Here is a 220,000-nt window from a genome sequence, read left to right on the forward strand (position 1 = left end):
GGAAGTGGTTCAGTGGATGACATGCTGAACCTCTACAGAAAAGAGAGGATGAAACTAATAAACTGTCCAGTCTGTCTACCCTATGTGAAAGGCCTCTCTGAAAAGATACAAAAGATATGCGGCCCATATGACATCAGGACAGTATTCAAAAGTAATACAACACTTCACAAATATCTTCTTTGAGTAAAACCATCAATAGAAGAGAATATGACCAAAGACTGCGTGTACTCCATCACATGCAGCTGTGACAGGTTATACAAAGCGGAAAAATGGAAACCACCTCCTCCTGTGGGATGAAGTTAAAATAATTGACAGAATACCAATGGAAAATACAAAAACTAAAAGAAGCAGCCCATATGCTAGGACACAACAACCTCCTAAGCAGACTGAGTGCAGATATGAGAAGCATATGGGAACCGGTATTAAGGAAAGATAAGAAAATATTAGATTTATACGCCCTAAAATTCACTCCATAATTGCCCACGGGCATGTGGCATAGTGGTTAAGATTCCGAGTTTGATTCCAGGCAGTGACTTGAATAACAATAACATCAAAAAATATTTTAGGAATGAGAACCCAGGTTTGAAATTTCCCCAAGACACCTGATGAAGGCTGGAGGGTATATCAGTTGAAACATTGTGTTAACAACAAACAAGATGAGGACAAATATCTATCAAATGTAAATAATGTAAATGATGCATCATTGTACATACTGATCCCGAAATCTGTGACTCTGGCTTGTAGTGCCTTTGGGTCCTGTATGTGTAGATTGTACTATATTCATGAATTGATAGTGCAGTGCTTGAAATTGTCCAGTATTAAACTGCACGTTGTTTCAGCTCACTTGTATATTGAATTTAGGTCTCACTGTAAGCTTGTGACATCATCTTGGTTTTTTTATTGCCTCTGATACTTTTGTATCACTGGCATAGCTAGTGACAGTGGCTGTCTGAGTGATCATGGGCATGTCTAAGAGGGCTATTATGAACAGTAATGGCCCCTAGAACAGGATACCTATTTCTTTACTACCCACAAGGGGCTAAACATAGAGAGGACAAACAAGGACAGACAAACGGATTAAGTCGATTATATCGACCCCAGTGCGTAACTGGTCCTTAATTTATCGATCCCAAAAGGATGAAAGGCAAAGTCGACCTCGGCGGAATTTGAACTCAGAACGTAATGGCAGACAAAATACAGCCAAGCATTTCGCCCGGCGTGCTAACGGTTCTGCCAGCTTGCCGCCAGAACAGGATACCATTTAGGATTTGAGGAGTTTCCCGGCAACAGTTTTGTTTCGTGGATTTCTTTTTTTTTTCCAGGTTATTTTGCATGCTGATGATGACCTTCATGTTGAGGATCATCACTTGTGATGAGAGTGGGTCTACAGGTACAACCTTGAGACAAAGCAGCAGTCGTCACAATGAAAGAGCCCTTCAACTCTACAACTGAAGAAGGTATGACAGGGCCACAGCTCAATGGAGAGCATGCTTGTCATTTTTTCTACATATAGTGCATCAAGAATTTGTTCCCCCAGAGCCAGACTGTCACTCAAGAGTTCCACTGCAATGTTTTCAATGTTTTGAGGGAAGACATTTGATGAAAACAACCAGATCTATGGAGCGCAAAGAATCGGGTTCTTCATGGATCCATTGCACCATCACCAAGCTCTTGTTAATCAGGAGTTTTTTTTTGCCAAAAACATCATGGTACTGTTTCCGTACCCACCCTATTCACCAGATTTAGCAGCTTTTAACAAGAGCAAATCGCAGAAGGTCCTTGATTCCCTTAAGGAAAATAACTTCCATGCTGGATTCTAAAAGTGGCAAGAATGCTGGGGCCAGTGTATTGCTGAGCAAGGTGACAATTTTGAAGGAGATGATGTTAACACTTAAGTAAATAAGCTATTTTTTTTTATTAAACATAACTAGTCTGGGAACTTTATATATACACAAACACAAATGCATACACAGACATATATATCCTTTAATGGTAGAGAACTGTTACTATGGTATCAATGAATTATTCATCTCCCAATTTGTTGTTGATCATTCACTTTTAGTTTTTTTACTAATGTGTGTACGTCTTTATATTCAGTGAGTGCTGCCAATATACATATGAACATTAATTCAAATTTTATAAATTATTTATAAACATAGTTTATTCAATAATAATTTAATTACAGGTTTGTTATATGATATAATGTTTACCACAATTGTCATATTTCAAAACAGCTTCAAAGGTCTAGAGTATGTTAGCAGAGGACAGGGATTCCTTACTTCAACACAGGTATCTTTTCACACAAATAAAGAAAAATATAGAGATGAAGCAGACAATGACTCAGCACAAGACACACATTCACATACACACCAACCCATGCTAGCATGGAAAGCGGACGTCGGACGTTAAACGACGATGATGACATCCAAATGGAGGAAGACAGAGAAAGAAAAAGATAGCATAGAGGGGATATATGTAATCCCACAATACTTCTTTATAGTTCTTTTCTAAATAGTATTACTAACACATTTAAGTTTCTTGTAGAATTCCCAAAGACATGATCCTTTAAATGCATAATATAACTCCTTTAAAGTCTTTTTGTGTGTAGGTAAAAGAGAAAAATTATTTTCAGTTTGAATATTGAGAAGTCATTGAGAGGTTGGGGAGGTTCACTTAACGTGAACCAAACACAGTAAATTGTTTATAAGGACATGCTGTGTTGTTCTACTTTTACAGTGTAATAACTCGGCTCATCAGGATAGTTATTTGACACCAAAACGTGGTCGATTGGTAACACGCTGAAGAAGGAGATTGTCATCTGCTCGGAAGAATCTTCCACATTTTCAAATATTGTTTTCCAAAAATATGGTTGGGACTTGTCCAGGAAACTGTTGATACAGGAAACAGGAACAGAAAATTCAAAAGTCTGTTTACTTTCTAGTGGGTTACTGGTGAAATGTTTTAATGTAGTCAAAGCTGTTGAACTCAAAGTGGAGTGAGGCAGTTTAAGATAGACGTCAAGTAAGGTGACCAACTCATAAACAATGTGTAGTTTTTCTAACAGTGACATTCTCTCTTGGATATTCCAGGCACGATCAGTATAGAACTGTAGTTGGTCAAGTGTTGCAAGTTCGTTGGACACCAACATACTGATGTAGTCGTTATATAGTTTCTCAATACCTATATCAATAAGTAGCTTCAATGGTACATAACCTTCCAGGTCAGGGCTGTCCATACTGTTCATGTAGGAGCTGCGCACCAGTTCAGCAATACGAGTCTTGTTAGTCTTATGCACCAATGGTTGGATGTTTTTACACTGTAGTTCATCAAACATGTAGTTTAGACAGTCAACAAGCTCTTCATAGCTGTGACAATTCATTAAAACATTCCACACTTTATCAGAAAAGTCCTGATCTTTTCGATCAAACATAGATATTTTGTGAGGAATTTCTTCATTATTCTCATTTTCATTTAAATTATCATCAATGTCAGCATCACCAAGCTTCAAGTGTTCAAAAAGATTCTTCAAATCATCAATAACAGTTGTACTTTCAGATTCTGACATCAACCAATTGACTTTACCTTTAGAAAATCCCTCAAAAAATCCTCGCAGAGTTGAGAACTCTTGGAACTTTTTATAAGTTGGTCCCGTTTTATCTCCTGGCACAATTTTCACCTTGACAGTAACCCTAACTTCTGGTGAAGGTTTATCCAAGTATTTCATGGATTTATTCCATTCTGTTTCGAGAATTATTTTACTCGCCTCTTCACTTTGATCATTATTCGAGGCAGTACTACTGTCAAACACATGATATTCTGCTCTGTTGTGTAGTTGGCGCATGTTTTCAGGAAAAGAATCAGAAGTGGAAGAAATGGAGGAGAGATTGCTGGTTGTTTCTGCAACAGTTATTCTGGAGTACAACAACATGTTGTTGCTATCAGCATCGACTTCAGGTGAGACATAAACGAATGCTGTGTTGAGCAAATCTTCTCCATTGCAATACACCAAAATAGGAATCCTTTCTTCTTTGCTGACAGAATATTTGGGCGACAACATAAGAGAGCAGAAAGCAGACAAGACACGTTTAGAACATGAAAGACTAATGGGAAGAAACGAACTTTGATTCTTTACATACACAGATTTCAAAGGAGATACAACGACACGATTAAGGTCGGCATATTCCTTCATTTCCAAAGGCGAACCTTCATATAAACTGTTATTGTCGTCAGAAATATCACTCTTCGGAGAAAGGACATCAGATAGATTGCTGTCAGAGGGGTTGTTACGAGTTTTCACAGTGGCATTGTCTTTTCTTCCGAGACAAACAACAATAAACGGCAGAGTAAAAGAACAGATGTTCTGCAAGACATCCAGATCGCCATACAACGACACATCATCAACAATATATAACATCGTATCTTGAAACTTTATGACATTATTATTGGTCGTGGGGCTTTTCAAAAGCTTGCCGAGACATTCCTGAAATTGAGGAATTAATTTAATATCCATATTTACCTTAAAATATCTTAAGTAAATAAATCTCTGTTGTCGGTTAAACTCAGTTGTTAAATAAACCGCCACAAATGAAGGTTACATACAAAAACAAAAATAGTGAATTGGGTGAGACTCTCTACCTGCCCCTCCTTCACACACACACACATATATATATATATATATATATATATATATATATATATATATATATATATATATATATATATATATTTATATTAAGTGAAAATAATTTTTTAATGAAAGCTAAGAAAATGATAAAAAAAAAATGACGGTAATTACGTTTCAGCATTTTCATTTTAGTCTTTATATGAAACCAACATATTAACTGTCTCAAATGAACGAAGTAGTTGAATGGGGCGGGTACGGTTTCGCACCCCTCGTTTGGAAAAATGCATTTTTTTACAAAAAATGTTTCGGATGTCGGAAATTACGAATATGCAAAAAAAAAAAAAAAATGTTTAACCGCTCCACTCACTACCATGTTTTAGATGACGGAGATTCCGAATATGCAAGAAACCACGTTTTCAAAATGTTAAATTCCTCAAGCATAAAGATGTGTGTATAAGGAGATATGAAAGCCTTCCTCAGCGGTGACAACCGTCTTTTATAGAACCGCCTCATTTAGCTGACAAATATATTTTTATGAATAAACAGACAGGGATAAATAGATAGACAAAGGAATAAATAAATGGATGAAAAAGTTCAAAATTTTAAATTAGGGGAGAGGGTGAAATTTGAGCCCTTTATTAAACTTTATAACTTTACATTAAATTATTATTTATGCTTATTTAAGGCAAACACGAGTAAAACGACGCAAATTCTTTTCACTCCAATGTCTTTGTATTTAATTTCGATTTGCCTATGATCGTCAATTTGCTGCAATCTCTTTAAAGTAAACAAAATCAAAAATTTAATCGGGGGGATTTTTTTTTGCACATTCGTAATCTCCGACATCTTAAACGTAGGAATCTGAAAATTTTTGAAGCAGCCAAATCACACGCAATCTTTTAAAAAACTGTCATTTTGTAGTTACGAGTGGGAACATCATTAACAAAGAAACAATATCGACGGAGGTAAAGAATACGCACACCACCCGTTCTCAGCGTAACAAAAGCCTTAACTCTAAACACTGGATGGGCGTATTCTTTACCTTCGACCTACAAATTGCATTAATTCTTTTACTTGTTTCTGTCATTAGACTGCGGCCATGCTGGGGCACTTCCTTGAAAAATTTTAGTTGAACTAACCGACCCCAGTATTTATTTTGAAATCTGGCATTGGATCTTTTCCTTCCGTCCATCAAAAGGAAAAGATCCCTGGTATTTAATTTATTCTGTGGGTTTTCATTTGCCAAACCGATGTTACGGGAACGTAAACACATCAGCACCTATTGTCAGTCGGTGGTGAGGGCACACATATACACATACAGTGGTGAAGTGGGTCTAAGAAATTGATTGCCAGGAGACTAAGGGAGCGCTACAGCGCAATCTATTTATTTATTTTTGTTAAAGTATCCTTTTCAACTGTCTGCAAACACAACCAGGCTGAAATAATGCATTCTTCCAGGAGTATCTAAGGGCCCCTTAGATACTAACATGCCCCCACCCACCCATATAGGGATTGTAATGACGGAGGGGCCTACTTGCCATCGGGCAAGTTGGCCAGCCACTGCGCATATATATATATATATATATACACGCGACGGGCTTCTTTTCATTTTTTCACGCTCAGAATACAACATATGCCAAATCCACTCAAAAGGATTTGGTCAGTCCGAAGTTATAATGGAAGACACGCCCAAGGTGACTCTATCAATTTTAAAAACACACCTCGCCTAGTTGATAAATCTACAATCTAGAAGAGGGGGTTGGATGAAGTGGACGACAACGAAAAAAACTGGATGTGAATGGCATACTGCCACGTGCAGTGCCGTAGTGGAGCGTCATAATTTGAAGTCTCCCCCAACTTCCCAATTTGATCTACACTAGCGTGACAGAGAAGCCAGGTCGTACCTGTAATAAACCCAATTCTTAGATATGGATGGGTGCGTTCGACCGTGCGCGGGGCAGCGGGAACAGCAACACCATGGATAGTGTGTGAGTGTAGGGACGCCTAACCTGGACAGATCGGCCGAAAGTGTCAGCGATCGATGTTCAGATGGATCACCAAAGCACACGCTCCACAGTAAAAATTCAGCAATTGCTATATAAACTATATATATATTTGTTTTTATTATGAACTGATGTAAAAGTTTTATTTGTGCTCATAAATTAATAATTTGCTCCTTTTAATTTTAAATTTTATGAATTAAATAGATTTAATAAAGCATTTTTAATTTTGCTAAATAAGATTGAAGTGAATAAATAAGTTTTACTTCTGAATAAAAAGTATTTTTATAAATTTACTTTATCAAATAGAGCAGACATTGAAAGCGCATGCGCATGTAATTGTATTTATAATCAATTACACTTTTAATGTATCTGTAGAGACGTGTGTGATTGTGTTGATGTAAAATTTAAAACAGGAGTAAGAGAATGTTTCGTATTTCGGCATTAGGAATCCTTATTATTTGAGGCTGCTGATGTATTTTTCTTCTTTCATACTTTATTCATTTAAGAATTGATACAGGGTAAAGACCCCTTTCGGTCATGAGTGACCATGGGTTTGCACCTAGAGAGTTACCCTCTGAGGCACAAGTCTGGGCAAGGTTGTTTTATGGAAGACCAGTAGTCGCCCATGCATACCAGCCTCCCCTCTCCACACCACCAGTGTTATCCAAGGGAAAGACAAAGGTCGATACAGCTTGGCACCTGTGACGTCGCAACTCATTTCTACAGCTGAGTGAACTGGAGCAACGTGAAATAAAGTGTCTTGCTCAAGAACACAACATGCAGCCCGGTCCGGGATTCGAGCTCACAACCTCTCGATCGTAAGCTCGACGCTCTAACCACTGAGCCAAGTTTCACAAAATCCCACATTTTATATTAAAGTATGTTAAATACTGTAAAGACGACTAAAAAAGGTCAGAACTGGCTCAATATAAAGATCCTCACCTGATAACGAAAACAAAACAAAACAAAAAACCCATCCTGCTGGGTGTTAACAACTGTGGAGAAAACGAATCTGGAAAAAAAATTGCACAAACGAACCTGGGAGGTGGGGAGAAGACTTTCGGAAAATTCACAAGATCCAATTTTTCCCATATAACTTTCAGGAAAATGGAATATATATTGATTTTTTTTTACGAAATCTTACGTTTTCGTCTGTGGAGAATCCGATTCTGAAAAAAAAATTGTAAAATTTCAATTTTTCAAAAAAAAAAAAAGCAGGCTATCCAAATGCTAGAAATAACAGCCAAATCTCACAAAACTGCGATAACATAATGAAAGAAATATGTAATCAATCTACTCACGTTTCTGCAAAGATTTCTTTCAGAGTAATTTCCCGACATAATATGATAAAGCAATTCAAGTGAAATTAAAGAGTTAATTTTTTTTGTTTGTTTTTTGAAAATTACAAAAAATATGAGTGCAGAAATAACAGCAAACTCATTTGAAAAAGAAAAGTAAAAATAGCAACGAAATACTGAGACAAAGTGAAATGAAAGAGAATCATTTGACCTGCACAAAACATCGTGTGTTTGTGGAACTGAAAATGGTCTTGCTCATTTGAGACTTGGCTGTTATTTCTAGCATGTGGATAGCCGAATTGAAGGCCAAGGCCGTAGAATTGGGAGGGGAGGGGTTTTTTTTTAAATATATATCCATTTTCCTGAAAGTTATGAGGGGAAAATCAGATCTTGTGAATTTTCCGAAAGTTCTCCCCCTCCCCGGATTCGTTTTCTACACACCCAGCAGGCTATGTTTTTTGTTGGCTTTTTTTGTTAACGGGTGAGGATCTTTATATTGACCCTTTAGGATACAGTTGCGGCATCCTATCAATAAATATCTCATTCTTCAAACCAAAAAGGGTTGAAAACTCAAGGAATTGACATTAATTATAATAAAGCTTCTGAGCAAGAGATAGACAGATGACAGTTCTGAAAAGAAATGGTAAATTCACAATTTAGTTTCTCCATTTACTTGTAAAAAAAAAAATGATCTTAAACCCTGTCCTAAAACACAAATTCATAATTGCTAACTCAAAACTTTTATTTTAAAATCATAATCTATTTTTAAAACAGAATACTAGAAAAATTCTTTGAAAACAAGCCAAAAATAAAATTGTTACCGCTAGTTGTGAACTCCCCAAGAGAGAAGAGGAAGTAAAACACGAAATTTTGAAAACAGAAAAGAATTATTTGCAGAATATAATCTTTGATGTTGAAAGCCTAGAAATCCAAATAAAGCTTTTAAAAAACAAAATGAAAAGAAAAAAATTATAGGCCTGGCTGAGTCATTGGGGTAATTCACAATCTTTTGGTATCAAAAATAATTCCTACAGGAACTCCTGGTAATCAGATTGTCTCCTACTCACAATCAACTAATAATGAAGATAATTTGAGCCTCATCGATTATTCCGATCAGGAATGACAGAATTATCTTGATAAACTGAAATACTCCAAAATGAAGTTTAGTTGGAATGGATAGATCAAAGATGTGAAAAGAAAGATTTTAGGAACCACAATAACATGAGTAACCTACATTTTAGTTATACAAGCCTGTTGCAAAGAAGGGGATAAAGGCAGTGAAATTTATAATTAAAAAAAAAAAAACTGAAGATAAATGTGATATATAAAGGCTGAATTTTGTTTTTACTCTTAACAGTGTTGCTGTACAAAACAACCATCATCATCATCCTCATTTAACGTCGGTTGTCCATGCTGGCATGGGTTGGACAGTTTGAGTGGGTTGGCACTTTCAATTAATTCACAGTTTCAATTTAGTCCGGGATTTTTTGTCTGCTTATTTAGGTTTGTATCTAATCATTTCACCGTTTGTGTGTTGAGTTGTACGTGATTAAGTAGCTATGTTGTGTTTGTGTTTCACTGAATTTGTTTATCATCATCATCAGCATCATTGTTTAATGTCCACTTTCCATGCTGGCATGGGTTGGATGGTTTGACAGGCGCTGGCCAGACAGGAGCCTGCACCAGACTTCTTTCTGTTTTAGCAGGATTTTTACAGCAGGATGCTCGGTACTTCTTCGGAATCACCTCCACCATAACTTTTGAACCAGTAATTTTTTTTTTTTTTTTCAGATTCATGTTTTCGATATCGGAGATTACAATTTAGCAAAGAAAAATAAATTTAATTCTAACCCCCCCCCCCAGCTACACCTATATCCACCCAATTTATTTGCTTTGTTTTCAGCTGACAGGACATGCTGTCGTGCACCAAATGAAAGCTTCCAAATCCTGTTTTCCCGATCAGGTGAAAATTATCAAATTTTAAGCCTCTGTAACATTTTAAAAACATTTTTCTGGAAGAAGGGAAACAACTCCTGCAATTTAGCTGGGAAATGTACATTATTGTGCAAAATTTTAAAATTTTTGATAAACTTCAATTTTTGAAATGTTAATTGCCAAACTCAACTGGATCTATTATAGAACCGTTAAAAGTTAGTGTCAAACATACAATGAAGTTGATTAAAAAGATATACAAGCACAATTCAACTTCATTATTTAATTATGAAGTTTATTGATCTCAGAATCTATAATAGCCATCAATTGCTTGACTCAACAGCAACAATTAAATTGACAATTACATTTTGCCAAGATATTGGACTGTTACATCGTGTGACAGTTTGTTGCACATGTAACCAAAATATGGAATTGACAAAGGGTGGTAAAACAAAGGAACGATTGAGATGGAGATTCAGAAGGCCATGTAGAAAGGAAAAAGGTTTGAGATGTAACACATTCTTTGCCAATAGTAATCTGGATTTAAGAGAAAATTTAATGTTCATTTACTTCTGGGTACATGAAGAAGCATCTGAAAGAAAATATTAACAGAGGCTGAGATGGAATAGTGAGACTATTTGTAATTGGAAGAATTCCCTCTGTGACATATGCACAGTTGTTTCACTTTTTCCAGAAAAATGTTTTTAAAAAATTATAGAGGCTTAAAGTTTGATAATTTTCTCCTGCAGGAAACAGGATTTGAAAGCTGTCATTTTGTGTGTGACAGCATGGCTTGTCAATTGTAAACAAAGTAAATAAATTAGGTGGGGGGTAATTGAGATTAAAAAACATTTTTTTTTGGTAAATTGTAATCTTTGATATCGAATACATGAATCTGAAAAACATTTTTCTTTTTAAATTACTGGTAAAAAAGTTATAAGGTGGGGGGAATTCCAAAGAATTACTGGATGCTCTTCCAAACACTGACCATCCGGCAGAGTGGACTGAGTGCTTTTTAGGTGGCACAAGCACAGGCAAGCTCAGTTTTGACAAGATTTTTACAGCTAGATGCCCTTCCAAACATCAACCACTTTACAGTGTGAAATGAATGCTTTTTACGTGGCTTTATCACTGGTAGGGTCACCAACTAACTTGCAACACAAAGATCTTTTGAGAGGGAAGGGTGTATTGGAGGAGGGGATCTTTTGTCAGTTGATGAAAAAGTATAGTGAGACAGAGAGACAGAAACAGGTGTCTTGCTGTAGAGGAGGTACATGGTTACCCAAACAGAGAGAGTGAGAGTGATCAGGAATGAGGACAGAAACAGGTGTGCCACTGTAAAAGAGATACATGGTTACCCAAGCTGAGGGAAGGGCAGGAGAAGGAGAGAAAGAGAGTGGGAGACAGCAAAAGTACAAGGGAGCAGAGGAGAGATGGTGGCAAAGTGCCAGGCATATTCCCAAGGGACTGGGATCAGAATATAAATGGGATAGTTGAGTAAAAGAAGAGAGTGATGGAAGTATGAAGGTAATAATATGAGTGGCAGGACATTGCCAAAGAAGCATGAGTAAAGAACTGGGAGGGGGAATGCAGTGAATGGTGAAAACCTGGGTATATAGAGGGGGTGGTACCGGACAGCAATAATACAGTGAACAGGGCCATGAGGACAGGATTGGAGAGTGAGAGGTAAGCATAGTGTGTGAAAAAAGAGATGTGAGAAAGAGTTGAGATGTAGTTAGGTTTGTTGGGGTAGGACATGTGAAAAATGTTCTTGTTATGTGTGGGTGGAACACAGTGCTACTAGAACTCAGTTTTGCTGAAGTGGGCGAGTCTTCTCAAGAACTTCATTTCACCAGATATCTCAGTCCATTGTCATTTCCTCTGTGAGGTCCAGCATCTTGAGATCGGTCCATACCACTTCAGCCCATGTCTTCCTGGGCCTCCCTCTTCCATGGGTACCATCTACTTTCAATGAATGACACTTCGTTCATATATATTCTCTTGCATACTGCATTTGATTCCTATTATACCCAACTTTTCTCTCAATACATCTGCACTTTGTCATACATGCACGCTGATGTTGTACATGCAATGGAACATACTGCCTTCATTTTCTCTCCAGTCTATGCATGTATTCTGCATTCAGAGCCCATGTCTCATTACCATGAAGTACAGCCATTTGTACACAAGCATCGTACAATCTACCTGAGAGAATCTTTTTGTTGCCAACAGAGGTAATAGTTCTCTGAACTTCCTCCATCCTATTCTTATTCTAGAAACAATTTCAGAACATCCTCCATCATTGCTAATTTGGTCACCTAGGTAACAGAAACTATCTACAACCTCCAAAGAGCCTCCTGGATATTTGTGAGAGACTAATGGATACATAAGAGGTAAAATAGAATCTCTCTGTGATTCTATTGTACCTCTTATGTATCCATAGCTTATGTTGGATGCAGTGAATGGAATCACTTCCAATTGCTTGCCTACATATTGAGCAAGGCCATTTACCTGACAGAAAGAGTCTTATCTTCTTTCTTGACTTTAAAGCCATTTGATTCCAAGGTTTTGCTTCCATATCTGGAATTTCTTTTCCGATTCTGCTACAGATTCTGCAATAAGAGCAAGGTCATCTGCATAAAGCAGTTCCCACAGGCGTCCAGTTTTGAATTCCTTTGTTATGGCCTGAAGGACTATAATGAATGAGAGTGCACTGAGAACTGAACCTTAGTGAACCCCTACTTGTATGCTAAATTAATTACTGTATTCATGGCCAACTCTCATCTTAGTGACAGCACCACTGTACATGGCTTGTACAGTTCTAACAAACCACTGCTCTACTCCTAGCTTGCTCAGAGACCTCTAGAAACAGAGTGGGTAACTGTTGAAAGCTTTCTCTAGGTAAATGAAAGTTAAGTACAATAGCTTGCTTTTGGCCAAATACTTTTCCTGCAGCTGTCTCACTAGGAAGATGGCATCTTCCCAGGTGCAAAACCTGGTCTAGCAGTTTGATACCTCTGTAGTTGGTTTTATCTGAGACATCACCTTTACTCTTGTAACAGCTAACTATAATACTACTACACCAATCATTGGGGGTGACACCTTCTTGAATAACCCGATTAACTATAAGGGCGACTAGGCTGTATCCTACACTACTGGATATTTTAATCATCCTAGAAGTGATTCCTGATGGTTCAGAGGCTTCCGCTGTCTTCATATTCTTAATTGCCTTATCTATTATGCTGCTGTCAACTCTAATGGCTGGTCCCTCAAGTTGTTCGATATTTGAATGACTCTTCTTCTCCCATTCATTTTCCACATTTAGTAACCATTCATAGTGACACTTCCATGCATCTTTCTTCTCTGAGTCACCAAGCACAAGCATACCATTATCCATTTGCACACATTTCTCACCCACCACATCTCTATTCTCTCTGATACACTACTTTGCAATCCTGAAAGCTTCATGCCTCTGATCCTCATTTTGTAGAGCATTTGCAAATGTCTTACCTTCTACTGTTCCTTTTGCTATATAAACCTAACATAGCTGTCCTTCTGGCAACCCTATTATAATTCTCTGCCTGTCTCTTTGCTTTTATAGCATTATCTACCTCCTTGCTCCATCACTATGTCACTCTTGGCCGAGCTGGGATTCTGTACCAACCACAGAGCCCTCAGTAGATTCTCCTGCAGGAACTTCCAATTCTCCTCTAAGGTATATGTCTCCATTTCTTCCTCTCTCATCAGAAGCTTTCATTAGGAAATCTCTCAATGTTTGTCTGTTTGTTGGGTCTTTGAGTTTCCATGGTCTTCTTTTCCAGATTGGTTTATTTCTGTGAGTCTTTCTAGCTCTAATTCTGAAGTCACTAACTAGTAGCCTATGTTGGGTTGTACACTCTTTACCTAGAAAGATTTTGTATTTGCAAGCATCAGTCAACCTCATTGTCTGGTGAGGAGGTAGTCAATCTGGCTCATGTACCCATCAGACTGATAAGTGATTAGGTGGCTGGCTGGTTTTCTGAAGTTAGTGTTGCAGATTGTGAGATTATTTGCATCACAGAACTCCAGCAGTCTTGTTCTCTCCTCATTCCTAGGGCCAAAACCATAACCACCATGCACTCCATGGAATCCATGAGGATGCTGTCCAACATGTCCACTGAAGTCACCAGCCACAATAATGAAGTCTCTGTTATTTGTTGTTGAGGTAGTCTGCAAAAGGACCTCATAGAATTGGTCCTGCTCATCAGCCAACCCAGACTGAGGAGCATAAGCAGAGATAAATGTAAGTGTTCATTTACCTATGATAAGTCTCATCTTAATTACCCTATCACATACTATGATTACCTCAATTACTTTATCTACTTACTTTTCTGCTAACAATATGCCTACACCATCCACTCCATCACTCCTGCTTACCCAGAAGAATTTGAATCTCTGTGCCTTACCCATGAGGGATCTAGCAGAGGCTTCTCTCCATCTTACTTCTTACACACCATACACATCAACATGACATCACTCCAACATTTCAATAATCTCCCCACGCCTTCCTTTCATTGTGATGGTGAGAAGGCAGTTGTGGAAGTTTTGTCATCTGCTGAAAAGAAGATCTGCACAAACAAATGCTTTCCAGCCAGCATGAAGCTTTGCTACATAGTTTATTCAGTGAATTACAATAAATCAGTTTCCCCATTCCATACAATATCCAGAGCAAAAGCCCAGAAGAGATGAAGAGGGTATGAGAATAGAGCATGAAGGTTGACCAGGAAGAGAGGATAGGGCGGTTATGTAGGACAGTTTAAAATATATGTCTAAATGTTTATATATGTGGCACCTTTAACTGTATACAACACTCATCTGGATGCCTGCATGAAGGTATATGAGACAAAGAGAAAAGTAAGCAGAATATGTACTCACACTGGAGGAGTATGGGAGTCGTCAGGTGAAACAGTTCATGTACAAATTAAAATTGTGGTGGTGGGGGAGAGTGGGGGTATAACATATGCAAAATTGGACACTGTGCACAGACCCTATGCAAACGGGGTTTAGTCCCTACTTAGCTCAACAGGCTTATAAGAAAAAGTCATAATATTTAACTATTTCTTTTATTTGTTTCAGTCATTTGACTGCAGCCATGCTGAAGCACTGCCTTTAGTTGAACAAATTGACCCCAGGACTTATTCTTTGTAAGCCTAGCACTTATTCTATCAGTCTCTTTTGCTGAGCCACTAGGTTACAGGGATGTAAACACACCAACATCAACTGTCAAGCGACGGTGGGGGGACAAACACAAACACTCAAACATATACATATACAGGGTACATAAGGTATTTGAGGACGTACCTTTTTGGGGTCACTGCAGCATATTTTGCTCACTGTATAATCTTTGTTTCAGAAAATAATAATGGCAGACCCTCAGCTTACTCAAGAAATAAAGAGGCATGCTGTTATTGTGGTTATAAAGTCTGAGCATAACAATTTAGAAATATCTTGAGTTTTAAAAGTTTCCAGATCTTTCATCTACAAAGTTTGTAAGGAGCTAGAGACTGAAGATGGAAACGTATCACCAGTATCAAAGCATAAAAAGCATTCTAAATGTTCTGAAATCATCAGAACACCTGAATTTATCCAGTAAGTTCAACAGACCTTTCATTACAATCCCAGAAAGTCCATGAAGTTAGTTGCAAAAGATCTCCATGTGTCAGAAGGAAAAGTCAGAAATGTTGTCCATGAAGACATTAGTTATAAGTCTTATATGATGAGAAAAGGTCAATTTTTCAGAAAAGCAAAAGAAAATCACTACATCAGATCTAAAAGGCTCTTAAACAAACTGAAAAATTCAGCAGAAGATTTGATTTGGTTTTTCTCTAATGAGAAAAACTTCGACCAAGATCAAAAAGTTAACAGAAGAAATGACAGATGGTTATGTGCAAATGTTATGCATACAAAATTTCCTGCAACTGTCATGGTTTTTGGGGTTGTCAGCAATGAAGGACATGTGATGCCTCCTTACTTCTTTCCACAAGGCCTTAGAATTAACTCTGCCACCTACATTGATGTCCTGGAAATAATTGTTAAGCCCTGAATAGACAGTGTATGCAATGGAAGGCCATATATGTTTCAGTAAAACTCAGCACTATCTCACATGACTCTAGTAACACAGGAATGAATGGCTGAAAATTTTCATGATCACATAACCCCTAACATTTGACCTCCTAATTCCCCAGATCTCAATCCATTGGACTATTACATGCGGAGTGTTGTTGAGAGGGAGGTCAATGAACATGCCCACAACACCAAAGATTCTTTGAAAGCTGCCATAGTCAGAGTAATGTCCAGAATGAACCAGGACCACTTGATTCAAGCATGTAGATGATTTAGTTCTCATATAGAAGCAGTTGTTGAAGCTGAAGGAGGCTTTATTGAATAACATTATAGAAAAGATTTATTTTTATCCCCATAGCATTTTTTGTAAAGTTATTATCTGTTATTATATATCTAATTTTTATTAACATAAATCTGTCCTCAAATATCTTACACACCCTGTATGTATCTATATATACGACAAGCTTCTTCCAATTTCTGTCTGCCAAATCCACTCATAAGGCTTTGGTCAGCCTGAAACTACAGTAGAAGACATTTACCCGAGATGCAATGCAGTGGGACTGAACCTGGGAGTATGTGGTTGGTAAGCAAGCTACTTACCACACAGCAACTCCTAAGCCTATTATTATTAACACTAAATTAATACACATGTACATTCAAATCGACAAATTTATTGTATAAACATTTTGCAATGAGGAGGGAGGCTGGCTGAAACTGAAACTGAAATGGAATACATGTGGTTTTGGCAATTGAGATATTGAAAGAAGGGGGAAACCTAGATTTATTGACGATTTATTTGAATAATAATAAAAAAAACTTAGCTGTTGACTCAGGAGAGAGTGAGCTGTTGTTTCATGAATAGCAAACCAGCAAAGGAATGATATTAGAGGAAACTATTTTCTAAATATACGACAGATGCTGTGCACAGACCCTAAAGTTCAGTCCTATATATATTGTATAGATTATGCTTACCCTTGAAATGCACAGGATAAATACTCAATACAACCAGCTGTTACCTTGTAGCACACATACATACACACACATGTGCATACGTACATACATATGTATGTCAGTACATACATACGCACAAACAAAAATACCCAGTTGTTGATCATGAAATTCCAATGAAGGAACCTTGGATCTAGGTTAGAAACTGGTTCTTACTCTATTGGCAAGAAATCTTGAAATAAAATGAATAATGACATACATACAAACATACATGCATGCATACATACATACATACATGCATGCATACATACATACATACATACATGCATGCAATGGTTGGCAGATACTTTCATGTAATGTAATCAAATGAAGTTTATTTTTCATCACAGTTCGCTTGCAGTCCACATACATCTTCCATCAGTGTTGCAGTGCTTGGATGAAGAAGTTTTTGTCTTGTTGCTCAAATAAGTAAGCAACAGTAGATATGATATCATCATCATTGTGATACTGGTTCCCAGTCAAGTGGGGGTTTTTTTCTTTTTTTTTTTTGGTGTTGGGGAATAGAAGATAGTCAGATGGGGTTAAATCAGTCGAATAAGGAGGGGAATCAACCAGTTCAAAGCCACAGTTACACACTGCATAGACAGACAGACAGCCACATACAGTCAGACAAACAGACGGTCAGGAAGACAGACTTATTATTCCTACAAAAAAGATACATGTAATATAAAATCTCCCTTGGTATTATTGTTGAATTCTGAAAATCTTGATTCTGTTTGTTGGTGAAACTTAGTCTAAAAGGATTTTTTGAAGTTTGTAAAAGTGGATTTTGCTTTCTTGACTGTGATGTGAGTGTTTTATGATAACGATTGCTGTTGATGGGTTGTTTACCAAGACAGTGTGAGTTGAAAGAGAAGGTAATGTCCTGGGAAGAGTTGTCATAGGTTTGTGTGTGGATTGTTTAGGATATAAAGGGGAGTTAGTTGTGATATCACTTCTTGTTACCTGTGCTATTTGAAAACCAAATGTTTAATAAAATGAAATCTTCCAATGGTGTTTGGGTGTGCAACTTAGTGGGGTGTTACAAGAAGAGGAGAGTCAGGTGGGAATGGATATTGTGCTAGTTATCAATCATATTCCTGATTTTACTGTTGTTGTAATGTAAATATTTCTGTCCAGGTTTTCAGAACTTCCTGACTGAGTCATTGATTTATCTTCACTAGACATTCTTGAATTCAGCAGCAAAAATATTTGTGGTCTACCCTCACTCACTTCTTCATAACAGGCTTGTATGTCTACAAAGTACATTACTCATATCATTATGGTTCTAAAATCTTTCTTTGATCCAACATCTATATTCTGTCCATTACAACTAAACCTAATTCTTGATCATTTTAGTTTGTAAAAATATTTCTGTTGATTTCTGATGGTAAAAAAAAAATGATGAAGCTCAAATTATTTTCATCATTGTATGTGGGAGGAGGGGGGGTACAATTGATTGTATGTGGCTGAAGGGGGTACAATTATCACTTAATAATAAATAGTGGTACAGGAATGAGTGCAGTGTTGTGTAGTTGTAGTGTGTAGTGGTGATTAACTCTGCCTATTCAGCTACAAGTTGATAACTCCAAAACTGAAATACTTAGCTTTTGGCAATGCATTCTACAAAAATACTCAACAAATATCAACTGATTGCTGGTCTTCATCTTGGAAGTACTTTCCCAATGTTTTCTGAGTTGACATAAAGGAAAATTGCTTCTACTGGTGACAAAGATATTCCTCAATAAGGGCAACCATAAACTTATATATTTCTTTATTGATTTCCTTAATGTCCAAGTAATGAGGAGAAAGAGAGATATGAGGTACTACTGGCAGTTCACTGATGTAGCCACATGCCAGATGTTGTAGTCTTTCCTCAAACTATGACACCAGTAATCACCATCAATATTTAACGTCCATTTTCCATATTGGCATGGGCCGGACAGCTTGACAGGGGTCTTATGAGGTTCCACAATCTGTTTTGGCTTGGTTTCTATAGCTGGATGCCCTTCCTAAAACCAATCACTTTACAGAATGTACTGGGTGCTTTTTACATGGCACCATCACCAGTGTTTTTTATGTAGCACCTTGGTTTTAGGATCCCAATTCTGTCGCAGTGGGTGGGTCTTCTTTACAGTCCCAAATGATGAGAAAGTCAATATAAGAGGTATAGAGAAAACAGCAAAGTACCAAGACCTGGCCACTGAATTACAAAGGCTATGAAAGGTGCAGGTAAAATGTATCCCAGTAGTTATATGTGCATTAGGATCTATACCTAAAGATTGGAACAGATAGATAAAGGAAATAGGCATAAAACCTAATTAAGTGCAACTCCAGAAAGCATTGTTATTAGGGACAGCTAGGATACTTAGGAAGGTCCTTGGTATCTAAGGTTACTTGTTGTAATCCGATGTTAAAATTTTTTCCAACAGTTTAATTTGTTGTATGTATATGAAATAATAATAATACTAATAATAATGACAATCACACAGATATTATGGAAAGTGACAGCAGGGTACACTTCGAAAAGTGGGGGAAAAGTTGAATCATGTGTTGCATAGGAATGACATAGATCTGTTGTAAGAGTGAGTGTGAAATAAATGGTGTGGTCTCAACAGTGGAGATATTCTGTAATGATGTTAGGAAGAAATTTGGGATTAATAAGTGTGGTGTGCTTATCATAAACAAAGGGAAAGTAATGTCAACTGATGGTGTAGAGCTGGCTAACAGTGAGAGAATTAAGAATGGTGAGGTGGATGGATTTAAGTATCTGGGTATTTTAGAGTGTGACAAAATTAAGGAGTGTGAAATGAAGGAAGGCTTTAGGTGAGAATACCTCAGAACCAAATTAATTATGGAGAATAGATTCAATGGAAAGAACAAGATCAGAGAAATGAATACATAGGCTGTCTGCTTAATGTGATTTGGTGCAGGTGTTGTTAATGGACAAAGAATGAGCTTGAGGAAATTGATGACAAAGAGCAAAGGATTGCACATTAAAAGCAATGTCAATAGATTGTATGTGTCCAGAAACAAGGCTGGAAGAGGGCTCATAGGATGCAAGATCTGTGTTATCGATGAAGAAAACTGTCTGGGATGGAACATAAAACAACAAATAGATGGCACATTTCTGTAGGTCTTGAGATGTGAAAAGACTTGCTGCCACTAAACCTCAAGATAACATTTCTGTTAAGTAAATTAAGATGCAATAGCTTGGCAGTGGTGGTAATGATGATGATGATGATATTGTGGTCAAATAAATTGTACACAAGCAGTGGATCTTATACAAGGTAAACAAATAAATAGATTTGAATTTTTATTTACCCTTGCTATTATTAACTTTCATGTGACAAGAAATATGTTAGGTTGTATGGTAGAATATGTCACAGCTGGAGCAAACCTCATCCAGTTTAAAAGTTTGACATGATTAGTAACAGAGATAACCAAGATGAAATCAGTACATTGGGTTTAGTTTAGGAATAAGTTTTAAGCTGTTGACTCCTGTCATATAAGTGTCAGTATGATTATACAATGCAACACACGAAAATTTCAAACTTTGTAGCCGTGTCAAACCTATATCAGTAGTAGTAGTAGTAGTAGTAGTAGGGAGCTGTGCCATATATCAGCATATTGCTGACCCCCAACCCCCCCCCCCCCGCCACATTTGTTGTCGATTACCTACTACTGGCAGATGACATCTTTGCCCCACTCAGGCAACAAACCTTCAACCCATGGGTCTCTTTCTTGGGTAAGTTGTTGCTAGTGAGGATTTTATGAGGTCAGAGTACAAACCCTACCTCAACCTCTTTTAGTCACTTTTTACGATATGCAGACGAAACATTGAGTCTATTCTTTGATATGCCGGTTTCCACACAATACTAGAGCAATGTAAAATGCAATGTTTTGCTCAAGAAAACAACACACTACTCAATCCAGGAAATGAACACACGATCTGACGGTCATGAAAGCAACACACTAACTACTTGATCACATACTTTAACAGAATAGAAAAAATAATTTTTTTTAAACCCGAGATGCAGAAAAGGTTTTAAATGTACGAGAACATAGTTTTATTCATCCATATGATACATGGAACAATATGGATAAAGTTAGTTGAGGAAATATAAACACTGGTAGAGTACAGTTCAATAAGAGTACAAAAATATACCAAACATTTGAACACCTACAATCAGTCATAAAATAACATCTAATATTGCCATTACACTTTTCAACAGTAAAGGACATTGCAGGAAAGTATAACACAAGAAACACTTGAATACAATTTATTGAAATATAACACACAGTAAGAAATTCAAGTATATTAAACCCAACCCTGGTGAATACCACATCTCATCCTAGTGTCTATTACACATACACACACTCCCGCTTTCATTTTCTCTGGTTTCTAACTACATCTCACTTCAGTGTCTATCACACCCAACCCTGGTGAATACCACATCTCAGCCTGATGTCTACCTCATCTGACAGTAGATGAGATCCAGTGGTTGGTTGGTTTTCTCCACATTGTTATTGTCTCAGGACTGATTTCGAAATTTTTCAATTTCACTCACCATAAAACTGATGGAGTCTGAAGGTTGCTTGTATGCCACATTCATTACCAACTCCTGAATAGAACAAAGAGAAAGAAAATTCATTTAATACAAAAACAGCTAAAGGAAACTGAAGTAATCATTCATTTCTCACAATTTATTAACATATGCATTGTGTACGTTCTACGAGTACATGCGTGGTCACACAGTTTAGGAGTTCACAATCATCAGGTTCGCTGATTGATATCATCAAGTGACACCAGTGTCTTTAACCATAACTTGAGGAAGCTTTGTGAGTAAAATTGTGTAGAAGGAAACTGTTGGAAAACCAATGGATTGGTTGTAGTTGTATAACAAAGCTAGCTTGTCATACATCGTGTCAAATGATTCTTCCTGAGTATTACATAAAAGATACAAGTGTTAGTACCCAACCACTAACACTATAATTCAATCAAGAAGAAGTTCAGCTGATTGAACAACTGAATTTCCATCATTAAAACCAATATAAGATTTATCATGTCATGGCTGTGTACTACAGAGTGGAAATGAGGAAAGCTTTCACTCCTCATGGCTTTCATTTTCAGCAGAAGTCAGGGAGAGAAGAATAAGCTCAATGAGGTTTACTTGCTTCCAAAAGAATGTGGAACTTGTTATTATGTGATAGGTTCCAAATACTGGACTGTTGGGTGGAGCATTATTCATTCCATAATGACACACCTGAGAGAAGGTGGCCCTCAAGCCATTCAACATTAGGGAGGCTGAAGTCCTCCAGAAGTGTGTGCAGGCTGTTATCCAGGTTGGTTAATACTTCTTTCATTTTCTGGGGTCTCTCTTCAAATGAGTCCCCATGGTTTGGAGCATCTGGTGGGCGATATGTAGTACATATTACTATTTTCATCTGTTTAAAGTGTACCATCAGTTTGAGTGTGACAGTAGGACCACAGGCGTGACATCTTCCCAGGTGTACATTGCTACTCCACCATGAGTTCTTTCTCTCCTATCAGTTCAAAACACTACATACTTCGGTATGTGTATCTGAGCATCTGATACGTCCATGTTCAGATGTGTTTCTGTTAGTGCCATGCATAATACTTGATTGCATGTCACTAAGTCTCTCATTTACTGGGTTTTGCATTGGTGAGACATTATGAGGGCTCCTGCAGTCCAGAAGGAATACTGGTGTGACATACAGGGTGCCAGGAGTGGCCACTGTCCTGACATGTACAGGTGTGTTAGAGGCAGCCGTCCTGGATCCTTTATTGTTTGAAGTGGTCTTAAGTGCTGGTATGTGTTTCTTAGACTTGCTGTCTATTGAAGCCATGTCAGCTGCCTTACAATCCTCTATGCAACCTCCAGCAAAGCTCATTGTTCAGCAGCTGCTGTCTGGACTACATCCACGGTTTATTTCCTCTTAGGAGCAGTGCATGTGCCATCCAAACATTCCCATGGTGGTGGCATTGCATCTTCTGCCCTGACCCTGTGTTGTTAGAGGCCATTCTCCGTGGTCTTCAGGTGAGTGAAACAAGTATTGCTCACATAGGATTTGGGATGAGCAAATCTACAGCCTATCCCAATGTCCCCATGCCAGCAGGCACTTTCTATTCCCCTTTCAGTGAATCCATAAATTGGTGCATTATAAACATAAAAAAGTTATTGGTCCATTGACAGTTTTGGTTGAAGGCTATTCTGTAGAATAAAGACAGTTAAGCTTTATTTGTAATAAACAAAAACTATTTTGATAGATTTAGGATTTGGTAAAATTCTAGAATGGAGAGTTACATTTATAATTTGTTTTCTAGGGAGTGTTTGAAATAATATGAATGCAAAAAGAAAATACCCACACACATATACAGACATGCAAAGACACACACAGACTAACATAGACACAAACAGAATTAACATATGGCAAAGTAGGGTTTTCCATTAACAAGTAAAATCTTTTGGATGCAATTCATGGTTTCTATCGACCCGGTTTCATTGACATGACTTGATTCTATGGTAAATAAGATGTTACACCAGAATTGAACTTAACTTTGTGAAACAAGCATCTTAAACACTCAATTAAACGCGTGGGCGCGCTTGCAGAAATATTTTTAAAAAGCCAGAAATACAGACAGAGAATGAGGTGGGGTGGGAAAAACACCTCACCTGAAAAAGCGAGAACAAATTATGCTTATATAAATATCTGTTGGCTTTTTCAAACGGATTTTCTGTCGTGGGAACGGTGTTGCGGACGTAAGTTGATTTAGCAGCGCTATCATTGCTCGACATCTGTATTAATCTGTCAACAGATTCGATCCCTTGTCCTCCTACACTACTGCTAGTTTCTGTTCTATTTATGGACCATGTTTTGTCGTTATCAGCTCCGTGTTGCAGTGTCTCTGCATCACAAGAAGACTGCTTCAAGTCACCTTCGTCAGCCATGTTTGGGTAACCTAGCAACAGTAATGTAATCAATAAAAGCGTTTCCTTGGTAACGTAAACAATAACAAAGATCAACATGGTAGAAATAGCAGTTAGATCTCCCTCAAATCACACCATACAGTCTTAAAAAAGGGAAAGGCACACTGGATATTGTAGAACCCGATGCATTCTAAGGTGATATAAAATGTAAACATCGCGGGCCGAGGTTCGAGACTAGCGCATGCCATTTATAGTGAACTAGACTACTAGTGGCCCGTTGGGTCACCGGGAAAGTCCGAGTTTCCCAGCAACAGAGTTTTGTTTCGTGTTTTTTTTTTTCCTTTTCCATGTTATTTTGCATGCTTTCAACGGACGTGACATCAAAATCAAGCGTAAGCAGTTCCTTTCCCCAGAAAAAGGAAATATTTGGCTGCTATTTCTTGCACGCCCTGCTACCACGTAACAGGCATTTCGGGTCCTTTATCGCAAATAGCTGTTACATGGTAGCAGGGAGTGCTGGAAATAGCAACCAAATCTTTGGAAGTGAGATATGTTGAATGTACTCGAAATAAGCATACAGAAAAAAGTTATTTCACACTGAGGTTACGAACGTATCTTAAAAATTAATTTTAAGATCTGTGATTGAGATGGAATAAATCCCCGGATCTTTTACGAAATATTTATGCCAAAAAGAATTTTTGTAATGGTATTCACTTGAAAATAATTTTAAAAACCATTAAAATATTGTCAGTTTAAAGAAAGCTAAATATTAATACTTATTGTATAAACAACTCACATTTTTGAAATCCCATTCACTTAAAAATATTTCTAAATGATACATTGAAACCCCGATGTCTGGCAGCTGACTTGGCAGACACCTATAAAATTATTAACCATCTTACAAATAATAACTCTGAGCACCTTTTCAAACAACACCTGTCTAACACCCATGGACATGTTTACAAAGTCAGAAAACAGCACAGCTCCCATGACTTTAGGAAACATTTTTTCACGCTAAGAGTTGCTCAAGTATGGAACAAACTGCCGGCATCAGTTGTTAGTTGCCGGAGCACTGCATCCTTCAAAACTTCCATGCTTCCTGAGATTCGCCAACACTACACCTGATTTTCTTCCCTCCATACACACGCAAGCATGTATCTGACTCTGACAAGTTGTGGTGCACCTGAGCACTGTATACAATAATTTCATTATTATTTAAAATATTATATTTCAGAAAAGCGAAAATAGAAACATTTTTTGTTATCAAGTCATTGTATAATCGAAAGGGATGAGTTGCTTCCCTTCCAGGATCAAGTTAATATCGGAGACTTTTACCATTATGTACCGTTTTGGGTATTTATACTCCGGAAACCCTTACTATCTTCACAACCACTTATCCAATTTACGCGAAATTTGTTTCATTCTGCTCGTATTTACATTTCAGGGAAATAATTCATAGTATTTTCCCATTATGCGCCAGTTTGTCTGAGTAACATTACAAGCAAGTAGGCATGATTCATTCTGACTTAATATATTACTAGATTATCTGTGACCTGTTGGGTCACTGGGGAACTCTGAGTTTCATACTTTATTTTTTGTCACAAGTTGGTGATCCCTTGTGATGCAAAGTGAGAATATTCAGCAATCAGTTCACTACCCCAATGCCACAATTTGTGAGAATGTGATCAACAAAATCTAACTGATAATGATTTCATGTGGTAAAGGTTCTAGCAAGGATTTCATCGTTTGATATGCTTCTTTCTGAGCCTAACCATCAGTGTACCTTGATTACTTGACAGAAAGCTTGGAGAGACCGTTGAGAGACAACAAGATGGCAAACAGATGTGGACAGCTGACCCATGCTGGTAACAACCACAATGAATGATCAGTAACAATATTCAGCAGCTAACTTTTTGACCACTACTACAATTACACCGAGAAGTGTTCAAACAACCATAACATTTTGTGATTTGCAGTAAATGATATTCATGTGCAAATACACCTATTCAAATGCAACTACTGATCCACTGGTAGATATGACACCAACTCAGTGGTGTCCATGTATATGACTATTTATGAGTCACTCACTCATTCACTCAGTTGCACAATTAGCTGCACTCATCTGGTTCACACACATACATGTGTTCTCTTCAAACTTCTTTCCAAGTGTTTTTGCAATATTACTAACATTTAACCAGCATTTTTAGTCTTGCAGTTCCCCTCTTCTAATACACATTCCTTTATGCATTTCACATCTGCAGTTCCTGCACTAATCTCATTTTGTTCAATTCATTGTGAAAGGAAATTTCGGTGACAGGAGAGTTATGCAGTGGGCATATTCAGCAGTCAGATCACCCAGTGTCACAATTTGTGAGAATATTACCCACATGATCAACAAAATCTGACTGACCAATCATGACTTCGTGTAGAAAAGGCTCCAGCAAGGATTTTATCTTTTGGAATGCTTCTTGCTGAGCTTAACCATCAGTATAAATTCAGTGCACCTTGACTTCTTGACAGAGAGCATTGAGAGACAGCAAAAAGACAAGGAGAGCTGCTGACCCAAGCTGACAACAACCACAATGAATAATTGGTGACAGCAACACAACAACCAGCAAACTTCTTGACAATTGCTGCAGTTCTTTTAGAACAACATTCAAACTCTCTCAACATTTTGTCAGTTATAGCAATGACAGGCATCCATGCTAGTGGAGTGCTGAGAGCATCATCCAAGCGAGTTGCCAGAGCAGCTGACTGGCTTCCAATCGGGTGGCACGTAAAAGCACCGTTCGAGCATGATCATTACCAGTGTCGCTTTATTGGCACATGAAAAAATATTTGAGTGAGGTCATTGCCAGTGCTGCTGGACTGGCTCCTGTGCAGGTGGCACGTAAAAAGCACCATTTGAGCATGATCGTTACCAGTACCGCCTGACTGGCCCTCGTGCCAGTGGCACATAAAAGCACCCACTACACTCTTGGAGTGGTTGGTGTTAGGAAGGGCATCCAGCTGTAGAAAGTCTGCCAGATCAGATTGGAACTTGGTGCAGCCATCTGGTTCGCCAGTCCTCAGTCAAATCGTCCAACCCATGCCAGCATGGAAAGCGGATGATGATGAAAAAAAATTGTTTATCATAATGTCAACAGCCTTCTGTATTCTTCATACAAATGCACAATTTCCAGTAGTTTGCAGACTTCTCCTCTATGCTTGTTGGTTTACAGAAGACATCACAGCAAAAATTATATAATCTTCTCAAAGTCCTCAATATTATGTTCAGTTAGAATTTTAAGGGAATACATTAACTAAACAGGAAAATATTGATTCCATAGTGAAAGAAGGTGATGATTCAGTGTGCCACTACCTTAGCCAAGAGTGTTAAAGACATTTTCTTAACTGACAACATCATAAAAAATCTGCACCAGCAATCTATAGGATACCTATCTCTGCTGAAACAGACAGACTGAAATTGCTGGCCTTGTGCCAAAATTTGACACAAACATTACTTAATGGGTAATTATTAAGGATTTTCTAACTCCTGTTTTTGCAAGTGTGGTGCAGTCATTTCACTGAGGAAAACACCCTTTTAACATCTTCTTTTATGTGATGGCAGGAGTTAGACCAAATTTGGGACAGATTTTCTCTATCTAGATGCACTTCCTGTCACCAACTTTCACCTGTTTTCAAGTAAGATAATGTTTCAATTGATTAGACATCTTTTCACACACAGATAAATGTCACCAAGAGAACACACACACACTCACATACATGTATATATTTCTGTTTTTCTCAGTTTCTACAAAACCCATTCACAAAGCTTTGGTTGACCCCCACCCCAGGGTTATAAGACTCTTGCTCTAGGTGTTGTGCAGTGGGACTGAATCCAAAACATGTTTATGGAGTGAAATACTGAGATACAATTATTTCTAGATTTCTTAATGCTTCCTACATGAAATATGATAACAGAAATATGTTATTAACAGACTTGTCTGTCTGTTAGTAATGTCATATGTTTCGTTACTTCAACCCCCAGTATAACCCCCCCCCCCGTTCTTTATTTAATCAATCTCAGAAGGACAGGAGGCTTATAGTGTTGCAATTGCTTAGCACTAGGTCAGCTGAGATAGAACAGACTTATTTTCGAAGTTGTTCTGGCTTTGCCTACCCTGTCATTTGTGACATTCCCTTTTTAAGATGGTGCACTTTATTTTGAAAGAGATTTAAGGTCAAACAACCCACATGGTGATGCTGATGACAGCTGTTGGAAGAAGGTGACTCTACTTAAGACCTATATTCTATTGGTTAAAACTGCGGAATTTGAAATTGAACCAAACTGTTTATGGAGATATTTCTTAGTTATACACTCTGTCACTGCTCATGTGCACACACACACACACACACTTATAAACAACAACAAAAATATTTACTTTTAAACACTACCTTAATTTTTCATGAATGTAATAAACTTTTATTAAAACAAGCAAATTAAAAAAATAAAAATTTGAAGGACTAAATGTAGCAGTTGTAGTTAGCAGCCCTTTATGCAGTGGCAGACTGAGAGTAATAAGGGTCCTCAGGCATAACTGTTCACCAAGCCCCTTAGCATTGATATCAAAGAGAGTTAACAAGTAGAATGTGGAGCCCTTAGCATTGATATCAAAGAGAGTTAACATGTAGAGTGTGGGCCCTCAGGCAGTGCCCAATTGACCAACAGCTCAGTCCACCCCTGCTTCTATGTGCATTCAGGAATTCATTTAGAAATAAAAGACATCTGTATTATCAAAATCGATAGTGTTACCATTGATGATGGTCATGATGTTAACATCCGGTAAAAATAATTACAAATATAGTTGTTAATGTATATAATAAACAAATTAACAATGATCAACTTCAAGACATGCGTTGAGATTTCCAGCCCAAGGTTTCAATGTTAGTGCTTTCATCTGGGGCCTTCATAGATACCACATGCTTCGTTTTACACAGGAAAATTCTGAAATATCATAAAATATTTAGACTTAATAAGTAATTAATGGCTACCAAAGCAGGATTAATACCAAAAAGAAATCTAGATTTCCAACTTAAAATGGATTTTGTGTTAAAAGATGGAATACTGTGTTAACTTTGAGATGACCTTTCATATGGACTCGTGGTATATTGAAGCACTTGTTACAGCCCCCAGAACTGCAAGATCCTGTGATTTCCCCCTAATACGGGTTCCTCAGTGACGTGCCTGAATAGACACCGAAATTGTTGACAAGAAATTTGGCTGATATTGGTGCTGCTGGACATTTGTCACTGAGGAACCAAAAGCAGGATGAAATGAGGTGATTGGGCAGTTCCAGCAGTCATAGCAGACGATTCTTGTCGGTCAGCAATATCATTACGAGTACTTTTATACACCATGAGTCCTGATGGGAGATACTCTCAAGGTAAATAAAGCAGAATTCTGTATTCCAATGCAGCTTCCATGTCAAGTTGGTGATCAAGATTATCTATTTAGACTTAATGTTTCATTTTATCAATGTAGTTCCTAAATGTTGCAATATCAAAGAGCTGATTGGTAAAAGAGGGATGATTTTGGTGAAATATTGATGTTTCACTCCGATTGAGTGACAGGCTGTTTCTGTTTCACTTAGATCAATGTAAGAGCTTAAAGACACATCGATGGAAAGTGCAATAATTTAGACATTATTTCACAAAACACACTAGTGTCTCTTGTGAATGTATTATGAGACTCTCAAGGTGGGCATTTGTGCATAAACAGAATCACAAATGTATTCAGTATTAATCTACATTTCTACACATTGACTCCATTAAAAAGAGGAAGAAAACAACCAAAGCTTGCAAGTTGAATTGAAATGAGAAAAGACCTCATTCATGTGTACGTGCACACACACAAACACACAAACACACACAAGTTGTCTCACTTCATATTTGTTATTTTTATATCTACAGTGTTTTCTATGTGCCTGTACGTACGAGTGTTTTGGCATTTTCAATAAAGAGTATCTTCTTTGGAACTGTTGAAACTCAAGAGAAAGAGATGAAGAGAGAAAAGGTTGAAGGGGGGGGGCTTACTACACTTTCAGTAAATGAAATCTTACAGATTTTCAAAGAAGGCAAATATTCAACATCTCTGCATTTAATTTAGAAAGATTCTCCTCTCCATTAACAGCCCTTTGAAGGAAACAGTTGTAATAATATTGAAGAATGCTTACAAACATCTCATATAGAATCTTTCTGCTAAAGCAGCAAATGAGGAAACTATTATCTTCTGTCTACCACAAAACAGTAGCCACTTGGGTCTACATTCAGGACATGATCAATGGAGAAATCATACTCAATCATACCATTTATATGAATTATGTAGATGACAGCTTCTTTGTGACAGATACACAAAAAACAAGTTGATACAGTCACTGGAAGCTTAAGAGATATCTCTTATACACTTTAAAATCTTACTTATTCAGTCAATGTAACACTAAAATACTAATCTACATACATGAAGATGATCATTATCAACACAACGGTTAAATCCCAATTATATAATACACACACACACAATTTATGCTTGAAAGAAATTAATTAATAGGCAAAAACAGACATTAGTTAATAATCAAATACTTTCAATCACTGAATAATTTAACTCTAACTAGAAAATTAAACAACAAAGAGACCTTAATACTTCTTTTAAACACATTTAGTGTATTAGATGAACTAAATCAATCCTAACTATAAAAATAGCTCACCAAACAGAATTCCATTGTAAATTATCATTAATAATGATATATAAAGTATGAACTTTTAAAAATCAGCAAGGCACTGCAAGTCAATAAACTGCCAAAGAATGATGGATACAATTTACTAATATTTATAAAGCTCATGACATTGTTTCTTTAGACTTAAAAGATACAAGACACTCTCAGTGACTGAGCTGTAAATGTTAGCTACAACTGTACCACTATAACACAAGAAACCAAAATTGCAGAGAAAGGGAACAATATTCGGGTAGAGAGAGAGAGTGTGTGTGTGTGAAAGATAGAACTTAAATTTGCTTCAAAAAGGCTGTTGTTGAGTCTATCAATGTGATCATTATAGTAGGTTTCTGTTGAAAGATCTATTTTGTCTTGACGAGGTTGTTATTCAGCAGCATAGCAATAGGTAACGACTAGTATTCTGTGAATTCTTATTAATAACAACAAACAGAAGATGATTAGTATAAAGAAACACCAGAAATTTATTGTTCCAGACAAAACATGGATTATTTAAAAGGAAAGTAAAAACTGGAGAATAGCCATCATCATCATCATCATCATCATTTAATGTCCGCTTTCCATGCTAGCATGGGTTGGACGGTTCAACTGGGGTCTGGGGAGCCCGAAAGCTGCACCAGTCCAGTCAGATCTGGCAGTGTTTCTACAGCTGGATGCCCTTCCTAACGCCAACCACTCCGAGAGTGTAGTGGGTGATTTTATGTGCCACCGACACAGGTGCCAGACGAGGCTGACAAACGGCCACGCTCGGATGGCGTTTTTTATGTGCCACCGACACAGGTGCCAGACGAGGCTGGCAGACGGCCACGCTCGGATGGTGTTTTTTATGTGCCACCGACACAGGTGCCAGACGAGGCTGGCAGACGGCCACGCTCGCCTCCCCAACAAACACATAAAAGATGTGTGTATGTACATACACACATCTGCTAAATTATGTGTGGGTGGATGTGTTTGAGTATCGAAACAGGAGAAAAATCACTCAAATATAGATTATTCTGTCAGACTCATCTTTTTTGTTGTTTCTGAAGGATTCCATATGGGGAGAAACTAAACGGTACCAGAATAGATCATCAGATTCAAATCAATGGACATCTCTTAATTAGTAATAGCTAGAAGAAAAAGTGATTGTAGAAGACAAACTGAAATGAGAGAATATAATTGGGATAATAGTGTAGAAGAGGAAATAGTAAAGAAGGAGTGATGATGATGATGGAGCAGTAATGACAGGGTGTAACAAGAGAGAGAGAGAGAGAGAGAGATTAATATCAGCAGCCGACAGTTTGTTGGTGAGAGCATAAGTGATGGTGGTTTTAAAAATGGGCAGTGGTAATGAATTCCTCCATTGGGAAGAGGGAATGGTAACTTGCAGTATTAAAGGGTAATGTCTGCTTTTCCATTTTTTGCTTTAGCTAAATGAAATTTGTTTAGGTGAATATTCAACAGCCAGGTGCCCTTCCTGACACCAACCCTCACTTGTTTCCAAGCACTGAGTATTTCCTCATGTCCAGACAAGTTATTTGAAAAGTGAAAATTATATCATTTGTATAATGGTGAGATGCTCATTTAGGACCATCATGTGACATCAAGACAAGGATACATACACATAATAGATTTCTTTCAGTTTCCATCTACCATACCCATTCACAAAGGCTTTGGTCAGCCCAGATCTATAACAAAAGACACTTGCCCAAGGTGACAATCTTGAGTTTAAAATGCAAGCAGTATTGTGTGTCTGGGTAGGTTGTTTCATTCTACACTCCTCAGTTCCCTTGACTCTTGAGAGCAATCTCACCCATCACTGCACCCATGTGTGATTAATGAATAAGAAAAGATTTTGGTATTATGTTATTGGTTGATAAAAAAACAACTGTTGGTCGATTCCATCAAGTACTACTTTTCCATAGCAAAGGTAATAAACTTCTCCACTGTTTTAATACAGAAAAAATAGTTTCAATATTGAGTATTTCCTTCTCTAAATATTGTCACCATGGCAACAATATCAAATTTTTAATAATCTCAAAAATTTATAATGATTCAAAGGTTGTCAACAGCAATGAGGTTTACTGACCTTTAAGGTTCCTAAAATTTGCTCAGCAGAAGGTCGATCACTTGGAGTCTGACTGCGATAGGTAAACAAGATTTTACCAGTTTGGTCAATGATGAAATCACCACCCATCTAGCAAGAAATAATAAAGTATTTTGGTTTAGGATCAGATTGTATCAGGTTTTAATTTTCAGTCAATGCTCAGTGACTCTTAATATCACAAGTTGGGTGTCTGTACAAGTGTACAGTAATCTCTTGACTACCACCGGTGTTACATTTGAAAACCTCCCACAGAAATAATTCAAATCTAAAAAAATATAAATACCTATCGACTGCAGAAATCCAGATATACTGAGGAGTTTGCAGTATAAATTTACAAATATTAGCCAGAAAAATCCACGATGTACTGAGTGCATGACAAGTGAACCATGATATACTGAGTGCGCAAGAGGTGGACAGTGATATGACGAGGGACTACTGTATATAGATTTGTGTGGTTTCTGCGATCCTTCTTCTCATGTAATTTGCATTATTTTGCTCAGATTTTAACATCCAGTCGTAGTCTTAAGTTTACAATGGAAATATAAGAACTAAAAGCTATGATTTCCATCCTAAGTTATAATTTCAGAATAAGTTATCATATTTCATCTCACTCATCATCATCATCATCATCGTTTAACATCAGCTTTCATGCTGGCATGGGTTGGACGGTTTGACTGAGGGCTGGCAAGCCAGAAAGCTGCACTTAGGTTCCAATCCGATCTGGCAATGTTTCTACAGCTGGATGCCCTTTCCAACGCCAACCACACTGAGAGTGTAGTGGATGCTTTTTACGTGCCACTGGCATGAGGGCCAGTCAGGTGATACTGGCATTGGCCACGCTCAAATGGAGCATTTTACATGCCACCAGCACAGGACCAGTCAGCTAGCACTGGCATCAACCACGCTTTAGAGGTGATCATTTAAATAAAATTGAGTGGTTAGATATTAAAATGTCCTTACTTGGTAAATATCTTCATTGAAATCTTTATATGGAGTTGGGATAATCCCATCAGAAGCCATTTCAGCAGCATAATATTGTGTGGTCTTCATACAAAACACCTGTAAATAAATATATTAATATCATCAATTACTTGAGATTACAAATTGTACATTTATGGGAGGAAAATATACCTAGGTGGGGTTTCATCATAGTCCTCCAGGCAATAACAGAGGAATTCAAGACAGGATGCCCCTGGGAGCTCCTCTATGCTGATGACCTTGCTCTAATTGCTGAATCACTATCAGAACTAGAGGGAAAGTTTCAGGTGTGGATGCAAGGATTAGAATCGAAGGCCCTTAGAGTCAACCTAGCTAAATCCAAAGTCTAATAAGTAGGAAGGCAGACAAACCACAAACCCCTTTCGGTAGATGGTCCTTTATAAAAGACTGGTGACAAAGGGCCTCTCTCTCAGAGTAAAAGGTAGACTGTACAATGCATATGTGCGAACTGCCATGCTACATGGAAGTGAAACATGGGCTGTGACTGCTGAGGACATGTGTAAGCTTGCAAGAAACGAAATCAGTATGTTCCACTGAATGTGTAATGTCAGCGTGAATACACGACAGAGTGTAAGTGCCCTGAGAGAAAAGATGGACTTAAGAAGCATCAGATGTGGTGTGCAAGTGAGATGACTATGCTGGTATGGTCATATGTTGCGAATTAATGAGGACAGCTGTGTGTAAAAGTGTCACACCCTAGCAGTTGAGGGAGCCTGTGGAAGAGGTAGACCCAGGAAAACCTGGGATGAGGTGGTGAAGCATGACCTTCGAACATTGGGCCTTACCAAGGCAATAGAGATATGCTGTGCTTGAGAAGACCCAACAAGCCAAGTGATACCATAGCCCATGGTCTATGCCAGTGGGTGTAACCAGCCCATTTATGAATACCCCTCATTCATTGGATAATAAACCTTGCTTGCAAAGACCTGTTGAAGCAAGTGAAATCAAAATCAAAATTGCTGATGTGGCCGACGACAGTAGCGCTTGATTGGCACTCGTGCCAGTGGAATGTTAAAAGCACATCAGAGTGTGACCATTGCCAGGGCCACAGATTGGCTCCTGTGCTGGTGGCACATGAAAAACTACATTCGAGCATGGTAATTGCCAGTGCCGCCGGACTGGCTCCCATGCAGGTAGTATGTAAAAACACCTTTTGAGCGTGAGTATGGTCATTGCCAGAACCGCCTGACTGGCCCTCATGCCAGTGTCAAGTAAAAAGCACCCACTACACTCTCAGAGTGGTTGGCGTTAGGAAGGGCATCCAGCTGTAGAAACATTGCCAGACCAGATTGAACCTGGTGCAGCCTCTGTCTCACCAGTCCCCAGTCAAACCCATGCCAGCATGGAAAGTGGACGTTAAACGATGATGATCTCTAACAAAATTATGAAGCCTTAGATTTGATGGTAGGTTACAGGAGAATAGTATGGGATTATGTGATGTTCATGCTTCTCTTCCAATATATTAGTCTTCTCATTGATCTCAGACACAACTCTCTAAAGCCATTCCTAAAAACTACGTAAAAATGGAAATAAAACAAGGAGTAGAATTTATCAAAGTAAGGTCTGACCCCAGCTAATGAAATATTTTCATTTATACATCAGTATTTAACTATATATATATATATATATATATATATATAGGAAAGAGTATAATATAAATATCTTACTTCCTTGACAGATCTACGTAATCCAAGAGCAGAGTAAATCTAGAAAAAAACAAAACAAAATTTGTGATTAAGTGACAGAAAGTTACTAGCAAGATTACCCCCACCTCACGTATATATATATACATACATACACACATGCAGATCTATACACACACACATCTATATAGACATACACACATACACACATATACATACTCTCACATACATAAACATATATACACATATAAACACACACATATACATACACCCACATATATATATATATATATATACACACACACACATAATACATACACCCACATATATATATATATATATATATATATACAGACACACACATATGCATACAACTCCCCCCCCACACACACACGTATATATGATGGCTGCCCAGTCGTGACCAAGGAAGACCATTGCTAACCTTCAGGAACATTGTGCAGTCGAGGACTAGCTTATATTTTGCATTTACGGATCCATTGGTGGCTAATAAGCCCTGCTCTTGACAAGGATACACAGGTGCAAACACTGCAGACCAAGCTTTCCCCATTCACTAAGGAGAGCTGTGTGAAGAAGTGCCACACCCAAACAGTGGAAGGAACCCGTGGCAGAGGGAGACCCAGGAAGACATGTAATGAGGCGGTGAAGCATGACCTTCAAATGTTGGGTATCACAGAGGCAATGATGAAAGACCGAGACCTCTAGAGATATGCTGTGACTGAGAAGACCTGACAAATTAAGTGAGACCACAGCTGTAGCCTATGCCAGTGTCGCATAACCAGTCACTTAACAAAAGTACCTTTCGATTGTAGGGCGACATGCTGTGCTTGGGGAGACCTATTGAATGAAGAACATCAACATCAAATCAAATGGAAATTATAGTTGTGGCTGATGCCAGCGACACCTCTCTGTGCCAGTGACACGTAAAAAGCACCATCCAAACGTGGCGGGTGCCAGCCCTCTCTGGCCCCTGTGCCAGTGGCACATAAAAAGCACCCATTACACACAGAGTGGTTGGCGTTAGGAAGGGCATCCTGCTGTAGAAACACTGCCAGATCAGATTGGAGCCTGGTGCATTCCCTTGGTTTCTTAGACCCCAGTTGAACTGTCCAACCCATGCCAGCATGGAGAACAGATGGTAAATGATGATGACGATGATTACACTTTAAATTCTCAATATTAAGGAATCTGCTTTATATATTCTACACATCTCAAATCATGTCTTGGAAATTTATACTAAACTGCTTTCTTATATTTTCTCATTTTTCGTATATTTTGATTCATTTCATGCTATATTTATGTATTGAATTATGCTTATTATATATTCTCTCGTTTTATTATTATTTTATTCTGTTTCAGTTCACCTTTTACTTGCTATTCTACTTTATCCTTTACATTACCTTATTTTACTTTATTCCATTATACTATTTTTAACTAATTTTTAATTATTTTTTTAATTCCTATAATATTATTTGCATAGTGACTATCTACCACTCACATTCTTTATTATTTTCCTAATTTTTTAATTAGAATCCTTATTTTATTATTATCCATTTGCTTTCATAACCCCTTTTAATGTAAACTCCTTTATTTATCTAATGATGGCCACTCTTCTTATTTCATGCCCTCCCCCCATCGTATTATCAGATTTATCATCTCCTTAATGATCCTTCCAGCCTTAAAGGGGGTATATAGAGGGCTGTTAAGTGTATAAATAACTGGGTAACCTTAGCCTTTGTACTTAGTGCTAAAACTGCTTGTTGAATAGAATTAAAAGATAAAAGAAACTAATTTGATCATAGTTGTAGGGGGGAGATGCCTCACTATCTGATTGCCCCCTACTCCATCCACTAACCTCCTCTATTACTATAAATCTTCATTACCCACTACCCATGCATGACATTGCATTATTTTCTCCTATAATACTACCAAACTAAACAAATTAATTCTATGACCAGCAAGGGTTGTAGAATCATGAAGGTGCACATCTCCAACCCACTGCCCTCTAAACAACAACTGTCTCAGAAAAGAAATTGTATACAAGGCCAAGGTCATGGATCCCAATGGAGTAGCAAAGACAGACAGAATGATGGGCAACTCATTCAAGAAGAGGTACACACAATAGCTGGCATCATTCAGAGACAAATAAAAGACACATAACATCCCTCTCCAATAATGATATGGACATTGAAACAAGGTGGAATAAGTAAACCCCAGATAAAATGGAACATCATTGCTAAAGTCGGAAAATACAGAAGATGCAGTACCAAATGTGAACTCTGTATCACTGAAAAATTAAATATCATACAGTCAACAATTAACATTCTAAATATTAGGGGTGAAATCTCCTTGCATACATGAGCAATATTTTACTATCAAACATTTCAAAGAAGAAACACTACCTGTGCTGCTAATCCCATCAGGATATCTCCTTTCCTGAATGTGAAATTTAAATATACATAATACATGAACTTCACACACAGAAGGAACATGCCCCTATGAAGGACTACCTTGCTACACAAGCATATGAACATCACATACAACTAGAATATACTATATGATAATGCAAACAAATTTACCATCCAACACAATTGTTGGCCCAAAAGTCAAACCTAAGAGAGACAACCACTTAAAAGATGTCATCCAAGAGTAGCATCTCATGATTTATTTATGAGAATCTCTGTGAATCTTCCCTCATGTGAAGCGGAATGTGGATTTACCTCTATGTAACAGAACTGGTAATGTAATTACATGGTTTTGTTCAATTCAAAATAAAAGAAAAATCCTGTTTTATACAATTCGACAATGATAATTATTAACAGTTAATATCTCTGAATCTTTTACATACGGCATTGGCATTTGAAAATAGATTTAAGAACATTTCACTTTTGGAAAAAGGGATAATCCAAACTGCCAGAAAAACATTAATTTCGTATAATGAAAAATATTGGACCCGTAGTGATATCCCAGATAATTTCGATGTTACGATGGGATCTTCTCATTCCACCTAAATCACTGACATTGTTGGGCTATTCTTATTATCAATTATTAAGGAGAAATTTCCAAATATTAGCAGGGGATTATATAGAGATGACGCTTTATTTGTCATTTTGAACTTTCCCTTACGAAAAATTGATAGGAGTAGGAAACAATTAATTAGGGTCTTTAAGGGATATAATTTAAATATCACTTCTGAAAACAGGTGTCTAAGATTGCAAATGTTTTAGACATTATCCTGAACTCGGAAAATGGCCTATTCTATCCTTATTTAAAGGATAAGACTATCCAGTATATCAACATATTATCTAACCATCTAAAAAGTGTCATTAACAGAGTAATTAAAGGGGTATCAATTAGGATATCTAATCTATCTGCCAATGACTAGGTTTTTAATAATCACATACACACATGTATCTGGCCCTTATGAATAGTGGCTTTAACACGAAACATACATAAAAAAAATACTGTATTTAGAATTAAGCTGGCTAGAATGATCCCAAAATTGGGTGATCTAAATATAGATATCCCATCTAATATTGACCTTCTTGAACTTGAACGATGTAGATATAATACAAAAAAATAAGAATTTAAATTATAATAATGTGGGTAATATTAATGTAACTAGGGAATTCTATAAAAAACAGCATGGAAATGGGATATTATTTGGTTCACCCCCCCTCCCCTCCTTACAGGTTAAAAACCTTCCCCAGTTATTCTTTAAATTAATAAATTGAGAATAATTTTCCTTCAACACATAGGAACCACTCTATTTTTAACAAATCAACTCTGAAATTTTCTTATTCCACAACATTGAGCCTCGGATCGATTATTGCCACAAATAATAAGCCTAAAATATGAAATGTGACAAATACTAACAGTAACAAAGGAAATAATAATAAAGAAATGGGTGGCTTTGCAAAAAACAGTTGTGATTATAGCTCTCAAAATAATTGTCCATTAGAGGGTCAGTGTCTACACAACAATGTAGTGTATAAATGAATACTTTAAATGAGGTTAAAAAAGTATACACTGGAAGCACTACAAATTTCAAGATTAGATATAGGGCACAAGTGAATAGGAAAAATTCAACTGCTTTGGTCATATAAAAAACAGTAATAGAATATACTCTCTAAAATGGTTTATCATGGGGGAGTATACTGCATATAACACCCAAATAAAAACCTGTAGACTTTGTTTGAAAGAAGTCATAAATATATTAAGAACAGTTATTGCTGAATAAGATATCTGAGGTCTTGATCTCATGTCAGCACAATTTGCTATGAACTTTCAAATTTTTTAGAAAATAAAAAGATTTTTAAAATTTTAGAAAAAACAAAAAGTTTTTAAAATGCTGTGTTCTCCGATATAGATCTCCACTCATCCTTATTCAGGCATATAATTTAGTATAGGTATAAATATAATTTTGTTATTTCTAGTAATTATAAGACATGAAAATTTATTTTATACATACCGGACCACTTTTCATTTTTATTTTTTCCTTTAAACTCATTTACAACTCTTTCAGCTCTTCTATATTTATTACCAAGATCACACAGTTGTTGTGGGAAAAACTCTTTTAAAAAAACTTAAATTTAAAAAAAAACCTAAACTTTAAAAATTCTATCTCTGATGAAGGAAATGCAGCCACCAAAGTCAAAAGGAAAAGTTTTTGCTTTGTGTATTCCCTGAAATGATCGTAAGATATCTTACTTCATTATATTTTTATTTCAGCCATGAACTGCTTTATTTTTATTTCATTCGAGGACAGTTTAAATTCGCCTTACTCTATTTAATTTTATTTCATTGAAAGGCTATTGTAAATCTTTTAAACATCTCACCTGCTTGTGATTTTAATTTATTTTATCGGATGTAATTTTCTGTATATATCTTGTGATCACCCAACCTTGGAATTATATAATAAAAATATATATGTATATATTTGATTGTATTCCCAATTTGAATATGTATTGGCCGGATAAGGAGGATGATAAATTAATCTGTTTTCTCTCCCGCCATGAACTTTGATATTTGCTCAATATATTGAGCCCTTCCATGTTATTCCATGGAAAGAGTTACACTCTTATTATTCAATTTTATAGATATATATATATATATATATATATATATATATGAGCATTGTAGCTCACTTGAAGCATTGTAGTAGAGAAGTAGAAAATGAAAGAAAAGAGAAATAAGGAAAGCTTCTAATGATGCAGAGTTTTCAAAAGGTAAAAAAAGGCCTATCTTAAAAAGGAAGCAATCAAAGATCTGTGCATTTGCATAGATTTTGTTATTTTCAACTGTTCAGCATTTGGGTTAGCAGCAGCAACTCTCCAACTGTTGGTAATATTTAGAATTCAACATTTCTGAAAAATATTTTAAAATGTCTCACATTTTTTGAAGAATCTTGAAAAGAAGGAAAAGAAGATTTTGTTTCTGCCAACCACTGCTTTATAGACTTCTGTGATCCAAAGAAAAGAAGTAGAACATCGCAGCCTAAAGCTTTCAAATCTGACTGCAAAATGAAATAAAACTGTGTCAGTCATTTTATCAATTTAAGTATTTAGGGAAATAAGGTGGAGAAAAGAACCAACATTTTTTAGGGTTAATAGTAAATTTAAATATCTTTTCAAATATTTCTTATATTAATGGCAGCTTAGCAGTTCTGAATAGATATCTTTAACTTCTTAGAAATATTGTTTATAATCTGGAAGGGTATATTCTGAGCAATGCAAGTGAAAAGTTAGGCAAAATATGTAAAATGACATCAATAAATAAAAACCATAGAAAATATATTGTATAACTTTACATAGGTTGTTTAATACTTTTATAATATTTTGGGAAGCATTCCTCTTATCAAATAAGGGAAAGAAAATAATCCATGAATTTAGAGCGAAGTGTTGTTACTGGCAGAGGCCATTTTGGTATGTTGGATCACAAGAAGGTTAACAGACAAAGAAGACCGTTTAAACCAGCCATATGGGCCGGCCCAAATATTCTAGATGGTTTATATTCAAACTGGCGATATCTAGCCTCTAACCTAAATTGACATTCTAAAAATAAACAATCACATCATTGAAACTTCAAAGCTATAAGATAATGCATGATTAATTCAAAACCATTTGAGTGAAAAAGTATTACATTTAACAGAGTAATGTGAACACTAAACGGTTAATATGCAACAGATGCAGAGGAGCAAAAACTAAAAACATAAAAGAGAGAAATTTTCTGAAATGCACAGATGGTTCTCTGGAGGCAGGCAATAGTTTCTATTACCTATGTGATCTTATTAGCAATGGAGGAAAATTTTCTGCAAGTATAGATTCTAGAACAGAACCAGCTGGAGAAAGTGCTGTTGTGACTACTAGTTACTGCCACATTTGATGGTTACCACTGCCATTAGCCTGTCTGTAACCTATATATACATAAATACAGGATCACATGTAGGTTAACATGTAAAAACGCATGTTACATAACATTTCTGCAGAAGAAAGTGAGACAACAAAAATGATGACTAGAGTTATCGTAGACTGGGGGGGGGGGAGAAGAAACAAGCTTACCTTCCAAGTTTCTAGCTCCATTACATGTTTACGTCAGGGTAGTCATGCAAAATGGCGCTGGAGAACAAGTAGTAAATAAGGAGAAGTGAAAACTGGGAGTAATTTGTCCAGAGTTACTGAATTTCCCTCTAGTACATCAACAACTGTTAGTTGCTGGGATAAATAATCTCCAACCTCAAGTGTTTTAGTTTTCCCATGGGACTCACCATGGAGAGCAGTATCTACAGTGTGAAGAAACTGATCCCATTCTATCTGTAAAAGAATACAAACCAAAAGAGAATATTAAAGAAGATTGGCTAGGCACGAATTAGCCAATTACAGAAGAAATGTAGGTGTGGCTCTTGAGGAGATGTGTAAATGTTTTAGGTTTGAATTGAGGCTTCCACCTCTTGTGTAACTTGCTAGTCTTGAAGTAATTTCATGAGGTAAAGAAAATGTTTGATTAGCAGATGACTGCATACATATCCAAATATATACATAAATTGTAGGTTTTGTTAAAGAGGGTCTAATATATATCCTCTTATACAAAATCAACTGTATAATTAGCTAGCTGTAAAAGAACAATTATTACAGCAGTAATGGAAATTGACAAATTTTGTCAAAGCAATATCAGCCATGAAGATGATAGGTCTATATACACACACACACACACATATATAGAGAGAGTTTTTCTTCTCCTAGATGGGTTGCCATCACCATGGGTAAGGAGTCTCATCTGCCCCATACATATATATACACACACGAAAAAAAGTAAAAATATGAGATTTAAGAATATATATATAAGATATGTAAAAGCAATATATACATATGTACACCCATTTTTGTTGGATGACCATTGATTAGTCCTCCACCCTTTGACAGGTTTTGTTTTTTCGTCCACAGGGTGTCCAATAAACACCCTCTTCACAAAGCAAGTTAAGTGGGGTTGCCAATTTAGTCGCTGATGACTCGACTATGCAATAGGATGTGCTAGGTTACATGTTACCAGTAGCGCCTGAGTGTGACCTGACATATGCAACTTCTCTTTCGCTAATTCCCAACAGTAAGGTCAATTGGAAGGGGCCACTCTTGCACTTCAAAGACAAAGTAAAAGACAATCTGAAGCAAATCAATATTCCCTTTTCTTTCTGGGAAAGCAAAGCATCAGAACACAGGACCCGGTACCAGTCCTGCTTCTACTCAGTTCAAAGATCTGGGCAAAATCGACTCCAACATTGGGACCAACTTTGTACAAACATGAAGACACGCTAGCAAAATGCTGCTCCTCTCAATGGAAACCTTACCTATCATTGTGGTTTTGTGGCACAGCAGAATCACTACCAGAACTAGAAAAGAAATTTCAGGTGTGAAAGCAAAGTTTAGAATCAAAAGGGCTTAGAGTCAATATTGCAAAAACCAAAGTCCTAGTAAGTAGGAAGGTGAACACACCACAAACTCCATCAGGTAGATGGCTCTGCTCAATCTCTAGAAAAGATGTACTCCATAAGATGTACCCAGTGTAAGCTATGTATGCATAAGAGGTGCAGCAACATCAAAGGAAGGTCAACCAGGATGATAGCTTTTGTGTGCGTCAGATGCACAGGGACAATAAACACTGCAGATGCTCAGAAAACAGACTCCATCACATGCCAGGGAGAGAAAGTAGTAGTAGTTGACAGCTTCTGCTACCTAGGTGACCAAGTCTGTAGTGTGGGGTGGAAGGCTCGGAGAGTGTTGCTTCTAGAATAAGAAAAGCCTGAACAAAGTTCAGAAAGCTCCTATCTCTACTGGTGACAAAGGGCCTCTCACTCAGAGTGAAAGGTAGATTGTATGATGCATGTGTGCAAACTGCCATGCTTTACAGCAGTGAAACATGGGCTGGGACTGCTGAAGACATGTGTAAGCTTGAAAGAAATGAAGCTAGCATGATCCGCTGGATGTGTAATGTCAGTGTGCATATACGACAGAGTGTAAGCACCCTGAGAGAAATGTTGGATATAAGAAGCATCAGATGTAGTATGCAAGAGAGACGACTGCACTGGTCATGTGCTGCGTATGGATGAGGAGAGCTGTGTGAAGAAGTGTCACTCCCTAACAATGGAAGGAACCCGTGGAAGAGGTAGACCCAGGAAGACATGGGATGAGATGGTGAAGCACAACCTTCAAATGTTGGGTATCACAGAGGCAATGATGAAAGACCAAGACCTCTGGAGATATGCTGTGATTGAGAAGACCCAGCAAGTAATGTGAGATCAAAGCCATAGCCTATACCAGTGGTGCAAACCAGCCCTTTTAAAAAGTACCTTTTAATCGTCGGGCAACATGCCATGCTTGAGGAGATCTATTGAGCCAAGTAAAATCAAAATCAAAGCTCAATCAAAAATGGAAATTGTAGTTGTGGCTGATGCCAGTGCTGCCTGACTGGCTCTTGTGCTGGTGGCATGCGATGAGCACCATTCATGTGTGGGTCATTGGCAGTGTCGCCTGACTGGATCAGATTCGAGCCTGGTGCAGCCTCCTGGCTTGCCAGTTCCCAGTCAAAGCGTCCAACCCATGCCAGCATGGAAAACGGATGCTAAACGATGATGATGAAGCAGAGCAAGCCTTGCTGTTCACTCAAGAAAAGACACAGTAAATAATCCACAAGCACTGAAGCAAACTGAGTCCTCAACACTTGTCCCATTTGCCGAAAGGCTTGCAAGGCACCAGCAGACCTCAAGAGACACATTCGTGCCCATAGAACATTTTATTTTATTAACACAATATTTTACTGAACCCACATCTATCGTTCATGACAAGAGAATCCGTCATATATATACATACTTTAGTTGTGGATTAACAAGGCTACTAATGGTAGCCACAGGAATATTGGTATTTGTCTCCATTTTGGATGAGAATACAAGATTTTGAGGAAGATAATATACATATTATAGTGCACCTGAGCACTGTACACAATTATTATTATTATTATATCACGGGACGTAACTTGTAAGGAAATCTTAGTTGTTGCCTCCCCTGCATTAGCCCTGGGATATTCACAAGGAACTGCATGTTTTGTATGGATGTGCATGTACACATATACGTAATGTTTTTTTATAAATTTGGATGTGCACAAGCGTTCTCACATAAAATGATTCAAGAAGGGAGACAGGAATTAAGATTTCTTTATAAGTTACTTTCCATGATCTGTATATTTATTCATCCTGAAATTCCACACAGTCTCGTTTTTCCAAAATGGGGATGAGCACTAGCGTTTCCATGTGACAGGCTCGAAAATTGATAAGAGATTTCTTTTTACGTGAAATCATTGGTAGCCTTCTTAACCCACAGATAAAGATTTATTGACTAGTGTTGAACACTCATTATCACTGTTTGATATTAGCGTGTATGTATGTGTGTGTGCATAGATATAACAACATGAAGTATGCATACAAATGAGTTAAATACGCAAACAACGAGACAAAAAAAAAACATGGAAAATAGGACAAGTAACACAAAGAACGACCCTTCATCAGTTGTTGACTGTCTATCTGCTCCTCATTCAACGGCAATATGAATCTTCGAAGACAGTTGCTTCCATAAATTCCAAAATAAAATTTTGGATTTATGGAGGCTCAAAGTTGGGAACAAAAACAGGACAGTGAAGACATACAAGGAAACTTAATGAAAACAAACATGGAGGGTCATTAGACCAGAACGAGAGGAAAATAGTAAATGCTGGATGAAATATTTTCTTTGAAAAGGGAAAAGATAGATGTCCAGTCCTTAGAAAGTCGTGCAGGAAAAGAAAGATGGATGATAGTCACGTGTGAGCAACGAGAGAGAGAAACTTACTTAGAAATGGATGCGTGGTATTCAATGAAATAATAATATAAATTCATCATCATCATCATCATCGTTTAACGTCCGCTTTCCATGCTAGCATGGGTTGGACGGTTCAACTGGGGTCTGGGAAGCCCGAAGGCTGCACCAGGCCAGTCAGATGTGGCAGTGTTTCTACAGCTGGATGCCCTTCCTAACGCCAACCACTCCGAGAGTGTAGTGGGTGATTTTATGTGCCACCGACACAGGTGCCAGACGAGGCTGGCAGACGGCCACGCTCGGATGGTGTTTTTTATGTGCCACCAACACAGGTGCCAGACGAGGCTGGCAGACGGCCACGCTCGGATGGTGTTTTTTATGTGCCACCGACACAGGTGCCAGACGAGGCTGGCAGACGGCCACGCTCGGATGGTGTTTTTTATGTGCCACCGACACAGGTGCCAGACGAGGCTGGCAGACGGCCACGCTCGGATGGTGTTTTCTTATGTGTCACCGACACAGGTGCTAGACGAGGCTGGCGGACGGCCACGCTCGGATGGTGTTTGTTACGTGCCCTCAGCACGGAAGCCAGTCATTGCGGTACTGGCTACGGTCACGTTCGGATGGTTTTCTTATGTGCCACCGGCACTGGCACCACAAGGATACAAATTCCATTGATGTTCATCTATTTTGATTTGGTTCGATTTGATTTGATACGATTCGATTCGATTCTCACTTGCCTCAACAGGTCTTCACAAGTGTCACAAGAAGGAAGGTATGCACAGGTGGACTGACTACGTCCCAGGTAGGGGCCACGGATTATGGCTTCACTAGTCTTGCGGGTCTTCTCACGCACAGCATACTTCCATAGGTCTCGGTCTCTAGTCATTTCCATGGTGAGACCTAACGTCCGAAGGTCGTGCTTCACCACCTCGTCCCAGGTTTTCCTGGGTCTACCTCTTCCACGGGTTCCCTCAACTGCTACGGATTGGCACTTTCTCACACACCTCTCTTCATCCATTCTCGCCACATATATATTAGTAAAATTAAAAAAATGTTAAAGAAATGCTACAAAAATGTCATGCATTACCTCAAATTCAATGAGATTATTTGCCAGCTCTTTTACAGAAGAATTTCTAAAACAAACAAAAATATTGACATTTCAAATGAAGAAATTTGATTCATCATTTTTGATTACTTTCACCAACTTTAAGGCAGGGTGTAGTGCGGTGGGGTGGAGTATTGGTATGGTGCAGCGGGGGTGAAGTGTAGTTGACAGGGAACATTGACAATTGTGTTAGCTGAGGAAAGGGGCACTAATGATTTCTGGCCCATAACTCTGAGCTCAGAATTTAAGATTTTGGCCATGGTACATGGTGCTTGTTAGTAATGTGGTTAGGAGCATGTAGATGTGCAGGATTCCTGGCAGATCTATTCACAACCATCTCTTTCCTCAAGCAATACATCCCAAAGTAGATGACTATTAACCCTTTTGTTAACAACCCGACTGAAACCACCACTTGCTCTGAAGTACAAATGTCTCATTTTCATAAATCTTCCACCAAACTTTAGTCACAATTTATGTTTCTAACACTAGCTTAATGATAACTAAGTTATTTGACTAAATTCTCAGTTATATTTAAAATTAATTGAAAGAAACACAGAGCATCTCAAAATAAATACGATAATGAAAGGGTTAAATATGGTTTTTATGAAGCTCTGATCCATTCGGATCAATCCAAAGCTTTAGACAAATTTGCCTATCAGTATTCAGTGCAACTAGTTTTGATTTTGTTTGTAGGTTGGGTCCCTTCAATGTCAAGAAGCTTTTTTGTTCTGTAACCAGACTAAATGGCCACTGGTCAAAACCATTTCAAATCTCATGCTTAATCCATGTCCTTTCACATTGCTCCTACATATTTTATCTCACGAGCCAGTGTTGCAGAAGAGGTGTTGAGGGGCATCCCATTTCATCTAGGATACAAGAAGGCTGTGTCAATGTATGCAGACAACATCACCACAGAAATCATGCTGGTCAGCACCACACTGAAGGAATAGGAAGGAGTAACACGAGGAAGCATTAATTAGTGGGTTTGCAATTCAGTAGCTTTCATCCCTCCTGCATCAAGCACTGGAACTGGAGGTGTTAACTAATCCCTCCCCTCAAAACAGCTGACCTTATGCCAAAGAAATCACTGTTAGAGTGGTGTGTGAGAGAATTCTTTATTTAGTTGTATCTCTTTACATTCTGAGTTCAAATCCTGCTGTAGTCAACTCTATATTTCATCCTTTCAGAGTAAATAAAATACCCAACAGCTATGATTGAATTAACTAAAAACCCTTCACAAAAGTTGTGGCTTTGTACCAAAGTCAGATATTAATTTCAAGGACTTGTAAAATCAATAACACTAGACAAAGTATTTAAGTCCCTTCATGTTTTGTTGATTTGGGTAAATAGCGAAGAACTACTACTACTACTACTACTACTACTACTAATAATAATAATAATGTTCTTGAATTGTCTCTAACTAACACCATGCCAGTATGGAAAATGGACGTTAAATGATGATAACCCCTACACATTTCGGGTTAATGTAAGAATTCATCATCATTATTATTATTATAGCGTGCTCTTAGTGGGATCCACTCTGTTGTAAATATTTAAACTAGGGCCCCAGCTTAACTTCTTACTAGTGTTAAAATCTCTAGACCTAAATGGAAAATGAGATTGAAAAGCTGAGCTGGGCTGGAACTAATCCTATTCCTCTTTGGTGTTTGATTGGTGAAAAGGTGTTAGTATAGTTTTGTTAGCCAGAGACTATCATCTTGGACAAGGACACCCTCTGAATCGCATCCAATATTTACTGAGATTATTCCTCTGCTATCCAGCCAATCTACTACGAGGGGAATTCCAGAGTTTTGAGACTTTTTTTAAGAGAGGCAGTTATAACTGTCCTAGATTATTGTAATTTTGGTCTCTCATCACTACTTCATATATCTAATAAGCTGACCTGCCAACTCTTTTTTTAATTTTTATTCCAGATTGAAGAAGTTGGAGAGTTTGATAAGATCTTGTTTGATAACAACACTTTGAACACACTCCACCAAACATTGCTTGTTACAGGTGACTAGTTTGCAGAATGCAATCAGGATGTAAATAAATCTGGAAGCTTGCTATGCAAACTGGGGACGGATGAACACGCACACACACATACACTACAGAAACTTATGAAACTCTTCAGACTGCTTATGGATTAACTTGTCTGAGACGAGCATCTGTTTTATGCCAGAACAAGAGGTTCAAGGACAATAGAGAGGAGGTGAGTGACAATAAGAGGTGCAAGAAAGAAAGGAACATCAGAACTAGTTGAGAAAATTCACAATTTTTTGCATGAAGGCCCAAGTATTTTTATCATCATTAGAGTGTACTGGGTGCTTCTTTACAAGGTGCCAGCACAGGCACTATTTTATGTGGTGCCAGCACAGGTGATTTTTTACAAGATACCAGTATGGGAACTTTTTTATGAAGTGCTTATGCGGCACCAGTACAGGTGCATTTTACATGGCAGCAGCACCCATGAAGTTGTGACTTGGCTACCCCAGTAGGACAAGGAAGTGTTGAGGCAGAAGCATAAGCTCCTCCACCTACACCCACCTCAATGTGGCAACTATACACAGAATTATTTATGAAGGTCTGAGCATGTGCAAAGTTTGTTCTCAGGGTGCTCAATGATGAACAGAAGGAAAGATGCATTGGTAACAGCAGGGAGATCGTTGAGCTCATTACTGCCAATCCAAGTGTACTTTTGAGTCTCTCATGACTTGTGAAAAAAGCTGGATCTGTTATGATCCAGAGACAAGGAGACAGTACCTAATGGAAGTATCCTGACCCTGCCAGACACAAGAAGGTCAAGCAAAGCATGTCCACTAGGAAGCTCGTGGTAGCCCATTTTTTCAACAGCAAGGGCATCATTTATATACACTGGGTCCACTCTGGTCAGATAGTCAACAAAGAGCACTTTGTGGAGGTTCTGAGAGAGTTGAGGAAAAAATTTCATCACAAAAGGGTCAGAGCTCTTCCACTTGGGTCAGTGGCCCCTGCACCAGGACAATACATCAGTCCATGATTCCATTCTGATTACTAACTACTTGATAAATATTGGTATCAGAACTGTCCTTCACCTTCCCTGCAGTCCAAACGTTGTTCCCTGTGACTTTTGATTGTTTCACAAGCTGAAGGAAAACCTCAGGGCTAGTTGTTTTGAAGATATTGAGATGAAGAAAGCTGTGACAAGGGTCCTGGGCACGTTCACTTTGGAGGATCTCCACCAGGCTTTCCTAAAATGACTCCTCGAATGCTACAATAAGAGCATTGAAGTCAGACAATCCTACTTTGAAGGAGATTAGAATTTTGTACTTCTTCTGGAATGAACCCCATATACTTTATCAATTCCTGAAGAATGAAAGGCCAAGGCAGTATTTGAACTGATGAAGTCATCATTTCTAACAGCTTTACCACTAGATAAAACAACCCACAATATAATTTAGTTAAAATTATTTACCTGAAATGCTTTCCTAGCTGTAAATCCAGTTCCTTTCGATTTTGAGAGCCAATGCTGTTGTAAATTCAGTAAAACAGGAAGATGTAAATAAAAAATGTTTTGTTAGATAAAAAAAGAATTTCAAACATTAAATATTATCACCACCATCATTACTATTATATACATCTACATTTTGTCCTCCTATTATAATAGAGCAGGAATATTTTTTGTTACAAACTCAAACTTCTATATATCATTAGAGAAATAGTTTTAAAATAAGTTCCCTTCTTATAGCAAACTAGTCATACATGATGTAGGAATTGTACCTGGGAAAAATAAGGAGACAAACAGTTTTATGGGTTCATCCTTAGAACAACCAAAAGTCTTTTGCTACTGTTTTTTGTGACTTCAGTTAAATAATAGACAGATGCATTGAGTTATATTGAAATTGAAAAATTAAGTTTAATTTTCAGATGTCATTTTTGCAACAACAATGTCACACTGCATCACCTTAACTGTTTACACTGCAATGTGAGTTTCAAATTTTGGCACAAGGTTAGCAATTTTGAGGGAGGAAGGAAGTCAATGACATCACCCCCCCCCCCAGGGCCCAACTGATAATTATTTCACTGACTCCAAGAGGGTGAAAGGCAAAGCTGACACTGGCAGAATTTGAACTCAAAATATAAAGACAAACAAAATACTTGGCATCATTTTGTCTGGCATGCTAACAATTCTTCCAAATCACCTCTTGTTTATAAGACATATTAGGGAAGTTAACACTATAGATGATTTGGGAGGGGGTGATTTCTTCACACTAACATTGGTTGGATTTTTTAACTAAGTCTTTCAAAGTCACTTTTTTTCTCTACATTTAACAGGTTCTCACCCACATGACTTTTTATCCATAGAATTATGTTTGGGTAGTTTAACTGTCAAATAAAGGACATTCTTGACCTAATAAGGTTCCTGTGCTGATCATAAGGTCTATATCACAACACATTTACTACATAATCACTATATTAAACACTGAGTTAATGTCATCTTATGCTTTCAGAAATTCATCTTGCAAATATTGAATTTGAATACCTTACCTTCTAAACAGTGTATTGTATGTTTTGGCGAGCTGAAACATTTTCCCCACTTTTGAAGAAATGAAATTTTCAAGACTGTCTGAAAAACACAAATTATATAAAGAAAAGTTAAATAGGGGTTTTACAAGCACATAAGGGCAAGACAAACAAATCACAGTTTTTCAAGCTCACAAATGCAGGTGCCATGAAAAAACACTCAGTGCATTCTGTATAATGGTTGTCTGGCAGTATAAACCATTCTCAAGCACTGAATGCTACACAGTCCTCTGACCTTTCAGATCTTATCAAACTCTCCAACTAATGACAGCAAGTAAGAAGCTGATGGTGATATGCTATTTGATTTTTATTGAGGAAGAGACTCAAGGAAAATAGAAAGCAAAGACAATCTGGGCAGGATTCAAACATAAATCATTCTATTGATTTTGGCACTAATATGTTAATTATTTAGGTTCAAAGTCAATTGAAGTTGACTACATCGAATACAGTGTATAACTGGTGCTGCATATATCAACCTTAGTGTACCTTCCTGTTCCTTACTGATTATAAATTCCACTGATCTTAAACATTAAGATTGTAGAATTACTAAAATCCTAGCTTATGGAGCAATACGTATAGTAAAGAACGTTTCAAAGAAGGTACAACATTGGTAACATCAGTAATGCCGCCAAGGTCAGTGCTTGGGTACTCAGCACTTTCGATCAGCCCTACAATGTACACTACCAACTTCTTCAATAACACCTTCCAACTATCTTCACTACACCAGCAGGAAATTGCAGTTCAAAAATTATAAGCGATAAAAAAAAAAATCAATAAGTTTTATGATCAAGCACACCATGGAGTAAATTTGTAACTAGGCAAAATTTGAAATATTTCACACCAAATCGTGTGGCATAAAACCACACAAGCCTCTCGCCCCCCTCCATCCCTCAACCCATGTTGTCCAATCTTCTTTATTCCAAGAGTGCTCACATGTTCTTATTAAGTTGTTATTAACTGGATTAAAAAATTTTGTGTAAGTTATTTGAGTGCTGCAGGTGATCGTCCATTCAATAGAACCGGCTCTCGAGCGCCCAACATCTTTGCAGTATTTAGTTACCATTATAATGTAATAGACGAACATATGCAAGCTGTGTACAAAAACTGTCCTGCAAAATGGAAACAGCAAACTGAATTTATTTACGCTTATATTTCACTGCACAAATGTAAGAGATGAAATATGTAAAGAAAACTAGTTTTTTCTTTCCATTTACATTCTGTGATCAAATCTAGACGAGGTCACCCGTTCCTTTCATCCTTCTGAAGTGGATATTAAATATGCAACCAGTCAAGTATAAGGTCAATTGGGCGATTCTTACGTTAAATAGCCGACCAATTTGCACACCTCATACTCCTACTTTCTTCAAAAAGGAAGATGTATTAGAAAACGGTAAAACTAAGAAGCGACTTGGAATGCCTTTCATCATCTGCTCAATTCGGGCAAAACTGGGGTTAAACAGCAGAATTAAATATCATACCTTTCCTGTTAAATTCTGCAATGCCATCTTCAAGAATGATTTTACCGTGTTTCAAGAATTCTCCAAGTGCAGCGGAAATATTTGAGGTGAAATCAGAATTTGATGCAAACGATTCTGACGTTTGACCTCGACATGTGTCGTTGGCCATCACCGGAAGTAAACACCTCTTTCTACGCACTGCCTTCTGGGAGTCGGTACGTGGCAGCCGAGTCGTGTCCACGTCTCTCCCTCCCACTTTCTCTCTCTGCCTTATTTACTCACTCTCTCTCCGCCTTATCTACTCACTCTCTATCTCGCTCTATCTCACTCTCTCTCACTCTCCACCATTACATCAGGTCGACATCATTCTGATTATTTCTGACATCGAAGTAAGTAAATATTTTGGTTCAACGCGACACAATTTTTCGTAAACTTTATCACCTTTTCTTCTTTCATCATTAACTTTTATATTGTCTATTTTTTTCGTTTTAATTACTTCGTTTCCTCAAACGTCACTTTTCCTCCGTCAACACGGTCGTTCTTCAATCTGCTAGAAACAGCAGCTAATTCTCTCTCGAATTTCGCCCTAACCTAAGAATTAGGAAGTTCCTGTTGAATAAGGTAGTCCTGTTTTACACTGTCTTTGAAAAAGACGGAATGGTCATAACTAGATTAGAGAGGGAATCAGTCATTGTAAGGGGATCATCCCTTAAAAATAATTGCGAAGTCGCCTTTTTATAAAAATAACGTTTCTTATTCTTCATTCTCGTGAATTATTAACAATTCTGTGAGGAATCGCCAGACAGGTGTGTATAGCGATTGTCTAACACACCGGACAATGAAAATATGTGTGTGTGGATGTTGATTGTCTTCATATATTTACAGTTACATACAAAACCCAGTCGAACAATAATTGAGAGAAGAACTCAACACAAATCTCAATTTTTTACACCGAAATGGTTGGCAATAACTTCCAACTTTCGCCGGTTTTTTATGCGAAGTCAGTTAGTCTTTTCCTTGTGTGTTGTCGACTCCTTGCGCAGAGTTTGACCACCTCTTCTACCTACATCTTATGTACACATACCGACGTACGTTCTTCAATCTTTTACATTCGGCGTGTTTTGTGACACTGATGCTCTCATATATATATATATATATATATATATATATATATATATATATATATATATATATACATTAACAGGGTGGGGGCGACTCCATTGTCTATTTATTGTATCACTTATTCAGGGCTGTCCACAGCGAAACGCATTCCTTTAGAGTGGGAATCAGACATGTATGGTTTCGGTATCGTAGATTTAAAAAGCCTGATCCAAATGTTTTAGTGAACTCTGCTAGACATTGTCTTTCCCAGTGGAAACCTGACAAACTAGTTGCCTTCAATATCCAAACAATTATCTCATATGTCATGGGAGTAAAAGCGTGACATTCTATACCCAGTAACAACTAGAACCTAACAGATCGTGCCGATCTTGCATGGTTTCATCCGTGATGGCTAAAACAAACCTTTAAGAACCAATAATAACTGTTCTTTCATTGTAACTCTGTATCTATAACAGACAAAACTACATCTCAAAATTTCTCTTTAGAACGAAGAAACTACTTCAGCTGCTGACTCTATACAAGTCACAATGCCAATCTAGAATTTTTCTAATATCCCTGAGATAAAGCACCTGCTAAACGTACAAATATTCTAGACCATCTCCTTAAAATAGCATCTGACAGTTTGGCACTCATACACATTCTACAAATACTAACATAGTGTCATCTGTTCCATCACAAAAATGGGTGACCTGTTTGGCCCTAACATTTCAAAGATGACAGAAAGAGTTGTAAACAATCATTTCTTTCATCACCAGGAATGTTTCTGTTCCTTTATATATACATACATATATATATACACTGGCATATTACTTCCATAGGCCAATACCTACTGAAGACTTTCTTACAGGTCACCAATGATCCTTCATTTTTGACAACTTCATCAAAAGCAGTATTGCTGACTGAACATCGGGTAAAACCTTCAGCTACATCTTGTAAGAATTTCCTGGCTATACTGCCTATCTCCGGTCTATATGGTTTTCTTGTACCATGTCATTGCAGCATGTTGCAGTTGGCTCTCTCTAATCCACATTCTATCGACTCCGGTGTTCCCTAGAGTTTGTCTCCCCACAGCCATTCTACTGTAGACTAAGGACCAACTTACATCTCTTTGAATAATACTTCTACTCAGATACGACAGGTATCCTGCACAAGCAACCCCAACCTCACGGAACCAAGCTGTGTGTCTGATTTATGTCACACTTTATAACTTTTGGTGTTTGTTTGCTTCGATGGATTTCTCAAAAAATATCTTTATATCTTCTTTTTAAAGGTGTCTAAGACAGACTCATAGGATGACAACATACCAGGAGTACATTCAACAGAATGAAGACAGGGATGGCATTCGTTTCAGCTGGAATGTGTGGCCATCCAGTCGGTTAGAAGCTACACGAATGGTTGTACCACTTGGCTCCCTTTTCACACCACTGAAAGAACGGGTTGATTTACCCCCACTGCAGTATGACCCCATACTCTGCTCACGACAGACATGCAGAGCCGTACTGAACCCCTTCTGGTAAAATTATTATTATTGTTTATGCCATATTGTTAAAATTCTTGCAGTAAATATAAATAACTCATTTTTCAATTTTATATAAAACAGACTCACTTATACATGTATAACTATCTGTACCTCATAAAGCTTGTGGTGATATGGACACTAAAATATAAAGGACTGCTATTTAGATAAATTTGTATGTATATATATAAACAACTGCAGCGTGGAAGGTGTTTATAAGACATTTAAAGCACACAAAAACTGTTAGATTCACTTCAACATTTAAATTTAATTTGCCAAAATATTTTTGTCGCTTTGAGACTGCGACCTGTTAACTGACAAAATTCTATGCTGCGACAAAAATATTTACGCAAATTAAATTAAAATGTTGAAATGAATCTAATGGGTTTTGTGTGTTTTAAATGGCTTATAAACACCTTCCACACTGCAATTGTTTTAGTTCCAGTACACGATCTCAGATCAGGTCACTTGCTATGCAAGTACATCTATATATATATATATATATATATATATATAATTCTTTGTAAAAATATTTTTTATGATAGTGTTTCTGATGCTGATGACACATCATTATCGTTTTAATTACTTTCTGATTCTTACAGAGTTGAGGTGGAATTCATTGGGGCAGATTTTTTTACAGGTAGATGCCCTTCATTTCACCAACACTCACCTGTTTCCAAGCAAGACAGCATTTCCCCATGACCAGACATGTTTTCATAGAAGATAGGAAACAAATAACACTGCTTGTATGAAGGTGATACTTATTTACAACTGTCACACTATCAAAACCAGGAAACACACGTGCATGTGTGTCTGTTTGCATACATGTATATACATACACATAGATGTATGTATACATGATGGACTTCTTTCAGTTTTCAGCTTTTAAACCCACTCACAAGAGTTTGACTGGCCCAGGGCTATAGCAGAAACCACTTGCCCAAACTGCTGTGCTGTGTGACTGAAGCTGAAACCATGTGTTTGGGAGGCAACTGAGATTTTGTCAGTCTTGCTGGCTTACATCCCATACTTTCATTTATGTATACAGTCTATAGTGTTATTCAGTTTCGAGATTCAGGTGTAGAGAAGCCTGTCATATATAAATGTGCATGTGTATGTGGCAGATGCTCAGGAGCTTTTGTATGTGGCAGATGCTCAAACACTGACAATGCTCTGAGACCAACTTACGCCACATTCCAGGGAGAAAAACTAGACATAGTTCATAGCTTCCGTTATTCCGTTACCTAGGTGACCAAGTCAGTAGCGGGGGAGGGTGTACTGAAAGTGTAACTGCTAGAGTAAGAATAGCCTGGGCAAAGTTCAGAGAGCTCTTACCTCTGCTGGTGACAAAAGGCCTCTCGCTCAGAGTAAAAAGCAGACTGTATGACGCATGTGTATCAACAGCCATGCTACATGGCAGTGAAACATGGGCCGTGACTGCTGAGGATATGCGTAAGCTTGCAAGAAATGAAGCCAGTATGCTCCGATGGATGTGTAATGTCAGTGTTCATACTCGACAGAGTGTAAGTACCTTGAGAGAAAAGTTGAACCTAAGAAGCATCAGTTGTGATGTGCAAGAGAGACGTTTGTGCTGGTATGGGCATGTGGCGAGAATGGATGAAGATAATTGTGTGAAAAAGTGCCACACCCTAGTGGTTAAGGGAACCTGTGGAAGAGGCAGACCCAGGAAAACCTGGGACGAGGTGGTGAAGCACGACCTTCGAACTTTAGGTCTCACCAAGGAAATGATTAGAGACTGAGACCTTTGGAAGTATGCTGTGCGTGAGAAGACCTGGCAGGACAAGTGAGACCATAACCCGTGGCCACTACCTGGGATGTAGCCAGTCCACTTATGCATACCTTTCCTTCTTGTGACACAAAACTCTACTTGTGAAGACCTGTTGAGGCAAGTGAAAATCAAAATTGAAATCGATCAACATCAGTGGAAATTGCAGCTGTGATACCAGTGCCGGTGGTACGTAAGAAAACCATCCGAACATGGCCGTTGCCAGCGCCGCCCCGACTGGCCTCGTGCCGGTGGCATGTAAAAAGCACCATCCAATCGTAGCTGTTGCCAGCTTCGTCTGGCACATAAAAGCACCCACTACACTCACGGAGTGGTTGGCATTAGGAAGGGCATCCAGCCGTAGAAACATTGCCAGATCAGACTGGGCCTGGTGCAGCCTTCTGGCTTCCCAGACCCCAGTTGAACCGTCCAACCTATGCTAGCATGGAAAGCGGATGCTAAACGATGATGATGTGTGTGTGTCTCCTTGTCTTGATGTTACATGAGAGTTGTAAATGACCATCACCACCATGTAAGTGGTCATTTGATGATGTTGATGATGACGATGACGATGATGATGATGATCATCATCATCCATGAAACATGTCTGGCCACGAGGAAATACTTTCTTGCTTAGAAACCATTATAGTTGGAAACTAGAACGGCATACACATAGAAAATCAGTCCCAATGAACTCTGTTTGCCCTGTGCAAGTTTAGAAAAGTGGATGCTAAAACAATGACAATCATGCAGTCTGTAGGTTTTTAAAATTATCTTTGTGATTGTGTTTGAGTTTAATTGCAAGATGTTTCCTGTTTTCATAATATTAACCTTTCATTGTTTCACAATTCCAGCCAGGTTGATTATCGTGCTAAGCTTTGGTCCTGTAATTTTTGCTACCAGAGAAATCAGGTAAAAGTTTTATCTTTGTCTCTGACACTATCAGAATGCAATTATGTCATAACACACACACATACACACATATTTATATGTGTTTATATAATGTGAGGCGTTCCAGGTTGCAAAACAGTGTATGAGAAACAAGGTGTTGTGGGTGAAAAGTGTGTATGGGTGGATAATGGTATAGTTGTGCTTAGTGGTTCTAAAAGAAAGATGCATGGAAGTGCTTCTATGAGAGGCTATTAAATGTGAGTAAAGCATGAAAGAAAGAAAGCTGAACCAGCCATTCTAATTGACAATAGAATGATAGATGAAGCAATTAAAGATATGAAAGCAGGAAAAGTATCTTGACCACCAGGAATTACTACTGAGATGCTTAAAATACCTGTGGACTGGGATGTGGCTTAGTCACCTGTATAATTAATCAGGTTGTACAGGAAAGTATCATATTCAATGATTGACATAGCAGCATCATAGTCAGCTTCTATAAGTGTGTAGGAAATGCCTTTGAGAGAGAAGAATTATAGAGGTTAGATGTATGAAGTGCTTTATGCTCAAAGTGAATAGCATCTGTATAGAGAGGAGACCAAGGAAAACTTGGGATGAAGTGGTGAAGACTGATCTGAAAATGTTGCATCTCACAAAGGAGATGATGAAGCACTGCAGAAGACCAAACCACTTGTACAGGGAAAATGAGCTTTAAAATTCGAATTATGGACATTGGGAGAATAACACACACACACACACGTATAGATACAGGCAGGGTTGTGTGGTTAAGAAGATTGCTTCCCAGCATTATGGTTTTGGGTTCAATCCCCTTGTCTTGCATTTTGGATAAGTGTCTTCTACTTTAGCTCCAGGCTAACCAAAGCCTTGAAGGTGGATTTTGAACTGACAGAAGTCCATTGTATGTATACTTGTGTCTCCACATGCTGACATTACTTGGCAGTTGTAAACAAGCATCACCATCAGACAAGTAGTGTCATTTGCTTCCAGTCCTCCAGGAAAGCATGTCCAGCCGTGGAGGAATATTACTTTGTTTGGAAACAGGTGTGGGTTGGTGACGGGAAGGGCACCCAGCTGTAGAATATCTGTCTCAGTGAATTCTGTCTGATCCATTCAAGCATGGAAAGTAGATGCTAATATGTATGTATGTACTGTCAAGTCTACATCATCTTACCTTACCAACCTCTTTGATACTCTCTCATCTCTCTCTCTCCCTCTCCTCTCCCTCTTTGTATCACTCATCTGACATGAGTAAGCAACAGATTTGTATTTACTCCATACACCCTAACGTTTCACCTAAATATATTCTTAGTCATCGTTCCTTTAACTTTTGGGCCAGAATTTACTTACCTTCTACCCACCCCTCCTATTATTTTCCATCATTCCTCCACTCTCTCTACCACCTCCTCATCTCACTCTGTTCTATAAAACTCTTCCTTCGTACACTCTTTGTTCTTCTCCCATCATTGTACTTTCTTCTCTTTGTCTCCTCAGTCATCTAGCCCTGTCTTTTGTCACATAAACCCCTGTCGTCCTCCTCCCACTTGAGTCATATTGCATCACTCCTTGAATACTGGTCATCTAATCCCACCATCTCTTCTCACACATTCCTTTCATCACTATTATTCATATCTCTATCATATTCTCACTCTGTAAAGAGGTTGGCAACAAAGCTGAGACATGAGATTGTGAGGATCCTTTAGTCTTGACATCTCTCTATTACTCATCTCACCAACACTCAACTCTTTGTTCATATCACTGTACAGAAGTATCTTGTGGTACCAAGAGTACCACAATAATAAATACACCCTGTAACTTTGTAAAGTGGCTGGTGTTAGGAAGGGCATCCAACCACAGAAAACAAACCAAAATGACATGTGAGAGCACTAGGCTTTATCTGTTATACAGGACCCTGGCTGCTCTATGATCCTCCATTTAATTTTATATGGAGTTCTTTCATTCTTAAGGTGTCACATGTGGCTGTCCAGGGACCTGATATAACGTCTTTCTGGAACCCTAAAAGAGGACAGGTGGTTGTACAGGCACCACTTAAAGGCAGTTTTGGCTGATCTGATGTATATCTGAACTTGAGTGCTGGTTGTGTTCTTACCTCTGGTGTATCTTCTGTTGGGCCTGAAGTTGTTGGAGCTGTCGTCCGTGCTGGTGTTGCTGCCACTTAATGGGTTGCTGCTACTGCCACCATTACCATTGTTGTCCATGTTGTTGGATGAGCCACTGCTGCTGTTAGGATTGAATACCACCACAGCCTCACATTGGCCCCCACCCTCTCCAACTGGGCAGTCATTGTACTCCCTCCATGAGCACCTAGCCTCTGCTTGTCTTTTATGGCTGTTTGCCAATATTCTTTACATGTTGGGCCTTGCAACTAAAGGAGACCCTTAGGTTGTGCCTACTGAATAAACGTCTTTACTTGTTTGTGTGTGCATGTGGTATATATATATATATATATATATATATATATATATATATATACATATATATATATATCATAGAAAGCTTACCAAATCAGACTAGTCTGGTGCAGCCCCTCAGCTTGCTAGCCCTGGTTAAACTGTCCAACCTATTCCGGCATGGCCAAAGGACATTAAATGATGATATATATATATATATATATATATATATATATATATATATATATATATATATATACATGTATACACACACACACACACAGTGATGATGATGGTGGTATATATACACATGGTGATGATGATATATGTGTGTGTGTGTATATATATATATATATATATATTATATATATATATATAGATCTGACTGGCCTGGTGCAGCCTTCGGGCTCCCCAGACTCCAGTTGAACCGTCCAACCCATGCTAGCATGGAAAGCGGACGTTAAATGATGATGATGATGATGATATATATATATATATATATATCATCATCATCATCATTTAGCGTCCGTTTTCCATGCTAGCATGGGTTGGACGGTTCAACTGGGGTCTGGGGAGCCCGAAGGCTGCACCAGGCCAGTCAGATCTGGCAGTGTTTCTACAGCTGGATGCCCTTCCTAACACCAACCACTCCGAGAGTGTAGTGGGTGATTTTATGTATATATATATATATATATATATATGTATAATCTGTAGCAGGGCAGTAGAATTACTTTGCCTCAGTGTAGCAGCAACTCACTGGTGCTGCATTCCTCCACTCTTTAAAAGCTAGTAGCAGAGGAATACACATGATGACTTCTGCCCAGAGTAACAATGTGCACTTTTCAAGAGTGTTTATCCACTCACTCTCTAAAGGTCGGAACATTAACACCTAGTCCGCGTTTGTTGCTGCTTTGCTTTATCCCATTCGGATGTAGACACACTAAACTATCAACAAGCTTGTGCCTTGTCTAGCTCAATACACTATGGGTCCTTAAGAGTTGCTGCTCAACTGTGGAATAGGGTACGACATATTTGGCCAGTTTGTCAGTGAAGATTTCTTCATATGTGTTGGACAGCATGACGTTCCTTTTCTTACCTTCACTCATTAAAGCAACTCACCTTCAGACTGGCCACTGTTTGATATAAGGCATTCAACTACCTATAAAAATTTGTTTGGTTTTACCATTTAATTCCAGTAAGAGATTTAATTGCATACAACAAATGCAAGTGGGATTTTACATGCTACATAGCACACTACAGAGACACTTGTATGCACATGGATTAATTTTCACTTCTAACTATAAATTTGCAGCCATTTACTGTTACTTTTCATTTGAGAGCATTTGGCTCTACTGTATTAACTTTGCAATAATAAATGTTATATTTGTTAAAACATACAGACTACACCTCCTGGCTTATTTCTTATGCCTATTGGAGTCATACCATGCATACACATCGCATAAGTTCCTAACATTTCCTCACACCGAACAACCTCTCTTTATATATATAAACCATTTGAAATAGAATAGGAATGTGTTTGAAACAAGATTTTGAAGCTGTGACTTTGTTGAAAAACTTATTATTCTTTCTCAGTTTGATATTTTTTTATGATTGCCTCTCTAATATTTGTTTTTATTTCCAGTTTCCCCAGCAGTATTCTGCTATATCAGAACAACATCAACCTGCAGAAATAATTCCTCAGTTTTCTACAGTGGAATATATTATTGCTGTAAGTATAGAAATTATTCTTGCTGATGTTTTCATAATTCTAAATTTCCCAAATTGTACAAAATACTGCATTATATTAGAAATTACTTAGTTTCTAATTTAAACACAAAACCAGCAGTTTTGAGTGAAGTGGGTTAGTTGATAGCATTAACACTAGCATATGGCAGCTATTCTATCAACTCATGGGGACTCGAACTTAGAATGTTAATGTTAAAAAGTCAGAAGAAACACTACAAGGCATTGTTTCTTCTGATTCTCTTACAGTTCTGTCAATCCACCATGTTTCTGTTATAAACAAAAGGTGTCTCCTTGCGTGTGAAGACTATAAGAAGTGTGTTGCTACATGATAGTGAGTGATAAGCTCCAATGTGTAGAGATAAGGGAGTAAGTCATGAGGTATTGAATGTGGAAGCTGTAGGGAGTGAAGAGGGATCAAGTAGGTGTGTATGGTGTTGGATGTGTAATGTTAGCTGACATTATTGGTAGAAGACAAGTTTGTTGAGAGAAAGTAGCTATGTATTCAGGAATCAACTGAAGTAACAGATGTGGCATGGGGTATAGACTGAATAATGTGCTACATGGATGTCAGTAGACTTATGGAGGGAAGGAAAGGGTTTCAGGATACTGGTCCTTGCAATTAGTTGGTAAAATAATTAATACAAATCATGACCTGTTTTACTACAGAACTATTTAATCCATGTTGATTTATTAAAACATTGATGGTAATTTCTCTATATTTTTCTACAGCAGTCTTTGTGTAAGAAATAAGTCTGTCGAAGAAAGATATGCAGTGAGAGTGAAGGTTTCCAAGAAAGATTGAGTAGAGGTGGGTGTTGAGGAATTGGCAAAATTTGTTAGACCAAGGATGACTTGGTCACAGCCATCCCAGCAATTTTAGAGGAGCGATTAAATCGATTTTAACTTCAGTGTTCAACCAGTACTTATTTTAGCGATCCTGAAAGAATGAATGGCAAAGTTGACCTTGGTGGAATTCGAACTCAATGTAAAGATGGACGAAATGCCACTAAGCATTTTGCCCAGCGCACTAACGATTCTGCCAGTTCATCACCTTATCCTCTCCCGTCAATATTAACGAGTACAAATGTTGATTGTGATTTACAGTAACTTTGTAATTCCTTGAGTTTGACTGAAATATTATTCTCTTAATCTATTCCCTATTTCAACTATGTTTCTCTATATTCTCTCCTTGACACTTCTATATTTCTTATAATATTTAAACATTACTTTCAACCAACATTGAACTCAGTGTCTTTCAACAATATAGTTGGAAAAGTTCATTGAAAGCCTATAAAAGATAATGATAGGTTTACAGATTCAATCCTAACCCGAGGATTTACATAACGTAGCATTTAAAGAATATTAGAGAATGTTTCAACTGAATGTCAGATACCAAAGCTTTGAACTCTTGATCATATGGACAATGGGTTAGGCTGTTGGACTGAACTCTTGGTTAGGCTGTTGGACTACTCCTAATGATGAATTCAGACCTTATGACCATTGATATTATGCTTCAGAGCAAGGCACATAATTCTGCTTTCTCTGTAAGAAGGGCAACCAACGTGTTACAGCTATAATAATCCCACTTATCTTGGTTTGAACCAACTGATGTAAATCATTTAAAAACTAGATAACTATTAACCTCATTTTTAGAGATGGCAAGTATTTTTTGGCAATATTTACATTGCCTAAATTTCAGTTGGTTTGAACTGTGATCATCTTCATCAAGTGTTTTATTCTTGGTTGTGTACATAATATCAGGCTGGAATAAGACAGTCAGGGAACAAAATGATTGAAATATAGTGTAAATGTTGGTCTTAAAGCAGTTTTCATTTGTAAAAATTAATTGTCAGAAAAATAATAATCTTTTAAAAGTAAGAAGTGTATAAACCTATATTAGTAATAACCGGTGTTATATGTTTTGTTTTAGCGAGCCACTTGTCACCCTCCAGTCTACCTTATAGTTCTGGATACATGTATGGAAGATGAAGATCTTCAAGCTGTCAAGGTTTGTTCTCTTAATTTTTATCTCTGTAATTTGGTTATCACTGTTTTACCATAAACTGGAAGTGTGTCCATCAGAGCCATGATCAAAGTTGTTTCAGCTGTGACCGTCTTATTTTTTATTTAGATGGAGCTGACTTAAGGGAGATTTGTTTGCTATTTTCAGCAGTTTCAACAATTGCATAGATGTTTGCTGCTTCATCTTGAGATCTGTTGTGTCTGGTAAGACTAGGAATAAATAAAATATGAAAGGGAGGAATCTTGTAGTAACCATATCTCAAATCTTTATTGTAATAATTCTGTAATTATGTGCTATAGTTTTACATTTTTTAAAAAACTTTGGTATAACACCCTTCTCAAAAAGAGAAATAATTATCACCCCTATTATATCACTGATACTTTCATCATTAATTCAACTGGAAACCTATGCAATCTTAATTCTGTATTGGGGGTACTGAATTCGATAACTTAGAGCATCTGGAGTAGCTGTTCTATGTTGGCACCAAACTTTTGTGCATTGTTTTACGTCTTGTCTAGACATTGTTGTTATTGTTGTTAAAGTCAGCCTGTTCTCTGGTGGTTGTTGATTCTTTGCAGAAATCCATTATCATGTAGCCCAAAGAAACCAAGGACCACTTTATCCAATGCATTATTTTTAAAGACAATAAGGTGTGATTTGAGAGGGATTTGACTGCTATTTCTGATTAGTTGAGCATCCACAGAAGGGCTCCCTCGTTAATTCATAAAAATATTGACTGTGTTTCATAGTTTAAGCATGTTGCAAGTATTTTATCTTGACTTTTTATATGAAGTCAAAGGTTATGATATAGATGTGATGAAACTTGATCAATTAGAAGGGATTGTCAACTGAGCACAAGGGTTATGTTAACTTCTGTAGAGCTATATTGATCTCTGTATCAGGAGAAAATTGCTTAATTTAATAATTTTTTTTTCTTTCAGGAATCTTTGCAAATGTCTCTGAGTTTACTTCCTCCCAATGCACTCATTGGTCTCATAACATTTGGTAAAATGGTACAGGTCCATGAGTTAGGTTGTGAAGGCTGTTCTAAAAGCTATGTATTCCGTGGAACTAAAGATCTTTCAGCAAAACAAATACAGGTATTATATCTAATTAATTAACTCTGACATAATCATTATTCGTACCTTCTGTAAAACATTATGAATTTTTTGGTTTTTCATTATGAGGTATCTTTCAGTGATTTGCAGAAATTTCTGGTACCTATTTTGGACAGATGTATTTGTGGTGTTCTGTTCAGCAATACAACAGTGGAGCTGTTGAAGAATTACTCTTCCTCTACATTCCTCTCTAATTTCCAAGTCATTGGTTATTTTATTAAGATAATATTCTAAACAATTTCAGTACCATCTCATTTTTGATAAGATGCCAAATTGTTCTACACAGCTGCTCTAATAGTATATGAACTCAACGATGATGTCAACAATCACATTCCACCTTGTTGTAAGATCAAATCCTGATGGGGTTGATTCGTTTTTTTATTCTTTATAGGTTATTAAAATAAATACCAGTCATATATCAAGGTTGAATCGGTCATATCCACTATCCTCACCTCCCCTATAAAAATGGGCTTTTTTTACTCATGTCATTAGATAAGACAAAAATCCTGATTAAACCATGTCTGTTCATTTTGTTAAAGTATGTCTCAATATCTGAATCAATAAATCATTTAATTAATTAAAAGTTATCAATGTTTAATGATAATACATATCCAGAAATATCAATCCTGTTAAGCAAACTGAATTATTGACATCCTGTTTTATTTTATGCTCAAATTAGGAAATGCTTGGCATTGGCCGTGCTGTGAATCCACAAGCTCGCCAGGCACACACCCCACAAGGTCCTCAGCAACATTATCAGTTGCCAGCCAACAGGTATATTGTGTTTGTTTGTATCAGTTATAATTATTAGAATAAATCTCTTTGACATCACATCCAAAGCAATTTAAAAAAATATTTTTTCCTTTATCCTTTTCTCTCTTAAAATTAAGAATACCTGTCCTGGGATTTTTTTCACAAGAGGAAGATCAGTCTTTTGTAAGATTAGTAGATGTTGTCTGGTGGTTTTACAAAAAGCCAGAATAACTCAATTATATTATTTGTCTAATAACAGTTTCTTTCAATCTCTCTAACAACTTAGAGTATATTATTAATTTATTAATTTACTGTGCTGAATGTTAGGAACATTTGTTCCAGTTATTTAGTCCGTCTTTGCGCTTCTTGGGAACAAACTCCACATGTTAGACGTTGCTTTATGCTTCAGAATATTCAGTTTTAGACTTTAGAGAATATCTTTAAAATAAGATCATCATCATTTAACGTCCATTTTCCATGCTAGCATGGGTTGGACAGTTCGACCGGGCTCTGGCTGCACCAGGCTCCAGTCTAATCTGGCAGTGTTTCTACAGCTGGATGCCCCTTCTAACACCAACCAATCCACAAGTGTAGTAGGTGCTTTTTATGTGTCACTGGCATGGAAGCCAGTCAAGGTGGCGCTGGCATTGGCCATATTCAGATGGTACTTTTTACGTGCCACCGGCATGGGTATCACAACTACAATTTCCATTTGGTTTTCATTTTGATGTTGATGTGCTTGACTCATTAGGTCTCCTCAAGCACAGCAGGTTGCCCTACAATCCAAGGTACTTTTGAATGGGCTGGGGCTGGTTATGTGAAACTAGTGTAGGATACAGCCATGAACTCACTTTATTTGCCAGGTCTTCACAGTCACAGCATATCTCCAGATGTCTTGGTTTTTTGTCATTGCCTCTGTGAGGCCCAGCGTTCGAAGGTCATGCTTGACCACCTCATCCCATGTCTTCCTGGGTCTACCTCTACTCCGGATTCCTTCAACTGTTTGGGAGTGGTACATCTTTCCTCATCCATCCGCAGTACATGACCATACCAGCGCAAACGTCTCTCTTGCACACCACATCTGATGCTCCTTATATCCAACATTTCTCTCAGGGCGCTTACACTCTGTCATGTGTGCACACTGACATTGCACATCCAGCGGATCATGCTAGCTTCATTTCTTTCAGGCCTACGCATGTCCTCTGCAGTCATGGCCCATGTTTCACTGCTGTGAAGCATGGCAGTTCGCACACATGCACTGTACAATCTACCTTTCACTCTGAGCGATTTTTTTGCATTAATGTTCACGTTTTTCCAATTTTCTGAACAATCTTCTATGTTTTTTCTTATCGTTTTATCCAGGTTTTTGCAACCAGTACATCGATGTGATATGAGCCTAACTGATCTTCTTGGTGAACTCCAGCGTGATCCTTGGCCAGTTTCTCAAGGAAAGAGACCCTTACGCTCTACTGGTGTAGCACTCTCAATAGCTGTTGGACTTTTGGAGGTGAAGATGTATTTTTATAGCAGAAACTTCTTATTTCTCTTTGTAGTTTTAAGATGAAATAGTTGCTATAACTATTTGTTTTGATTTTTTTTTTGTAATTTTTAAATCCTTTTACATCAATTTTACTGTAATAACATGGATGGAATGTTTTTTAAATCTATCTCTATTTTCATAGTATTAGAGCATTTGTTTCTACAGGTGGTAGTTGTTCCTTCTGCAGACCTCTTGGTCTGAAATTGGTGGGAGTCTAAACCAGGCCAAACATATTGAGACAGTATGTTTCAGTATTCTGAGACACACCATTAACTCTCAGAATTCTCAAAATCAGTTCAGATGTTATGCATCACAATCTCTGATAAGCTGTTGTAACTACCCCTAATTTTCTGTAAAGCTACATCCACTGGTCAATTACTCTCCTATGTTACCCACCAATGGGCCTTGGAAATATTTTGTGAAAGCAGTGTTGTTGTCCTCAACATTAGCAACACTTTCATCTGGCTTGTAAATCTATTGAAACTGCTTGCCTCTGAGGTTTGACCATCTCTCATCTCTTCAATCAGTTGCTTCCTGCTGTCAGATCACTCTGTTGACAGGGCTCTTTCTGTTCCCCATTCTATCAACTCTTGTGTGACCCACATTTTGATTCTTTTCGCACTCTCTTCCTTCCAAACATCAATGACTTGCCATCATACCCAAGAACAGCCACTCTTACAACAATCATATTGCCCTTCCTTCTTCCTTAGTCTTCATCAACCATGCACCATCCACACACATATGAGATACCACACTTTCTGAATAGCTGGAGACTTTGGGTTCTTTACAGCTATGTAAATCTTAGAAATACTTGCTCTAACAATTGTCTCTTACCTGAAATATTTCGAATGTTGTGTGCTTCATGAATTTCTAAAGAATTGAATTCTGTTGCTTTAATCATAACAATTACAACCTTTGATTCAAAGAAGCAAATTTATGCAGAATGAGTAGATGGGTAGGGTTGATTACAATAGTATAGGGCATACTTGATAGAATATGATAGTATAGGGTGTACTTGATGGAATACAGTAGTATAGAGTATAGTTGATGGTATACAATGTTATGGGGTGCAGTTGATGGAATATAATTGTTAGGGTACAGCTGATGGTATATAGTAGTACAGGATATAGTAATACAGTGCTATAATGTAGAATTGAGGGAATACAATATTGACTAATTTATTGGATGAAAGTCAAAGTCAACTCTGGGATTTGAATCCAGAATGTAAAGGATTGTAACTACCATTAGCAATATGTGTGAAGAGGACTTTGGGGACTTAGAAATATATTTGATGGAGCGTTTGGATTAAGATCATTATGTCACGTAAGTTGTGATTTGTATAATTAGAATAGTATCTGATAGACATTGGCTAATTACCTTTAACTATGGATATGGAAAATTTTCAGAATATGGAAATTTCATTTGTCATTGTCTCTATGAGGCCCAACACTTAAAAGGTGTTTTTTTACATGCCATTAGCACAGGTGCTAGTTATGTGGCACTAAATATTTGTTAGGACATTATTTAAGTATATTTGGACCTTGTAAATTTGCTTCCTTTGACGAACCTTCTATTCAAGCAGTGAAGTCTTTGATCAAGCAATCAAGTCATAATTAAACAATGTCATTTGAAAAGATACAAAGTGAAGTTTTGTTGTGGGGAAGTAAACTGACGGATTCATAATGGTATATTATTTGAAATGATGAAAGGAGATTCATTCTTTGTATGAATTGAAGTTAAAAGCAACCATCAACATCATATATCAGTCAGATGCTGTTATGTCTCAAGCGTTATCTTTATATCATTAGCAGACAAATGTATAATGTTCAACAGTGCTACACAGAAGGAACTGGAAGGCAAATGAATTGTATTCTTGTTCAAAATGCGACACTGTTATTTACGGTTTTCAAACAATGCTGAACAAACATATATTACAGGAAAATTCATGGTGTTTGCAAGCAATCAAAATTTTCCACCTTCAATTGGACAGGAATAACGTAGCAAGACATGAATATGTTTAGTTACACTTACTAATTATTACAGGTTCTTTAGGTTGGAGCTGAATATCCATCCATAGTATGAAGTTGGATAACTAGTCTTACTGAAGCAGTCAATTTTAGCCAACTGGATAACATGATATAATAAGCCTCATAACGGCTTCAAAAAAAAAGACAACGAATGTCAAGTGAAGAAGTGGGCATAAGGATTCTGAATTGCTGAAAAGAACACTTAACCCAGTAGTCATAATGACCAGAAAAGAGAACAAATAACTTTCAAAGTTCTAGATGAAGCTAACAGAATGAGGAATTTGTTGTTAAGGGTTCAACATCTACACAGCAACTAACTTTTAGTTTTTAGCTGCTCTTTAGACTTGGGCAAAAGTTGTTGTTTGAATTTGCACAATGCCAGCCTCAACTGGTCAGCTTGTGTCCCAAACAACTAACTTGTGCTGCAGTAAAAAGGTAAATTCATCATCATCATGTCTTACTATAAATCCAATAAAGTTGTTAATAAAATTTCTGGTTGTTAACATCATTTGAGATAGAAGTGTATCATTAAACTTGCTGCTATATTTCTAATAAGAATGTCTTTGTTTCAGTGCACCTACCCAAACACTGGTGCTAGAATAATGCTGTTTATTGGTGGACCTTGCACTCAAGGACCAGGTATGGTTGTAGGAGACGAGCTAAAGAACCCAATTAGATCACATCACGACATTGAAAAAGATAGCTGTAAATATATGAAGAAAGCAATGAAGGTTGGCTGTGTTTCCTTTATATTATTAATAATAATAATAATACTAATTTAATTATTGATATTGTCACTACCATCATCATTATCAACAACAATAATTCCACATTCACTATTTCCTTCGCTAATTTATGTAACTGTCTGTTTGGTTGGCAAACAGTTTCCATTCTTACCTTATGCTCAAATAGAGGCAAATATTCATTCTGTTCTTGGTTTCACCTATAACTTATAAAAGCATGTCATTGAACAGCCTTTATGTGTGTGTGTGTGTGTTTGAGTCCTTGAGGACAGAGATGATAATGTTGTATTACTGATCAAGGGTGAATAGTTTCCATTGTACTATCAATGCTGTATTGCGTCCATAATCAAACATTTTTACTTACACTACCTCAGGCGACGTGGCTCTAAATAGATCACTTAGAGAAGAGAGGAATGAAGTGACTGTATAATTGATGAATGTATTGCTGTTAATTAGTTAAATACATTAACAAGACTTGATGCTTGTTCTCAAACAGTTCTCTATTACTACATTGACAAACATTTTTGTTTGTTTACTTTGTCGTACAATCTCTACTTCTGAGACTTCATTGATGCTTGATAAAATAGAAACTTGTACAAAGTTGTCCTCCCATACTAGCTGGAAAGAAAATAAAAATATACAGTATTAATAATTGATTGATGTAATTCACAATAAACAGAAATACTTGACTTTAGATGAAGGTGTACATTATTATAAATTGAATGAATAACTCCTAGTTTATGATTTCAAATCTGCTGTTTCTGGACCCAACTGGCTCTGGTAAATTAATTACCTCACTGAATTGTCACCAACTGACAATCTGGCATTGTTAATACACTAACACCATACCCAGGGGATTCATTTATTTGTTCCTGCATGTTCTGTGACTAGAACTAACCCATGGCTATCAGGATTCCCTCAAACATTAATACACATTGATTTTAGTGTCTACAGGTTTGGCTGTATCAGTAGAGCATTAGACAAAATGGCTTGCAACATATGTTTCAGCTCTTTACCTTCAGATTTCAAATCCCACTCAGGTCATCTTTACTTTTCATCCTTCAAGCATCAGTAAAATAAAGTACCAGTCATTACTGGTGTCAATATAGTCAGCTGTCCATTTATATCAAGGCAGTCATCATAATCATCATTTAACAGCTGTTTTTCATACAGACATAGGTTGGATGGTTTGACTAGAGCTGGAGAACCTTCCAGGTTCCACTTATCCGTTTTGCCATGGTTTCTGTGGATGTCCTTCCTAATGTCAACCACTTTACAGAGTGTAATAGGTGCTTTATGTGTGGCACCAGCGCGGGTGCTTTTATGCATGGCACTATGCTGGAATTTTATTATGGTGTTTGGCAACAAAAATCTCCACGAATCTCGAGAATCTTCCCTAGGATTCTTGCAGAAAATGTGGTATCAACACTATAAAGGGAATTACAAAATCTATGACCTTACACTGTTTATTTTGTCCTCAATATTCATGTCTGGTCTTCTTTCCTCAATAGTATCCAGCATCTCCAATTTATTAGCTGAATTGGTCATGCAATTTCCTCTCTTTCTAGCTATTTGTCCTGTTCCTTCTGGCCCAGAGGCTTTTTGATTTGGTATTTCCCTAAATATCTTTTTAATCTGTAGTATTTATACTCCTTATTATTAAGCCAGTTTGCTGGCAGAATTGTTAGTATGCCAGGCAAAATACTTAGCGACATTTCATCTATCCTCATGTTCTGAGTTCAAATTCTGCCAAGGTTGACTTTGCCTTTCATCCTTTCAGAGTTGATAAATTAAATACCATTGAAACTCTTGGGTTGATGTGATTGATTTATCCCCTCCCCAACAAATTTCAGTCTTTGTCCCTATAGTAGAAAGAATTATTATTAAATGGCAGGCTGACAGATTTGTAAGCACATTTGGCCAAATGCTTAGCGGCATTTGAGTTCAAATTCCGCCAAGGTCAACTTTACTTTTAATCCTTTCAGGATCGATTAATTAAGTACCAATCAAGTACTGGGACCAATTGACTTACCCCCTCCCCACAAATTTCAGGTCTTGTACCTATATTAGAAAGGATTATTATTAAATGAGAAAGCAGGACATGCCATCAAAGTGACACTGGGGTGCAAATATATGAAGCCCAATATACCCATCTTAACCACCCATCTGGTAAGGATACACCAGGCACATGCATCATAACCATATGTGCACAACATGATGATCTCATGTCAAGATAAATAACATATGACCTTGCTGGTGGGGCCCAGCTAGAATTTTCTTTAGGTTGAGTAGCCCATCCCACTCAAACGGTCCCTGAACAATGGTTGTTTGTTTCCATATGTGAACTGTTCAGATTCCAAAGAATTCCTCTCAACACATGGCTATAATGCTCCCCCACTGCTCATGATCAAAGATGCACATATCATCAGCCACTAAAGCTCATGTTCAACTGGTTTTGGTCAAGCAACTGACATGTAAATCTGTGGCATTGAGCAGAATATTTGCTGCAGCCCAACTTTTATACCAAGACAAAACATTTACATGATAACCCTTCCAATCAGAAGCCATGAGAGCCCTTGCCTGGTATTGTATCATGGTATTTATTATTATTATTATTATTATTCTTATTTGCAAATGTCATCTCTAATTCTTGAATAAAATTAATATTTTTGTCTATATGTTAGCATAATACTTGTGTTTAATTGAATTCTAATCTCTGTTTTGCAGCACTATGAGAGCCTGGCAAACAGAGCTGCCAATAATGGTCATGTTATAGATGTCTATTCCTGTGCTCTTGATCAAACTGGTCTACATGAAATGAAGTTTTGTCCAAACTTCTCAGGGTCTGTATTCAGTTCATCCAACTATTTCCTATTCCCTCCCTATGTATGTATGTATGTACGTACGTGCACTGGTAATAGATATTTATACATTTCATTCCAATTTACATGTTTCAGATAAGTTTAGATTCTCATAGTTCCCTAATGCAACAATCATAATAACTGATCCCACTGTTGATGAATTGAATAAAGTACAGCTCCACCTGTCTTCTTCAGAACTAAACTTTATTGGTTGCAAGGAAGAATCGGTGATCAAAGTAGTAGTAGTTGAAACTAGGTCAGTTATTTTAAGCATGCATTTGATTATTATTTCACAGACCAAGATAAAATTGAAATTTGGTATCTTGCTATTTGGTTCAGAGCTGTGGCAAAATAAAAGATATATAGATTACTAGTAATTACTGACATATATTTAGGAAGAAGGGTATCATTTGGGTCAGGATGTGAATGGAATCCCATGAATAAAAATCAGATACTTAAAAATTGGCAAAAAGGAAGACGGGTTAGACTATTTGTAATGAAGGGAACAACATCTTATGAACCCTGCCCCCAAGACATGAAAGGAACAATATATTATCTACTAAGGAAGATATTCTACTTCATGTTAATTAAATTTAGATTAGCCAGATTTGTTTTCTTCACAGAGAGTTTATAGAGTTTTCTAGATCGTTAATCCCTGTTTTTTTATTTCATATATACCTATATGTTTGTGTGTGTGTGTGTGTGTGTCTGTGAATACAGTGACACACATCCAAGTTTTTAGAATACATACACCATATCTCTGCCTTGCATGAGAAGCAGCTAAGAGCCTGAAGCACCACCACCACCAAGTATCACATTTCGTCCACACCTGCATAAAAGATTATTCATGAAAATGAAAATAATGAGAAGAGGTAATGGTCACTGAAACTGCACAGTTTGATTATATACAATGTGTTACCTGGAATCTTGAGAGCATGCACACACACACACACACACACACACACACACACACACCTGCTGGCATAACATAAAACAAACCTTTTTACATATCTACCCCCTTGCTTGCGAAGACATGTTGGGGCAATCGAAATCGAAATCGAATTGAACCAGCCAGGATCCCTGGTCTGGTGGTACGTAAAAAGCACCATCCGACTCGTGGCCGATGCCAGCACCGCCTCGTCTGGCTCCCGTGCCGGTGGCACATAAAATACACCAATCCGACCGTGGCCGTTGCCAGCTTCGCCTGGCACCTGTGCAGGTGGCACGTAAAAAGCACCCACTACACTCACGGAGTGGTTGGCGTTAGGAAGGGCATCCAGCTGTAGAAACACTGCCAGATAAGACTGGAGCCTGGTGCAGCCTTCTGGCTTCCCAGATCCCCGGTCGAACCGTCCAACCCATGCTAACATGGAGAACGGACGTTAAACGATGATGATGATGATGATGTGTGTGTATATATATATATATCATCATTTTTATTCCCTCCGGAATCTCAATACATTTTTTCGAAACATGTGTTGGAAGTATAAATGATTTGAATAACACCTGCGTTTGACTCCATTTCTTAATTTGTCCATGTTATACAAAAACATTTCATTTAACCCTGGAATTTCTACCTTTATAAGTAGTCTGTAATACCTTTGACACTTGTGTGAATGTTTGCTAACCTGGTAAGTATTTTTTTCCTTGTTATTTGTTCACATTGAAAAAATATACATACATTTATATATATATATATATATCATCATTGTTTAATGTCCATTTTCCATGCTGGCATGGGTTGGACAGTTTGACTGAGGTCTGGAGAGTCAGTAGCTGCACCAGGCTCCAATCTGATCTGGCAGAGTTTCTACAGCTGGATGCCCTTCCTAACGCCAACCACTCCGTAAGTGTAGAGGCTGCTTTTTACATGTCACCGACACAGGAATCAGTCAGGCAGGCCTGGCATCGGCCACATTTGGTTGGTGCTTTTTGCACATCACTGGCACGGGGACCAGTCAGTGGGTACTGGCATCGGCCACATTTGGTTGGTGCTTTTTATATACCACCAGCATGGGAACCAGCCAGGGGGCACTGGCCACAGCTACGATATAGGTTGTACTTGACTCAATAGGTCTTCTCAAGCATATATCACACAATGCATCAGGGGTACTCTTTAACTGGACCATACATGCGTAGCTGCAATCTCGCTTTAGTTGCCGGGTCTTCTCAATTACAGCATATCTCCAAAGGTCTTGGTCTCCTGTCATTGCCTCTGTGAGGCCAAATATTTGAAGGTCATGCTTCACTACCTCATCCCATGTTTTCCTGGGTCTACCTCTTCCACAGTTAGAGAATGACACTTCTCCACACAGTTGTCCTCATCCATCCATAACACATGACCATACCAATGTAGTCATCTCTCTTGCACACCACATTTCATGCTTCTTATGCCCAACATTTCTCTCAGAGTGCTTACACTCTGTCATGTGTACACGCTGACATTACACATCCAGCGGATCATGCTAGCTTAATTTCTTTCAAGCCTACATGTCTTCAGCAGTCATTGCCCATGTTTCATTGCTGTGTAGCATGGCAGTTTGCACACATGCATCATACAGTCTACCTTTCTTCCTGATCGAGTGGCTCTTAGTTGCCAGATATATATATAGTGATTTTAGCATACACTCTCTCATGCTTGCATGGGTCAGACAGTATTTGGTAAGGCAGATTTTCTAAAACTGGATGCTCTTCCTGTCACCCACTTCATCTGTTTCTAAGCAACATAATATAGGGTTAGGAAATAAAGATTGCAAATAAAGAACATCATTTGTATGACAGTGGTGTTCATTTTACAGCTACAAAGTGATGTCAACTCAAGGAGACACAAATGCACATGTGCGTGCGCACACATGCACACAAAATCACTCATTCGCACACACACACACACACACCACACACACACACAATAGATTTCTTTCAGTTTCCCTCTACCAAGTTCACTCACAAGGCTTTAGTTGGTTGTTGCTGTAGTAAAAGATACTTACTGAAGGTGCCACACGATGGAACTGAACCTGAAATCTTATGGTTGAGAAGCACGCAGCCATCATAGATTATATCCCGTAGTATAAATAAAAAATATTTCAACTCTAGCAGCTCTGTGCAGAGGCAGTACCATGGCTAATGAGGTGTATCGGAGATGTGGTTATTGCTAGTTGAAAAAAAACTCCCATCATTACTTATATGATCAAGTCTAATTTTGTTAAGATTTTTATCATAAATCTGTGACAAGAGTTTTCCCCTTGGATTATCATTATGTAATAATGAGATTTTGGTAGAAATTTCCATTCCATATGAATAGTTTCATGCCAATAGATCTAAACAGGTAGTAATATAGTAGTCAGGTGGATTTAGAAAGGGGGGGGGGATACACAAAATCTTGTGTTAGCTCTGGTGTTTCATTGGATGGTAGAAATGTTAAATATTTTGTTGTTTTTCACAGAGGTCACATGGTTATGGGTGATTCATTCAACACATCTTTGTTCAAACAAACCTTCCAACGTGTATTTTCTAAGGATATGAAAGGAGAATTCAAGATGGGTTTTGGTGCAACACTTGAAGTCAAGGTAAGTGGAGCAAGTTCTTATATATATATGGTTGAAGATATTGCTTTGAAGTTGGACATGTTTTCATGGAATATAGGCAACATGACACTGCTCGTGTGACTTACATGTGTTTTCAATTATCACAGTTGAAACAATCTCACACACACACACCTGTGTGTATGTGTGTGTCATAATCATTTAATGTCTGTTGTCCATGCTGGCATGGGTTGGACCGTTTGACTGGGCTGGCACACTGGAAGGGTACGCCAGACTCCAGTCTGATTTGACATGGTTTTCTACGGCTAGATGTGCTTCTTAATGCCAACCAATCCAAGAGTGTAATGTGTGCATTTATGTGCCAACTGCACAGATGCCAATTTGCATGATACAACTATGATTTTGCTCTGCTTGATGGGTCCTCTTCTCAAGCACGACATAATGCCAAAGGTCTTGGTCATTGCCTCTATGAGGTCCAACACTCAAAAGGAACTCAGCTACTTTGCCTTCATGAGGCCCAATGCTCGAAAAATATTCTTTACATGCCACCAGCATGGGTGCACTTGGCTTGATGGGTCCTCTTAAGCACAGCACACTGCCAAAGGTCTCGGTCAACAGTCATTGCCTCTGTGAGGCTGAAAGTTTGAAGATCATGTTTCACCACCTTGTCCCATGTCTTCCTGGGTCTACCTCTACGACAGATTCCCTCCGCAGTTAGAGATCGGCTTACACATCACATGACCATACCAGTTGATGTTTATATATGATGGTACTGAACCCAGAACTATGCAGTTGAACGACAATTTTCTTAAGCTACATATGTGCCACAGCAGAGTCATTTCTCACTATGTTTCTACTGTGTGTGTACAATCTACATGAAATAAATTTTTAGAAGAATTATTTTTATATAAACTATATTGAAATATATTATTTTCTTTCTGTTTTCAGACTTCACGTGAATTGAAAGTTTCAGGTGCCATAGGTTCCTGTGTATCTCTTGGTACCAAGAGTCAGTGTGTCTCAGACACTGAACTTGGAATGGGTGGTACATGTCAATGGAAGATGTGTGGCTTATACCCTAACTCAACTATAGCTATATTCTTTGAAGTTGTCAATCAGGTAAGATTTCTTTTTCTTCATAAAATCTTGATTATTAGGTGTATTTGAATTGTCATTTGTCAGGAACAAGCTGTGTGGGTTTTTCATGTGCATGGTTGCAGCTCTTATCTATCTAGTATCAAATCACTTAAACTAGGCAAAGTAACTTGGGAGAGAATTGATAATTTGATAAGATATTTTTAAACTAGCAAGTTGGTGGCTCACAGTCTTCAGTTTGATGCAGAGCACTTGGTGTTTAACAAACTTTAAAATGGTATACAATACACCCTCATTCTCAGTACACTTATGCTGGTATGGTCATGTGTTATGTATGGATGAGGGCAACAGTGTGAAGAAGTGTCAGTTCCCTAACAATGGAGAGAACCTATGGAAGAGGTAGACCCAGGAAGACATGGGATGAGGTGGTGAAGCACAGCCTTTGAACATTGGGCCTCACAGAGGCAATGGCAAGTGATCAAGATCTTTGGAGACATGCCATGCTTGAGATGACCCAGCAAGCCAAGTGAGATCATAGTTGTGACCTATGCCAGTGTCTTATAACTGGCCCGTTCAAAAGCATCCTTCAATTGTTGGGCAATACACCGTACTCATGAAGACCTTTTGATTTGATTGAAATCATAGTCATGGCTGACTAGCATGTAAAATGCACCATTCAAGCATGGCTGATGCCAGTGCTGTCTGACTGGCTCCTGTGTCAGCGGCATGTAAAAAGCACCCATTGCACTCTCGGAGTGGTTGGCATAAGAAAGGTCATCCAGCTGTCGAAACCTTGCCAAATCAGATTGGAGCCATGTTATTTAGTCTAAATAGAACCTATTTTCTACAAATAATCTCATGTAGCCAACTCACCTAAATGCTTATTATATGTATCATCATCATCATCATCTTATAACATCCATGCAGGCATGAGTTTGATGGTTCTTACAGGAGCTTGCCAGTTGCAGAGCTATCCAGGTTCCATTTGTCTGTAATAGCATAGTTTCTATGGCTGGATGACCTTCCTAATGCCAACCACTTTATGTGCAACTAGCATGGGCTTTTTTATGTGGTGCCAGTGCAGGTGCTTTTACAGAGGACTGGTATGGGTGCTTTTGCATGGCACTGGCAATCATGAGCCCACAAGACTAGGATTCTCAGCTGAGAGAGGCATGTAGAGGACATGCCTGTATTGCATGGACAGCCATGATTTTACTTAGCTTGAGGTGTCTTCTTGAGCTCAGCAATCTACCTAAAGTCACAGTTCTATGTCATCACCTCTGTGAGGCCCAACATCTGAAGATCCTTTCTCACCACTGTGTCTATATGTAAGTGTGTGTGTGTGTATATATATATGTGTGTGTGTGTGTGTATATATATATATATTATGACTGGCATCCGTACTAGTGGGGTGCAAAGAGCACCATACGAGTGTGATCGTTGACAGAGCGGCTAACCAGCTTCCATGCCAGTGGCACATAAAAGGCACCATTCAAGTGTGATTGTTACCAGCATCACCTTACTGGCTCTTGAGCCCATGCTAGTAGGGTGCCAAGAGCACCATCTGAGCATGATCGTTGCCAGCACCGCCTGACTGGCCCCATGATGGTGACACGTAAAAAGCACCTACTACACTCTCTGAGTGGTTGGCGTTAGGAAGAGCATCAAGCTGTAGAAACTCTGCCAAATCAAGATTGGAATCTGGTACAGCCATCTGGTTTGCCAGCCCTCAGTCAAAATCGTCCAACCCATGCTAGCATGGAAAGTGGATGTTAAACGATGATGACGGTATAAAGAGAGAGAGGCACACTTGAAAAAGACATTTAAAGCTTTTTTCTAAAATATTTTTCTTTGAATTGAAATCCTTTGTATATTTCCATATTTCCTTATCTAGCACAATGCCCCAATTCCTCAAGGTGGCCGAGGTTATATCCAATATATCAGCCAATACCAACATTCTTCTGGACAGAGAAGAGTACGAGTGACAACAGTCGCACGCAAGTAAATATGCAGCATTATCTTTATTTTGCTTCAGCTACGTTGCAGTTGCACTTGAATATCTTTCTTCTATTTGTAATTTATATGTATGTGTGTGTGTGTGGAGATGTCTGTGTGTCTTTTATCTTTTAATTGTTTCAGTCATTTGACTGCAACCATGCTGGGGCAACACCTTAAAGGCTTTTAATCAAACAGATCCACCCCAGGACTCGTTATTTTTTCAAGCCTACTACTTAGTGCTTCATCCAAAAGAGACTGATAGAATAAGTTACAGGTATAGAAGCATCACCGACACTGGGGGGAGAAACACAAAGATACTCACACATAGATATATATATATATATATATATATGTGTGTGTGTATATACATACATACATAGACACATACATTCTTTATTTTCTCTCCTTGTTTCTTTCTGTGGAAGAGTGTAGGCTTGAAACGTTAAAGACTTTTTCACTTGCCGAGCGTTAAACTAATACATCTGTTTGTTGTCTACATCACCTGCCTTCGTCTTTTGTGCTTTTGTGAATTCTCCCCCTATATATATATATATATATATACACACACACACCACACACATATGATTAATCCAAAGAAAAAAGAAGTAAAACAATCTAACAATGTGAGGACATGGAACATGCAAAGTATTAGGATGCCTGAAAGAAGCCTGCTGTATGTGTGTGTATACACAAATACAAAACAGGCTTCTTCCACTTTCCATATACCTAATCCACTCACAAGGCTTTGGTCAGCCTGAGGTTATAGTAGAAGGCACTTGCCCAAGGTGTCACAGTGAGATTGAACCCAGAACTGTGTAATTGGGAAGTGAGCTTCTTACCACACAGCCACTCCTGCACCTACACACACACATGTATCTCCATGATGAAGGCTGGAGGGTGTATCAGCCGAAATGTTGTTAACAACAAACAAGATGAGGACAAATATCTGTCAAGTGTAAATAATGTAAAGAGCAGGTTTGTTGTTTGTAAAGGAGATACATGGCTACCTCTACATTACATAAGGGTAGGTGGGAGTAATTGAGGAGGGTTTGAAAGAAAGATAAATATGGAGGTGCCGAGGTGTCATAGCATACCCACATGGTACAAAAAGGTGAATAGATGAGTGGAGGACAGAAGATTTGAAAATGGGATGGCTGGGTAGAGTTTGCAAGAGTAGGGGAAAAGAATAAGAAATGGGTGAGTAGGGGTAAATGGTGAACAAAAGTGCAGGGGTAGTTGATTGTAGATATGGGTTGGGAGGGTTGATGATAACATTGAAGGATTGAAGTGGCTCAGGGAAGAGGATGTGCTGACTGACAGTACAGAAAGGGTCAAAACAGCAGAATAATGATAAAACTGTAGATAAGATTAGCATGAGAGATAGGGAGATGATGGGTTGTAGGTGGGAAGAATGAGAGAAGTGTAGTGATAGAGGTTGAAGGAGGTCAGACATACATGGGAGTGATTGTTGCTAGTATTGAAGGAAGGTGGAGATGGTGAAATGGTTGATATTAGATTCGAGATGGAGATGTAAGTAGGATATCAATCAGGAGAAAGGGTAATAAATGGAAAATATAAATGAGGAGGGATGATGTTAACAATGAGTGAGGGTTATCAAAAGGAAATAGTTCCAAGGAAAGGGAGACGTGACTGGTATTACAGATAGGAGATGAAAGATGTAGTTCTTTGTCCATTTATGAACAGTAGCAGAATAATGCAATAGTAGAGTGATGGAGGTCTGAGTGATAAAGAGATGAAGGGTGAGCAAGGTTTAACAAATCGGGCAACTTATACTTTCAGAACATTCTCCTCTTCTACTAACTAGGTTACCTAGATAATAAAAATTATCTACTATCTCTAAGGACCTGCCTGGGTATTTGAGAAAATCTGTTTCTTGTACATGTTTATGTTTATTGTTCCTGTACATCTACTACACACAAAGTTTCCTTCTCAATCTTCCTGTGATTCTATTGCACCTCTTGTGTATCCATTGTTTGCAGTGGATATCTTATACAGAATCCATATCTATTCCTTTACACATTGTGCAGTGATATTTCCCTGAAGGAAGTAAAATTCTGTCTTTGCTAAGTTTAAGGCCCCTTAAATTCTAAACCTGGAATTTCTAATTCTTCTACAGATTCAGCTACAAGAATCTGGTCATCAGCATAGAGAAGTTCCAATGATGCACAGGTGTCAATCTTTTCTCCTATGGCTTGGGGGACTGATAAATAGAAGGGAACTTTGTTCGTAAAACTGAAAAGGGGAGTGAGTCCTGGTCAACCCCCTCCTTGCACACAAATCATCACTGTAGTCATTGCTAATTCTTGCCTTGATGACAGCTCTTCTGTACATGGCTTGTATGACTCACAAGCCATTCATCTACTCCTAGCTTTCTCGGTGACCATTACTAGACCACAGTAAGATGATCCTGTTGAAGGCTTTCACCAGGTAAATGAATGTGAAATACAGTGGCATTTTTTTTCGCTAAGTACTTTGGCTACTTCACTAGAAAGAGAGCATCAATAGTTCTTCATTTTGACACAAAACCAAACTGCATCTCATTCAACCTAATTGAACTATTAACTTCTTTCTTACTTTCATGACCTGCTATAGCAATTTGATTTCCTTGTAAAAGCTATGGTGCTGCTATATCATTGGGTATGATACCTTCCTGTACAACCTGATTAGCTATATGGATAACTAAGCAGTATCCCACTCAACTAGATATTTTAAACACCTTAACAGTAACTACTGATGGACCAGGGTCGTCCCTGTCTTCATATCTTTAATTGTTTAATCTATCATACTGCTGTCAACTAGAATGGCTAGTTTCTTTGTTGAGTCAACACTGGAAAGACTCTTTCTGCCATACATTCTCTACTGTTTATAACTTTTCACAGAGCATATCCATGTCTCTTCCTTTCAGAATCACTAAGTGAAAGCATACTAATATCTATCCATACACAATTCTCACCCACATCATCTCAATTCCCTCTGCTACACCATCTTGCAGTTTGGAACTCCTCATGCTTCTGATCCTTTCTACTGCATCCCTTGTTAAGTAAATTTGTCATGTAGCTTCCCTTTTAGCTGATACAATTCTCTGCTGTTTCTCTTCACCCCTACTTCTTCCAGATTTTCCAAGCCTGTCTCTTTCCTTTTATGATTTTCTTTACTTCACTATACTACTAGCATGTCATCTTCAGTCTGTCTGGCACCTTGCACAAGCCATAGACTTTTTCAGCCTTCACTAGATTGTCCCACAAGAACTTCCAGTTGTCTCTTATGTTAAACATATGTATATTTGTAGATATGCCTTTGTGTCTACACATGTGAACTTTATTGGAAACTTGTAGAGTTTATTTTTATATATACAGATATCAATGAGTCTATGTATAGCTATATGTGTGTGTATGTATATTGTGTGCATCCATTTAGGTGTGTGTATATATACATACATGTATATTTATATATGGATATGTGTGTTTATATACATCAAACAACCTATTTTCCTTTATAACTGTCTCTACATTGTATCATTCTGTGTCTTGTGGCTGTCTCACTATTAAAACGGAAAACAAATGTTTGCTTTGCTGCACAGTTTGCCAGATACAAAAGCCTAATCTGTTTATGGGAATTTAATTACACTATCCTCCATGCTGATGACCTGGCTCTCATAGCAGAATCACTACCAGAAGAAATTTCAGGTGTGGAAGCAAGGTTCGGAGTTGAAGGACCTTAGAGTCAATGTCGCAAAACTAAACTCCTAGTAAGTAGGGAGGCAAACACATCACACACCCCTTCAGGTACATGGCCCTACTCTATCTGTAGAAAAGGTGTAGGTAGAAACTCCTTAAGATGTACCCAGTGTAAGCTAAGGACATATAAGAGGTGCAGTAACATCAAAAGAAGGTTAACCAAGATGATAGCTTTTGTGTGTGGCAGATGCAGAGGGGCAATAAACACCACAGATGCTCAAAAAACAGATTCCATCGCATGCCAGGGAGAGAAACTAGAAGTAGCTGATAACTTCTACTACCTAGGTGACGAAGTCTGTAGTGGGGGGGGGTGGATGTTCGGAGAGTGTTGCTTCTAGAATAATAGCCTGGGCAAAGTTCAGAAAGCTCCTATCTCTCCTAGTGACAAAGGGCCTCTCGCTCAGAGTGAAAGGTAAGTTGTACGATTCTTGTGTGTGAACTGCCATGCTTTATGGCAGTGAAACATGAGCCGTGACTGCTGAAGACCTGCGTAGGCTCAAAAGAAATGAAGCTAGCATGATCCACTAGATATGTAATGTCAGTGTTCACACATAACAGAGTGTAAGCGCCCTGAGAGAAATGTTGGACATAAGAAGCATTGGGTATGGCATGCAAGAGAGACGTCTGTGCTGGTATGGTCATGTACTAAAAATGGATAAGGAGAGCTGTGTGAAGAAGTGTCACTCCCAAACAGCAGAAGGAACTCGTAGTAGAGGGAGACCCAGGAAGACACTCACTACATTCTCAGAGTAGTTGGTGTGAGGAAGGGCATCCAGCTGTAGAAACATAGCCAGATCAGATTATAGCCTGGTGCAACCTCCAGGCTTGCCAGACCCCAGTCAAACCGTCCAACCCATGCCAGCATGGAAAACGAATGTTAAACAATGATGATGTTGATGACTATCATCATAGTATTTGGTTCTGATTTTTGTGTTTGTATTGTTTTTGTCATTTTCGTTTTTATTCCTTTTTTTCTATTCTCATTATACTCAAGCTTCACTTGCACCTCATCCTCTGACGAATATTCTTCCATTATTCTTCCATTTATGTCTGGCAAGTACTTAGTCACTCTGTCAGTGCAGGTGCCACTTAAAAGCACTCAGTCCACACTGTAAAGTGGTTGGTGTTTGGAAGGGCATCCAGCTGTAAAAAGTCTGCCAAAACAGTTACAGAAGTCTGGTGCAGGCTTCGGCCTGGCTGGCTCTTGTGGTATCATCCCACCCATGCTAGCATGGAAGACAGACGTTAAATGATGACGATGATGATATTCTTTTGTGGTACTCTATTTCCTTCCTTTACCTCCCTTAAACGGTATTCTCTATGTCCAACTCATTCCTTATTTTTAATCTTGTCACACTTTACTCATTCTTGCACATTTATCTCACAGGTCCACCTTTTCTGCTCCTATTCTCTCTCTCATATTCATCTTGTACCATGACCTCATTTTTCTCTCTCCTTTTTCCTGAACACCTGTTTCTGTCCCTCTCTCTTACCTTCTTATTCCTCAGTGCTATACCCACTCAGTTGAGGGATCTTGTCTTGCAAATACTTGGTGACCTCACCTGTGCTGGTGCCATGTAAAAAGTACCCATTACACTGTTGGCATTAGACATGCCATCTGGCTGTAGAGACCATGCCAATGCAGATATTGGAGCTTGATGCAGCCTTCTGGTTCATCTGTCCATATGAACTATTTAACCCATACCAGTATGGGAAAAGGGACATCAAATGATGATGATTATGGCCTGTGTATACCAGCAATGATTATAGAGATTTCTAGGTCACTAAATGTATAACCTAGCTACACATACACACACACACACACACACTCTTCCCCTCTCTTTCTCTCTCCTAAACTAAATTAATTTATGTTATATACCAACTGGACTAACAGATATTTTATTCTCTTCATTAGCTGGGCTGATGCCACCACCAATATACAACACATCTCTGCTGGCTTTGACCAAGAAGCTGCGGCTGTCTTAATGGCTAGAGTTGCTATCTTCAGAGCTGAGACTGATGATGGACCTGACGTGCTTAGATGGCTCGATCGAATGTTAATTAGATTGGTCTGTAGAAATATTCTTTTTTTGTCTTCAATTTCTAATCTTATATTTTGTCAATCATTTAGGCACGAGTTCGACAAATGGAAGAGAAACATATCTGGAATGAAGTGTGAGCTCACTTCCTGCAAACTTAGATTTTCTCACATAATAAATAGACTCCGTGTGTGTTTGTGTGTGTGTGTGTGTTTCTGTTTTGTGTGTATGCGAGTTGTTAGTATTTCTTTCTGTGTTAGTAAAAGTCAACCTAAACCTGTCAATATACATGTCGGATGTATTAATGAATATAATGATAGCATGTATTATTAACGTACTTCTGCTTCAGTCCATGCCAAGCGTTGTATTTTGTAAATGTTCTTTTTTTTACTGTTCTTCAATTTGTTTTTTCTGTCATTTTTCAGTGTCAAAAATTTGGAGATTATCATAAGGAAGATCCAAATTCTTTCCGTTTCACTCCTAACTTCTCGCTCTATCCTCAATTCATGTTCCACCTGCGAAGATCGCAATTCTTGCAAGTATTTAACAACAGTCCAGATGAGACCACATACTACAGGTACTCTCTTTCTTTCACCTTTTAACTTCCATCTTTTCCTTCTCTTACTCATACATAAATATATGCATAGACACACACACACACACATACACACATTGAAGTTAGTTGCATCAGCATAAACTGACTACTCATCTTTCTGTAATGAATACTGTCCTCTAGAACTTTTGCCATGGATACAAACTTGGTAAAAACCAAAAAAAGGATGTTTCTTTCCATTTATAAATTGTACAAAAAGGAAGATCCATTGACAGGATGAGAAATGACTGGAAGCTAAGATACTCCATCAACTCACTGTAGTACCATTTGACCACAAAAACAACCTTTTAAGCCTACAGACCATCAAAATGGCACATTAAGTAAAAATCAAACTATGAGTTGTCTCCTGAGAAGACCTTAAACAACACAGAACAATAACAAGAAAACTGAAAAGAACACAAATGAGTGATAAGCAATTTCGAACAAGCAGTAAGTGTACAATATATACAAATGAAAGCAGAATTTATGACAAAATTCCAACAAAACTTCATCTTTATTAATAAACAACTTCATGAGAGCAAACTTACCACATGAACTGAAAGAAGAACCTTCTGATCTGATGTGTGATGGAGCAAAATTCTAAGGAACAGTCATCAGGGATTGAAAATGTCTTCTTTTATTGTGCTGCAATTATTCTTCACCAACGTACGAGATTAACAAAGGTTGATTGGAATGGAAAGAATCAACCAAAACAATTTACCTCTCTCCAGACAAATATCAACAGACTCAGAAAAATTATTAGACAATTAAACATTATCTTTAAGAGCAAGACAAATAATAAATTCACAAACCAGCAGCTGTGACTTCACAATAGATTATCTAAGGTCTATTGGAATTGTCAAAAAGAGACATTAATGGGCAAGTTAATTACTTTTAAACATGGACTGCAAGCAGTAAGGGAAAAGTTTTGGTAGGACACGAGACTGTCAAATAAATCTACATGCGATATATCACTGAATGGCAGGCTTTGCAATCAGTTAAGGTGCTTCTCCAGAATGATCTAAAGTCATTTTGGGGGAAAGATCTGAAATTTAAACAACACAACAATGATATCATGTGTTTAGATGAACAACAGTGTGAGAACGTTGCAAACATCTCTTCTAAAAACCTTATAACTCTCCTGATAGTTGATGTGAAATTATTCAATGCAAAGTTGGTTATTGGCACAGAAAGCTCACATTCTACAGAGCTGCTCTCATTAACCATATCAAAAGAACAATGAACGCTGAAACCGATGTGCCAGACTGCCTGGAAGTACAACACAAATGGCTAAAAACCGGGAGACGTATGCGACCCAAAACTACAGCCCCGTATTGTGCTTGAATGGGATAAATTACATAGTGGCTGCTTGAGTGAAATGCACAGTGTAGGGATTAATGATCAGACAGGAAGAAAGGAGTTTTGGGCTGTGCCAAATAACTCCTCAACAAAACTGTCTTTTAAGAAAGTTAAACAAGTCAATCAGCTCTACCAAAATCTACTGAGTTATAATATGGCTAGACTATTAGAAGGCAATTGAGTTCCTTACTAATGGATAATGGTCACTACCTCTTGATAAGGTTCCAACTGCTAGAATCAGTGCCATTAAGATGCTGGCAACAACATGGCCTACAGAGCTTATATCATTTAAAAATGAAGCTTCCACTGTAGTCTCTAACAAAATTGGGTTATCAACAGGAATATTTTAGAGTAACAGCTTATCTGTAATGCTTTTCATCCTAGCAGGGATCCCTTTGTAGCCCTTTTAAGGAAATACAAAGGCAACATGATAGCTAATGAAAAAAAATTGTCACCCACACCTTTTTTACTTCATAGCCTTAAGCTGTACTCGTTATATTTATGACACCAAGAGACAGAAGTGGTTTCAACATTCCTAAAAGACATAGGAGTAGAGTTTAGACAGGGCAAGTGATCATATTTGGTAATTAAATGAAGAAAGATTGTTCTCTCAGCAAGGAATATGGGTATCAATGACCTGCCCCCCCCCCATGACCAGTGATGTTACAAATATCTTGGAATTGGTAAGAATATTGCATATATTGGTAGAGTTGTCAGCATTCAATAAAACCAGATCCCACAATTCTGTTGCCTTGCTAGTTCCAACGTTAGGGATTATTAGATTGGATGCTTGAAGAACTATGCAACTTGAACATCAAGGTTAGGAAGACACTAGCAATGCCTGCTAAGTTCTGCATCAGTAGTGACACTGACTAGCTCTGTATTAACTTGGTGACCCTGCCAGTGCAGGTGCCACTTAAAAGCACCCAGTCCACACTGTAAAATGGTGTTTGGAAGGGCATCCAGCTGTAAGAACCTTGTCTAAACTTACCTTACTTGTGCCTGTGCCATGTAAAAAGCACTACATCCACTCTGCTGAGTGGTTGGTGTTAGGAAGGGCATCCAGCTGTAAAAATCCTGCCAAAACAGTCCCAGAAGCCAGCTCTTGTGAAATCACCCCCACCCATGCTAGCATGGAAGACAGACGTTGAACAATGACAACGATGATGATAGTCAACAGTCAAAATAGCAACATGAGATTAGGGAAAGAACTCTTGAATAGATACAGGTGCTCCCTGTAAACCAAGGGCAGCTGTACTGACCTACTTTAATGGAAACTTGGTAGAGAAATACTCATCAGACCAGCAGAAAGTTATGCATGTGTATATATCTTATAAGCGAGAGAGTGTTAGCAATATTGACAGAAATAGTGGTTTCTCTTGGACCTGTGATAAGTCCATCACATTTCACATAGAAGGTAATGTTTTTGCATACCAAAACTAGATAATAGCAGCTAAATTCCCAATAACAAGAGAAATAAAGATGCTTCTAGATGTCCATATTGTGACAGAAAATATTGATTGTTCCATACTAGTGTGGAAGATATAACCCATATCATCAACAGCTGTCCAAAGATGCTTACAAGAAACTAGTTTCTCTAGAGACATGACATTGTTACTAAATGTCAACAATTCTATATGTAGAAAGTCACACTTGAACCAGAAAGTGCCCACACCTTAAAAAATACTGGTGGAACATTCCATTAAAAACAGCAACCTGGTGTAAGCACAACAGGTCAGGTATTATTGTATTGGACAGGAGTCGAATGTGAATGTCTCATCAAAAATTGGCTAAAAAGAAAAAAGATTTATGGAAAACTAACAAGAAACATAGAATCGTTCTATCCACAGATTTTGTTTGTTCTTATAAGGTGCACTGGGTTACATTACAACAGATCTGCATAAAAACCTAGCAATACTTAGGTTTTCTAAAAAGAACAAAGCAAACTGATTTGCATTTTCCAGTTAGAATTAGAGGAACAGTGAAAATTTGGAAATCATTTCAGGTATTCTTCATTTGCGGTTTCTGAATGAACACATGCACACAATCACATACATATTGAACACACACACATTAATGAACTGCTCATACACACAGCAACCAAATCACAAAGCCCAAGAGCTGCCTTAACTTAGACAAAAGAGCCTTTCCATCTTTTTAGTAATTGGTTTGAACTCTGCTAAGAATAAAACTTAAAAGAAACCTAACTACATACATACATAAATGTACACACACATGTACATACGCTAGTTCTTCCTTATCTCCAACCTTATTCACATGTCTGTATCTATATTTTTCTTAGACATATGCTCAACCGAGAAGACCTAACTCAGTCCCTAATCATGATTCAACCAATTCTCTATGCGTATTCCTTCAATGGAACCCCAGAAGTAAGTCTCTATTGTCATTCTCTTCACTTTGTATATTAATGCTTCATTCACAATGGTGGCCTTTTATTATCATCATCATCATTTAACATCTGCACCAGACTCCAATCTGATTTGGCATGGTTTCTACAACTGGATGCCCTTCCTAACGCCAACCACTCCAAGAATGTAACAGGTACTTTTACGTGTCTCTGGTACAGGTGCCATTTGCATGACACTGCTATCTGCTATGACTGTGATTTTATTTGGCTTGATAGTTCTTCTCAAGCGCAACATAATACCAAGGGTCTGAGTCATTGCTTCTGTGAGGCCCAATGTTCGAAAGGAGCTCATCCACTATGCCTCCATGAAGCTCAATGCGTGAAAGGTGCTTTTTATGTGCCACCTGCATGGGTGCCAGTTACATGGCAACAGCATCAGCCATAGCTATGGTTCCACTTGACCAGTCCTCTCAAGCATAGCACATGACCAAAGGTCTCAGTCACCTGTCATTGCCTCTGTGAGGCTCAAAGTTCGAAGGTCATGCTTCACCACCTTGTCCCATGTCTTCCTGGGTCTACTTCTACTACAGGTTCCCTCCACAGTTAGGGATTGGCTCTTCTTTATACAGCTGTCCTCGTCCTACGCATCACATGACTATATCAGCGCATTTGTCTCTCTTCCACATCACATCTGATGCCTTTTATGTCTACCTTTTCTCTCAAAATGCTCACACTCTGTCGTACATGCACACTGACATTGCACATCCAGCAAAGCATACTGGCTTCATTTCTTTCAAGCCTACGCATGCCCTCAGCTGTCACAGCCCATGTTTCACTGCCATGTAGCATAGCTGTTTGCATACAGGCATCATACAATCTGCCTTTCACTCTGAGAGAGAGAGAGGCCCTTTTTTGCCAGCAGAAGCAGAAACTCTCTAAACTTTGCCCATCTTAATCTTATTCTGACAGCTACGCTCTCAGAGCATCCACCTCCACGATTAACTCGATCACTTAGGTAACAGAAGCTATCTACTACCTCCAGCTTATCTCACCTGGCAGTTGATGGAGACTATTATCTGTGCAGTTTCAGCATTTATTGTACCTGTGCATCTTCCACATACAAATTCTATTTTCCATTAACCTACCTCTGATATTGCTGCACCTTTTATGTGTCCAAAGCTTATACTGGGTGCATCTTACAGAGTTACTACCTACACCTTTTCTACAGATCGAGCAGGGCTATCTACTTGAAGGGACTTGTGATTTTCCTGCCTTCCTACTTACTAAGACTTTGGTTTTTGCTAGCTTAACTCTAAGGCCCTTCAATTCTAAACCTTGCTTTCATACCTGGAACTTCTCTAGATATTATTACATGTGAAACCACTTGCTGTGTGTGTGTGTGTTATACATTCATTATGCACTGCAGAAGCAATATTTGTTCAATGTAGCAATCTGTGTATGACACTTGAAGTAGATACATCATTGAAAGCCTAATCAACTGCCATATTCATCCTGAGGTAGAAACTTTGCCAGATCAGATTGGAGCCGGGTGCAGCCTTCTGGCTTGCCAGTCCTCAGTCAAACTGTCCAGCCCATGCCAGCATGGAAAGTGGATATTAAATGATAATAATGATTGTCTATAAGAGATAAATATCGAAGTTAGTTAGGTTTTCAATGATCTTTCAATTATGTATTTGCTTTAAGTATGATACACAGATTGTTGTGCACACAAATACAGATATTATTTGGTAGTATTGATTGGCTTGTAGAAAATAGCCAAACCTTTACTGACGTGTGACACTATACATTTAGTAGAGTAAAAATTATTGGTAAGAATGATTTGATTAAAACTTAAGGTTTTGTACTTTAATGACGAAGTTATGTAACCAACATCAGACTCTCTGATAAAGGCTACATAGTTAAAAGTAACTTTTTCTTTGTAAAAATAAAACTCTAATGAAACACATTCAGTGATCTTCAGTTTAAAGTTTGTTTTTATATTTGACTTTTTTTTGTTATAGAGAGAATTATAATTCAATTAGCTTACAATTATTTATGATGATGATGGCAAAGATCTCACAGCACACCTCTTCAATCCTCCACTCTAACATTTCAACAATCTCAACAAACCTACCTTTTATTGTGCCTACATTGATTGTAGCAGCTCCAAGTTTGTGAGCTTTGGAGGAGTGAAATGTTTCTTGGAAACACTAACAGAGAGTTAACACGAAAGATTTTTAATATTACAAAAATGTGTGATTATTTACTATTAATAATGATAAAAACATTGTGGTCATCAATGGAAGCTGAGGAGACTGAAAGAAAAGTAAAGCAATTGAGCAGTGAGATCAAAGATTAATAACAACAGAGATTCAGAAGATAAACTTAGCTGAAAATTTGTGTGCCTGGCTTGCCTACTAAAACTGTTAGACCCTGTTCCATACATATGGCAAATTATTATTATAAGAAGGATATTTTCTTTAATGAGTTGGGATAGTCAACACCTCACATACAATGTCCTCTTCATATTCTGATATGAAAATACAAGACCAAGCAGCATTAAAAGAAAACCATAAACAGGTATTAGCAGATGAATTAGGAAAACCAAGAATGGAGCAGTGTTGTGTGTGTGTGTGTATAGTGGAGAGAAATGAAATAGACTGTGAGGAGATCCAGTTTAAGTAAATCATTTATAAGTCGTCTTGAGGGAATCTGTATTGTCTTTATATTTTAACTGAGGAATATCAAAATTGTTTTAACCAGAAACATTGCCTTCCATCATTCCTTCTAATATTTTCAGCCTGTTTTACTGGACACAAGCAGTATTATGGCGGACAGAATTCTGCTGATGGACACTTTTTTCCATATTGTTATTTATCACGGAGAGGTTAGTTTTCATGTTCTTTTCTGTTTTTATCTTTTAATATTCATTCACAACATTTGATGTTATTGAAAGCAGACACAATTGACAGGAATGTTTGGGTGTTGGAAAAATTGCTGTGTGCCCTTTGTTCTGGATCTTTACATTCTGAGTTCAGATCTTGTTGAGACCAACCTTACCTTTCATTTTCCAGGGTCAATAAAGTACTAGGGTCAATGTATCAATCACCAATCCTCAGATATGCTGGTCCTGTGCCTACATTAAAAGCAATTAAAGGCAGCAAGTTGGCTGAATCACTAGACCATTGGATAATATTTTTTGCAGCTCTTTACATTCTGAGTTCAAATTTCACTGAAGTAACCTTTTCCTTCCATCCTTTCTGAACTGATAAAGGACCAGTTAAATCCTGGGATCATGCTCCTCCTGCCAAATTTCAGGCCTTGTGCCTTTACTAGAAACAATTTAATATTGCAAGATGGGAAAATTGCTTTGTATTTTTCCTTCTGAGTTCAAATCCTGCCAAGGTCAACTTTGTCTGTCCTCATCTCAGGGTCCATAAAATAGTGCATCAGTCTGCAATGGCATCAGCTAACCCTCTCCCCTCAAAATTACTGGACTTGTGTGACGGTCATTTGTTTGATGGCTTTTTCCACAGCACCTCTCTTTGACAGAGCTGTAGTCCTGGGTCACACAAAGACCAAGACAGTGTGTTCAGCATTTGCAATATCTTCAACTGCTCATACCACTCTACCAGTCAGGTCAGTGTGGTCAGTGGAAGTTCCTCAGTGGTGTCCTGTAGGGGATTAGTTGTGGGCAATCAACTACCTGGTCTTTTGCAGAGGAATTGTGTGTTGGAGCCCATGGATAATCTTCAAAAGTCTCTGGCTTGGCAGTGCTACTTGGTGGGGGGTGGGGTGCATTACTGGTGGAACCATCAACCAGGCCAAAATGAAGAAGCTGTAATGTTTGGGCACTTATTCAGTGCCCAAGCGTTATTGCTTTGTGGAGTTTTGTCAAACACCAGCTGCCATGTGTATGATGGATCTGGCTGTCAGCTGAGTCCATTGTAAGCTAATCCTGTCACCTTGCTTTCACAAATAAGGACAGGTGGTGTTTATCTGTCTGATGGCTTTGGCAAAAATGGTTGTGTGGTGAATGAGATTGAAAGGGCTGAAGATGGACAAGTTCTTTAGCCAAACCTGCACCAAGTTTTTCAAGTTTAACTTGAAACAGAAAATGAGGATGGAGAGGGAAGTACTGCTAAAAGATAGATGAGAGTGGTGAACATGGCCTGAGTGAATGGTCCTTCTCTGAGCATGTGCCTGTGGATTGGTGGAAAGTAAATGGGAAAAAGCAATTGTCTTTGTGGTCAGGGTGACTGTGGTTTTGTGGGGTTTCTATAAATTACCCTTTGGAAGTGTTTCCTTTTTGGAAGTTATTTCTAGTTTGAATTGTTTCTTTATTTTTTAGTCCCCACCTTTTTTTTATATGCTATTTCATGTAATTCTACATTGTTGTCTTGTACTGTCCCCAGTGATTTTGTCAACTCTTAGTGGTTAATAATGAAAATATTCTTATATTTGATGCTCAGATTTTACTACCAAGCAATATCACACTTCATCATCATCATCATCGACGCTAAACGATGATGATGATGATGATGAAGTGTGATATTGCTTGGTAGTAAAATCTGAGCATCAAATAAAGAGAATGTGCAAAGCTGGAAAGAAATGCGAGCAGCCTGCTCTGCTGGTTATGTAATGTTGGTGTGAATGAATGACAGATTATCTGAGACAGGCTGAGGCTAAGAATAATGAAACATCGTGTACAAGAGAGAGAATGACTGAGCTGGTAGTGTCTTATGTGATATGCCTGTAAAGAAGTATCACCTGATCCAAATGGAAGGAATTTGTAGAAGAGGAAAATCAAGGAAGACATGGGAAGAAGTGATGAAAGCTGATCTCAGAGGCAGGACTTTACAAAAGGAATGCAACAATTGTGAATACTTTGTAATCTATACCAGTAATAGGGGTACAGAGCTCTTCTACTTTACACCTGTTATACCTCTTGATCACTATTATCTTTGTTTACTTGTAGACAATTGCTCTTTGGCGTAAGCAAGGCTATCAAAGTCAGCCCGAATATGAAAATTTCAAGCAGCTGTTACAAGCTCCTGTCGATGATGCACAGGAAATTCTGCAGACCAGATTCCCTATGCCCAGGTACATAGACACAGAGGCTGGTGGTTCTCAGGTAAGTTTTGGTTTTATTCATTGAAGGTTGATTCACTGAAGGTGGATACTGTCCTTGATCCCAACCTCAGTCACTGAGAAAGACTTGGAAATATCCCCCTTCAAATATGTTAGTATTTTGTGAGGTAAAGAAATAATTATTCTTTTACACACAACTCTTCATTAAACAATAAAGGTGTTCACTAGATGAATATTATTATTATTATTATTGAGAGCTTAGTCCAATGGTTTTCAACCAGGGTTCCGTGGAACCTTAGGGTTCCGCCAGTACAGTCCAGGGGTTCCGCAAGAAGCTACAAAACTGCTAAAATCGGCAGTAATTTTTAATTCTCCTGTGCAGATATGTGTGCATAAGACTATTAAATTATTGCACAGGGGTTCCTCGAGCCAGTGGAATGTTTCCTTGGGGTTCCGCTCCAGCAAAAAGGTTGAAAAGCACTGGCTTAGTCAATGAACAAATGGTAGAGCATCAAACAAAAATGTCTTGTGGCATTTAGGTTTTGCTTTACTTTCTGGCTTCAGATCTTACCTAGATGTTGTCTTTCTGGGGGTCTGTATAAAAGTCATGTATTAGTGGGGTTAATCTAATTATTTCCCCCCAAATAAATAAACTTCAGCCTATGTTGTTGTTGTTGTTGTATGTGTGTGATTGTGTTTTTTCCTAATCTGGTCTCCAATCTTCAGTAATGAGTAATGACGATGGGTACAGACAAGACAGTTTAGCACCTCATGTTTGTATTTCATCACTTTTATGGGTCGTTGAGGAGGCAGTCAACCAATGCCAGATCAGATGATCCCTATCATTGATGTCACCTTAAAACCATTTCTGTAACGTCCCTAATAATTAAAGGTGATGACAATTAATTGTTGTTAATGGCAGTTAAAAGTTGTGAACATTTCTCATTTGCTCTTTTAAAATTCTGAATGGTTTTTATTTGATGTAAGAAATTATTCAAAATAGATATTATGATAGTGGTGAGTGTCATGGTGTGTCCCCTATTAGGATGACCTTTTAAGATGACTCTCCATCATAAATGGCAAACATACTTTACTCTTTTGCTGCAAGCATAATATTGGAGGAAGAAAACAAATAATGAAGTAATTTGCAATCCTAATTAGTGTTGCTATATATTATGTCATTAATTAGCAGATCTCTTGATTGTTTTTATTGTAGGCTCGTTTCCTCTTATCCAAAGTAAACCCTTCACAGACACACAACAATCTCTATGCCTGGGGACAAGTAAGTAAAAACATTCTTGTTTATTTAATGTTGTATTCATTTTATTTAATTTTTATTTCATTAATGTGAGTCTAGTTGCAAGTGAGAGGAAGAATAATGACAGCCAAAGATGATGTCTGAACAGGTAACCAGGTAATTGTGGGTAGGTCAGAACGATTATTTGGAATATTTGTCTGTTTTACAACAGTTATTCAGTCTGGGGAAGAAATGGAGTTGAAAATGGGGTCATGCAATGAATGTGGGTTAATGTCAGTAGGGGAAAAGTTCTATAGGGAAAACTGGCCAAATAATTCCATTTGCTAGATTAGCCCTGATCCAGTAGACTTATCATCAGAGCTGTTCCAGTTGTGAATCACCAGTGACTTTTATTTTTTCAACATAATAAGCGCAGGAGTGGCTGTGTGGTAAGTAGCTTGCTAACCAACCACATGGTTCCGGGTTCAGTCCCACTGCGTGGCATCTTGGGCAAGTGTCTTCTGCTATAGCCCCGAGCCGACCAATGTCTTGTGAGTGGATTTGGTAGACGGAAACTGAAAGAAGCCTGTCATATATATGTATGTATGTGTTTGTGTGTCTGTGTTTGTACCCCTAGCATTGCTTGACAACCGATGCTGGTGTGTTTACGTCCCCGTCACTTAGTGGTTCGGCAAAAGAGACCGATAGAATAAGTACTGGGCTTACAAAGAATAAGTCCCGGGGTCGATTTGCTCGACTAAAGGCGATGCTCCAGCATGGCCGCAGTCAAATGACTGAAACATGTAAAAGAGTAAAGAGAGTATAATGTTCATAGGACTATATTATGTATTCTTTTTTTAAGACTGCTAAATATGATTTGAGGGAAATTTGGCTCCTATTTCTAGTAGGTTGAATTACGATGCAGATACATGTTCATTAGGTAGAAAGTTTTAGAGTGTGAGATGGAAAGGTGGTGAGAGAAAAGTTTTCAGAAATGATGCACAATTTAGAAGAGCAATAATTGTTGAGGTAACATTGTTGAGATTGTGGTAACATGCAACAGGTTAGTGCTTGCACACCTAGTCAACCTTGTAACGAACATTATATTGATGACGAAGAATTTCTTATTTCATTTTCTTTACTCCATGAAAGCCCCACCACCAATTGATGACAACTATTAGTTATATATTCCCTGTTTTCTAAAGTTTGGGCTTACTGATAATGTTCATGTCTACCAATGGTATTTGTATCAACTGATAATGTTTGTGTGATGATAGCTACTTGTGAAACTGATCGGAAAAACTATGAAGATATCCTAATAATGACAGACATTGTTGTCTGGCTGAAAGAACAGATGTAAACTTGTTGGAAATCAATCTTTATTGACAACAATTAGAGTTACTTCAAAATGTGGGGAGTGTTGATAGATGGAAGAGGAGATGAGGATTCCAGCATCCAATTCCAGAAGGAGCTGCTCTCTATTAAATTAAGATGGGAGCAATCTGAGGTAATGGTTAGCTAGTATATCTAAATTGTTTTAGACTTGTTCCAGCATAAATTATTGTGATGGTTAAATGACACAGTTGGTAATGTGGTGGACTAAATACCTTGCTTTATGGAGTTATGACCCATTTTCAATTCAAATCTCATTAGGGTCAGCTTTGATTTTCATCCTTCCGAAGACAATAAAATAGCAGTTATATACTGGGGTTGATTTATTGTTGCTTAGTTTGAAATCAGTCTTGATGAAGCTGACCTAAGCCAAAGGCATTCCGGTGATAAGCATCCCATCTTTATTCTAGACATAATGTAACCAAGTTTATGTCATCGAGTATTTTGTAAAGAGAGATTTGGCTGTGATTTCAAGCCAGCTTATTCACTACAGATAGGTTCTCTGTCAGAAATGTTGACATCTAACCAAATATTTAACAACAGTTTTTCAGTTTAAATCCCATTAAACATTATTAACTTAGTTTTACATTCTTCCTGAATAGAGAAATACTAGTCATATACTGGTGTCCAGTCCATTTAACAATTTGTGGTTGTCAACCAGCAATATTTCTTTGTTTCTTGTGTTTTATTTGTTTTGTTTTGTCATTTTTTTTCCCTCTTAATTCCAAACCAAATTCTTTAAAATCTGGTTTCCAAAAATCAATTCCTTTTTTCTTCTGTGAAATAAATTTCTGTCATTTTCTTTCAAATCTTAAACTAAATTCAGACCCAAATATTCAGCGAGGTATCTGTATAGTTTTTATATTTTATTATATTCTTATTGTTTGGGTTTTTTTTCTTTAGGTGAAGGGATTTTTTTTATTTTAGTTTTCTTTGGTGATTTAAAAAACATTTTTATCTTATTTTGTTGTAAAAATAAATGAAGTTTTAATTTTAATTGGTGATTGGAGCATGTTTCTTATAATTACTGACCAATTATTTCACCTAATTTAACTGGTGGTGGTGCTGGTTTGGTGTAGGTTAAATACATATTTTTATAGAAAGAATTGGTACAGAAGACAATGACAGCAATTAACTAATAATAAAATTTAGTTTTTGTTACATATTGAGACATTTGTAAATGTTAAATGTAAATTTATCTAATCAGACAATAAAAAGGAAAGAAAATCTATGATTCTCCCATGGGACCATCTTCTGTACATCTTTGTTTCATTCTGTTTATCTCATTAGTTAAACAAGGTATGTTGTAGCTAAGCAAGATGTCCGTCCATTTACACTTTGTTTAGTTTGCAAATTTTATTTTTTTCCAGGATTTATAATGAAAAGATAATTAAATGTGTGTTACTTGTGATAAAAAGAATTTTAAGTATTACTACTGCTATTACTCCAGGACAATATAAATATATATATATATATAATATATATATATATATATAAATATACACACACACACATTATGGTGCTAGTGTACCTCAGACATAAAAAGCATCTGAGGGTGTATAGACATAAATCACACATATTATACATATGCCTGAAGAGGATTGATCTCAGGATGTTGGAGAGGATGACATGCAGTGCTTGAGTAGGGCCACCTACCTGTGCAAGCATTGAAAAACTGATGTTAAAAATAGTGCTAGTGATGGAGGCATCTTATGTATGTGATTATGTATGCACACATCTGGATCTCTCAACCAATACATCCCTGTCAAGCCTATATCTGCTACTCTGCACATTACCCCACCCCACTAGCTTATCTCTCCATCACATATTTCCTCCACAACATGTCCTCTTTTATTATTCTGATGATGAAAGTAGAACACATCATCGTATTTCTCTACTGCCAGCCATCACTCCATTCCCACTAAACCAATTCCTATTGAACTCCAAACTCCAACTCTTCCAATCAACTATCTCCACTCCATTTAACCATCAACCCCTTTCTCCTTGTTTACCTCAAACTACCTTCACTACTATTTCTAGCCATACTTGCATGGGTCACACAGAATTCGTTGAGACAGATTTTCTAGTCAGATGCCCTTGTTTGCAAGCAAGATAGACATATTTTCATAGAAGATCAGAAACAAATGATGCCATTTGTATGATGATTATGATGACACTTGTTTACAAGTATTGCATGACATTAAGACAAAGTGACACAAACACATACACGCATATAATATATATATATATATATATATATATATGATGGCCAGTTTCTGTCTGGCAAATTCACTCACAAATCTTTCATTGGTCTAGGGCTATTATAAAAAACACTTGCCCAAGGTGCCAAGCAGTGGGACAGAACTCAAAACCACATAACTGAGAAGCAAACCTCTTAACTACATAGCCACACCTGTGTGTGTGTGTGTAAATGAACAAACATGCCAGCTGCATTTTCATGTCCAAACTATGGACTTGTCTGTAAATTGTTGGCTGAATTAAAGTCTCATAACGGACATCATTATCAAAACGAACACAAAAAAAAAATGTCAGACCCTCATACACTGAAATCAGCAGCTGAATCTTTTATATGTAGATATATATATATGTGTGTGTGTGTTTGTAAATTTCTGAAATTTCTAAATTCTTCTTTGTCTTTTACAGGATAGTGGTGCTCCGGTGTTAACTGATGATGTTAGTCTTCAAGTCTTCATGGAACATTTGAAAAAATTGGCCGTCTCCAGTTCCTCCTGATTACAATAAGTTATTAGCCCCATATATTGTTATTAGAATCTTATCTGATTTAAACAAATCCTTGTTTTTGGAAACAGTGTGGTGTGACACCACCATTTGTTACTGAAACTTTTAAAACTATTCCAAATATATTTGATAAAAATGACCTTAGCTGCCAAAATGGTTAATGATGATGACAATAATGGTAACAATAATGAGAACCATCAATTGGTTTGATGTCAAACTAAAAAAGAAAGAAAGATTCTTTTCTCTGTGTGTATATACACATACACACACACATGTATGTATGAAAGAAATTGTGTGTATGCGTGAACTGACATATGGCTACATTGTTTTTGCCTCAGAAATGTTACCACTTATTCTGCTATTTTGAAGGTTCCGAGAATTTTAACATTGCAAAAATAACCTGTTTAATGATCCTGGTGCTTGATTTTTCTTTTCTCTCTTAAATACATTGCACACAAGGCATGAACTCACCTCTAAAATAAAGATTCCTTTCTTTGTGTGCCTCTTTTAAAACATGTAACACACACACACACACAAACACACATTGTGCTCAGTCAGATCAAAAGAAGAATTAATAAAACACCAGTCACTTACAGTCTAATGTTTGTTTTCGCAACTTTCTCCATGAATTCCATTAATTCAGTCTTGGATTTGACCCCATTCTGCAGTCTCCCTAGCAAGTATCTGCTACTATAACCACACTTTGGCCAATTCCATTCTCTATAATAACATTGGCTATCATGTGACTTGTGTTCGATGGCCATTAACCATTTTGTTACCATATTTCTGTCTTTATTTGAATTAAGTTTGAAAACAATAATGATAAAATTATTTTACAAAATTCATTGATTTTTGAAAACTGTTAACATGAAATTTTGAGGGTAGGTTTTAATTTTAAACCTAGATGTTGGTGGGGTTCTGCATTAATATTCCTCTCACTTTGTTGAACTCACAAAGCAAAATATGTCGAATATACTCTTTTGTCACTTCTATTACAGCTTTGAAAAAAAATAACTGTTAAAAAATCAAACTGCACTCTTCAAAACTTGCACTAAGAATAAGGACAAGGTAAAATTACTACCTGCTTTTATAGCAGGTTGATGCAGGTAGTTTATCGCATCCCTCTCTGACTTTTAGTTTATGCAATTAAAAAAACTTGCATTATTTATGGGATGACCCAATATTATGATGCCTCTTAGTCATTTGCCAATCAGAATTCTGTTGCTTGATGAATTGAATTACCTGCCCTTAAATTAAGTGGTTGAGTATTCCAAAGACACTTATGTAATTCTCAAACAGAATTAGTGACACAAGCACATATGCTTCCTGCAGTTTCCATCTCCTCTTCTGTCAGAAAGCATTGGTCATCGAGGGACTATTTTAAAGTGCCTCACCCTGGAACCACATGGTTTCAAAGTATGATACACATAACAGCATCATGCTAAACTAGTGGTTCCCACCTGAATCATTTCTCAAATCCTGATGACCTCTTGTGATATTTAATTTTTGTTATTCAAAATTTGGTTGATGTCTACCATATTACCCAGAAACAAAATAAAAAATATATATAGTGCAACGGATGTAAAAAAAAAAGTGTAGGAAACGAATATGAAAACAAAAAAGGGGAAAGCAACCGGGGGGGGGGGGCTCCGGAAAATTCACAAGGTCCGAGTTTTTCGCCCATAATTTGGTGACATTTTATCGTGGAGAGCAGGTATAAATCCAAATTTTGAATATTCTTCTGAATATTTTTTTTTTACTTTCATGACTCATTTTATGTATTTTTGAATCGGTGTAACTACAGATTTCTGCGCCCCCGACTTTGGATGATCATAACTTTCAGAAAAATAGATATTCTTAATGAAATATTCTACCAATATGTGTTTTATCATGTAGATTCCGAATAGACAAATTTTCTTTGTGGCAGGAGGGGGGGTATTTTAGGAGGGGTTAATTCGTCTTAACTTTCAAGAAAATGAATATTTTTTAATGAAATTCTCTTCAAAGATACCTCGGACTATGTAGATTCCAAGGACTTAGGAATTTTAGGGGAAAACAATTGGGGGTTATTTTTGAGAACTGTTGTTCCCCACTCGATTCTGAACATGTCGTCCATATTTGTTTCATTTTCTCGTTTGTGCGTTTGTGCATCCGTAGATTTCTACTACAAACAGACATGAATTAAAAAAGTTCAAACGGGGAATTATTCCATTCAGCATCAGGTTTATTATAGAGATTATGTAACAAATTATGCTTTACACTTCTATTTTTAACTGTGTGTGTATATTCCTTATCTTTGCTTCTGGTGTCTTCTGCCTTTGTATTAGAAACGTTTACCTGGGAATTTATTTTAAGTGGAAAAAAAATCGTATGCAACAGATAAGTCATCTTAATAATATATTTCTGTTTAGTAGATCTTTAGCTGTCAAACTAAAGCATAACGAGTTTTCTGGTGAGGGTTTCAAATGCCTTCATTGCCTGTTTGGAGAAATCTACGGATGCACAAACGGACAAAAAACAAATATAGACGCGCGCGCACACAAACACCACACGCGTGCGTTTGTAGTTCCCAGAAAGTGGCAATGATCTGATGTCTCTAAAGTGTAAAAAATTTTGAATGGGATGTAACTGTCCCCTTTCTCTCAAAAGGTATAAATTGTTGTGTGGGATATATCTGTTTTTGCTTTAGGTGCAAGAAGTTATTTCAGCTGATAACCAGGTTCCATTAATGAAGCTTTCATGCAGTCACTGGTTAAGTTAACTTCTGTGGCCAATTAGCTGAAAGTTGGTAGCTTAAAACCATTTTCCCTGGATGTTTGCATTAAATCTCATTTCTGCACATTTTTAATAACATTAATTTACATCTAAAACCAGATGAGACATGCAAATAAAATAACAAGTAAATGGTGTTTTAATAAGTCAGAATTTTATTGAGGTAAATCAAATATTTTATGGGTTTTTTTAAAATGTTTTTGTTAGGGTTGGGGGGATTCTTCGGAAAAAAAATAATCAACACTATAAAACAATATTTACAATTCTCATCAATTTGCTTATGAAGAGGTCCGCAATGAATAAATTTCAAATAATCAGATTTTCAAAAATATGTTTCCAGGAACTGAATTGGATGAAGAAAAGCTTTAAGCATTATTTGGTGGTGGTGGGGCATTCACAGGAGGAATTACTTATGCAGTTTTGTCTATATATATATATACATACATACATTTACACAATTATATACACATCAGACACCTCAATCATTCAATGATGTAGAAGAACTTTAACAGCAGTAAAGGATCTAAAAACAGACAAATTATGAAATATTTTCCTAGACTCTGAAATAAATGGTTGGCTGCTCCTCCTAGAAAACATTGAATCACACCTTCTGAGATACACAATAAATGTAGAGGTCCATATCTAAGCTTCAGCAATCCAAGGGAGCTACAGAGATGTGCACGCGACATCCTTGATCCACAGCAGCAACAAAAGCTGCCTATAAACTCCCCTATTTCACTGTATAAACAACTTGCTGAAGAAGTTGGCTTTTCTACTCTTCCAGTCACCAGTCTGTTCAACCAGCCAAAAATCACAATTTGTAAGAATTTCATCTGCTTCAACTTCAGTTGCCAAGAAAGTTAAGATACAAGAAAAGAAAAGTAATCCTAAAAGTTAAAACTTAGAATAAAAACAGAAAGCATTTATGTGAAAAGCATTTTAACAGGCACTTGGTTTCAAGAATTTATGGAAATGCTACATCTCTTGGAAAGGATAATTTTCTTTCTTTTTTTTTTTGTCACAATAGTAGAAAACAGTAAATTATCAATGTTAGAGTATGGAATGTTTTAAATAAAAAAAATTTTTTAAAGTTACATTTATATGAAATGGAATATATTTCAGTAATTATTTGCTACAATTAAAATATATTCTGAAAAATCCAAAATAGACTCCATCTGTTTATTCTAACAATCACGAAGGTCAGAAATTGTAAGGGATTTAAATGTTAGATCAAACTTCAGGACAGAACTCGTACATATTTTACAAAAGCTAGACAAATTAGAAAGTAAAGTTGACTTTAAAGAATATTGAGGAATGAAACAAAATACCATTAGGCATTTACTCCAAAACTCAGAATAACCATTGTAGTAATTGGAAGATTATTTCTGAGTCATGGGTGACTAAACTGTTTTGTTTCAATCTGAGTTCAAATCATGGAGTGAAAGTGGATTCACCCAAATTCACTCTGCTTTACAAATCTGCAGCCTTGTACCAATGGAAAAAAAATCATTATTCCTGCAGAAGATGACACCTCATCCAGTGTTGGTAAAATATATACACTGGGGTAAATTTAATTACAAAATTTGTATCTCTGAAAGGAATTCCCCATTATAAATTAATGTGGCAGAAGAAAAACAGATTAAATGTTTGACTGTTTAGTCTCATGGTTCCAAAACCTAATACTGTCACGTTTAATTAATCTTGAAAGCAAGAAATACAAAATCTAATAAGTACCAGAAGTCCCCAGTGATATTTTTCATTTCTCCCTGGAAGTCTGCCACGAGGCAAACATCCCTAATTCAGATACTTGTGTTTATTTCGTCATCAGAAAAACCAACTCACAGACATACACCACACATGTGGCTTTGAGACTAGGAAAGTTTTCTTAGCAAATTAAAAATTCATTGCTAAAACAACTGCGTATTTCAGAGTGGACAATCCTGGGGCTTCTTTTAACAACCTGAGAAGGATGAATGAAGTCTTGAATCAAGTCAGATTTAAAATCAGGATGTCACCAATTATTGTCTGGCATTTTGATCTGCTTCTTTACCAATTCTGCCAACTACCAAATAATAAGAATCATAATGAAAAAAAATGTTGCTAATTTCGGCAGAAGGTGAGCTATTTTGTAGAGAAGAAGTTAATTAAATGGCACCAATACTGCTTCTTGCCTGTCTTTTGGGGTTGATGAAACAAAGAACCAAAGTTGACCCTGGCAGGATGTGAACCAATAATGTAAAGAGCCATTAGAAAATAGTGTAAGGTTCAATCCCCCACGCAGACAGTCATACTACTTGGAATGGTTGGACGTAAAGAGAGACATGTGAACAGCCCAAAAATCTGCTTTTTTGAAACAGGCAAGAAGTAGAGTTCTAAGAATAGGAGCTAAGAACACATGATATGGCTTGCAGGATTTTTATATCCATACTGTGCATCATAGTAGTAGTAGTAGTTGTTGTTGTAATTTCTTCCACAGGTGTAAGGCGAGAAATTTACAGGTGAGAATTGTAGTTAATGAAACTGAGCTCAGTATATTATTGGTACTTATTGCCTCTCAGAGACAGAAAATGTCAAATAAACGAGCAAGAATTGAAATCAGAATAGCAGGATGAAACTGTTTGCCACTCTAACACACTAACAACAACAACAATGCTTTCTGACAAAGACACAACAAACCCTGAAGCTGATGGAGGGGAGGATTTGGTGACAATGATGCCTTACTGAAAAGACAGTCATGTGAATTGATGAAGTGATGTCTACTCTACAACACCCATCACCAGAAGCTGAACAATTAACTATAACGTAGACCAGAAGATGGCGCTGACAACAGTGAAAGAGATTTCATGGCTTTGGTCAGTGCAGGAATCGGATACTCATCTTCTGTTCAACATCAACTAATTCCATCACCTGTGGAAGAAAGAGGAAAAAAGAAATAAATAATCTGGAGAGTGAGGATAGGGAAGGGGAACAGACAAACATGAGAGGAATGATAAGATGATAGTGGGGGGGGGGGGATGTATGTGTACACACACACGAGCGCACATACAAATCTTGTCCTGAAAATAATACAAAAGTGGTTAGAACTTTTTATATTCACAGACCACAGGTCATTCAACTTGCACGTATTGGTAGAGTAACCCTTCTTCCTATTATTCTTTATTGAAGGCAAATAAGGGTTCCAAGCAGAAGCAATGTGCCATCATCAAGTTCCCAAAGGATCACATGCTGTCCAACATCCAGAGAAGGCTATAGAGACGACACCATTGACAAGAGTAATATGCATCAATGGATAAAAAGTTTAAAGAAGAGGAAACCAGACTTGAAGACAAATGGGAGAGCATCATCTGTGACCGTTGACATGACTTGTCAGTCATTGGACGAATTGAGTCACAAACCACAAGATGGCAGCACCACTGCACAGTGGACATCCTGCATTACAGAAGATGATGGAAGACTTTGGGTACCAGAAAGTGTACGTGTGTAAAGAGGGTATGTTGACAGTTGACTCTTGATTTGAAGGAGAGAAGAGCAGAAGTCTGCTCTAATCTGCAGGAAGCATCTGAAGCCAGAGAAGACTTTTTTCTTCTGATCTGGTGACAGCGGATGAAACATGGGCATATCTTTATGAGCCAGAAATGGTGGATCAGTCCATGGAATGGCATGAAAACCTGCATGGTGACAGTGGAACCATTTTTCATTCGCTTGAACATGACTGTACTGTGAACAGTGAATGATACATTGAGGAACTGAAATAACTTAAAGGCTCTGCATTCACCATGACAATATCTTTGGCAAGAAATCAAAAGATCAGCAAATTGGGTTGGTCAGTGGTGCCCCCCACCCCACCTCCATCTACTGTAGTACAGGCTGGATCTGGTGTCCTCCAACTTTCACCTGTTTAGTCCAATGAAGGACACTCTTTGGGACAATGATTTGATCTCATAGATAAAGTGAAAGTAGCTGCAAAGAAGTGGATGTACCAGTGCACATCTGGATATTTTCAAGAAAATTTGAGGGTTGGGTTCAATGATGGCACAAACGATGGAATTTGCAACAATGGAGATTAGGTTGTCTAATAACTTGGACTGGTGAAAGAGTGACCCTCACCAATCTGTACAATCTGAACAACCTATGTCACTTCAAAGAAAGTGATGCCCACTTTTGCTTTACTTTTGGGATATACATATACACTGGAGATATTGCAGCGAGTAGAAAGAAATGAAGGCAATGATAAGACGGTGGTGAGTGGATATACTTGTTGAAGGTAACAGTGGTGATGGCAAGAAGGAGTATATACATTATGTACATTATACAAGTAAAAAGCACCATTTGAGGGTGATTGTTGCCAGTGCCACCTGACTGGCTCCTGTGCCAGTGGCACGTAAAAAGCACCATTCGAGCGTAGTCAATGCCAATGCTGTCTGCCTGGCACATAGAAAGCACCATTCAAGTGTGGCCGATGCCAGTACCACCTGAGTGGCCCTCATGCCAGTGGCATGTAAAAAAAAATCACCCACTACACTCTCGAAGTGGTTGGTGTTAGGAAGGATATCCAGCCGTAGAAACATTGCCAGATTGGATTGGAGCCTGGTGCAGACATCTAGCTTGCCAATCCTCAGTCAAACCGTCCAACCCATGCCAGCATGGAAAGCAGACGTTAAATGATAATGATGATGATAATTATGTGTGTGTGTGTGTGTGTGTGTGTGTAAACAGAAGCACTACTCATATCAAGGTAACATCATTGTATCCCTCTCACATGAACAACACTCAACCAGAGTCCTGAGAGTCACTATGTTGAGTCCCTGTTTCAGCCAGAATCTCTCCTAGTGAAAGTACATTTTTAACATAGGATCACATCCCAATAACTGAGTCTTCCTTTTGAGGCCAGAAGATACTTCCATCTGCCAACAAAGTTCAGTGGAGACCAAAATGAAGAACTTCTTTCATATTTGGGATGGAACTGTTGATGTCCACACAAACATTCTAAAGCACATCCTGAGCAAGGTTAATCAACTGATAAAGTCATTTAAAGACACATTCCAGCCTCTCGTCCACAGACATACTGTCTTCTCTCTTGTCTACCACTGTTAAATGGCCTCTGTCCCTCAAAGACACACTTTAGATGCACCGTCTTCTCTCTCTCATCTTCTGTTCCTCAAAAGACATCTGTGAACCAAAGAAAGGCTGGAGTGTGCCTGTCTCCTCTCTCTTCTGTTCCTTGGAGTTGATTTGTCTTATGCCCCCCCCCCTTTCCCATCTCTTCTCATCAGACTTTTATCCAACAGCCTCACACTTGCTGAACTCTGCACTAACATTATACCCAGAACATGGCCCTCTGATGAAACAGCTTAAATGCCAACATTATGGCAGAGACAGGCTGGAATGAAACATGATAAAATGACTGCATGTGAATCTGCAAGAGAGATGAGTGATTACAGGTGGCATCCATCCGTCTTTTATGCACATCCCCATCACCTGCTGCACTTGGTTTGCATCAATATCGTCATCATCAGCTCACACACACATCATCATCATCATCATTTAGCGTCCCACACATAGAAACAATAATGGAACTTACGGTTTGAAATTCTGGAAAAGAGATGTGTCTGTCTCCATCAGTGTCAGCCTCAGCAATTGTTCGGTCAGCAATACTTTCCAGCTAAAAGAAGAAGAGGAGGTAAAACACATCATCATCATCATCACTGTACATGTCTTCATTGGAGACTTGTCTTTTCCTACACAACAATTTATTAAACCATAATCCTAGCTTTCATCCCATTACTTGACAGCCCCCCCCCCCACTGCCACTTTTAATACTTTCTCATTATGTCTCCCTTGTAGTTAATAATCAAATTATTATTGGGAATGGTGGATGGATGGCACAATTGTTAAAGTATCAAGCAAAATGTCTTATGGAATTTAATAATGGATTTTTACATTCTGAGTTCAAATCTGGCGAAGGTCAACTTAGCTTTTCATTCCTGTGGGGTTAATAAAATAAAACACCAAGTCCAGGTTGATTTAACTGACTAATCCTTATTCTCCCACAAAATTTCAGACCTTGCATTAATATCAGAAGTAATTGTTATGGACAGCTTTTAGTCTAAGAAGCTATGGACAATTTGCAGACATCCCTGACCTGACAGAGCTTCTGGAGAAATGGCAGAGAAGTGCCATGTCTGAAATGTGTGCAGAATGATAAAGTTTTGTACACATTCAAAGTCTAAGCCATCCACAGAGTTCCTCACTCCCCATTACCTTCCTATGGCCCAGAAAAGCAGACAGTTTTCTTCTGTCTGATGGTGAGGACAAAAGAAGTTGTGTTAGATGAGATTCAAAACACTGAAGAAGGCAGAGAGTCTGGCAACACCATCATCAACTTAACCCAAACTTCACTTAGCGGGAACAGTACAGCCCACTCATGCTCAACAAATTCTTTGAAAGGCAAATGTGAGTAGCAAAATGGTAAAGACATACTCTGAGCATGAAGCATAGGTTGGGAAATAGGATGTTGGAGAGGATAGTTGCCTTTGATGGTCATGATCGAGGCTTTGTGGGGTTTTCTTAATTGACCTTACTGGGTTATCTTGTTTGTTAGAATGTTCTTGTTACTCGTTTTCATTCTCCATTTCCATATGTGGCACTCACCTCCATTGTTTTTACCCGTCTTTATATTCTCGGAACCTTCATGGTTATTAAAGAAATTATTAACATTATATTTATTATTATGAGGTGGTATTAAAAGCTTCCCAGACTAGTTCTGTAGCATGTCAACCGACGACAGCACACAGTTGTAGGGGAAATGACCGTCATGAGGTAGTGTCCTGAGTGACATATATTGAGGACATGACTAAATAATATTCTCTGCCATTTACCTCAATGGATTGCCCTTGCCATGGTTTTATTAAAGTTGGGGGTTTTTTTCTGGTATTTTATCTTTACATTGAGAAATAATCAATCCAAAGAAATTTAGAAGAATGGAGACACCTCATTATATTATCATTACACAATACCAAGGCTGAGTGTCTTCTGCATTAAAAGTCAACCAAAAATTGAGCCACAAATCATTATACACAAGCAGAAGTAGCTGCAACTACGATCCTAACAACTGTTGTGATATGACAAGGGAGGGAACCTATGACCTGTAGATCCGCAGGCTGATAACAGTTTGATAATTATGTAAATCTTACCTGATCTTCTGAAATGTTAGTTCCTACCATCATATGCAACACTGCCAAAAGTTCTTCTCGTGAAATTTTGCTGTCACCATCCAAATCATACATTTTGAATGCAACTAAAAGAGAAATAATGCATAAAATATTTCTGTAATTTTTGGAGACAAAACAATGGCTACAGAAAAATCAAAAAAGTTAAGTTAATTTTTGGGCTCAAAAAGCAAAAAGCAAGGCCATGTAGGGGGACATGGAGTTATGTACAGGGTGATGTATATCTTTGAGGAGATAAGGAGAAGAGGCTTGAATCCCGTACTCCAATATGGGTCTCACCAGGATGATGTATGTCTTTGAGGAGATAAGGAGAAGAGGCTTGAATCCCGTACTCCAATATGGGTCTCACCAGGATGATGTATGTCTTTGAGGAGATAAGGAGAAGAGGCTTGAATCCCATACTCCAATATGGGTCTCACCAGCGTGACATAGAGCGGTAGGAATATGGCTGCTGTGAGCATACCGAATGACCGTCGAATCAAAAACAGAACTCTGCGTGCTTTGTTGGCAGCATGGACGCACTGGGCCGAAGGTGAAAAGGAAGAATCCACCAAGATACCCAGATCCTTTACCTGGTCGGTCCTCTCCAGCAGCAGACAACCCAGCTCGAAATCAAGTTGAGTTGTAAGAGAAGAGCCAACAGGCAGATGACAGCACTTTGACACGTTCAGACATAGGTTCCATTCTTTAGACCATCTCCAAATTTGGTGGAGGCATCGATGAAGATCATCTATATCACCGCGAGGAGCGACCAGTTTGACATCATCGGCGTGTCAGAAGGGTGTGTTGCGTGAGGTCGTCGGGCAAGTCATTTATGAAGACTAAGAACGATAAGGGCCCAAGCACTGAACCTTGAGGCACGCCACTGCTCGCACTGGAGACGTCGGACAGCGAACCATTAACTTGGACTTGGGAGGAGCGATCTGAGAGGAAGGCACCAACCCATCGTACAATATCCGGATAGAAACTATATGCTTGAAGCTTGACAAGTAATAGGCGGTGGTCTACCGAGTCAAAAGCTTTGGCAAAGTCCAATTATAAACTGAATAACTCCAAAGAGGACAAACATCATCCTGGTTGAACACCACTATCTGGTCCTTGGATGTATTTACTATGCCAGATCAGAGTTCACATGGTTGCTATATGAAGTACTCTCTCCTGTTAGGTTCTTCTTGCAGACATCAATAGATATCAGTGACAATAGCTGGCCAGCTAACAAGTCCTTCTATGTCACTACATGACAGCAGCCTGAACACTGCAGCATATCAATCAAGACACTACAACAGGTCACCATACAATTATAGAAGAGGTACAACACTGGAGCACACACTGTAGCTGAGACACTGTACAAACACTAGCACATACCTATGTAATGCTCATAACACTATATCGCATACCACGCTACTATGTATTGTAGAGATGCAATGTCCCAGTGATTAGGACAGAGGACTCGCAGTTTCGATTCACAGACCGGGCGTTGTGAGTGTTTATTGAGTGAAAACACCTAAAGCTCTACAAGGCTCCAGTAGGGGGTAGTGGCAAACCCTGTTGTACTCTTTCACCACAACTTTCTCTCACTCTTTCTTCCTGTTTCTGTTGTACCTGTATTTCAAAGGGCCAGCCTTGTCACACACTGTGTCACACTGAATCTCAGCCACTTGCATGTTAATTTCACGAGCAGGCTGTTCCGTCGATTAGATCAACTGGAACACTTGTTGTCGTAACCGACAGAGTGCCACGACTATGTATCAATCACAACATTATCATGTAAACAAAAGTTCTCAAGCAATATATTATATTCCCATCAGGTGAACTCAATCCCAGTTCACTATTAACACACATGCTACATTAGTATTCTTAGCTGAAATCAATTTATAGAAAAGAATGAAGCAAACAATAAACCCAGGATGACTATAAACTGGTTTCAGAGTCGAGTGAATACACCAAATGCTCATTATCTCCATCTTAGAATACAGACACAAAAGAAAAACTCACATCTTAACTTTTCTTCTCTGGAGTTGAGTTTGTTTCTCTCCAGTTTTGTCTTTGTTGGTCGGAATCGGGCCAAAACACGCATAAACTGTCGAAAGTTCACCGTCTCTTCATTACTACAAACAGAAAGATAGTAAGTATATTAGATTACATGGATTTAGGTGATTATACTATGGCCAAGCTGGGGCACAAGCAATAATGGTTTTTTTAGTCAGTACATTTTTTTTCAATTCAGAATTTACTTTAGAAAACTTTTAAGTTACTCTTGGACAAAAAAGCAAAATCCAATTTTAGACAAGTATACACCGGTAGGTCTCACACACACACACACACAAATATTTACATCTAGAAAATTTGAAGAAATTCAGACACAGAAGCAAAATCTGGAATTAAAAGAGCCTTACAGAAAACTTAGCAAAGACTAAAGTGTTTGTAAGACAATTCTTTGCTGCCATTATGGAAATGGTTTTGTTTCATTAGTAGAAAAGGAGTGAGAGGTACTGTGGCAGCAAAAGCAGGCTAAAAGAGAATCTCCATAAGCGGTAAGTAGAGAGAGGTCTTAAGCAAGAAGAGAATTCACAAAAGATTCTTTCAAATGTCCAGATGCTTCTCAAGAAGCTGACCTGATTTGCAAGGAGAGCGGGGAAGTGGAGGTTTCATAAATATAGTTTTTCTGAGTTAAAACAAATTGGAAAAAAAATTTAAGGAGTCGTTACGTTTGCTTTAAACAAAGGGCTTCTTCCTCAGAGCAAAAGGCAAATTTTATGACATGTACAAAGCATGATACAGCATGGCAGTGAAATGTGGGCCTTGAATGTGAAGAATTTGCAAACAAAGAGAAGTGATGTGGTTGATGTAGATGAATGATGGAGCACAGGATGAACAGAGAGATAAATCAAAGAGGAATTTGATTAGTGTACAAGAAAGCTGTACCTGTGAGGATGTGGTGTGTATGGCTGATGAGAGGGGTCTATAAAAAAAAAAGCACCATACACTGCAAGTGGATGGAACCAGAGAAAGAAGATCACTAAAAAGAACATGGAACAAAGTGGTGAAAGCTATGAAGATGCTGAGTTTCAGGAAAGAAACGATGGAAGAATGGAAGGATTAGAGACATACAGTGCTCGAGAAGATGTAAGCAAAGAGAACCCTAAAATGCGATTGGTGGAGGGCAGTGATGGAGGGGATTCCCTTGCTCATCCTTGGCTCCTCACTCTCCACCTGAATCACATCTTTCAAGCTGTCTTTCTGGACTCGCATGGCTCCTCAATACCTTTTCAGATTTCTCTCTATCATACAGCTCCAGCATCTCATAGAAAGGTGACGGGGGGGGGGGAATCTCTCCTTATTCACTCTCATCTCACTCACTCGCTTTCTTTGTAAAAAGACTGAGATTGTCTTTTGCTTCACCACACTTCTGTCAGCCACCATTCCTTCTTGCAGGTCATTTATGATGGCTATAAATCTCTCTCTCTCTCTCTCTCTCCTCCCATTACCCATCACTATGGTTATTCATCATTCACTCACCCTCTTAACACTACTGCCTTTCTCTGCCCCCACTACTCTCCTACATTCTTTCTACTGTAACTCTCTCTCACTAATGAATTGTATTCTAGCCATCATAATTTCACATCTTCCTCCTAAAATGCCTCTGCATTTGTCATCATTCTCTTCTCTTTCAGTCTGAGCCGAAACTCTTTACTCTTACCGAATGCAAGGTGATCTCACAAGAGCTGGGGAAAGGAGAAATGACATTTGGCACTCTTTGGAAAATGGTTGGTGAATCAAGCAGAAACACAGCAGAGAGGTGAGAGGACTGTTTAGGGTTGCTGATGGCACAACACTCTAGCACTGGTGCCACTGTGTGTGTGTGTATATGTATATGACTGGTGTTTCGCTGTACTCAAGAAGACCAGTCCATCACAGAAGAACTGATATCCTAAATCCACCTTAGAAATGCTTGTATGTGCAAGATTCTACCCCACACCCTTTCTTTCCATCAACCATTTCCTCTACATCTCACCCCACCCCACCAGTCACTCATTATTTCTCTATCTATGGTATTACTCGGCTATTGTAATTACCTGAGAGCAGAATAGTTCCACCAAAAAAAAAAAAACCTTCCATTTTTTTTTTTATCTTCCTTTTTCCCTGTTTCCATCAATCATCTCCTCTCTGTGCCATCAGTCACTGATAAGCTTCTGCACAGTTTCCATTCACAACACATTGGTTAACCCAAGGTTATGGTAGAAAATATTCACTCAATATACCATACATTGTCTAAACCAGTAGAAAAGTCATTACACACACAACCCTATGATCACATGACCAAGGGGCCATATTTCTATCAGCTTCCTGTCCGGTTTTCTTCCATCATACAAAAGTTGTTCAGCACTTAGTCAAAGATTATTTCTCACTGCTGGTGCCACAGTAACACATACTTCATTAGTCTTGGTGATGGTGAGGCAATCTCCCTGATGCTGGTACCATGACAATACACCCCCAGTGCACTCTGTGAAGTGGTTAGGGTTAGCAAGTACATCCAACCATAGATCCCAACCAAAAATAAATCCCAAGGCAAAATGTAGTTCCCCAATTCATGTCAGAGCAACAAGCCATCTAACCCATGCAAGAATAAAAATCAGACATAAAATGATGGTTGAATAAGCCACTGATTGAAACTGAAGTTCCAATCAACATGAGCTTTACAATTCAATTCTGTTCTCAGTAATGAGTCAGCTCACTTTCACACCCACAAAATTATATACATGTGCATATATTTATATGAATGTCTTCACTCTGAATCCAACCCAGGCCCATAGACAAGTCCTTACCTTTCCTGAAAGAACGAGTGCACGATCCTGTCTCCAAGAGGGTTTATGGCAAGTTCAGGGATCCGAAGAAAATCTTCACGGCTGAAGAATAAAAGACAAAAAAAAAAAAATGATAATGGTAACAACAACAAGACAACAATCATAATTCCGTATGTAACCATGACAACTATATTTCTTGTCTCTGTAAGAAGCCTGATTCTGTATATGGCTTAGGTTGGGGAGGACAACCAGGGGAGACTTTCACTGAAGAAATCAGGACACAGTGTCTACCACTGCACCACCACCACCAATACCACTGTAACTATTACCATCATCATCACCACACAGCATCAATAGATTAGATTATTGAATCCACAACATTTATATTAGTGTTTGTGGTGGTAGTCATGGAGATTGTAGATAGGGTGTAGAGAGGAGTGGAGAAGATACCCTCCCCAATCATCAATTATTCTGTAAAACAATGGTGGTCAATGACATACTGACCTCTTCTCACTTTTTTCTGTCTCTGGTCAATAGAGTGGTGTGAGTATATGGAAAAGGGAAGGAGTTGTGCTGGGTTAATTAGGGCAACTACTGTATATCTAGAAATTGTTTAACCCAAGGTCATAGTCTAGCAGGTCCATGATCCATCTTGTATTTTACTTATAACCAGAAACATTGTGCAGATTTTGGCCAAGGTGTCAGCAAAATGGTTGATACTTGTTGGTCAGTTCTGGTCAGTAATGCACAAATAGGAGCTACCCATGAAAACCTCCACCTCTTCTCTTTGATGGAGCTGCAGTGCTAGGCCAAGAAAAGATTAAAGACAGGTGCTTGGTATCTGGAATATCATCAAGTGCTCACAGCCCTTTACCAGTCAAGTAATGCAGTTGGCAGAAATTCCACACTTATAGTCTATAAAAGATTAACTGCAGGCAAAAGCAACAATACTCTTGAGAAAACTCTTGGCATAAATGAAAATCAACTGGATGGTCTGTTCTGGAGAACTCTCAGCCTGGAACCTATTGACAATTTCAAGAAAACTCTTGGCCTGGCAGTGCTACAGGTAGGCATAGCCAGTTTGGAGTAAATTCTACAGGCACAGAAGTGCTGTTGGCCAGGCCTGACCCTAATGTATGTGGAGCAATGAAAGTGATCTGCACGTACTTGCTGACTGATGGAGTTATGTCGAACAACTGCTGTCGGTCATGTATAGGATGGACGTGGCTATCAATGAAGTCCATTGTAAAGATTACTTCACTGCATTGCTTTAGCAGAGAAGGACAAGCAGTAATTATTGTCTGATTGCTCCGGCAAAAGAGGTTCTGTGCTGGACAAAATTAAAAGCGCTGAACACAGACACTTTCCTATTTGGCTAAGCTCTTAACTTTTTCAAGTTTCACTTGTAAAGAGGGAAAAATTGCCTTCTTGCAGATTTGTTGAAAGGTGGATGAGAATGGTGAGCAGGCTGGCTCTGTGGATGTGCTTTTAGACTGGGGGAAGACAGCTGAGAGGGAGGAATTGCTTTACTGGTCAGGACCACTGTACTTTTGTCAGTTCTCCAGGAAATTGGAAGTTTCTCTTTCTACTGAGAAATTTGTTTTCTATGCTGTTTTTGTTTACATGCAAAATCTCCTAGTTTTATAACTGTCCTTTATCTCAATTTTGTAGGAGCCCTGGTGGATAATAAAGAAGCCATTATTATCATTATTAAGTGTTAGCCAACAGTTGAGTATAATCTATAGTGTTTATAAACTATTCATACTACAGCATTTGGTTCACAGTGTGTGTGTGTGTGTGTGTGTGTATATATCTTTATACACACTTGTGTATTTATTTACCTACTTGGGTGGTCTGTTTGCTTTTTACTGTATGTTGTATTTACAAAGTTGTGGTTTTGTTAACTGGTTCGTGTTTCTATTATTGACTTAATTTGATTCAGTTCTTTTTGTAGCGCTTTGAATGGGGACAAGAGTCTGGTAAGGATATCTGTTCTATACACACAAAAACTATAGATTTATATACACATATAAACCATATACTTAAAGAAAGGATTGCAGACAGTGGCTGCAGGAAAGAGTTTAAAAAACCTCCATCGAAGGAGAATGCAATTTTGTATTATTTTTGCAGCCAGACTTTATTTTAAACACTTACTCATAGTGCCAGTCTAGCTTGATCCTTAAACTAAATGAAGATTAAATTAGATATGTCATCCTATGCCATCACTAGATTCCATAATGTTAATCTGTAACATTAGTGTCCCTAAACAATGGAGCATAAATGGGTCGAGACAAAAGAGGCCGACTATTAAGAGGAATTGGATACAAGGAGTGAGAGAGAAGACTGCCCAGGTGTGAACATGTAATTAATATAAAGGATGTCAGTTGCATAAAGAATTGTGGGGCACTTCAAATGGATGGAATTTTTGGAAGAAGGAGACCTAGGAAAACAAGAGATGAAAATTTGAACCATAATCACTGAAACCTAATCTCAAGGAGATGACAAAAGACCAGTGATTCACAGAATAAAATGCTGAAAGGGAATCAGCCATCTTGTTAAAACTGGTGCTTGTGTTGATGACTGGAATATAGAATAGAAACTCTTTCATCTACCACACACCCCACTCCTCATTGAGCAGAGACTACATATTTTCCAATGGGATCTTGCTACTCGTTCCCTTCAAGAGCAGTAACACAAAGCAGACACTATCACTTAAACACTATACAACCAGAAACCTTCAATGTTACTACACACAATCACTGGGCCTCGTTTTACTGAGTTTTTCTCCAGGCGATGGTAAATCTTCAACAGAGCAAATACGGTTTCACAATGACTGATTTTATTTCTCACAAACCAGAAAATGGTAATTCTCTACAAACCTCAGACCCACCAACACTGAGACAGTGTTGTAGTTAAACACAGGCCACCAGAAGAAAGCCTACCAAACATACTAATGGAGCTACTTAGCTGCACATTGCAACAATCCAATCTATTATTTATTCCACTGCTGTTACAGTGATCTCTGCTTCTTGAAGCTCACCATTCTTTGGTCACCCCAAACACTCTCATCTCACCCCCTATTCATCCAACAAACCACCACAACTAACAATACACTATCCAATATTTTCAGTCCTCCTCTCAAATTTCAGGTTTTTCCTGCAGCCATCAACTTTCAGCTTTTCAAGAGAAAACTTACCGACATCAGTCACAGGCGTTTCAGTGGACTTGCAAATGCAGTTCCTTCAATCAGAAAAGACCAATTGAAAAAATAATGACAATAACCACTTAGCCTGTCTTCATTCAATATACTAACTCAAATTAACATCCAAAAGAAAAATGGCCTGTTGTTTATTTATCACTCACACACGCATTTATTAAAAGTGCCAAGCTCACTGATTGAAAGAAATTGTTCTGCAGAGAAGTCAGGAATGATACTCACCAAAGAACACCATTGTTGTTTTTGTCAAGGTTGGTAAATCTGCTGTATAACCTTGCGATCTGATTGGCTGAAACTGGAAAGAGATAGAAGCACATGACATCATCGGTGATGGAGATAAGTAGTGGGGCAGGGGTGACAAAACAGAATATGGCCGCACAGGTTGACCAATGGCTAATTATGGTCATTATAATCATTTTAACTGTAATATCATCAAATATGTCCACAGTTACCAACACTGACCACCCAGCAACTGCAGTATTGTCTAACCAATTCTGATGTTGGTCTACAATTCACACACTCAGACAAGATTTGTTGTTCTGTAGGGACTGATGCACAAGCTCGAAGATTTGGGCTTCATTTTTCTTTCCTTTTTTGTCACAGTGTTTTTATAGTTTTGTGTGCACAGCCTCTGTCTTTGTGAGGAGTCAGAACCCCTGAGAAGAGGATGGCATCCACATGCTCCAGCCTAGCTGGATGCTTCTCAAGATGTTTTATCTCAGCAGTAGTGTGGACGATCATTATGCAGAGAAGCCACAATCTCTTTGAGCTAAAATACTGTTAGGTAGTTATTCAGTCGCCATATACATGTCACTGTTCAGGGTGGTAATCCCACCATGAAGACAGAGCTAACTCAAATGCAGTTGCCAGTTTTAGAATTTTCAATATGCCATGCATTTTAAACTTATGAAAATAGCTCAAAACACCAAAATCAGATGCAAACTTGTCTGGACGCCTAACCTTGGCCAAAGCAATGAACTCTTCTTTTAGTAGAAAGTATGAACCAAAATTTCATAGATTTTGCTTGTTGATGCATTTCTCTTTGCAATGCGTCTATTCTCCAGCTGACAAAACTCTATTGACCAACCTGAGCACACACACACACACACACACACACACACACAATAATATAGCAACAAACAAATCTAATTACTAGAGGCAATTAGGAGATAATTAAGTATTAATACTTGATACAGTATAAGAAAGTAATAAAGAAATACGTCAGTGTTTAATACAAGTAGTAACAAAGCTAACTAGAAATACATGGGGAGACGAAAAAATTAATGTCAAATTTATAAATGGAGCCTTAAAAAAGATAATTTAGAAAAATAATGTGATGAGGTAAAAAAAGACAATACATTAATCAATTACTAATGTTTTTATTTTTAGCAAGTATAGGAGACAACTCCAGACAAGTTCTGGTCTTATTCTGACCTTATCAGTCAAACAGTTGCTTGTATCACTAAATATTACTGATACAGTCAAAAATACATAATATAGTATATTGTACAGTGGTTGACAAAGGAAAATAGGTTTAGAAATTAAATAATTCACACATGTTCCCTAAATAATAGAACAACAGTTAAGTCTTGATCCTAGATTGTATATTGCGTGATGTAGTGAGGACATATGTGTAAGCAAGGACATGTGGTGGTGGTCAGTTTTGGAATATTTATCTTTCAGTCATGTTGAAATGTGGTGAAGGTGGGTGGCAATCAAACTGGCAGTGAATTGGTAGAGGGATAAAATTCTTGGCACTGTTTAATTTTGGTATCTTTATGTTCTGAATTCAAATCCCAGTGGGATTGATAAAGTACCAGTCAAATACTGGGGTTAATATAGACACCGTCCTCCCTTTAAATTTGTGGGATTGTTAGAAATCAATGTTGATCTTTAATCTACAAAGGAAAAGGTTAATGCAAGCTGCTTCAGCTTGATCAGAATGAGAAGGATGAAAACTAGACAAGTATACACAAGTCAATGTGAATTTAATTGTATTCCAAGGTGGAAGTAGTAATTAAAAGTGACTAAATTAATGACTAATTAACACGATGAAACAAACAATAGAGAGATTCTTGTGAATCACGAAATACGTCATTATACTGAGAGAAGGTCAACAATAAAGAGTGGGAAATCTTTAGAAATTCTAAAATAACAAACAGCTTAACATTTCAAACAGGTCTTGATATTTATTGGTGGAAATCTAATCTCCTGAATAAACATTTCCTCAGAGACACAATAAACTGAATTGGAATTGGATTTTCCCATAGAAAATATCACATCCTTGCACTCCTATAAAAAGGAGGGCAACAGACATTCACAAGACACGTGGCTTTGATTAAACTTGAACCAGTTTAAAAGACCTTCAATCATTAATCCTTTTATTCAAAATAAACGGTCTGAGTAAATTTCTATATGGTGTAGGAGTTCTTTGAATGTCAGTCACAAGGTTCAATGTCATGCAAGTATAAAAGAATGTTTTTTTTTTCCCTAAATAAAACAAAAGGAATTTATTTTATTATTTCACTGTTCAGAGTCAAATAAATGGCAGGTGTTATTAGAGGAGAGCTAGCTTTTAGCATGTTTTTTCTAATCACGTGTTTGCTCAAATTATTTAAAATGAGGGCACAAGGATTCCACCTTGCAATCAGTATAGCAGACATAGAGATATGAATGAGTAATACTAAAGAGACAATCTGTACGCAGTGTTGCAGCAGATATGCAAGAAAATCAGAGGGGAAGGTCGAATGTTGATAGATTTTTAAAATCAATCAGAATCAACATCATATTTATTTTCCTGTTGCCAACAAAATTATTTCCCTGAACACTAAAATAATAGGGCATGTCAAATAAAAATAAAATTAGGTTACATAATCTACTTTTAGAAAATTTGAGAGAAAAAGGCCACCAATATTGTTTCCAAACCAATTTTGAAGATTTGCAGCTGAATTCTTTCAACATGTCCAAGAGAGAAAATATCTCAGTATTAGGTTTTGGGGTGGAGTGGGAGTGAGTAATATCAAGGTGGAGGCAGACTCAGTTACTGATGGAGTGGAGAAATAATAGTTGTAATTGAAAGGCTATCATCCATCGTCTGTGACTAAATCACTGGCACAAACATGGCTGTGTGGTTAAGAATTTCGCTTCACAAAGAGTTCTGGCTTGATTCATTCTACTGTTCCTTGAGCAAGTCTCTTTCCACTTAAGACTAACTTATGAATGGAAATTGTGTGGAAACCTATAATGCATGTGTATGTGTGCATGCACACACAGCTACATATATGTATCATCATCCTTTAACGTCTGTTTTCCATACTGGCATGGGTTGGACAGTCTGACCAGAGCTGGCAAGACAGAAAACTGTACCCGATTCCAGTCTGATTTGGCTTGCTTTCTACGGCTGGACGCCCTTTCTGATGCCAACCGTTTTACAGGGTGTAGTGCCGGGTGCTTCTAATGTGACAAGGGTACAAGTGCTCTTTATATGGCGCCAGCATCAGTGCTTTTTACGTGACCCTGGCGCAGGACTCTTGCAGGCCAATCCTCTTCACCAGGGGATGCAACCTTAACACTTCTGCTGCTGTGGAGGACGAGTCTTCTTGAGAGTCGATATATGGTACAGAAACAATTGTAACTGATCATTAAAGGTGTGTTAAAGTATACAGTTATCTCATTATTTGGATTATTATATATATATATATATATACATACATATATATATATACACACACACAATAGAGTGAGTCAAGCTGATGCAGTAAAAGTGGTGTCGTTCATTTAGGTTCCTAAACTGTCCCCACACTCTGGTTTAAATCTTCCCCCACTGGGGAAGCAGTGTCCATTTGGTTGCAAACATTTCCCAAACCGTCCAACCCATGCCAGCATAGAAAATGGACTTTAAATGATGATGAACCTTGGTATGAAAAGAATTTGCTCCCTTCCACTCACCTATGTGTAAGGTCTTAAAAAGGAGTCACAGATCTACCCTGACTCCCCTTACTACACCATTATTAGTCAAAATATTGATAATTGTGCCAAACTTGGAAATTTACATTGATTGTACAACTGGTAACCATTAGCAACTAAGTTGCAATCAATACATTCAGTTAAGAAAATAATACCAAAATCTACAAATCAGACACAAATAATGCCTAGCAATCAGCACTGAGATTCATTTCTCTTCTCTGTGGATTACAGTGAATGTGTGTGTGTGTGTGTGTGTGTGTGTACATGTAAACATACATAAATGCTTGTTCATATGAAGGTGTACTTACTTAAATTTATTTGTGAGTTTAGATGCCAATGTACAGGTGTGTTTGTGTGTGTGTTGTGTCCATTAAAAAATATTCCAACAACATGGCCATAGCAGCAGAAGTTGGTTACCTGACAAGGATTATTCCTAACAGACATACAACCTCAAATTTTATGGTGAGAGAAAGTCAACAAGATCAACCCCAGTATATGACTAGTACTTGATTCAAACTGTGGATATAAAGTATCTGAAGTAAAGAGAAGTCTGCCAATTTACTGATTTTGCTAACGAGGAAAATAATTTGCTATATAGGTAAAATAGTTAATGGGGGAATTCAGCCCACTAGAAACTCCAGCCAAATATCCCCCAATCACAGTATGTGATATGTGTTGGTAAAGGAATACTTACACACTGTAGACCTTGATCCAAGGTCTGCTCGTTCATGGTTGACCCGATGTTAAATAACACAAAGTGCAAAGGTTTTAATAGAGAAAAATGTGTGGTTTTCATTTCTTTCTCCATGCTATTAGATCAAATGAAGATGACCTCAGTGAAAGTTGTAACATATTCCTTGAATCTGCTAGTAGAGATTCCACTCAAGAAAACAGATTCTTCAGGAAAACATCTACAAGAGAAAATAACGACCATGCATTGCTCTCTTTTAAACCCCACCCTCTGCAATAAATAATGGCATTAACTCCAAAAATGTAGACTTTTTCAGCTGGTATTAATTCTGACTGGACATTCTTAAAAAAAGAAATCAAATCTGACCACTGACAACAGCTTTGAATCACAAAAATATAATCTATAGAACCTGACCATGCCGGTGGCACGTAAAAAGCACCCACTACACTCAGAGTGGTTGGCGTTAGGAAGGGCATCCAGCTGTAGAAACACAGTCAGATCAGACTGGAGCCTGGCGCAGCATTCTGGCTTCCCAGACCCCAGTCAAACCGTCTAACCCATGCTAGCATGGAAAACGGACATTAAACGATGATGATGATAATGATGATTGTTTGAAAGAGATATTTACAGAGTTTTATATTGAGAATACAATCAAATAGACCTTTATAAACTGTTGTCCCTGCTATAGCAAGGGACTGTGGTGAGAGTAGAGTGGATAGTGTTGAAGAGATAGCAGCTCTGATGTTGTAGACTGTATGGAAACAGAGAAGGAAAGATAAGATTGGAGGAGGATATACAAGATTTGAAGAGGAAGATAGATAAGATCAGAAGTTTACAAAAAAACTGTCAACCAAAATTATATATAAACATAATTTTTAAATGACACAGAACCATAATTTTTGAGGGATGAAAGAATCAATTTAAATACCATCAATGTTTGACATGTCCTTAATTTTACCAAATCTGGAAGAATGAAATGGAAAGTTGATCTTGGTGAAATTTTCAGTTCATATTTTACTGACAGTTTTGACTGGTTGTTCATTCAACAATGTTTATATAACCGGGGAAATACTTAGAGGCATCTGCTGAACGAAAACATAACAGTAAAGTAGCATACCCCATGTACAAATAGAGTGGGAGGTACTTGTTCCATCTGCCTTTTTCTCTTCTTCCCACTTCATTTTATGTTCCAGGCCATTTTTCTAGATTGCCCTTCCAATGTCCTTCCCTTTAAACCGTCTCAGTTCTGCCAATCCTTCAGGTTATTTTAATTCTTGTTTTACTTTTTAAAATTTTCTTTTTCATTTTTTCTATTTGCTTTCTTTTGTTTAGTTTTTATTTTTTGACATTTTTACATTCATAACAGCTTCCAAACACAGAAGCATGAACATATGCTTGTCACACTTCTGTATACATAGGTGTGTGTGTGTGTGTGTGTGTGTGTGTGTAAATGTTTGTAAAGAGATAAATAACCCAAGGAAAATGAAATTACAGAACAACAATCTCATTTGACAGATTGGGTTTGCCTGGAGCACTTTGTGTGTGTGTGTGTGTAGGTATGCATAGATGTATGTAAACTAATATGTGTGTGCCTGTATGTGTGTGTCTTTTATAGAAATCTGTCACAAGAGGACTGTCAGTGATTGTGTTGGTGTCATTTGGGCAAATCACCTCATATTTTGTGTCTGAACTTGTTTAAATTGGTTTCAGTGTGAAAAGGAGCAACTTGTTTGGTATGGCTGCTACTTCTAGCAGGTGGGATGAACATTGCACGCGTGTGTGTGTGTGTTGGTCTTACAAAGAAAAGCATCTGGCCATAGAAAATGAGCTCCAACAACTTTTATCTAAACCAGATATGGGTAACCCTTTTCAAGAAGTGGGCTTCACTGCTAAAAAAAATTGGTTTGCCATTCAGAAAGTAGTATGAATCACAAATTACCTCTAGGGTGAAGCTAGCCCATGACAGACCTAAGCAATGTCAAGATCATCATCATCATCATCGGAAAAACAAATGTAAAACTGGACAAAACACATCAGACCTATTGTACCGAGTCCATTCTATCTTTGCCCTCCTTTCCTATATTGACAGTCACCATCAAACAGTCAGTGTTCACCAATATACTCTTGCTTCTTTCCCCTTCATATCCTCTAGCATTATTACCTCCTGGGTCACATTATCTTCAAAGTAGATAATACAGCACAGAATAGTGTGTACTGCTATCTCTTCTCTCTCTCTCTTATCATTCATCTACCATCCATGCCTCTATCACTCTGTAAAGACAAGACAAGACATGATATCAAGAGGACCCTTTAGTCTTGTCAACAAGACTACTGCTCTAGAGCTGGAACCAAGGAAAAAATATACCCAGTTTACTTAGGTGCAAAGTGGTTGGGAAGGACCTTCAGCCAGAGAAACCGAATCACAATTGAAACACATGAGCAAGATGTGGTCCTCCAAACCAACTAAGCATGGAGAGTTTTCATATTTCTGCTGAGTCCGATTGTGGCAACCCATGTAAAACATGTCAGCATAGCAAATTGATGTAAAAAAGATGGTAATCATGATGCTATGTAGGAAATCTAAATTTTGGAGGCAGAGGGGAAGAGTTTTACATAAATGAAATCTATTTCTTACTAGAGCTGTTATATTACTGAAGACTGTGTCTTTGGTTACATCTTATGTTGGTGGTGGTGAGAATGAAGACAGTAAATGTTTTAAATCTCAAATATAAAATCAAAGTGCAAGAGGTATAAATTGTCATGAAAGAGAACAATTTTAAAAAGTAGACCTTGCTAAGCATGCACACACACACACACACAATTGCAGCGAGGTAGGGGCCTTGGAAGTTGTTCTTATTCCCTCAAGACTCAACTTTCTGGTCCCTTCTACTTAAGACATCACTGAAGATAAAGACTTTAAGAAAAAAATACTGGTCAGGCCTCAGCTTTTGTGTTCACAGCATGTGTGTGTGTATGAACACACACACACGCACACATGGAGCACCTTGACACTGCGTGTACAAGGCAAACTCTTGACAGAATATTTAATATGTCATTAATCTCATTGAGTGTGAACTCCACCTCTCTCAGCCAAAGAAGTATATAATTGTGTTTAAACAAAGTGTGTACTTGAAGTCTGAGAAAGATTGGTGAAGCCAGGAATTTTTTAATTAAAGTCAGTTAAACATTTCATCAGTAATTGGCATTCTTTACTAATAAGAATAGAATTTACACACTTGCAGTATATAATTGAACTTATTTATAATAAGGAGTGTCCACTGTAGATATGGTGGTGGTGAGCCTGAGTTAGGCTATCATTATGAAATAACTTTATTACGTAATGTGTCCTTGCTTTCTTAAAACTGCAGAATGATTTCTGGCAGATTTGGTCAACTTAAACAATGACGATACCGTTTGCCTTTCATGACCGATTTCTCTCTATTGTTATAATTAAGTGTCTATACAAGCACATAACACTGAGTGTACATATCATAATCGTTATCTTTGCCATGCTGGTGTAGACGGGACGAGACTTTAACGAAGCACTCTACAAGATATCCTTCCTGGTGCCAACCGTTAAATTTTAGTTCATTTTATTCTTGGTTTTCGTACAACAAACCACAGCCAGACATTTTGTTAGAGGGGATGCAACATCACCCCTGATGCCAAGCAGACTGTCCCAGTCCATCTTAACCCACCCTATTCCCCTCCAACACAGTTATCTCTGTTAGTCTCTCCATTACAATCCTCTTGCAATCTTTGCCATCCATGAAGTGGGGTGGTGGTGGTGGTGGTGCAGGAGGAGCTTGTGTGTTGCAAGCCGGGACTACCAACAGTGTTGCTACCACAAACAGTAAAGCAATTTTTGTGCTGCTTCCACAAAAATATGTACCCAACACATAAAGTGTAAAGTGGTTGGTGTTAGGAAGGGAACCCAGTTATAGAAACCCCATCAGAAATGAGGCACTGGAGCAGATGTGACCCATTGTAACCTGTTAAACTATTCACTCCATGCTAGCATGGAAAAAGAACATGGAATGATGATGATGATGATATTGTGAATGTAAGAAATATTGAAAAAGTCAAATAAAGATAAGAAAGTATGTTTGTAATGAAAAGCACAAAGTTGTCAGTCCTAGAAAAGTGTTGAGGTCAATAGAAAGACATAAAGTGGTTCACACCAGAAATCCTGTTTCTATGACGACAGCAATAAATTTCTTTAGAAACAATAACATTTCACAAGTAAAAGAGGAGTGGTTTAGTAATTTTGTATAAAGTTGACATTGGGGGAAACTGGTTGTAATTTTATTGATTGTCCCTGCCCCCCACCCCCACCCCACGGGGATTGCTGGAATTTCTTTTATGGCTGTTGCAGAAAACAGATTTAACAATCTAAGTTTAACCTTCATTATTTATTGACCATTGTTTGAATGTTTCTCTGAAAGTCACATCATGGCTGGACTTTCTTTACAGTGTTGTTTAAATACAATTTGATAATGAACTTTTTTTAAGAAGCAGAATTGTTAACAGACTGAGCAAAACACTTAGCAAGACTATATCAAGAATTTTGCTTTACCTAATATTACAAAACAAATAAAAAAAATTTTCTTACAAAGTTACATTAAAGCAGCTTCCTGACCAAGGAGGAGAGTTATCTGCTGAAAGTTATTCAGAAAAACATTGACCTTATGAAGTGTAATCTAAATATTCCATTTCTATAAAATAACTGCTCACAGTGATTGTTTTCAATGTCAACTTCTCCAAACTGGCAAGAATCAGTGAAGGCTTCATCATCTTGATTTTGTGAAGCCAAACCATTTTATTCCTGATCTTCTTCCCAGTATTAACATATGCCAGTCAATGAGACTCGTTCACATGTGCACACTAATGCAACTGGCCTCCAGTCACTCATTCACGTATGCATATATGAGTGTGTCCCTTTGTCTTGAGATTGCAGGATAGTTGTAAACAAGTGCCACTATCATACAAGCAGTGTCATTGGTTCAGTCTTCCATGAAAACATGTCTGGCCATGGGGAATATTACCTTACTTAGAAACAGGTTGAAATACATGGCAACAGAAAGCACATCTGTCTATAGAAAATCTGCCTCAACAAACTTTGTCTAACCCATGCAACCTAGAAAAGAGAACAGTGAAACAATGATGAGATTAATTGATGCCTTTTAATACCTGCTCGCTATTTCAGCTCACTTGTCCCCTATGTTTTAGACAAGTTATTGTTACACAACCATTATATCAGACATTTCTCATTGTTCTCCACTTTCCAAAGAACTTCTTTCATCAACAGCCACAGTTCACTCCTCCTCCTACCTCTGCTTTTTGGATATAAACTCCAAAAGGAGCAAGAAGGAAATGGTACACCAACAGATAGTAACCAATAAGAGTGCACCTATAGAAACAGTGTAACCCTATAAAGTCTGCTAGACAGAGAAGAGGTTCGGTAAGCAATGAGGAAAGTCTGTATTAGAGACATCATAACCTCCAGAAGTTCCTCATTAACTTTAGTTAACTAAACTTTCAGTGGATAGTGACAGGACAAAAGTCCAACAAAACTTGTTTCTTGTCTGCAGAGGTAAAAGGTGAAATTATTCAGTATGAAGAGAATCCTATGATTTGAAGTAAAGTCCTGCTTTGATTAAAAAAACACAAAAAACTTCAAATATGTCAGAAAATTCAGATGATTTCCAACACGTGTCTTTATGACATGCACATCTAGTTTAGAAATTTCTATGTGAAAATATTTTCATTACCAATTGTTTTAGGAAAGATTTCATTGCTATTTACATCATTCCATCAAAACAAAATGAAAAGGTGAGAGTTTCTCCCATCCCACTCATCCAGTTTGTCACACATTAATTAACTGTCAATCGTTTAATACGAATGTACTGAGTTGAGTTGATTATCAAAAGAATATCTAATGACTAAGTTATTTTTATATTTTAAATCTACTAAATGAAAATTGTGTCAGTGTATTCTCACAAACAGGACAATGTGACACCGAGTCACATGTCTCATAATATTTCTGACTAGAGACATGAAAATAGATTTTTTTCAAATCATTTCTTTTTTCTTTTAATATCACTAATCAGTAAATGATAAAATTTATATCTTAGATACCTTCACCATTAAAATGTGTAGATTAGTTGTGCTGATAGTTTTTCATTTAAAATTAACAAAGTCCTTGATTAACAAGTAAATTACAAATTAACACGACAACGTACTGACCACGGACATGGTGCCATATGACAAAAAGAGCTTTCATTCTATGGAGTTGCTGTCAAGGAGAAAGAAGAGGACAACCTAAAGGAGATCCACTTGAATCCTCACAATAAAGACTGAGATGTGAGACAGAAGAGGATGAAAATAAAAAAAAAAAACCATATTGATAAAAAAGATTATGAAGAGGTTTTGTCTTGTGTGAGCTTACAGACATTGTAAGGACATATCACCATTTCTCAGATGATGGTATCAATGTAGTAATGAATGAGGTTAAGGAATAGATTCTTTAGCAGAGGGGTCGACTGGATATGTAAGAAATTAAAATGACAAAAAAATGTTATGAATTTCATAAGCTTAGAGCTGTTTCTGCTGTAAAATGCAATGCACTCATAGCTGCATGCTTGTGGATCACCCTAAAACTTCATTGGAGCTTCAAACATGAAGTGCAATATTATTTGGGACCCCTTCAAACTCCTGAATTCAATTCCTACATACGTTTGTTTCTTCTTCGGTAATGCTTCTTTTGTATTTACATGCAAATGGTTTTCCAAAGAGAATTACACTTCATGTTTGAGGCTCTGACGAAATTATAGGGTGATTTACAAGTATGCAACTAGGAGTGCATTACATTTTATAGCAGAAACAGCTGTAAGCTAATGAAGTTTATGACATAAATTTTCTTGTCTCTTTAATTTCTTGTTTCTGTTCTGTACTTGACGGAGACTTTGTTCTGAAGCACATAGAGATATATTGAGTTCTAGCACCACATTATTAGCATCACTATACCTAAATTAAATAATAATAATAATAATAATAATAACATGTGTGTGTGTGTGTGTGTGTGTATATATATAGTGATATCTCGCAGAATAATTCATTCCACGAACAAGCTTATTTTACAAGTCAATTTTCCTCATTGAAATTCATTAGAATATAATCCGTTCTAAGCCCCACAAACCATCCAAAAATCATTTTTTATGGGTTTTAAAACAGAAAAGGTGCAGTTATAAGGAAAATGACAATTATAAAACATAAAAGAGAATGCAAAAGAAATATGTAAACTGGTTTTATTAATTTAAGGACCTTAAAGGTGAGATGGTGTGTGTGCAATGAAGACAATGGAGCAGAGAGGGGGAGGGTTATTGTTTGGAAGGAGAATCTTCTTCCATTAAAACTTCAGGAAGAACAATTTCTGGAATTTTCTCTCTCACTTTGCTTAATTTAGGCTTTTTGGACACCCTTTCTTCACTTTTCACACTTGCAAGTCATTTCATTAGAAAACATATCAAGAGATGTCTGCTTTTTCCTGCCTTTCAAAATGTTACCAAAATGCCCCCAGAGCAGGGTGGTTAAATAAAGCTGCAGCACAACCTGTAGATGCTTTCTTGGGATGATATTTTTAGAAACATACTACCCCTTTGCCAACACTGCCTTCTCTGCTACACTGCTGAGAACCAATCTCTTACACCACATCTGAATGCTGCTGCTCCTGAAGCTGCAGGAGTTCATCTGTCATCAGCCCCCCTGAGCGTTCCTCAATGAGATTGTTAAATGTCCCCATCTTCAACCTTGAGGCCCATGGACTTGGCAAGAGTCACTATCTCTTCAACTAAAGGTGTCTCCAACTCAAACCCCTCAAAGTCTCTTTTGGATATGCAGTCAGGCCACAGTTTCCTCTATGCAGAAGTAAGTATTCTCATTACACCCTGCCAGACCATATTGATGATTTTCAGGCAATTTACAATGTTGTAATGCTCCTTCCAAAACTCACAAATTGTTAAATTTGTATTTCCAATGACTTCAAAGCACCAATGAAACAGGTGTTTGGTGTACAATTTCTTAAAATTAGAAACCCACTTTTTGGTCCACGGGCTGCAAGGCAGGAGTGGTGTTGCATGGAAAACACAGAACTTTAATGAATTTTAATTCAGTCGGGATATCATCTTCAAATTTAGGAGGGTGAGCAGGAGCACTGTCAAGGATGAGAAGAATATTCTCCAGTAGGTGCTTCTTCACTGCTGGTCTGAAGATAAGGTTGACTCACATGCTGAAGAACTGCCTGCTGAACCAGGCTTTAACATTTGCTCTCCACATGACCTGCAGCTTCTCCTTCAGGATTTTGTGCAACTTGAACACTCATAGGTTTTCAGAATGGTAGGCAAAGAGCAGCTTAATCTTCAGGACCCCACTCACATTGGCACAAAGGATGAGAGTTAGCCTATCTTTCATAGACTTGTGGCCTGACTTTTCTTCTCCTCTGCAGTTATGTAGGTTCCTCAGCGCATTTTTCCCCCCAAAAAAGGCCAGTTTCATCAATAGTTGTGCAATGCACCCCTTGGCTGCAATGAGCTGAGGGAATTCACACACAAAAGCCTCAATCGCCTTCATGTCAGAACTCACTGCTTCTCCATACATGACGATGCTATGAAGACTAGTCCTCTTCTTGAAATTATTGAAACAGGCGTGACTGGCCTTAAATGTCTCCTCCTCTGTCAATGTTCCAGAGTTCTGCATCAAGAGATCCCCCTACAGCTCTTGTGCTTTCTCACAGATGATGGTCTCCATAATCATATCCCCTATGAGTTGCTTCTCACTGATCACCAGAAGCAATTTTTCCATCTCTTTTCTGGACAAATGTGTGTTGCTTGGAGAGAGTCTACAGACACTCTTTGCCATTGTAACAGACCAAGTCCACAGGGTAAAGAGTGGCTGTAAGAGGAATTCAGGTGAGCAGATATGGAGATAATGATGCAAATAAACAAAACTGCTTGAGTTAGATATACAAAATATACATACATGTAAATAGGGAGAAAGCAAAGACTGCATTCTGATTTGAAATGATGGATATTTATCTCTCCGCCCTGAAGACCGAGGCCAGATCTACCCAATGCATATATAGTTTCACTACTGGTTGCATATATGTTTGTAAACAAGATCTGCCAACATTATGAAGTAATCCCAAATACCCAGGAACTGCTGTACTCTGTAAGTTCGCTCTGTTAATATAGGAATATCTATGACTTGTAGCCATACAGTATTTTTTTATGCAACCACATGTTATAAAATATATTAAGCATTTATATAAGTCAATACTATTGTGTTAGTAGTGCATTTAAATCACATGTTAAGGTCATCTCTACATATTTTCTAGAGAAATTATAGCTAACACTGATTTTCCTAACAAAATCAGTGCTGGTTATAATTTCTGTAGAAAATCTGTAGAGAGGACCTTAACACGAGATATATCTATATGCTTATGCATATATACACACACACACACACGAAGGAGTGCTGAAAAGTTCCTGGCTTTAGGTAAAAGAAAATACAGGAGGACCAGTTAATTATGATTTTATTGAACATATTCTCCTCTCAGATTCGCACACTTATTGCAGAGGTCCTTCAGATTTTCTAAGCCCTGTAAAAGAACTTGGAAGGCTGGGCCTTAAACCAGGCCTTTTGCAATACACTTAAAGCCAAAAACTTTTTCAGCAACACCTCATATATATATATATATTATATATATATATATGATGCATTCCTGTAGAATAGAGTTGGAAATTATCTAGTGAGCCAAAATCCGCGATTTTTTTGGATATGTGTGTGTTATAAATATTGTAGATTGCAATTTTGCCCAAAGACTATTGGGATGGGAAGATCCTCTCACCTTCTTCCCCTGCCTCCACTTCAGTGTGAACTTTCGAAAATTTTTTAGATGTATGTTTAAGAAATAGTTACGCATATTTTTGAAGAACCTTATATTTGTAACAAAAAATCTGAGAATTCCGAAAGTCAAACTGAAAAATAACGGAAAGAGGTAAGGATAGGGTGGAGGTTGCAAAAATCCTCATTATTTTGAGGAATAATATACGAGTTCAAAACACGTCAGAAGAAATCACGGTTTTTGGCGCATCAGTTAACTGCTAGGGACATCTATTTATCAGATAGATAGAGGTAAATTTTTACAAGTGCAAGATAGATAAATGTCACTGATCGCAAGATTGCTTCTATATGCTAACATTAAGCTACAAACAACCAGGTTAAAACGTACCTCATATGATTTCGAACAAGGTTTTCTAAAACTACAATCAACCTTGTAAACGAGAGGAAATGTGAAGTTAGGACCAGAATGCCTTACCCAACAACCAGTTGAAATGGAAGGGAACTAGTTAATAGACCCGTTAAAACAAACTGAAGTCAGAAGATAGTTTGATATCCATCTTGACCAAAGATCATAATGATGAAACTATTTCCGAGTAAGAATCGAAACCGGATTCTGGATATGGTTCGTTAAAAATATTTGCGTCACAACCTATTCATTTGTTTACAAAAGAACAAGGATTAACGAAAGGTAAAAACATAGTCATTGGAAAATGTGACAAATTAAATTTCTTTAATAGGGGGGACAAAACATAAAGCGACACGAGATAATGTGGAAGGATTCGGAGTGACAAAATCGAATAAAATAAGATGAACTTACAACCAGTTTCTGATGAAATTTCTTCAATTTCTTCATGTTGAAGTAACCTCGACGTACGTGCTCCCATGTTGTGGAAATTTAGTTTAATTGAGATGTGTTGTGGGGTGGCTTCACAGTAATTATTGGAGATAGTCAATTAATTAAAACTGTTAGTTTTAATTAATCAAGTCAACCAAAAAAGGTGTTAGAAATAATGACAGTATTAAGTGTTCAGTTTTAAAACCTACAAAACGGCAGAGAGAGACTTGATAACTGAGTGTGGCCAACTGGAATCTAGAAATGATAGCAAGGAAATCCTGCAACGATTATAAACACTCAATCTTCCTTTCTTTCCTCTGACCCTCTCCTTTTCTTTTCTTTCTTCCTCTGACCCTCTCTCCTTTTCTTTTCTTTCTTTCCTCTCACCCTCTCTCCTTTTCTTTTCTTTCTTTCCTCTCTCCTTTTCTCTCTTTATTCCTCTTTCTCCGCCTCTCCCTCTTCCTCTTGTACTATTTAATTATTTGACCCTTCTTCTCACTCCATCTCTTTCTCTCGCACTCTCTCCCCCCTCTTCTATATATATCTATCTATCACCTCTTCAACTCTCACCCATTATGCTTTGTCTATTTCCCCCCACTTTCTCTCTTACGTTACTTTCCTTTCTCCCCACTTACATAAAATATTTCTAACCCATCCCCCCTCTCTCTCTCATTCCCTACCACCTCTTTTTCTCTTTCATACTTATCACTATTACTCTCTTCCTTTCTATTCCCCTCCCTTATATCTTCTCCCCGTCCTCCTCTTGTAGTCTACTCCGCCCCTTTCATCTCACTTTCTTCTTTTCTTTTCTCTCTTCCCTCCTCCCGCAGCCTCCTTATCTACTCCCCTTCTCCCCACACCATTTACTGGAGCTATTGTTCAATTTTGCATAGTTTCGTATTCATCTTAATACATTCGAAATATTTCAATATTTTAGAATAAACTTTTTTAATGATATTAATTTAAAAACGATTTTTATTTGTCTTAAATTAAAATGAAGTAAAAATATTATACAACATTACATGAAACCTATACGAGTGTTGGTGACTTCTGAAGGATTTGATCTTAGATCCTGCCAGCAACTCTCTCTCATGGATCTATTTAGATAAACACTGCTTTTATTATCGGGTTTGTATTAAATTATTTATCTATTATTTCTTAATATGTGTAGTAGCTGTGACGGACTGGTGTCTGTGTACGAAGAGATTATCTCTCACCCTTTTCACTAATGATACTTAATTGATTGACGGCTTTTAGCCGCACTCGCACCGTCATTGGGTCCGCAACTTTATTTATAATAATAATAAATGAAATTATTGCATACAGTGCTCAGGTGCACCACAACTTGTCAAAAGTCCTCTTATTCTTGATCGCGGATTTATATATATACACACACACACACACCTAAACGTTGCATACATCGGCATGTCGACCCCAAACTATTTATCCTCGCCAAGCCACAGCCCAATGTCTCTTAAGTCAAATGTTTTCTCTGTCCCGACGAAGAATAAAATAGATATTATGCTGGTTTAATCTGAAAAAAACCTCAGTGAAATAAATAAACTGCCCAAATTAAAGAAGCCCTAATCTCTATTTACTCACATTTCGGCAATTCGCCTACTTCTCAAACTCGTTTCTCCAAATTCATAAATATCACAATAACCCGATTGTCCTCTGCTATAAACAAGCACTGTATCCATAAAAACTAGAAGCCTATTAAAATTGTGTTGGTTTGTTTATTTAAAGGTTAAAGAGGACATCATTGCTGTTAATGGTAACCTTGCTGTCTTCATGTACATATGTTATTGCTGTTAGCTTTCACTAAAACTAATAATCTCCGCTTGCCCCAAGGGGGGTGTTTGGTGGATCTTTTCAACTTAGTACATATAAGATGGAAGGCAAAAGGAGAAGGAGTTGGATGTATTTTACTCTTTTTATTTTTTTTTGCTGCATTAGTAAACTGAAATATGTGTAATGCTGTCGATATATATACCGTTTACTTGTTTCAGTCATAAGACTGGGGCCCCTCCAAATCGATCCCAGTGCTTATTTTTAAAGTCTGGTACCTGTTCTAACGCTCACTTGCCGAACCGCTAATGTATGGAGACGTACCAACCAGCACGGGTTTTCAAGCGGGGGTGAGGAACAAACACCAACACAAAGATGCACATAGACATGTACACGTATGCTCACACACACACACACACACACACACACATTCTGTATACTTACATTTTTGTTTACAAATTAAGAAAACTAAAATAAAATAAATACATTTGACACAATGCCAATTCTAAACACCTGTTTACCTCTCTCTCACTTTTCTTTAGTGTAGTCTGCCACTCGTTGTCCATCAACTCATATGTACAAACTTTCAATAAATCACCCTTTTACTTATTTGACCAGAAAACCATTGGATTGCCTGAATGCTTTTTAAAATTGAGTCTGCACCGAATGAAAATGCATCTCAATGCAATTTAAGACCAGTCACTTGTCACTAATAATAAAGTACTTAGCTGGCTTCTTTACAGAATGTTGTTTATTTTCACATCCTTGAGTTGAATTATTGTTTAATTTGTGAGGGGATAGGTTAATAATCATTAATAATATATTAGAGTTCAATTTCATATCCTCAAACCTCACCCCTATGCCCCTTTAACCATTGAGCCACTTCACCCTGCAATATCAACACTTGTCAGCAAATTTACTCAACCTCTTAGAACTGTGACCATAAGAATAGAGAATATTAAAAAATAGGGGGTTGTCAATGTAGATAGAACATAAAGGGACAAACGTCCGCTTAGAGATAGTAGGCAATTGTGTGTTGTGGATGTAGGCAGAACAGGTGTGTGTGTGTTATAAAATGTACAAAGGACACCTGGGTCCTGTGAAGTTGAAGTTATTTCATTTGTAATAATTTTATTTTCATTTTTCTCCAGCCCACAGGAATGGCTTTGATTACTAAAATAAGACTGTGCAACATTGTGACATTTTTACAGCAATGTTACACCCCAGGAAATCCTATATTTACCCGACATTTGTTGTTACCACTTAATCTAGCCATGATAAAAGTGCCGTGTGCAACAAGGGTCACATTCTATCAGATGGACAGAAAGTCTGGTTATGACAAAAATGTAGGAAAACATTCAAAACTGAAAATGGCCTGGGAAGGATTGAAACACCTGAAGCCCGAAACTAAATTATTTTTGAATGAATGGAAAGTGAAACTTGAAAATGATCCTTATTTAATCAGAGAGCATTTAGATCATTCGTATTTATGGAGATTTAATTCCAAGAATGATACTGACCAGTGGGTCGTGACCTGTGACAGTGACCACAGGCAAGGCAGCAGTACAGCAACATTTGAAATCAACAAGAATGGGAATGGCTTCTTTCATGGTAATCTTTCTACCAAGATTCCTAAAGATGGAATAGTGAAGGATGCTGGTTATGTGAATATTCGATCCCCAAGGAATATGGTATGTTACATTTTAGTTCAACTTGTTTGATTGGGAGAAAAATTCTGGACTCTAAATCTTTTTCTCACACCTTCATTCCTTTATTACAGCTTGTTGAGCTCAGATTAATATCTATTGGCATACTCTCTCTCTCTCTCTCTCTCTCTCTCTCTCTCTCTCTCTCTCTCTCTCTCTCTCTTCTCTCTCTCTCTCTCTTTCTGTGTTCCCTCTACTTCTACCCATCTTATCTGGCATGGAGCCACCTTCCTCAATACTGCCCCCTACCTCTGGAGAGGTGGTCTTGTCTTACTCTTTTCCTTGTTTCAGTCAAGCTCCCATGCCAGTGGCATGTAAAAAGTACTGTCTGAACATGATTGATGCTAGGCCTGCCTGATTGGCTCCTGTACTAGTGGCAAGTAAAAAGCACCCACTACGCTCTTGGAGTGGTTGGCATTAGGAAGGGCATCCAGCTGTAGAAACATTACCAGATCAGATTGGACCCTGGTGCAGCTGCTGATTCTCCAGACCTCACTCAAACTATCCAACCCATGCCAGCATGGAAAATGGACATTAAACAATGATGATGATTCCTATTAGTATTATTATCATGACATTTTAAGGCAATTTTAGTCATGAGTAGTTTGCAAAACATTTGTATTTTTAAAAATTTTTACTTAATGCATTTAGATTATTATGCTGGGCTGACATTATATTACGCTTATTTAAACCTGCCATTGTGGTCCCTAAATTAGGAAGTGTAGAGTAAGAAACCCTAATTTTTCTTTTACAGAATATTTGATGGTATCTGCTAGAAGTGGGGAAGTTTTTATCTAAGATGCAGAACAACCTATTAGTGATACTAGTAACTATTGCAGAGTTCCAAGGAGGATTATACCAGATCACATCATCATGACGTAACCTCTTTCGATGCCTTGAATTATGGTATTTATTTCCATGGTTTTTATTCCTGGTAGACAGAGTATACCAATGATTAATGGTGTTAAGATAACCTTGAGTTCCTGGTTGATCTTTACTTCTGTTAGTAATCGTAGTATTTCTAGCAGAATTCACACAATTATGTGAACCCTTTGAGTCACTATTAACTCTATTACCACAATTAACATCATTATTATTATTATTATTAGTGGAGGTGCAATGGCCCAGCGGTTAGGGCAGTGGACTCGCGGTTTCAATTCCCAGACCGGGCCTTGTGTGTGTTTATTGAGCGGAAACATCTAAAGCTCCACGAGGCTCCGGCAGGGGGTGGTGGCGACCCCTGTTGTACTCTTTTGCCCCAGCTTTCTCTCACTCTTTCTTCCTGTTTTTGGAGTAATGCTGTGATGGGCTGGCGTCCCATCCAGCTGGGGGAACACATACGCCATAGAAACCCAGAAAATGGGCCCATGAGCCTGTCTAGGCTTGAAAAGAGCACATAAAAAAAAATTATTATTATTATTATTACCATAATTCTGCTTCATATCATTTCATAAGATCATTAATGGGGTTAATATCATCATTATTATTATTAGAACTCTTCCTATAATGGTTTTTATTTCTTTTCATAAATTCCATCAGATTCTAGTAGAAAACTTATTATTAAGAACCAAAGAATCACTAGGCTTAATGTTAGTAGTTTTATCAACAGGAAAAAGCAATACTTTGTAACATGCTTTAGACAGAGCCAAGTTGTAATAGTGAGTATATATATATATATATATATATATATATTATCATCATCATCATCATCATCGTTTAGCGTCCGTTTTCCATGCTAGCATGGGTTGGACGGTTCTACTGGGGTCTGTGAAGCCAGAAGGCTTCATCAGGCCCAGTCAAATCTGGCAGTGTTTCTACGGCTGGATGCCCTTCCTAACGCCAACCACTCCGTGAGTGTAGTGGGTGCTTTTTACGTGCCACCCGCACTGGTGCCAGACAGAGCTGGCAAACGGCCACGAACGGATGGTGCTTTTTATGTGCTTTTTATGCTTTTTATATATATATATATATATATATATATATATAGTTTGTGTGTGTATGTGTGTCTGTAAGCATGTATGCATATATATATATATAAAAGGTATTGGTATTTAGAAGATCCAAAGAGTGGCAAGTGACACTAAGTAAGTGCTATGGACAGACCGTAGTTAAACTCTTGGTTCAAGAGTGATACGAGTGAGGAGTTTAATATGGGTCTTGTATTAGCATGCTTATATATATATATATATATATATTAGACAAAAATAGATAACAAAGTCAAGGCTGTGAGGAGTTTTCAGGACATTTATAAGGAAAGAGATAGAGATATAGTCTAACAACTGTTTCTGGGATATTATGGATATCCCTTCATCAGAGATGATTTGAGATGGTTAAATAGAGGTAAATGTTCGAGTTAGAAATACGGAATTATTGTGGGAATGGAGGAGACAGGGAATATGGAGGGAAATAAGAGAATGAAACATTTACCTCTATTTAACCATCTCACATTGTCCCTGATGAAGGAATGTCCATAATATCCCAGAAACAGCTGTAAAACTTTATAGCTTTCTTTATAAATGTCCTGAAAACTCCTCACAGCCTTGGCTTTGTTATCTGTTTTTGTCTAATATATATGTGTGTGTATCTACTTTATTTGTGAGCTAACAAGGCAACCAATGGTTTCAGACGATGAGATTTTCAGTTATTCATGCATGTTACATGAAAGTATTGGTACTTGTCTCTATTTTGGATGGGAATCCCAAGATGGAAACAAGTACCTACACTTCCATGTGGCACAGTTGAACAATTATGAAGATTTCTTCACCTGAAACCATTGGTTGCTTTATTAACCCACAAAGAAGGAATATTAATCCACTAATGCAGTATTGGGCACTCATTCTTACTGTTCAGTATTAGTGCATATGTATGTATATGTATTTACACACACACACACACACTGTGTATAGTAACTGCAGAGGTGTTGACTTAAGCCCAATCAATCAGTTTGGAATTTTGTCTATCATTATTGAAACACACACACTCACCACTACCACCAGCCTAATATTAACTTTGGGCCTACTTTCAAATGTTTTTGTCTTTCTCACTGCAGAAGTCATTCAAGCGGTTTATTCCTTATGATTGGACCTGGTACACACACTTTGTGATACGGGTTCGTGGTGATGGACGGACATATATGCTCAACCTTCAGATGGATATGACCTATGATGTCCATTGGGATGATGTCTATAACTTTGCTTTATATACAAGAGGTGGTCCCTACTGGCAGGTAGCTAAGGTAAGGGGAGATTATTTCATCTGTTGTCAACATTATTTCACTTTTCCTTTACTTCACATCTTAAAAGAGTTTCATTTTCATCAGACCAACTGACCAATGGTTAGAGTTTGTTCACTGACCGTTTGTGGTGGTTAGAGTTTGTTGAGCGACCGTTACTGGCGGTTAGATTTGTTGACCAAGGAGTGTAAAAATGGTTTTCTTGTGGTCACCTCATAGTATCTTTGCAGAATATGAACCACTGACTCTTTCAGTGGCATATCAGCATGACATGGCCAGCTGTAACTTGCCTTTCAATTTTGACCAGAATAAACTATTACCTGTTTTAAGTTTATTGTAACAAGTAAATGTGCATGCTATGTATAAATGTTTGTAGAGCAGAATATATATATTTTCCACATTGTGTCTGTGCATACATTTGATTCTGGGTCACCATCTATCTCTAATGTTGTCTCATTTGATGTGACACAGAGTGTTTGTCTCTTTCTGAGTGGAAGAGATATATCATGTCATCCAGTTTGCCATCATCCCCTGGCCTGTCGATGCCGTTTTTGGAATTTCCCCTCTTCCATACATTCAGACAAAGCTCCCAGTTAAGGGTTATTATGATAACACAGTCCACTAACATTGTCTCCACTTTCCTAGATGACAGAAATGAGATGCTAAGTCTCAAGTAAACTCACTAATTATTTCTACAAAGATAATTGTTGAAAGAATTTAATCTTTTGTTATGTGAGATGAACAGCAATAAAATATATATTGCACTGCAGTTCCGTTTGTTTGTAGGCACCACTAGCTTGAAAACCATACATGCATATATATATGTATATACACACACGTTTTTATACCTGTCATTTTAGTAGCTCTATTTGCTACACATTCATAGAGATCATAAGTGCACACACTCTGATATTTAAACTTTGTTTTTTGTTTTTTTCTAGATACCAATTTCTCGGTTTTACAGAGCATACAAGGGTCGAATCCAGGATAGACAAGATCCTTTACCATTAGACCGTATTGCTGCCTTCGGAATAACTCTTGGAGATGGAAACTCAGGACCATTTGGTTTAGAGATTGACTATATTGCTGCCATGTATGATATGAATCATACGGAAGAATTTGCCTGGGAAATGTACCAAACAGAACCTTATACTACCAATGTCTAGATTATATTGAAATCATTAAAGTCTTTGTTTTTGTTATTAAAATATCAAATTTCTCAAGAATTTTGTTTACTCTAAAGATCAGAGAGTTTGATTAATGCACCAGTAACAAGGCTAAGTGAGACCCTTAAATGATGCTCTCTACCACCAACAACGTTAAGGCTGTCTAGCAACAAGAACCAGTTCAACATGTTAATCTCTCTATAATCATTCAATCTGCTAAAAACAGAAACCCTGCCAATTCTTTCAAACCATCATATAAAAGAGTACATTAAATTATGTAGTAGTGTGGAGAGTACTTTATCTGAAATAAAGACAAGAGGGTTACAGCTGTGCCTCTGCCTACTTGGTAAAAAATTGGACAAATTTTCTTTATTTTTAGGTGTAATCCACTTCTTAAAAGCTAGAATTATTATTATTATTATTATTATTATTATTACTATTTACTTTTAATCTGCATGTCTATTACAATCATTTACTGAGATACACCCAGTGTCCTTGGGTGAGTGAAGGATAAGCGATATTACAGTATGACTGAAAGCTTGGGGAGGGGAGGTAGTAAAATATCATCATGTAATACAACACAGACATTCAAGTGGATAGGGTTTTTCTAAGGATGTGGGCAATACTTGCTAACACAATCTTTTGGATTTCTCTGAGATATGGCTCTCTTGGGATCTTATCTAGATGTTTCTGACATCCCTTTTTTTATCATACCTACGATACCCACAATAACAGAAAGCACTCTCCATCTAAAATGAAATAAATATGGTGATGATTTTAGCATTCATAGCAAAACAAAAGTACCCTTGCTACTCTTGGCCTCCAGAGGATGCCTGGTACTAAGGCAGCTGAAATAAAGTTATGAAAGGAAACCATAAATGATAATGATAATCCTTTCTACTAAAGGTGCAAGGCCTGAAATTTGGGGGAGGGGGATAATCGATTACATAGATCCCCAGTGTTTTACTGGTACTTAATTTATTGATCCCGAAAGGATGAAAGGCAGTCAACCTCAGCAGAATTTGAACTCCGACCAAGTTATTTCCCTTCGACCTCTTACTTTTCACTATAATTTTGCTACATTCTCAACGGAAATATGTTTGTATCTTTTTGATGGTGATGTCAATTTTTCCACACTGTTTAATCAGTCCTCACTATTACAAATCACTTTAAAAGCTTTTCAAGTAATGTGGCTGCTTTTATATCTTGCATGGTCTAAGTTTATAATCCAATTAAGGAAAAGGACATTTTAATAAATTCCTGAGATGAACAGAAGCAGTATCTAGGATTTATTCCTGCTTTCCCAAACTGGTAACAAAGATGTCCAACCTGAACATTTGTGGCAAATCGGGGTTAGGGGCCTATTTCGAATGCCAGTGGAACTGCTTTAAAAATACCCTTATATAGATAGGAGGACAAAAGCTGGATAAGGGATCCTGCCATTATCTGTTAAGCTGATCCTCAATTTGTTGGTCTCCTTGACTACCCTAATCAGAGACACTCCAGTATCAAGAGGATGTCGTCTAACATGTATTCATAGATTTTGTATATATTTTTTTTCTTCATTGTTCTTTCTCTCACCTGATTTTATGTAAACAGGTACACAAATTATTTCCCACACCTGTGGCAAATCAAAGAAAACATCATCATCATAATTTAACGCATCATCAATACCTGGTATTTGTTTTTTATTTGTGCTTTTATTCACATTCTTGTACTGGTGGTTTTGATTATTTTAAAACACAAACACATACACATACACACAGTCAAACATTTCTACATACATACCTACACATATCTACTACATACATATATGCAAACTCTCATACAGAGATCATACATACATGCATATATATATATAAATTATGAGTTAGAGGTTATGCAACCATCTAAGGGATAAATGTATCCATAGGCAGGTGTATTACCTATGTATAGGCCTTGCTATAAAGTTAAGAATAGTTGGTAATTTAAATGGTAAACCGTGGTTTAATATATACAGAAAAGAAATGGAGCAACAATTAACAATTAGAAGTTGATCATTGGTATTGAATGGTCATTGTTTAATTGTAGTTAAAATAACACTTACAGCTCAATTTACCTCAAAAACAACAAACTGAAACAGTTGTAAATGTTATTTTAACTACAATTAAACTATGACCATTTAATACCAATGATCAACGTCTAACAGTTAATTGTTGCTCCATTTCTTTTCTTATCTGTATATATGGCTCACAGGATGGCCTGCTGTGCTAACCTTGGATCATAGGGAGACCTGCTGTGCTTGAGGAGACCTAATGAGTCAAGTATGTCAACATCAAAACAAAAATCAAATGGATATTGTAGTTGTGATACCCATGCCAGTGGCATGTTAGGCCTCACAGAGGCAATGACGAAAGATCGTGACCTCTGAGATATGCTGTGACTGTGAAGACCCGACAAATGAAGTGAGTTCATGGCTCACAGGATGGCCTGCTGTGCTTGAGGAGACCTATTGAGTCAAGTACATCAACATCAAAACAAAAATCAACTGGAAATTGTAGTTGGATACCTGTGCCCGTGGCACATAAAAGGCACCATCCAAACATGGCCGATACCAGCGCTGCCCGACTGGCGTCCATGTCAGTGACATGTAAAAAACACCAAACAATCATGGCTGTTTGCCAGCTTCCTAGCCCCTGTGCTGGTGGCACGTAAAAAGCACCTACTACACTCACAGAGTGGTTGGCATTAGGAAGGGCATCCAGCTGTAGAAACACTGCCAGATCAGACTGGAGCCCGGCGCAGCCTCATGGATTCCCAGACCCCGGTCGAACTGTCCAACCCATGCTAGCATGGAAAACGAGCGTTAAACGATGATGATGATATATATATATAAAATAGAAAATTACTATTTGTAAATCTCTCAACAAGAGACATTCATTAACAGTACTCTAGAATAAAGATTATTTGCTAACATAACATGGCAGCACAAAGCAAAATCTGTGTTTCGATGCACAGATGTTGCTTTGTGCTGAGTGAGGGTGCTAAACTCCCTTGTTCAAAACTGTAAGGACACAGATAGTGTGTTGTATGGCCAGCTGAAGACGATGTTTCCTGAGACTAAATAGCAGTAACATTTGTCCTAACCAGGGCTGCCAATGTTATGTTGGCAAATAATCATTATCCTCTCTCTCTCTCATATATATGTGTGTGCATGTCTGAACATGCAACTATACACATATATATATATAAAGCAAACATACAAAGCTACACATGCACTGACTCCAAATATTAAACATATACACACTAAATGCATAAATATCTTGATTTTATTTAAATTTCCAATGAAGGAGCCTTGGATCTAGATTAGAAACTGGCACTTTCAATATTGGCAAGAAATCTAGAAACAAAACTGAATAAAAACATAGATATGCATACATATACACATGTATACATGCATACCTACATACATACCTGCATGCATACAGATATACATTCAGACATACATACACACACACACACACACACACACACACACACACATAAATACAATCTCTAAGTGGAACAATAAAAAAAAATATGCGAGGCTTTTCTCAAGTTAAAAATGTAAATTTGTTTTTGCTGTCTTCATTCCACTAACAGATCTTTGTATCATGATGATTCATGCCGGATATCAAAATGCCAACATCATGATTGCTGTTCAATGCCCTGTGAACATGTGAAGGTTGTAAGTTGTGAGAGACAGCTGCAATGGAGACTATGAAGCCATGGCCAGGAGAAAAGTGCTAGTCCTTGGGTATGTTTCCAATGATGGTAATCTCATATTGCCCCACATCTTTGAACAGGACCTTAGGCTCAATTCAGAATACTATGTGAGGCTTATGGAGACTGTGGTCAAACCCTGACTGCAGAAGGTTGCTGCTGGAAGGCCATATGCGTGGCAGCAGGATTTGCTTTCTTGCCAGATCTCTAGAAAGAGTCAGAAGTGGTTGTTGGAGAATTTTTACAATTTCACCAGCCCCAATTTCTGGCCTACTAATTCCCCATGGATTACGGTGTGCGGGGTATAGGTGAGATACCTGCAGTTCTTTCTGCAACACTACAGCCAACTTGGTGACCAAGATCAAGGAGGTATTTGATCTTCCTAGTGACATGGTGAGTAATGCACATGCCAGGTTCCAGAGACATCTTTAGACTTTGGTGGAAGCTGAGAGCAGCTACTTTGAGCTAACTGTTATCTCTCAGTCATAATCTAGTTGATATATTTTTGATGTCTATAAAATACTTCAATTTTTTGATATTGTGTGTTCTTTTCCTTTTATGCAAACTGTCAAATTTACCTTGATCATCCTTTACGCATATACATAATGGCTGTTGACTTATTACATGTTGTGAGAACAACAACAGCTCTTGAAGTTTGCCAACGACTTACAGAACTTGTTGAGTGTTTGACATTCATACAAATTCCTCTGATTTCTTGGTTGTTCCAGATGATTCTGATGATTTTCTCTCTGCACCCTCATGTGCCTAGATAAACTCAAGCAATTTATATACGTTTTCTGGGTGACAGTACATGTGAGGCTGGCCCCAGCAAGAAAGCCTATGCAAGACATACATATGTAGCCACAGACTTCTAAGACAAGGTGAGAAACTGTAGGGTCAACCAAATTCTCTTTTCATGTGGATCTTCATATGTGTGACCACTTGTTTGCATTTCACTGCAATGTACTACTCCATCATAGACACTTTGCTTCGAGGTTTTCCTAGCTCATCATATGTCTTCCTTTCACAGACTCCAAGTGACTTTTTAAAATTGACCTTGAATTGTTTTCTTGGCTTATGGTGTGATCAACTGCCTTGTGACAGTTCACCATGCAACATCTGCTTGGGAATTCTGCTGTCATCAAGATGTACAATATGACCAACACAATGTATATGATGCTGCTGCATTGGTTCTTTCTAAAACCTGTGTGTCAGGGGTATGAGTTATCCAGAGGATGCCCAGCATGTTTCTCAAACACTGCTGATGAAAACACTCAACAGTTTTTTGGGTGATGGTAGTAAACTACCCATGTTTCACAAGAAAATAATTGGCATGTCTGTATACTGGTGTTGTAGATTGCTGACTTGATGTTATTTTTCAAGCCTCTTTGGGACCAAGCATGACCCTTCAAGGTGGCAAAACATCAGTGACCTGTTTTATTCATGTAGTGACCTCATCTAAAGAGCAACATTAGTTGATAGTCCTACCTAGGTATGTAAACTTATCAGTTTGAGGCCTTCAACATAGAGAGTTGGCTCTAAATATAGCAATGCAGGTGCAGGTTGGTACATTACAGCAATTTTGTCAAGGCTCATGATGAAGACAAAGGCTTTGCAAGAGTATTAATATCTAGCCATCAGGTTTTGCATCGCCTGTGCAAGGTCACAGTCATCAGCATACAAGAGATCGTACACCAAAATCTGGAGAGTCTTCCATCAAATGTTGAAAAGCTAACCTGGTGTTCAATATTGTGCATACACAGCCTCATTGCAGTCCCTGAAAGTGTGCAGGAGAACCACAGAGGGTGGAAGATCATGAACAGTGTTGGAACAACAAAGTCACCTTGTTTGACACCATATTTAACCTTAAAAGGCTCTGGTATAATCCCACCTCCATTTACAGAAACTTACATAATATTACATACATACATATCATTAGATACATACATACATATCATTAGATACACACATACACACACACGCGCACACACACACACACACACACACACACACATACATACATATCATTACATGGTGGCTGCCCCCTCATTATCGAGTATGGCCATTGCACGAAGCTTAATTAATGTTGTTATCGTGCAATGCCTGTGCAAGATTTTTTTTTTAAGTGAGGAAAGGCTGTGCACTGAGTCAATCCCACTCACTAAGCAACAGCAGCCATAATTCGAAAAGAAGAACAAGTCAACATCATCGGTAACCACTGAGCCGCAGGTTTTATGTCGGAGTTACCCCAGTTACCTGACTTACCTTCTCCTAGAAGGATGCCCTAACAAAAGCTAGGAGTCCCTAACTCCCAATGGTTTAACCACGCAATCGGGTATTCAGTCCGATTATTTCTATGTCCCCATGCGTGATACAGCCTTAAGACATTTATTGGATGGCCGTTGACTCTCAAGAGTTCCTCCGCCCTTTGACGGATTTTGTTTTTCATCCTGCAGGGTGTCCAATAAACACCCTCCTCACCAAGCAAGCTTGGTGGGGTTGCCGGTTTAGCCGCCGACGACCCGACCATGCAACAGGTTGTACTGGGTTACATGTTACCAGTAGCACTCGAAAGTGACCTGACATAATACATATCATTACATACATACTTACATACTGAAACTGTAAAAATTACATACATACATACATATCATTACATACATACATACATATATTGAACTATTAAGGAATCTACAGTTACTCTAACCTGATTACAAGTTCAGGTTTATACCTATAATTATTGGGGCACTGAGATATGTAACACACTGCCTAAGTACCAATCTTGAGAAATTAGGCTTCTCAAAACCAGACAGGAGAAAGCTAATTCGAACATTACAGACCCAATCCATCACTGGAACTGTAAAAATCTGTAAAACTTTCCAAAAGTTGATCATTCAAGTATATACAAGCATGTCTACATATGCAGCAATATGTATAAGAATACATTCATAAAACAACATATACAAATCTGCACATAAATACAAAAATACCCTGTGGATGTTGAAATTCCAACGAAGGGGCCTTGATTCTATGTCAGAAACTGGCTCTTTCTCTATTGGCAAGAAATCTTGAAATAAAACTGAATAATGGCATACATACATGCATACACACACATTCCTTGCAAACAAGCAAATCACTATACATCTTACCAAGAAAAAAATGAAGGAGACAGAAGTGATGTTTGGCGATAGTAAAAAGAGGCCACACAGTTGCAGACTGATCACCCTCAATCAGGGACTCAACACTATCAGTGAGCAAATGAGAAACTCTGACATCACAGGAGAATAACTGAAAGAAAAGTAATAAACGAAAATTTTAACTCAAACTGAACAGAAGTGTATAGGGACATGAGAGGAGAAGCAGTAAATATAATAGCAGCTCCTTCATGAGAAGACATAGACTCCTTCCGGAGAAAAATCTAGAGTGAAGAGAGAGAGTTTAACTAAGATGCTCTGTGGCTGGAAGAAGCTCAAAGTAACTATTGTTGCTGCATTACACCCATGACATACAACATTGATGATGATACCCTTATGACTGTAATCCAGAAACTTCAGGATGGAAAAGCCCTTGAAAGAGACTTGATTGTTGGATATTGGTTCAAGAAGCTAACCTTCTACTGACCATATCTTATCAGCCTGTACAAGCAAGCTATCAGTGGAAATAGTAGCATACCAGACTGGTTAGCTCTAGTAGGGACAAAGCTGATCCACAAAAGTAGAACCACCCACATGGCCAAAAACTACCAGTCAATTGCATGCCAGAACTTATGGCATAAAATATATACAGTATGTTTAAACGTCTTCCTCCAAGACCGTTGTGAAAGTAATAACATCATCACAGCAGAACAAGCAGCTGAGAAGAAGGGAGTCTGGGGATGGGTTGAGCAATTGTTGATAAACAAAACTGTAGTGTCAGAGGTGTGGGAAACTTAGTTTCAATGTGGCTATGCTAGAAGAAAGCCTTTGACTTTGTTCCCCACACATGAATGTTAGAAGCCCTTCAACTTGCTAAAGTTCCAGTGAGCATAGTCAAAGCCATAACTAACCTGACTTCATCATGGGCCACCATCTTGAGGTTAAATACAAAGAATGATTGTATCACCACTGAGAAAATATAGTATCACAGAGATATATTCCAAGGGGTCAACCTCTCTGTGATGATGTGTATATTTTCTGTAAACCTCTTAAACCAAAATTACACAAAACGACTTGAAAATATATGCCAACAATATGCATAAGTTGAAAAAGAGCTTTGACTTGGTTGCAACACTCTCAAAGGACATAGGGTTTCAGTCTGGTCAGGATAAATGTTGCTATATGGTTGTGAAAAAGAGTCAAGACCTTAAACCAGGCAAGCAGCATCTGATGAGGAATGTTACAGGTACCTAAGGGTAGATGAAAACATATCTTACAATGGCACCCATAACAAGACATATCACTAAAGAATATTATAGCCGGATAAAGAAAAATGTACATTGGAACACTGTGCATTCAATAAAACAGTGACCCACAATGTGTTTGCAGTACCAGTGCTCATACCAATATTTGTGTTGCTTGGTTGGACACTTGATTAGATCTGAGCTACTGATGTGAAAGCAAAGAAGATACTAACCAGCACATATAATTTCTGCATCAACAGCAATGTAGACCATCTCTGCCTAAAATGAAAGCAACGGAGCAGAGGCTTAACATCAATCTAGATTGCTTTTGAATGTCATATCCCTTCAGTAACATCTCTTAACCACTAAATGTTGAAGTGCATCCCTTGACCAAGTTTGCATACATGAGGCAGATAACACCACGAGACTTGGAAAGCAGCTCCCTGAGTAGCATTCCTTGTCTGATAACCTTGAAAACATGCTCAAAGAAGTCACACGACTCTACCACAATATATCATCAGACGGAAAGATGAGCATATATGATCAGAAGACCATGTGTGGATATGTTAGTAGAAGGCTCTGGGATGATAGTAACATTGATCATCAAAGCAGTCTATCATGGACCAACAACCGGATTACTACCTCCCACTTTGAAGGGTATGTGTTTGCAATCCAGGAACAGAAAATATCAATCAAATACCTGATGCATAAAAGGGACAGAGACACAGGGAAAACACAAAAATGTGATAACTAATGCAGACATTGTGGAGTTAACACCGAAGATATCACCTGCATCATGAGTAGTTTCCAAAACTGTCATTGTGGTATTATCTACCGATGAGACATGATGTTGTAGCAGGGACATTGGATAATGAGATCCATCAGAAGATAACCCTGAGGCCAAAGAAATAAGAACCCGCAGTATGATAGAAGCTACAGCCACTCGTAATAAGGAGTATTGTTGGAATGTCCTAACGTAAACCTCAATAAAATGTAAACATAATAGACTTAGCATAATGATTTGGGACAGAGAAGAGAGACTATGGATAATAATAGTGGAAATCAGCTGGCCAGTGGATGTGAAAAATTAAAATAAAAAGGGGGAAAAACAGCCCAGGTTCCTGTAGCTTTCCTTACTTTGAGGTCCTGAAAATCTATTTGAAATTTGTCCTTGTATCATCAGAATAATTTTATTTATTTATTTATCATTATTTATATTTTACTTTTTTCAATCATTGGACTGCATCCATGTTGGGACACTGTTTTTGAAGTGTTTTAATAGGACAACTAAACACCATCTGGTACTTCTTATATCTATTTCTTTTGCCAAACAACTAACACACGGTCACACAAACATGCATGCATGCACGCGCATGCAATACACACGTGTGTGTGTGTGTGCATGCGTGTGTTGTAATAACAAGAACTTTTGAATGGAAATTCATAAATCCTATACTGCATTGCAACACACATTTCCACAAGCCCCCGTTTCTGTTGCTGCATTCCCCATTCATGGATTTTAAAGGGAATCCTTATGACACGTGTCCATGTCTTGCACATGCTGACATTCAATATTAGCTAGAATGAGAAATTAGATAGTTAAAATACAGTCGTAATTCTCTACGACGAAATTTACTTTTCTTTACAATGTATATAATATAAATATGCTATATGTATATAATAAAAATTAATTAAGAAAATGTTTTCTCTTTCTTCACATTCTTCAACTATATATAAAATGTATTTCTGTAATTATTAAATTGTATTTTCTTATAGCGGTTAAAAGAACACAAAAATATATTCAACATACATTCTCGCTAATGTTCATTAGCATTCCAGAAAGTATATTTCTCTATGGCGTTTATATAGCTGTTGTTCGGATTTGTGTATAATGATAACACTTGAGTAAGTTATAAGTGACGGTTTTATCATTATATACATCCTTACTTTAAAAGCCAAAAATTTTATCTATTTCCAAATAAGAAACATAATAAGTAGCGTTGCATTAACTGTAAACAAACTAACTAGAAAATATACTTTTCCTTGGACATGGCATGAAAAATCACCAATGTCTCAAAGGAGTGAGTGTCGTGGAGTTTAGTTACATCCAACAAACACTGAAGTGTTTCCCAAACAGTGGGGATAGCAATATTGCTACACATACATATATAATTAGCTTCCAAGTATTTCCATCTACAAAATTCAATAACAAAGCAATAGTAGGCCCATAACTATAGTAGAAGACACTTACCCAAAGTACCATACAGTGGGACTGAACCCAAAACCATTTGGTTACCAAGCAAGCTTTTAACCCAAATGTCATGACCACTCCTCATTAAAAGTAGTAAACAATCTTATAATTAGAATCTTTTCAATCAATCGTTTATATCATTGAGTAATTTAGGCCGCAAATAAACTCAATATTTTAAATTCCAACTCAATAATTATCAAAACCAAATTATAATCTAGGAATTTTCTGTGTTGTGGTTTTTTTGATACAATTTTCTTAATGTTCATCTGCTTTGAATAAGTCACAAGGTGCAGAGAGGACAGGGTGCCGATATGTTATTGTCAATGTTCTAGTATAGAAAGACAGCAAGGTAACGCCATTAGTAGGAGAGGTTTGGAAGGTAAAAGAGGAGAGTGAAGTATTGTATCTGAATAAAACAGGGAACTCTAAGTTAAGAGAAGTCAAAATCACTTATGAACAAGACAGGAGAAAATGAAGAGGTAAAAATTGAGAAAATGAAAACATGAAAAGATGAGTCAGTGTGAATGAGTGAGATTTTAATAGATTACATAAACTTCAAAAGTTCTCAAAGAAGAAGTTTTTGGGACAATGCAAACATTACCAAAAAGTTTCAGGAATTCAAAAACATTCATAAAATTCAAGAATTCTCAGAAAATTCTCTATACGTCACAGAAATTTTAAAAAATCTTTAGAGTTATGAAGTTATGTAATTTCAAAGTTTTAAGGTTTTAAAGTTTTAAAGTCTAATGGTTTAAAAAAAGATAGATAGACAGACAGACAGATCTGGGTGCATATATGTTATTATTCATGTACATTTATAATTCCCGGGTAGCATACAGAACAAGGAATGGATATTTTATTACTCATGCATAGTTTTAATACATCACAGAGTGCTCAGAGAATAGGGTCCAGATCAATTACCATTCAAATATACTTAATGCTTCCCAAGGTGCACAGATCAGAGTTCAGATATGTGGGGGGGGGGGAGTTAATATATATTTTTTATAATTTACAGGATGCATAGAGGAAAGCATGCATATTGAACAAGGTGCATTACTGTTCATCTGGTTTTAATCAGTCACACGGTGTATAATGAACAGGCTGCATACCTGTTATTCTTCATATAATCTAAATATTTCACAGAGTGCACAGAGATATTATTGATCATATTTTTCATTATTCACTGGGTACACAGAGATGAGGGTGCAGATATGTTAAGGGACATCTATTTTTTGAAATTCCCATAGTTTACCCTGAACAAGGTGTGAATATGTTTTTATTCATATATTTTTAAAATTTTGGTGTGTGCACACAGAACAGGGTCCAAATATTTTGTTCTTTTATTCTCTTATTTGTTTCAGTTGTTTGACTGTGGCCATGCTAGAGCACCACCTTCAAGGATTTTAGTTGAACAAATCAACCCCAGGTCTTATTTTTAAAGCTTGGTACTTATTCTATTGCTCTCTTTTACCAAGCCGCTAAGTTACGGACATGTAAACACACCATCACCGGCTGTCAAGCAGTGATTGGTGGGGACAAACACAGACATACAGACACACACACACAGATATATACATATATATGTATGACATGCTTCCTTCAGTTTCTGTCTACCAAATCTACTCACAAGGTTTTTATTGGACTGAGTCTATAATAGAAGACACTTGCCCAAGGTGCTATACAGTGGGACGCAACCTGGAACTGTGTAGTTGAGAAGCAAGCTTCTTACCGCACAGCCATGTGTGTGCTTGATTGGTCATATATTTTTTATATTTTACTTTATGCACGCAGAACATGATGCAGATATCTTACTGTTCATAAATTTTTCATAATTCGCGATTTGCACAGAGGGTTGGGTGCCAATATGTTATTTAATCTCCAATGTACCAGTGTACCAGTAAATATTAATTTAATCTGCAGAAGTCCACCGTTGTTTTTGTGTTTGACATTACAAATGTAGGGTCTGTATTTATTGGTGATTCTAAAGCCATATTACATTAATAGAGAGTGACGTTAACAATAAAAAAAACATTCTGTAGCTTTAAATTCCTCCTTCTTTAGTCTGTTGTCTATCAGACAACAGAACTTATGGCCAGGGTTCACACCTTGGTAGTCCATCCTGACTGTGCTTAACACAGTTCAACTCCACAAATATATACATAGGTTCAGTTTATCCTTATGTCTTGTGTGGGAGACAGAGTCTGACCTTTATAGGTCCTCCAAATTGATGTAAACTTGTTCAGTCAATTGCAGCTGAATGTGAGGGCATGCTTGGATTGTCAATAGGATGAAGTACTGGGAAGAAAGGAATTGGAGGAGGGAAGATGTAGCAGGGGTATTGAAGGAGTAGGAGAGACGAGGTTAGAGTGGAGGAGAAGTAGAAGTGATATAGACAGACAAGGAGGAGGAGGAGAGAGAAAGTGTGAATGTGAGGTAGGGATCAGAGACATAGCCAAGTTCTAAAATTAGGGAAAACAAACACACGAAAAAAAGGTATTGTGACACATACCAAACAATTTTTACCTCTTTTTTTTCTATTTACAGAAATTATTTCATTAGTTATAATACAGGGTAGAACCAAAAAGTCCCTAAACTAGCTATGTTTAATAAAAAAAAAACAACTTGTTTACCTAAGTTTTAAATATCATTTTCTGCGAGATAGTCACCTTGCACAACAATACCCCAGTCCCAGCACTCCTGCCTCTTTTGGAATCCAGCCTGGAAATCATTTTCTGTAAGTGAGTTGAGGACCTTCTGTAATTCACTCTGGATCTCAAAAACGGTGACCTTTGAGCTGCATTTTCATCTTGGGGAAGAGATGGAAAAATTGCAGGTGCAAAATCTGGTGAATAGGGCAGGTATGGAAGCAATATGTTGTTGTTTTTGGTGAGAAACTCATGAGTGAAGAGAGCTCAGTGTCAAGGTACATGTTGCCATGAGGAATCCAATTCTTCATGCTCTGCAGATACGGTCACTTTCATCAAATGTCTTCTTTTCAAAAGCTTCAAAACATCATTGACTGTCTTCCAATGATTCTCATACACAAACTCATAAACTTTCTCCACATTTCCAGGGGTGACGCTTGTGGCAAATCTTTCAGATCACTCATTGTCTTCCAGGGACATTGCTCTGCTCTTGAAGTGCCTCTGCCACTCAAAACATTGCATATGATCCATTGCCTTGTTACCATAAGCTTGCCAAAGTATGCTCAATGTCTCTGTAGCAGACTTCCCAAGTTTAACACAACATCCCACATTGGATTTTTGATCCAGTTTCCTGTTCATACAAAAGTCACAGAATACATCATACACGTGATCCCAAAAACACAAATTTCACAACTTGCAAAGTAAACACAGCAATGTCACTTCTTCGTACTCCCCCTCAAAAACCACCACCACCACCACCAGCAGCCTGATGTTGATCTCTTAACATCAATTTAATACTCTGTTAAATGGTGGAAAGCTGGTCTTTGGAATATACTTTCTGCTCTTCTTTTGTAGCTGGTTTCATTACCTTCAGAGTAACTAAAAGATTTTCAACTGTTGCATTGTCGAAGACTCAGCTACAACATTATTTCCTTTGTCAGTTTATGGTTTTGAACCGATTTTCTTTACCCAGACATCCTTGCAGCTTTCTTTCTCCTTTTCTTATTGAAATCTTCTTTTACATTTAGCTTTTGTTGCTTTTATTTATTTAATGTAAATCCCAGTTGTGTTGGTGGAGCTGGGGAAGCATAAATCTGAGGACAATATATCTTTGTTTTGTCAATACCTTGTGACCAATAAAAAAATATCATTATTATTATTATTATTATTATTATTATTATTGTTACTATTTTTTTTTTCTTCTTTCAAATTTGCTTCCATTTCTTGCCGAGTGTCTTCCCGACTCCTAGGGCAAAGAAACTCATAGTATACATTGGTAGGCCATTAAACCAAACTCAATAGTTCGTTCATTTTTTTTTTTTTAAGTTAAATTAAAATACATGAGCAGCAACAGTTCTCACATCGACAATGCTCTTCTCAATACGTGTGATGTACCAGTTAAGACAATCTTTTGCACTTCTTGCATGGATGGTAAGCCAGGGATCATTCTCATATAATTTTCTGTTCCCTTCTTGATCATTCCTAGTGCTCCTACGATCACTGGTATTATTATTATTATTATTATCATTATTGTTATTATTATTATGATCATCATCATCATTAATTTATTCACTTAACTTCTGATATCTCATCTCTGCTCCATCCTGCAGCTTAGAGACAGAACACTTTCCCCAAAACACGAGCTGTGCCAAGTGTTGCTACCAACTGATTATTACTTGTTATGAAGTTTGGTATTTTCAGCTTTTGATGTCACAATATTGCTTTCTTTGAGATGGTCCCAAGTGCCCCAATCACAATCGGTACCACACTCACTTCTGAGGCTCTATGGATGGGTTTCACTTCCAATGCTAGGTCTTGGTGCTTCCCAACTTTCTCATCCTCTCTCTTCACAATATGCTGGTCTGCAAGTAGAGCTACATTGGTGAAGGTCCATTCTTTACACTCCTTCTGTAGAAAAGTGATATCCGGTTGGTTATGTTGCAGCTTTTTGTCTGTGTACATTGGCACATCCCATGTAAGACTCCTCACCTAATCACTTTCTGCTACTGGTAAAGGTTGGTGCTCAAACCACTTGTTAGAACATTCTAGCCCATACTTTTTGCACAACTCCCAGTGTATTCCAATTTCCTTTATATTCCTCTTCATGCCTTCTGATACTATTCCCAAGGTCCCAACAATAATTGGCACTATCTTCACTTTCTTCATTTTCCATAGCCAGGCTATTTCATATTTGGGAGGGTTGTATCTATCTTTTCACTTTTCCTCTTGACTATTCGTGGCTCAAAGGCGCATGCAACATCAACTGTATAGAACATGTGATGCATCTGGTCCACCACCACTAGTTCCAGTCTGTTATGCTCTAGCAACTGATCTGTTTGGATTGGGAAATCCCAGAGTATTTTTCTAGTCTCCAACTCCGCCACTCTCTGCAGTTTGTGCACATATCACATCTTGCTTCTCTCTAGCCCTCACTTTTTGCACAGTTTCCAATGTAGCACTTTTGCTGCCTGGTTATGTCGCCACAACTTGTAGTAGTTTTGGGCAAGTCTAAGGTATACATTCATAATATGGGCAATGGTTTCACCCACTCTATTGCAGATGCGGCACAGCAGAGACACTTGCTCACTTCTAAGGTTAATCTTCCAGTTCGTGGCCAAAGTTTGGTCTTGCACTGCCAGTATAGTGCTCTCAGACTCTTTTTTTAGGGTCCCTTTCATCAGCCAATCCCACTATGCTTTGGTTTCTCACACATTTGAGGGAATTCAGGAAGTGGTCAACAGGTTTGCAGTGGCAGCTTGTGCATTTGGACTGACTATTAGCATCGGGAAGACTGAAGTTTTATTCCAACCAAAGCCTGGGACAAATGTGATGATCAACAACAATCCACTCAAATGGGTCAGCTCCTTTGAATACCTTGGAAGTACAGTAAACTCTAAGTGTACCTCTTGATGACAAAATCAACGTTAGAATGGCTACAGTTACAAATGCTTTTGGAAGATTTGCCTCTCGTTTGTGGGATGAACACAATGTCAGTCTGAAAACTAAAATAACTGCATACAAATCCTAACTTTTGTGCACACTTTTGTATGGGACAGAAGCATGGACTCCCTACGACAGACATGTAAAGAAACTTGAAGCCTTCCACATGTGCTGTTTATGCAACATGTACAGCATAAAAATGGCAAGCTAAGATATCCAATGCAAAACTTTAGAAAACTGCAATATCTCCCGTATCCAAAGAATGCTGATGAGAATTCAATGCAGATGGGGGGGGGCATGTTGTTTGAATGACAAATGACTGCATTCCAAAAATTCTTGTGTATGGCCAACAAGTGGAGGGATATTGTGGCAAAGGAAGACCTCTCCTTTGGTATAAGGATAGGTTGAAGCAATCCCTAAAATCTCTACAGCTTAAACTGACATCTTGGGAAAGTCGTTGCCAAGATTGATCTGCATGGGATAAAATGTGTCACGATTCATTCAAAACAATTTCGGTTGAAGAAAAAGAACAACAGAAGAACTCTATCCCACAATCAACAGACACACTTGCCCAATCCCAGCCAAAATCAAAATCATCAATGTCCCTATTGCAACTTTGTAATAAAATCCATCCCTGGACTCAAATTACATTCATGCATCCATTGCAAATAGATGCAGATTCTTATTGTTTTCTCTTTCTTTTCTCTTTCTAGTATTCTCTTAAACTTCAAGTGCTCTCCTTCAAACACTCAAACACTCAACTTAACAGGAGCAACCATCATTGTTATTATATTCCACCAAGATCAGTTTCTGAATAATCCCTGTCCTTAGAGTCAATTGTGACACACTGATGGGAAACACATTGGTTATGGTTTTCTCTGTGTGTGTATGCATGTGTGGGGGGTGTATATGTTTGGCAGAGGGTGTATTTGTTTGTGGGCAGGGTATTTGCATGTGTCTGAGTGTGGGTACTTGTGCATATGTGTGTGTGCAAGTGTCTGTGTGAGTGTGAGTATATGTGTGTGTGTGTCTGTGTATTTGTGTCTATGTGAGTGCATTTCTGTATATGTATGTGTATGTGTTCATGCATTTCTGTTTATGAATGTTTTGCGTATATGCATGTTTGTCTGTGTGTATGTATGGGATGTGTGTGTGCTTTTATGTTTGATGGAGTAGTATGTGTGTGTATCTTTACATGATTGCATGACCTGGTAGAAATAACAGCTGAATCTCCTTTGAATGATATCCTCTGCCTTATAGAAAAATACATTGGATCATGAGGTGTTAGGTTCCCAGCACTGTGATGGAGGAAAACTATTTCGGTTGATCCAACAAATGACCACCACCACAACATCTGATTCACTTTGTCATCTGTTGTCATGTAACATCTGTTCATGTGAACCACCACCACCACCACAACCCATACTGCTGCTGCTGCTGCTTTGTGGTGGTGAGTGCAGGAACACTGCACTCCGGCTTTGCATTGATGTCAATCGAGAACACACCAACAAACACCAACAAACAACACATCCAGAGCAACTAATACTACTAATAATACTAATACTACTGTCAACAAAAACCATTACTGCCATCATCATCATCATCATCATCCATAATGCTTCTAAGTGTTAGAAATAGCAACTATGTCCCTCAAATCCAAACGCAGACAATCCTATATAAAATGAGAGGATGGTCATAGATGGATTGTCTGCTCAGTCAGGGTCGATCAAGTGCTAAACATTATCATTATCATAACAAAAACAGTAAAACAACAATAACAATAACAGCCATTGTTGACAACGATCAGCATCACAACAAACACTACAGTCAACATCTAGCATCACCACTGCCACTGTCACCATCATAATAACTAATATCACCACCACCACCACCACCACCACCACCACCACCACCACCACCACCACCACCACCACCACCACCACCACACCACCACCACCACCACCACCACCACCACCACCAACCACCACCACCACAAACATCATCAACACTAACATGAGTAACAACAATACATTGATGTAGGAAGGAGGGAGTTAACCAACAGTGACTACTACTGTGACTACCACTGCTACTACTACTTCTACTAGTATTACTACAGTTGCTACTACTACTACTATACTACTACTACTACTACTACTGCTGCTGCTGCTGCTGCTGCTACTATTGCAGCAGCTATTGCTACTACTGCCGATATTGCAACTAGTGCTGCTACTGCTACTGCTACTGCTACTGCTGCTGCTGCTGTTACTGCTGCCGTTGTAGCAGTTTGTGTGAAACAGCAGTCTTCAGTGGTGTGGAACTGTGGTTACAATGCCAGAGCTCTGCTACCAACATGGGATGTGGTCTGTCGAATTTACGCCGCTCAAAGTCGAGGAGAACGGCTGCAGTGGAGGACGACTGTGCAGTAATTCATGGAGGCCGTGATAAAGGCAAAGTGAAGATCCATTATGGCAAGGAGGTCTCTTTAATTGCAGCTGACCCCAAACTCATCTTCATATTCGGTGAGGAAATCACATACTTCTTATTATTATCACAATCACTATCACTTTGTAATTCTTTATTATCATTATTATCATTATTATCATTATTATTATTATTATTATTATTATTATTATTATTATTATTATTAGTAGTAGTAGTAGTAGTAGTAGTAGTAGTAGTAGTAGGTACCAGTCAGATACTGAGATTAAATTCTTCCAATGTCTGAATATCCTCCTTGCATTTGTGGCCTTCTACATTTATTTTGTATACATGTGTGTATGTCTATCTGTCTGTCTGTCTGTCTCTGCTGTCTCTTTCTCTCCCTTTCTTTCTCTCTATGGATATAGACATGGATATATATATATATATTATATATATATATATATATATATATATATATATATATATATATATATATACATGTACATATAATATCCATATGATATATTCATATATACACACATACGTGTGTATGGATGTATTATGTATATGTATGTATGCATAGACACACACTCATACATACATACATACATACAAACATAACAAAAGGACGAATGAACCCAGTGTAGGTGCAACAATAGTAAAGTCCCTCAGAAATTCCAGTGGCCTCAAGCTTTTGTTAAAGCCTGTCTCTAGGAGAAGGTCACTCTGATATTTAAAACCAGATATGCAGGGAATGGCATTGGACATTTTTGGGATCTTTTGTTCGTGCTTGAGATCATAGCACTTCCACATTCCTGAGCCTTCGGCCCATATTGACACAGGATATCTTGCCTCCACTTGTCTCTGGATCGCGTCAATAGGGTGGAGAGGGTCTGTGAGGTGTCATGCAAGCTTTATTGAACCTAAGATTTTGCATAAGCATTGCTTTGTTAGTGATGGTCATACCCATCTACAAGTTGACAGCCATCATATAATATTTATGTGCATGTGTGTGTGTGTGTGTGTGTGTGTACAGAGAGACACAGAGAAATGATAATGATTTCAAATTTTCGCACCAGGCAAGCAATTTTCGAGTTGGTGTGGGTGGGGCAAAGTCATCAACTTCAGTATTGGCTGGTACTTATTTTATTAACCCTGAAAGGATGAAAGACAAAGTCAACCTCAGCAATATTTGAGGTCAGAATGTGAAGATGAACAAAATGCCACTAAGCCTTTTGTCTGACATGCTAATGGTTCTTTCAGCTCACTGCCTTAAGACAGAAATCATAATAAGTAGGAAATAGGTGTGGTATTCAATGCTTTGCAAAACACTCACATGTTTCATCAAAATACCAAAATAATTACATAACAGTACTAGAACCATTATGCAATTATGCACTTCACCTTATCAGTGTCCTGCAATAAATACAACAGTTGATCTTACAGCACCAAATATAAACATTTTTTCTCCATTATGCAAATCATTAACAATCTTACAAGTCACATAAGAATAACAGGTGTCAGGCAAAGCATCACATGGAGGATGTCCATACAATGCCATGTGGCTCTCAGAACCAAATATGTATCACCAGAGAGAAAGAAAGGGAGATAGAGAAAGAGAGAGAAAGAGAGGAGAAAAGCTTATAAAACCATAAACATACATACACATATATATATATATATACATATTTGTACATTGGTATACATACATATCAATATATACACATACATTCATATTCAGATGTACACACCCACATCTACACACATGCAGGCACATATACATATATATATATACATTCACACATACATATATATATTTACATCCTATATTTTTGTGGAGTGCAGAATCCATCACTGAACTCAAGTTTTGGTATTATATATATATTCAAAACATAAAAGATTTTCTCATCTTCCTGAGTGTTAAACTAATACACCTGTTGTTGTTTATACACCTATCTTCGTCTTTTCTTTTTCTGTAAATTTCAACTATATATATATATATATATATATATATATATATATATATATAGGGAAAGACAAAGACAGGTGGTGTACAAAACAAACAGATGTATTAGTATAACGCTCAAGAATAGAAAAAGGTCTTTTACGTTTCAAGCCTACGCTCTTCTACAGAAAGGTACTTAGAAACAACAAGGAGAGAAACAAGGAGAGAAAAAAGGAGAGAAAAAAAATGTGTGTCACATACATGTATATATGCACATATATTACGTGTATGGTGTATGTATAAATGCATATATATATATATATTTATCTATGTGTGTGTATGTGTGTATACAGTATTCTCTCTCTTTCATATAGATACAGATAGATAGATAGATAGATAGACAGACAGACAGACAGATAGATAGATGATAGATAGATAGATAGAGAGAGAGAGAGAGAGATTAATTTTTGCAGGGAAAAGGTTGACAGTAACTTCAAAGTTTCAGCTTGCTGTCATCAGAGTTCATACTGTTGCATTTATGATGCACATATATGCATATATTTGTGTATGTGTGTATGTGCATGTCCATGTATTTAGCTACGTAACATTAGATTCCAATCCAGTACATCTTAAACTCTCTCTCTCTCCACCTCTCCGTTTCTTCCCCCTATAAAATCTCATCATGTTTATCTACAGTCATATAGGGACCCAGTGGATTGACCCTCAATGTACTTCACTTGCCACATAGAAAATTTTAGGGCACTCCTCCTCCTCCTCGTGGAAGTGGGTCTACAGAGTTAGTGGAGTATCATAAAAATATACCTTGTGCGATTCATTCTGTCTCTACATTCTGAGATCAAATCCCACCAAGGCCATCTTTCCCACAGAGGTTGACAAAATAAAATACCAGTGATGTAGTGGGGTTCATTCATTGAACTAGTCCTCGGGGATCAGGTTTAATGGGTGGAGTGGGCGGGGCAAGACATGAAAAGAAAGACTATATTATGAGACTGTTTAACAAAGCACTATCTTACAATCAGTGATGAACACAATGTCTACAACATGCTCTCTCACTCACACACACACACACCACACACACACACAGACTCACGTGCATATACAAGAGTACATATGCAAATATATGTGTGGCTGTGTGTGGGTGTCATCATCATCATTGTTTAATGTCTGCCTTCCATGCTGGCATGGGGCGTATGTACATAAATATATATATATATATATATACATGAAACACAACCTGTGCCAGTATGGAATTTGGATGTTAAATAATGATGATGATGATGATGATATTTAAAGAAAGATTTTCTTCAATTAAAAAAATGATTAACTCTATAAAATATCTAAAAAAAAAAAATAGAATGCCATGAATGTTTTCAATACTTCTTCCCCAAAGATTTGAGGGTTTTTTTAAGATGTTCTTCAGATAATTAATTATTTTAAATTAAAGAAAAATCTTTCTTCGAATATTGGGACTGTTTCAGGAATTCTTCATAAATACTTACAAACACACACTTAGAAAAACTCATACATATATCATCATCAGCAGCAGCAGCAGCCGTTCAAGAATTTGGACCTGGAGATCTCCATTTCCAGCGACTTCGAGGGCCACCTCCCAGTGGTGTCGGGTGTCAACAAAGAGCCCTCGACTACAACAAGACGACCAAAGTTTTTTTTTTTCCCTAAGGTCTGGGGTCTCCCGCCCCTAAGCCCTAGACCATCACCTAATCACCCTTACCCGTCTTGTTGCTTAACAACAACAACAACAACATCAGCAGCAGCAGCATTTTAGTATCCACTTCCATGCTGGCATGTGTTGGATAGAATTTATAGAGGCAGTTTTTCTGGGGCTTGATCCCCTCTCCTGTTAAACACTATCACTTATTATAAGTAAGATAATATTTCCCCATGACTAGACATGCTCTTACAAAAGATTAGAAAGAAAAGACATGTCTTATATGACTGTGACACTCATTTACAATTGTCAGGTGATATATATATATCTTTATATATAAAAGTCAAGTTGTGTGTCTGTCTCCTACGATTTAGATTCCTAACTACTCCCACATTTTGCGATGCAGTTTAACCAAAACCGGGTATCTTATAGTCGTGATTCATATCGAGCCCTTCTGGGTATTAGCATGTGTCTACGATTTTAAAAAGAATTTACCATCAATTTTTCCCATTTTTAATGCATTTTTGGCATATATAAGGGAAGTAACTCTCTAAAAATTTATTAAATCTCAGAACGTAAAAAACTACAGTAACACCCCCCCCTTTGTGGTTAGCCATATTGAGATAGCTATTATACTTTACATCTCTAAAAATGCTTATATAGTTATTTCCCTTACAAACCCGAGCAACGCCGGGCGATACTGCTAGTATATATATATAGTTGAAGGAATCCGGGCTAGAGGTAGACCCAGGAAGACATGGGATGAGGTGGTCAAGCATGACCTTCAAACGTTGGGCCTCACAGAGGCAATGACGAAAGACTGAGGCCTCTGGAGATATGCTGTGAGTGTGAAGACCCGACAAATAATTTGAGTTCATGGCTGTTTCCTGCACCAGCTTCACATAGAAGCCCCAGTCCATCCAAAGTACCTTGGATCGCAGGACAGCCTGCAGTGCTTACCTTGGATCGTGGGGTGACCTGCTGTGCTTGAGGAGACCTATTGAGTCAAGTACATCAACACCAAAAAATCAAATGGAAATTGTAGTTGTGATACCTGTGCTGGTGGCACGTAAAAAGCACCCACTACACTCACGGAGTGGTTGGCATTAGAAAAGGCATCCAGCTGTAGAAACACTGCCAGATCAGACTGGGGCCTGGTGCAGCCTCCTGGCTTCCAGACCCCAGTCGAACCGTCCAGCCCATGCTAGCATGGAAAATGGATGTCAACCACTTTTCAGTGTAGATTGGATGCTTTATATATCATCATCATCATCATTATTTAATATCCATTTTCCATACTTGTGTGGGCTGGAAAGATTGACACAAACAAGCAAGTCAGGAGAGTACACCAAGCTCTGCTATGTTTTGGCATGATTTCTATGGCTGGATGCCCTTCCTAAAACCAACCACTTTACAGAATGTACAAGGTCCTGTTTTGTGCCCCCAGCACTACCTGCCATGCTGCTTCCAACACTATGTGCAATGTGAAAAGCAAATTTATGCTCAGAGATGAAAGATGAAACTGTGAGGATCTTAGCAGAATAGATTTCTCACTATTGAGGAGCTACATGGCTACACATATATCAATCTGTGTATATGTATATATATGTAAGTGTGTATGTGTGTGTGTGTGTGTTTGTATGTGTGTATACATATATATCATCATCATCATCATCATCGTTTAACGTCCGCTTTCCATGCTAGCATGGTTATTGATATATAAATGTATGTATATGTAATGTGCATGTATATACATGTGTGTGTGTGTGTGTGTGTGTGTGTGTGTGTGTGTGTGTGTGTGTGTGTGTGTGTGCGGTGTGTGTGTGTGTGTAAGCTTGTAATCACTACCAATAGATGTAATGATTAAAGGAAAAATGGGGTTTTTTCAAAATAACATGCATTTTTCATGCAGAATTTAAGTGAGCTGCTCAAAACCACACTTCTGATGATGAGGGAAGCTTGGTCTGCAATATCTGTGAACCTGTATGTCTGTCAAGGGCTGGGCTCACAGGGCCACAAGTGCAAAGTATGAATCTGAGTGCACAAATGGTCAGTGTTACTCTTCTTTAGTCACAAGTGGACAGCCATTATGTACTGGGTTGCTTTTTATGTTGCTTCTTACCACACTAGTGTTGGTGCCATGTAAAAATCACCAGTGCTGGTGCTACATGAAAAAAGCACCCAGTACACTTTGTAAAGTGGTTGGCATTAGGAAGGGCATCCAGCCACAGAAAACTTGCCAAAGCAGGCAGTGGAACCTGGTGCAGCTATCCAGTTTGCCTAGCCCCTTTCAAACAGTGCAGTTCATATTAGCATGGAAAACAAACTTTAAATGATGATATATGACCATTTGACCATTTGAAGGGTCTTCAAGTTTCCATAATCTTCTCCATATCAGTTTGTGTGTCTAGGTTCTTCTAGTCATTTCTTCCCCTGCCCACCTCTGACACTACACAGCTACTGTTCTCACCTGTGAGCAAAATCATACATATTACATGACATCCCCTCCCAAAAGGTTCACCCACCACCACCACCAAACTACTTCCATTCCTCATCCTCCCACGCACCCATCACCTCCTTTCCAAGCCTTCAGCTATAGCCCTTACCCCGTTCTGCCATAAACCATTCTAGACATCTCTCTTATCTGCTTCCATTCTCAATGCCCTCTCATATCTACCATCGTCACCCACTGACCACAGCCTCTTAAATATCCCCAGCTTTTCCTCGGCACAGTTCCAAAACCTTACATTTTTCTACTACATTCTGTTCCATTCTCCTTCTTGAGCAATTCCTTTATCTCCCACCTCCCAACTTTACCTACTGGTATTTCCCATCATCTGCAACCCCCACCCTTATTCATCACTCACTACATTAACCTCTTACTCCTACCCTCTCACACTCTCTCAGCCTCTCCCCTCACCCACCATCCTGTCATCTCTTATGCTCAGCTTCTTGTTCCTTGAAAGTTTCTTGTAGCACTCCATCACTTCCTCCCTCATGCTCGTCTCTCCATCACACTTTAGCCTTTCAACACCTGCAACACATCCACCTGCCTTCACTTTGCTTCCCAAATACTTCTTACTACTAAGAGCTTTTTCCTTTTCCTATTCTTTCTGTATTGTAAATTTATGGCCACCTCGTTAGTGTTGGTTATATATAAAAAGCACCCAGTACACTCTACAAAGTGGTTGGCATTAGGAAGGGCACTCAGCCATGTCAAAGATGGCACTGGAAAGCAACACAGCCCTGCAGTACTACAGTTCCTAGTCAAGCCATCCCACACATGTCAGCATAGAAAGCAGATGATGATGATGATGATGATGTATGTATATGTGTATGTACATATACATACATATATATATATATGTATGTATATATATATATATATATATATATCACTGTGTGTGTGTGTGTGTGTGTTTCTCTGTGTGTATGTTAAGCATTATCATCATCATTTTATATATATATATGTACATACACACACAACTGGATGCCCTTTATGTGACTTCAGCACTGGCAGGGTCACCAAGTAACTTGCAAGACAAAAATCCTGACATATATATAAATCCTGCATTTATTTTGCTTAGACAATTGCAAGACAAATAACTTGCTACAGAACCAGTCCCTCTGCATCAATATATGTGAGTGTACGCGTGTTTGTGTGTGGTATCTGTCTGCCTGTATGTGTGTGAGTGTATATATGCATGTGTGGTCGTCTGGGTACACACATGTGCATGTATATTCTGGTGCATATTTCTGTGTGTCTGTGAGTTGGGCTTTTGTGTCTGTGCATCTTTCTGTATCTGCAAGTACCTCAGAGTGCATACATACGCATATGTATACACATATATTTCCACTAATATATCTAATTACATTTTAGCCATATGCTTTTCATATATACAACTGTATTGACTCTTCTCATTGTTAATGCCATTCCCTGTATAGGCACATAAGTAATTCTTTCCCAAATAAATTCCACTTCATATTTGTGGCTCTGATGAAGCTAGAAGGTGTTAGTTAGACACTCAACTACGAGACTGCTGCATCTTATAGCAGAAACAGCAGTAAGCTAATGAAGTTAATAAGATAATTATTTCTTCCTCAGTCTTCTCTCTTTCTTATCTATGTGTGTGTGTGCATATATATATATATATATATATATATATATATATATTATATATATATATATATATATAAGGTATTGGTATCTAGAAGACCCAAAGAATGGCAGGCAATGCTAAGTAAGTGCTATGGACCATAGTTAAACTCTTGGTTTGATAGTGATACAAGTGAGGATTTTAATATGGGTCTTGTATTAGCATGCATGTATATATATATATTATATATATATATATATATATATATATATTAGACAAAAACAGTTAACAAAGCCAAGGCTGCGAGGAGTTTTCAGGACATATAAAGGAAAGAGATATAGATATGGTCTTACAGTTGTTTCTGAGATATTATGGATATCCCTTCATCAGAGATGATGATGAAGGGATATCCATATCTCAGAAACAGCTGTAAGACTATTTCATTATAAATGTCCTGCAAACTCCTCACAGCCTTGCATTTGGTTTTGTCTAATATATATATATCTCATCATTGTCATCATTGTCAAATGTCCACTTTCTATGCCAGAATGGTTGGATGGTTTGACTGAGAATTGGCAAGCCAGGTGGCTGCACCAGGCTCCAATCTGATTGGGCAGAGTTTCTACAGCTGGATGCCTTTCTTAACGCCAACCACTCTGAGAGTGTAGTGGGTGCTTTTACGTGTCATTGGCATGGGAGCCAGTCAGGCAGCACTGGCATCAGCCATGCTTGAATAGTGCATTCTATGTGCCACCAGTACGTGTGCCAGTCAGGTGACACTGGTATCAGTGACACTCAAATGATGCTTTTTATGTGCCAATCAGGTGGCACTGGCATCGGCCACAACTACAGTATATCTATATATAGAGAGAGAGAGAAAGAGAAGAGAGATTCTGTCCATTTGTGTTTGTTTGTCCACCAAAATGAAAGTAAATGGTTCAAGGGAAGCTATTATGCTTTTTCTATATCTCCCATTATGCTATTGCTTAATTTGTCTCAACAAAAATTATGCAGTGGTACAACACTAATTGTGCACAAACCAATGAGGAACTGCATTGAGGCAAATATTCTCACCGGTTATAGTAAATGTGACATCTTTGTTCCTTGCATAGCAGTTACACCATCTAATGTCCCATTCCAATTTAAGCCATTGCAGTTTCCTATCCCACTTTCTTTTGCTATGAGCATTAATAAAAGTCAGGGCCAAACACTAAAAATTGCTGGATTGCAACTTGAAGAACAAACAGAAGTTTGTATATGAAACTTTTTTCTAATTCAATTATTACATGTTTTTCTCTCATATAATACACACATACAGGATGAGTAAACTTAAATCTGTAGTCATAGTCTCACGTTGGTTCAGATTTGAAACTGAATCATTCAATTCTCCTTGGGCATATGGCCTATTCAAATGTCAAAAGAAACCGCAACAATTGGGTCTTCCACTTCATCTGTAGGCTTCTCAGTGCCATCACACAGTCACCTGGATTCTATAGTTATTCTTCTCTCTGATATAGCTATTCTTCTAGCTTCGTTCATGTTCAAACTGAATCTTTCATTTCTCTTTTGGCATACCACCTATTCAAACGTCAAAAGGAAGTGACAAATGGATGTTCCACTTGACCTGTAGCCTTTTCAGTGCCATTCCACAGTCACCTGCATTCCATAAAGCTATTCTCTGATATGATATACCCATTTTTCTAGCTTCTTGGCCCGAGAAACAGTAAAAGTAATTACCCGATCAACAACGAGTATTACTGCTAGTATACATATATGTATGTATATATGTATAATGTATATATATATATATATGTAGGTGTAAGCATGACTGTGTGGTAAGATGCTTACTTCCCAATGTCACGGTTTCAGGTTCAGTCCCATTGTATGGCACCTTGGGCAAGTGTCTTCTACTATAGCCTCTGGCTGACCAAACCCTTGTGAGTCAATTTAGTAGATGGAAACTGAAAGAAATCCATCTTGTGTGTGTGTGTGTTTGTGTGTGTGTTTGTGTGTGTGTGTGTGTGTGTGTGTGTGTGTGTGTGTGTGTGGTGTGTGTGTGTGTGTGTGTGTACATTTACATATACATATATATAAGCCACTAATGGTTTAACTGGCTGAAAATTTGAGGTCACTATCATCAATAATATTCTAGATTAAGAATGATAAATTAGTACTCAACGAAAGTATAGAGTAACCCATCAGATTAATGCAAAATTGCTTTTATCATAACTGAATATAAAAACAAATATCATAATCATCATTATTTAATGTCTGTTTCCATGCTGGCATGGGTTAGACAGATATATATATATATATATAATACATACACACACACACATACATACATACATAGTCCCACCCATGCTAACATGGAAGGCGGACATGAAACAATTATGATGATGATATATGTATGTTAAACATATATATATATGTGCATATATATATACACATTATATATGTATGTATTTGCTGACAACTATTTAACATAGAGATGTTTATAAATGTTGATTTCTATATGTAACTACACATATGGGATCTACACTCATATGTATCTGCATATATATATATATATATCCAGATACTTCCGATATATAGCATAAGACTTTGTATGTATGTACATGTATATATGCCAGTGTACAATACGTATGTATGCATATATCTATCCACATATCTATGTACATAGTATATGTCAATGTACAAGACGTATGTATATATATGTATGTACTTAACTACACACACATATATATATCATTATCATGATCATCATCGTTTAACGTCTGCCTTCCATGCTGGCATGGGTGATATATCTATCTATCTATCTATCTGTCTGTCCGTCTGTATGTATGTATGTATGTATGTATATGTGTGTGTGTGTGTGTGTGTGTGTGTGTGTGTGTGTATATGTATGTATTTATGTATGCATATATTTATATATACGTGGAGGCGCAATGGCCCAGTGGTTAGGGCAGCGGACTCGCGATCATAGGATCGCATAGACCGGGCGTTGTGAGTGTTTATTGAGCGAAAACACCTAAAGCTTCACGAGGCTCCGGCAGGGATGGTGGTGATCCCTGCTGTACTCTTTCACCACAACTTTCTCTCATTCTTACTCCCTGTTTCTGTTGTACCTGTATTTCAAAGGGCCGGCCTTGTCACTTTCTGTGTCACGCTGAATATCCCCGAGAACTACGTTAAGGGTACACGTGTCTGTGGAGTGCTCAGCCACTTACACATTAATTTCACGAGCAGGCTGTTCCGTTGATTTGGATCAACCGGAACCCTCATCGTTGTAACCGACGGAGTGCTTCCATTTATATATATATACATATATAATAATCAGAAGAATAATCTTTGAATGGAATTTATAAACATTTAATGAATTCCTACATGCATTTCCAAAAGTCACATGTCTCTTAAGATTACAGTCCATATTCCTAGGATGATTACAGTGTAGTGTGACCGGCATAATGGAATAGGAGCTTTATTTGCATATATATATAATATATATATTATATATATATATATATATGTATGTATGTATAGATAGATAGATGGATAGATAGATGGATAGATGCACATACACCTGCTTCTGGTTGAACAGTTAGTCTGCGTTTCTGTGCATGCATATATGAAACTCACAATGCATTGATTGACTGTGGACATACACGCAAAAATCAAGCACGTGACTGAGCATACGTTTATATAGAAGGACATATGCGTAATGTGTGAAGATGTTTTTTCTCAAGAGCAGCCTTGATCAACTACAATACAACTGTTATTTTGACTGCAATACACACACACACACACACACATATATTTGTGAGTGCATGCATGTGTATGTGTATGTATCTATATATATACACATATAAAAATATACATGTGTATGTGTATATGTATATATTGACGTGGTGTATTGTTCTGTTTACAGCCTTCTCACACCATTTTCTCACACCTTCTTCAATTTTTGTGTTTCATGAATTTTGTGTGAGAAATATTTTTGTTTTATTTTATTTTGTCATTTCATTCCACAAATTAATCAGACATGTGATCGTCTGTTGTACTATCTCTTTGAATGTCTGTGTATATATATATGTATATGTATATATATATATATAATATATATATATATATATATTATATATATATATATATATATAAACACACACACACATATATAGATATATCACCATCATCATCATTGTCACTAAATGTCCGTTTTCCATTGCTGGCATGGGTTAGAGAGTTCAACAGAAGCTAACCTGCTGGAGTGCTCTCCTGACTCTAATTGTCTGTTTTAGCATGGATTCTATGACTCGATGCCCTTCCTAACACCAACCACTTTACAGAGTGTGCTGGGTGCTTTTGACACGTCACCAGTATGGATATATATATATATATAACAAAGATGTAAAGGTGTCAATTCATGTGTGTGTGTGTGTGCATGTATGTGTGTTTGTGTGTCTGTGTATATTGTTGTCATTGTCATCATCATCATTATCATGATATTAAACCATACCCCAAGATAAAAGAACAGTTCCTAAATGCTTTAGATCTTTCCCACCATCTGACATGGACACAATGCAACAATGGATTGCTGACTGACAACTCATGCTGGTTGTAGACAGATGTATCACTACTATGCATTTTGGAAGGAAACATTCAGAATTTAATTACTCCTCTGCTAGTGAATATGATCTTGGCATGGTCAAAAATGATCTCTATTGGCCAAACCACATTTCTCATATTTTCAAAATGGCTGAAGGTGTCTAAGTATCACTCAATAAGACCTCTGTCAGCCACTCACTAGCTGTGTGTTTAAAACTATATATGGCTATGCTATGCCCACACTTGGTGCTTGCAACTCCAGACTGGAAATTGCATATTGTCCAGAATACTGATCTCATAGAAGTTGTCCAGAGATGTGCAAACAAATGCCTTCAATTAATCACTTACATCATCTTTAGGCCTCAACTCAATAAAGCAACTGATTTGGTAGAAACCCACAAGATTATCCATCATCATTTCAACAACAGCTTTGGCCACTGTTTTGAACTCAGTGTATCACTACCACTCATGGACATGCTTATAAAATCAAAAAACAACACAGCATCTGTGATTTTGGGGAGTATTTTCTCATGATCAGAATTGCTGAAGCATAGAATAAATTATTTGCTGTCAGCACACTGCATCCTTCAAAAATTGCATTTTCCCTGCAATTTGCCAACACTACTCCTGATGTGCCTATGCAATCTTTCCCCTCAGTAACTCTTTTACTGCTCCCTTTTCCTTCTTATCCTGTATATGTGGGCTTTCATTGCTGTCTTTCTTTACATGGTGTATAGCTACTTTCTGCCTCCATTCTTAGGCATTCCTAGTGAGCTGCAGTGCACCTGAGCACTGTATACAGTAAGCTCATCATCATCATCATCATTATTGTTATTATTATTATTATTAGTAGTAGTAGTAGTATTATCATTATTGAAGGTGGTGAGCCAGCACAATCGTTAGCACAATGGATGGAATGCTTAATGGTATTTCGCCCATCACTACATTCTGAGTTGAAATTCTGCCAAGGTCGACTCTGCCTTTCATCCTTACAGAGTCAATATATTAAGTACTAGTTATGTACTGGGGTCGATCCAATTGACTAGCCCCACCCACTAAAATTTCAGGTTTTGTGCCTTTAGTAGAAAGGATTATTATTATTATTATTATTATTATTATTATTATTATTATTGTTGTTGTTGTTGTTGTTGTTGTTGTTGCTATTGTTATTGTTGTTATTATTATTATTATTATTTTATTATTATTATTATTATTATTATCATTATTATTATTATTATTTTACATCTGCGTTCCATACAGCAGTTGATGGTTTGACAGAATCTGACTGGTTTGAAGACTGCATCTTGCTCAGCCATCTCGGTTTTTTGCAGTTTCTACAGCTTGGTGCACTTCCTAACATCATCCATTTGACAGACCATGCTCAAGACATTTTGTTTATGGCACCATAGAAGCAATGGATGTTGTTTGGTCCTCAGCAAGACTAAATAATCCTCTCAACCCTTTGTTGTCCCTGGTGCTGCATGAAAGAGAGAGGATAAAGATGTTAGTGATGAAGTAGGGGTGGAGGCAGAGTAACATGTCCCATAAAGGGGACTAGAAGAGAGCATGGTGACAGAAGGCTGAAGAGTGAAGGTTGCAAGAGTAAAGCATTATGATTTATAAAGGGTGGGGAAGGAGGAGTAACAAGATGATGTGTTGGGAAAGGAGATGCTTCAGTATGAAGAATGTTTACTCCCAATTGTGGGTGGCATGGAAGGGTCAGAAGGAGAAAATCTGATGGAGAGATGCAAGAGTATAGGAGAGGATTAAGATAGAGTCAATAGAAGGGAGAGTGAGCAAATGGGAGAGTATAGAATAGGCAACAGTTTTACACATTAGCTCGCTTTTATGACAGGTATTTCACCAAGCTTGTGTGGAAAGTTGGAACTTCTGCACTACTTTGTTTTACTATTAGACATGGTCCTCTTCATCAAATGAAATTCAGATCATTTTTCACCACCTCATCCCAAGCCTTCCTGGGCCACTTTCTTCCATTCACTCCAAGCACTCACTTCTTGTTTATGCAGGTGTCAAACCCTAGTTGTATCATGTATCTATGCAAACACAGTCTCCTCTCATTACATTTGATACTAAGTTTATCTTTAATTCAGTTCCACTTTGTCATTCTTGTATCATGTCCAGTGAAGCAACCTGACCTCTTTTCTTTCTAGTTTCCACAGGTCCTCCATAGTTACAGCTCATTTCTTATTGTCATGCAGCAGTGCACTTCACATACAAGTATCATGCAATTTGCCATTGGCTTTTAGGGAGAAGCCCTTTATTACCAACAAAGTTAATAGCTCACTGTTACTTTTTCAAACCCTTGCTTATTCTGGCTACCACCTTTTCAGAACTCCTCCCTCCACTGCAGGTAACAAAACTATCAACTACTTCTAGGGAGTCATTCAGGCAATTAAGACAATCTATTACCTGAGCACCCTTATGGTTTATTGCTTTAGTGTACCTGCAGCTGCTGCATATGAAATCTAACTTCTCTGTTACTCTGCCTGTCATCCCTCTACACTTCATGTTTGCCCATTGGCTACACAGGGCACACTTTCTGGGATTTCTACAAAATCCTTTTCTGCTGGTAGATTACAAACATTTCCCTGATGCTATGTGAGCCATGTCTTCCTTCCTACTTACTAAAACTTTTTTTTCTTTAAGTTTACCTAGAACCCTTCAATTCCAAGTTTTGCTTCCATGTTTGGAATTTTGTTTCAACTCTTCTAAAGAATCAGCTACAAGAGTAAAGTCATCAGCATGAAGATTTTCCCAGAGACAGAGGGTCTTGAGTTCCTCGGGACAGCTCGGAGGACTGTAAGGGAAAGTAATGCGGGACTGAGAAATATGCCCCCAATGTACTCTTACCTGTACACTAAATTCATCAATAAATTTATTTCTCTCCTTTACCTTACAATAAATTTATTCAACAGTTTCTATCCAGCAAATTTCCTCACAATAAATTAGTAGTCAAAGACTATAGAAGAAAAGACTTGCCCTAATCAAAAGATCAGAATTCTAGGTATAAATGGAATTCTGAGCATAACTGCACTTTCTCTTTGGTGCAGTAAAACTGGTCATCTCAGCAATAGGAGACATAAGTTTCATAATTATTTGTGTTAAGCCATTGTACAGCCCTGGTGATCTAAATTACACAACAGCATTATTTTATGATCCTCTTGTCAGTGTGACTATGGATCTAAAGGTTCCAATGATTCCACAGGATTTGTCCTCATTCACAACAATGTCTATTGGTTTGTAACCATGACTATTTCCTAGAAATATCTGCAATAGATACCAGTTGGTGCTTTTGCTCAAACATGTTTTGTTTCTTTTTTTAACAACCATTTATATGTTAATGATTTTGCAAGTTCAGAAACGTCTTTGATCTCAATTTGTCTACTATTTAAACCACTTCCCCTGTAGGAGTTGGTCCACAGTACCAGTAATATCATCAGGAAATCTATTTTCTCCAAATTGTAACAAAAATTATCAGTCAAATGACAGACTGCTCTCATACTTTGTAGACAGTTTGAAGATTTTTTAGCTTTGATCCAAAGCAATAACTATTAAAGACTTGCATGAATTCCACCATCATTCATTCCTTTTAAGGCTCACTTGCAGAGTCTGGCAATTCCACTGATCCTCCTCCCACTTCAGGTCTATTGTCATATAAATCTGGCAATATCCAACGTCTCAGGAGTTCTTCTGTCTGCCATTGTGCATTCATCCCAGACAATCAATTGGTATCCTTAAAGAATCTCCAACAATGCTGCTACTCAAAGTACTCAAACATTAAGGATCTTAAACTTTGAACAAAATGTGACACTGGTGACAGGATTGTAACCATAACTTCTGGGTTGGTTACCAACTAAGTCATACCCAAATTCATATAACATTAGGTTTTAACAAAGAACTCACTCTTCCTGCTTGAAGTAGCAACCAATCTTTCTCAAATCACACCCTAAAATTCTTAAAATTTACTTTGCTTAATGTAGTCCTGGATAAAAAAAAGGTCAACCACTCTCAACCAAGATGTCTTTGACCATAAACCTGTTTAATTGTGCTAATCTGAGAAAACAAACAGCAACAACAACACTAGGTCTATAGTTTATAGATCCTCAGCTCATACACTCCTGTCTCACACAACACCATGCCATGGATTCCTTTCTCATACACCACCAAGTCATAGGCCTCCAATTCCATCACCATTCCTCAATCATTATTTCTTACTTTTCAATGTCTTATTTAAATTACCTTATGGATTCATTTGACAAATTTAACAAACATTTATTTTATAAATCCTAAAGACAAATCTTTAATGTATTTCTCTGGAAACACCCTCAAAAGAAATAGTTAACTGTTTATCTTATGGAAACTTTTGTTATCATAATCTTGTTGCTAAAGATTCTTCTACTGTTTTTCTGCCAATCTTCTTTTATTTCTCAACAACTTCCTTTCATTTTCAGAATCTACTTAAATAAATTTATGCTTTACAGAAATATTCAAAAACAGTTATCACCAGTGAGGTCATGAGAAGAGTGTTCAAGAGACAAACCCATGAGTCCTTAGAGAAGTTTTCTAACACTGCGTTCCCTAATTATCCTTTCTACTGGAAGCACAAGGCCTCAAATTTGGGGGAAGGGATTAAGTTAATTACATCGACTCCAGTGTGTAACTGGTACTTATTTAATCAAGCCTGAAAGGATGAAAGGCAAAGTCAACCTTGGAGGAATTTGAACTCAGAACAAAATACTGCGAAGCATTTTGTCCGGTGTGCTAACCATTCTGCCAGCCCCCTGCCTTATGGCATTCCCTAATAATAGTTAAGAGACGAAGTCACAGTTTCCACCATCTGAAACCACATCCTTCTGTAAAACTCTTTGTTGTGTTGCTGATATTGTTTCCTATTCACAAACAAAATGTTGTTTCAGCCATAACTCACTCTGAACAGACCTATCTTCAAATGTATTCCAACCATGGCGTTCACATTCATTAATCACACAATATGTCAAGGACTTCACTCTCTAGTAAGTCCTTCACAGGTTTAAGAGAATGAGGTGAGATATGAAGACGATTTAGTTGCTTTTTCTAACACGTTGGGTTATTACAAAGAAACTTCAATCAAGAAAATGTCCTTTGTTTAGGAGAGGATCCAACATTAGCCATGAAGGAAACTGTTTTTAATGAAATCTCTGTAAATAATTCCCCCACTTTATATATTTCACTCATTATGTCTTACAATGAGATAAAAACTGTTTTACTAAGTCACCTTGCAATATCTATGGTCTGACTGTCCGTATGCAATATCACAGCCACCAGTGTAGTTGCCATACTTTAGCACGACATCTTGCAATACCGATGTCCTGGCTGAAGTTACACTGTCTTATTTTGTTCACATTTAACATCCCAGGTATAACTCTAGTTACAAGGGTTTCCTATATAAACAAACAACACCTGGACTTTGTCTTGGAGGTAGTTCACATATAGTGTTGTCTAGGATTCCTGTAGATGACATTTGTATATTGGAGATAGTACAGGTGTGGTGTGCCTATGTTTCATATCAATGACTCCCATAAACACAAACTCTACACCTTTTACTGTGTATTGTTCTTTGTTCCTTCCATCAAAAAAACAAGACTTTCGTGTTACAAATGATTCCAGCCATGACCACACTGTCTTTCATTCAGTATTAATACAATTATATTATTCAATGCGTCAGTCTTCGAGATGGGTAAATATAATTTATGGAGAATCAGCTGCCATTTCTAGCAGGTGCAGTGACCACATGGATCCACTATTTTCTCAATGGCCAATCACTGAATGTGAAAGCTAAACAAAGGCCACTTAGATCCGTAACAAATGAGAATCCATGACATCTCCCTCACCCCGACCCTAACTCTGTTCTGTGTAAAGAATATTGTGTGTTAAGTGAGGTTGTCTTGTGTAATAATAAACAGCAGACATCAGTTGTGGAACGGTGAGATGTTTCACTCTCATCACGAGTGACAGCATCCTCGCTGCTGCTGCGGCTGCTGCTGCTGCTTCCACAGTAGATTGTCTCCATCAAACTCGAACAACATCGTCGTAGAACGACAGAGTAAAAAAAATATCAGTTTTATGGAGACTCTTTACTACATCACAGTTGAAGGTTATCGGGAATAAATCAAATTTGATCATTATACTTAAAAGGAATTCCTCCCACTCTTCCTCCACCCTTCTCTCTCGCATATGTGTGTGTGTGTATACGCACACACATACATACATACATACATATAAGTGTGAAGGTGTGTGTGTATATGCATATATACATGTGTGTGTGTGTGTATATATACATATATGTATGTATGTGCATTTGTATTATTTTTAATCAGCAGAAACTTCCAAAAGTGACTCTCGGGCTGAGCTCTTTGCTTGGTATTTATTATTATGAAACTGACTTCAAATCTGGGATTGTATTTCCTTACGTGGAGTGGCTGACAATTCCTTCTGGAAGATTCATTTCAAAATTTTGAAATGGAACATTATGTGAAAATGAATATTTTTTTGTGTCATCTGCGTGTGAAACAGAAAGAAGACTTACGAAGAGATAAAATCCAGTCATAAAAAAAAAGGCATATGCATACATAGATATATATTATCACACATACACACACACACGTGTGCACATAAGCATATAAGCACACACGCACGCACACACGCACACACACACCGCATGACATTCAGGTTTCCATAAGCATCGCATTACTTACTCGAACATAAGGAATGTATTAACATGCAAATATACAAAAGCATTGCCGATAGAAATGTAATTATATACTAATTTTCTGACATACGCAGAAAGTGAATATATTAATGCAGATGTTCATCTATATATGTACACGCATGCACACACACACATATATATATATAATACATTTATAAATATGCACTTACGTACATGTATACACACATTTTTTTTAAAAAAACTACCACTTTGTCAGTTACGCAACAAGTATCCCAGTCGATCTTAACAAAACAGCTCGCTTGTGAAATTTACACGGAAGGGGCTGAGTACTCCACGGACGCGTACCTTTAACATTGTTTTCGAGAAGAATCTGCCAACCTGACACAGAGTGTGACAAGGCTGCCCCCCTCCCCCACTGAATTACAGGTACAACCCATTTTTTGGCAGCTGAGTGGACGGGAGCAACGTAAAATAAAGTCCCTTGCTCGAGGAGAGAACGTGCTGTTGGGTATCAAACTCCTGGAGACCTTACAATCCCTAACCACGAATCCATTCACCTTCACAACACACACACACAACTATGTCATCATCTTCATTTCACATTCATCTTCCATGCTGGATTAGGTTGGATGGTTCAACGGGATCCAATGAATCCAAAGACCACACCAAGCTCCAGTGTCTACTTTGGTATGGTTACTATTTGGGCCAAAATGGTCTTCCTAACACCAACAACTTTACAGAATGTACTGGGGGCTTTTTCATGGTACAAGTGAAGTTACTAAGTAAGTTGCAAGACAAGTCCTCCTCCGCCCTCAACTCAGTGGAGTTCTAGTAAAAGGAGGCAGTGTTTTGTTTTTTATGGCAGGTGTCAAGAGGTTAAAATTGGGGTTAGGATTAGGGTGGGTGAGAGATGCTGGAAAGAGAAATAAAGATGAATATCACGGTATTCGAACATATTCTCAACGTACAAGATGGTGAGTATAAGAGAAAATATGAGGAGAAAATCAGAAATAGTGGGAGGAGAGTGAGAGATAGAAATAGAGATAGAGATGATCGAACCGTCCAACCCATGCTAGCACGGAAAACGGATGCTAAACGATGATGATGATGATGAATGCAGTGAATAACTGTGCCGGTGGCATGTAAAAAGCACCAACTGAACATGGCCGTTGCCAGCCTCACCTGGCACCTGTGCCAGTGGCACGTAAAAGGCACCCACTACACTCACGGAGTGGTTGGCGTTAGGAAGGGCATCCAGCTGTAGAAACACTGCCAGATCAGATTGGAACCTGGTGCAGCCTCCTGGCTTCCCAGACCCCAGTTGAACCCGTGCTAGCATGGAAAACGGACGTTAAACGATGATGATGAATGCAGTGAATGGGGAAGAAGTGTAGAGGTATGGTCAATGGCGAATCTCAGTTTGGTATACATGATGAAAGAAATAGGAGTGGCTCAAAGAAGAGATGAAGGTCATATGTGGCAGTACAGAAGGGGGTGGATAGCATCAGTTTTATAAAACTGTTGACAGATAAGAAATAGGGGAATGATGTGCAGTTTGTAAGAGTGAGAGAGAGAGACATACAGTGTCAGAGATGGAAGTTAGAGAAACAAAAGGGGTGAATGGACCGAGGACTGGCAGCATTGATGGCAGACATGAGAGGATATTAAAGATGAGATGTGGTGGTCATAAGATGCAAATCAGAAAGATGAGGATCAATGGACAATAAAGTGGGAAGGTATTCTATTGAGAATGAAGGATGAAATAGTTGCAGGGAAAGGGGTAATTGGTTGCATTAAAGGGGATAAAATATATGCGGTTCTTCTCTGATTACAGCAGCTGAACAGAAGAGGGGATGGAGAGATAGATATTAGTAAGATGAGAGATGGGGAAGGTTTGACAGTGGACAGATAGGGTGCAGGGCAGGATTCAGCAGCTGTATAGACATAACACTTTTAGGGCCTCACTTTCATAGTGATGGAAGGATCTTCTGATGGACAACAAATCACCAATCATTTCAGTTCTTTATCTTATTCTTGAGGTTCAACATCTTGAAAGCAACCTTCATTACTTTATCCCATGTTTTCCTCTTCCACAGCTTCCATCTGCATTGAGGGATTGGTATTTCTTTATGCAGCTGCCCTCACCTCTGTGCATTATATGACAATGCCCGCAGCACAATCTTCTTTCTTGTATACCGTATCTGATATCTTGCTCAGTTTTTCTTTAAACACATTTGCACTCTGTCATACTGACATTGCACATCCAACAAAGCATACTAGCTTCAACCCTTTCTAGTTTTTACATGTCCTCCGCATTCAGGGCCCACGTCTTGCTACTATATATTGCTCCTTTCCCAACTTCCTGGCGCTTCCACTTCTACCCATCCTTTGTAGTATTCTTGGTGTGTCTAATTTTCTCAACCTCAAATAATAGTGCTTTACTGACTGATCTTACTTTGGTACCTTTGAACTCTTCAACCACTGATGGAATTGGTAGGCAACACTTAGAAGTCTGGTTGTATGGGTTGAATGAGCTGATAGTTGGGGGAACATCCAGTCACCTTCATGCAAATTAACTGCAAAACCACTTCATTGTCTCTACCCAAGTCTGGTAAAGTCATAAAGCAAGAACAACCACTGTAATCTGGGTATGATGTCATCCTGGAAACATTTGACTTTGAACTTTCCAAGTAGCTGGCTGTTGTCAAATGCCCTAGGCTAGTTTTTTTTTTTTTTTTTACCTTTGGCATTGCAATAGTCCTTCAGGATACTGTCATAATTCTTCCTGTGAAATTCAATTCCTTTTTCTTGGGTTGTCAGAATTTCAGACTGCTGAATGCTGAAAATTTTATTTGTCAGCTTTCATTTCAGGATACTCAAGCTTCAAGATTTTACTACATTGAACTTCATATGTGACCGACTTTTCCAGCAAGCCTGCCATATCATGAAGACCCTTCAGACTGGATACCTTATAATGTTACTGGCTTCTGGACTCCTCAACTGTTTCCCTCCCTCCCTCCTCCTCATGGCCTCCATGAATAGGACCACAGATGTCTTGCACCTTGACATAATGTCCTCTACCATTGAGTGGTGAAATTTTCCACAATGAAACTCATTTTCATTGAACCCATGTGACGTTACAAGCTCAACTACTGTTATTGGTACTCAGTAGTATTCAGGGCAAACTTCGATTGACTTCAGTCAGATCTAACCACACAATTGGAAGTTTGTTGGCTGATTGCTGAAGCATGTTGAAGACATTCAGACTAGCTTGCGACTCCCTTTTCAGGTACTCATGTTGATGCAATCATTCACCAGTAAATTTATTGTTAATCTTTTGGCAGTGATGAACCAAAAGATCTTTGACTCTAACAGAGAAAGATCTCTGAAATGGGTGAAGCCTGCTGTGTTTTCTTCTTTCATTGGACAAAACAGCTTTCAGCTAGTGTCCAGAGCCAAGGTTTCTGCTTTCTTTTGCCCAGATCAAACATAAAAGTCTTGCTACCCTCCTCGGCAATATTGAACAGTTTTGTAAATCTTATAAATGGTACCAGGTGGTCCTGGAATAGATTCTATCTGAGCTTTTGCCACCACAGCCCTCACTTGTTGCAAAGTGAAGTTTGCCATGTTGAAAGGAGTATGGAATTTGAATGATGAGAGTGGGAAGGGACAGTCTCCCATTGAAATATTTCTTCTGGGGTCACCATGCACTGCTGCTACTCTGCTCTCCATCTTTTCCCTCGAACATATCAGTCTTCTGCTTTTTAGCTTTCCAAGAAGGTCAACTGTGAACTAGAAGAGGTTGCCAAAAAAAAAAGCTTTCTTTTGCCTTCATCTCCTTCTCTCTAACTCTTCCTTACAAAGTTGAAGCAAGTTCCCTCATAATTCTGAGCTTAGCTCATTTAAGACCACTTTTTCTTCATCTTCTGCTTCTTTTCACCTTTTCTTCAGCTGCCTTAGCACTATTTTTAATTTTGTGATCTGGTGCTGTCTCCTAGTGGGACAATATTAATTCTAAAATTGTTAAGAGAGAAGACAAAGATTTTTTTAAATGTCTTGGAGGAATTAGTTAAGAAGTGATGGAAGGAGAAAGTAAAGTTTATGAAGGAAGAAATGTTTTTATAAAACAGTAAATATTTCTTATGAGGAGAGAATGTATAAAAGGGAGCTTTAATTATTCAACTTACTTATAGAACATAAAATGGTTGATTTTTCTTCATTTCAAACAGGATGGGGTGGAATTGGGTGGGGAATGGTAAGTTTTCCTTTTATCTAATATGATGTAATAAATTAAAATGTGAGGATATACAATAGATATGTATTACAATATAATATTAGGTTGTCAAAAAAGTTCTTGTGCAATTTTAAATTTTGGTTTTAAACGATGTATTTTCAAATTAATTTTTGTTAAATTACTTTGATTTTATATATCATTTTAAAGCCTGTTTTTTGCTCTATCTAATCATGTTACTCTTTTTCTTTTAGAATAATTAGGCCATTTTTTCCGGAACATAGAATGCAACATGGACAAAAAGCAAATTCACACAATTTTCTTATTCCGGTTCAAGCTAGGCCAAAAAGCTGTTGAAACAGCTTGCAATATCAACGATGTGTTTGGCCCAGGAATCACTAATGAACGTATAGCACAATGGTGGTTCAAGAAATTTCGTAGCGGTAACAAGAGTCTGGAAGATGATAAGCATAGTGGTCAGCCATTGGATGTTGACAATGATCGATTAAGAGCCTTAGTCGAAGCCAATCCACGCACAACTGTTCGAGGGCTTGCTTCTGAATTAGGCATAATGTATACGACACTTTCCAACCACTCGAAAGAGATTGGAAAAACAAAAATACTTGAGAAATGGGTGCCACACGAATTGAATGACAATAAAAAAAAAACGTTGTGTTGAAGGGTTGTCTTCCCTTCTTTTACGCAACAAGAATGACCCATTTCTCGACTGAATTGTGACTTGCAATGAAAAGCAGATTGTTTACAACAACCGGAAACACTCAGCTCAGTGGTTGGATGCCAACAAAGCTCCACAACACTTCCCAAAGCCAAAGTTGCACCAAAAGAAGGTCATGGTGACGGTTTGGTGGTCTGCAGCTGATCTCATCCATCACAGCTTTTTGGATCCAGGTGAAACCATTATAGCAGAGAAATACTGTCAGCAAATGGATGAAATGCATAAGAAACTCCAACAGCAACTGCCAGCATTGGTCAATAGAAAAGAACCAATTCTTCCCCACGACAATGCTCAGCCGCACATCACACAACTGACCCTGCAGAAGTTAAACAAATTAAGCTCCAAAACTCTGCCTCATCCGCCATACTCACCAGACCTCTCACCTACCAACTACCACTTATTCAAGCATCTCGACAACTTCCTGCATGGGAAATGCTTCAAAAACCAAGACAATGCCAAACATGTCTTCAACAACTTCATCGCCACCAGAACACAGGATTTTTACACTATTGGCATAAATAAAGTTGTTTCACGTTGGCAAAAGCATGTTGATTCTGATGGTGTTTATTTCAATTAATAAAGTGTTGTTTGAGCCGAGATATGTGCATTTGAATTTAACGGTTAAAAACCGCAAGAACTTTCTTGACAACCTAATATATTGGTTTCAAATTTTCACACAAGGCCAGCAATTTCAGGGGAAGGGCTAAGCCAATTACATCAATAGATTACAACAGACATGTATTCATTTATTATAGATATATATTTAGATTACAATATTACATAATGATATCTATTTAGAATATATATAGACTATACATTACCATATTATACATTATAAGATAATGATAGGTGAATTACATATTACAATATCAGCTATATAATGACATGATGAATATAACACAATAACATAATAAGATATCATACAATATACATTAATAATTTATTTAGTAATTTATCAGTCTTTTAGACAAACTGAACCCAGTTCTTTTTAGAATGTATTTTCCTCTCTCTCTCTCTCTCTCTCTCTCTCTCTCTCTCTCTCTATTATATCTCTTCCTCTCTTTTCTGACTCCCCAGGTGGACCAGGATCAAAGAAAGGCGCTATTGTTAATGAGTTAATGTGCACATTCGGATTTACTTTAATTAATGCAGAAAGAATCATTTTACAAAGACTTATGAAGAACCTGGATGATCAGCAAGATTCCCTTGATTGTTCAGCAGCTGTAAAAAGACTTTTAAAGGTAAGACAATCCAACTCTTGGCTTATGTAAACCTTCCAATACCAACCCCCTCTTCACTTCATCTTACCATCCCACCCCAACACTATCTGTTTTAAATAATTCATGGAACCACAACACCATTTTACACCAATGATAAAATCAGATTTCTCTTGCTCAAGAATATTATCTGAAGACTACTGAATATATTGACCAGTTAGCTGTCTTGTTTTTGACTTTCTGGTGTCAATTCAATAAATACCAAACATATATTGAAGTTGATATCATCAAACACCCAACTCACTTTCAATATTTGTGGTCCTCTCTCAGAACAGGAGAGGGGTCATCAATGACAATGTTGATATTAGAACAGGGAACATCAAGATAGATAGATCTATCTGCAGCAACCTCTACCTCATTCAATACACCACAAAGAAGACAGGTGATAAATCTGGCTTTGGTTGGGGTACTGGCATATCTGAACCAATCCAAAGACCTTTGATAAAGTCAACCATCATACCTGGAAATAGTTCCATTCTGTCTTCAAAAGACAGGTTACTGAGAAGTGGAATTTACAGAGCACTCAGATGAAATGGCAACTCATTGAATAGTTTTGAATTACAAAGTGCCCTGCATCGTGCCCCTGTACATTTAGGCTATCAAACCATTGATGAGGAAGCTACAAGTCTTGAGAGACATTTTGCTCGAACTACAATACAGGAAGACTGTGTCACATAACAGGTACATAATGTTACAGGGTGATTAGTACTGCACAGATGAAGATATTAAGTTTTAACAAAAACATACATTAATCAGGACAAATCAGTGAGCTTACAACTCAGCACCTGGAGAGGTGAGTCCACACAGTTGAGTGGTGTAATTTGCTTGATTACTAGTCCTATTAAGATGCTTAGAATTTGATTTAGGCCAGATCTTCAGTTGATGAATATGGCTATCTCTGAAAGGTTGGGTAGAGTTGATGAAAAGATATTTTCCCTCTATTACTTAACAGTGTCTGACCATTGTGCTTTGTCATGGGGTACCTGCTTACTTGTTTTGTAGGGGCACTCCAAAAGGGGTCTCAGGACGTAGTGTTCCTGCTTTCTTGACCTAGTTTTCTACCACATTTCTTAAAAATGCATCTCATCTAGTTTAATTTTATTTCTAACCAATTGAGCTATAACCCTCTCAGTAACTTTCATGACTTGGTCTAGCTATTTATTATTATTATTATTATTATTATTATTCAGTAGTTTTATTTTTATAGCGTGCTTTCACTTCACTACCGAGCGCAGCTCTGTGTGCCTTGGGTATGTGCTGTCATTTGTTGTGATGCTCTGATGGTTATTGTATGGAAAGTGTTCTGCGTAGGATGTGTGCAGTGCCTAGTAGTGCAATTATTATTATTATTGTTATTATTATTATTATTGTTATTATTATTATTAATATTATTATTATTATTATTATTATTATTATTATTACTATTATTATTATGTTTTTTCCTTCTTTCTTCAAATTTTCTTCCGTTTCTCACCGATATTATTATAATTATTATTATTATTATTATTATTATTATTTGATGAAAACTCTCAGTTTATTTTGCTGGGTATGATGGAAAGCATCAGCTGTCCACAGCCAGCAGACCAAGTTGACACTTTTTTACTGGTCATACTTCAAGAACCCTGCAAAGAAAACTTATCAATTCCAAGCAATGCTGATTTTTGTAGATATTCTACCTTCACACTTGCACCAATCTTTTTCAGCCATGCTGGTAGTTGAGTGCTGATACTTCCAAGTGCACCAATTACTATTGCTATCACATCTACTCTCTTCATTGACCACAACCATCGTATTTCCCATTTCAAATCGTCATAGTTGTTTATTTTTTCTTCTTCTTTCACGTTGATCCTGTTGTCATCTGGGCATGCTATGTCAATTATCATACATGTTCTTTATTATTCACCACAACAATGTCCAGTTTCCGATATCTGGTCAGGCGATCACACTGGATTATTGCATCTCACAGGATTTGGCAATTCTCATTTTCGGTGACTCCTGGGGTTTGCTGACACCATGTCTTTGCTCTTTGTAGACCATGATTTCCAGAGTTCCCAATGGATCGTTCTTGCCACATTGTCATGGCATTTTTTGTATTCGCATTGTGCCAATTTTGGGTATTCGCTAACGATATGCCATACCGTTTCACCCTTCTCACCACACATTCTGCATTTGTTGCTATCAGTAGTGTTGTCTATTCTGCACTTCATATAATTAGTCCTTAACACTTGTTCTTGAGCTGCGCATATGAGTGCTTTTGTCTCTATCTACAGATCATTCCTCCTCATCCATAGTCACCGGTCTTCTGCATCTGTCTTGGTGCTCACATCTCTTGCAAACTGATCGTACATTTTCTTTTCCTTCCATGCTTTTTCTTTTCTTTTGTTCATTTCTTGTTTAAATTTTTCTTTAGTTACACAATTTTCAGTTTTGATGATACCAGCCTTCTTCAGGTGTTTCAACAGTGGTGCCACAGCATTTTTTGTATAACACCTTAAGCTGTTTTCCTCTACTTCTATACAGTCCTAGCAACTGATCAAGACCTACCTACCCTTCCTTCTGGACAACCTATCAGTATCACTCTTAGTGTGGAAAGCTCTGTGTATTGTCAACATTTTTCTGGTCTTGGTATCCATTTTCTTCATTTCTCTCTTTTACCATTTTATAATTCCCTCTCCATACTGAAGTGAGGATCACCCATGTATCAACTGCTTGGATTTTATTCCATCTAGTCAATTTTAGCACAACACCAACCTCAGTCTTCAGAAATACTCCATCCTCAGTTGCTCTTTCTTTTCCATTTCCATTATCTTGTTGACCTCTAGTACACCAAGGTATTTGTATCCTTCCATTTCAATTTGCTTAATCAAGTCTCTATTCAATAATTCTATCCCTGCTGGGGAATGTATCTTACCCCTTTTTAAGTCCAAATTCCATTCTAATACCAGTGCTAAAACAGTGGATCCTGTTCACCAAGGATCTCACTTGTGTTTCATCTTTGTTAGAAAAAAAATAGAGAGGAGGAAGGGTTAGTAACTAAATTAGATGAGGCCATTTGTAGATGAGGCATTGCAACTGACATGCTAGCAGTGAGAACGGCACTCGACCAGTTCTTCAATACGAAACATGAAGGCTGCATTGCCAGAGCTAAGGCGCATGCTCTAAGAGATGAGGAGATCAAAACTGTTCGATGGTCTTGTGTGACAGAGGCACGGTGTGGTAACAAAACCACAATTCAGTCTTTGACAGACCAAGACATGAACTGAATGATTCCAGGCAGATGTATGAGGCCTTTTACCAGCACTTTGCTCAGTTGTTCAGTGAGAATGGTAGGGTGGACATCAGTCTCTACCTTGACAGCTTGCCGTGTCTCTAAACAGCCAATGCTGAGCTGTGAAAAGCAGATAACTTCAGCCAAAATTAAGGATGCCCTTGTCAGCTGCACAAAGTGCAAGTCACCTGATGTAAATGGTCTGCCCTATGAGCTTTACATAAATATGCCAGACTTGTTCTCTGATCTCTTCAAAGCGCTCTACTGTAATTGGGAGCAGAACAAGAGTATTCCCAGTTCTGTGAGCTGTCCTCAAGGCAGCTGGCTTTGACCCCATCTTCAGAGGTTGGATCGCTGCAATCCACAGCAGCATTTGCTCAGTGGTCAAAGTTAATGGGCAACCACTCGGAACCATTTCAGATTTCCCAATCAGTCTGTTAAGGATGCCTTCTCTCTTCCCTTCTGTAAGCACTGACTCTTGGCATCCTGACTGAACCAGGACACAGAATGGTTGTGTCAGCATATGTGGATGACATCACTGTGATGGTGTTGGACACCTCAGAAATCGAGGTGGTTGGTACATCATTGGAGAAATATGAAAAGTTGACTGGAGCAAAATTTAACCCAGAAAAGTCAGTGGGCTCGCAACTTGGCACCTGCATCATTGAGTGCTGGACAGATGGACCATTACATTGCTTTGGGTTTGGCTTGAACCAGACATCCAGGTTGATAAAAATTGGGATGAGGTGATGAGTAGGGTAGCCAGTCACACCCAGAAATGGACTACAAGGAAGCCGTCACTGAAAGGTCGGGTGGAGATGGTGAATGCATACATTGCGTCCATCATCTACTGCTGCTTGACCATTGAGCCTTGTCCCTATTCGTGCCTCACCAAGTTCTCTTCAAATTCTTGCGGAGGGTACAGGTTCCATTGGTGAGACAGTCCATCTGCTGGCAACACCCTCTACACAGAGGGCTGGGCATGCCATGGCTAATGATGTATCGACATGCACTATGGCTGCAGCATCTACAGAAATTCTGCCTAAATGGTAAACAAGTGTGGTTGCAATTTGTCAAACAGGCCTTTCCCCAGCTCATCTCCTTGACTGAGCTGCTGTCCTGGGTCAAGACGAAACTGAGGCAGGGTGACTGGCATCTGGAATATTGCCAGGCACTCACTGCCCTCTACCAGTCAGGCAATGCTATTAGTTCTACAGAGAGTTAGTAAAGGGAAAGAGCAATGACACACCTGGAGAGATGCTAGACATTGATGAAGTTGAACTGACCAGTCTGTTCAGGAGGACAATGGATAACTTCTAGAGATCCCAAGTTTGGCAGTGCTACTGGGGGACACTGCTGGTTTGAGATAAAGTCTACAGGCATGGAAGTGCTGTCAGATGGACCTGAGCGAGATACAGAGTGACAAAACCGTTCTGCATGCACTTGTCCAGTGTCCTTGCATTACTGACTTGTGGAGTTATGTTATCATAACAGAACAGCTGTTATCACATGTAGGACAGATCCAGCTATCGGCCAAGTCCATAGTGAAGATCAATCCGTTGCCTTCCATTAGTCTGGAAGGGCAGGGAATTTTCCTCTGTCTGATAAAAGTAGCGAAAGAGGTTGTATGGTGGACCAGGTTGAAAGGACTGAAGACACTTTTCTTTTTCGCCAATCTTTCATCAACCTTTTCAAGTTTCACTTAGAAAGGAAGATGAGGGTGGAGAGAGAAGTGCTGCCTCGCAGCACATTTACTGGAAGGTGGGTGAATGTAGCGAACATGGCGTGTGGGAGCAGACTTGCTCTAATCATGCACCTATAGGCTAGTGAATTTGAAAGGAAGAAGGGTGCTCCCAGATGCTTTCAAAGCGTTGAGTGGTCCAGGAATGGTGGGATACCTGAGCCAACTCCAGGTGGTTACCCTCCATTGGGGAAATTTCATTGTTTTTGTTTGATATTATTGTTATTGTTTTAATTGTGTACTCACTGTTTTGTGTAAAATCCCCCACTTCTATGTCTACAGAATTGTCCCCTATATGTCAGACCTGGTGGCCAATAAATGAAATATTATTCTTATAATTATTATCATTATTATTATTATCATTATTATTATTATTATCATTATTATTATTATCATTATTATTATCATCATTATTATTATCATTATTATTATCATTATTATTTCATTATTATTATTATCATTATATTATCATCATTATTATTATCATTATTATTATTATTTCATTATTATTATCATTATTATATTATCATTATTATTATTATATTATCATTATCATTATTATTATTATTATTATTCATTATTATTATTATCATTATTATTATCATTATTATTATTATCATTATTATATTATTATCATTATTATTATTATATTATTATCATTATATTATTATTATTATTATCTTATTATTATTATTATTTATTATTATTATCATTATTATTATTATTATTATTATTATTATCATTATTATTATATTATCATTATCGTTATTATTATTATTATTATTATTATTATTATTTTATCATTATCGTTATTATTATTATATTATCATTATTATTATCATTATCGTATTATTATTATTATTATCATTATTATTATCATTATCGTTATTATTATCATTATTATCATTATCATTATTATTATTATCATTATTATTATTGTCATTATCATTATTATTATCATTATTATTATTATTATCATTATCATTATTATCATTATTATTATCATTATTATTATTATCATTATTATCATTATTATTATCATCATTATCATCATCATTATTATTATTATTATTATTATATTATCATTATCATTATTATTATTATTATTATTATTATTATTAGTATAATCTTTGTCACTTCCAGGACCAACCAGAACTGGTATGTCTTGACTGGGTTATGCAAGAAATTATAAAACAACTAGATAAAAGACCAAAGGGATTTTATTTGGTTGATGTTCTTCCAAACCTAAAAGTCCTCTTAAAGTTGGATGGACTTCTCAAAAATACGGGCGAGGAATTAAGCAAACTTGAAGCTAAGGTAAATTTCTCTCTTTCTCCTTATATGGATTTGTATGTGTTCTTACGTCTGTTTTACTTTTTATATTTATGTTTATTTTATGTATACAGATACATATACATAATACTTACATACATACATGCATACAGCCATACAAATACACACACACATACATACACACACATACATAGATACACACATAGATAAACACACACATACACACCTACATACATACACATACATGCATGCATACATACATACATACATATATACAGTACAAATATGCAAGACTTTTCTCAAGTTCCAAATGTGAATTTGTCTGTGTTAACTACATCCCAAAGATGGAGCCTTGTATCATTGTTGGAAACTGGTTCCTTCCTCAGTGGAAAACTTATAATAATTAAAAATTTGAAGGGACATACATACATCCTGGCAGATTAACGCAAGTATATATATGTTTTGTCTATTACTGCAAAGCAGTGCATGAATGACATTCAAAAAGTGAACAAAACTGAAGGCAAAGAAAATACCATCATGGGTTTTGAAGACAGACAAAAAGATAGCTTTCTATGGAAGACCATCAGCCATGTGATGATGCTTATTGCATGCAAGCAAGCAAATCATTATACATCTCACCAACAAAACGTGAAGAAGGAGACAGAAGTGATATTTGGAGATAGCAAAAAGAGGACACTCACTTGCAAACTGATTACCTCAAGTAGGAAGTAAAATCTGTGAGTGAAAAACTCTGACATCAGAAGAGAAGAACTGAGAGAAGAACAATAAATAAAAAATTTGACCAGAACCAGTCAATGGTATGCAGAGACATGAGAGGAGAATCAGTGAACATCACAGAAGCTCCCCCATGAGAAAACATGGACTCGTTCTGGAGGAAAATCTGGAGTGAGGAGAAGGAGTTTAACCAAGATGCTCTGTGACTGGGAGAAACCTGAAGAAGTTATTGCCCCTACATTACACCCAAGGTATACAGCATTGATGGTGATACCCTTGTAACTGTGATCCAGAAACTTCAGGATAGAAAAGCACCTGCAAGAGACTTGATTGTTGGATATTGGTACAAGAAGCTAACCTTCTACTGACCATATCTTATCAATCTGGACCAACAAGCTCTCATTGGGAACAGTAGCAAACCACACTGGTTAGCTCTGGCAGAGAAATGCAAATTGATCCCCCATGGCAAAAAAAACTACTGGCCAATTGCATGCCAGAACTTAATAAGATATATAAAGCATGCTGAAACCTCTTTCTGCAAGGCCATTGGGAAACCAATAACATCATTACAGGTAGATGGGAAGATGAGAGTCCTAGTATGTGCCAAGCAATTGTTAATTAACAAAACTGAGATATCAGAGGTGCAGGAGCATAGAAGGAACTTAGTTTCAATTTGGCTAGACTACAAGAAAGCCTTTGACTCTGTTCCCCTCTTATGAATACTAGAAGCCCTTCAACTTGCTGAAGTTCCACTAACCATAGTCAAAGCCATAGCTAACCTGACTTCATCATGGCCCACTATCTTGAAATTAAACACAAAGAGTGATTGTATTATCACTAATAGAATATATACATACATATGCAAAAAAGACTGTCTTGAAATAAACTTAGAGAATCCCTCTGTTATGGGATACATTCATAAACACCAACTCAAGTATTACTAATGGAATATTCCCATCAAAACTTCTGTCAAATGTAAACATAACAGGGTGGATATTGTCATTTGGGACAGAGGGACAAAGGTATGTATCATCATAGTGGTCAGCTGTCCTGCAGATATAAATATCCCTTTGAAAATCAACTAAGAATGCCACTTTACCTATTCTGACTGTCTTCCCATCCTTCTTTTGGTGTTGTTCACTGCACAAGAGACACCTACTTTCCATATCCTCCACCTGAACACTCATTATTCAACCCCTCCACTCCATCTTATACCCCATATACTTTGAACCTCTTGTGTCCAGTTCACTCCTCCTTCACCTCCTCTTCCTCCTATATTGCTTGTCATTACCCCATATCGCTTGACAATATATTCTAGTTCCCTTTTTCCTACACATCTTTGACCTCAGTCACATCCCTGTTCCCTGGGTTACACAGACCACTATTGTATGCAGCTATCTCAGTCACATTGCTTTGAATATAAATACCTGTCTCAGAACATTGACTGCACCCATCACTCCAGTTCCCCCATCACATATCTCTCTATCACTCATACTTTTCACTAAATAAAAATGCTTGTGAGCAAGCAGAAATGTGGGGCTCTGAACTTCCTTTAGTTGTGCCAAGGGCATAGTTACCTTTCTAGTGCTAGAGTCCAAAAAGAGTACCCAGTACCTCCTGAGGTTATGAGAGCCCTTAAGTCTTGTCAACATGACTATCTCACTAGCATTGGTGCCATGAAAACATCCACTCGGTCCAGTCTGTCAAGTGGCTGAAATTAGGAAGCAAATCCAACCATAAAAAAAACCCATAAAAACCAAGCCAAAAATTCAAAAAGATGAGGTTCTTTGACCCATTTATGTGAAAACAAGCACCAACTATTTGTTCACTCCAAGCATGACAATCCATCTTATCCATGCCAGCAGGGAATGTAGACATAAAATGATGATGATGGTATACATACATACACACACACATGTGTGTATATATATATATATAATATATATATATATAGGTTAAATAAATGAGACAATAAAGCCAAGGCAGTGTGAAATTTCTAGAACATTTTACAAAGTGGTCTTACAACTGTTTTCTAGAACATTTTACAAAGTGGTCTTACAACTGTTTTCCATCATCAGAAACGATGAGGAAATTAAATAGAAGGAAGTATAAAGGGAAATATGAGAATAAAAAAAAAATATTCTTATATTTCCCTTTTTAATCATATATCTCTCCCTTTCCAAAATAACTTCTTATATTGAACTCTAAATTTTCCTTCTATTCAACTCTCTCATATTGTCTCTGATGATGGGATAACTTTTATAACCCTGAAACAGCTATACGACTACCTTTCTCTTTATAAATGTCCTAGGAATTTCACACTACCTTGGCTTTGTTGTCTCATTTTATTTAGCTCACACACAACCCGCATTAGACTCCTCATTCATACTATTATCGAACCGGGAGTCTAACAGCAGTTCTTCTATAGCACTTACATAGCCTTAACTGCTTTTGGATCTTATGGATACCAAAACCTCTCATATTATTTATATATATAATATATATATATATTATATATATATATATATATATATCATCATCATCATCATCATCATATATAGATAGTTAGATAGATATACATACATCGGGCGATATGATATGCTTGAGAAGACCTGTTGAATCAAGTAAAACCAATATCATAGCTGTGACCAGTGACCCCCGACTGGCTCCCATGCCAGTGGCATATAAAAAGCACCATCCAAATGTGGTCAATGCCAGGTCTGCCTGACTAGCTCCTGTGTCGTGGCATGTAAAAAGCACCATCCGAACATGGCTGATGCCAGTACCCCTTGATTGGCTCCCATGCTGGTGGCACATAAAAAGCACTATCTGAATGTGATTCATGCCAGGACCACGTAAAAAACACCATCAGAATGTGGCCAATGCCAGTAACCCCTGACTGGTTCCTGTACCGGTGGCACATAAGCAGCACCAACCGAATGTGGCCAATGCCAGTACCCTCTGACTGGCTCCCATGCCGGTGGCATGTAAAAAGCACTATCTGAACATGATTGATGTCAGGCCTACCTGATGGGCTCCTGTGCCGGTGGCCCATAAAAAGCACCTACTACACTCTCAGAGTGGTCAGTGTTAGGAAGGGCATCCAGCTGTATTAACTTTTGCAGATCAGATTAGAGCCTGGTGCAGCCACTGGCTCTCCAGACTTCAGTCAAACCATCCAACCCATGCCACACACACACACGTCCATTTCATGTAGACGTACATACATCTTTCACTTTCTTTCTCTGTTCTTTTTGCTTTATCTTCTTTCGATTTCTGCTCTCTTGAAATAAAATTTTTATGGATACAACTGCTTACAAAAATAGAGATTAATGCATAATTTCTTTCTATGTTCATAACTTTTTGTTTACAATATTGAGAAATTATGCCACCAAAGAAAATATGTAATCTCTCCAGAAACAAGTATAAAGCAAGGAGGATTGTAGAAAACTGAAGGTGAGAGTCTGAAGAGAGAAGCTAGATGAGATTTTCTCAACATCAGCAAATGCATGTTGCATCACTTAATGTTGGATCATTAAATTAATGTTAAGCTCTCAGAAACAGACTACCTACAAATTCGTTCTTCACAACTCCTGAAGCTCTTTTCAGATATGATCCATCCCATTCTTATAAAAACGATAACTCTGTCCAAATTGGTGTGCTAAACACAAATTATCTTTTTCTGTAGAGCTTTCAAATTTTCAAATGAAACAAATGGCATGTGCTGCTCATGCGGTCAGGTAAGATTGCCAGCACTACCAGCTCCTTCTCAACCTTTTATGGATCTTCTAGAAGGCATTTCCATCTAGTCAAAGGATTTTCTGAACAATATCAGACAATACAACTCTGTAAATGACATTGTTTGATGCATCTAAGAAGATAGATAAACATGAATTTACGACGACGTCAAAGTTCAAGGGCAAGTCTATCACCTCATTGGTTCCTTGTCACCCACAAATGAACAACCACAGTTTCTCCAAATTTACTTTATGAGTGATGTAGAAAAAACAAACCCAAAGGAGGTGTCATCATTTCAGATGATGAGTTGTGTTAGACACAGCGCCAACTGCTGCAAAAGAGAGTATATCCACTGACAGCTTCGCGGTGCATTCAAAAATCACATAACCCCGACAGGTTAGGGCCTGAAATACTCCAAACAGACGCATAGCATGTTGCTTAGTCGAATTGGCCCATCATTTACTCCACAAATGTTTTGTTGTCAATGCTGCACTTTCCCATATCACCTGTTTCACCATAGCTGTTATTATATATTACATACAAACTATGCTATTTTAATCCCGAGCAACGGCGGGTGTCTCTGCTAGTATTGGTATAAACTTTGGCCAGCGGGTAATAAGTTGTATAATCGTAATAATTGGTAAATAAAGGTTAGATTGTGAGCTACAGTAAAAATAGTATCAAATGAATGAGAGGATAAATTAGTGATTCCTTTTATAATTTGTTTAAGAAATTGATTGACTTGCTATAAAAAATAGATAACGTATAAAATAATCATAGTCAGAAAGGACCTCAATCTTATATATACACAGTGCACATATATACATACGTACGTACGTATGTATATATGTGCATATATATATAAATGTGTGTGTATGTATGTATACACACACACACATGTACTTACATACACATACACTTATATATGCATGCATACATATTCAAGATATACACTTATAAGTAATAATATATACATATAAGTAACAATATATGCATATATGTAAACATACATACGCATATACACACGTAAGATACACGTACACAAATAGTGGCTATAGATATGTATGTATACAGTATGTTCACATAATTTTTTTTAATATATGTATATATGTATATATATATATACATACACATATACACATACTCATTCATGTATCTACACACATGCTTATGCATTAATACATAATTTTAAGAAAACAATTACATTTACTGTAGTTTCCTATATACTTATACACGTACATACTATATACACAAACTTATTCATATATTTATAATCAAGAATTACATGTATGGAAACAAAATATACGTAAATTGTAAAACATAATTCTTTCACCCCAATCAAAAAATTGGTATCGATTGAGAAGAGACAAAATATTTTCTGGATTTTAATTTGAATATTTATAAACGAAAATTTATACTTAAACCCATCATTTTAGGAATATTGCTAGTCACAACAAAATGATAGCTAACAAACCAGTAATTCATTACATATTTTCTATCCCTTAAGGTGGTTATTTTAACCTCTATATATATATATATATATATATATATATATATATATATATATAGACAGATAGATAGATATAAATACAGGGTGCAATGGGTAAACTGTTGCTATTTCATATTTTTTTAATTTTGCACATACACACTGTTTTTGATTTTGCTGACTACACTGTATAGTAGAGTGAGTTGGGTCCTATCTGTGAGAAAAACAGTTCCATGACACCATTCATTCTGCCAGAAATTTGGAAAGCATGTGCTGTAGCGCTTGGCATTTATGCTGGAAGCTCCAATACGGACATTTCAGAATGTTTGGGTGTGAATCTAAGGAGAGGGCAGACGATTCAGAAAGAGTTGGATGAATCTAATGGTGATTATGAAGGTAGGGCAGCTCGGAAAACTCACTCTGATCATTCTAAAAAGAACTCCTGAATTTATTGGTGAGATCCAGGCCATGATTGACAACCATCCCTCCCAAGTCAATCAGGGACATGGAAGTGTCTGGCTCTTTTATCAGGCAGGTAGTACATGAAGACATTTGGTATTCCTCATACAAGTTGAGAAAAGGCCGGTTTTTATCCTAAGCCATCAAGGACCCTGAGGAGGGGAGGAGAGAGAACCGTACTACAAAGCTTTTGAACAAACTCAAGCATCCCCGCCAACCGAACATGCTTTAGTTTTTCTCGGATGAGAATAATATCTGCTAGGATCAGATGGTGAACACACAGAACAACTGTTGGCTTGGTATGTCCTCGAAACATGGACTGAGAGTGATAAAAATCGAACATCCAGTCAGCATCATGATGTTTGGAGTGATCGTTAGTAATGGCGATGTTATGCCTCCATTCATCTTCCCACACGGCCTCAGATTCAATACGGGAGCCTACATCAAGTGGCTGGAGGAGGTAGTGCTGTCCTAGGTCAAGAAGGTGGCTGCTGGAAGACCCTATGTCTGGCAACAGGACTCTGCACCATGCCACACAAGCAGGAAAACCCAAGTATGGCTGTCAGACAATTTCTGCAACCACATCACCCCTAACATCTGGCCACTTAACACCCTCGACTGCAAATGTGTGGGGTACATTTGAGTGAGAAATCAACAAAACTCCTTGTAATACCAAAGATGAACTGAAGGCAAGAGTTATTGGCAGCATTCACCAACTTAAACAAGGAGACTTTCTAGAAAAGTTGCAGGAGATTCCGAAGTCGTCTGGAGACCATGGTTGAAGCCAATGGCGATTTTATTGAATAAATTTACTCTTTAATATTTCGAGATCCTTTTATTATATAATTTTGGTAAATATATCTGTTAAAATGAGATGTTAGTGTTATTTTCATTTTTGCATAATTTAGACGACAATTTATTCACCACACCCTGTTTGTATATGTATGTATGTATATATGTATACATATACGACAAGAAATAATTTTTGTCTCTTTTTATGGAAAAAGAAAGGTTTATAGGACTACAAAAAAGAATTGCTCAAATGTAATTGAGACAGAGATAAAGAAACATTGATCATAGAACAAACATCAACTCCCAAACATTTGATCGTATATAAATACTACCATGGTTCTTAAACATATAACAAATATACATTGACAAAAAACACAGAAGGTAAAAATATATATGCAAAAAATATAAACACAAATATACAGAACGGCTGATCAAAAAGCTAAATGAAATCCAACTCTTACTGAATCCTCTATCCGTCGGTTGACTCCCAAACACTCTGAAAGGTTCGCATCGAAACTTCCGGCGTGAATAAATAAAGGCATTTACACATGCGTTATGGCTAAACAGCCCTTACCGTTTGTTTTCTCTGTCCTGTTTTTGTTACCAACTTTCACCCTCTGCAACAACTGTTTTGACGAAGACGCATCTTGTCCTAATGTTCGAAATGCGGAGTAGATAAAACAGCCGACAACAGATGAAGGGATTGATCTTTATGATGCTTGTCTTGTTTTTCCATTTGTTTCTTTCGTTCTTCGCAAAAAAAAAGTTCGTTTTCCATGTTTTTGTATTTCATGTTCTCATTTTTCATGTTGTTTACATTTTTTTTTCAAGTCCTGTACCCATATATGCATGTGTATATACATATATATGTATGTATGTATGCATGTATGTATATATGCATATATATATGTGTGTGTGTGTGTATGTATGTATGTATGCATGTATATGGTGAACTCTCTTGTCATAGATGACAGATGAGTGCTCCACAGCCTCCTGCTGAACAATGTGCACGAATGATTTGTTTATAGTGACCAATGGATTATGCTGTGTACCAGCTCACATCCGCCATCAAATCAATATTGCCTTTACAGGAACACAGAGTGCCACATGTCAGATGTCAATGTAGTCACAGAGTAATGTGAAACGAACTGCTATTCCCAAAAGCACAATGCACCTCTTAGTCCAAGAATCAAAAGCCTATACGTGTCTCCGCATACATATATTAATCTACTGCTCGTCTCATCTTCTTTCAGCCATCTCTTTATCACTTACAGTATCCCTCACGTCTCTCTACTACCTGTGCTGACCATATCATCTACTTCATTCTGAAGTAGTCATCCATTATATAGGAGGCAACATTGGATCACCTACATCCTTTTACACTCCAGCTTTCTCCTGCTCTGCTGCCAGCCATCACCCCCTCTCCTCTGCACCACTTCTGTTGCCCATCATTCTTCACTGTAGTCTGTGATATTTGATTGATAAGTCTTTATTGTGGTCTGTGATATGTGATTGATTTGACTGACCAAGTTTTTATTGTGGTCTGTGATATTTGACTGACTTGACTGATCAAGTCTTCACTGTAGTCTGTGATACTTGATTATTTTGAATAAAGGAAGCAAAAGAAGGCACGAAGAGGCAGTGAGTCGTAGAAAAGAACCAATCTGTCGTTGTAGCAGGAGGCTTTCAGGAACAAAAAAAATCAATATTTGCCAGGAATACAGTTGTGAAAAATAGTTAACTCAAACAGCTTTATTATTTTATGTCATAAATAATGGCAAGCTAAGTCAATCAGTCAGGAAAATAGCAGAGAATAGAGGCAAGTGGTGGTGATGGTGGTGTGGCAGAGAATGTAGAGAAAGAGGGAGACAGAGAGAGTTACAGAAAGGAAGATGAAGTGTGTGTGTGAGAGGGAGAGAGAGAGAGAGAATTGGGATTTGTGTGGTAAAATATGGGTTGGATGTGGGTGAAGATGGCTGAAACTAATTCAAAATCTTGAACATGATGGACTTAGGCATAACAAAACTGAAATTAATAAGATGAAAGACATTTGATAAGAGAAATATATCTCAGGTTGTTCCATAAATAATATTTAGTTTACCATTTTGTGAGTTCTTCCTACACAAATATTGTGGAAGCAATCAGACAATTTTTTTGCTGCTGTTTCTGCAACAGATACAGATCGAATTTAAAGTCTGTCTAATATATCATGTATGTATGTATGTATGTATGTATGTATGTATGTATGTGTGTATGTGTGTGTGTATGTATGTATGTATGTATGTATGTATGTATGTATGTGTGTATGTATGTATGTATGTGTGTGTGTTTGTGTGTATGTATGTATGTATGTGTATGTATGTGTGTATGTATGTATGTATGTGTGTATGTGTGTGTGTGTATGTGTGTGTATACATATATATATACATATACATACATACATACATATATATATATATCTATATGTATATATAAAGGTGTGGGTAGAAACTCTATAAGATCCACCAAGTGTAAGCTATGGACACATAAGAGGTGCAGCAATGTCAAAGGAAGGCTAACTAGGTAGATAGTTTTTGTATGTGGCAGATGCTCAGGAGCAATAAACACTGAAAATGCTCTGAGACCAACTTCCGCCACATTCCAGGGAGAAAAACTAGAAATAGTTGATAGCTTCTGTTACCTAAGTGACCAAGTCAGTAGCGGAGGCGGGTGTGCTGAAAGTGTAACTGCTAGAGTAAGAATAGCCTGGGCAAAGTTCAGAGAGCTCTTACCTCAGCTGGTGACAAAAGGCCTCTCGTTCAGAGTAAAAGGCAGACTGTATGACGCATGTGTACGAACAGCCATGCTACATGGCAGTGAAACATGGGCCGTGACTGCTGAGGATATGCGTAAGCTTGCAAGAAATGAAGCCAGTATGCTCCGATGGATGTGTAATGTCAGTGTTCATACTCGACAGAGTGTAAGTACCTTGAGAGAAAAGTTGGACCTAAGAAGCATCAGTTGTGATGTGCGAGAGAGACGTTTGTGCTGGTATGGTCATGTGGCGAAAACGTAAGGATTAATATTATACAAAGGTTGGAAAATATTCAGATAAAGTTTATAAGAGGGATATAAACTCAGCACACACATTTACAATAACTAGGGTAAAGAAAAAATACGTTATTTGCGGAAGGTACATAATTAAAAATTACACTGAATATACCGTAAAACACCAAAACACTACAAAACCGACCAGATATCAACATCTACAAGTATGAGCTTGCTCAAACCACAATTCTGTATAAACCCTATCCTAGCAAACCACACATCCATATACAAAACAAATATAAGGCTACCAATTAATAAAAAACCGGAGTCATTTACCACCACAACCATGTACTGTTTTGTCCTGTATTATTGTGTTTGATCTGGATGTTCCAATGTAGTTGGTTAATAAATTATGTGAATAGGTATTATCTGGTAGTTGATGATTGATTAAAGTATATTCCTCCATTTTCTTATTTTGTATTATGAATTTGAGGTAAAACATTTTACCTTCGCCCACATAATACAATAAATGAATTAATTGCATTGCAATTCTTAGCATTTATGTATTATCATTTCTGGGTGCTTTACTGGCAGTATATTGGATATATGTTATCCCATAGAGGGTTACACTCACAACCCCTATCTCACTCTGTAATATATATATATATATAAAACTTATAAATATATATATATATATAACTTATAAATATATATATATATAAAAGAAAAAAATTCTTATGCCAAATATGGTGAGAATAGACTTTAAATCATCAATAACCACATATAATTCATCACTAAAAGCACATGTCTCGAAGCACGCTGACAGAAATTTCTAAAAAATTCTGTTATTTTTAAATATGCTGCCCACTGATAAAATTTTTTGAAAATTTTATCCTATATTAGATATATATGTATACTTTTGCGAAGTATATATATTATTATTATTGCTATATATATCATCATCATTTAACATCTGCTTTCCATGCTGCAAGCCAGAAGGCTGTACAAGGCTCCAATCTGATCTGGCAAGGTTTCTACAGTTGGATGCCCTTCCTAATGCCAACCACTCCAAGAGTGTAGTGGGTGCTTTTTACATGCCACTGGCATGAAGGCCAGTCAGGCAGTACTGGCATTGACCACACTTGAATGGTGCCTTTTACATGCCATGAGCACAGGAGCCAGTCAGGTGGCACTGGCATCAACCATGCTCAAATGGTGATTTTCACATGCCACCAGTACAGTTGCCAATCAGGCAGTAATGGCATTGGCCACAACAATGACTTCACTTGACTCAACAGGTCTTTGCAAGTATAGTTTATTGCCCAATGATTGAAAGTGACTCTTAAATGGGCCGGTTATGCTGCACTGGCATAGGCCATGGCTACGTCTCACTTGGCTTGCTGGGTCTTCTCAAGCACAGCATATCTCCAAAGGTCTCAGTCACTTGTCATTGCCTCCATGAGGCCCAACGTTCAGGGGTCATGCTTCACCACCTCATCCCAGGTCTTCCTGGGTCTGCCTCTTCCACAGGTTCCCTCTACTGCTAGGGTGTGACACTTTTTCACACAGCTGTCCTCATCCATACACAACACATGACCATAACCAGAGTAGTTATCTTTCTTGCACACCACATCTGATGCTTCTTATGTCTAACTTTTCTCTTAGGGCACTTACACTCTGCTCGATTTGTTTCATTATCTTTTTCACAGCAACCACAAACTGAAAGCAGTTACTATACTTCATTCCATAACAGTTACCTCTGAAGAACAAAGTTACAAATCAGATTGTTACCTATCATTCTGTTGAACCCCTGGTATGAAACTGATTGGTAAAATCAGCCATAATGGATATATAATGCTGTACACTTTGATTAATATACATGTATATATATATATATACACATGTATTTTAAACTTTAGATATATCCTCGTATATTCTTTGTTCATTTTCAATTTTATTGATTTATTTGTACTATTTCTTTGGATTAAGGACAATGTGTGTGTGCGTGTGTGTGTGTTGTAGATGGATGGATGGATCCTCTGCTATATGTGTATATATATATATATAATATATATATATATATATCCACCACTGCTCTATATATTCCGTACCCTTCTTTTATTCCAGTACCCAGTGTCATTTGCAATAAACATGGACAAACCTTCAGTGAAAAAACCAAGTCATTCAGAAAATTCTAATTCCAAGAAAAATAAGAGTTCTGGAAGTAATACTCACACAGATGAAGCAGATTATTCTAGAACAGAGGTAAATTCTCTCCTTCTCTTTCTCACTCTCACTCCCTCCTTCCCCTTCTCTCTCCCCCTCTCTCTCTAAACATGTAAATATCTCACCACCTTCTCTCTTTCCACCTTCATCATAAACTCTCCCCATAATATGCAATTTTACAGCTTGACACTGTGAGGGTGGGCTGAAAAGTTCATAGGCTGACTATGAAGGAGTGATACTAGAGCTGTGAAATGTTGCATGTATTAATTTCAACACCTCTTACTAATAACAACATTGTTTCTTACTAGGTAAACTGACATCTGACTCCGAAGTTACTGTCAATACTAATCTTGTTACAGAATAATAAAATTGTACTCTACAAAAGCATGGAGTACACCTTCAGATTTATGCAAATTTTTTTTATTGTAACTGAACATAAGAACAAATGTTTACATGATCATGGCCAACTTGTCTCTGATTGGTTGTAACAAAAACCACAACCATCTTCAGACTGCCCGCTTTGACTGGAATAAAGTAGACTAGAGCTCTTATTGTACTGAGCTACAATGCCCAAACTGGCTCGAATTTTATGCCTCTGGAGATGTGGACACTATACTCCAGAACATTCTGAATTCAATATGGGCGGCATGTGCAGCATCAGTACCATGCAAGCACAAAAAACCACCCAATAGTGCAATTTAGGAGACTGCAGCAGATCGACTTGCCAGGAAAGAATGCCATAATGCTGAACAGGAATACAAATTGCACAAATCAGAGATCAACAGGAAAAAGTGCAATAGGTCAGCCAACCACCTCAAGCAGGTGACAAAAAAGGCAGTGCTTGAATTTGAACAACGCATTGCAACTAACCCTGACAGCAAAGTGTTCTGGAAGTATGTGCACTCAAAGCAGAGACCTCACTCTCCAGTTGGTCCCCTTCGCAATCCCCACACAGGACAGATTACTGGCAATCCTGAAGAATGTGCAGAAATCATTGCTGGATGCTATGCCAGCATCTTTACTGTCGAAGACCAAAATGTTCCATCTTCATCACCACTGACATCAGACTCTATATCTACTATGCAATTTACACCAGCAATGCTACAATGCCACCTTAAGAATAAGCGCAACTATGCCTCTCCTGGTCTCGATGGTGTTACATACCTACTTCTCAAACGTGGTGGGTACTTTCTTCTAAGCCAACTTTCTCTATTCTTCCAATTCTGTCTTGACAATGGTGTTACTCCAGAGCAGTGGAAAACTGCCAATGCTATCCCTCTGTTAAAAAAAGGTGACCGCACATCGCCTGTCAACTATCGCCCCATTAGTCTTACTAGCTGCATCGCCAAACTGATGGAATCCTGTATCAGGGAAACCCTCTGGAACTTCTGGAAGTCTCACAGCCTCATCCAGCCGTCACAATTTGGATTTATTCCCAACTCCAGCTGCTGTAATCAACTCATCAAGTTTCTTGAGGACGTTACCCAAATTACTGATCGCGGATCCTGGGTGGATGTTGTTTACCTGGACTTTGCTAAGGCTTTTAACTCTGTGCCACACAAAAGACTTATGGTGAAGCTCTCTGCGTTGGGCGTAAGAGACAAACTCTATAACTGGTTGAAGTCCTTTATTTTCAGCCGGAAAGAGGTTGTCACAGTTCTAGGACAGCACTCTTCACCCTATGAGATGACATCTAGTGTACCACAGGGATCTGTTCTTGGCCCCCTTTTATTTGTTGCATATGTTAATGACATAGATGCCAACTTAAAGAATGCCACAGTGCTGAAATATGCAGATGACATCAAGCTGTACCTCGAAATAAAGAGGTCAGATCCTGTACACTATAGATCTCTATTGCAAGCAGACCTGGACACAATGCAGCAGTGGATCATGGACTAGCAACTCAAGCTGACTGTGGACAAATGTACCACCATGCATTTTGGGAGGAGAAACCCAGTATCCACCTACTCCCTCCACAACACTAATCTCAAAAAGTTTTCATGTGAACATGACCTGGGTGTTATTGTCGACAGTGATTTGCGTTGGACAAAACACATCGCTAAAATTGTCAAGAAGGCTGAGGGTGTCTTGGCATCACTCACCAAATCCTTTGTGTCTATCTATCTGCGGCTTTATATAGCTATGATAAGACCTCACCTGGAATTTGCATCACCGGTCTGGAACCCCTATCTTGCCCAGGATATCAATCATGTGGAAGCTGTTCAGCAACGTGCAACCAAAAGAATACCCTCCATCAGGCATTTGCCATATTCTGAACGCCTTACTTCCCTGGGCATGGACACATTGAAACTCCGACGTCAGGCAGCTGACTTGGCAGACACCCATAAAATTATCAACCATCTTACAAACAATAACTCTGAGCACCTTTTCAAACTCCACCCGTCTAACACCCGTGGACATATTTACAAAGTCAGAAAACAGCACAGCTCCCATGACTTTAGGAAACATTTTTTCATGCTGAGAGTTGCTGAAGCATGGAACAAACTGCTGACATCAGTTGTTAGTTGTCGGAGCACTGCATCCTTCAAAACTTCCATGCTTTCTAAGATTCGCCAACATTACACCTGATTTCCTCCCCTCCATACACACACAAGCATGTATCTGACTCATACATTGTTTGCTTTCCAGACATTTCTACATTACTGCATGTACTTTATATGCATTTTCTGACAAGTTGTGGTGCACCTGAGCACTGTATACAATAATTTCATTATTATTTATATTATTTTATATATATATATATATATATTATATATATATATATATATTATATATATATATATATATATAGTACTTTATTTGTTGAATTTTCATTATGTTTCAATCAACTGTTAAGATCATGTCACTTTAATCAGAGTATATATATTATTATATAGTTATTATTGTATATACACTGTATATATATATATATATATATATATATATAGGCAAAAAATAGATAATGGCCATATATATATATACAGGATGTGTTGAACCTGTGTATTTTCTTTATTTCTTGTGCAATTGAAAATCTAGTTTTTATGTAAACAGTTAATCGCTCTCTCTTATCATTTTTCCTCTTTTCCCCTTCTCTTGTTCCTCTCCTTCTCTCTCTTTTTTCTCTCTCCCTTTCTATCTCTCTCTCTTGCTCCTTCTCTCTCTTCTTCTCTCTATTTATTTCCTTTCAAAATATTTATAAAAAGTCTTGCCAAAAACAAGCATTTGATTTCTGTCAACATAATGTAATAAATTATTTCCCTGAAGAACTGTTGTGGATTTGTATCTGAATTGTACACTGAATATGCACTGCAAGGGAGACAAATAATCACAATCAGGAAACGTGTGTAGGGATAAACTGCATCTTGTATTTATCATACTTTTTCTTGTGTGTGTGTGTGTGAGAGAGAGAGAGAGAGAGAGAGAGAGTGAGAGAGAGAGATAGTGTGTGTGTGTGTGTGTATATGATTATTCTTCAGACCCTTGCACCTCTAATGTAATCTTCAAATAGTATCAGCTTTTGTTACTTTGTGTATGACTAGCTTGGCCCTTTGAACTCCAGTCACAACAGCCATCAAATGGACTTCCATACAGTTTCCATCTACCAAGTTTCACTCATAAGTCTTCTATCAGCCCAAAACTATAATCGATTCCCTCAGCTGAAGCGGCACACAATGGAATTAACCCAGGCACACAAGAGAGTGAAAACCCTTCTTAACTATCGGTTCATGCTGCATAGAGAGAATACCATTGGGATATTAGTGAATGAGAGTATGTATGTAGTTCTTTATCAATAAATTATATCCATGTTGTGGATAAGAAGGTAGAGGTGTGTTCTATGGCTGTTATGAAATGGATGGAGGCAAACAAAGTGACTACTGCCTATAGTAACTCATCTCAACTAACGCTGATCTTCACCAACCAACAGAGGATGAAGAGAAAGATTCCCAGTCTCAGAGACCCAGTTATTCCTCCTCTTTCTTCAACTCTCTTCATTGCAGTATTCTGTCAGATAAAGACCTGCAACCTCCACCCATACACACACACTTCTAACAATATCATTCTACTGTATTCCATGTCAAAGATCCAAAAATATTTAGGAAGTCCCTGAATGATCCACAATTATCTATCTCTCAATAAAAAAACCTTCACCTAACTTCACAAGAGTTATGTCAATTAGAAATATTGATCGGAACTGATTTATTTCCAATATAATTAATTATTCTACCAATGTCTCACCTCCAAGTATTTCTTTGACTTGTTTTAATTTCCTTTTTTTTTTTGTTTTAGAAACGGTTAACACTCTATGGAAATGCTGTGAAACCTTTCTTGGAATATTTCCGTAAATCAGAGAAAATGATTTCAATAGATTCTTCATCGGGTAAAATTGACACAATTTGTTCAATTCTCACAGACTTTATGACCTCCTTGAATATGCAAAGTCAGAAAGCAATCAGTACTGTGATATACTTTGCATTTAGTAAGTAAAACAGTTTACTTATTACCTACCCACCGCCCCATCTCTCTCTCTCTCTCTCTCTCTCTTTCTCTCTCACTCTTTATCTCTCTCTCTCTTTCTGTGTGAGAATATGCACTTAAGACATTACAATTAAATTAATGAAAGAGGTGAGTGTTCAGAGAAGCACACCTTGATGTCTGTGAGTAGAAGGAGCGAGACACAGAGATGTTTAACATTCTAGACAACTGGTAGTTTCACCAAGAAAGTTGTGGTCGGGGTGAGGGTCGTGATGGTGGTGGTGAGGAGGAGGCAGATGAGGACGAGGAGGAGCCAATTTTCTTGAAAGTTGGCCTAAATCCATGGAACTCTCACAGAACTGTCAGAAGCTTTATAGCATCTATTACGTACATACCCTACATCACCTATTACATACACCCTCAAACAATTCTTGTGAATCACTGAGTTTCCCTAATTAAACTTTAAATTCTGTCTTTTCCAGCTGCAGAAGAGTGTAACTCAATCAGAGACACATACCTTGTAAATTATATTTGTTTAAAGGACCATAACGAACTTGATGATTCATCACCAGTAAGTAATTAGCAATCACAGTCCACACATTCTCATTTGTTCTCTCTCTTTCCACAATATTTGTTCTCAGTCTTTCTGAAACTGTTTCCACTTTGAAACCCCACAACATTCTTTCTCTGATATTAAGTCGTCAAGAATGAAATTTGTAGTGAGGTATGTGGTAAACTTTTGACAGCTGCTCATTTTGCGTCATCATTATATTTTGAAAATCTTTATTTTTCGATAGAAAGCTGACACATCTATTTCTTTATTCTAACTCATTTTGCACTTTAGAAAGTATTTATAAATTGTTTTTTGCTATTTTTGTTTAGAGATGGATAAGTCAGAAATTCATACAGTTTTGAAATATGAGTTCTTTCTTGGAAATACAGCATCACAGACAGCTCAGAATATTAATGGAGTATTTCATTCTAATGTTATTACGCAGCAGACAGTATCAAATTGGTTTTCAAAATTTCGTTCTGGTAACTTTGACCTAACAAATGACCAATGTGGTCGACTAGAAACAAAGGTGGATAATGACGAACTGAAAGTCACCATCGATTCAGATCCATCTCAAAGTACCTGTGAATTATCGTTGTTGTTTGGTGTTAGCAAGCAAACAATATTGACTCATCTAGTTCAAATCGGTAAAGCGGAAAAGTTGGATAAGTGGGTTCCACATGAACTCAATGAAAATCAGAAACAGCAACGTTTGGAAGCCTGCATTTTGCTATTTTCTTGTCACAAAAATGAATTCTTTTTGAATCAAATTGTAACTGGTGATGAGAAATGGATCCAATACAACAACCATAAACATTCAGTACAATGACAAACCACGAAAACACAATCCAAAAAGCAAAATTCATCAAAAGAAGCTGATGGTGTATGTTTGGTGGTCTGGCACATGTGTGATCCATTATGATTTCATTAAACCTGGCTCATCAATCATGGCTGAAGTATACTGCAGCCTACTGGACTGAATGATGCAGAAACTTACAAAAAAACAGCCTAGATTAGTTGACAGATCCACTTATAGTGGTGTCAGGGTTATCCATTTTTGGTGGTAACATCGACTTAATGACACACTATAATTTAGTCAGTATGAGAGAAAAGGAAGTCCTTGTATTTGCTCATAACAGCAAGAAAATAGAATTCATGAGGTGCTTGTAATAAGTCATAACTTTTATTACTGGAGGTAATGCGTTAACATACAAGGTTAATTGAAGGAAAGCTTATGATATTACATGAATATGTTCTGTTTTGCAGTCACATGTCTCCAAGTAAGAAAGGCGAATGGGTGCATGAGTGGGCATGGAATGTGGCAGTTTGACCCAATGCATGTTGAAGAACCAACAGGCCCTGAATGGCACGAATTTAGAATTTCTTTCCTTTATATAAAGGATGGACTGGAAGTCCCCAACTTCCATGTAAAACTGGAAGCTTCCAGAAAGATCTCAAACATTCTAGAAGCTCAAAGGAGATTACTCTTGTTACATCCCTTTTCTGTTTTGCTTGCCATTGTAACCACAAGGATCACTACACACTCCTATTTTATTGCAAGACAATGCCAGACCACACATCGCAAAAATGACATTGGCAAAACTACAGGAGTCGGAGTTGGAAGTTCTCCATCATCCACCATACTCACCTGATCTTGCACCCACTGACTACCACTTCTTCCAGAATTTGGAAAACTTTTTGATAGGAAAAAAATTTAATTCTGATGATGCAGTAAAACAAACCTTCCAAGATTTTATTGACTCTTGATTGCCAGGCTTTTACAGTTCCGAACCAGACAAGCTACCGCTGAAATGGCAGAAGTATATTAGCAATATGGGTGCATAGTTTGATGAATAAAACTATGCCTTGTATTTATAAAACATTAGCAAAACTTTTTTTTCTTTTCTACAAATTTCATACTTGACAACCTAATAACTTTAATAGTAATCTGGAGGATAACATACTTGATGTAATAATTCAAGAAATTATAATCAATTTTAATTACACCCTTACTGATGAGGATAATCATTATCTAAATGACTAATTCTGGTAAGAAAAAAACTATAGAGATTATAACCCTAACCCTAAAATTTCTTAGTTCACTACAATAAGGAACTAGTTTATTGTTAAGTTTTTATGCAGAAGACGTCCTTGAGTAAGTACTCCCAGTCATTGTTGTGAAGTTCTCATTCCCTAAAAGACTATATCCTCTCTTAGCTCTTCATATTTGGGAGCTGTACTGCCCTGATAAGTGCTAATAATACAGAAATACGTACACAGTTATCCTCACACTATCAAACTTACTGTAGTTTATTTTTCGATTATTTTTAATGAATTGCAACTCCAGTTTGTCTCCTTTCCCCTTTTTATTTTAGAATTATTTAATTACTAAGACAATGCTTTTCCTTCATCAGTGCATGCTTCCCTGGGCATGGACACATTAAAACACTAATGTGTATCAACTGACTTGGTAGACACCCACAAGATTATCCACTTCTTTCCAACAATAACCTTGGGCACATTTTAACTCTCATACGTCTAACATTCATGGACATGCTTACAAAATCAAAAAATAGCACAGTGCCTATGACTTTTGGAAACATTTTTTGATGCTCAGAATAGCATGTTAGCCATCAGGACACTACATCCTTCAAAACTTCAATGCTTCCTGAAATTTGTCAACTGCATTCCTGATAAAACACCCACACACATTTTATTAAACAACTCATTTGCTGTTCATTTTTTGTGCATTTTCTATGTCCTGTGCATGCATTTTTATCTACCTTTTCTAATGAGTTGAAGCACACCTGAGCACTGTATACAATAACATCATTATCATTTTTATAAAATTCATGCAAGAAATGTTTATTCCTCTCTGCCTCTACTTCTACTCCTTCCCCAACCTTGTCTCTAGTTCAAGAAACAATGCAATCTTTTACCATATCCATTTTCAGGAGAAGCTCTTCCAATGGTTGTGTTGTTACATTGCCGAAAATCAGTATGAGAATCGGAACTTCCTTATTAATATGGTTGGAATTGATATCAATTCTAATTCCTTTAATCAAACAGTGAGTTTTATTTTTTTCCTTTCTCTATCCCTCTCTCTTTTTCTCTCTCTCTCTCCTTCTCATACACACACAAACATTTGTTTTTATATATTTTTCAGTTGATTTCTAAAAAACAAAACAACTTTACATTAAACTGAATGGTTTCTCAATATTGTTTGTAGAGTACATATTAATCATACATTTGCAAAGAAGAGTGGTGACAATGACTGCCAAGTTTTGGCCTGCACAGCCTTCATCTAACTTTTCTGATGAAAGCCAAGCAGGCTGAAACTTCGAAGTCACTGTCAGTACTATTCTTGTTAATGAATAATATACATCTATGTAGATATCTATTTCTCTCTCTCTCTCTCTCTCTCTCTCTCTCTCTCTCTCTATCTCTATCTATAGTTTCCATCCGGATATTGTACGATGGGTTGGTGCCTTCCTCTCAGATCGCTCCTTCCAAGTCCAAGTTAATGGTTCGCGGTCCGACGTCTCCAGTGCAAGCAGTGGCGTGCCTCAAGGTTCAGTGCTTGGGCCCTTGTTGTTCTTAGTCTTCATAAATGACTTGCCCGACGACCTCACGCAACACACCCTTCTATTTGCTGACGATATCAAACTGGTCGCTCCTCGCGGTAATATAGAGGATCTTCGTCGATGCCTCCACCAAATTTGGAAGTGGTCTAACGATTGGGACCTGTGTCTGAACATGTCAAAGTGCTGTCATCTGCCTGTCGGCTCTACTCCTGCAACTCAACTTGATTTCGAGCCGGGTCGTCTGCTGCTGGAGAGGACCGATCAGGTAAAGGACCTGGGTATCTTGGTGGATTCCTCCTTTTCGCCTTCAGCCCAGTGCGTCCATGTTGCCAACAAAGCACGCAGAATTCTGTTCTTGATTCGACGGTCATTTGGAATGCTCACGGCAGCCATATTCCTACCACTCTATGTCACACTGGTGAGACCCATATTGGAGTATGGGATTCAAGCCTCTTCTCCTTATCTCCTCAAAGACATACAGCATCTCGAAAGAGTCCAGAAGCTGGCTACCCGCATGGTTCATGGTCTCAAAAATTTGTCCTACGAAGAAAGGCTGAGGACGCTCGACCTTTATTCTCTTGAAAAACGCCGCCGCCGTGGTGATCTCATTCTCGCCCACAACATCATAAGCGGAAAGTGTAACCTCTCGAAAGAGCTGTTCTTCACTCCTGCTCCAGAGCGTCGGCTGCGGGGTCATTCCGAAAAGCTCTACCTGCGACGATTTCATCTCAATCGAAGGAGAGGAGCTTTCTCCGTCCGGGTTGCGGATCCGTGGAACAAGCTGCCAGACGAGATGGTGAAGATGCCGACGACTGCTTTGTTCAAAGCCTCCCTGGACCTCAAGTGGCCTGAACTCTTTACATGAACACCACCCTGTACTTAACTCCATGTCCCCCTACATGGCCTTGCTATTTGCTTTTGAGCCAAATTAACTAACTAACTAACTAACTAACTATCTCTATCAATCTATCTATCCCTCTCTTTCCCTATCTCCCTCTCTCTCCCTATATGTGCACACACACGTACACACACACACACACACACACACACACACACACACACACACACACACACACACACACACAGTTACTTTATACCAAACCTAAAATCCTGACAATATTTATGACCAGACCCGGCTATGTGCTGTCAACTCACTCCTGCCCTCCATTCTACACAGACACAGTCCTCTAGTCTTAGATTGAGTAGTTGATAAAAAAAGACTAATAAATTAAAAATGAACCACAATCCTTTACAAGTTATGACCCCTACAAACTTCATACAGTCTTAGAAGTGTAGTATATTCTTAGCTACATTAGTGGCAACATGGACACTTTCCCTATTCTTGCTCTATTTGAGCATTTGAATAAAATTATATTTATTTCTTTATTGCCCACAGGGGGCTAAGCATAGAGGGGACAAACAAGGACAGACAAAGAGATTAAGTCAATTACATCGACCCTAGTGTGTAACTGGTACTTATTTAATCGACCCTGAAAGGATGAAAGGCAAAGTTGACCTCAGCGGAATTTGAACTCAGAACGTAACAGCAGATGAAATATTGCTAAGCATTTCACCCGGTATGCTAACAATTCTGCCAGCTCAAGTAAAATTATATGAATGTGTCCAAGTAATTAAGAAATTCTATCTATTTATTTATGCAGCTGAAGATAGCCCTACAGTTAAATTGATGTAATGATTGCATTGTTCAATTAAACGGAGTCGCTTGAAACGGCCGTACTGCTTTACCTCTTGATATCCTGTTGCTTATTTTGATTATATATATATATATATATATATATATATATATCATTTGTAGATATACATAAATCCGGAGAAGAAGCACAATCTAAGATGTAGAGCAGTTAAAATTATAGTGGGGTTGGCTGGTTTATGGGGTTACTCTGGGTTACTCTTATGGCATATCTTCAGAGCCCAAACCCTGCTGGCCTGAGACCTCTATGGAGTGGGGGAAAAGCCTTGTTTTAAAGGCAAAACCTTAGGTGATTATCTCCCTTTGCCATTGGCCATCAGGTTTTGGCTGTGCTGCCATCTTGCAGTCACCAAAGCACCACGAAGGTAAACGATTGTCTCCCTTCAGCCTTGGCTCTTGGTTTCCAGCTGTAGCTCCACTCTGCTGATTCTAAAAAGCCAGCAGGAATTTTCTAAAATGCAAGCATAGCTTGAAAATCTCTGTCCTGGAGTTCAGGATTCCCCCTGGTACAAGTGAATCTTTAAGGATCCTCATGTGTTCAGCCCATTGATGTAGGGGCCTATGTTCTCAAGTATTTTCCATGTGATTGAGTATGGAATCTCTTCATCTCTTAGTTGCCAGATATGGCTGGCCAATGATGTCACATATCTCATTTCCAGGACTTTGAAAGAGGACAAATGATTCGAAATATGCTACTTGAGAGAATTCTGTGTGCACCCCACGTACTTCTGTGGGTGCGTGATATCGTTGTGTCTGTTACTGCTGTTGTGGCTGCTGTTGTGGCTACCATTGCCACTGATGCCACTGGTGGTGTTGTCACTGCTGCTGTTGGTACTGCTGGGGGTGGCATTGGTGCTAGTCGTATTCTCACCCCCATGTGTGTGCTGTTGCTTATGCTGCAGTCGTTGTTGTTGCTGCAGCCATTGCTGTTGTTGTTGTTGATGGAGTTGGAGCTGGGGTTGCTGGTGTTGGCAATGATGGAGGCTGTGGTGGTGGCCACGGTAGTGCTATTGCCACTGGCAGTTATGGAGGCGCTGCTGCTGATGATGCCATTATCGCCAGTGATGGAACTGGATCTGTTGCTTCTGCTACTACTACTACTATGGGGGCTAATAGGTCTGGCATCGTGGATATTGGGGAAGCTATTGGTAAGGCCGATGATGATGGCAATGTTGCTGCTGTTGTTGTTAACAATGCTGCCATCCATTGAGGCAGTGGTAGTGTTGGTGGCTCTCAAGCAGCATATTTCCAATCCTCTGTCCTCCTTCAAAGTGCTGAAAAGAAGATACGTGACATCGCTGGCCAGCCAGATCTGGCAGCTAAGAGACAAAGAGATCCATACTTGATCATATGGAAAATATTCGAGAACCCAGGCCTCTACATCAATGGGACGAACCAATGCAAGCTATGCATTGCTGAATGCATGAGGGTCCTTAAAGACTTGCTCATGCTGGGGGGCCATCCTGAACTCCAGAATGGAGATTTTTTGGGCCATGCTTGCATTTAAAAAAATTCCTTCTGGCTTTTTGAAATTTGCAAGGTGGAGCTACAGTCAGAAACCAATTGCTAAGACTGAAGGGAGACAATCATTTACCTTTGTGGTGCTTTGGTAACCTCAAGATGGCTGCACAGCCAAAGATCGATGGCAAAGGGAGATAATCATCTTGGGTTTTACCTTTAAAACAAGGTTTTTTCCCCTCCATATTTTGAAGAGGTCTCAGACCAGCAGGGTTTGGGGTGTGAAGATACGCCATAAGGCTAAACCTCTTGTGAACAAAAAGCCCAGGGTAACCCCATAAACCAGCCTACCCCACTATAATATATATATATACACACACACACACATGCACACACACACATATTCATTCATTTATTTCTAGTTTTTTCTCTATTTTTCCCTTCGCAGTCTAACAAGAAACCAGTGCTCTTCTTTGAAGTCAATAATTCTGTATTGAAGAAATACATGGAATGTCGCACACGAGACGTGAAACAGCAGCTGAAGGAAGTGAAAACAGTCATCTCAACTGAAAATGAAGTTTACTTGTTCTCTCCAGACACAGATTCAGAACTTTGCAAGCACATAGCATGGTGCTTCACTGAGTACCGTGAAAGTATATAAGGACTTGAGCTGCTCAATGACTCATTATCAACATTTCCTGCTCGTCATTGCTGCCATTCTATAATTCCTGGACATTTTAACCAATGTTTTCCTAATTCCAAACCCATTGACTCTTCCTTCCCTCCTTCACCTTGTTTCATCTCTTAAATATTTTATTTTTGGTTATTTTTGTAGCATAATTATTGAAAAATGAGCTGATATATCATCGTGAATAACATATATAAATATACATACATACATACGTAAATATATACACATATATATGCATATATGAAATACATAGATACATACACACACATATATGTATGTGCAGCGAAGAAGGCATCATTCAAAAGCTAAACCAATAACAAAGTGCATTGTGATCAGTGATGTGTAACACGATCCAATAGTCTGGTCAATACTGTGGTGTATACGTGTGTATGTGTGTATATGTGTGTGTGTGTGTGTGTGTGTCTGTGTGTATAACATACATATAAGAGGGATGACCAGTAAGTGGACATCCATATGCTAGAAGCTGACCCCCTGTGGTCTTACCACTAAGAAAGGAATGTTCTCAAGAAACTTTAGCAAACGCCAAAATGTAAGCGAGCAAGACAAATGAAAAGATACAAAATGGATGTCCACTTAGTGGTCATCCCTCTTATATGGATGTAATATAATTTTTCTGAATCTTCAGATTTTTCAATATGCTAGACCACTGCTTTTAAATTGATATTAATCAAATTAATATTCAATTTTTCGCCCTTAGTATTTTAAATTTTACACACACACACACACACACACATATATATATCATCATCATCATCATCATCATCATATATATATATATATATATAATATATATATATATATATATATATATATATATATATATTTATATATATAAACATACTCTGTGTTCTGGTATCAAAGAAATTTGTTCTCATGGATGCATCTTTGGAACTATAAATGCATGGAGTTCTAAACATGGATTATATACTGCACAACACGAGAGCTATTTAGGTGTAGATATATACAACACACACACACACACACACATATGTGCATATGTGTGTCTATATATACATATGTATGTATGTATTTATATGATGCACATAAATATGCATATATGTATATATGTATGTATATATATTTATGTATATGTTTGTATATATATTTATACAAATGTGAGTGCGTGTGTGTGCATGCACACAGACACACACATACACATGCACACGCATGCATGTGTAAGTTGAGAATTCTTTATTGGTCAAGTTAAAATTCAGTGTCCATTGCTGGGCCACTTTTTTTTTTGGCAGAGATTAAGATATTCTGGAAGGTTTGTTTGTCACGGAAATCAATAGAATATGCTAAAAAAAATATCGTTAATGTTAAATGAGAACAGTATATAGATTTCAAATGCACAAATATGCAATTGGTTATTATGTGAAAAGGAATGTGTGTGTGTGTGTGTGTGTGTGTGGTGTGTGTGTGTGTGTGTTCGTGTGTGTGTGTGTGTGGGTGTGTGTGTAGAATGTTTACCTGCATTCATTTACACACGTACACATAAAAACATAAGTGCTTGCATTTAAAAATCCACACACAAAAATTAAACATAGATATACATGTATGTACCTCAACATTTTCCATGTACATATTTTCTGTTTGATAGAAAGATTAATTACATCTGTGAGTTTTCAAATTTATGTCTTGTAATCTTGTGCCATTAACAGTATTTTCAAGAGTATTTTCTTAATTTCCATCACAAATTTATAAAGACAGAACATGGAATATTTTAATCTCAGTTTGAAAAATATTTTAATGCAATACTTTTGATCTCTGAACTATTCGCAAATAATCTGTGTGTATGTGCATGCATGTACAATATATACATACATACATGCATATTATACACACACACATACATACATATATATATCCCAAAAAGAAGCACGCTCTAAATCATGGAGCAGTAATGTATTTATAAGAGGTTAGGTCTTTGTCTGGTCACAGAGTGACCAATAATTTTGCATCCACAAAGGGCTTAGCCCTATGAACATCTTGTCAGACTCTAAAACTGAAAACAAATGTAACTCTGGGAGGCAGGAATCTGTTATGATCATTTGGTCAAGAAGTCACCAAGAATATATAGTCTGAGGTCAGTGAGGACAGGTTATCCCCTTTAGACCAGTTCTTGTGGGACAAACAAAAAGGGGGAACGGGATTTTTTTCCTCTGGGTCTAATCATAGAACAGGAAATACCATGCTTGCAGTAGGCAGCATTTGAAATGGATGCAAGGACTGTAGATTTCCTGGCGAGTGTTCTGTGATTCAGACTTCAGGGAGTTTTTGAGTATCCTTGCTTGCTCGGCTATATAGAACTGGTAGCATTCACCCTCATTAAGCAAGCAAGGATACTCAGAGACTCCCGGTAACCTGAGTCACTGAAGACTTGCCAGGAAATTTACAATCCTTGCATCCATTTCAGATGCTACTTCCTGCAAATATGGGATTCTCTGATTAAACCCAAAAGGGACCTAACAATCTAGAAGCAGCCCAAAGAAAACAATCCCCTGTTCTTTTGGCCCACAAGCCACAAGAACTAGTCTAAGGGAGATAACGCATCCTCACTGACTGGACTATTTATTCTTTGGAGAGTATCTGACCAAATGACCATAAGGGATTCCTGCCTTCCAGAAGGGAAGAGTTACATTTGTCTTGCTTTAGGATCTGACAAGATGTCCACGAGGCCAAGCCCTTTGTGGATGTGAAACCAATGGTCACTCTATAACTGGACATAGTCTGAAATACTTATAAATATATATGTGTGTGTGTATCTACATATACATACACACACATACATATATATATGTATATATATGCACATATACATACATGAATATATACAATGTGTGTGTGTGTGTGTGTATATATATATATATATATATATATTGGGAGGTGACCCTATATATATATATATATATATATATATATATATATAATGTAAGTCTGTAATTTGTCTAAGAGTCCATAAGTCAGGAAAAATGTACTCGTATATCCATCAATAGAGTGGGTGTGTTATCCAAAATATACAGAATAATATATCTATTTATGGATGACCTTACCAATCGGTTTCACACAAAGGATTCAACAGAG

The 220,000-nt window shown here is 37.7% G+C and overlaps 6 protein-coding genes and 1 non-coding gene across 16 annotated transcripts; 4 read left to right on the plus strand and 3 right to left on the minus strand.

The window, feature by feature from the left end:
* Positions 1-2,159: 2,159 nt before the first annotated feature.
* On the minus strand, positions 2,160-4,589 carry LOC115217323 (protein zwilch homolog). The gene has a single exon (XM_029786976.2). The coding sequence runs from the start codon at positions 4,508-4,510 to the stop codon at positions 2,702-2,704; it is 1,809 nt and encodes a 602-aa protein (XP_029642836.1). The 5' UTR covers positions 4,511-4,589; the 3' UTR covers positions 2,160-2,701.
* A 16,399-nt stretch (positions 4,590-20,988) lies between these two features.
* Positions 20,989-53,125, minus strand: LOC115217480. Of its 7 annotated transcripts, XR_005001195.1 has the most exons (11): positions 52,905-53,123; positions 51,391-51,469; positions 50,318-50,371; positions 46,846-46,891; positions 41,976-42,227; positions 40,808-40,930; positions 35,422-35,460; positions 33,716-33,814; positions 32,738-32,845; positions 21,412-21,571; positions 20,989-21,301 (listed from the first exon to the last, which is right to left on the minus strand). XR_005001195.1 is itself a non-coding variant. In XM_036507268.1 (10 exons), the coding sequence occupies exons 1-10, from the start codon at positions 53,050-53,052 to the stop codon at positions 21,482-21,484; spliced, it is 1,038 nt and encodes a 345-aa protein (XP_036363161.1). In that variant the 5' UTR covers positions 53,053-53,123; the 3' UTR covers positions 20,993-21,481. The 7 variants fall into 7 exon arrangements, 6 of the variants coding, with proteins under 6 accessions (XP_036363161.1, XP_029643047.2, XP_036363164.1 ...); XM_036507268.1 differs by having other exon boundaries at positions 20,993-21,571; XM_029787187.2 differs by lacking the exon at positions 52,905-53,123 and adding an exon at positions 52,641-52,794 and having other exon boundaries at positions 20,993-21,571.
* Positions 53,126-53,142: 17 nt separating this feature from the next.
* Positions 53,143-113,842, plus strand: LOC115217086 (protein transport protein Sec23A). Of its 3 annotated transcripts, XR_005001194.1 has the most exons (22): positions 53,143-53,272; positions 55,276-55,518; positions 58,162-58,219; positions 62,267-62,353; positions 64,301-64,378; positions 65,335-65,493; positions 66,191-66,285; positions 67,627-67,771; positions 70,404-70,562; positions 73,302-73,417; positions 76,878-77,001; positions 77,926-78,096; positions 79,967-80,073; positions 85,744-85,897; positions 86,293-86,444; positions 90,121-90,208; positions 92,987-93,073; positions 95,165-95,320; positions 96,494-96,559; positions 98,733-98,750; positions 100,571-100,743; positions 113,830-113,842. XR_005001194.1 is itself a non-coding variant. In XM_036507266.1 (21 exons), the coding sequence occupies exons 2-21, from the start codon at positions 55,298-55,300 to the stop codon at positions 100,658-100,660; spliced, it is 2,331 nt and encodes a 776-aa protein (XP_036363159.1). In that variant the 5' UTR covers positions 53,143-53,272; positions 55,276-55,297; the 3' UTR covers positions 100,661-101,078. The 3 variants fall into 3 exon arrangements, 2 of the variants coding, with proteins under 2 accessions (XP_036363159.1, XP_029642538.1); XM_036507266.1 differs by lacking the exon at positions 113,830-113,842 and having other exon boundaries at positions 100,571-101,078; XM_029786678.2 differs by lacking the exons at positions 98,733-98,750; positions 113,830-113,842 and having other exon boundaries at positions 53,144-53,272; positions 100,571-101,078.
* Positions 76,530-76,662, plus strand: LOC115217753. The gene has a single exon (XR_003882199.1). It is a non-coding gene; the product is annotated as a U4 spliceosomal RNA (small nuclear RNA).
* Positions 103,574-134,436, minus strand: LOC115217027 (calcineurin B homologous protein 1). Its single transcript, XM_029786564.2, has 7 exons — positions 134,064-134,436; positions 118,912-118,984; positions 115,494-115,574; positions 112,663-112,775; positions 110,632-110,735; positions 109,020-109,100; positions 103,574-106,345 (listed from the first exon to the last, which is right to left on the minus strand). The coding sequence occupies exons 1-7, from the start codon at positions 134,128-134,130 to the stop codon at positions 106,292-106,294; spliced, it is 573 nt and encodes a 190-aa protein (XP_029642424.1). The 5' UTR covers positions 134,131-134,436; the 3' UTR covers positions 103,574-106,291.
* A 512-nt stretch (positions 134,437-134,948) lies between these two features.
* Positions 134,949-142,033, plus strand: LOC115217515 (complex I intermediate-associated protein 30, mitochondrial). Of its 2 annotated transcripts, XM_029787238.2 has the most exons (4): positions 134,963-135,209; positions 137,021-137,560; positions 140,625-140,810; positions 141,749-142,033. In XM_029787238.2, exons 2-4 carry the CDS (start codon positions 137,030-137,032, stop codon positions 141,971-141,973), a joined length of 942 nt encoding a protein of 313 aa, XP_029643098.1. In that variant the 5' UTR covers positions 134,963-135,209; positions 137,021-137,029; the 3' UTR covers positions 141,974-142,033. The 2 variants fall into 2 exon arrangements, with proteins under 2 accessions (XP_029643099.1, XP_029643098.1); XM_029787239.2 differs by lacking the exon at positions 140,625-140,810 and having other exon boundaries at positions 134,949-135,209.
* An 18,133-nt stretch (positions 142,034-160,166) lies between these two features.
* LOC115217354 lies at positions 160,167-217,188 on the plus strand. Its single transcript, XM_029787022.2, has 8 exons — positions 160,167-160,447; positions 185,461-185,624; positions 191,813-191,986; positions 204,327-204,464; positions 208,713-208,902; positions 209,381-209,469; positions 212,406-212,519; positions 216,653-217,188. The coding sequence occupies exons 1-8, from the start codon at positions 160,279-160,281 to the stop codon at positions 216,863-216,865; spliced, it is 1,251 nt and encodes a 416-aa protein (XP_029642882.1). The 5' UTR covers positions 160,167-160,278; the 3' UTR covers positions 216,866-217,188.
* The last annotated feature ends 2,812 nt before the right edge of the window (positions 217,189-220,000 follow it).

This window comes from Octopus sinensis, linkage group LG11 (assembly GCF_006345805.1).
Source record: "Octopus sinensis linkage group LG11, ASM634580v1, whole genome shotgun sequence".
Classification (NCBI taxonomy): domain Eukaryota; kingdom Metazoa; phylum Mollusca; class Cephalopoda; order Octopoda; family Octopodidae; genus Octopus; species Octopus sinensis.

Bases quoted from the DNA above. Each gene is read 5' to 3' on its own strand.
- LOC115217323 (XM_029786976.2), bottom strand. From the start codon at position 4,510: ATGGATATTAAATTAATTCCTCAATTTCAGGAATGTCTCGGCAAGCTT.
- LOC115217086 (XM_036507266.1), top strand. From the start codon at position 55,298: ATGACAACATACCAGGAGTACATTCAACAGAATGAAGACAGGGATGGC. The intron at 73,418-76,877 runs GTCTGTATTCAG...TGTTTTTCACAG, and splicing joins TTTTGTCCAAACTTCTCAGG to AGGTCACATGGTTATGGGTG. The intron at 95,321-96,493 runs GTAAGTTTTGGT...TTTTTATTGTAG, and splicing joins CAGAGGCTGGTGGTTCTCAG to GCTCGTTTCCTCTTATCCAA.
- LOC115217027 (XM_029786564.2), bottom strand. From the start codon at position 134,130: ATGGGAGCACGTACGTCGAGGTTACTTCAACATGAAGAAATTGAAGAA. The intron at 110,736-112,662 runs GTGAGTTTTTCT...TTTCTCTTTTAG, and splicing joins CAGAGAAGAAAAGTTAAGAT to TTGCATTCAAAATGTATGAT. The intron at 109,101-110,631 runs GTAAGATTTACA...TTCTTCTTTTAG, and splicing joins CTAACATTTCAGAAGATCAG to CTGGAAAGTATTGCTGACCG.
- LOC115217515 (XM_029787238.2), top strand. From the start codon at position 137,030: ATGGCTTTGATTACTAAAATAAGACTGTGCAACATTGTGACATTTTTA. The intron at 137,561-140,624 runs GTATGTTACATT...TTCTCACTGCAG, and splicing joins TTCGATCCCCAAGGAATATG to AAGTCATTCAAGCGGTTTAT. The intron at 140,811-141,748 runs GTAAGGGGAGAT...GTTTTTTTCTAG, and splicing joins CCTACTGGCAGGTAGCTAAG to ATACCAATTTCTCGGTTTTA.
- LOC115217354 (XM_029787022.2), top strand. From the start codon at position 160,279: ATGGGATGTGGTCTGTCGAATTTACGCCGCTCAAAGTCGAGGAGAACG. The intron at 160,448-185,460 runs GTGAGGAAATCA...CTGACTCCCCAG, and splicing joins CAAACTCATCTTCATATTCG to GTGGACCAGGATCAAAGAAA. The intron at 185,625-191,812 runs GTAAGACAATCC...TGTCACTTCCAG, and splicing joins CTGTAAAAAGACTTTTAAAG to GACCAACCAGAACTGGTATG.